The sequence below is a fragment of the Dendrobates tinctorius genome, unplaced genomic scaffold, assembly GCF_039654945.1.
Source record: "Dendrobates tinctorius isolate UK_male_01 unplaced genomic scaffold, ASM3965494v1 ptg000065l, whole genome shotgun sequence".
NCBI classification, from domain to species: domain Eukaryota; kingdom Metazoa; phylum Chordata; class Amphibia; order Anura; family Dendrobatidae; genus Dendrobates; species Dendrobates tinctorius.
The window spans coordinates 8,813,542-9,101,899 of record NW_027361733.1 but is presented as its reverse complement, the minus strand read 5'-3'; the positions used below and the strand labels follow the sequence as shown (position 1 = coordinate 9,101,899).

At 45.0% G+C, this 288,358-nt stretch overlaps 1 protein-coding gene across 1 annotated transcript; it reads left to right on the top strand.

The window, feature by feature from the left end:
* The first annotated feature begins 85,533 nt into the window (after positions 1-85,533).
* On the top strand, positions 85,534-252,492 carry KCNG1 (potassium voltage-gated channel modifier subfamily G member 1). Its single transcript, XM_073580611.1, has 3 exons — positions 85,534-85,630; positions 214,857-215,665; positions 245,713-252,492. Exons 2-3 carry the CDS (start codon positions 214,904-214,906, stop codon positions 246,469-246,471), a joined length of 1,521 nt encoding a protein of 506 aa, XP_073436712.1. The 5' UTR covers positions 85,534-85,630; positions 214,857-214,903; the 3' UTR covers positions 246,472-252,492.
* The last annotated feature ends 35,866 nt before the right edge of the window (positions 252,493-288,358 follow it).

Below are 288,358 nucleotides of genomic sequence, written 5' to 3'. Positions count from 1 at the left end.
CATCTGTGCATCATCAGAGCTGTTTGTGTAAAGTAGACTGGCCGATAAATCTGTGAAATAGCTAAGATATATCATTTATGTCTCAACGCACCAGTAGTGATAAAAAAGGGGGATGGCCAAATTATGAAATGAGAAGTTAGCCAGCCCACTTCAAATTCAGTGCTAAAGATCTGCCAACACAACAAATGTTTAGAACAGCTGTACCAAAAACTGAGGCTACAAGGCAAAGATGAGGATATCATTGATATAAACGTATGTTCTTTGGAATTTTAACATTTGCACATGTATGCATAAGTAGTTTCTTCTAAATAGACAATCCCATTGGGCCATATGTGAACAGACACTTTGTACAGTTGTAGCATACAGGATTTATAACCGGTCTATGATCAGACCTCTGCTCTGTACATGTCTTCAGTACAAGAAAACTGCAGTATTGATGACAAATCATGCAGGTTTGCTTCACAATGAATGCAAAGGAGCTTGTCTCCTTGACAGATTCACCCCCCAAGCATCTTATCTCCCATTCAAATAGCAGAAAAAATAGAAGGAGCGATTCTCAGGAGGACAAGAAAATAAAGATGGGATTAAACCTTCTCTTCCAGTGGAGTGAATCCTCAGGAAGAAAATCAATACCAGTGATTGCTATAATTTCCACTCATTAAAAGAGCAGCTTTTTTATTTCAAAGACAAACCTATGGGTAGGATTACTACATGAAAGGCCATTGCAGGGCATTGTTTGCATTAAATTAAACACAGATTAGCAAAATGATATCCTGCAATGACTTCTCAGCTACAAATCAATAACAATTCCTAAAGATCAAGGTGACCGGAGAATGTAAGAAAGTTCATACATAGTTCTGATCTGTTTGGAGAAAAAAAAGTTATTATACTGTGCCCATTCAAATGTTGTATGCAGTGGCTTTTCGTTCTGAAAAATAAGAGGGGTTCACAAGTAAAAGACACTCTCTTTATCACATCATTGTACCTTAACAGAGCATTTCATCAGTTGCCATACTTGAAAATGTCTGTGTGAAGCCAACTGTCTTTAAAGAAACTTGTCTGACAAAAAATGTCACCTCTGCTAAAGGGGTTGTCCTGCCAAAATCGTTAAGCCGTCAGTCACTCTGCGTGACTGCAGATTTGTGAATCCCCCCAGCGCATGCACTGCACGCTGCAAGGACTCGCCGTTTTCAGACCCAGGACCGGAGAAATGTATGAGTTAGGCTGGAGTCATACACAACATATAAAAAATCAATCCATTTTACATGGATGAGAATCGCAGAAATGTTCCCTGAACAGGGATCCGTATGTCATGTGTGCAATGCGAGGATGCGATTTTCTTGCATCTAAGCATTTGTATGACAGCCATATGGCATCCGTATGGCGAGATTTTCTCGCTGGCTTGCAAAATGGACATATAATGGATCCACGGCCTCTAATATTCGTGAACTGCAGTACTCTGCTCTATCCTCAACAGGGCAGATAAAGTACGCCTGCGCAGGAGCCGCAGCAGAAGCAAGAAGGAGGACGTCATCGCTAGAAGATGGGAGGAGCCGGACCGCCACACCCACCGCACCAGACCCGCGAGTGAGTATAATCTAACTCGTTTTTCTTATCTTTCAGGTTACATCGGGGGCTTATCTACAGCATTACAGAATGCTGTAGATAAGCCCCTGATGGCGGTGGCCGCATCTCATAGGCCAAAAATGAGGTGACAGATTCCCTTTAAAATGTTTTGTCCTTTTAATTGCAAGCAGATCAGTGGGGGTGCATGTCCTGACACCCCCACTGATAACTCAAAAAATAAACCATGGGACGTGCACAGTTCCTTCCTGAGGCGCACACAGAGTGGAGTATGGATAGAATAGAAAGCACAGACTGTACTCCACTCTGCATGCGCACCCAGGCAGGAGTGCTGCACTCCTATCTCCTGAGCTGCATATTTCTTAGGCTAGTTTCACACTAGCATTACCGGGCGCAGCGCGTGGCCGCCACTAAGCTCCGCCCTCGGCCGCGCCCCCTCCGGTCAGCTCCTCCTCTGATCACTTGACGCTGCATGCGATCAGCGTACCCTATATTTAGCGTTGGGTATGCTGGTCATGCGCTGGTACACTTTTGACAGCAAATGCTCCCTTTTGGGGCTGCGCCGACGTGCGCCAAATGCACTGTGTTGCATTTTTGTGCGCTTGGCGCAGTGCCAAGAGAGCGCAAGCGCCGGCAAAATCACAATTGCTGCTGAATGAAAAAATACCCCATATGTGCCTGTACAGTACTAATTTGCCATATGGAGTGACTCGGGAGGGAGGGAACACTATTTGTCTCCGGGAGCACAAATTTTCCTAGACTAGTTTGTGGATGCCATATAAAGAGTCTCCAAGTGCTAGAAAAGCAGAATCCTGCCTCAAGTATCCCCATTTTGGAAATTATAACCCTTAAGGAATTTATCTACAGATGTGGGGATGATTTTGACTCCCTGGGTGTTTTCCAGAAACAGGCAGCAGTGGATGTTGCTGAGTGAAAATTGCAAACTGCCATTGTAGCGACAAGTACACTGTAGTGACCAGTATGTTGTAGTGACCAGTACATTATGCCCAGCCCGTACTTCTGGAAACATGCACCTGTAAATTAAGAATATTCTCTACATTACAGAAATGCCAAACATGTGGGCGCTAAATGTTGTATAGGCACACTGAGGCTCAGAAGGGAGGGGAGCATTTGGATTTGTGAGCGGAGAATTTGCTCAATTTCTTTTGGGGACCGAGGAGCCATTTCGCTTTTTCTGAGCCTTTGTGCTACCAGTAATGTAGAAGCTCCTATATTTCCGTTAATGGATGATGAACACGAGTGAGGGCTTGCTTTTTTTGTGGATTGCATTGAAGCTTTTATTGGGAACATTTTACATAACGTTTGGGATCACATTTATCTGGCACTCTACACTGAGCACTTACTTTGGGGTTTCCATCTAAATCTCTGAGTGACGAGACAGATGAAACGCCCGAAGGATCCATTCACTATAATGAGGCATCAGAGTTACTCTGGACTCAGTCAGGCCTCCGTACAGTGGTGTTCTTTTCAGAACTGCACAAAACTGTGCAATCCTAAAAAGATGGACACGGGTCCTATGGCGTCCACAGTGACTCCATCTGCCTCATTATAGGGAATTTTCTGCCAGGGGTTCTGTCTGAATCACATATTTCAGAGATTTACATGTAAACCCCTATGTAAGCGCTCAGTGCAGAGAGCAGGATAAGGGTATGTGCACACGCTGCGGATTCTGCGCAGATCCGCATGCAATGTACAGTATAATGTTACTCCATGGGTTTTGGAAACCGCAGTGCACATGCTGCGTATTTTTCCGCGCGGATTTGCTGCGGATTTAAATTCACAGCATGTCAATTATTTCTGTGGATTTCGCAATGGTTTGACACCTGTTCCATTGTCCAGTATCAAACCGCAGGGGAACACCGCTGGCAAATCTGCAGGAAAACCGCAGGTCACTTTACCTGCGGTTTTACCTGCAAATCCGCGCGGAAAAATACGCAGGTGAATCCGCACTGTGTGTACTCACCCTAAATGTGCACCAAGCCTTACTGTGATCTTTGGGAGGCAGAATGAAAAAATCAACAGTAGGTGAAGAATTGGTTTTATTTATTTTTTACGCTATTCCTCGTGTGGTATAAGCAATTAGGTGACTTTATTCTTCTTTATTACAGCGATACCAGATTTATATCAGGTTTTTATGTTTGGCTGCTGTCACACACTAAATGATGTTTTTTATTGTGAAAACTAGTTTTTGAATCACCACATTTTGAGAACTATAATTTTTCCATATTTTGGCCCACCGAGTCATGTTAGAGCTTGTTTTTTGCAGGACAAGCTGATGTTTTTATTTTCATTTTCGGCCACATGACATTTTTTGATTGCTTTCTATTCTGATTTTTGGGAGACACAATGAGCAAAAACAAGCAATTTGGGAATTGCTCCTTTTGTTTTTATGCCATTCCACGTGTAGTAAAATTGGTAAGACAGCTTTATTCTTCGGACAGTACAATTACAGCGATACCTCATTTATATCTTTTTTTATGGTTTGGCGCTTTTACACAATAAAAACTATTTTATAGAATAAATTTATTATTTTTACATTGCTTTATTCTGAGAGCTATAACTTTTATTTTTCTGATAATAAAGCTGCATGGCAGCTTGTTTTTTGTGGGACAAGATGACATTTTCAGCTATACCATTTTTATATACATGCATGTTTTTGATCGCGTTTTATTGCACTTTTTGTTTGGCAGTATAATGATAAACCATTGTTTTTTGCCTCAATTTTTTATGGTGTGCACTGAAGAAGTTAACAAATGGGACAGTTTTATAGAGCAGGTTGTTACGGATGCGGTGATACCAAATATGTGTGCTTTTATTGTGTTTTTTTATTTACATAAATGTATTTATTGGAAAAATTTATTTTTTTCTTTATTTAGAGATTTTTGTAAAAAAATTTTACCACTTTGTAATTTTTTTAAAACTTTTTTACATTGTCCCAGTATGAAACATCACTATATAAAGTCAGATCGCTGATCTGACACTTTGTCCAGCAGTGTCAGGTCAGGATCTGACAGGCAGGGAATGAGGTATGCCGATGCATGCTCTCAGCAGGCGCTCGCAAGCCACCTTTCCTGCAGGACCGGGAAAGACCTCGCAGCAATTTTGGTGCCGGGGTCTCCATGGAGACCATCAGAACAACGCGATCGCATCACGTTGTTCTGGTGGGAGCGCGCAGGGAGCCCCCTCCCTGCGCGATGCTTCTCTGTGCCGCTGTCACTAGTGACAGCAGCATCAGAGTGGTTAAATGCCCATGATTGGTGCTAGCACCGATCGTGGGCATTGCTGCTGGGTTTCAGCTGTCACATACAGCTGACATCCGCACGCGATAGCCGCAGCACTCAACGTGAGGCCACCCAATCGTGCCACCATAAATATACTGCTCTTTGCGGGAACGCACCTCCCACAGAGCAGTATATGTACGGCGCATGTCGGGAATGGGTTAAAAGAACAAAAATATATATAGGAAAGTTTGGCAAAATGTTTAGTTACTTTTTAATGACGAACATCTATTTTATTTTTTTCTTCAACACCATTACAGGAGCCATCATTTTTTGCTAATTTTTTTTTCTTCGATGTAGGTGTATGAGGGTTTTGGTATTTACAGGATGAGCTGAAATTGTCAGTGACAATCTGGGGTACATATTACTTATTAACTAACTTGTTAACTTTTTATAGGGAGTAATGGAAAAACACAGCAATTTTTATGTTTTATTTTCAAGTTGTTTTTTTTTGCACTATTTAACATGCCACATAAATAAATTATGAACTTTATACTGGGTCAGTAAGATTATGTCAATGCCAATTTTAGATTGATACAAAAATTTGGTTTGAAATCGAATCATTTGTTTTTGTGCTGCCATTGTGATTTTGCCTTTTTAACGGCTTTCACTGTTCTATAGTATGTGTTGGTACAATTATGGAGATATCGAAGTTATGTAATTTTTTTATGTTTTACTACTTTTGAAAAAATATATATATATTATATGTATTGTCAAATACTGAGGCTCATAACTCTTTTTTTTGCTTTCAGAGCTGTGCCAGGGCTTGTTTTTTTTTGCATAATGAGCTATAGTTTTTATTTGTACCATTTGAAACATTGGAATATATATAACTCCATCACTTATTATTTTCAATGAGGCAGGTTGAATAGAACAGCAATTCTGGTACAGTTTCTCTAAATAGGTTTTGCTGTGTTCACCGCGCTGGATAAATAATGATATAGTTTCATAGAAAGCATTGTTATGGATGCAGTGATACAAAACCCTTTTTTTGGGGGGTATTTGTTATTTCAGATTAAACAATGCTTTATTGGAAAAATTGGATTTTTTTTCTTTACAATATTTACAGTAGTAGTTCCACAAGGGGTCTTAAACATGCTTTCCCTTTCTCTCATAAGTAATACACTGCACTACTCAAGTAGTGCAGTGTATTATCTCAGCCTGTAGGTGTTATACTGAAAGGCAGCCTGTTAGATGATGCCTCCAGCAATATCTAATAGGGTTGGCCTATGGCAGAAGAGGAGGCTATTGCTAGGCCTCTGGCTGCTATAGCAACCCATTAGCACTTTGTGGTCATGCTGCGGAGGGGATAGATTGTCTGACAGAGGAAGAACTCTTGCTCTGTCAAACTTCTACTGATAGCAGCATCTGATGAGTTAAAGTGCTGGTATCGGAGCTAGCTCTGGTTGCAGCTGATACAGCGCAAGGTCGGCTGTAAGTTAAAATTGACTCCCATTGCAGATGGCACAAATCGTTTGCCCGCTCTATCCCGATCACAAACATGATATAATAGCAAGTTATATACCATCAAGATGTACACACATCCACTAGGGCATATAAACAGGTATTGTTCTTATTAGGCTGAGTTCACACGTGGCGTTTTTTTCGCGTTTCCGCGGCGGTTTTAACCGCGCAATTTTGCCGCGAAAAATAAGCATCCCATGCATTCCTATGGGATTCCGCAATGCTGTGCTAATACTGCGGTTTTTACCGTGGTGGAATCGCTTCGCGGTAAAAAACGCAGCATGCTCATTATTTTGCGGAATCGCGGCGATCCCGCACCCATAGGAATGCATTGTTCCGCTTGCTTCCCGCATGTGGCTGTGCACACCATGCAGAAAGTAAGCAGAGCAATTGCGGATGGTACCCACGGTCCGGAGGAGAGGAGACTGTCCTCCAGGCTCTGGGTACCATATCCCTGTAAAAAATAGAATTTAAAAATAAAAAATATTGTATTCTCACCCTCCGACGTCCCGCGCAGTCTTCCCGCTTCTCTTCACGCTTTCGTTCCCAGTAATCCTTTGCGAAAATGCCCGTGATGGCGTCCGTTCTCGCGGGATCGCGAAGTCTCGCGGTCATTCGCGCGACGTCATCGCGAATGACCGCGAGACGTCGCGATCCCGCGAGAACTGACGTCATCGCGGGCATTTTCGCAAAGGATTACTGGGAACGCCTGCGCGGGACGTCGGAAGGTAAGAATAACACCGTTTTTTATTTTTTTTTACATTCTATCTTTTACTACTGATGCTGCATAGGCGGCCTCAGTAGTAAAAAGTTGGTCACACTCGTCAAGCACTATGTTTGACGAGTGTGACCAACCTGTCAATCAGTTCTCCAAGCGATGCTACAGATCGCATGAAAAACGCTAGCATTCTGCAAGCTAAATACGCTTGCAAAATGCTAGTTTTTCCGCGGGAATTTAAAATGCGATTTTTCCCACGGACTGGAATTCCGGAATTCTCGCGGTAATTTCCGCGAGAGTTCCGGTACGTGTGCACTTAGCCTAAGACAACCCCTTTATGGCTGGTTTCACATTTGCGTCTGTTTGCGCAGCGTTTCATCCGTAGCAATCGGTATGCGTCATGTTTTCCTATCTTTAACATGGTGTACTCATGTCTCAGCGTATGCATCCGTATTTTTTCGGTGTGCGATGGGGTCCGGCAAACGCATCATGTTGGATTTTTGGAAGCAGCAAAAATACGTCAAATATGCGCATTCATGCGCATGCGGATGAGTGCGTCAAATAAACACATTACTGTCTATGGGAACATATGCGTACGCAAGGACATGCGTACAAACATGCGTTCTATACTAATGCGTTTTTTAAGGAGTTGGTCCAGGAAGTGATTCAACCATATGATAATTGAGAGCTCTATAAAAGGAAGTGTGGACACAGCAAGGCCATAACTCTCTGGACTCTGGACGATACCACAACACTGCCTATGTAAGTATAGAACCTTAGAAAATGTCATCCTCCCTCACTGCTGTTTGTACTCTGTACTAAATTTTTTTCTCTTTATTTTTAGATGTGTAAACTGACCTGGTACAGTGGTTGACTCCTGGTGCAGCGGGTTTCTCCAGTTCGTCTCCTGGTGCTGCTTTCTGTCGTGGTGAGGAAAACACTGTCTATGTAAGTATAGAAACTTTGGAAATGTCTGTCTCTCTGAATGCTTTTTCTGTTCCTTGTAAACAGGTCGATTCTCTCTGGCGCAGTGGGTGTCTCCTGGTGCAGCGGTTATCTCCATTTTGTCTCCTGGTATTGCTTTCTGTCGTAATGAGGACAACACTGTCTATGTAAATATAGAAACAAACTTTGGAAATGTCAGTTTCTCTGAATGCTTTTTCTGTTCCTTATAGACTGGCCGATTCTCTCTGGCGTAGTGGATGTCTCCTGGTGCAGCAGTTTTCTCCATTTCATCTCCTGGTGCTGTGGTTGTCTCCTGTTGCTGCCATCTGTCCCTGGCCTGTGCTGACTGCTGTGGTGTTGGACTACTGTCTGTAATGCAAGTATTGTTGTCCATTTTTTTTGTTTTACATTGTTTTTGGATCTTTACAAGTTTAATTTTTCTTCTGTTCTTTTCTGTAGTGCTTCACTTGACTGCTGTCTGCTCTTCAAAATGCCCTCAAGTGAAGAACAGACTTCTTCCCACGGTGGACCAGACAAAGAATATGTAATCACATTTGCTATACTACTTGGTATGTAATGACTGGCAATACTAAACATGTTAAATCATTTAAATTCTTCACGGGTACCTGGCAGTGATGAAGAGAAGGAGCAGTCCAGTGGAAAGGATTCTTACCAGGGTCATCGGGCACTCAATGAAGGACAGCTTCAACAAGGACATAAGAGAGGAGCTTCGGGTTCGAAGTGGTTCTGCTGCAAGGTTCCGCAAATACAAGTACCACCAGGACCTTGCCTTTCTGAGGTCTGCGCTTGCTCAGTGAATGTAAGTATATAATTTTTTTTTCACTAATGTTTAATTTTTTTCCACACACAGAACCAGGAGCAGCACAACACAACCTTGATTTTTGCACTAATGTTTTTCTCTTTTCCACACAGAACCTGGTGCAGCACCACACAGAACCTGGTGCAGCACCACACAACCCAGATCATCCTCAGTTGAAGTGGCCTCTCATCTACCAGCCACTGAACAGACGCAGTCCCAGTCATCCACCAGCAATGGAGCAACCTTGCAGGCTTCACAGACTGGGGAAGAGGCAGCCGTTCCATCAGATTTTCCCCTCTCCCAGCCCTCTGCCTTGGCTTTTGCTGGGTCTTCTCGTCAGCAGCAGAGGGCCTGGGAGAGGTCAGGCATGCCCGAGTTTCTGCAATTAAGTCTTCCAGGATGGGGTTAGGTTGATTGCTGACAGAGTGAATAGTGGGTTCATGGAAGTAAACAAATGCCTTGATCGCCTGGAAGCCAACCTTAATAGACCGATGCAACATTTTTATTCTGCAATTGAGCAGAGCATGTCGGAAAACTTTACGCCTCAACACCAGCTGACAGCTGAGCGTCATGCAGGCCTGCCAGGTTGCTTACAGCTATGCATTACAGCAGCAGTAGCAGTCACAGCAGTAGTCACAATCCTGCAATCAACAGGCTGGAGGATACTACCAGCAGCCAATCTACTATCCAGCTCCCACAGCACCAGACTATCCTCAAAAACCACCGCCTTCAGTTCACCGAGGGATCACGCTGCCAAGTCTTTCAACCCTGCAGCTGGCAGCATCCACCATGCTCCAGAGTCCAGCACCCATGCAGCCAGCAGGATCAATGATGCTGCCCACTACAGCACCCCTGCCCAGTTCAGCACCCCTGCCCATTCCAGCACCCCTGCCCACTATAGCACCTCTGCAGCCAGCTGGATCCACAATGCGGCCCAGTCCAGCACCATGCCAGATGACTGCTACAGATCCCAGCCCACCCATTCGGCCAAGAAAAGCGAGGTCCAAAAAAAAAAATCTTGGCATCAGGACCAAAACCAGGAGCCAAAAAAATCTGCCCACCTTGAACCCACCACCTCCACCCTCACCTACCAATTTTTCACTTCCTTCCTTTGTGTCTCTCTCTGTTCCTTCCAGTTTGTCTATCGATTCCCATGATTCCACTTTGTCTCCAGAGCCATCCCTGATCCAATCCTTCAATTTGTTGCCCCTTCCCCTGTAGACCCTTCCCCTGTAACCCCTTCCTCATCAACTACCACCCAATCCTCACAGCTCCACACACCCAAGGTCCTACCCATTTCATCATCATGTAAACACTGAAGAAAAAACAAATCACCCCAACCTTAACCCTTTTTTTAAAAAAAAAATTGAAAATAAAAGTTGTAAAAGTGTGGAAAATAAAAGTTGTACTTTGTTAGCACTATATTTTGTGGAGGTTTTTTTATCTTTATGCGCCACTGATGACACAAACACACTTGATTTTTGAGGTAAGGTAGTTTATATTTAACTCAGCAAACTTTAGGGGTAAATTATTACATTACATGTACATGTTAACATCACAGGTACATTTAAACATAACGGGTATGTAATATTTGACATTACAGGTATGTTTTAAACATAACAGGTACAAAAACATAACAAGTACATTTAACTTAGCAGCTTAAATCAATTCGTCTTGCCATGCCACACGTCCATTATCTGAAACAAATAGCGGGAAACTTATCCTTCATTTTGGCAACTTCTACTGTGGTTCTCAGAGGGGGAAATTGGTAATCTTGCAATGTAACAGGTTCCTCAGGTTGTAAGCTTGATCGCTCTTTTACCATGATGTAGTTGTGCAGAACAACACATGCTTTCACACCCTCATCAATACAGTCAATATTTAGGTTAATGGATGTGCACAAAATGCGCCATTTCGATACCAGCAATCCAAATGCACACTTCACGGTTCTTCGTGCCCTTGTCTGCCTGTAGTTGAAAATTTTTTTTGTGGGATTTAAGTTTCTACTAGATTATGGTTTAATGAGGTTGGCACACATTTGGACCACCTCATCAACAACAACAAAAGGCATTGGCGGTCATTCAGTGTTGGGCAGAGGTCATGGCGGCAGAAAACTAAAATAATTCCCATACAAACATTGGCCCATGTCTGAGTTTTTGAACGTCTGCGAGTCATTGCCTCATCCAAATGAGCCAATGTCCACGGCAACAAATCTACAATCGGCATCCGCAATAGCCACTAGAACTATGGAAAAATATTTTTTATAATTGAAGTACTCTGTTCCACTTCCAGCTGGTTTCATAATCCTAATGTGTTTGCCGTCCACAGTCCCCACACAGTTAGGAAAATTGCAAATTTCCTGGAATTTGGAAGCATTTTCAATCCAGAGTTCACTTGTGGGTTGGGGGAGGAATTCTTACCACAGAATGCCAACTAAAGCACAACAAGTGTCTACAATAATCCCAGAAAGGGTGGATACCCCAATCCGGAATTGGAAATGTAACAATGACAATGTTTCTCCAGTAGCCAGGAATCTGCTGAAAGGAAAATGAAAAACAAAAATCAGTACACTGCTTAGGGTTAGGGATAGGGTAGGGTTAGGTATACTTGTGACAGGAGTTTCTTTTTCAACACTACATACCTCAGGGTGACCAAGAGACGATCCTCAGCAGGAATTGCTCGGCGGATCTGTGTGTCCTGCCTAGCAATGGATCCTTGGACACGTAGCAGCAAGTCATGGAAGCTCTGTTGTGACATCTTCATGTAGTCAAAAAACTTCTCCGGGTTTTGCTGCAGCTCACTGTACAAAGAGTGGTAGGCTTCACGGCTCTCTCGGAGTTCAAGGATGGAGCAGGGGGTTGGACCAGATGGCCCAGGAGGTCCCTTCCAACTCTACGATTCTATGATTCACGGCTCTCTCGGAGTTCAAGGAAGGAGCAGGGGGTTGGACCAGATGGCCCAGGAGGTCCCTTCCAACTCTACGATTCTATGATTCTATGATTTGGGTGTTGCCAAAAGTGACAACGACGTCTTCTCAGTCTTTCTCTTCTTCTGTGATCTTGACAAGCAAAAGCAAAGGCAGCAGCCAACTTCAGTTGTAAATCCTGATCTTCTAGGAAGCTGCCCAGATCAACATCCATGTTACTATGTTACAGCAGCCAAAGATGAGGATTTCCTCAGTGCAGTGGGTCTATACATATAGAAATCCAATGAGACACGCCTACTGGGTGCCTGATGTCAAGGAAAAGCTACTTGAGAAAATTTGAAATTTCTCACGCATGTGCATAAAAACGCAAACGCATGCAAAAACGCATACACACGCATAACGCAGCATTTTTTGCCGACATGCGTAAGATGATGCGGATAAAAACGCTGCATAAACATGCGATTGCATGCGTTTTTGAATGCGGATGATACACAGTGGAATCAAACGCAAATATGAAACTAGCCTAACACCAATGAAAATCACCTATTAGCTATAATACCATATTTTTGAACTTTAAGGTCCACTTTTTAGCAAGAAAAAAATCTTGCTAAAACGTTTGTGCATATTATAGTCTGGAGACAACATCCTCTGATTGAAGAGAAGGTTGACATAGCGTCATTCTCTCGATCACAGAGAGAACTGTTCTCTCTCCTCCTTACCCACACTGATCTCTCTGCTCATTCCGAGTAGCTGAAGAACCTTTCAGCTGAGTAGTTGAAGAGTGTTGTAATGTATACAGTCTGCATGTGTGTGTGTGTGTTTTGTTGATGTAGCTGAACTGAGTGTGTGTGTAAGCAACCTGTATCTGTTTTGATGTAACTGAGCGTGCTGTATATGAACTGTGTGTATATTGATGATGTAAGCAAGTTCAGTGTGTGGTGTAGCTGAGCTGTGTGCTTTGATCATGCAGATGAATGTGTTATTGCTGAGCTGGGTGTGTTTTGATGATGTATTCGAGACGAGTGTGGTGTTGATTTGTATGTGTGTTGAGAATGTAGCAGAGTGTGTTGCAGCTATGTTGTATGTGTGTTTTGATTATGTAGCTGAGAAAGTTGATGTAGGTGAGCTGTGTTTTAATGTAGCTGAGCTGTGGGTGGGTGCACATTGATGCAAAGAGCTGTGTCTGCACACATGTAGCAGAGATATGAGTGTGTGTGTCAGATCTCTGTATATCAGAGTTGTGTGTATATCTACAACAGAGCTAAGTGTGCATACATTGTGTATTGCAGGAGTGTTGAGTGTACAGTGGAGTGAAAAAAGTGTTTGCCCCCTTCCTGATTTTCTATTCTTTTGCATGTTTGTCACATTTAAATGTTTCAGATCACCAAACAAATTTAAACAAAGACATAATAGACAAAGATAACACAAGTAAACACAAAATGTAGTTTTTTAATTAAGGGCTTTATAATTACCACTGTATGTTTGCCCTGTAGATATCGTACATACTGTGCGTGCTATAAGGCTATATGAGTTTAATGCACATTCTGCAGAGAAAGACTAATATCTATAATGTCCTTATCATATTGTACTGCATTAAAATTAGTGCAAGTGACCTCTCCACTTATTAACACAGCAAAGGAAATATTTAGTAGGAACAACGTTTTCTCCCATTTTCTGCTATCAAAAACTGGGGTACATCTCATAGTAATGTGTGCTGTATAGTCTGAAAAACACAAATCATTACTCCTTATAAAATTTAAAGCCATGCACATTTCTGTCTGTAGCATATTCTGTGTCTTTACAAAAAGAACTCAATCTGAACTCAGATGCTGCTGTTTACTCCGATGCTCTCGAAAAAAAAACCTCATTGCCTTGAAGCAAAATTAAAATCAATCTGTTTTTTAACAATCCAGAACTTTCAAGAACATAAAGAAGCGCACAGCGTCCATAATGTAAATATCTGATTATTCCTGAATGGCGACTCACTCAATTTTATTTTTATCAAATAGATGGATTGAAAAAAAGAAAAAATGAAATCTTGGCAGTGTTCCCAGAATGCAGTTCATTGGTTCTTATAGACTTCCAATGTCCCATTAAACCGCAGCAACCAGCATAAAATCGACATGCAGTATAATCAGTGAGCGCCTCACCATCATCATCCTCATACATATTACATGATTATACTATTAGGGCCGGTATTTACATTGCATGTGTTCTCCACCAATGACGTCTATAAACATGCCTTCTTGTGTATGTATTTACTTAATGACCCTATAAATGTATCAATGTAATAATAAAAAATGCAAAAGAACCCTCCAAACTCCAACAGCACTATATATATATATATATATATATATATATAGTGGTGTAGTGACCACTGTGTCTGCTAGGGGGCGCTGTGTGGGTGTTCCAGGACAGGCGTATAAGCATTTCCAGTGTCCTGATAGGAGTAGGATGCTGAATGATCGTAATGTATCTCAAGGTGGGTGGCCTTGAGAAGAAGACTTGCTTATGTGCTGATCAGCAGAGCTGACCTTTTGTTCCAATATGTCAGGGGTGTGTTTAAAAATGCCTATAGTAAAGACTATGTTAGTGTGAATGAGTGAAGGACCTGTGATGAGGTCATAGCCATGTGATCCGGGGTGTGTGGCTACAGACCATATAAGGTGGCCAGGGTAGGTCACATGAGTGAATGCTGGGACATGGTTGGTCCGTTGTGGAAAGTCCCGCTGGGAGATGGGGCTTCCTGCCTGACAGCACGTGAATGCTGTGGTAATGGCTGCATGTGCCTGAGAGTTCCCAGGAGGGGGAATGAATGTCTGCACTGAGAAGCAGCCATGAGGTAAACCTGGACAGGGGATATAACTGTGAGGCTCGAGAGCCTGTGTGCTGGACATTGCACAACCTGTATGACTACAAGATAAACAGAGTGAAGCTCTGTCATGAACGCTATGCTGATTATATGAACTTTATGTTGCTGCTGTGGGTTTAGGATGCCTGAATAAACCGCATGGAATGTTATTGTTTTATGGTAAACCCGTGCCGGACGTGATTATTTGGCTGCCAAGCGAGTGTCCCCAATCTTGAATGAAAGCGCTACCTTACAATATATATACTGTGTATATATATATATATATATATATTATACATATATACACGGTATATATATTATAGATCTCTTCTTTGTTCTGGGCAGTACATGTAGCCAGAATAGCGGTTTAATTGTTTATTTGAAGTGCCATTAATTTGATTATTTAGACAGTGTGGTAATTGAGTGTACTTACTGTGTATGCTGTGGCATTTTTTGAAGGAAGGACGATAAGACGATAATAGTAAATGGGCCTTACACTTTGGACATGTGTTTAGCAGGGGGTTGAATCCTGCATTGAGCAGGGGGTGGACATGATGACCCTAGAGGTCCCTTCCAACCTTAACATTCTATTACCGCCCTGACTGGCGTATGGGGCCTAGTGGGCAGAGGGGGCCCGCATCGGGCCCCGTCTCATCTGCTCACCTCACCAGGCCCTAGCAGCAGGCTTCTGCCAGTGCAGAAACTGAACCTGGGTCTGAGAGACTGGCAGTGCGCACGTCGTCGGCATATGAGTGTGCGCGTGAATGGTGTGGAGGAGAGGGAGCTTCACCGCAGAAGCGCGACCGGGTAAGTAGAAAGTGTGTTTTTTTATTTTTATTGAAAGCGGCAAGCCTGGGGCAAGATGGGAGACACCGGGGCAGGATGGGAGAAACAGGGGGCAGGATCATGGGACAGGATGGAGTCAATGGAGACATGTGGCGGCAGGATCATGGGACAGATGGGGTAGGATCATGGAACAGATGGGGCAGGATCGGGAGATCATATGCTGGCAGAATGGATACTCATGAGGGCAGGATCGGAGAACATATGGCTGGAGCCAGGAATGAGACACACGGGGACCAGGATGGGGGGTATTATTACCATAGAGGCTAATTAAGGGATATTATTACTGCAGTGATATATTTAATTTATTTTTTGAGGATACTGTTTTAATGGGGGGTGGCCTGTTACTGTGCTGAGTGACACTATGTTGCCTTTTTTTCTTCATCTGGTGTAGTGTAGAAGTTGGGAAAAAATTAATGTGCTCAGCAAGCGGAACGCTAGAAAACTTTATTTCCTGCAGAGACGAGCCCTAGCTGGAAGACGTGATAGCGGTCTGTGCTGGATGAAAAATTAAAAGCGAAGCTGAAGGACTTCATCTAGAGACGTCACTGATGAGTCAGTGGGTTACCTGTACACTGACACTATATACAGAGTTCCTGTGTACAATGTCACCAGTGATCACTGTATTACCTGTACACTGACACTATATACTGAGCTCCTGTGTATAATGTCACTGGTGATCACTGTATTACCTGTACACAGACACTGCATACTAAGTAAAGATCTCCTGTGTATAATGGCACTTATGGTAATAGTATTGTTTGTTTTATTAATGATCAGTATTGTAGTACTCAGTCTCCATGTGGTGGTAATATGTGGTCTGATCATGGTGTGGTAGTATTTGTCCCTTCTATGTGCTATTATTCAGTCACTGTGGTGGTAATATGTGGTCTGGTCATGGTGTGACTGTATTTGGTCCTTGTATGTGGTATTATTGGTCACCATGTGGTGGTAAAATGTGGTTTGGACATGGTGCAGTGGTATTTGTCCCTTGTATCTGATATTATTCGGTCACTGTGGTGGTAATATGTGGTCTGGACATGGTGTGGTGGCATTTGTCTCTTTGGATGTGATATTATTGATCATTTTAACAATTGAAAAATATATACAATACAAGTTAGGTATATTTTTAACAAATGTTTAATAGGTTAGAGTAGGGTAGGGCCCAGCCAAAAGAGTCTACCTTGTCGTGGAGGCAGATTTAAAAAATCTTTTGGCAAAAACAAGAGCTGCTGGCTATATGTGTGATCTGGGGATGGGAAATGTTAATGTGTGATTGGTGTAACTGTGGACAGTTTGAGGGGTGGAGGCGGCGCCGGGGTGGAGCCTGGGCAGAGTCTCAGGGGGCCCCGAATATTTTGCCAGTATGGGGCCCCAAAATTCCTAGTGGGAGCCCTGTATGTACATTTTGGGCATATTCTGCTCCAAGTCTTCATAGTTGTCAGATGTTCTTAATGTGGCGCCCCCAGGAGTATGGCCGCCACAGTGGCTTTGCCTTCCTCCAGAGAGGGTAATGCCAGGCTTGGAAGCAGTGAAGGGTCTCTCTTGCAGTTAACCTATACATGCAACACAGTTCCACTCCAGGCCAGCAGGGGGGACTCTGAACCGGAATCGAGGGGAGGAGTGTTCTCTGAGGGCCAAGAAGAAGAAGTGGTTAGTTAGTGTGAGGAGGTCCACGTGTGCAGACGTGTGGAGAGAAGCTGGAGGTTGAGCTGAGGAAGGAGAGCTCCCTCACAGTGAGAGGGCATGAACTGGAGCCTGGTCTCCACGGTTGTACGGATACTAATGGTCCTGCAACAGACACCAGAGGATTAGGAGGCTGTAAATGCCCTACTCCCATCTAAGACTCGGAGGCACAACAACATGGAGTGAGCCAAGAGAGGAATAGCGGGTACAGCTGTCTGCCATACGAGGAGTGCTAATAGAAGAGAATTAGGAAGAACGTCAGTGTAATTCAGTAGTAGGAGTACTTCACTCAAATAAGCGCTAGGGAAGGAGACTGCACAGCCCATCTGCTGAGAGAGAATCCTGAGCCGCTTCCAGGCTAGCCTGCTCCAGTACCATCTGTAATCAGGACCCCGGACTGTATTTATCAAGTAAAGGTACAGAAATTGCACCCTGCTTTGTCTTTGTCTGCTTCCTACCCTTTCGGCACTGCTACATCCCCGTGCCAACCACATCTACACTGCCCTGGGACTACAGCTTCACCTGTGGGGAGCTTTTACATCTTTGCTGCACCATATCATCAGTCCCAGTGGATCTGCATGCAGCGTCGTCTTAACATCTCACTTGCCGAACACCACAGGTGGCGTCACAAACTATTCCATTAACTACCTTCCAACATTCAATCTCCCCTATTACTTGGGTGCCCAGGGCCACGGACCGGGTCACTGCTGCTGTGACACATCCATGACACCGGCCTGGTACCGAGTACCCCACAGCCGTGGGAGGGTGACCCAATTTTGCATCACAAACAGGATAACGGAGCCCGGTACCCCCGGGTCCTGTGTGCCATAGACTGTGTTTGTGTAAAAGACTGTGTGTGAAATTGGCACCAATTGCCGCCATTGCCGTGCTGCTTGGCGCGCGCGGAAAGAAGAAGGGGCATGCCTTCATGGGCGGAGCCTGCCACAGAGCGCGAAGAAGTGAAGTGCCACGCGGGAAGACAGGACAGCGCGCGAGAAGGGGAGAAGCTGAGGCCTACAGCCCGGAGCGTCGGGCCTGCGAAGCGGCCGACGGTGAGCTCACACAACCCCCGGCTCTGGCTAGCATTAACTAGGGGGGAAGAGAATGTCTGTGCCGAGCAACAATGCAGCGGCGGACGCCGTCGCCAACCCTGCAGCGCCGCAAGGAGTAGCGCCCGCCGCAGCAGTCCCCATAATGCCGCTGTCTATGCCCTACCTCCCGGGAGCAGCCTGGCTACCGCAGTACTCGGGTGAGTCACATACCCTGAGTGAATTTAAAGAGAGACTGTGCAGTTTGTTTAAAGTATACCCTCTGTCTGAAAGCCAGAAAGTGAACATCCTTATTGAACAGCTAACGGGTGCAGCACAGAGAGAGGTGAAAGCCTGGCAAGACATTGATAAAGAGACTGTTAAAAAGATTCTAGCCAAGCTGAGAAGCACCTTTGACACCCGCCCTGCAGCTGAAATCAAGATGCGTTTCTTTGGATGTAAGCAGAGAGCGCAGGTGATAGGAGTGGCGGAAGGCACTAAAAAAATAAATAATTAAAGTGCCTTCGCCACTCGGGGTCCACCGTGCGGTGGATGACAAAACCGCTGCTAAGAGAGGCAGAGCACTTAAGATGTAATATGCATAGGGTTCTAACTCACCCAGGTGCAAAAAGGCAAGCTCTGTTAAATGACACAGAGCTGCAGGGAAAAATAATACCAAAAGTATCGCTGAGCCTGATAACAGCACAGGATCTCAGCGGCACACGTGTGGTAGCCGGAAACCGGAGTAGTTAAATACAGCCACTACAACCGAGCGGACTTACCGTGTACACGTGTGCTCGGAGTCGCAACTGTGCACGCCTGGACAGGCTGCAACCACAAATATCGCAAGCGCGATGCAGGACGCTAAGCTGCAGGAAAGATGGAGCTTGTGCGCGCTGGCGCTAGCGCAGGTGCTGACAGAATACCACTCACACAGACGTAATAACCGAGGGAAGGGGTTTCTTAATGAGTCAGTCATCAGTCCAAGCATCCGTCTCCATACACACAGCAACAGTATAAAAATACTAGCGCATGGCATAATGGCCATGCGCACTTTTTATAGCGTACGGGACCTGCCGGAAATCTCCAGAGCCCTGAGCTAAGCCAATGAAATCAGGAGCAGGACCTGAGCACCTGACTCCTGGACTCCAATGGGAGCTCGTCCCATGGGCATGCTCAGAAGCTGGGAAAAAGGACAGCCTCTGGAGACAAATGTGTGAATCTGGATTCCTGCATAGGCATTATAGAACCCAGATTCCTAACAGCAGGACAGTATCAGGGATTATGCTCTTAACCTGCAGGAGGTGCTGCGAGCAGTTAAGCAAGTTGATCCTGACAGTGTGAAGGAGGAAGATAAACTGTTAAAGGAGCAGTTAATTGAAGGACTCCTATCCAGTACCCACAGAGGACAGTTGCGCATCTTAACCCTGCAAAACCCTGATCTGGACTTTGCTGATTTTAAGGACAGGGCTATTCGGGTACTGCAGGAAACAACTGACAGCAGTCCAGCGCCCCCTAGGCACCCAGCGATCACCTACCATCAGGAAGCAACATCTTTTCCTTCCATCCCTGTGGAGGCTGATGCACAGATTCTGGATAAAGATCCAACAGAAGAGCTGCGTCTTCAGATCCAGGAGTTGACCAAAGGGATGGCTGCACTTACCAAAACCGTGCAGTCCCTGCAGGTGTCCTCCAAAGAAAAGATCCAGCTTGCTTCCAGTCCAGAGGATGTCCCGTGGCTCCAGAGGAGGAGAACCCCACCACTTCAAGGAAGGAACAGCGATCGCTATGACCAGGACGGACGTCCCATCTGTCGTCGCTGCTACAAGGCAGGTCATCTTGCAAGATTTTGTCCTTTAAATGAGCAACCCCTGGGGCAGAGGGCCAACCCCCAGGAGTAGGACCACAAGGCCCAAGGAACTGGTGAGCCAAGTATGTGGGAGGGAAACCGATCCTTCCTGTGGTGATTGACAGCATCCCCATGAACGCTTTGCTGGACACTAGCTCCCAGGTGACCACTATGCCCTATATCCTCTACAAGCGTTATTGGGCTGATTCCGAACTCACCCGTGGCCCCACAGATGAACTAACAGTAGTTGCCAGTAATGGTCAGTCTTTGCCGCAGATAGGATGTAAAGAAATTACTGTTAAAGTGGGGAGGGTGGAGTTAAAGTCTCAAGGTCCGATAGTTGTGGATAATGATCGACGTGAATGTAATCCCATGATGACTCTTGGAACAAATGTAATTGAAAATTGTCTTTCCGAGGTTATTGTCTTGTTGCAACAGGTGGCTGAGACTGCTGGTTCCAGTGAACAACCAGTCCTGCAGAAGGAGATCAAGGCCCTGATGCAAAGACAACAGGTAGAACTCTCTGGCGGAGAAATTGCTAGTGTCAGAGTGAGTGATGCTTTCCCCATTGCAATACCCCCTGTCACGGTCACGTGTCTCTGGACGCAGCGGGTACCGCAAGGCGAACCCATATGACACACGTGACCCTGGATACAGCACCTCCAGTGGGGCGAATTTAAATAATAAAACGTGCAGCTGGATACGCCGCCTCCAACTGGCGAATTTAGGTATTACACGTTATACATACAAGTGGAGACCTCCTGACCCAGTGTCCCTGCACTCCTAACATTCCCTATGCCAGCTCCGCACCGGGCGCCGCACGCGTACCTCAAAACCCTTGCTCGCCCTGACCCTAAACCCTCACTAGGGAATTGGTCGGTGCAGAAACTAATCCCACCACTGCACTAGAGACGCAAAAGGAAAGAAGACAATACAGGGGACACCACTTATCTTTATGCTCTGTGCTTATGCTCCTGCAACAGAGCCCCACCACCTGTGTGCGTCTTCTCCTCCACCCGGATCCATCACCATCCCGGATCCTTCACCGTAGTGCAGCCTTGGAGCAGAGTCCACCACCAATTGCAGCAGTCCAGTAACAGAATCCCAAGGATGAGTCAGCCTCTGCCAAGAATCAAAGCATGCTTGAGTCCAGCTCTCGGCAACCAAGTGGAGCATGCCGAGTGCAACTCTCTCGATAGTCGCCACTCCACCAAGCCATGCACGCACTTCCCGCCGACACCATAAACTGCGACTCCTCCACGCCATGCCAGCAATTCCTGCAGACACCATTAGCTGCCACTCATCCCCTCTGGCTGACTGCGCAGGACTCATGTTCACCCAGGCTTCCTTGTCAAATGAACACAATCAATGAATGAATATCACCAGCAGTGATTGCACACCCTGAGACTCATTTATAGAGCCCCACACCTGATTCATAATTACGTACATATTAAACCCAAACTATCATGCGATACCACTAACCACCACCGGGGACAGACAAGTCACTTTGGCAACTTGCCAAAAGGAAAAAAAAGTTCACTCTGTGCTTTTAAAACTGTCAGATCCACTTCAGATCATGACACCCCCCAGATGTGAAATGTTGATTTGGTGTCGGGCAGCCATAGGCCTCAGAGGGAAGGATTACCAGGCATTGGTAGAGCCAGTATATTCTGATAGCAGGCCCACTGTCCTGACAGCCAGAGGGGTGGCTAATGTACGTAAAGGGAGAGTACCTGTGCGCCTTTTGAATTGTGGAGAGGAGGAGGCCACAATACCTCGGTACGCCACAGTTGCTAAGCTGCTCACTGTTAATAACAACTCTTTGCAGGCAGCAGAGCGCTTGGTCTCATCCGATCAGGTGGAGGACAGTGGCTTTGTGAAGCAGATGGAGGAGTGGTGCCAGCAACTGCAGGTGGGGACTGACTCTACACCTTCATACCAGAAAAATGGGGTTTACAGAGTGACACAAGAATATGAGCGGGTATTCAGTAAGCATCCACTAGATTTGGGGCAGGCAAAAGGGGTCCAACATCATATGCCCACTGGAGACCATCCACCCATTAAGGAGAGCTACCGGCCTATACCCCAACACAATACCAATGTGCCAAAGGTATGTTGAGAGAGATGAAGGAGGCAGGGGTCATCAGAGACAGTTGTAGCCCCTGGGCAGCTCCAATAGTTTTTGTAAAGAAAAAGGATGGTGTCATGATACCAGTGCTGGGTGACCGGCACTTCTGGGGTTAATGTTCTGATCTCAGTGCAGACTCTCACCTGCACACCTGGGACCTATTATGGTGGCCTCTTATTGGTTCTGTGGTGGCTTCTTATAGCGTCAGGAAGCTCCCATCCCCCGTCAGTTATACTTTCGCCCTTGGCATTGTGTGGTGACCCCTGAGTGTGTTAGTGCTGTGTTCTGGTTGCATGATTCTCTGTGTATGACTCGGCCTGTTCTCTGGATATTGCTTTGGATTCTGCTTGGTACCTTCTACGTCTGTTTGGTTTTGATCTCTGCTTGACCCTGACTACCCATTCTGTCTCATCCCTGGTACTTTACTGATATCTTGTGTATGACCTTTGGCTTTGTCTGACCTCCCGTCTGTTTATCCCTCTTGTACCTCGCTTGCCTGTATTGTGCATGACCTCCGCTTTGCCCGACTCTGAGTTTTCTACCTTCTCTGAAAGCAGGACGCTAAGCCCCGCCCCCTTGCAGTCACATGACCGTAGGTCCTGTGCCGGCTTGCTAAACTTCTACATTCAGGTCCTGTGCATCTTTATTTTCCGGCTGTTCTTGTCCCCAGGGGTCCCTACGGTGCGGGTGAGTCCCTGCTTAGCGGAGGCTGTACGCCGGTGCTGTCAGGACCCTGACAGATGGTACCATATGAATGTGTGTTGAATACAGGAAAATTAACAGCATTATACATAAAGATGCCTACCCATTACCGAGAATTGAAGAGTCATTAGCTGCACTTAAAACTGCTAACTAGAGTTGAGCGACTTTTGGTTTTTTAGGGTCACGTTTCGTTTCGTGAAACCTGACTTTTCCAAAAGTCGGGTCGAGCAAGATCGTCCGATTATAGGGAAAAGTCGGGGTCGTCCCGAAACACGAAACCCAATGTAAGTCAATGGGGAATAAAAGTCGGCAGTGAGAGGACAGGAAACACACCAACAGTGCCCATTTGAATGCCAAAAGCATCAATTCTTCTTACTTAAGCTTGTCAACCTTAATTAACTTCATAATATAAGTTACGCACTGAAAAATGGGTGTTATTTGGCTAAAGTTGTGGGGGGGGAGGGCTGGCTGCAGGTTTTCATGTGCCCTGGGCGAAAGAGCGCCCCTTTAACACATACCACAACTCATCATGCTCCGATACGGCAGATAAATAGCGGTATAGTACAATGAAAAATACCTCACTTTTTACATCTCATGATGAGGCCCATCTATTTCTCCATACAGAATCATTGGTCCCATATAATGTTTGAAACAGTATATGATGAGCTCCACATAATGCTACAGTATATGTTGGTCCCCATGGATGAAGCTCCACTGTCTTATGGGCCCAAATAATGCTCCAAACATAATGGGCCCCATTTCTAATGCTCTAGTGTATAATGGGCCCTGTAAATGCTGCTCCAGTGTCTGATGTCCACCTTTGGAATGTTCCAGTGTATGGTGGGCCCCATCTATCATTCTCCAGAGTATAGTGCTCCCCAAAAATTGCTGTCCCAACATTGAAAACAATCAAATAAGTCTCCTCGCTAGGGAATCCCTGTACTTGTCTGGACAGGTGCTGTAGCTTGCTTAACAGCTCGCCAGCCGTTCTCACGCCCAGTATGGATTGCATGTGATTGCACAAAGGTTAGAAAGGGCACCGTATCCCTGGATAACATGTATGGATAGCGTACACATTCAAAATATATGTCTATACAGCATGAGGCAGGCTCAGACGGTGTTAGGCCCAGTATGGATTGCACGTCATTGCACAAAGGTTAGAAAGGGTACCGTATCCCTGGATAACATGTATGGATAGCGTACACATTCAAAATATATGTCTATACAGCATGAGGGAGGCTCAGACGGTGTTAGGCCCAGTATGGATTGCACGTCATTGCACAAAGGTTAGAAAGGGTACCGTATCCCTGGATAACATGTATGGATAGCGTACACATTCAAAATATATGTCTATACAGCATGAGGCAGGCTCAGACGGTGTTAGGCCCAGTATGGATTGCACGTCATTGCACAAAGGTTAGAAAGGGTACCGTATCCCTGGATAACATGTATGGATAGCGTACACATTCAAAATATATGTCTATACAGCATGAGGCAGGCTCAGACGGTGTTAGGCCCAGTATGGATTGCACGTCATTGCACAAAGGTTAGAAAGGGTACCGTATCCCCGGATAACATGTATGGATAGTGTACACATTCAAAATATATGTGTCACGGCACCGCCAGACTCAGGGCCTGCTGTCCCGGCCTCGGCCAGTAGGAGGTGCTGGACTATCACATCACCGTCAGACTCAGGGCCTGCTGTTCCGGCCTCGACCACTAGGAGGCGCCGGACTGTCCTATCACCGTCTGACCCGTGGCCTGCAGTCTCGGCCTTGGTCTGTGGGAGGCGTTGTGCTTCAACCCCGAGTGGTGGCGGCGATAGTCATGAGGCTCCTGCACAGGCGTCCGCTGGACGCAGGCTTCGCTCCTCGGTCAGTCATGAAGGGGCTGGTGCATTACCATCCAGCCTGGTCCTGGGGGCGGTCCGGATGACATCATCAGGCCACGGGCCTGTAAGGGATGACCTGATCCCTCAAATACCTTGGGACTGCTCTTGCAGGCCGCCGGATATATTCTTGGTTCCCCTGCGTGTTACTGTGTGAATTACTGTTGACTGACTCTGACTTTTGCCTGGACTTCTGACCCTTCTTCTGCCTAACGATTCTGTACCTCTGCGACTCTCCTGGTTTATGACACTGACTTCGGCCTGGATTCTGACTCTGCTTCTGTCTAACGATTCGGTACCTCTGCGACTCTCCTGGTTTATGACTCTGGCTTCGACCTGGTATCTGTCTTTGCTTCTGTCTACCGTGCTTATACCATTTCTGCCTGACTGGTTTAGTCTCAGATATCATTACCTTTGTGTCCTGTGTTGGAACACCTTTCTGGCGACCGTCCTGCTCTGGTCTTTGCTCCTATTCAGACAGCACCTCCTGGGCTCTGCTATAAATCCAGATCCCTGTATAGGGGTAAAGGGTATCAGTGTTTCTCGGGGGTGTTGTCCGGCTGCAGGCCAGACCGCAGGCAGACGTCACATTATATCCGGCCCAAAAAATAAAACGGCTTTTTGTGTCTATACTTAACACAGATAAAAGCAGTTTTCCTCACCTTTTTTTTCCTTCCTGCTGACTGAGCTGATTCTTGGTCCAAACACCTGTTACATTGCACAGCCTGGGAAGTCACTCTCAGGCTCAAGCATGCTGCAGCCTGGAAGCTTCAAGGAAAATGCTGGCTGTTGGAAATCCACATTCCTGGACCATCACCCCCTGGACAGCGCTGGGGGTCAGGTATTGCCCGCAAATGCGGCCAAACTGTTGTTACCAGTTTCCCTTTCTTTTGCTAAGAAACGTCTGTGTGTGAAGGCTTATGTGGATTGTGGTGCTGCCGTCAACCTTATGGATTTTTTATTTGCTAAGAGCCTTGGTGTACCTCTGTCAAGGCTTAAAGCGCCTATTCAGACTACTGCGATTAATGGTACATCTATATTCCAAGGAGGCGTGGAATTCGTTACTGCCGAAATTTCTATGTCAGTGGGGACATTACATAACGAGCAAATGTCATTTTTTGTTATATACAATTTATCAGATCCAGTTGTGTTAGGCATGCCATGGTTGCACCAACATAATCCGGTTATTGACTGGCGCATAGGTGACGTTGTGCGCTGGAGTCCATGGTGTCAGAGTAACTGTATGTCTTTTTCAGTAAACCAGATTAAAATTAAAACACCTTCTATTCCATATGCGTTTAGGGATTATGAAGATGTTTTCTCTATAGTGGAGTCGGAGAAACTACCTCCTCACAGAGAATACGATTGTCCTATTGAATTGGTCCCTGGTGCCCGTCTCCCTAAGGGGAGAATATTCAACCTCTCTGGTCCTGAGCGTGTAGCCATGAAGGAATACATAGCAGACAGCCTTCGAAAAGGCTTCATTAGACCTTCCACCTCACCTGTAGGAGCTGGGTTTTTCTTTGTAGAGAAAAAAGATGGTGGACTCAGACCATGCATTGACTACCGTGAGCTGAACGCCATAACCGTAAAAAAACAATACCCGCTGCCACTCATTCCTGATCTGTTTAATCAGTTACTGGGAGCTCGCTGGTTTACTAAGCTTGACCTCCGGGGGGCATATAACCTGGTCCGCATAAGAGATGGGGACGAATGGAAAACGGCCTTTAATACACCCCTTGGCCATTTTGAGTACCTGGTAATGCCCTTCGGACTCAGTAACGCTCCTGCAGTATTCCAGCACTTCGTCAATGATATTTTCAGAGATATTTGTGGGGTGTATGTCGTCGTATATCTGGACGACATTTTGATTTATTCTGCTGACCCTGTGACTCATGCTCAACATGTCCGTTCAGTACTGCAAAGACTGCGCGAAAACTCTTTGTTCGCGAAATTTGAAAAATGTGGGTTTTTTTGCCGAAGAGGTGCAGTTCTTAGGATACATGGTCTCAGGCAAGGGGTTCCGCATGGATCCCGCCAAGATTCAACCCATTAAGGATTGGGTACAACCCAAATCGCTGAAAGCACTCCAGCGATTTTTGGGATTTGCGAATTATTATCGCAAATTCATCAGGGGATTCTCAGAGATTGCCAAGCCACTCACGGACCTTACCCGGAAAGGGGCGGACGTGACTAATTGGAATCCTGAGGCAACCAGGGCTTTTTCCACACTAAAAGAGTGCTTCGTGGCCAACCCGGTGTTGATTCAACCAAACTTGGACCACCCGTTTATTGTGGAAGTAGATGCCTCCGAAGTCGGAGTGGGAGCAGTGCTCTCACAAGGCTCTGCATCCCTCACTCAGCTTCGTCCATGTGCCTTTTTCTCCCGCAAATTCTCTGCCACGGAGAGAAACTATGACATCGGCAACCGAGAATTATTGGCAATTAAGTGGGCCTTCGAGGAATGGCGCCACTTCCTCGAAGGCGCCAAACACAAAGTTACTGTTATTACCGATCACAAAAACCTAACCTACCTAGAGTCGGCTAAAAGACTAAACCCTAGGCAGGCCAGGTGTGCCTTGTTTTTCTCCAGGTTCGATTTTTTAATCACCTTTCGCCCCGGAACCAAAAATGTGAGGGCAGATGCCCTCTCCCGCAGCTTTTGTCACACACACACCGAGGACTATGAACCAGCTCCCATATTGGCTAATGGCATTGTCGTGTCGGCAGTATCTCTGGACCTTCTGGAGGAGATCCGTAGGTCATCAGAACAAGTTCCTGACACTACGCCCCCAAAAAAATTATTCGTCCCAGCTACCTTTCGCTTACGAGTGTTAAAAGAATCTCACGACTCCGTCCTGGCAGGCCACCCTGGTCTCAATAATACCACTAGGCTGGTAACCAGGAACTTTTGGCGGCCAACGGTGGCCAAGGACTGTAAGGAGTACGTCTCAGCGTGTGAAGTCTGTGCCCGCGCCAAGTCCCCCCATAACCGTCCTGCCGGCTGGCTTCAGCCCTTGCCCACCCCTGAAAGTCCATGGACCCACATCTCCATGGACTTCATTACAGACCTGCCACCCTCCGAGGGGAAAACTTGTATTTGGGTGGTGGTGGACAGGTTCAGTAAACAGTCTCACTTTGTTCCCCTGTCCGGCTTACCCAACTCTGAAACCTTAAGTAAGTTGTTTGTTCTTTACGTTGTACGTTTGCACGGCGTTCCGGCAAATATCGTATCCGACAGGGGTACCCAGTTCGTCTCAAAGTTCTGGAGGGCGTTCTGTAGACGTATTGGTGTTGAGTTGTCTTTTTCCTCGGCATACCATCCCGAGACGAATGGTCAAACTGAGCGTGCCAACCAAACGCTGGAGCAATACCTCCGCTGCTATGTCTCAGCACATCAGTCAGATTGGGTGGAACATTTGCCATTGGCAGAGTTCGCTCTCAATAATAGATACCAAGACTCCATCAAAACCACCCCCTTCTTCTGTAACCTCGGACTACATCCGCGCTTTGGATCATTTTCGGCCAAGATGTCGGAAATCCCAGGGGTTGAGCAAAATATACATCGTCTAAAGACTATTTGGTCCGAAGTAAACTCTAATTTAAAAGGGGCTCAAATTAGACAGACTTCGGCAGCCAATAGACGACGATCCCAGGGGCCGCACCTGGGAGTTGGTGACAAGGTTTGGCTCTCTACAAGAAACATCAAACTTAAGGTACCGTCGGCCAAACTGGGTCCCAGGTTCATCGGCCCATATGAAATATTAGAGGTAATTAACCCAGTAGCGTTTCGGTTAAAGCTCCCGCAGTCTTTTAAAATTCCTAATGTTTTTCATAAGTCCCTCCTCAAGGTATACCACTCCCCAATTCATCCCATCCGGTCCCCTCCTCCTCCAGTTTTGGTCAAGGGCGCCTTGGAGTACGAGGTCCAGGGCATATTTGATTCCCGTCTAGTGAGAAACTTGGTACAATATTTGGTGCATTGGAAGGGCTACGGCCCAGAGGAGAGGTCCTGGGTCCCCGCTAGTGACATTCGTGCAAAGAGGTTGATTAGCAGGTTTCACCTCCTCCACCCTGACAAACCGGGTTTTGAGGGTCCGGAGGCCCCTCTTAGAGGGGGGGGTACTGTCACGGCACCGCCAGACTCAGGGCCTGCTGTCCCGGCCTCGGCCAGTAGGAGGCGCCGGACTATCACATCACCGTCAGACTCAGGGCCTGCTGTTCCGGCCTCGACCACTAGGAGGCGCCGGACTGTCCTATCACCATCTGACCCGTGGCCTGCAGTCTCGGCCTTGGTCTGTGGGAGGCGTTGTGCTTCAACCCCGAGTGGTGGCGGTGATAGTCATGAGGCTCCTGCGCAGGCGTCCGCTGGACGCAGGCTTAGCTCCTCGGTCAGTCATGAAGGGGCTGGTGCATTACCATCCAGCCTGGTCCTGGGGGCGGTCCGGATGACATCATCAGGCCACGGGCCTGTAAGGGATGACCTGATCCCTCAAATACCTTGGGACTGCTCTTGCAGGCCGCCGGATATATTCTTGGTTCCCCTGCGTGTTACTGTGTGAATTACTGTTGACTGACTCTGACTTTTGCCTGGACTTCTGACCCTTCTTCTGCCTAACGATTCTGTACCTCTGCGACTCTCCTGGTTTATGACACTGACTTCGGCCTGGATTCTGACTCTGCTTCTGTCTAACGATTCGGTACCTCTGCGACTCTCCTGGTTTGTGACTCTGGCTTCGACCTGGTATCTGTCTTTGCTTCTGTCTACCGTGCTTATACCATTTCTGCCTGACTGGTTTAGTCTCAGATATCATTACCTTTGTGTCCTGTGTTGGAACACCTTTCTGGCGACCGTCCTGCTCTGGTCTTTGCTCCTATTCAGACAGCACCTCCTGGGCTCTGCTATAAATCCAGATCCCTGTATAGGGGTAAAAGGGTATCAGTGTTTCTCGGGGTGTTGTCCGGCTGCAGGCCAGACCGCAGGCAGATGTCATGTATGGATAGCGTACACATTCAAAATATATGTCTATACAGCATGAGGCAGGCTCAGACGGTGTTAGGCCCAGTATGGATTGCACGTCATTGCACAAAGGTTAGAAAGGGTACCGTATCCCCGGATAACATGTATGGATAGCGTACACATTCAAAATATATGTCTATACACCATGAGGCAGGCTCAGATGGTGTTAGGCCCAGTATGGATTGCACGTGATTGCACAAAGGTTAGAAAGGGTACCGTATCCCTGGATAACATGTATGGATAGCGTACACATTCAAAATATATGTCTATACAGCATGAGGCAGGCTCAGACGGTGTTAGGCCCAGTATGGATTGCACGTGATTGCACAAAGGTTAGAAAGGGTACCGTATCCCTGGATAACATGTATGGATAGCGTACACATTCAAAATATATGTCTATACAGCATGAGGCAGGCTCAGACGGTGTTAGGCCCAGTATGGATTGCACGTCATTGCACAAAGGTTAGAAAGGGTACCGTATCCCCGGATAACATGTATGGATAGCGTACACATTCAAAATATATGTCTATACAGCATGAGGCAGGCTCAGATGGTGTTAGGCCCAGTATGGATTGCACGTCATTGCACAAAGGTTAGAAAGGGTACCGTATCCCTGGATAACATGTATGGATAGCATACACATTCAAAATATATGTCTCAGGAGGCAGGCTCAGACGGTGTCAGGCACAGTATGGATTTGACGGCCCAGATTACACAGCGGAGGAGCAGGGAGAGGTAAAGATTGCAAATGCTGGGGCCCTGCCCAAGCAAGGGGGGCCCACTCTTGGGCGTCGGTACGGGCACTGGGCCCCTCATAGTACAGCGGTGTGTCTGACGGTGGGTGTGCACCACCACCGTCAGAGACACTTGATTGCACTATGAGGGACCCTGTGCCAGTGCCCGCGCCCAAGAGTCGGCCTACCCACCTGTCCAGGGCAACGGCACTCGCACGGTGTCGTGCGCTAGGTGGTTACCCCGGCCATGGGGGGGGAGGCAGCACAGTTAGGGAGTTTTAGAAAGTGGCATATGTTGATGTTGGACATTCAGCTGATGCAAAAGGCTAAATAGGTGAAGTACCAGGAAGAGGTGGACCAAAGCAAGCCATTTTTCTGTCACCCTATGTGTCATCAGGGGAAGGTGGGACAAAATCCTTGGAAACCCATGCATGGTTCATTTTAATGAAGGTTAGATCATCCACATTTTGGGTTGACAGAGGGGTCCTTTTTTCTGTCAGGATTGATCCAGCTGCACTGAAGACTCTTTCCGATAGCACACTTGCAGCTGGGCAAGCGAGCTCCTGTAAGGCATATTGGGCCAATTCAGGCCAGGTGTCCAGTTTAGCGACCCAATAGTCAAAGGGGAATGACCTGTGTGGGAGAACATCGATATGGGAGGAAAAGTAGTTTGTAACCATAGTTGACAACTGCTGTCTCCTGTCACTTTCCATCGATGCAGTATTACCAGTTGTGTGAGCGGTATTTGAAAAATCAGTCCACAACATTGTCATGAAACCCCTGTCTCCAACGCCACTTCTGCTGTGTGCACCACGAACACCTCTGCCAAGCTGCCCCCGGCCCGTACAGCTCGTGTGAGAACCATCACCGCTGCTGTGTGCTGGGAATGCCTCAAGCAACCGATTTACCAGAGTTGCTTGTTTATTAGCCAATATTAGGTCAAGGTTCTCCTGTGGCATGATGTTTTGTAATTTGCCTTTATAGCTTGGATCCAGGATGCTGGCCAACCAGTAGTCGTCATCGTTCATCATTTTGGCAATGCGGGGGTCCCTTTTTAGGATCCGCAAGGCATAATCTGACATGTGGGCCAATGTTCCCGGTGTCAATGATGCACTGCGAGTGCTGGGTGGAGGAGCACTTTCTGGCAAATCCACATCCCTCCAGTCACGCACAAACCCTGTACCAGACCTTGCCACGCCAACATTTTCACTTGCCCCACAGATGCATCCTCCTCCCCTAAGTAATCATCCCCATCATCCTCCTCCTCCTCTTCTTCCTCCACCTCGTCCAGGAGAGGTCCCTGAGCAGACAATGGCTGAATGTCATCAAGGATTCCCTCCTCCTCTTCCTCCTCATCAACATTGGCTGCAGACGCCTGCTCCTTAAGGTGCGTCAAAGTTTGCATGAGCAGACGCATAAGTGGGATGCTCATGCTTAGGATGGCGTAGTCTGCGCTTACCAGCCGTGTGCATTCCTCAAAACACTGAAGGACTTTACAAAGGTCTTTCAGCTTCGACCACTGCACGCCTGTCAACTCCATGTCTGCTCTCAAAGTGCCTGGCCGTGTATCCTCCCACAAATGCATTATGGCCTGCCTCTGCTCGCACAGCCGCTCCACCATGTGCAGGGTGGAGTTCCACCTTGTTGCAATGTCGATAATGAGGCGGTGGTTGGGAAGGTGGAGCAATCGCTGCAGCTTCTGCATACGAACGGAGTGTACAGGCGACCGGCGGATGTGCGCGCACAGTCTTCGCACCTTCTGGAGCAGGGCTGTTAACTCCGGATAATTTTTGAGGAAGCACTGCACCACCAGGTTCAAGGTGTGAGCCAAGCAAGGTATGTGGCTGAGTTTTGAAAGGGCTATGGCTGCCACAAAATTACGGCCGTTATCACTAACTACCTTGCCTGCCTCAAGATGTACACTGCCCAGCCATGACTCAGTTTGTCGCTTCAAGTACTCGGCCAGCACCTCGGCGGTGTGTCTGTCGCCCAAACACATCATCTGCAACACAGCCTGCTGACGCTTTCCACTAGCTGCTCGATAGGGGGACACATCGTGTGCAACAGTGGCAGCTGCAGATGGAGTGCTCGTACGACTGCGCTCTGTGGACGAGCTTTCGCTTCTGGAGAGGAGGAGGAGGAGGAGGAGGAGGAGGAGGAGGGTCGAACGCCTACAGCCAACTGTTTCCTATACCGTGGGCTAGGCAGCACTGTCCCACCACCGCTGTCCCCTGTGGACCCTGCATCCACCACATTAACCCAGTGCGCAGTGATGGACACGTAGCGGCCCTGGCCATGCCGACTGGACCATGCATCAGTTGTGAGGTGCATCTTTCCGCTCACTGACTGCTTGAGTGCATGGACAATGCGGTCTTTCACATGATGGTGGAGGGCTGGGATGGCTTTGCGAGAGAAGAAGTGGCGACTGGGTAGGTCATAGCGTGGTACTGCATAGGCCATGAGTTCGCGGAAAGCTGTGCTTTCCACCAACCGAAAGGGCATCATCTCAAACGAGATTAGTTTGGCAATGTGGGCGTTCAAACCCAGTGTACGCGGATGAGAGACTGAGTACTTTCTTGACCTACTCATAGTGTCTGGGAGGGTGAGCTGGACTTGAGAGCTGCATATGGTGGAAGTAGCGGTGGACAGGGCGGACTGAGAGAGGGTTGATGATGGTGATGGAGTTGGTGTTCTTTCTGATGGCCTAGAATCAGTCTTTCGTTGATATAACAGTGGGATTCCCTGACTGCTGTGGCCTTGCAACGACACCTCAACATTTGCTGCTGTGCTAACCGGTGGGCTTACAGTGGGGGAAACAATGTAGCGTTGCTGACTACCTTCGTTGTGATCAGTTGCACATGTGGCACTTGAGGTTTGGTGTTGTGTCCACGCTTGCAAGTGCATGCTGGTTAAATGTCTAAGCATGCAACTGGTATTCAAATTTTTCAGATTTTTCCCTCGGCTAAAGGTCTTTGCGCACTTCTTACAGATAACCTTGGCCTGATCATGAGGATTTTGTTCAAAAAAGTGCCACACTGCACTCTTCCTACTTTGGCAGACATTTTGCGGCCTAGCACGCTGTGATCTTTTGACCCTCTGGACAAGCTGTCCAGCAACTCTTTTGATGTTTGGAACCTGTCTTTGGAGTGCTCCAGGCCTGCCAGATAACAGCTGTTGCGATGTCGATGTCTGCTGTGGATGCTCCTCATCTGAGCTATTGGAAGCAGCACCCTCTTCCCCCAATGGATGCCAATCTGGGTCAACAACTGGGTCATCCATCACCTCCTCTTCTATGTCATGTGCACCTTTCTCTGTGTCACCGTGTATGGTGGTATAGTGTGCGGGAAGGGGCACCTGAGTCTCATCAGGGTCAAAATCTGGCTCTGTACACTGCGAGGACAATGTAGTGCTCTGAGTGAATGTACCAGCAGAATCATCCATCAGCGGCTGTGCATCAGTGAACTCCATGTCAGATTCATCTTGGCCTGGGTAATTCACCATTTGACTTGATAATCCAGGCATGGTATGTGAAAACAGCTCCATGGAGTAATCAGTAGTATGGCCTGCGTCATCCTTCAATCTTGGTTGGGGTGAAGGACACAAGGAAAGGTGTGGTTCATGAACATGAGCCTCCAATGACGACTCAGTGCTTTTACTTTTTACAACTGAAGAAGAGGAGGCGATAGAGCTGGAGGCTGAGTCAGCAATGTAAGACAAAACTTTTTCCTGATGCTCTGCCTTTAAAAGCGGTTTGCCAACTCCTAGAAAACTAAGCGTTCGAGGCCTTATGTAGCCAGACGATGACGCAGGGTCAGCACCTCCTGCATTCGGTCCTATTTTGCTCTTGCCACTACCATCAGATCCACCACCAACACCATCATTACCAGCTGCCAACCCCCGCCCAATTCCACGGCCTCTTCCACCAGCCTTCCTCATTTTTGGTAGAAATGTAGACAAAATCCAACAAACTATATAGTAATGTAAAACAAGGTACAAGGTGTCTTTAGGACAGGGGAGATTTAGAATTTCTGCACACACTTGTGGACAGTGGACACTTTTGGATTGTGTGAGGCCCACTGATATCTGAGCGCTATGTGACACGCTCGATGGCACAGCTGCTTGTGACCAAAGTGACGAGAGGATAATGGAGATTTTGAATCTCTGCGTACACTTTTGGACACTGGACACTTGTAGATTGTGTGAGGCCCACTGATATCTGAGCGCTATGTGACACGCTCGATGGCACAGCTGCCTGTGACCAAAGTGACGAGAGGATAATGGAGATTTTGAATCTCTGCGTACACTTTTGGACACTGGACACTTGTAGATTGTGTGAGGCCCACTGATATCTGAGCGCTATGTGACACGCTCGATGGCACAGCTGCCTGTGACCAAAGTGACGAGAGGATAATGGAGATTTTGAATCTCTGCGTACACTTTTGGACACTGGACACTTGTAGATTGTGTGAGGCCCACTGATATCTGAGCGCTATGTGACACGCTCGATGGCACAGCTGCCTGTGACCAAAGTGACGAGAGGATAATGGAGATTTTGAATCTCTGCGTACTTTTGGACACTGGACACTTGTGGATTGTGTGAGGCCCACTGATATCTGAGCGCTATGTGACACGCTCGATGGCACAGCTGCCTGTGACCAAAGTGACGAGAGGATAATGGAGATTTTGAATCTCTGCGTACACTTTTGGACACTGGACACTTGTGGATTGTGTGCGGCCCACTGATATCTGAGCGCTGTGTGACACGCTCGATGGCACAGCTGCCTGTGACCAAAGTGACGAGAGGATAATGGAGATTTTGAATCTCTGCGTACACTTTTGGACACTGGACACTTGTAGATTGTGTGAGGCCCACTGATATCTGAGCGCTATGTGACACGCTCGATGGCACAGCTGCCTGTGACCAAAGTGACGAGAGGATAATGGAGATTTTGAATCTCTGCGTACACTTTTGGACACTGGACACTTGTGGATTGTGTGAGGCCCACTGATATCTGAGCGCTATGTGACACGCTCGATGGCACAGCTGCCTGTGACCAAAGTGACGAGAGGATAATGGAGATTTTGAATCTCTGCGTACACTTTTGGACACTGGACACTTGTGGATTGTGTGAGGCCCACTGATATCTGAGCGCTATGTGACACGCTCGATGGCACAGCTGCCTGTGACCAAAGTGACGAGAGGCTAATGGAGATTTTGAATCTCTGCGTACACTTTTGGACACTGGACACTTGTGGATTGTGTTAGGCCCACTGATATCTGAGCGCTATGTGACACGCTCGATGGCACAGCTGCCTGTGACCAAAGTGACGAGAGGATAATGGAGATTTTGAATCTCTGCGTACACTTTTGGACACTGGACACTTGTGGATTGTGTGAGGCCCACTGATATCTGAGCGCTATGTGACACGCTCGATGGCACAGCTGCCTGTGACCAAAGTGACGAGAGGATAATGGAGATTTTGAATCTCTGCGTACACTTTTGGACACTGGACACTTGTGGATTGTGTGAGGCCCACTGATATCTGAGCGCTATGTGACACGCTCAATGGCACAGCTGCCTGTGACCAAAGTGACGAGAGGATAATGGAGATTTTGAATCTCTGCGTACACTTTTGGACACTGGACACTTGTAGATTGTGTGAGGCCCACTGATATCTGAGCGCTATGTGACACGCTCGATGGCACAGCTGCCTGTGACCAAAGTGACGAGAGGATAATGGAGATTTTGAATCTCTGCGTACACTTTTGGACACTGGACACTTGTGGATTGTGTGAGGCCCACTGATATCTGAGCGCTATGTGACACGCTCGATGGCACAGCTGCCTGTGACCAAAGTGACGAGAGGATAATGGAGATTTTGAATCTCTGCGTACACTTTTGGACACTGGACACTTGTGGATTGTGTGAGGCCCACTGATATCTGAGCGCTATGTGACACGCTCGATGGCACAGCTGCCTGTGACCAAAGTGACGAGAGGATAATGGAGATTTTGAATCTCTGCGTACACTTTTGGACACTGGACACTTGTGGATTGTGTTAGGCCCACTGATATCTGAGCGCTATGTGACACGCTCGATGGCACAGCTGCCTGTGACCAAAGTGACGAGAGGATAATGGAGATTTTGAATCTCTGCGTACACTTTTGGACACTGGACACTTGTGGATTGTGTGAGGCCCACTGATATCTGAGCGCTATGTGACACGCTCGATGGCACAGCTGCCTGTGACCAAAGTGACGAGAGGATAATGGAGATTTTGAATCTCTGCGTACACTTTTGGACACTGGACACTTGTGGATTGTGTGAGGCCCACTGATATCTGAGCGCTATGTGACACGCTCGATGGCACAGCTGCCTGTGACCAAAGTGACGAGAGGATAATGGAGATTTTGAATCTCTGCGTACACTTTTGGACACTGGACACTTGTGGATTGTGTGAGGCCCACTGATATCTGAGCGCTATGTGACACGCTCGATGGCACAGCTGTGACAAAAGTGACTAGAGGATAAGGGAGATTGGATTGCTTTTAAAAAAGCAGTTTGCGGAGCAGTGGGTAAACAGCAATGCCAGCGTGTCAGGAAGCCTTAAAAGGCAGCCCAACAACCAACACCACTGATACACCACAATATAGCCTCCCCTTGCACTGCACACACAGTGACTTGTGTGTTGTGCAGGCCAAATCGCTAGCAGCAGAAGCAGTTTTTTTGTCTTCTTCCCTGCCTAACGCTCTCCCTACAGAATCAGCAGCAACCTCTCCCTATACTAAGATCGGCAGAAGTAAGATGGCGGTCGGCGTGCACGCCCTTTTATACCCCCTGTGACGCCCACCAAAGCAAGCCAATCACTTGCATGCCCTTCTGAAAGATGGTGGTGACCCGTGCCTAGGTCATCACGTTGCCCACAGTGTCCGTGGATCCTGATTGGCTGAAAAAGAGCGCAAAACAAACTTTTGAAACGCGACTTTGGCGCGTAAGTCGCCGACCTCGTGGCCGACCTCATCCTAGGGTCGGGTTTCGTTTCATGAAACCCGACTTTGCCAAAAGTCGGCGACTTTTGAATTTTTTCGACCCGTTTCGCTCAACTCTACTGCTAACTACTTTTCAACCTTGGATCTCACCAGCGGGTATTGGCAGGTTCCTGTGACATGGAGAAAACAGCATTTACCACTCCAATGGGTCTCTGTGAGTTCAATTATATGCCATTTGGGCTCTGCACTGCCCCAGGAACATTTCAACGGCTGATGGAGTGCTGCCTGGGACACATGAACTTTGAGACAGTCCTGTTGTACCTTGATAATGACAGTGTTTTCTCCAAGACTTATGAAGACCATCTGGAGCACCTGGCTGAGGTGTTTGAAGCCTTGTCCAATTTTGGCCTTAAGGTGAAGCCTTCAAAATGCCACCTCCTGAAGCCAAAGGTACAGTACCTCGGTCATGTAGTGAGTGAAGAGGGTGTGGCACCAGATCCTGACAAAGTCGCAGTCATCCAGGACTGACCAAAGCCCAGCAACCTCCATGAAGTACCGAAGGTTCATCAAGGGCTTCACTGAAATAGCCACTCCTATGCAAAACCTCCTGGTGGGGCAGTCCAAGAAAACCAAACAGAATTCCACATTTGAATGGACTGAGGAGTTGGAGAGGTCCTTCACCAGATTGAAGATGGCTCTCACAGGAGATGAAGTTCTGGTCTACTCAGATTATGACAAACCCTTTGTGTTGTACACTGATGCCAGCAACATGGGACTGGGAGCAGTACTGTCGCAGGTACAGAATGGCAAAGAGTAATCTCCTACGCCAGCAGGAAGCTTCGCCCCACTGAAAGGAACCCTGACAACTACAGTTCCTTCAAGCTGGAGTTCCTCGCCATAGTCTGGGCTGTGACTGAGAGATTCAAGCATTACCTAGCTTCAGCCAAGTTTACCATCTTCACGGACAACAACCCGTTGACTCACTTGGACACTGCAAAACGAGGTGCACTGGAACAGCGATGGATGGCTCGGCTGTCTAACTATGAGTTTACCATCAAGTACCGGGCAGGGCACAAGAATGCGAATGCTGATGCGCTATCCAGAATGCCTAATCTGCCAGATGCAGGAGAAGACCCTGAGGCTCTTGAAAAAATAGAGTTGCCTCCCTTCCATCGGCCACTTGCGGCCCAACATGCTCAAGGAGTGAGAAACAGACGGTCTTGCTTGAAAGAGGTCACCCTAAGTCCATTGCCCCATCATGACTGGGCAGAAACTCAGGATAATGACCCCTCGGTCCACCTAGTGAAGGAGCTACTGTCACAAGGTGACTCACGCCCAATGCTCCTGAAGAAACCCAGCAGTTGTGGAAGGAAAGAGGTCGGCTGTTCATTTATGAAGGAAAGCTGTGTCGGAGGAGTATCAATGCCCGCACTCATGAGCTGATTTGGCAGGTGATAGTCCCGAAGAGAGAGGCATCAATGGTCTTGGAAGCATACCACAATGGAGCTGAACACTTCGGATGGAAGAAGTTGGAAGCATTGCTCCGGGAGAGGTTCTACTGTGCTGGTATGAGGAAAGCCATTGAGAGGTGGTGCCGAGAGTGTGAACAATGTAACCTACGCAGAAAGGATCGAGACAGCCAGAGAGCTCCTCTGCAGCCCATAGTAACCAAACAGCCCCTCAAGTTGGTAGCCCTGGACCATGTGAAGCTGGTTCCAAGCCGGTCAGGCTACATCTATGCTCTTACCATTGTGGACCACTACTCAAGATTCCTGGTAGTTGTGCCTGTCAAAGATCAAACAGCCAGGACAGCAGCCAGAGCATTCCAACAGCACTTCTGTAGACCACATGGCTATCCTGAGCAAGTGCTTACAGATCAAGGTCCCGCCTTTGAGGCAGAAGTGTTCCAGGAATTCTGTAACTTGTATGGTTGTAAGAAGATCCAGACAACACCATACCATCCACAGACCAATGGCATGTGTGAGAAGATGAACCAGGTGGTGATTGACCTACTGAAGACATTGCCTTTGGAGGAGAGGCCAGAAAAGTTGCTAGATCTGGTAGACCTCTACAACCACATCCCTGTGAATTCCACAAATTGCACTCCAGCCTACCTAATGAGAGCAAGGCCTGGTAAACTGCCTATTGATTTGGACATGGGAGTCCTGACACCTGAAGTGACGTCACCAGATGCTGACTGGGACACAGAGAGGCAGCAACAGTACAGAAGAGTACAAGAATGTGTGGAAAAGAGTTTAGCTCAGGCAAGACAAAAGCAAGAAAGGCACTACAATCAGCATGCACCTGCAGTTCCCTTGTCACCAGGAGAGCAAGTTCTCAAGAGGAAAATAAGACTGCATAAATTGGATGATCAATGGGAAGCTGAACCTTATACCATCCTACCCTCAAATTTTGACAATACCAAGGTGTGCCTTATTAGTAAAGATGGAGGAGAAACCACAACAGCAATATCAAGAGATCATTTGAAATTATGCCCTGATCAGTTAAAAGAAAGAATGGAAGAACAAGATAACATCCAACCCATAGAAGAAAAGGTCAGCACCATACTTGGAGAATTCCCTGCAAATTGGACTAAAGTAAATGATGCAATAGTGGTGCCAGTGTTGACATTTCCCCAATTGGTAGCACAGGAAGAAGTGACTCAAGAAAATCTTGAAGATCAGGAAAATCAGGCAGCAGATGCCACACCAGCAGTGGAGCCAGAGAACCCTTGCTGTTATGATTGAGTCACCGTAGGAGGCAAAAACAGAAATGCTAGCTAAGTCCAGAAAACCAAAGAAGTTGGCAGCTATCGGATTGCAGACCCCTGAACCTATCAACACAACTAGCAGTAGCCGTGGGGGGTTCCTACGATGCCCTAGACCCCTCGATCACAGCCGGAGAATTAAATAGGCCTAAAGAAAGAAAGGGGAAATCTAAACTGCCCCAGAGCAGACCCCAAAGCAATAGGCAGCCCCCAACATATAATGACGGTGAAGCAAGATGAAAATACTAACACAGACAGAAAGATAGACTGAGCAAAGAGGGGCCCAAGCTAACTTGATAGAAAAGGACAGGAAGGCTGCTGTCTGCAATCCGTGAAAAACCCTATGAAAATAAGAGCCAACAAACTGACAGTGAAAAAGGCCCTGAAGACGCTAGGCTTCAAAAAGCTATGTCAGCACTCAGGAATATACTGAAGACAGAGCTACAGGCAAAAGGAGATTCAGCTCACCCCAGCAGGGGATGGCAGAATACTGAAAAGCAAGGAAAACAAAAAACAAAACAAAAAGGCTAACAGCCAAAACAGAAAACAGCTTTAGGGAGCAGGAATCAGACTGGTGTCCTAGAAGTCCACAGAGAAATCACAGAGAAATCACCCGCAGGGCAGAAGGGCGTCGGCAGCCTTATATCCAGTCTGTGACTCCACTCAGCCAGTCATCCTCATTAGACTCAGGTGCCTGATAATCAGGCTTACTACCTTCCTTCACCAGAATAGGGAGTTCACCAGACCCCAGTGACGAAGGGGAAAATGAACTCACAACGCCTTGCCCTGCCAGTGGTGAACCTGTTGTGCCCCTGGTGAGTCTAAGAGTCCACAGACAATCTAGTATCCCTGTGCCATGTAGAACCACCAGTAGTGTATACAGTACATTACACACTACACCAGCATTACGCAGGTCTACCCGTACTACACAAGGTATACCACCCATCAGATATCGTATATAGCTAAAGTTAATGTGAATGTTGAAATGTATATATGTAACTGTTTTCAAGTTTTGTGCCTACATGTAATCTTTAAGAGTTGCCTTTGGAATTTGCCAGTTTTCTTTTATGGACATTGTAACACAGGACTTGTGTGGTCACCAATCTGTATATAGTTCACCATTTGCCCAGGAATGGACCATGGACATTGATGCTTGGACTTGTCATCATAGGACTATTTTTGGAGCTCTTGGTTTTTCTAAATTTTTCCAAATCTTGTGCAATTATAATTGTTCACATTGTCTAACTGTTTATATGTTTTTCATGTTTTGTTCAGTCCAGGAGTGCTGACTTGCACTAGGGGGAATGTGGCGCCCCCAGGAGTATGGCCGCCACAGTGGCTTTGCCTTCCTCCATGGAGGGTAATGCCAGGCTTGGAAGCAGTGAAGGGTCTCTCTCGTAGTTAACCTATACATGCAACACAGTTCCACTCCACGCCAGCAGGGGGGACTCTGAACTGGAATTGAGGGGAGGAGTGCTCTCTGAGGGCCATTAGGAAGGAGTGGTTAGTTAGTGTGAGGAGGTCCACGTGTGCAGATGTGTGGAGAGAAACTGGAGGTTGAGCTGAGGAAGGAGAGCTCCCTCACAGTGAGAGTGCATGAACTGGAGCCTGGTCTCCATGGTTGTACAGATACTAATGGTCCTGCAACAGACACCAGAGGAGTAGGAGGCTGTAGATGCCCTACTTCCATCTAAGACTCGGAGGCACAACAGCACGGAGTGAGCCAAGAGAGGAATAGCGGCTACAGCTGTCTGCCATACGAGGAGTGCTAATAGAAGAGAATTAGGAGGAACTTCAGTGTAACTCAGTACTAGGAGTACTTCACTCAAATAAGCACTAGGGAAGGAGACTGCACAGCCCATCTGCTGAGAGAGAATCCTGAGCTGCTTCCAGGCTAGCCTGCTCCAGTACCATTTGTAATCAGGACCCTGGACTGCATTTATCAAGTAAAGGTACAGAAATTGCACCCTGCTGTGTCTTTGTCTGCTTCCTACCTTTTCGGCACTGCTACATCCCCGTACCAACCACATCTACACTGCCCTGGGACTACAGCTTCACCTGTGGGAAGCTTTTACATCTTTGCTGCACCATACTATCAGTCCCAGTGGATCTGCATGCAGCATCGGCTTAACATCTCACTTGCCGAACACCACAGGTGGCGTCACAAACTATTCCATTAACTACATTCCACCATTCAATCTCCCCTATTACTTGGGCGCCCAGGGCCACGGACCGGGTCACTGCTGCTGTGACCCATCCCGCTGACACCGGCCTGGTACCGAGTACCCCACAGCCCTGGGAGGGTGACCCATTAACAGGTGAGAAGGTGAGACGGCAGCAGTCGGCAGAGGCTCCACATCATTTGTAACATAAATCATTGATTTTACAAATTTGAGGAGAATCAGGGCCCTGCCTTTAGTTGTTCATTATTCAGTCCAGGGAACGATGTACAACTGTATTGAACCATTTACCATCTTTATCCAAGGTGTCAACGCCTCACTCACTCAGAACCAGCTTAATATGGAGAGGTTGGAGAATTATTATTCTCACTCATGCCATGGTTTGTTAAGGCCCCATCACACAAAGCGATATCGCTAGCAATATCACTATAACGTCACTGGTTTTGTGACGCAGCAGCGATATCGCTATGTGTGATACTTACCTCCGACCGGCTCCCCCGCTGGTTATCGCTGATCGCGCGAGAACGGCCTGGGCCGTTTCTCGTCGTCAGCTTCCTGCTGGGCTTCCTGCTGTGGAGACAAGCGACGCGTGGACGCGGGCGGGAGGATGTCAGGATCGCCTCGTCTGACAGGTAAGTAGCGACCCCCGACTGCTGCTATAAACAAAAGAAGAAAAAAGACTATGCATATATGTGGGATCACCACGCATGGAACAATTATTTGAAAATATAAATTTTATTGATTGCACAAAAGCAACAAAAAAACACCACACATTAAAAACAATTAAAACAATCTAGACAGCATGTAAACCGCTGCTTGCAGAATGTAAAGGCACTAATATAAGACAATCAAGCTATTAGTAAAGCTCCATGTGATACAGACAATACAGTGGGAGCAATAAAAGAAAGCAATACAGGATGACTGGACATATTATTGAAACCCTATAATGATAGATTGCACTAAATGCATAGCAAGCAACAGGGAATAACAATCAACAGTCCCTGATAAGAGCCCTGCAGTGTTTGGTAAATACCTGATGGAAAAAGGTGAAAATAATATGGGTAACAAATGAAGCTCCTCATAAGGTAAGATCACTGTTCAAAAGAGCCACTAAAGCTCCAAGTGAAGAGGCTAATCATGTGCAATAATTACACACCCCAAACTGGAGTGCAATACATCACCAAGGAGCAAAACAGTCAGAAAGTCCAGTCAGAGTCGCCACCACGTCTGTGTAGAGTGCCAGCAGCCACAGTGGGATACAGTTCCAGCTGTGGCTGCTGGCACTCTACACAGACGTGGTGGCGACTCTGACTGGACTTTCTGACTGTTTTGCTCCTTGGTGATGTATTGCACTCCAGTTTGGGGTGTGTAATTATTGCACATGATTAGCCTCTTCACTTGGAGCTTTAGTGGCTCTTTTGAACAGTGATCTTACCTTATGAGGAGCTTCATTTGTTACCCATATTATTTTCACCTTTTTCCATCAGGTATTTACCAAACACTGCAGGGCTCTTATCAGGGACTGTTGATTGTTATTCCCTGTTGCTTGCTATGCATTTAGTGCAATCTATCATTATAGGGTTTCAATAATATGTCCAGTCATCCTGTATTGCTTTCTTTTATTGCTCCCACTGTATTGTCTGTATCACATGGAGCTTTACTAATAGCTTGATTGTCTTATATTAGTGCCTTTACATTCTGCAAGCAGCGGTTTACATGCTGTCTAGATTGTTTTAATTGTTTTTAATGTGTGGTGTTTTTTTGTTGCTTTTGTGCAATCAATAAAATGTATATTTTCAAATAATTGTTCCATGTGTGGTGATCCCACATATATGCATAGTCTTTTTTCTTCTTTTGTTTATTGACTCAGTCTACTTGCATGTGGTGATCCCTGCATTAGTATACTCCTTTAGGTATAGTTGGATGGTGCCCACTCATTTGATTTTTACCCCGACCCCTGCTATGTTGCTGGTGAGATCTGCCTGTGTGGCAGCTCACTAGCGACCACTTAGCGATGCACCAGCGATCCATATCGTTGTCGGGATCGCTGGTGCATCGCTAAGTGTGACAGTACCTTTAGTGATGTTCTCTGCACTTACATGTCTTAGCTTGAAGGCTTAGTTCTTTATTTTAATGATCTTGCTTTGCTCTACTATCTCACTATCAGTTGACACAAGGGCACTTTGTACTGTATATCCAATTTGGTGCCGAAGCAAAATGCACTGGAGCTCCTGGTGGCAGAATGCAGAACTATTGAGATATTTTCATATTCTTCACTACATCTTGTTGAGTAAGGAACTAAAATGGATGTTTCATGTCAAAATTGTTTTAGCAGTATCCAATGTACAATAAATCAAAGCCAATTCAGTAACACTAATGTCATTTTTGGATTCTGCATCTCTAAAATACCCAAAACGCATTCAAATATCTCCTAATTTGTATAACATATCTGCAGATTACATATTGTGGGTAAATCTGCACATAACAAGCAACCAACAAACCTAAGGAGAAAAATTCTTACCTTGGACAATGTTCATGTACAGAAATATAGACAAAGCCAAAAAGAAAAAAACTTACTATTAAGAAGATCCAAAGTTATCACAGAACCCGAGTTGTCAGAACATCTTCTTTTCTTGTGCAGGCAGACATCTTACAGAAATATTTATTCCCCAATTATGAGGATCATAGATGAAACACTTTATTCACTGCCATTCCAGAAGTTTTGTCTTCTGGAGGTGACACCAGGACTCGGTGACAATACACATCATTTTAGCTTTTAATTACCACTTATGATTGTATTACACAAGTTCTTTACCCATGCTGAAACTTGGAAGTATCTTCCAATTTTACCATTCATATACAGATTTTATGATAATTTTGCTTATCTATCTATCTATCTATCTATCTATCTATCTATCTATATGAGATTGGGGCCCCAGAAGTTTGGCCCTATACATATAATGGAGAAATGTGAAGGTGAAAGTAAAAGTGCTGATGGGAAAAGAACAGTTGTGGCTGATAGGGACGGATTATGGCGACGGCGCCAAAGAGTCGCTGCTAAAGGGGCCGTACCACCACACACAACACACAAACATTTCACAAACACCATACAAACATCACACAGACAGCACACATACACCAACCCACAAGCACAACACACCACACAAATGCCACAACACACCACAAAAACAACAGACCACTCTAGGCACACACAACACAAACACCACCCACAAATACCACAACACCACCACCCCATAAATACCACATGCAACACACACGCACGCACGGACCATACACGCATGCAAATACACTCAGATAGATGCAACCTACGCAAACGGATGAACATTAGCATGGCGCACAAGAAAGCGGTCGAGGCCCTTGATCGCACCTTGAAAGATCTGCGGGGAACTGATCGTTTAATGGGGGGAATTGTTGTAATTTTTGCAGGTGACTTCTGCCAGACATTATCTATTCTTAAGGGAACAACACCAGCGAATGAGCTGAATGCCTGTCTAAAATCTTCTTATCTGTGGATACATGTTCAGAAGCAAACTCTTACTACTAATATGCGGGTTCATTTGATGGGAAATACAACTGCGGACAAATTTACACACCAGATACTATGCCTTGGAAATGACAGGTTCCCTACTGATTCCACTACTGGTCTCATTTCCTTTCCGGAAGATTTTTGTGAAATGACATCTTCGGTAATGGAAATTATTGACCAAGTTTTCCCTAATATTTATAACAATTTTAACAACCATCAGTGGCTTTGTGAGCATGCAATCCTAGTGCCATGATCCCAGTGCAGGTTTTGACCTGCACGTCAGGGGTTAATGTCTTGAGCTCAGTGCAGGCTTTGACTTGCACACCTGGGGTTAATTATTGTGGCCTATCTTTTTGGTTCAGGCAGAGCTTTTAATTGCCCTGAGATACTCCAATCCCTGTCAGTTATACTTTTGCCTTTGGCCGAGTGTTGTGACCCCTGTGTGCCTGTTCGTTGTCTTATAGCTTGCTTATATGGTTCTGATCCGGTTCTGTCCCCCGTTGTGAGTTTGCATGTTGATTCTGTACTGTATATCTGCTTCTCTGGTTTCTGACTTCTTGGCTACGTCTTGACTATCCCTTCTGTCTTGCCCTTTGGTAATTGTCGTGCTATCTCATGCTTTGACCCCGGCCTGATCTGGTTTATTTCCCTGTCTATGCCTATTAGTAACTTTGTTCCGTAGTTACCATTCTAGGAGTTTTCCTGCAGCTTCTAACTCTCGGGAGTTTAGGCCACGCCCCCAGCAGTCACATGCTTCAGGTCCTGTGGGTCTGAAGCAAGCATCTTCTCTGCTGCTGCCCGCTCCACAGGTATCTCTGAGCACAGGTTGTCTTACTCAGGACACGCGCACTGGCTCAGTGAGCAAGTGCAGTGCAGTGTTCGACATTATAACTGACCGTGAACTTTTTTTTACTCTCTTCACTTCTGCAGCATGGACCCAATGCATGCTTTATCTGAGCAGGTGAAATGCTTGACTCAGTCGCTGCAGAAGCTAAGTTTGGAACACCAAGCTCTGGCCCAGTCCCAACGGCAGGTTGCGGACTCGGTTCAGGGGGAGCTTTGCGCAGGCTTTCAGCAGGTGGGGAATAGAGATGTCATTTTAGTCCCACCCGAATCCCCGGTTAAGTTACCAGATACGTTTGCTGGTGACAAAAATGAATTTAGAGTGTTTAAAGAGGGCTGTAAGCTCTTTTTCTCCTTGAGACCCCGCTCCTCTGGGGATGAGAAACAGGGGGTGGGGGTTGTTATGTCCCTCCTTAGGGGGTCCTCACAAGCCAGGGCATTTTCTCTTTCCTCTTCTGCCCCAGAGAGAATGACGGTGGATGCGTTTTTTGAGGCCTTAGGGCTTATTTACGATGAGCCAGATACAGTGCGTTTGGCTGAGGACAAGGTGATGAGTGTCTGTCAGGGGAAGCACTCGGCCGAGTGGTTCTGTTCTGAATTTAGGTGTTGGGCAGCTGAGGTTTCTTGGAGTGATGCCGCCCTTTGGGGGCTGTTCCGTAGAGGCCTGTGTGAACGTCTGAAGGATGCCCTGGCACTTCATCCTCCACCTAACTCCCTGGAGGATGCCATGACCCAAGCGGTTCGCATGGATCGCAGACTGCGGGCAAGAAGTGTTATGCAACTTGAAACATCTTTATTCTCCAGTGGAGCTGAGACCCAGACTCCTCCAGTGGCTATGGAGCTGAGCGCTGTCACCTGTGATGAGAAGGAAAGAAGACGCCACAGGGAGAAGCAGTTGTGCTTCTATTGTGGGGAATCTGGACATTGGAAGAAGGACTGCCCCTCCTGTCCATCATCCTCCAAGGTGGCAGGAAACGACTAGGTCTGGGTTGTAGTCGAGGAGGCTACCCAGACCTTCAGGTACCTTTTTCCTCACTTGCAAAAATTGTGCTTCGGGTGGAACTGGAACTTGGTGATGGTCCTGTTCAGACTACCGCCTTTGTTGACTGTGGCTCTGCTGTTAACCTGATTGATGCCCGGATTATGACTCTTAATAAGGCTACTTTCACACATCAGTTTTTTGCCGTCAGGCAGGATCCGGCTATTTTTAGAAAAAACGGATCCGGCGTAAATTTTGGAGAACTGTAGAAACTGATCCGTTTCTCTGCCGGATCCATCTAGCAGGTTATATCTGTTTCCTGGGGGCTGGCCAATTGGATCTGAGCATGCGCAGACTGAAAAAAACGGATCCGGTGGCTTTTTCACCAGAGACAAAAAACGTTACAGTAGCCGTTTTTTCCAGACGCCGGAATGATACAAATAGCCGGATCCGGCAAAAAACGGACGAACCGCAATGCCATCCGGCACTAATACAAGTCAATGGGGAAAAACCGGATCCGGCATTGCATTTCGCCGGATCCAGTTTTACAAAAAAAAGCCAGATCTCGCCTGACGGCGCAAAACGGATGTGTGAAAGAGGCCTAAGATGGGGACAGTCAGGCTTCAGGATCCTGTTAAACTTGTGGCAATTAACTCATCCTCTCTTACCCAGGACGGTATCTGTTTCAGGTCTGACCTTTTTTCTCTGAAAGTGGGTTCCACTCATGTGGAAAAATTAACTTGTCTTGTTAGATAACTTGCCTGCAGGACTGGTACTGGGGATGCCTTGGCTGCAACACCATAATCCTACCATTGAATGGGTGACGGGGGAGATCTCTCAATGGGGATGTAAAGATAAATGTTGTAACCTGGGGCCTTTTGTTAACTCTGTTAAAACCGTATCTGTGTCGTCTGTCGGTCTGGAAGGTATTCCGGAGTACCTGAAGGATTTCGAAGACGTATTTTCCGAAAGTAAGGCTGAGGCGCTGCCACCACATAGACCCTACGATAGCGCCACTGATTAAGTACCCGGAGCCAAGTTACCTAAGGCTCGATTGTTCAATTTGTCCGGGCCTGAGCGCCAAGCCATGAAGGAGTACATAGCTGAGAGTCTCCGCAAAGGGCATATCAGGCCTTCTGTGTCACCCGTAGCAGCAGGATTCTTCTTTGTGAAGAAGAAAGATGGTGGTTTGCGGCCGTGCCTCGACTTTCGGGAACTTAACAAGATAACGGTTAGGAACACTTATCCACTTCCCCTCATCCCAGACCTATGTAACCAGTTATCTGGGGCCCAATGGTTCTCCAAATTAGATCTCCGGGGTGCCTACAACCTGATAAGCATTCGGGAAGGGGACGAGTGGAAAACTGCGTTCCTCACATCTGAGGGACTCTTTGAAAACCTGGTTATACCCTTTGGGTTAACTAATGCCCCTGCTATTTTCCAGAACTTTATCAATGTTGTGTTTTCTGACCGGATAGGCCGTTTTGTTGTCATTTATTTGGATGACATTTTGGTGTATTCCCCGGACAGTCAGTCTCACTTACAACATCTACAGACAGTTCTCCAGAGACTCAGGGAGAACCACCTGTCTGCTAAATTGGAAAAATGTTCGTTTTTCATACAGGAACTGTCTTTTTTGGGGCTGATTGTATCTTGTGAGGGGTTTCGTATGGACCCTAATAAGGTGCTGGCGATCGCAGACTGGGTTCAGCCTCCTGATCTCAAGGGGCTCCAGCGCTTCTTGGGATTTGCAAACTATTACCGGAGATTCATTAAAGGTTTCTCTCAAGTGGTTAAACCACTCACAGATCTTACCCAGAAGGGGGCTGATGTAAAAAATTTGTCAGAACTCGCAAAGGAGTCCTTCTCAGCTCTTAAGAAATGTTTCATGTCCGCCCCGGTGTTGGTCCAGCCAGACCCGTCCAAACCATTTATGGTGGAGGTGGATGCTTCTGAAGTTCTGAAGTAGGGGTGGGGGCAATGTTGTCCCAAGGTCCAGCCACCCTTACTAATCTCAAACCCTGTGCCTTCTTCTCCAAGAAGTTCTCATCCGCCGAGAGAAATTATGATGTAGGCAATAGAGAACTTCTTGCGGTAAAGCTGGCATTCGAAGAATGGAGGCACTTTTTGGAAGGGGCGGCTCACCCTATCACTGTTATCAAGGATCACAAAAATTGAGCATACCTTGAATCTGCTAAGAGGCTTAGTCCAAGACAAGCCCATTGGTCACTTTTTTTCACGCTTTCAATTCTCCATTACTTTTCGACCAGGGTCCAAAAATGTTAAAGCGGATGCCCTGTCCAGAAGTTTTGACCCGGTGTCTCCCCCCCGGTGTCTCCCCCCGAGCTGCCGTCCTCCATTCTTCCCCCAGGGGTGGTAGTGGCGGGGGTCTCATCAGAGTTGGAACAAGAAATTTTAAGGGTTCACTTCCTAGCTCCGACGACCAGGCCAGGGGATACTGTAAATTGTTTGTTCCGGATTTATTGCGGCCTAGACTTCTGCAGGAGTTTCATGAGTCTAGGCTGAGTGCTCATCCTGGTATCACGGCCACTAGAGAGGCAGTAGCCAGGATTTTTTGGTGGCCTTCACTGGGGTCCGATGTCAAGAAATTCATTGCTGCTTGTGGAGTTTGTGCCCGTTCCAAAAGCTCGCATAACCGGCCGGCTGGGGAACTCATACCTTTACCGGTTCCTGATAGGCCATGGACTCATCTCTCCATGGATTTTATTACCGGTCTTCCACCTTCCAGGGGCAATACCGTGATCTGGGTGGTGGTGGATAGGATTTCAAAACAGGCCCATTTCATTCCCTTGGCAGCACTACCCTCAGCAGAAACATTGTCAAGGTTGTTCGTGCAGCATGTGGTCTGATTGCATGGGGTACCCCTGAATGTGGTTTCTGACAGAGGTGTGCAGTTTGTGGCTAAATTTTGGAGGGCATTCTGTATGAAATTGGGCATCTCACTCTCCTTCTCGTCGGCATATCACCCGGAGAGTAATGGTCAGACGGAATGCACCAATCAATCCCTGGAACAAATTCTCAGGTGTATCTCCACCAGACAGGAGGATTGGTGTGATGCATTACCGTTGGCGGAATTCACTTTTAACAACCGGGTGAGTCAGTCCACCAACATGTCCCCATTCCTAATCAATTATGTGTTTAATCCTCATTTTGGGGTGTTTTCACGGGTGGATTCCGGTTGTCCAGGGGCAGAGGGGTCCGTCCAATGGTTAAAAAACCTCTGGGCTGAAGTCCAGCGTAATATCTCTCAGGCCCAGGGGAGGTACAAATATTTTGCTGACAAAAAGAGGACTCCGGGACACATGTTTCAGGTGGGGGAAAAGGTTTGGCTTTCCACACGTAACATCAACTTGAAGGTAGCGTCAGCTAAATTGGGACCAAAGTTCATTGGTCCGTACGAGATTGTGGAGATAGTCAACCCGGTGGCATATAGGTTGCGTCTCCCCGCCTCCTTAAAGATATCCAATGTGTTCCATAAATCTATTGAAATCTGTGGGGTCTGTCAAGGAGGACTCCGAGTCTGTTGTTCCTCCAGTGTTGGTGGAGGGTCACTTGGAGTATGAGGTTGGACGTACTGTGGACTCTCGGCGGGTGCGCCGCTCTTTGCAGTACCTGGTCCACTGGAAGAAATATGGACTGGAGGATGGCTCGTGGGTCCCTGCTCACTCTGTACATGCAGATCGCCTGGTTCAGGCTTTCCATGCCAAGTACCAGGGGAAGCCTGGTGGTCCAGAGGCCCCCCGTTGAGAAGGGGGTACTGTCATGATCCCAGTGCAGGTTTTGACCTGCACGTCAGGGGTTGATTATTGTGGCCTCTCTTTGGTTCAGGCAGAGCTTTTTATTGCCCTGAGATACTCCAATCCCTGTCAGTTATACTTTTGCCTTTGGCCGAGTGTTGTGACCCCTGTATGCCTGTTCGTTGTCTTATAGCTTGCTTATATGGTTCTGATCCGGTTCTGTCCCCCGTTGTGAGTTTGCCTGTTGATTCTGTACTGTATATCTGCTTCTCTGGTTTCTGACTTCTTGGTTACGTCTTGACTATCCGTTCTGTCTTGCCCTTTGGTAATTGTCATGCTATCTCGTGCTTTGACCCCGGCCTGATCTGGTCTATGCCTATTAGTAACTTTGTTCCGTAGTTACCATTCTAGGAGTTTTCCTGCAGCTCCTAACTCTCGGGAGTTTAGGCCACGCCCCCAGCAGTCACATGCTTCAGGTCCTGTGGGTCTGAAGCAGGCATCTTCTCTGCTGCTGCCCGCTCCACAGGTATCTCTGAGCATAGGTTGTCTTACTCAGGACACGCGCACTGGCTCAGTGAGAAAAAATGATGTCCCTCCATAAATCTAATAATTCAGGGAAGACTGCCTGGTCTGGTAACCACATACATGTCCATTGATTCAGTCATGGAGAGTGAACAAGCCGTCATGTAGCCATTGGAGTTCCTGAATTCTTTGGAGCCTCCTGGAAAGCCACTGCATAAGCTCACTTTAAAAATAGGAGCAACAATAATTTTGCTTCGGAACCTTGACCCACCAAAAATGTGTAATGTCACATTTTAAGAGTCTCATGCCCAATGTTTTTGAAGCCACTATTCAAATGGGAAACTCTAAGGGAGCAAATGTTTTCATTCCGCGTATTCCTTTGCTACCAAGCAGCATGCCTTTCAATTTTAAGCGTCTGTAGTTCCCAATCCAACTTGCATTTGCTATGACTATAAACAAAGCACAAGGTCAATCGCTTAAAGTAGCCGGCATTAATTTGGAGAGCCCATGTTTTTCACATGGACAGTTGTACGTTGCTTGCTCTAGAGTGAGTAACCCCAAAAATCTTTTCATATATGCACCTGAAGGTAAAACCAGAAACATTGTTTACCAAAAAGCACTACAATAGATAGTTGTTTAACTGTAAACCAATTTTTGTCTGTGAACTACTTATAGATTACTTATAGATTACACTGGAGGGAAGGCGGAAGGGTTGCACTATGTTGTTAATTGGGTGTAAGTGTTTTATATGTTGTGATAAAAAAATAGTTAAAAAAAATAGTTGTAATAGTTTATACTTCATAATATGTATTGAATATGTAAAATCAATAAAAATGTTGAAATAAAAAAAAACAGTTGTTGTCCACATCAATGTTACGACAAATTAGTAAAATGCCAAAATAATAAAAATTTAAAGTGGAAAAAAAATGTTACTGTAGCACTCTGAAAATATCAATTTCAGTGTGACACTGACAATTTTACTTTAGCTACCATAACCAAAAATGTAACATGTTTTCCGCTAGCGAAGCCGCGGGTATTCTACTAGTGGGGAATATTTTCCATCCTAGGGAACGAAGACTTCTACAAAGACAGTAGGGAATAATTACTGATGTGTTCAAAGAGTATTGAGTCTGGTTATTGTCTGCTAGTGACATTTCTCATAACCATGGTGTATGAGAATATTCTATAACTATTGGTCCCAGATAATCCTGTGTAAAAATAATAAACAAATGTGCTATTTTGGACATATTATATCGTGATTTGTTTGATTTCTTTAACTCATTTTATTTCCACGTTGGCTGAAACCCATACAGATCTAAAATTTCTCACAGATGTGGGTTTGTTACAATCGTATCCAATATAGACCCCACAGTCTGTTACATATTCCATGCACTGATACACTGTAGCAGACTATCAGCACTTGAGTGAGATTTGTGCTTCTGAAATTTACAGATTACTGCCGAGACTGTATGTAATTGTAGGAAATTCAACAATCAGAGTATGAGGATGTGTTCACACAGATCAGATACACAGGGATCAATATTATTATTATGGTACCAGAATCGTATGAGATTTTAAATCATCTCATACATATAAAGCTGAGAAATCTCACAGTGTAAATTCACTAGCACTGCAGTTATTCAGCATGCATCTGCATAGAACATCACAGCGATATCCACACAATTGAGTGTGTATATTGCTGCTGCAAATTTGCTACAGATATTTCACAGCAGATATATCACATATGGATATACCATTAAAGGGAATTTATTACAACATTTTTGATATGTGATCTGATAGCAGCATGATCTAGGGGTTTCAAGCGATGAGTCACTTACTAGGCTGCGTGTTGCTGTTTCAATAAAATCATTGTTTTATTAGCAGGAGATCATCACCACAGGACTAGACATCTCGTGCCTCCAGGCCCAGCTACACCCTCATCACTGAGCAAGCAGTTTTCTGAAAATGTATAATGTGGACGGCAGTGGTATAAATAGAAATCACAGGGCCAAATAACAAATGTTCTAATTGATTCCCTTCCAAAAAAAATTATATATATAATATAATAATTTAGAAAGAATGCTTAAGACTCCTGAATGACAAGCAAACATATGAAAAATTAAATAAGGATCCTTCTGATGTTTATAAACATGAGATGAAAATACTCATTAAGAAATTTTATGACTTAGGCATTTTAAACAAACGAGAATTTGAGTTCATTGACACACCACATCCGAGGATTGCATTCTTTTATTATTTGCCAAAAGTCCACAAGAATTCCAGTAACCCTTCGGGAAGACCAATCATTTCGGGTATCCATTGTTTAATCACTAATATGTCCAAATACGTAGACCACCATTTACAAAAAGTGGTATCCATGCTCCACTCACATTTAAAAGATAGCTCACATATTTTAAAGATTCTTAGGAATATCCAATGGCAGGATCACTACATTTTGGGAACACTGGATATTACCTCCCTTTATACTGTGATTCAACATGATAAGGGCTGTCAAGCAGCCAAATACTTTGTAACTAGGTAAGTTTGATTCAGTGCCATAAATGAATGTATATATTTTATTTTAACTCACAACTATTGTTATTTTGAGATGAACTACTACTCCCAGCGGTGGGGCACAGCCATGGGGACCAGGTTTGCGCTCAGATACGCAAATCTTTATGTGGGTAGATGGGAGTTCGAAACCGTCTATGCCAATGATGTGCTGGGTGCCAACCTGGTCCATTGGTGCCACTTCATTGATGATATTCTTTTTATTTGGTCTGGGGGCCCTGAAACATTGACACTATTTAATTGATATTATTAAAGACTATTATTTTTAAAATTTTAATGCTGTTACTAGTAAGGAGTCAATCAATTTTTTAGATCTTAACATTTTTATAGACAATGGAACTATTCAAATCAGAACATATCACAAATCGACCAACTCAAATAATTCTATCTCCATGAACAGCTGTCATTTACCCACTTGGCTCATTAATGTCCCTAAAAGCCAGTTCATACGAGCACACAGAAATTGCTTGCTAAATCAGGATTTACTAGATGAAACTAATTCATTAATGGGCAATTTTAAGGGGAAAGGTTATGAAGAAAGATTTTCCTAGTTAAAAGACAAAAAATACATGATCTTCCTAGAGATATCATAATCCAAGGCAAACCTAGTCATGATACACAACAGATCATTAATGATGACTTCCCAATTATAACCCAGTATAGTGCAAATACTCATATTTTGAGAAAAATTGTGAAAAAACACTGGGAGATTTTAAATGAAGACAAGATTTATATATAGAAAGGCAAAAATCTGGGAAATTTAATAGCACCATCAGTACCTTTGTCCAACTTAAGAAAAATATCCCCAGTTGGTCCCCTTGGAAATAAACCCGGCTATTACCCATGCCATAGATGGGAAACTGGGTCTGAGCTGAAAAAGTAAATTAATGTGTATGCAAAATGTAATTGCATATGAAGACATGACCTTTACACAGAAAAAACACAAAACAAATATCCTAAAATAAAAATGTAAAAAATAAATTGCAAAAATTGCACGAAGGTAGTAATAATAAGGGTATTTAGTTAACATAATTTTGATCAAAATAACGTACAAGCCATCCCGCCACGTCACGGCAACCCTTGTGGGACAGTCCTAACTCTTGTATTTAATACCTTTCCACTTGTCAAGTGACGTAAATGTGAACAATGATAATGTGTGCAAACTGTAAAACGCTGCGGAATATGTTAGCACTATATAAAAATAAAAGATTATTATTATAACAAGGACAGAGGGACTGAACCACCAGAAAATGGTGGTTCAGTCCCTCAGTCCTTGTTCACATTTACATCACTTGACAAGTAGAAAGGTTTTAAATACAAGAGTTAGGACTGTCCCACAAGGGTTGCTGTGACGTGGCGGGATGGCTTGTACATTATTTTGATCAAAATTATGTTAACTAAATACCCTTATTATTATTACTACTTCCATGCCATAGATACAACAAGAAAACACAGAATGACAGATTTGCAAAAATACTCTGCAATAAAAAATGGCAGTCATCAGCAAGTGCTGGATAACAAATACAGGGTATTTAGTCGATATGTTTTTTTGCGCAAAAAAATGTACACCAAGCTGCTCCACCACGTCAAGCTAACCCCTATCGAACCAGTCCCTATCTAATGTATTAAAAACCTGAACATGTGAACAGTGTCTAATATGAACAGGATTCAGAGAGGCCACTCCCTTGTATGGGCTTGTGGTCTGAGACAGCTCTTATGTGCACGTCACACAAGAGAGGGGTGGGGTCTCCCAAACCATGCTAAGCAAGGTTTTTTCCTGAATCCTGTTCATATTAGACACTGCTCACATGTTCAGGATTTTAATACATTAGATAGGGACTGCTTCGATAGGGGTTACCTTGATGTGGTGGAGCAGCTTGGTGTACATTTTTTTTTGCGCAAAAAAATCATCGACTAAATACCCTGTATTTGTTATCCAGCACTTGCTGATTACTGCCATTTTTTATTGCAGAGTATTTTTGCAAATCTGTCATTCTGTGTTTTCTTGTTGTATCTCAGTTAGTGGGTGGTGTGAGCATTGTCTGATCGACGTGTTCACATGTGTGCATGTCACATGTGTGTTTTTAATCTGTTTTTTATTCCATGCCATAGATGTAGTATTTGTAAATCCCTGCAACCAAAAAAGCAGCCAACTATATCTAATGGAAATTAAATACTTAATATTTGTGATTTCATTACCGGCACTACATCAGGGGTCATCTATTCATTAAGATGCCCCTGTGAGAAATTGTATGTAGGGCATACAAAATGGCCTTTGATGGTCCGGGTTAATGAACATCTCAGAAATATTAAAAATAAATTTTTAGGGCATCCTTTATCCAAACACTATTGCGAATGTCATGGGGGATCATTCATGGGGACGATAATTAAGGGTCTCCAAATTGTGCGGAGAAGTTGGAGAAAGGGGGACTATATTAAACAGATGTCCCGTATGGAGAGTCAATGGATTTTCAATTTAGATTGCCTTGTGCCAAAGGGGTTAAACTGTGAGGTTGAGTTGTTTGCATTTAATTAAGTGAAGTGCTGAAAGTTATTTAAGGTGACCAATTCCTCCATTGAATCATCCCTGATGAAAGAAGCCAGGCTTTTCCGAAACTAGTCGGAGAGGAATTGGTCCACCTTGCTCCCTGTAATCAGTCACGTGACTGGTGACGTCACGAAGGTCCTGCTGGCTCCCTGCAAGCCGCAGACACTCAACGTGTACAGAACATGCTAGCACATCGCTGGAACAGGGGAAACGTGGAGTGCCTGTCACCGGCCGGGACAGCGCTCCAGAAGATCCGTCGTATGTAATCCACATGTAATTTGTGAATCACTTTATACTCAGCATCAAGACTTACAGCGATCATCGCTTAGGCTGGTTTCACACTTGCGTTTTTTTTCGCGGTATTTTAGCGCTAAATAGCGCATGCGTTTTTTTTTCCTATACTTTGCATGGGATGCGCTTATGTGCGCATACACATGCGTTTGTACACGTTTTTCCGCGCATGCGTTTTTTTGCGGTATGCGCTCGGGCGCACAAAATGCAACCTGTTGCATTTTTTGGTGCGTCCGACTTGCCTCAAAAAAACGCATGCGCGCGCAATGCGTTTTTTTACAGCAAGACACCCATTATAGTCTATGGGTGCGCATATGTGCGCATTGGCATGCTTATGTATGCGTTTTTTTGCACATGCTTTTTTTTGTTAACCATGGAATTTAGGGGTTTGGGTTAGAGTTAGGGTTAGTTAAGGGGGTTTAGGGTTAGGGTCAGGGTCAGGGTTAGGGTTAGGTTTAGGGTCAGGGTTAGTTAGGGTTTAGGGTTTGGGTTAGGGTTAAGTATGGTTTGGTTAAGGGTTAGGGTCAGGGTTAGGGTTAGGGTTAGGGTCAGGGTTAGGGTTAGGTTTAGGGTCAGGGTTAGGGTCAGGGTTAGGGTTAGTTAGGGTTTAGGGTTTGGGTTAGGGTTAAGTATGGTTTGGTTAAGGGTTAGGGTCAGGGTTAGGGTCAGGGTTAGGGTTAGGGTTAGTTAGGGTTTAGGGTTTGGGTTAGGGTTAAGTATGGTTTGGTTAAGGGTTAGGGTCAGGGTTAGGGTTAGTTAGGGTTTAGGGTTTGGGTTAGGGTTAAGTATGGTTTGGTTAAGGGTTAGGGTCAGGGTTAGGGTTAGGGTTAGGGTCAGGGTTAGGGTTAGGGTTAGGTTTAGGGTCAGGGTTAGGGTTAGTTAGGGTTTAGGGTTTGGGTTAGGGTTAAGTATGGTTTGGTTAAGGGTTAGGGTCAGGGTCAGGGTTAGGGTTAGGGTCAGGGTTAGGGTTAGGGTTAGGGTTAGGGTTAGGGTCAGGGTTAGGGTCAGGGTTAGGGTTAGTAAAGTCATGGTTTGGGTTAGTGTGAGGGGCCACCTAATGTTTGGAAAAAACGCAAACGCGGTAAAAACGCACTAAAAACACATACAAACGCATAAAAACGCTGCGTTTTTTCATGCATGCTCATAAAAATGCTTGAAAAAAACGCAGCAGTTGTATGCTTTTGTATGCGTTTTTTCAATGCGTTTTTTTGCGGGAAAAACGCGCTGCAAAAAAAAGCAAGTGTGAAACCAGCCTTACTGGTGCATAGGAATTCAGACAAATCAACTCTAGACACCAGTTTAAGGTAATAATAATTTACTTTGGAGTTATTCATCTCAGCTTCATATGCTTTTTAAACTGAATACAGGACTGGGGGTTCACTTTAGCGAAAACTTCTTATTGATTAATATATATAATTTATACACAGCTCATGAAAAAAGTATTGAACATCTCACCAATTTTCTAAGATAAAATACTTTTAAATGTGCTATTGACATGGAATTATCACTAGATGTCAGTAACAACCCATATTGAACACATGAAGAAAGAGGTGCAAAAGCCCATGGAAAGTCATGACGCCAGCTGAAACCTATCAGTATTAGAAAAGCAAGCCTGCCACTTGGTGAAAAATATCAGCTGGTTCAACTGATGGCCTATAAAAGGGTGTCTCATCACCAAGGTGTCACAAAAGAAACATCTCATGATGGGAAACACCAGTGAGCTTTCTCAAGACCTTTGCAACCTTATTGTTGTGAAACATACTGATGGCATAAGTTATAGAAGAATTTCTGAAATGCTGAAGGTTCCGGTGAGCACTGTGGGGGCCCTAATCTGGAAGTGGAAAGGACATCATTTCACTATAAACTGGCCACTAATAGGTGATCCCCGCAAAATTTCAGACAGAGTGAAAAGAATTATCAAGTGTTCTCCAAGAGCCAACAACCAAGTGTATTTTGCACAACACCATTTAGACAAGCCTGTGAAATACTGTGAGAATATAGTCTGGTCAGGTGAGACCAAAATTGAACTCGTTGGATGCCATAATACCACCATGTTTGGAGGCCAAAAGGCACCGCATATCATACTAAAAACACCATACCAACAATGAAGTTTGACATGTTCAATACTTTTTCCCTGTGTCATTTCTTATTATTGTACATAACTTAGTTTATGGACATCTATGAGTTGATTTCTTTGCCTGTGTGGATTGTATGGGTTGTTAGTGACATACGGTGAGAATATTATGTCAATAGCACCTTTAGAAATATATTTACATAGAAACTTTGTGACGTGTTCAATACTTATTTCACTCACTGTGATTTCATCTGCTGTATGTGTAATAAATATATTTATATATATTGCAGAGTCATGACATCAATGCACAGTATATGTGGATCCTTTTAATTGGACCTACACCTATCTCAAGAACAAAGCCCTGGCATGTGAAGCTGTCAATGTAAAGGTGGTGGGATATCCATTCATTTTTATGGGAACTACACCCTCCTCTTCATGGACAGCAACATATGAGAAATTTGCAGGTACCATTGGTGAAATCCAAATCTACTAATCATTTAGGCAATTATATAGATAGTTTGTGAAGAAGGTACTTCCCCTTTAAGAGGTCAGATTCACTTCAGTTTCCTTAGCTAATTTTAATAAAACTTCTTTAACTATCTCAGCACCGGAAAAGTGAATACACAAATAATGACTCCGTCTTTGTAAACACAAGATACGTCATTCGCATTAACATGTGCCCTAAGTTACTAAGCAACTGGTGAATTTCACAAAGATGATCACGTTATTTCATGGGAATTAATTTCACCAAGATGAAAGGACTACTGTCACCTTCCAGGAGCTTCCATCTATGAGATGTATCCCTGCTGCGCTGCTACAGGATGTAGACTGATCTTTGCATCAGGACATGTTATTATTGTGCAATGTTATTGACTCTGATGGAGAAGGTAGGAGGGGGGGATTGGAAGCGTTTACATCAATTCCTAATATTTGAAAAGCTGCCAATAACCATATAGTGTTTAGGAAGGATGCAAAAAGCTGCCATCTGAAAACTGATGGCTGCAACATCAGGATATGACCTGCTGGATGAAAAATATGCTCCTGCCACCGGCCATAAGATTCAAGGAATGCTCATGTGGCGCCCCTGAGGCTCAGTCGCCACAGATGTACTACACCTCCTCCTGAGGTGTGGTGCCCCACCATCCAGGTAAGGTGGAGGCTCCTGACCACACTCCAACACCTGCACCCCACACCACAAAGTAGTGTTGCAAAGCACGTTCGGCGGCTCCCTGCTTGGAGTGTAGCAAAGCACCCATTGGTGGCTCCCTGCTTGGAACACGAAACGTGCTGGGTGGTGGTTGGAGCTTAGTTACATTAAAGAGAGCGGGAAGAGTTTAGGTAGAGAGTCAGAGTTGTTTTTGAGTTGGAGAGAGAAGAAGATCCCCAGAGAGAGGGATAGATGGATGGAAGTGCGGCAGCAGATCCCAGTGACCTGGGTCTGCTGGCACAGGAAAGGAAGAGAGAGAGAGAGAGCGACATAGACTGATTTTCCATAGAAAGATTAGTACGGAACGTGAGGAGTAAAAGAGAACAGAGGACTTGGGTTAAAGTAGAAGAGAACCCTTCCTAGAAGTTCTAAGCGCAAGGCCGGTGCCCGGTCCCCGAGGTTGTATGGATACTAATGGTCCTGCAGCAGACACCGGAGGAATAGAAGTAGTGACCGCTTTATTCCCACACAAGACTTGGGGGCACAACAGCAACTGGATAGTGAGCCGGCACTTAGTAGCAAGGAGTCCCCGAAGCAGGCTACAGCTGTCTGCCGTACAAGTAGAGTTCATAAGAACATCAGACAGGAGGAACTCCAGTGTAACTCAGTACTAGGAGTACTTTATTTAAAAGCGCTATAAGAGGAGTCGTTCAGAAAGGCACATGTTGGCGGAGTGTTGGAAGGGAGTATTCCATGTGGCCTGGAAGATGACTTAGTCCCTAACCCGGAGGACACGGCACGGAGGCAGGCACCTGTTTGTACAACAGACTGTGAGTAAAGCTTTGTAACTACATGCCCTGGTTTCCTCCACTTATTCCTGCGCCAACCTGCCTAGCACTGCTACATCCCTCGCGCCTGACACTACACCATCTAAGTGTCACCTCACCTGCACTGCCCTGGGACTACAGCCCTGCCTGTGGAGGGCTATAACATCACTGCTGCACCACACCATCTGTTCCAGAGGATCTGTCTGCAGCATCGGCTTACATCTCTATTGCCGAACACCACAGGTGGCGTCACGAATCACTTATCCTAAGCACACTGAACATTCTCCTTTTTACAATGGGCGCCCAGGGCCACGGGCTGGGTCCCAGCTGCCGTGACATCTCCCATTAAAGCTCATCGGGCCCAGTACCGAGTACCCCACAGCCTTGGGTGTGAGGGCGACCCATTTACTGGGTGCCCTACATGTCACAATCAAGGGAAATATGAATTGTGAGCTCTCTAGGTTTGTTCCAATATATGGGTGGAAAATTAGTCATTAAAATGACCTGTCACCAGGACATCTTGAAGGTCCCTTTGGCTAGGGTCACACAAACCAATCTTCTCTCATCCAAGAGAATCGGACCAGTTACGCTAATCACACTATGATAGGAAAAAAAAACTGGGAAGAAAAAAGCGCAGTAGGGTCTTGTCCAATAATAGGGTGTCAGGAAAAAGAGAGATAAACTCACCTTACTGAGTTGCTCAATGCCAACACATGAACGGCATGTAACAGCTGCTGCACAGATACCAGTCGACAGGATGACCACAGGTTAAAGGAAAACAGCGGGAGTTATCACTCATGCGCTGCTGAAATAGAATCCTCTCTAAGGCCGGTTTCACATTTGCGTTACAGGCCGCAGCGTTGACCTGCATGGCCGCCGCTAAGCCCCACCCCTTGCCGCACCTCCGGCAGTAGCTCCACCTCCGGGCGCATGACGCTGTATGCGTCATGCGTCCCCTATCTTTATCAGTGAGGACGCAGGCTGTGCGCAGAATGCGTTTGGCGGCGCCTGCGTCCTTTTGACGGTGCGCCGAGTGCAACTAAATTGCAACAGGTTGCGTTTGGCGCTGCGTTTGGCCGGAGGCGGAGCTACCGCCGGAGGCACGGTAGGGGGCGGGGCTTAGCTGCGGCCGTGCGCAGGCTGGCACTGCGGCCTGTAACACAAATGTGAAACCGGCCTAAGGCTGATGTCTGAATTCCTGGGTGAATGTCGGATTCTATCTCAGCAGCCAGGGCTGGACAGGCCATCTGGCAATTCTGGCAAATGCCAGAAGGGCCTGTCTGGTCTTGGGCTGCCTTGTCTGCTACGTTGTTAGCAGAATTCGTGTTCTCAAGACACCCATAATGTTAAGAGTTGTGAAGGAGCACAAAGTCGCTGACTCTGTCACTTGCTCCAGCACCTCACAGGTATTATTAAAAATATTGGATCCCATCTGGCTCAAGGGGACGGGGACAACATGGGCCTGTGTGATTTCAAATGCCAGGGCTGAATTTCAGCCCCAGTCCATACCTGTCAGCAGAGCATGAGTGATACCTTGGGCCGCCATCAGGGCATGACTGCCCTTATGCTGTATGGGGCCCTGTGAGCAGCAGTACAGAAGGGGGTCCACAGGTCAGGGGCCCCACTCCTGTGCTTCTAGTCATTGGGCCCGAAGTGCTGTGCACTGCGGCTGGACTTGTGGCGCGCTGCGCACATATCAGCAGAGCCGCAACAGTGGCCGCCATCAGATGAGAGCTGCAGAAGTGGAAGAGGTGAAGGACCTATGGTGACATCATCATTATCACAGGCCTTCACCATTGATCAGCTCCGCCCCCTGAGCACATGACGATGACGTCTACACAGGTCCTTCAGGTCACACAGGCGCAGCAGCTGCATCTTCGCTGTAGGAGCGCGGTCAGGTAAGAAGAAAGTTTTTTTTTTATTTTATTCAATCATTGAAAGCGGCGAATTTGTTTCCCCGGCAGGATGGAGACACATGGACCATGTGTCTCCATCCTGCCAGGGCAGATTGGAGGCACATGGGCAGATTGGAGCGTGACATGGGGGCAGGATGGAGACGGGCAGGATTGGAGCCACTGGGGCAGGATGAAAGACATGGGAGCATGATTGGAGACACAGGGGGCCTGATTGAGGACACAGGGGGAAGAATGGAGATAGAGGGCATGATTGGAAACACACAAGGCAGAATGAAGATACGGGGCAGAATGGAGATTTGGGGCATGATTGGAGACACAGGAGGCAGGATGAAAGACATGGGGGCAGGATTGGAGACACTGGGGGCAGGATTAGAAACAGATGGGGCAAGATTGGAGACAGATCATGCAGGATCATGGGGCAGGATGGATACGATGGAGACAGATGAGGCAGGATGGAGAGATCATATGGATACTCATGAGGGCAGGATGAGAGAACATATGACTGAAGCCAGGAATGAGACACACGGGGTTCAGGATGGGGGTATTATTACCATAGGGGCTAATTAAGGGATATTATTACTGCAGTGATGTATTTATTTTATTTTTTAAGTATACTGTTTTAAATGGGGGGGCAGTCCTGGTACTGTGCAGAGTGATACTATGTTGCCTTTTTTCTTCATGTGGTGTAATGTAGAAGTTGGGAAAAAAATAAGTAATGTGTTCTGCAAGTGGAGCTCTAGGTAACTGTATTATTTCCTACAGAGACGAGTCCTGGCTGGAAGAAGTGATAGCGGTCTGTGCTGGATGAAAGATGAACAGCAAAGATGAAGGACTTCACCTAGAGACATCACTGGTGAGTCAGTGTGTTACCTATACACTGTATACTATATACAGAGGCCCTGTGTATAATGTCACCAGTGATCACTGTATTACTTATACATTATATACAGAGCTCCTGTGTATAATGTCATAGATCACTGTATTATCTGTACATAGACACTGCATACTAAGTGCAGATCTCCTGTGTATAATGGCACTTACGGTGATAGTATTGTGTTTTTTTTATTACTGATCAGTATTGTAGTATTCATTCACTATGTGGTGGTAATATGTGGTCTGGGCATGGTGTTGCAGTATTTGTCCCTTGCATATGCTATTATTTGGTCACTTTGTGGTGGTAATATATGGTCTGGTCATGGTGCGGTGGTATTTGTTCCTTGTATGTGATATTATTCGGTCATTGTGGTGGTAATATGTGGTCTGGTCATGGTGTGGCGGTATTTGTCCATTGTATGTGGTATTATTCGGTCACGGTGGTGGTAATATGTGGTCTGGTCATGGTGTTGTGGTATTTGTTCATTGTATGTGATATTATTTGGTCACTGTGGTGGTAATATGTGGTCTGGACGTGGTGCGGTGGTATTTGTTCCTTGTATGTGATATTATTGGTCATTTTAAAAATTGAAAAATAAATAAAAATATACCTAAATTGTATTGCATATTTTAACAAATATTTAATAGGTTACAGTAGAGTAGGGCCTGGCCAAAAGTGTCTACCATGTTATGCTGGCGGCTTAAAAAAATCTTTTGGCCAAAACAAAAGCTGCGGGCTATATGTGTGATTTGGTGATGGGAACTGTTAATGTGTGATTGGTGAGAAGTGGAGTTTTCCCAAGAGAGAGCGGTGGGACTGTGGACAATTTGAGGGGTGGAGGCGGGGCTGGGGTGGAGCCTAGGCAGAGTCTCAAGGGGGCCCCAAAAATGTTGCCAGTATGGGGCCCTGAAATTCCTAGTGGCAGCCCTGGTGATACCTCTCATTGTTTTCCTTAATCACGCTATGATAAAACTATAATCACAGTGTGATCCTTTTTTCTCAAATGTGGGGAATAAAAACATGAATACAATTTTTCCATCTTCCCCATTCTGTCAGTCAGTGAAAATAGGACCGTACTCGCATGTCATTAGAGTGATCTGATTTTTTCCATGGACCCATAGACCTGAATAGATGAATGCGATCCAAATCAGATGCAACTCGTACACGCTACAATTTTTTCCTCGGACCAACTTGGTACATGCAAAAAAAAACCAGACATGTGCACTCGTCGAATTTTTACGTTCGTTTGCACGAGCCCTTCAAGTAAAGTCTATCCTAGCGAGATATAAAAGTATTTTTGGGACAAAAGGTAAAATTTACAGTGGGTATGGAAAGTATTCAAACCCCTTTACATTTTTCACTCATTTCATTGCAGCCATTTGGTAAATTCAAAACAGTTCATTTTTTCTCATTAATGTACACTCTGCACCCCATCTTGACTGATAAAAACAGAAATGTAGAAATTTTTCCAAATTTATTAGAAAAAAAAACCCTGAAAAATCACATGGTCATGAGTATTCAGACCCTTTGCTCAGTATTGAGTAGAAGCACCCTTTTGAGCTTGTACAGCAATGAGTCTTCTTGGGAACGATGCAACAAGTTTTTCACACCTGGATTTGGGTATCCTCTGCCATTCTTCCTTGCAGAACCTCTTCAGTTCCGTTAGGTTGGATGGTGAACATTTTCTGTACAAGGGTGAAGGTCACCAACTTGTTGGGTTAGGTATAGACAGTTTTTTTAGGTGGATTTTAAAGCGGATCTGCTCCAACCTCTTCTAGAAAAAATATCTCAAATACTCTGAAAACTCTTCATATTCAATTCAGTGAAAAATCCACTTTGGTGTTCACATGACAAGTATCCTCATCAGTGATCAAAGAACACAAAAAGGGCATGTGAATTCTTTGTGGAGGAATCCTTTTGCAAACCGCTTCATTCTTGATACTGTTACGTTAAAAGGCTGAATGCTCTTAGGCTAGGTTCACATTAGCATTTGAGTCCGCAGCGTATCATTGGCATCCGCAAACGCACGCAAAAATGCATGCAAACGCATGTTTACGCAGCGTTTGCATGACGCCAAAAAAGCACTGCGTTTGAATGCGTTTTTGTATGTGTTTGCGTTGTTTATGAGTATGCGTTCGATATGACATCAGACAAAAATGGGCGTGTCTCATGGGATTTCTATTTACATTCTGAAGAATGCATGGGTACTGAACGCATGCGTACGCATGCGTTCCCATAGACAGTAATGCTTTTTTTACGCACTCATCCGCATGCGCATGATTGCGCATATTTGACGGAATTTTGCCGCTTCCAAAAATGCAACATGTTGCGTTCGCCTGACCCCGCCGCACACTGAAAAATGACGCATGCGTACGCTGATGCATGCGAACTGATGCAAACGCATGCCCCTGCGTACACCATGTTAAAGATAGGTACACATGATGCATTCGGATTGCTGCGGATGAAAAGCTGCGCACACAGACGCAAATATGAAATCAGCCTTACAGAGTTCTCGGGAATGATTCGTTAAAGGGGTTGTACGGCATTAGAGAACAAGTTTGAAGTTACTCTTTGTGACTGTGAACTTGGGAATCCTCACATCACACAGTGCGTGCTGTGAAAATTCTCCGATTTGCATACTTCCAGCCAAATTATGACTAAACGTGACCGACCACATTCAACACGTCTAGTTGGCAGGTGACTGCATGTAGTCATATCGCATACTTGAGGTGACATGACCAGCGCTCCCACTGTAGTGTTTCATAGAAAAAACAAACCTTTAATAGCTGCCGGGAACCAGCATTAAAAAAAGAAAAAGTAAAAATAAAAACTACATACAAAGTCAGGACACATGGCATCAGACAGTAGAGTATTCTTCCTTAAATATACGGGGACAAGGAAGCATCAAGTGCTCTATATTGCACACAGAAAGCCAAAAGATTAGCCTAATTGAATGACAATAGGAAATTTCCTGCCACTTTTATGGCAAAAATCCAATTATCAGCTTTGAATTTTTGCTACAAATTCTTTGTAAAACACATGCCATAGGCAAATCCTGAATTTTTGGACATAGTCATACTTTTATTAGGTGAAAGACAGCTAAGTTAGTTTTGCTGAGTTTAGTTAAAGGGACTTTATCACCAATAAAATGTAAATGAAACTAGTTAAAGTTATATAGGGGACTTAGGCTGGTTTCACACTAGCGTTTTTTAGCGCTGCGCTTCGTGCACGTCCATGCGCATGTGTCCTGCGCCCCTATCTTTAACATGGAGGTGCATGGTCTAGCATATGCACGGGTTCGTATGCGTTTCCGTGCGCATGTTTTTTTTGTAGTGTGCGCCTAGGTGCGCCGGACGCAACCTGTTGCATTTTTGGTCTGTCTGACCTGTCTAAAAAAAAATGCATGCGCACGCTTGCGCACGGAATGCGCAAAAAAAATCACATTACAGTCTATGGGAACGCAGGCGTGCGCATGGACATGTGCACGCCTGCGTTTAAAATCGCATGCGTTTTAAGAGTTAACATGGCTAGAAACTGGTTAAAACGCATGCGCCTAAAAAAAGCAAACGCATACAAAACGCATGATGCGTTTTTTGTATGCGATTCTATTGCGCACGAAGCGCAGCACTAAAAACGCTAGAGTGAAACTAGCCTTAGCACCTATGGAAATCATATAAGCAGTCCAAATTTAATAGCTGTAAGCAGTTTTAAAACTCGTTTTATTCTTTACGCAAATGAAGAGGCTTCGGTGAACCTTTCGGTGTGGCGAAGAGTTCGATAACTGACAGTGCTTGCTTTGGGCAACCATGCAGCTACAGCTGTCAAGAGTCTATGATGAAAGAGGGGCCTGCCCCCATACTGTGTGCATGCCACTGACTGTCCATGCCACGGCTAGGCTTCAGGCAGTGCTCGCAACGATGAGCTATATACTTTTATAGGGGATCAGTCCCCTATATAACTGTTTAATTAGTTTAATTGGCATTTCAAGGGTGACAGACTACCTTTAAATGCTATGGACACCTTTCACTTGAAAAAAATAGTTCTTACCAATGTCAGTGGTGGTTATCTTTACTAAGTTTCTGTCTGAAATTTTCATTCCTGCTTTCATTTGTCATACAACCTGATATTCAGCTTGCAACATGCTCCATCTATTCTATTATTTCTAAACACTGTTTTTCGGTGATTCCTTTGCATCCCCGTTCATACTGCACACACACACACAAATAATACACCTTTTGAAAGGTAAACTTGCCCCCTTCAGCAAGAAAATAGCCAAACAAACTACACATCCATGATTTGATCACAAAGTACAGTTTAAACATTAATTTTCATAAACCTGCAGTAAGGAAAAATGACCTGCAGGTGGCACCACAGTACCCCAAAGCACACTACAACACATTTGTAAACATGCACTGCTTTATCGCTCATTACTTCGCACCACACACACAAATGATACACCATTTGAAAGGTAAACTTGCTCCCTTCAGAAAGAAAACAGCCAAACAAACCACACATTCACGATTTTATCACTAAATACAGTTTAAACATTCATTTTTATAAACCTGCAGAAAGACACAATGACCTGCAGGTGGCACCTCAACCGGAAAACAATTTTTGGCCTCTACTTATCAAAACAATTTATTGTATTACCAATCTACATATAAATACCTGTCTGTGTTCATCAGCTCATGAAATACATTTACATTTGACCAGCTTGCTTTTGCTGAAATTGCCTGCACCCCCCGACGACCAATGTGCGAAAATTTTGCACGGGCCAAGCTAGTGTTTCAGAATTTTAATTTTATCAGAATGTCCCTGTCACGGTCACGTGTGTCTGGATGCAGCGAGTACCGCAAGGCGAACCCATATGACACACGTGACCCTGGATACACCGCCTCCAGTGGGGCGAATTTAAATAATAACACATGCAGCTGGATACGCCGCCTCCAACTGGCGAATTTAGATATTACACATATATATAAAGTAGTCTGGAAACCCCACCTCCAGTAAGGCGAATTTAAGTAATAAAGGGGAACCTGGGTAACATTAACAATGGTGGGCCCTGCAATAGGGGATGGGGAAGTGGAGACCTCCTGTACTCCCCTGAGCCTGTGTCCCTGCACTCCTAACGTTCCCTATGCCGGTTCCGCACCGGGTGACGCACAGGAACCTAAAAACCCTAGCTCGCCCTGAACCTAAACCCTCACTAGGGAATTAGTCGGTGCGGAAACTAATCCCACCACTGCACTAAACACACATGAGGGAAAATGACAATACAGGGGAAACACCACTTAGCTTTGCTCTGTTGCATACGCTCCTAGCAACAAAGCCCACCACCTGTGTGCATCTTCTCCTCCACCCGGATCCATCACCATAACTGGATCCTTCATCATAGTGCAGCCTTGGAGCAGAGTCCACCACCAGTTGCAGCTGCCCAGTAAACAAAGTCCCAAAGATGAGTCCAGCTTCTGGCAAAAAGTCCAGCATGCTTGAGTCCAGGTTTCAGCCACCAAGTGCAGCATGCTGAGTGCAACTCTCACCATCGTCGCCATTCCACCAAGCCATGCAAGCACCTCCTGCTGACACCGTAAACTGCGACTCCACCACGCCATGCCAGCCCTTCCTGCAGACCACATAGCTGCCACTCGTCCCCTCTGGTTGGGCTGCGCAGGACTCATGTTCAGCTCCTTCTTTCACCCAGGCTTCCTTTTGAATGACTAACACACGATATCACCAACAGTCATCAAACCCAACTGAACTCTTTTAAAGAGCCTCACACCTGATTTATAATTACGTGCACTAAACCAAAGAAACTAAAGTGCACTACCATTCACCACCACCGGGGCAACTTAGAATGAACGACACCATGTGTAATAATTCTAATGGCCACTGGGGACAATCACATCACTTTGGCACCTAGCCAAAGGAATAAAAGTTCACTTATCCATTTAAACTGTCAGATCCACGCTGGATCATGACAGTCCCTTATAGTATTAAAGGCTGGATGTCAGTTCTGTGTGTACTCAAAGTGCTGCTCTTTTATTCTCTCATATAGTAGCACAGTGTTCATCCTGAACCTATTTCCTCCTTATATGTTTCCCTCCTTATTTACCAGTTATACTCATGTATAAGCCGATTTTTCCAGCACATTGTTTTCTGCTGAATATTCCCCCGTTGGCTTATACACAAGTCATTGTCCCAGAAGACGTCGGGGGAGGGGGAGCGGCAGAGCAGCAGGTCACAGGAGGCAGGAGCTGGCTGCTGCGGCTAATGCCTGTGCCCGCTGCTAAAGAGAAATTAATATTCACTGCACTGGCAGTGAATTCTCATTTCTCTTATAATGCGCACAGTGTCAGTAGAAGTCGCTGGCTTATCTCGAGTGCCCGCTCGTTAAGGTAATGAATATTCACCTATCTCCTCTCCCATAGGCGTGGAAAGAGGTGAATATTCATTACCTTAGTGAGCGAGGACACGTGATCAATCAGCCACAGATGCTGTTGGCACAGAAACAAGATGCTGAGAGGGTGCGCAGGGATGGGTTTTTTGCATGCTTTTCTCATACCTACAAGGATAGGGATGAGGAACCATACATATCAGGATAGGGATGAGGAACCAAGCATACCAGGATAGGGATGAAGAACCATGCATACCAGGATGGGGATGAGGAACCATGCATACAAGGATGGACATAAGGAGACATGCAGACAAGAATGGGAGTAAGGTGCGATGCAGACAAGAATGGGAATAAGGAGTGATGCAGACAAGGATGGGAATAAGGAGCCATGCAGACAAGAATGGGAATAAGGAGCCATGCAGACAAGGATGGGGATGAGGAACCATGCAGACAAGGATGGGGATTAGGTGACAAAGTTTTCCCAGTTTTTCATGGTAAAATTAGGTGCCTAGGCTTATACTTGGGTCAGCTTATACACGCGTGTATATGGTATTTATTTTCTCTGGGCTGCTAGAAGAGAGGGGGACAGCTGAGACAACTGTCAGAACCAGTAGCAGGAGCTTTGATGAATTTATAACTTTTTTGAAAATCACTCAGCTAGATATAAGGACTGAAACAACTGCAGCAGCAAATTGGTAGGGAATTTTTAAAGACTATTTAGAAAGTTGCTTATATTTGCATATAGGAAGCAAATGAACAATGCAAAAAAAATGTGCAAAGGTGTTCATAGACTTTTACATTCATAAGAACGCTCATTCACTATTATCACCTTTGTTCATCAACTTGTTCGTCAGTTGATTGAATCGTTTATGCCGACACAAAAATCGTTGTTGGCAGCACATCTCAAAGGATGCCAAAAACAAACGGGGTAATCAGGGGATGCACTACTGACAACACATATACTGTATGGGGACAAAGCAACCACATCAATGATTGCTTTGTCCCCACACAGTTTTGTCAACCCAAGTGAATAGCATCACAAACAAATGCTGATCGACTTGTACATGTCACGACTCAGCTGTTGAGTGACCAGGGATCAGGTGCTCTTTCCCTGTCCCTAACACTAGGGGCCGCCCTAACTCGCCCTATTACCTGGGATACTACTGAAGGATAAGTTGCCGAGGCCACCACCCTTGTCTTATTTCCTGTATCAGCTCTTCGTTTGTTCTCTTCCCCCACCCAGGGAATGGGAGGGTACCGTGCACTGCAGTACACAAACCGGACGAACAAGTCAAAACGAACAAGGGTAAATGAAAATACCAGGCATACAAATATTTACTCACATATAACAGAGGAATGCATTGGGGAGTAGAGGATGGGGATAAACCAAAATAAGAGAAGGGAACGGAATTATCACAAATTCCTCATATACATACCTCTCCTCCAAGCCATGCAGCATAAGCTAGATCTGACATGGGTTTCAATCATGAACCGATTATAAAGGTGATGGGAGTGGCTAACTGAACTCAGCTGAGAGCTCAGACTCCTAGAGCTCCCAACATGGCCTATTAACCCCTGTTCTTCCATAAGAAATAAACACCATTTAAAAAAAAGGTGAAGTGCTTCTTTTCAGCGAAGGAGTAGGAGCAATTCTACTAATGAATGTACATTAGGTATTTGTGATTAATGTGTCTTCCTAATAACCAAATGTGTCCTCACTTTAGCTCTATAGTCAGCGAAGGTAGAATCCATCTTTATCATTAACTTTTTTAACTTTTCATTTAGGCTAGGATTACACGATGAATCAAATGGTGCAACATCCAGACTGCAAACTCAATCCACTAAGGCCATGTGCACACGTAGTTTTAATTTCAGGTCAAAAGACCTGCGGTTTACATGCAGATTAGGCTGCGGTTTAGCCCTGCGGTTTATCACCTCTACAATGGAGGAGATGGTGAACCGCAGCGGAATCCGCAGAAAAGAAGTGCCATGTCATTTCTTTCTGCAGATTTGAAACCGCAGCAAAACCGCGCGCAAAATTCCGCAGCATGTGCACAGCGGTTTCCATTTTACATAGAGTAAAATGGTACTGTACAATGCAACAGATTCTGCTGTGGACCCGCAGGGCCAGAAATGCTGCGGATCTGCAGCAAAATCCACAGCGTGTGCACATAGTCTTAGATCACAACTCATAACAGAGAATGTAGTAGTCTTAAAATCCAGCAGGTTTTAACTTTTGGCGCTGTGCGGACATGTTGTCTTGCTGGTTGTAATGCAACCACATTCATCAGTTACAATATTGCAGCAAAACATTGTGATCTTGATGTCACGTAGCCAAAGCAGCTGCGCGTTCCTATTTTTTTTGTTCAGCTTGTTTGTAATAAAAAAAAAGTAAAATCAATATGTTAGGTGGATACATTTTTTAGCTTTTTTGTTTTAATTGGCCAATTAACACATTGAACTTAAAAATAGCTGTAGTAATAAGCAGTAGTCTTTTATACCTATATAAACATTGAGCGACTGATGCCCCATACAGACTGTGACAAAGCTGTATGTAGGTTGCAGTTAAGTTAAACATGGTGCTTTATGTTTTACACTATTATTTCACCCCCAAATTATTTATACGTGCATACAGCCCTTTCAAAGACAAGTCCAGCAATAACTTTACATGACCAGTCCATTCCTCAATTACTAAGAAATCAGAGTGTGAATTGATATGAAAATGTAGCTTGAAGTGCTATTTGTACTTCTAGAGCCTCTGTCACTCCAGCTCTATTTCCCACTCAATCTTCTGCTTGACAGGCAACTCTTTTGCCTTCTGTCACACACCATAGAGGCTGTTGGTGAAGTAGGAGGAGGCAGCGCTGGTTTGGGAATAGAGCTGAAGTGACAAGGCTTCAGATCATCTGCCTCATCTGCAAATCAATTAACACTTCTCAGTGACAGAAGAACGGACTGGCATTGTAAAAGTATTTTTAAACTTGGCTTTGAAAGAGTTACATAAATTGTTTGGTGGGTGAAATCCTGCTGTCAGATTGCCTTTAAGCAGTATCGTTCACCTTTCCTGACATGTCTATTTCAGTAAATATCTATATTCTACATTGTGTCGCTCCTGTTATTCTAAATGGAAATGTAGAAATATATATCTGACAGTATCAGAGTGCAAGGACACATCCTGTTGACAATGAAAATTGTAGCACCTGCCTATCAACTTAAAAAGTACATGTCATTTCACACAAAACTTGTAGAAAACCATGGTCATGTTGCCCTCACTCAACACAAGAAGTTAAAGAAGTTGTCCAGGATGTGAAAAAAACTGTGCCATGTCAGTTCATAGATTGTGCGTGTAATTAAGCTAAGCCCCTTTCATTTTATTAGAATGAAAGTACAATACCACCTGCAGGCAAATGTGGCGGTCTTTTTTTGGAAGAACGCGGACATGTTATTCAAATCCTGAACAACCCTTCTAAAACTGCTTCTTGTGCACATAATAGAATAGTATGTTTAGGAACTGTTATGACTCTCGTGCTTCTTGCCAGACACTGCTTTTGGCTACATGCACATGACTGTTTTCTCTCCAGCCAAGAAAAACAGATTATTATTCTGATCAGAGTTTGATTAAAGTTGCATCAGTTTTTCTCGGAGGGGGATAGAAAAAATAAAAGTTTCTGCACCTTCTCTGTTTTGTCAGTCCATGAAACTCAGACTGCACTCAAATGTCATCCGAGTGTGGTCCAATGTTTTTCACGGACCCATAGACTTGATCCGACACCTGGATCAAAATCAGATGTCTCAAATTTTTTCCTGACTACTCGGACCAAGGTAAAAAATTGAACATGTGCACAGCCCCATAAAATATAATTGGTACAAGTGCAATCCATGAAAACCATGGATAGCACTCATCCAATATAATCAGTTATGAGCACTAACCCTGTCTGTCAGTATCTGCTCCCCATCAGCATTTCGCCAGCAGTATTGCTGCTGAAACTTTCTTTCCCTCATTTTGCAGCATGCATAACCACTGTAATTGTCCACTGACGCCTGTCCCTGAACTGAAAGCCCACCTTTCTCTTATATCTGTATACAGTTTAGCAGACATACTGTAAGTGCAGAGTATAGGATCTGTCCTGTAATTTCTCTGCTGTGTCACTACTGCTAGAGATGGATTATACTTGACAACAGGCAGCGAACAGCAAGCTAGACAGAAGAGAAACACCTAGTGACCAGCACCTTGGAGTTTTTGCGGTTAAGGCAATATAGTTTTTTAAATAAAATTATTAAATAAATGATTTATTTATTACATTATCTAAACTTCGAAAACTCAACCCCTTTAAAAACACACCAACTACAGTGTTATTGCAGCAGAATAGTGATCTACATTAACCACATATGCTGTCTGTTGAATTCCGGTTGGTACAATGTTTCAGCAGTCACTATTTTATCCCCCCTTTAGTAAATATCTCTCAATGCCTCCCTGCATCGCAACAATGAATTGAAACACCATCCATAGTGCAAAAATCGCTCTGTATTTTTTGCTCCAGCAGAGGAAAATTTCATAAATCTTCAGACGGGATTATTGAGAATAATAAAATGTCAGGAATATGTAATAAAACTCATTGCAGGCGCTGCCTGAAATCTCAGAGCAATAAATTTAGTGGACATCTTTAAAAGTAAAAGTGTTTCATAGATTAGCATTCTGCCTGAGATCTGCACATTCATAATGCCAGGGGGGAGCGCAGCACTGGGCTTTCATACTATTTTCTACCTTAGCTCAGCTTCCATTTCAGGGGATAAAAGGATCACATCTACCTGGGATGAAAAACAGATAAGGTGCTCCAAGTGTGTTACCTTCAGTATACTACACATCGAGCAAAGGATTGTATATGCTCATCTGTCTTGGTTGTGACCTGGCACAACTCCGTACTTTTAAGAATGAAGGGCTGCTGCTCCGACCGCTGACCCACACGTCGGTGGGAGGAAACGTATTCAAACCAAACAATAAGTTATAAAGATTCAGAGAACATGCGCACTTACCTTCATTTTGTACCAGCCCCCGGGAATCACCACTAATTTTCCTGTTTGGTTCAAATATCTACCAGAATGAGGGCTAAGAATATGTAGAGTGATAAGTATTCTAGATCTTGGGGTGCACAGATGAAATGTTAACTTACAAGGTTGTGGGACCTTTCAAGGAAAGACCAAAGGCTGATTCCTCCAAGGAGCAAGGGGTGTGATAGTGTAAGGAGGTGGAAGTGTAGACCACGTTCCCCCTTGACGATATGTAAAATAATGGTGTTTGACATGTTCATAGCTTAATATTGTTGTATTGTTGTAATGGAGATGTGTTCTAGGTAACCTATAGGGAGAGAAGAAGCTAACAGTTTGCACTAGCCAAGGGGGAGGGGCTTAGCATGGGCACTATGGATGAGTCTGTAACAGTAGCAGACCTCAGGTCTGATTGAGAAGCAGAGATGACCAAGTGGATAGTAAGAGCCTACAGAAAAGAGAGTAGCAGTCCAGGGTCGATTCAGAGTAAAAGAGAGGAAAATAAGAAGAATCGGGGCCTGGGGCAGGAAGTCTAGCGGGACGGCATGGAGTTGTCTGTCAGTCGAGTAATGGAATGGAGGCTAGATAAGCAAAACAAAGAGAAAAGTCCAGTGTTGTGATACAGAACCGTTAATAGAGAGACAAGCTAAGTAGCAGCCATTTTGACTAGAAAATTCTCCTAAGGGGAGTAAGATGCGGAATGGAAGTGGTGGAAGTATAGGACTCTTGCTTGCTGCACTGTATTGCTGTTGTTCTGGGCAAGGAGACTTTCAGGTAGTGTGCTGGGCTGTGTGGGGACAGAAGAGTTAAGCGAAGTGGAAAGCTATAGTGACTCCAGGAAGAGAGTAAGAAGTATGTGATAATTTGTACCATATTATACAGTGGGTGAAATAAGTTGATCCCTTGCTGATTTAGTAAGTTTGCCCAATGACAAAGACATGAACATTCTATAATTTTAAGGGTAGATTAATTTTAACATTGAGAGATAGAATATCAAAAATAAAATCCAAAAAATCACATTGTATAAATTATATAAAAGTATTTGCATTTTGCAGTGAGAAATAAATATTTGATCCCTCTGGCAAACAAAACTTAATATTTGGTGGCAAAACCCTTGTTGGCAAGCATAGCAGTCAGACTTTTTTTTGTAGTTGATGATGAGATGAGGTTTGCGCACATATCAGGAGGAATTTTGGTCCATTCCTCTTTGCAGATCATCTCTTAAGATTTTGAGGCTGTCGCTTGGCAACTCGGAGCTTCAACTTCTTCCATAAGTTTTCTATGGGATTAAGGTCTGGAGACTGGCTAGGCCACTCCCTGACCTTAATGTGCTTCTTTTTGAGCCACTCCTTTCTTGCCTTGGCTATATGTTTTGGGTCACTGTCTTGTTGGAAGACCCAGCCACGACCCATTTTTAATGTCCTGGTGGAGGGAAGGAGGTTGTCACTCAGGATTTTACATTACATGGCTCTATACATTATCCCATTAGTTACATCTGTGCCCGTACCTCAATGAGATCCTCAAGCTGTGAGGGCTGTACCTCAGCCAGACTCCCGGCGGGGCCGTCGCTCTCAGTCCTGCTGTCCTGCTCCTTCCCCTGCTTCCTTGCGCGCGGCTAACACATCCCCTGGTATGAGATTAAGGCCATGCGCGTTTGCTCAAAAAGAGTAATTAACCAATGGCAGCGCGCTGATTGCTATTTCTGTCCCCTCCACCATAGAGAGGGCGCTGAGCAACAAGTATCTACTGTTGCTAGTCCCAGTTCTGTGTCTGCTGTCTGCGCGTCTGCATTATTCCATCTAGTACTTTGCTTACACTGTGTGTTTCCGCAGAATATTAATGACCTGTTATTCGGCTGTCCAAGACTACGTTTGTACAGACTACTTCAGTTCTGTCTCGTCCCGCCGCTTAGCCATCCGAACCTCTGGACTACGCCAGTTCCACTGGAGCCAGCTTCCACCTGCATACCCAAAATCTACCGATTACCGTCAGTGCTAGCTTCTATCCGTATACCCGGTACCCGCCTGTCAGTTCCACCATATCTGTATATTCTGCTTACCTGTCTGTCCCGCTGGGACAGCTGCCACGTGTCCGTGATTCCGGTTTCATGATGGATCCAGAAAAGGTGTCTGCCATTCTCAACTGGTCACAACCTCAGGGAATTAAGACCATTCAACGCTTTCATGGCTTTGCAAACTATTACCAACAGTTTATTTCTCATCCCTAACTAAGCCAATATCATCTCTCACCCACAAGGGATCCAATCCCAAAGTCTGGTCAACTGAGGCAGAGGAGGCCTTCTTAACCTTGTAGCGGAGGTTTGCAGAGGCTCCTATTTTGTATCATCCTGAGGCCAGCAAGCCATTCATTCTCGAAGTGGACGCCTCGTCCATGGGGGTTGGTGCTGTTCTCTCCCAGAAGTCTTCTTCGGGTTGATTAGTCACCTGCGGTTTCTTCTCCAAAGCATTCTCCACTTCAGAGTGCAACTATTCCATTGGGGACAAGGAGTTGTTGGCCATTAAGTTGGCATTGGAGGAGTGGTGGTATCTTTTTGAAGGAGCCATACATCCTTTTACTGTCTACACCGACCACAAGAATGTGGCATACATTCAGTCCGCACAAAGGCTTAACCCTCGACAAGCCAGATGGTCTCTGTTTTTCGCTCAGTTTGACTTCAAACTCCATTTTCTGGCAGGCATCAAGAACGCTAAGGCACATGCTCTCTCCAGGTCCTTCCATTTGGAGGATACTGAGGAAGATCCTTCTCACATCATTGACCCCTCTGAGGTAATTACCGTGGCTCCACTCAGGTTTACTACTCCACTATCAAGTAAGACCTTCGTTACAGAGAATGACAGGGTCAGGATTCTTCGCTGATGCCATTCCTCTAAATTGGCTGGCTGTGTTGCAATCAAAAAAACTCTTTCTCTCATCTCTCGCTTTTACTGGTGGCCGTCCCTCCGTCAAGATGTGGAGAATTTTACAGCTTTTTGCCCGTCCTGTGCCAAGAACAAGACTCCGAGGCAACTTCCCTCCAGGCTTCTGCACCCTTTTCCAGTACCTTCGGCCCCCTGGCAACATATCGTAATGGATTTTATTACTGACCTGCCATGTTCCTCGGATTGTACGGTTATTTTGGTGGTTGTGGACCCTTTTTCCAAAATGGCTCATTTTGTTTCTCTACCCAGTTTATCATCTGCTCCAGAGTTGGCAAATATCTTCGTTTGTCATATTTTCAAGTTTCATGGTTTCCCTCTACATATAGTATCTGATAGAGGTTTACAATTTACTTTGCGCTTCTGGAGAGTGCTCTGCTGACTTATGAGGGTAACTTTGGATTTCTCCTCAGCCTATCACCCTCAAACTAACGACCAGGTAGAACAAGTCAACTAGGTCCTGACGTCTTATTTTCGGCACTATACTAATGTCCATCAGGATGACTGGGTCAGCCTTCTTCCCTGTGTGACTTCTCTGCTCCGTCTGGTTCTTGGTGAGTACCCCAATACTCCTCGTTATCTTCGAGCCGCCCCTTTGGCACTAGCTATTGCAGTATACCTTCCTCCTAGGCCTGTCCCCGTATAGGGGTCGGTTCCACCTGTCCAACTCACCCGGGATTGGTCGGTACCGCAATCCAGTGGGTCCACTCCAGGATTCATAACAGATTGAGTCTGTGGACAGGGGTCTCTTACAAAGATGACTATGTAAGACAGCGGTCTGTAATGCTGGTAACGAGTTGATTAGGAGTGTCTAACTGGTCTGTAGGAGCCAGAACTCTTAATGTTTGGTAGGGGATCAAATACTTAGTTCTCACTGCAAAATGCAAATAAATTTATATAATTTATACAATGTGATTTTCTGGGTTTTAATTTTGATATTCTATCTCTCAATGTTAAAATTAAATTACCCTTAAAATTCTAGGCTATTCATGTCTTTGTCAGTGTGCAAACTTACAACATCAGCAAGGGATCAAATACTTATTTTCCCCACTGTAACTGAAATATCCACAAAGATGAATGCCTACTATCTGCTATATACAGTACCTCAACTTATTTTTCAGTAAAAATATGCTTATTTATGAGCTATGGTCTGCAACTCTGAACCCTGCAACAACCTGATCCTAGCCAGTGGAAAACAATGGCACCACGTGGTCTGCAAAGGCGTCTCGCCATCACACCTAAAGTTCACACTCCCAGCCAGGACCCCTATTTTTATGTAGTGTGCCGAGGCATTCCTCACCCACTGCTACAGCCCTGCAGCACTTAACAGTAGTGTGAACCAGCACTAGCCAACAGGTCCCCTCTTCACTGTATATCTACACCACTGTCCAAAGCTAAAAGAGGCTTACATGGGATGGTTGGTAGCATTGAATGATGTCTGTTGTCATTTTCATTTTAACACCTGGTATATTTAGCTCCTCTGAGGGTTTCATGTACATGGCAGGGCTTACACGTCCATTGTTGTTAGGCTCAGCAGGTAAGGTGGATCCTGTAAGCCTCAGGTCCGGGTGTGCAAATTGACCCCAGGCATTGATGCAGCAAGCAGGAAGGCACATGGGCAGTAAGGATTGGGCACACTCAGGAATCTCAGGAGCAGCAGGATGGGTGAAGTGGAAACCAGTGGGTGTCTATGGAAGCCCATAATGCACAGTAAGCACTATGCACACAAGGTGGAGCACACCAAACATAGAGGTCTAGTGTCTCATTCCCAAGACAAAGTTCTAAACGGACCTTAAATACGTCTAGGGAGATTATGTCATAAATCCACTCTGGGCAACATGTAAAACCTGATGTAGAGCACAGCAGGGAGCAGTGGACCCATGCGAAGGAAGCAGAGTCAAGGATAACCAGGACAGAAGTGTAACAATAGTACCTCATTATGTTTTCAATTTTATACAAACCAGAAAAAAATGTATTACACAGAGTACTCTGATATTAAAGCATTACTTCTCAGGGAAAAGCTTCACTTAATGGCTACACTCCTGCTGTACATTGTATGTACATTGCCATGTACCTAAATCCTAAATCTGCCCATACAAATTAGGTAAAAAATCATCCCAACCTACAAATTTCAGTGGTATCATGGTATCAGTAGACTACCTAATGTGTTTGGGGGTCTTCAGACTTTTCCACCAATGGTAGATGTCAGAGTAAGGCCGGGATCATACTACCGTGTGTGATGAGAGAAATTATGCAAATTGTCTCTTCAGAGGGGAAGAGGACTAGAACTCTAGTGCCACCTATTGGAAGTAGCAATCCTAAAAGTCAATGTCGACCCTTTAACGAGCCTTGTTACATAACTTAGGATAAAAGCCAAGCCAGAATCTCAATTTGCAGACACTGTTTTGGGGTACTGCCCCTCGTCAGTGCAAAGCGTGAGATCTGGTTTGGCTGTGAGAGAGAACTCGCATCGAGTCATAGTAACATAGTAACATAGTTTTGAAGGCTGAAGGAAGACCTTATGTCCATCTAGTTCAACCTATTTTTAGTGCAGCTGTTCTGCATTGTTGATCCTGGGGAAGGCAAAAAACCCACAGAGTAGAAGCCAATTTTCTCCATAGGGAAAAAAATTCCTTCCCCTAAGCTGGGTCAACCATCTACCTATAATATTCTGTTATTCGTAACCTTCTATACTGTTACTCACAAGAAAAGCATCCATTCCTTTCTTTCCCCACTTCCTCAGGAAGAGAATTCCAGAGCCTCACTGCTCTTACCGTGAAGAACCCTCTTCTATGCTGGTGCAGAAATTGTCTTTCCTCCAAACGAAGAGAATGCCCCCTTGTTCTTGTCACAGTCTTTGGTACAAACAGTTCATTGGAGAGATCTCTGTAATGCCCTCTGATATACTTGTACATATATATTAAGTCTCCCCTAAGTCTTCTCTTTTCTAGAGTAAATAGACCTAATTTTGATAACCTTTCTGGGTATTGTAGTGAACCAACTCCATTTATCATTTTAGTAGCCCGCCTTTGAACCCTTTCAAGTTCAGTAATGTCTTTCTTGAGCACCGGCGTCCAAAATTGCACCCAATACTCCAAGTGTGGTCTGACGAGTGATTTGTACAGAGGGAGTATTATGTTTTCATCTCGTGTCCCCAGACCTCTTCTAATGCATCCCATGACCCTATTTGCTTTGGTGGCAGCTGCCTGACACTGGGCACTCCAATTTAGCTTCTTATTGACTAAGATGCCTAAGTCTTTTTCCATGTCTGATTTCCCCAGCAGTTTCCCATTTAGTAAGTAATTACAGCATCTGTTTCTCCTTCCCATAGAAATACATGCAGCCGCAGCTCCAGTCCTGAGTGCCGGCGACAGTGTCGGGTGTTGATGCGAGAGACTCGTGCGAGTTCTCTCTCACAGCCAAACCAGATAAACATGTGTGTATTGTTGAGTGAAGTATTAACGGGTGTTACAGTAAAGGTGTTTATTATTAAAGTTACAGTGAAGGTGTTAGTATTAAAGTCAGCAAACATTACCGGTACATAACATTACAGGCACATAACATTACAGGTACATGTTACAGGTACATAACATTACAGGTCCATTTAACTTAGGGGCTTAAACCATTTCACCTTGACATGCCACACGTCCAATATCCAAAACAAAGTAGGCAGCAAATGTATCCCTCATTTGAGCAACTTCCACTGTAGTCCTCAGAGGGTGATCTTGGTAATCCTGCAATGTGGTATGAACAGGTTCGTCAAGTTCTAATTGTAGTCGCTCTTTCACCAGGATATAATTATGCAGAACACACGCTTTCACAACCTCATCAATTGTCTCAGTGTTTAGATTGATGGTTGTTCCCAAAATGCGCCATTCAGATACCAGCAATCCAAAGGCACACACCATATTTCTTCGTGTCCTTGTCGGTCGGAAATTGTAAATTCTTTTGGTGTGATTCAAGTCCCGACTTGAGTACGGGTTTATGAGGTTGGCACACATTTGAAACGCCTCATCCCCAACCACAACAAACGGCATTGGCGGCCCTTCAGTGTTCGGAAGAGGTCGTGGCTGTGGAAAATTGAAATCATTGCCATACAGACGTTGGCCCATGTCAGAGTTTTTGAAAGTCTGTGAGTCATTTCCTCGTCCAAATGAGCCAAAGTCCACAGCGACAAGTCAAAAGTCAGCATCTGCAATCACCATGAGAACAATAGAAAAATATTTTTTGTAATTGAAATACTTAGATCCACTTCCAGCAGGTTTCCTTCTCCGAATGTGTTTGCCATCCACAGCCCCCAAACAGTTTGGAAAATTACGAATATCCTGGAATTTTGCAGCATTTTCCAGCCAGAGTTCAGTTGTGGGTTGGGGAAGGAATTCTTCATGCATTGGAAATATCGAACACATGCGCATAAACAATGCAAACCCATGCAAAAACGCATACAAACGCATGCACACGCAGCATTTTTTGCCGTCATGCGTAAGATGATGCGGATAAAAAACACTGCGTAAACATGCGTTTTACATGCGTTTTTTCATGTGGATGATACGCTGTGGACTCAAACGCTAATGTGAACCTAGCCTAAGGGCTTTAAAATTTCATCCAGATTTGTGATCATTAAAGAATTAAAGGGAATCTGTCACGACATTTGACCTATCTATTAATATGAGCATAGAGGATATAGACTGCTGAACACAGTCATCCCTGTGTGTCTCATATCAGCTGTATTGTTCCTGAGAAATCATCTTTTATCACTTTATATAAATGACCACTTCCAGGCTCTGGGCGGATGGTGCCTGGAAGATAACTCTGCCTCCAGAGCTTATTTTAAATATAAGGGGGAGTTACCAGTGTAAAGTGACATTGTCGCTCTCTGCTCTCCTGATAACTGACACATCTGCAGGTTCCTCTCCGCTCCAGCTTCCATTTCACAGGCAGACAAGGCTGCAATATCGTTGCAATACAGCAGAGCTGAGAGAGAATCAAAAATGTGTTTGCAAGAAGACATTCCATTTCTCCTGTTCTGTGTTGGTTACTTGTCTCACACTGGGAGCACCTCCTTTATGTAAAATAATCTCTGGGGGCAGCGTTATCCTCCAGCCCCAATCGTCCCCATAGCTTGGAAGAGGTCATGTATATAAAGTGATAAAAGATTATTTCTCAACAACAACGCATCTGATATGAGACACACAGGGAGTACTGTTCGCAGCAGTTTATAGTCTGTATGCCCATATTAATAGTTTAGATAGGTCAAATGTGCTGACAGATTCCCTGTAACAGGTCATCTAAGTCAATGTGCTTTACTGAATAAGAAGCAGAAAATTAATAGCAGACACATTCAGTCTGACTTCAGTCTAAATTCAGCAACAGGTGTAAAATACAGATGATGTTATGTGCTGTTTGAAATGAAGACATGGGGTTGTTGTCTGGCAGTTGTGAATCAATACACTGACAGGTAACAATCACTTCAGTCATCAATCAGCAGTGTGACAGCCATCAATGTAAGTGCAGTGGTATTAACAGCCATCAGTCACTGCAATAGCAAAAACAGTCATCAGTCAGCACAATGTGAGTGACAGCCATCAGTTGCTGCAATGACAATTACAGCAGTCAATGCAGCACGAGTGACAACCATCAGTCAGCAAAATGTGAGTGACAGATATCAGTCAGCACAGTGTCAGTGACAGTGATCACTAACTGCAGTGCTAATAGCCATAATCACTGCAATGACAAGGACAGTCATCCATCAACGCAGTAGGAGCATGAGACATCAGTCAGCACAACGTGACAGCCATCAGTCAGCACAGTGTGAGTGACCTATCAGTCAGCTCAGTGCAGTGTGACAGCTATCAGTCAGTGCAGTGCGAGTGGCACACATCAGTCAGGCCAGTGCAGTGACAGCCTTCAATTAGCGTAGTGCAGTGTGAGTGACAGTCATCATTCAGCGCAAAGTGAGTGACAGTCAGTACAGTGCAGCATGAATGACAGCTATTAGTTGTGCAGTGCAATGTGACAGCCATCAGTCAGCCCAGTGTAGTGACAACCATCAGTTAGCACAGTGAGTGACAGTCATCAGTCAGCACAATTTGAGTGACAGCTATCAATCAGCACAGTGTAGTGTGAGTGACAGGCATCAGTCAGGACAGTGTGAGTGACAGCCATGAGTCAGCCAAGTGCAGTGTGAGAGCCATCAGTCAGGACAGTATGAGTGACAGCCATCAGTCAGGACAGTGTGAGTGACCACCATCAGTAAGGACAGTGTGAGTGACCACCATCAGTAAGGACAGTGTGAGTGACAACCAACAGTAAGGACAGTGTGAGTGACAGCCATCAGTCAGCCAAGTGCAGTGTGAGAGCCATCCTTCAGCACAGTGTGAGTGATAACCATCAGTCAGGACAGTGTGAGTGACAGCCATCAGTCAGCCAAGTGCAGTGTGAGAGCCATCCTTCAGCACAGTGTGAGTGATAACCATCAGTCAGGACAGTGTGAGTGACCACCATCAGTAAGGACAGTGTGAGTGACCACCATCAGTAAGGACAGTGTGAGTGACAACCAACAGTAAGGACAGTGTGAGTGACAGCCATCAGTCAGCCAAGTGCAGTGTGAGAGCCATCCTTCAGCACAGTGTGAGTGATAACCATTAGTCAGTGCAGTGTGAGTGCAGCTGTCAGTGAGCACACACAGTATATAGGGCATATGTGCACAGTCCCGGTTCTATCAGCCTCTCTCTTGCTGGGGGACTTTTCTCACCTCGCAGTTCTCTTCTGCTCAGGCCCCTCCTCGGAGCTCAATGATGGAGCCTCCCCCTCTCCTCAGCCTCACTGAGCACTGGCTCCGGCACTGCTAGCATCGCTTTCCCTGTAACCACCTGCACTGGGCGCACGGGCAATGTGTGCAGCCGCTGGCATCGGGAGCTGCCAGTCCTGAGAAGTAAGTTCGGCTGTGGACACGTGTTGCTCTGGTGGAGATCGCCTGCACTTGGGGCAAGGAGCAGCCCAGATTAGCGGTACCATGGGATGCCAGGCTCTAAATGCAGGTGGTTGGAGGGCATCAACTTATGCACAAATGAGGGGCAGGGACATGGGGGCTGGCAGGGTGGTCTGGGAACTTTAGTGCCAAGTTGGCACCTAGCAGCTGTGCGGTGCCAGGGACAGGTTGTGGCTGTGCAATCCACGGCGATCTGTCTCTGTAGCGCCGCCGGAAGGTGACTTTGTCCTCAAAGCAGGAACACTTGTAGTGTGATTCTAAAGGGCGAAATGGTGAGAATGGCGCCCCACCAAACAGATGGGAAACTTACAGACAGCTCATCCGATATGGCATCAAATCACTGGGCAAACCTCTAGCAGATGCCTCCTATGTCTTGCCAGAGAGATTCAAAGGTGTGAGACTGGGAGATTTGGCAGTGAAGCCCCGGGATCATACTGGGATTGTATAGAGAAGTCCCAGGAACAAACAGTGCAATACTGGGATCAAATAGTAAAGTGCTGGGATTGTGTATTGCTATACTGGGATTGTGTAGTGAATACTGGGATCAAATAGTAAAGTACTGGGAATGTGTATTGCTATACTGGGATTGTGTAGTGAATACTGGGATCAAATAGCAAAGTACTGGGAATGTGTATTGCTATACTGGGATTGTGTAGTGAATACTGGGATCAAATAGTAAAGTACTGGGAATGTGTATTGCTATACTGGGATTGTGTAGTGAATACTGGGATCAAATAGTAAAGTACTGGGAATGTGTATTGCTATACTGGGATTGTGTAGTGAATACTGGGATCAAATAGTAAAGTACTGGGAATGTGTATTGCTATACTGGGATTGTGTAGTGAATACTGGGATCAAATAGTAAAGTACTGGGAATGTATACTGCTGTACTGGGATTGTGTAGTGAATACTGGGATCAAATAGTAAAGTACTGGGAATGTATACTGCTATACTGGGATTGTGTAGTGAATACTGGGATCAAATAGTAAAGTACTGGGAATGTATACTGCTATACTGGGATTGTATAGTGAATACTGGGATCGCATGGTGCAATTTTGGGATCAAATAGTAAAGTACTGGGAATGTATACTGCTATACTGGGATTGTGTAGTGAATACTGGGATCGCATGGTGCAAATTTTGGATCAAATAGTAAAGTACTGGGAATGTGTACTGCTATACTGGGATTCTGTAGTGAATACTGGGCTCGCATAATGCAATACTGGGATCAAATAGTAAAGTGCTGGGATTGAATATTGCTATACTGGGATTGTGTAGTGAATACTGGGCTCGCATAATGCAATACTGGGATCAAATAGTAAAGTACTGGGAATGTATACTGCTATACTGGGATTGTATAGTGAATACTGGGATCGCATGGTGCAATTTTGGGATCAAATAGTAAAGTACTGGGAATGTGTACTGCTATACTGGGATTCTGTAGTGAATACTGGGATCGCATAATGCAATACTGGGATCAAATAGTAAAGTGCTGGGATTGAATATTGCTATACTGGGATTGTGTAGTGAATACTGGGCTCGCATAATGCAATACTGGGATCAAATAGTAAAGTACTGGGAATGTATACTGCTATACTGGGATTGTATAGTGAATACTGGGATCGCATGGTGCAATTTTGGGATCAAATAGTATAGTACTGGGAATGTGTACTGCTATACTGGGATTCTGTAGTGAATACTGGGATCGCATAATGCAATACTGGGATCAAATAGTAAAGTGCTGGGATTGAATTTTGCTATACTGGGACTGTGTAGTGAATACTGGGCTCGCATAATGCAATACTGGGATCAAATAGTAAAGTACTGGGAATGTATACTGCTATACTGGGATTGTATAGTGAATACTGGGATCACATGGTGCAATTTTGGGATCAAATAGTAAAGTACTGGGAATGTGTACTGCTATACTGGGATTCTGTAGTGAATACTGGGATCGCATAATGCAATACTGGGATCAAATAGTAAAGTATTGGGATTGTGTATTGCTATACTGGGATTGTGTAGTGAATACTGGGATTGTATATGCAATACTGGGATCAAATAGTAAAGTATTGGGATTGTGTATTGCAGTACTGGGATCATATAATGTAATACTTGAATCAAATAGTAAAGTACTGGGATTGTATAGTGAAGTACTAGATGCCTACAGTGCAATTCTGAGATTTTACTGGGATTGTAGATTTCAATACTGGGATTGTAAAGTAAAGTACTGGGAGTCATACTGGGATTGCATAGTGCAAAATGGGATCACACTGGAATTGTATACTGTAATACTGAGATTGTATCATGGAGTACTGGGATCATAAAGGGATTGTATAGAAGAGTACTGGAAAAACTGGGAGTGGGAATGTATAATGTAATCTTCGGACTGTACACTGAAGTACTGGGATTTAGTTGATAATGTATAATGAAGTACTTGGATTATCCTGGGATTGCATAGTATACTGTAGTACTGGGATTAATATATATCCTGTTGTTTATATAGCACCAACATGATCCACAGCATTGTAGAGATTGCCTTCACTGGTCCCTATTGATGCACACGATCTTTTCCCCTATATCCTAACCCCTTACACTAGAATCAGATTCATAGGACGCCTATACGCCTATACACCCACCAATATGTTTCGGAGTGTGACTGGAAATGAGTGAACCTGTAGGAAACCAATATAAACATTGGGAGAACATATAAACACTATGCAGATGTTGCCTTTGGTTGGATTCCAATCCAGGACACCGATTGTATAGAAGAATACTGGGATTCTTTTTGAATGGAATAATGCAGGAAGGTTTGTAGTGAGGCACTTGTGGGTTATTGGAATTATATACTTTAGTACTGTTAAGTAAAATGTAGCGACACTGGGATTATATAGTTACATCCTGGGAAGATAGTGAGACTTTAATAAAGTGGTATTATAATGTGCAGGAGGACTGTATGAATACTATGACTGTATATTGGAGGACTGTATGGATACTAGGATTGTATAGCAGAGAACTGTTTGGATACTAGGACTGTATAGCGGAGAATTGTATGGTTATTAGCATATATAGAGGATGAATGTATGAATATTGAGAGTGTATAATGGAGGGTTGTATGGATATGTCACGGTCGCGCCTTGGCAGGTTGGTGCGAGCGAGGGGGTTGTGGCCCACTGTGCCACAAACCAGACTACCCTGGAAGGGGTGTGACTAAGACAGCTACCTCGGTCTTCACTGGAGCCTCTGATGGTGAGGTCAGGCTTGTGTGGCTGGTAGCTGCCAGGTGCCACTCCAGGATAATGTCTGGCTGTGGCTGCTGATCCCACTGGGGAACAGGACACTAGGACAGGTGCAACTGCCAGACAGGCAGGTGAGCACGGCAGGCACGGCTGGTACCCTGTCAGGCAGTCACGGCTGAGACACAGGCGGGCAGCACTGCTGAGACACTGGCAGGCAGGTACCACTGAGACACTGGCAGGCGGGCACCGCTGAGACCCTGGCAGGCGGGCATGGCTGAGACACAGGGACATGGGCAGGAAGGAGTGGTGTATGGGACTAGCAGAGGCCTGTTCACACAGCAGGTGCAGGTACTGGTACTGGCAGGAAGGAATGTTGTATGAAGGAACAGATAGAGACCTGTTCACACAGGAGGTGAAGAACCGCAAGGCTGTGGTGAGGAGCTGCAGTTAACAGCAAAAGTCTCTGCAGCAGCAGAAGCAGAACCGCAAGGGTGCAGAGCCTCAAAAGTGCGGAGTACAGGCAGAGCCGCAAGAGTGCAGAGCAGGCAGCGCCACAAGAGTGCGGAGCACAGGCAGAGCCCCAAGAGTGCGGAGCACAGGCAGAGCCGCAAGAGTGCGGAGCACAGGCACAGTCACGAGAGTACGGAGCAGACAGAATCACAAGAGTACGAAGCACGGACCAAGCCGCGATAGAACGGAGCACAGGCAGAGTCACAAGAGTACGGAGCACAGGCAGAGTCACAAGAGTACGGAGCACAGGCAGAGGTAGGACTAAGTTTAGATAAGGTAATAGTACGAGACAACTTACAGGGACAAAGACACAGAGAGCCGGATATACTGCCTCCTGGTGGGCATAGAGGACACATGCAAGGCAAGGCAAGGAACGATAGCACAGGGATCAGGATATTCTGCCTCCTGGAGGGTGGACGGAGAGGTACAATTTCAAGGTAAAGAACTATAGCACAGGGATCAGGATATTCTGCCTCCTGGAGGGAGGATGGAGAGGTACAAGGCAAGGTAAAGAACTATAGCACAGGGATCAGGATATTCTGCCTCCTGGAGGGCGGACGGAGAGGTACAGAAACATGACTAGGAATCAAGACTCCAGAGAAGTCGAAACATAGGATAGGACCTGGCAACTCAGCAGCAAGACACTAACTGAATTGAGGTTTTACTCAGACAGCTACCACCGGATGGAGCTGCCCTAAGTACTAGAGGCGTCTTGGTAATTGGTCAGGGACACATTAGACAGGTGCACCCTGATTCCATAAGAACCAGAGAGTTCTGGCGCCGCCACCCTATGCACACAGCCAGGAAGCATGCGGAGAGCAGGCAGGAAGCACGAGGCACACAGCATGGACCCGGCAGCAGACAGAACACACAGCAAGGCCTGTAGCAGTGAGTAAGTTGGTGTGTGGGGGATGGGAGGCCATGCAGTGATGCCAGCAGGGTTGTTACAGGATACTATGACTGTATATAGGAGGAGAGTATAGATAAAAAGACTGTATATTGGAGGACTGTATGGATGTAGGAATTGAATGGTGGATGATTTGGAAGACTGTATAGAAACTAGGATTGTTTAATGGAGGACTGTATGGATACCGTTGGAGGCTTGTATGGATCATAGGACTGTATGGTGAGAGATTGTATGGAGGTCTGTAGGGATAATAGGCCTGTATATTGGAGGACTGTATGGATCCCAGGATTGTATTTTGGGAGGGCTGTATTGATATTAGGACTCTATATTGGAGGACTGTGTGGTTACTAGAGTTGTATATTAGAGGATTGCACTAGATAATAATGCTGTTTAGTGGACGAATGAATGGATGCTAGGGCTGAATAGATGATAGGACTGTATGGTGGAAGAATTGTGTGGAGGTTTGTATGGGCATTAGGACTGTATATTGGAGGACTGCATGGATGCCAGGATTATATATTGGGAGGACTGTATGGACATTAGGACTGTACATTGAAGGACTGTGTGAATACTAGAGTTGTATATTAGTGGACTATATTGATACTAAGATTGTATAGTGGAGGACTGTATACTAATGCTGTATAGTGGAGGACTGAATGGATGCTAGTACTGTATATTGGAGGACTGTGTGGAGAAATGTATGGCTCCTAGGATTGTATAGTGGAAGACTGTGTGGATACTAGGACTGTATAGTGGAGGACTATATTAACACTGTGATTGTATAGTGTGATAAAGGACACGTTTAGAAATATGGGTTCTCATTTAATGTAAAAGTCACAAAGTTTGTAGCATCTTGCCAAACATGTAGAGACAAGATTTAGTGAGAACAACACCTGCAGCAGAGAGGTTTAATCTAAAGCATCACTAACAGGAGGCTGAGTAGGACTAAAGCTTGCTTTCTATCAGAAATAAAAACTCAGTATTTTTTTCCCTAAACCCTCCTAATTATGTATGTAATGTTGTGCAACTTTATTAAAATACTTATTGATCTCAGTCTTCTCCGGTTTCCAGGACGCTAGTCCTCTTCTGACCCACCGAACCTGAAAACAGACTGGCTCACACAATATGTATATTTCCATATTCTGTCTCCCGTAATCCACCCAACCTGCTTACCAGCTCAGTGTGACTTCTCCATCCCTGACTCCGGCTTTGTATTATGAACCCATGCTACCTGCCTTGACCTCGGACCGTCTGACTACACTTCTGTCTCGCCCTCCTATACCTTGTACCTGCACCTCTGACCCTCAGTCAGCTTCTGCAGGCCCCGAGTGTCTAATGGCAGAGCAGCTTTTCCTCACCATCAGAGGCCCTAGTGAAGATCCAGTAGACACTCTGTGAAGCCCCTCAAGGGTTAACCTGGAACATGGCACAGTGGGTCCACATCATCCAATGTTATTCATCACATAAATAAATAGAATGATTTAGGGGAAAAAATACTGAGACTTCTTTAAATAGCTGTTAGTTGAACACTCATTTGGCCAACAGCTCTGCCTTCCAACCCCCCCATACACAGGCATGCTCGTCACAGCACTATAGAGGGGAGTAACACCTGTTAACACTTGGTATTAATATTGCTTTGCATGTACTTTTACAAAAATAAGATATTTGCTATGGGTTATCATTATATTATCACTACAACTTTTTTTTATTGCACCACGAATTAGTTACTAGCAGTGTGTGTATAGTGTGTGCTTATTACTGATATCTAACAGAAGGGGCAATAAAACAAATGCTGGAGTGGTCTTTTAAGCATTTTCGACTATTTTGCAAGTTGAGCTTGGTTGAAATATACTACAGTGTAGGCTGCTCAATCATCATATGTGCTCGGTGATGTCCTTCCATGATGTTAACTAAATTTAATCTAAGCTCAAATCTAAAAAAATAAAACATAAAAATAAACAAATTCATAATAATAGAATAGCCATAGTAGAGATAATGTTTGCAGAAGAGCCATCAGAGAGCTCCACTGACGGTATTAGAGCTATATTGAGCAGCGTTCACTGTAGTGTATTATAATTAAGCTCATATTTTATTTGCAAAAGTTCATGCAATACTCAATTTTTGTATTTTATTATACTAGCTTATATAGCACCAACATATTCCACAGCGCTTTACAGACATCATCAACAATGTCACCAATCTAATTTCCCTATCAGTATGTCTTTAGCATGGGAGGAAACCAGAAATTCACGCAAACATAGACAGAAGATATATACTCCTTACAAATGTTGTCCTTGGTAGAAATTAAATCCATAATAGTAAAATAGAGGCATACACAACCTTTAAAGGGAATCTGCCAGTAGGATCAGCCCTCCTATGCTGTATATATGGACAATAGGTCATAGAAAGTTGAATAAAATCATATTTTATTATCTACAATTTGATGTCTTATTCCAGATAAAGCCACGTTTTTCTTAATTTATAATTGGGCTGTTAAGATCTATGGGCTGGAAACTTATCTCCCTGAGAATCTGCCTCCAGAGGTTATTATAAATTAAAGAAGGCATTAACAGTGTGAGATATGTAAATCAGGTGAGAAGAGTGTCAGTTATTACATGTCTTTCACTGGTAATGCCCCTTTCATTCATTAATCTCCGGAGGCAGATTCCCAATTTTTTTTTGTCCGCGTTCGAGAAAGTCTCATCAAAATAGTCCATTTTTCTAATACTTGTAAATTCTTATGTGTGAACGAGGCATAACACTGAGTGTGCCCATTCAATTTACAAAGCTAAACATCTTGGAATAATTATTTGTTTTATTTTCTACTACCAAACAATGTCAGGTTTGATTATCACATTCATACGAACACCCAGCTATATGTACTTAAACTCCTGGGTCATTGTAGCCAGGCCCAGATTGGTAATATAACCAACTGGGTATTTTCCCGCTGGGCCGCTGTCATGTGGGCCGCTGTCATGTGGGCCGTGGGCGGCAGCGCCTGCTCATCTGGCCGCTTGCCAACTGATGCGGCCACTGGCCTGGCTGTTGCTCCTGCCGCCGGCCCTCTGCGGGCACTGTGGTTATAGTTTCCAACCCTTCCACACTGCAGGGAGATAAGCCGCCATGCCCCCCCAATGCACCCCATCCTCGCCGTAGCATGAGACCCCCCCCCGCAGCCACTCACAGTGTCGCTTGCCTGCTCTCTTCTCTGTTCACAGGACCTGTGATGAGGTCACAGGAGGGGAGGAGTCAGGGGGTCACATGATCAGGAGCCTTTGTCCAGATCCCTGATCATGTGACCCCTGACTCCGCCCCTCCTGTGACTTCATCACAGGTCCTGTGCGCTCAGCCTAGCCTCTTGGTGTCTGCAAGACTCTGCTGTGCTGTTGTCATGGTGCTGGATGAGGTAAGTATGTGTGGGGTCAGGAGGGGTTTACAGGGTAGATGTAGCAGAGCTGTGTGTGTATGAGGTGTACAGAGTGGAGCCGTGTGTGTACAAGGTGTATGGAGCGGAGCCGTGTGTGTACGAGGTGTACGGAGCGGAGCCGTGTGTACGAGGTGTATGGAGAGGAGCCGTGTGTATGAGGTGTACGGAGCAGAGCCGTTTGTACGAGGTGTACAGAGCGGAGCTGCGTGTGTACGAGGTGTACGGAGCGGAGCCGTGTGTGTACGAGGTGTACGGAGCGGAGCCGTGTGTACGAGGTGTATGGAGAGGAGCCGTGTGTATGAGGTGTACGGAGCAGAGCCGTTTGTACGAGGTGTACAGAGCGAAGCTGCGTGTGTACGAGGTGTACGGAGCGGAGCCGTGTGTGTACGAGGTGTAAGGAGAGGAGCCGTGTGTGTATGAGGTGTACGGAACAGAGCCGCGTGTACGAGGTGTATGGAGCAGAGCCGTTTGTACGAGGTGTACAGAGCGGAGCTGCGTGTGTACGAGGTGTACGGAGCGGAGCCTTGTGTGTACGAGGTGTAAGGAGAGGAGCCGTGTGTGTATGAGGTGTACGGAACAGAGCCGCGTGTACGAGGTGTACAGAGTGGAGCCGCGCGTGTACGAGGTGTACGGAGCGGAGCCGCGCGTGTACGAGGTGTACGGAGCGGAGCTGCACGTGTACGAGGTGTACGGAGCTTAGCCGTGCGTGTACGAGGTGTACGGAGCGGAGCCACGTGTACGAGGTGTACGGAGCGGAGCCACGTGTACGAGGTGTACGGAGCGGAGCCACGTGTACGAGGTGTACGGAGCGGAGCCACGTGTACGAGGTGTACGGAGCGGAGCCACGTGTACGAGGTGTACGGAGCGGAGCCGTGTGTATGAGGTGTACGGAGCAGAGCCGTTTGTACGAGGTGTACAGAGCGGAGCTGCGTGTGTACGAGGTGTACGGAGCGGAGCCGTGTGTACGAGGTGTATGGAGAGGAGCCGTGTGTATGAGGTGTACGGAACAGAGCCGCGTGTACGAGGTGTACGGAGCAGAGCCGTTTGTACGAGGTGTACAGAGCGGAGCTGCGTGTGTACGAGGTGTACGGAGTGGAGCCGTGTGTGTACGAGGTGTAAGGAGAGGAGCCGTGTGTGTATGAGGTGTACGGAACAGAGCCGCGTGTACGAGGTGTACAGAGTGGAGCCGCGCGTGTACGAGGTGTACGGAGCGGAGCCGCGCGTGTACGAGGTGTACGGAGCGGAGCTGCACGTGTACGAGGTGTACGGAGCTTAGCCGTGCGTGTACGAGGTGTACGGAGCGGAGCCACGTGTACGAGGTGTACGGAGCGGAGCCACGTGTACGAGGTGTACGGAGCGGAACCACGTGTACGAGGTGTACGGAGCGGAGCCGTGTGTACGAGGTGTACGGAGCTGAGCCACGCGTGTACGAGGTGTACGGAGCGGAGCCGTGTGAGTACGAGGTGTACGGAGCGGAGCCGCACGTGTACGAGGTGTACGGAGCGGAGCCGCGCGTGTACGAGGTGTACGGAGCGGAGCCGCCTGTATACGAGGTGTACGGAGAGGAGCCGTGCGTGTATGAGGTGTACGAGGTGTACGGAGCGGTGACGCACGTGTACGAGGTGTACGGAGCGGTGCCGTTTGTATACTTGGTGTACGGAGCCGCATGTGTATGGGGTATACAGAGCGGAGCCGTGTGTGTACGGAGTGGAGCCATATGTGTACGGAGTGGAGCCAAGTGTGTACGAAGCATACAAAGCGGGCTTTTCCCATGGACACAGGAGTACATGGCGGAGCCCCGAGGAGCATTTTAAAACACACACATGACGTTCCACCTGAAGTGATGTGTTGGAAGCTGACCGGAAATTAGATAATTTCTTGTGGAGATTGTGATGGAACCAGGAATGCTTCAGATCCATCACCGTGTCCTCCTCCAACAGCGCAGACAGCAGGATCGCCTTGGAACCGGGGATGCCGGCCATGTGAGCGGATCATGATATGTCCTGCATCGGGAGGCTCAGGTGGGCACTACAATAGGAGCCGGGCTGCTATAGTATCTTTATAGAATCTTTCTTTCTTTCTTTTTCTTTCTATCTCTGTTCTTTCCTTCTCATTCTCTGTTCTGTCTTTCCCTCATTTTCTTTCTCTCTCTAATCTTTCTTTTTTCTTTCTCTCTCTCTCTCTGTTCTTTCTTTCCCCTCTTTCTTTCTTTTTCTTTCCTCTCTTTCTCTCTGTTCTTTCTTTCTTTTCTTTACTTCTTTCTTTCTCTCTCTGTTGTTTCTTTCCCTCTCTGTTCTCTCTTCTTTCTCTCTCTGTTCTTTCTTTCTCTCTCGCTCTCCTTTCTTTCTCTCTCTTTTTTCTTTTTTCTCTCTCTCTGTTTTCTCTTTTCCTTAGTGCCAGTCAGTGTGCCCATAATGCCAGCCACTGTGCCCTCAGTACCAGTCAGTGTGATCAGCAGTGCTAAATGGGTGTGATTAGGCGTGGACATGGGTGTGACTAGTTGCGAAATGGATGTGGCCGGGGCATGGCCCAAATTTGCTGCGCGCGCCTCTGTCTTTCTCCCTCTTTCCCTTCTTCAAAAGTTGGGAGGTATGATAGGGGCAGCTATGACCAGGGGGTCTGGATGCCCAATGGATAGCAGTTCTGCCAGGAATTCTGTCACCGTGCGTACAAAAGGGGACAGAGCTTTGGGAGGAGTACTGTACCTAAAAGCAATAAATAGGACTGAGCTGAAATACTGGGCACAGCTCTGACTACATGTTATATAGTCGTGTTAATCTCCTCTCACTTCTTGTAACCTACAAGTGTACAAAGATATTATATAGTCACCATGTGACTAGTGGGCCTGTGTAACTTCAAATGCCAGGGCTGAATTTTAGTCCCAGTCCGGCCCTGATTGTAGCACTATTTGTTAGTAATTGTTTGTGATTGATTCCAGCGATGTGCAGCAGGTCTCGGATTTGAAGCATGAATAAGTATAATTTAATCACTGTGCGTCACTCTGGATCATCTACCCCTGTAAAGATACACATTTCCATCTCATTTGACTTTATAAAATATAATCTCATGCACAGGTTTGTTTTGCATTTACCTGAGCAGTCAGTGAAGAGTAGCCAGGTGTGCGCTGTCTGGACGGAGGAGTTCATAACAAAAATGAGCAAAGCAGCGAAGAGTGGTTCCTCACCAGCAATTAATTATTATGGTTTGGTTTATAGCACTATCATTTTCCTCAGTGCTGAGCAATGTTGAAAGTTGTATCCAACTGTTAACAGCGGGAGCAGGTGGCAGCTGATGGGAGTATGTATCAGCCACCACCTGCGCTAAAACTAAATAAATATTTAAAAAAAAAGTCATGTGAGGTTCCCCTGTATATTTGGTAACCAGCCAATCAAGACTAACAGCTGCGGGTTGCAAACCTTTAGCTGTCAGCTTTAGCAAGGCTTGTTATCAAGAATAGAAGGGGTCCCCACACCATATTTTTGAAATATTTAGATAAATAATTTTAAAAAAACAGTGTGGGATCTCCACACACACTTTTGCAACCAGCCAAGCTAAAGCAGACAACTGGGGGTTGGTATTCTCATTGCTGGTAAAGGTCCATGGATATTGGCCTCCCCCAGCCTAAATATAGCAACCCGCAGCCACCCTAGAAAAGGCCCATCTATTAGATGTGCCAATTCTGGCATTGTGCCTGGATCTTCACACTTGCCCTGGTTCAGAGGCAAGTGAGGTGATAATTGGAGGGGTTGATGTCACCTTTTTTTGTCCGATGACATCAAGCCCAGAAGTTAGTAATGGAGAGGCGTTTATAAGACACCCCCATTACTAACCCCACAGTGATATTGTATTAAAAAACAGTCACCCAGAATTATGTCTTGTAATTGAAAGAATGACAGACTTGTTTAATGAATCTAAATTAAACCATACTCACGTTATTGCCCATTCCACAGAAGCCATGGTCTCCTGTAACAGAATTAAAATAATAAACATTTCTCACCTGTCTGCTGAGAAGATAATTAATTTGTCCCATGATGGATCTAGCTCTGCTACATCTAGATGGCATGCTGCATTGTTGTATGATGCGAATATACAATCTGCCATCAAGCAGAGACACTGAGTAGCGTGTGCTAGCGCTGCTCAGTGTCTGTTGGCAGCGCGAGCGCAGTGGGAAAATTTGTAACGGCGCTCACACTGACGTGAGTTGAACTGAGTTTATTGGCAATTGGATGTGAACTCCCAGGACCCTTCTGTTCGCACCACACCCGTGAAAACTTTCTCACGTTCTCAGTGACGTCAGTGAGGTTACAGGAATTCATCGCGAGACACGGAGCTAAGCAAGCATGCGCATCACAGTGTCTCTGCTGGATGGCAGGCTGTATAGTTCTACCCATTTTTGCTGTGCTGATTTATACTGGTGTTAAGACAACAAAAGTCGCAACATTTTTGGTCAGCTGTATTGCACAAGAATGTTGCTACTTTTCAAAGCTTTTAAGCCAATTTTTTGGGAAAAAGGGAAGTTAAAAAAAAGTAGAAAAGTTCACGTGGAATGAATATTTTTTCAAGGCAATGTATCAGTGTTCAGCTTCTTGCTGGAGATTGGAGGAGTGCGTAATCCCCTGGAGCCCAGATATGAAATTTTATCCCTGTCACTGCTCTTTAACAGGAGTTCTAATAATCCTTTAACGGCATTGGACAATAAAGGGATTCACAAATTAAACTACGGTAATACCTTTACTGCCCTAGACTTCCAAGAATTCTTACATTAACTCATATACTGCCATACATTGCCAGAGATCCTAAAATGTATCTCTTCACTGGGCACTGAAAATCACCAGGCATACTGACATCGCAACTTCACTCCCCTAGATCACCAGGCATACTGACATTACGTTTTTAACTGCCCTAGACAACCTGGTATTGTCAGGATTCGTACCGGGGTCTAGTCTGGGTTCCACAGCAAGTTTCGCTGCCTTACTGGCTGTGCCACACAGCCAGTCGGAATATTCAGTTTCTGATCAACTAGTTCTTTTTCGTTCATCATTCTTCCCCGTTCTGGTGATTGGCTGCTTCACTGTTTCCTGTTCGTATGTCCCGCCTTCTTCCTATTTAGCACTCCTCAGGGCTTTCACTCCTTGCCGGTGATTCTTTTGTGGTACGGATTCCTGCAATACTACCAAGTCCTGGCATAAACCTATAATGAAAGCATGTAAAGTAATGAGAACCAGACCTAAGCTAGCAATGCAAAAAAGCATAGAATAAATGTCCACCATGCAGTGAAAGTGTTAATATCTGGATCCCTGATGTTTTAAAGCAGTGAAGGCGTAATCTCAGTATACTTGTTATTATAAGGCAATGAAAAACTATAGTTTAGGATCCATGGTATAATATGGATATAATTGGTTTAAGTCAGAATTTGTTATGGTTTTGGGCAGTGATGTCAGTGTGCCTGGTGTCTAAAGCAGTGAAGGGAGTAATGTCAGTATCCCTGGTGGTCTCGGACAGTGAAGTAGGTAATATCATTACGCCTGGTAGTCTGGGGCAGTGAAGGAGGTAATGTCAGTATTCTTGGTAGTCTAGGGAAGTGAAGGGAGTAATGTCAGTATACCTGTCAGGATTCGTACCGGGGTCTAGTCTGGGTTCCACAGCAAGTTTCGCTGCCTTACTGGCTGTGCCACACAGCCAGTCAGAATATTCAGTTTCTGATCAACTAGTTCTTTTTCGTTCATCATTCTTCCCCGTTCTGGTGATTGGCTGCTTCACTGTTTCCTGTTCGTATGTCCCGCCTTCTTCCTATTTAGCACTCCTCAGGGCTTTCACTCCTTGCCGGTGATTCTTTTGTGGTACGGATTCCTGCCTTCTCCACTGCGCTGCCCGGTACAAGCTCTGACAGCCTCCCGGTCTCTCTTTCGTCTGAGTACCTCTGGACTCTAGCTTTCCGCTTTGTCTTTGCTGAAAGTTTAGTACTGTTTGGTGTGTTAGTTTTGGGTTTCGTGGATTAACCCTTCAGGTTCGTTCTCTCTTTAGTATCACTCTTGTAGTCCTCCTTGCTGCTGCTTGTCTCCCTTAGGTTGTCCAGCATTAATTCCACCCTCGGTTTACCCTCACTGTAGCTCCCTGCACTTACGCCGAGGAAGGGACCGCCGCCCAGTTGTCGCCCACCGGCTAGGGTGGGACCGGCAAGTAGGTAGGGTCAGCGGGGGGGTGGAGCTCAGTGGCACCTTCTTTCCCCGCCGTGTGGTGGAATCATAACATAATCACCGGCCCCCCAAATGGACGCTATGACCTCATCAGATGCAGGGTCTTACTCAGCTGGTGCAAGATCTTGCTGCGCAGGTCCAGCGTCAGGAGCAAATTCAAGCAGCTGCAGGGACCACATAATTCTGAGCCTAGAGTTAACTTACCCGAGCCATTTTTCGGAGATAGAAGCCAATTTGTTTCTTTTAGAGAAAATTGTAAATTATATTTTCAATTACGACCTCTTTCTTCTGGTCCTCCAGCTCAAAGAGTCCGTATCATAATCTCTCGCTTACGGGAGGGGCCCCAAGAGTGGGCCTTCTCTCTGCCGCCAGATTCAAATCTCCGTGTTTCAGTAGACGACTTCTTTCAAGCCTTAGGGAATATTTATGATGAGCCTGACCAGGTAGCTCTGGCCGAGGCAAATCTCACCTCCCTGTTCCAGGGTGATCAGGAGGTAGAGATTTATTGCACCCAGTTTCGTAGATGGAGCTTAGCTACCCGTTGGAATGATCCCGCCCTACGGAATCAATTTCAGCGTGGCCTTTCTCCAGCCCTAAAGGATGAACTGGTACATTACACCCTGCCCCAGTCTCTAGAGGAGCTGATGGCCTTAATGGTCAGAATTGATCGCAGGTTAAGGGCGAGGAGATCGGAGCAGGCAGCAGCGCAGGTTTCCGTTTTCTCTAGGGTCACTCCGGCTGTTCCGAGTCTGCCAGCTGCCGAACCCATGGAAGTGGGAGCCATGCAAACTACCACAGAACCTAGTCCTTGCCGTCCACGCCACGCACTTGGAACCTGTTTTTACTGCGGGGATCCTCGGCACTGGATAAAGGATTGCCCGCGGCGCCCTTGCACTCCACAAGAATCTTCTCGGAATACACCACCTAGGCCTGTGGGTGGACAGGTAATTCCTTTAAGTTCTAAGAGACTCTTAGTGCCAATTTCTATCGCTTTCTCCTCCTCTAAGGGAGAAGGAGTGGCCATGATTGATTCAGGGGCTACTGCTAATTTTATGTGTTATGAGTTTGCTGTCTCTTTGGGTATTTCTTTAATTCCACTCGCTCACCCCACTAAATTAGTTGGTATTGATAACACCCCACTAGCTAATGGGGAGATTTGTCTCTGTACTCCATTACTATCATTTCAGGTTGGTGTACTGCATGTGGAACAACTGTCATTTTTGGTTATGCATGACCTCCCAACTAGTGTCATACTGGGCTCCCATGGCTCCAGCTCCATAATCCCAACATTAACTGGGTTTCTGGTGAATTAGAGAAGTGGGGTGCAGATTGTTCACAGAAATGCCTGTTAACACACGTTTGTGGTATCGTCTCCATACAAGCTTCTCTTCAGAGTCTTTTGGGCCAATTCGCAGATGTCTTTTCCATGAAGGAGTCTGAGCGGTTGCCACCTCATCGCTCTTATGACTGTACTATCAATTTGGTTCCCAATTGTAAATTCCCTAAGGGACGCTTATACAATTTATCTCCTCCTGAAAGAGAAGCTTTACGTGAGTATGTACAAGAGGCTCTAAGAAAGGGGCATATTCGTCCGTCCACCTCACCCCTGGCCGCAGGTTTCTTTTTTGTCAGTAAAAAGGATGGAGGACTCAGGCCGTGTGTAGATTACCGAGGTCTTAATGAGATAACTGTCCGTAACCAATATCCACTACCGTGATTCCGGACCTGTTTAACCAGGTTCAGGGGGCTCGATGGTTCTCGAAGTTGGACCTGAGAGGGGCGTATAATCTCATTCGTGTAAAGGCTGGCGACGAGTGGAAGACCGCCTTCAATACCCCCGAGGGCCACTTCGAGTGTCTGGTTATGCCCTTTGGGCTGTGCAATGCTCCGGCGATTTTTCAAAATTTCACCAATGATATTTTCCAACATGCTATTGGCCGCTATGTAATTGTCTATCTGGATGATATTTTGGTGTTCTCTCCTGACTGGGACTCACATTTGAATCATGTAAGGGATGTACTCCAGGTACTCCGCAATAACCAACTTTTCGCCAAGCAAGAAAAGTGTATTTTCGGGGTCCAAAGTCTATCTTTTTTGGGTCATATTTTGACACCCCAGGCCATCACAATGGAGCCGGAGAAGGTAAAAGCGGTTCTTAATTGGGCTCGTCCTGCATCTTTGAAAGCTCTTCAAAGATTTCTGGGGTTTGCCAACTTTTACCGCAAGTTTATAAAAAACTTCTCTATTGTGGTGAAACCTCTCACAGATCTTACTGTGAAAGGTTCCGACTTGGTAAACTGGAGTAAGGATGCAGTGGACGCCTTCACGTTTCTTAAGGAGAGCTTTGCCACTGCTCCTGTTCTTACCCAGCCCGATCAGGAGAGACCCTTTGTTGTTGAGGTTGACGCCACGGAAGCGGGGGTGGGGGCAGTACTTTCACAGGGGACTTCGTCTTTGACTCATTTGAAACCCTGTGCATTCTTCTCAAAGAAGTTTTCCCCAGCGGAAAAAAATATGATATTGGGAACAGGGAACTGTTCGCTATAAAGTTGGCCTTTGAGGAATGGCGGCATTTCCTGGAGGGGGCCAAACATCCTGTTATTGTCCTCACCGACCATAAGAATCTTGAATATCTCAAAACGGCCAAACGGCTAAATCCAAGACAGGCAAGGTGGGCGTTGTTCTTTTCACGTTTTAATTTTGTGATTTCTTTCAGACCCGGCTCCAAAAACGCCAGAGCAGACGCGCTATCTAGAAGCTTCTTGCCTGAACAACCGTCAAACATCCCACCTGTTCCCATTTTACCTGAGAAAGTGTTTTTGGCTGCTAATACCTCTGATTTGTTTGCTGAAGTTAAACAATTTCAATATTTGTCTCCGTCCGGCTCTCCTGATAATTAATTCCACCCTCGGTTTACCCTCACTGTAGCTCCCTGCACTTACGCCGAGGAAGGGACCGCCGCCCAGTTATCGCCCACCGGCTAGGGTGGGACCGGCAAGTAGGTAGGGTCAGCGGGGGGGTGGAGCTCAGTGGCACCTTCTTTCCCCGCCGTGTGGTGGAATCAATGCTGGACAACCTAAGGGAGACAAGCAGCAGCAAGGAGGACTACAAGAGTGATACTAAAGAGAGAACGAACCTGAAGGGTTAATCCACGAAACCCAAAACTAACACACCAAACAGTACTAAACTTTCAGCAAAGACAAAGCGGAAAGCTAGAGTCCAGAGGTACTCAGACGAAAGAGAGACCGGGAGGCTGTCAGAGCTTGTACCGGGCAGCGCAGTGGAGAAGGCAGGAATCCGTACCACAAAAGAATCACCGGCAAGGAGTGAAAGCCCTGAGGAGTGCTAAATAGGAAGAAGGCGGGACATACGAACAGGAAACAGTGAAGCAGCCAATCACCAGAACGGGGAAGAATGATGAACGAAAAAGAACTAGTTGATCAGAAACTGAATATTCCGACTGGCTGTGTGGCACAGCCAGTAAGGCAGCGAAACTTGCTGTGGAACCCAGACTAGACCCCGGTACGAATCCTGACAGGTATACTGACATTACTCCCTTCACTTCCCTAGACTACCAAGAATACTGACATTACCTCCTTCACTGCCCCAGACTACCAGGCGTAATGATATTACCTACTTCACTGTCCGAGACCACCAGGGATACTGACATTACTCCCTTCACTGCTTTAGACACCAGGCACACTGACATCACCGCCCTTCACTGCCCAAAACCATAACAAATTCTGACTTAAACCAATTATATCCATATTATACCATGGATCCTAAACTATAGTTTTTCATTGCCTTATAATAACAAGTATACTGAGATTACGCCTTCACTGCTTTAAAACATCAGGGATCCAGATATTAACACTTTCACTGCATGGTGGACATTTATTCTATGCTTTTTTGCATTGCTAGCTTAGGTCTGGTTCTCATTACTTTACATGCTTTCATTATAGGTTTATGCCAGGACTTGGTAGTATTGTTATGCGAGGCTTAGGTCGAAGGAGGCTGACAAAACCCGGGCCCCTGCGGAGTCCCTCAAACTAGGGAAAACCCTGTCTGACCCTCAACCCAGGGTTTTTGCTAATGGTGCAAATGCCTGAGCCTCCAGCCTCTCCTTATCTCCTGCTCAGCCCTAAGCTGAACCCTCCACCCTCCACCCAGTGAGTTGTCAAACCACCAAAACCCACACAGTAATGACAGACAGGGAGAACTCAAACCACACCGCGCCGCAACCACACAGGACAATACTATTATGTGAACAGGGCAAAACAAAGCACAAATATAGGAAGACGAAAAGGTAACAACGGATCATACGACACCAGCTATGAATTTCTCTCTCCAACACCTCCACTCCAGACCGGAACCACTTGGCACAAAACACAAGCTATAATCGGCGACGCCCACAGGCCAGCACGACTATTTAAAGACCGTGGGCGTGACCAAACATCCCACCTGATTTCCAGCTAGATTAACCCCAGATAACCTGAGTAAAATCAAGCCGGCGCCACTGAGGCTATAGTGGACGGAGATGGAACTACCGCTGCCTGCCGGACGCTGTGGTGTGAACAGCATCCGACATGACAGTACCCCGTCTTCTACGAGGGACCCCAGGGCCCTCAAGACTCATAGGACCCGGCTTGTCCGGATGACGGCGGTGAAAGGAACTGACCAGCCGCTCCGCATGTATGTCTGAGGCTGGAACCCAAGACCTCTCCTCCGGACCATACCCCCGCCAGTGCACCAAATACTGAAGAGTACGGCGCAGTACTCGAGAGTCCACCACTTTGGAGACTTCAAACTCTAAATTGCCATCCACCATGACTGGAGGTGGCATCGGCGTCGTGTCCACAGAGCCTACCACCTTTTTCAATAAAGACCTGTGAAACACGTTGTGTATCTTGTATACCGCAGGAAGCTCCAACCAAAAAGCAACCGGGTTTATGATGGCAGCAACCTTAAAAGGGCCAATAAACCTTGGACCCAATTTCAATGATGGAATTTTGAGTTTTATGTTTTTAGTAGCTAACCACACCCAATCACCCACACACAGGTCCGGACCTGGCACGCGTCTAGAGTCAGCCACACATTTGTATCTTGCACTCATGCTCAGCAATCGCTGTTTCACACTCCTCCAGACCGATGATAGTTGAACTCCTAACCGGTCCTCCTCTGGGACGCCCCCAGAGCCCCCCTGATGCAAGGTACAAAATTGAGGATGGTGCCCATAAACACAAAAGAACGGAGACTCTCCCGATGATTCTTGGCGGTGATTATTTAATGCGAACTCGGCCAAGGGAAGGAACGTCGACCACTCCTCTTGGTTGTCAGACACAAAACATCGCAAATACTGCTCCAGATTTTGGTTCATGCGCTCAGTTTGACCATTTGACTGCGGATGAAACGCCGACGAATGAGACAACTTGATCCCCAATCGTGAGCAAAAAGCTTTCCAAAACTTCGCCACAAACTGGGTACCCCTATCAGACACTATGTCCGACGGAACTCCGTGCAGTCTGACCACCTCCTGCACAAAGACCTGAGCCAACGTCTTCGCGTTGGGCAAGGAAGGCAACGACACAAAATGCGCCATCTTCGAAAATCGATCAACCACCACCAGGATGACCGTGTTCCCCGCCGAGGCAGGCAAGTCTGTGATAAAGTCCATGGAGATTTCTGTCCATGGCCTACTAGGTATCCCCAGAGGCTGTAGAGTGCCAGCAGGACGGGTTCTGGGCGACTTGGCCCTGGCGCACGTGATGCAAGCTGTCACGTAGGAAACCACATCCTGCCGGATTTTTGGCCACCAGAAGCGGCGCGATACCAGTTCCAAGGTGCCCCTAACCCCTGGATGACCGGCCAGGACCGAGTCGTGGTGTTCCCCCAACACTTTAAGACGAAGATGAAGGGGTACAAACGACTTATTAGCGGGAAGTCCTGGTGGTACCTCCTCCTGGGCCTCGGCAATCTCCGCCTCTACCTCAGTCGTGAGAGCCGAAACCACTACACCTTCCTGGAGGATGGGTACCGGCTCTTCCCGAGGTTCTCCCCCCGGAAAACACCTGGACAAGGCATCTGCCTTGGTGTTTTTCGCCCCAGGACGGTAAGTCACCAGAAAGTTAAAACGTGTAAAAAACAATGCCCAGCGAGCCTGCCTGGGAGACAGACGCTTGGCCGACTCCAGATAGAGCAGGTTTTTATGGTCGGTGATGACTGTGACCTGGTGGGCCGCCCCCTCCAAGAAGTGTCGCCATTCCTCAAAAGCCAATTTGATGGCCAACAACTCCCTGTTGCCGATGTCGTAATTCCGTTCGGCCAGCGACAGCTTCTTGGAGAAGTAGGCGCATGGACGCAAATTGCTCAAGGACGAGCCCTGTGACAGTACTGCCCCCACTCCCACCTCAGATGCATCGACCTCCACCGTAAAAGGTTTAGATATGTCCGGTTGCACCAGAATGGGGGCTGAAGCAAAACGGTTCTTCAGAAGCTCAAATGCACGCACCGCATCCTCAGACCAGATAGCGAGATTGGTACCTTTTTTCGTCATGTCCGTGAGCGGTTTGGCTATAGTAGAGAAATTCTTAATAAACTTCCTATAATAGTTGGCAAACCCAAGGAACCGCTGGAGCGCCTTTAGATTACCAGGCCGTTCCCATCGCAGCACCGCTTGCACCTTAGCGGCATCCATTTTAAACCCTGCGGCGGACACAATATATCCCAAAAAAGGCAACTCTTGAACAAAAAACACGCATTTTTCAAGCTTAGCATAGAGCTTATTCTCACGGAGCAGCTGTAACACCTGCCTGACATGCTCTAAATGAGTGTCCTGGTCGCTCGAATAAATAAGGATATCATCCAGGTACACAATCACAAATTTCCCCAGCAAATGAGCAAATACATCATTTATGAAATGTTGGAACACAGCAGGCGCGGTTGTCAACCCAAATGGCATAACTAGGCTTTCAAAATGACCCTCAGGGGTATTAAATGCCGTCTTCCACTCATCCCCCTGACGGACCCTTATGAGGTTAATGCCCCCCTGAGGTCAAGTTTGGAAAACCACTTCGCACCAGCCACCTGGTTGAACAAATCAGGGATCAGAGGCATCGGGTAGGGATCACGGACCGTAATCTGGTTTAACTCCCAGAAATCCAGACACGGGCGTAACCCCCCATCTTTCTTCTTTATAAAGAAAAACCCCGCTGCTACAGGTGAGGATGAAGGCCGGATGTGCCCTTTACTTAAACTCTCCGCAATGTAGTCCTTAAGAGCTTGTCTCTCCGGACCAGAAATACTAAACATCCTCGCCTTAGGCAATTTAGCCCCGGGTTTTAACCTAATTTGACAGTCATAGGCTCGATGTGGAGGTAGTTCTGAGCAACCCCTCTCAGAGAATACGTCCGCAAAATCCAGCAATGCCTCCGGAAGGCTTGACTTCACGGCGGACACACATGTGGCCAAGCAATTTTCCTGGCAGAAACTGCTCCACTGGACTATGTCCTGGGTTCTCCAGTCAATCACCGGGTTGTGCTTAGACAACCATGGGAAACCCAGGACTATTTGTGCTGGGAGATTATTGAGTACCTTACATGTAACCCACTCAGAATGTAGGACCCCAATGTGGAGTTTAACCTCAGCTACAAACTCAGTAATCTCCCCCTGTGGGAGGGGAGCGGCATTAATGGTAACCACGCGAACTCCTCATCCATGAGATTGGTGGCTGAACCGCTATCCACAAACACTGATATTGGTAGCTCTCTGCCCGCAATAATAACCCTGGCAGGGAGCATACATTGAGATACCATCATGGAGGATATGCATACGCTCAGTTGGGCCTCCTCCATACCCTCTGAGCTTACCAGTTTTCCGCCGGTGCGACTTTCTTTGGTAGCACAGGACAAGCATTTACATAATGATCTCTTTTACCACAGTAAAAACATGCTCCATGCTTCCTGAACCCAGGAACGCGACGCTGCACATGTGATACCCCAGCGATTTGCATAGGTTCCGTGGGCTCATCTGCAGCAACCACACTGGCACCCCTGCTTTCCCCCAGAGGCAGCGTCTCCTGCGCCCCTTGACGCAAACGGCGATCAATACGGATAACCAAACTCATGGCAGATTCTAACGAAGCAGGAGTCTCATACATCAGGAGGGCCTGTTTAACTCTTTCTGAGACCCCATGAATAAACTGACTCCGCAGCGCTGGGTCGTTCCACTGTGTGTCTACTGCCCAACGGCGAAATTCTGAACAATAGTCTTCCGCCATACGTTCCCCCTGACGGAGGGCGCGGATCTTAGATTCTGCTAAAGCCAATCTGTCGGGGTCATCATAAATGAGCCCGAGTGCTGAAAAAACATTCTCAACCGAATGAAATGTAGCAGAGTCGGCTGGTAAGGAAAACGCCCATGCTTGGGGGTCCCCACTCAGTAATGATAACACCAGACCCACCCGCTGAGCCTCATTACCTGAGGAGACCGGGCGCATGCGAAAGTATAACTTGCAGGCCTCCCGAAAGATGACAAATTTGCTGCGTTCCCCAGAAAATCGTTCAGGCAGCGGAATCTTAGGCTCTGCACCTGCACCAGCAGAAGCCGCCTGCACATTAGCTACAACCAGGCCCTGCTGCTGAACTGCCCCCTTCAACTTGGTGACCTGTACGGACAGCGCCGCCAACTGGCGGTTTATGGAAGTCATGGAATCCATGGAAAAATGTTGGGCCGATTATAATGTTATGCGAGGCTTAGGTCGAAGGAGGCTGACAAAACCCGGGCCCCTGCGGAGTCCCTCAAACTAGGGAAAACCCTGTCTGACCCTCAACCCAGGGTTTTTGCTAAAGGTGCAAATGCCTGAGCCTCCAGCCTCTCCTTATCTCCTGCTCAGCCCTAAGCTGAACCCTCCACCCTCCACCCAGTGAGTTGTCAAACCACCAAAACCCACACAGTAATGACAGACGGAGAACTCAAACCACACCGCGCCGCAACCACACAGGACAATACTATAATGTGAACAGGGCAAAACAAAGCACAAATATAGGAAGACGAAAAGGTAACAACGGATCATACGACACCAGCTATGAATTTCTCTCTCCAACACCTCCACTCCAGACCGGAACCACTTGGCACAAAACACAAGCTATAATCGGCGACGCCCACAGGCCAGCACGACTATTTAAAGACCGTGGGCGTGACCAAACATCCCACCTGATTTCCAGCTAGATTAACCCCAGATAACCTGAGTAAAATCAAGCCGGCGCCACTGAGGCTATAGTGGACGGAGATGGAACTACCGCTGCCTGCCGGACGCTGTGGTGTGAACAGCATCCGACATGACAAGTATAGCATAACGCATACATTAACGTATGGCTCCGGTGTCTGACACATAAAGTCAACATATTGGTAAAATGTGATATGAATGTATACTTATGGCCCAAATGCACATTAGTTTAGTTTATACTTTTTAAGGTTGAAAGTAATCATAAGCCCATCAAATTCAATCTATAGCCTTACATATGTTGATCCAGAGGAAGGTGAAAACCTCATGAGGCAGATGCTACTTGCTCCATATTATAGGAAAAATTTCTTCTGTAATATTAAATGATCCTCCTTTGTGGTGATTACCTTCCAAATTTTAGTATCATCTGAAAATATTGACATTTTATTCTCTACAAGGTCATCAATAAATTAAAAAGAAGAGGGCCCAATACTGAACCCACTGTTATCTGAACCTAAACAGAGTGTGTTCTATTAATAATGACCCCCTGTTTTCTTTAACTCAGCCAGTTGTGAACCCAATTACACACATTTTCTCGTAGTGCCATTGCTCTCATTTTATGTTCCAACCTTTTATGAGGTTATCAAATGCTGTAGAAAAGTCCAGATAGAAAACCTCCATGGACCTACCATAGTTCTGTCTGGGAATTACCTCCTTATATAAACTGATAAGATTAGTTTGACAGGATCAGTAGCTCATGAACTCATGTTGATGCTGGGTTATAAGGCTTTTTATTGAGATATGCAAGGATAGCATTAAAAAACCCTCAAATATTTAGCCCACAGTAGAGATTAAGCCAGAATTGCAGTCCTGGCAAAACAAGATTATTCCCTACTCCAGCTCATTGACTTATGGATGAGATGGATGGATGGGGAGAGAGATATGAATGTATTCATATTATAGAGCCAATACAAAAGTATGTATACATTGCACAGGGTACACAGTAGTGTGTGCATATATATATATATATATATATACTACCAGTTGTGTACATAACGATACAAGGCAGAGCTATGTTGGCCGAGAGAGCTGTGTCTGCAGCAGCATGCACAGGATCAGTGTGAGCTCTGCTGAATTTAGCAACTAACACCACACAGTAACCCACGCCCACCTGTCACTTTCCAGATCCGCATCTCAGAGAAACTGACATGACATTACAGGAATTATAGATCACGTGACCAGCTCAAATTACAAAAGGATTTGAGAAAACGGAGATTAGACCTACCAGTAATGTTATTTACAGGAGTCCATCCTGACAGCACCATGGGGTTGTCCTTTCATCCTTACAGGGACAGGAAATGCATGAGAGGTTAAAAGGTCCCCTCCCACACCACCCTCCAGTGATTTTTCCAAGTACTACACCAGTATGGATGCAATTAAAATTTATTTAGATTTAGTACAAGCATAATGATACCAATACAAATCATAGGGAGGGAACTACCAGTGCTGTCAGGATGGACTCTTGGAAATAACATTACCGGTAGGTCTAATCTCCGTTTTCCAGGACGTCCTATCCTGACAGCACCATGGGGAATACCAAAGTAGGAATTCGCTTAGGGTGGGACTACTGCTTGTAGCACTTTACGACCGAAGGTCGACTGGCTAGCTGTTAGAGTGTCCAATTTATAGTGTCTACAGAAAGTGTTCGGTGTAGACCAGGTGGCGGCCCTGCATATCTGTTCTACTGAGGCCCCCGCCCTCTCTGCCCATGAAGTCGCTATCACCCTGGTGGAATGGGCTCTAAGCCCTTCAGGTACGGGTAAGCCTTCGGCCTCGTATGCCGAGGAAATTACTGCTGTTATCCACCTTGCCAGGGTATGTGTAGCTGTGCTTTTACCTCTATTTTTACCGCCGTACTGGATGTATAGTTTTGTGCCCTGTCGCCAATCCCGGGTGACTTCTAGGTAGCGGGTGACCGTACGTCTAACATCCAGTGAATGAAACAGTTTTTCTTTATCATTCTTTGGGGCTGGACAAAATGAGGGTAGGATTATCTCCTGGTTTAGATTCTGCAGAGACACTACCTTAGGGAGAAACCTTGGGTCTAGTTTGAGCATTATGTGGTCCTCGAAGATCTGAATGTAGGGATTTTGGACTGAGAGGGCCTGTATCTCACCTAAACGTTTGACTGAGGTGATAGCTACCAAAAATGCGTTTTTTTGTGTGAGCTTTGAAATGTCTATCTCTGAAATTGGCTCATAAGGGGGCCTACACAGCACGCTGAGTACCAGATTTAGGCCCCACGGGGGGACAGTTTTCCTCAATCTGGGTCTTAATCTCTGGGTGGCTTTTGTAAATCGTGCTATCCATGGATGGGAGGATAGAGAAAAATTCAAAAAGGCACTTAAGGCCGCTATCTGGACTTTGAGTGTGCTCGGGGTCAGGCCCTTATTGAACCCTGCCTGTAGGAAGTCGAGGATCTGAGGGATATTTGGCCGAAACAAATCTAAGGGGGCACTACCACTTTCCGAGCAGAATCTCTTCCAGATTTTACAATATATTGCTCTTGTAATAGGTTTACGGCTGGCCTGCAATGTGGAGATCACTTGGTCCGAGAGGCCATTGGACCTTAGGATGTCCCTCTCAGGATCCATCCTGCCAGTTGTAGGCTTCCTGGGTTTGCGTGTAGCACTGGGCCTTGAGAAAGCAAGTCTGACGTTGTTGGTAGATGGAGTGGCCCCCTCTGAGCCATCTTCTTGAGGAGGGGATACCAACTCTGCCTGGGCCAAAAGGGTACAACTAGCATCACCCGATCTCTCTCCTCCTGGATCTTCCTGAGAACCCTCGGTATTATGGCGATCGGTGGAAACCCGTATAGGAGTCCCCCTCTCCAACTCTGGTTCAGGGCGTCGACTTCTTCTGGATGGTCCGCCGGATTGAGGGAGTAGAACCTCTTTAACTTGGCGTTTTTTCTTGTTGCGAAGAGGTCCAGTTGGGGTGTCCCCCAGCGATGGCACAAATCTCTGAAGATCTCCTCCTTTAGCTCACACTCGGTGGCCCGGACTTCCTGCCTGCTTAGATAGTCAGCTATATTGTTTTGGGAGCCCTCTAGGTGTACTGCTGACAGGGAGCGAGAGTTGTTCTCCACCCAGGTGAGGATGCGGGCTGCTAGATCCTGAAGTTTCCTGTGCCTTGGGCCCCCCTGGTGGCGTAGGAAGGCTACTGTGGTCACGTTGTCCAACATGATCTTTATATGTTGGTTCTGTTGGCTGGAGCTGTTTCTTTTCAGCGTTTCCCAAACTGCTCGTAGCTCTCAGTAATTTGAGGACTGTAAGCTGTTGTTCTTGGGCCATGTTCCCTGAAAGTATCTTCCCTCTAGGTGGGCTCCCCATCCTCCTCTGCTGGCATCCGTGGTGATGGTCACGCATGGAGACAGGATCCAAGGAACCCCCTGGCTGATGTTTCTGTGGCTGACCCACCATCTCAGGGATGATCTCAAAGCCGGGGACGGGCTGAACTTCTTGTCCAGCAAGGACTGCCATCTGTCCCATTTTGTCAGGATCTCCCTCTGCAGGATTCTTGTGTGAGCCTGGCTCCACATGACGCAGGGTATGCATGCAGTTAGGGTGCCCAAGATCTCCATTGCGGTTCTTATTGAAACCTGGTACTGGCCAAACTGACGAACCTTGTCCCTGATGGGTTTCTTCTCTTCCGGCAAGAATGAGACTCTTCTTTTGGAGTCTAGCATGACTCCCAGGAATCTCTTCTGGGTACTGGGCTGCAGGTCTGATTTTTCTCTGTTTAGGATCCAACCTAGGCTCTCGAGGCTGAAAATTATTGAGATGAGTTGTTCTCTTAACTCCGACGCTGAACGGGATATTACCAGGAAGTCATCTAAATAAGGCACAATAATTATGCCTCTCTGTCTTAAGTCTGCTACGACTTCGGCGACCAGTTTCCTAAAAACTCGAGGTGCTGATGCCAAGCCGAACGGAAGAGCCTGAAACTGAAAGTGGTAGCATTTGCCTCCTTTTTTTAGAGCGAAGCGTAGAAACCTCTGAGATTGAGGATGGATAGGAACGTGATAATACGCGCTCTTTAAATCTATAGTGCACATGGAAGCGTTCTGGTCTATTAGAGGGATGGCGGTCTTCAGGGACTCCATTCGGAATCTTTTGTACCGAACCCATTGATTTAGTGGTTTTAAGTTTATGATGGTTTGGCTTCCCCCCGACGTTTTTTTTATTGTGAAGAGTGTAGAAAAGTGGCCCTGGCCTCTCTCTACATCTGGGACTGGAACCACTACTTCTGTTTTTAACAGGTCCCTTATGTCTGCCCATATAGGATCTATTATGGTTCTGGAACGGGTTTCTGTAACCACGAATCGTGCTGGGGGGGTTTCTGTAAACTCGAGGGTATAGCCCTGGGAGATTGTATTGAGGACCCATGGGTTCTGGGAGATGCGTTGCCATGCCCCTGCAAAGTGTCTGACGTGCCCCCCCACAGGTATGGCGTCATTGCCTTCTGCTTCTAGAACTTTGTCCGGAGCAAGACGGGGGAGCCCTACTTCTTCCCCCCCCTCGAGTACTCCCAGCAAGAAGATTTCCCTTTCTCCCTATATTCCTGCCTCTGGTAAGGACAGGATCTCTGAAAGGGAAACTGCCTTTTTGGCTTTTCCTCTGGAAAACCTCTTTTGTCGTCAGAGGCACTCTCTAAAATCTTATCTAAAGCCGGCGCAAATACTTTCCCACCCGAGAAGGGTATGGAACATAATTTATTTTTAGACTGATAGTCCCCTGACCAGGTTTTCATCCATATGGCTCGGCGGGCCGCGTTGGATAGGGAATTATTTCTGGCCGCAAACCGTACAGATTCTGCAGAAGCATCTGCCAGAAAACCGGTCGCGATCTTTAACAGGGGAATGCTCTCAAGGATATCACCCCTAGGGGTCTTTTCCTTTAATTGTTGTTCTAAATGGTCGATCCATAGGTGCATGGATCTAGCGACTGAAGTGGCAGCTATGTTTGCTTTCATCACCGCCGCTGAGGCCTCCCAAGCTCTTTTTAAGAGCACGTTGGCCTTTTTGTCCATGGGCTCTTTGAGACTGGAAGAGTCTTCAAAGGGAATTGAAGTCTTTCTCGACACCTTGGCTACCGGTGAATCAATCTAAGGCACTTCGTCCCAAGTGTTGATGTCCTCCTGGTTAAATGGAAGTCGCAGCTTAAAGTCTCATGGCACAATCAGTCTTTTCTCGGCACCTTCCCATTCTTCCAGGATCATTGCCCGGATATGGTCATTAACTGGGAAGACCTGACGAATTCTGGCTCTTAATCCCCCGAACATCGTGTCCTGGATGGATTGCTCTTTCGGGGTTTCCTCGATCTGCATCGTACTTCTTACTGCACTGAGAAGCTCGTTCGTGTTTTCTGATGTGAAGAGGTACCTCTCCAGGGGTTCAGAGGTGATTTCGCCCTCTTCCTCTTCCTCCGAGTCCGTGTCCCATATCTCTTCCTCCGACGACTGGTCGGACTTCCATCTTGGTCTCTTGGACTGGGACCGGCCGGAAGACTGAGTGGGTAGTAACCCAGAGACGGAGGCCTGGACTTCGTCTCTGACTATTGTGTGCATCTCTGTGAGGAACGTGGCCTGCTCGCCTCTGACGATCCGCAGGGTGCAGTCCTCACATAGGGGTAGTTTGCTGGCACAGATGGGGCATTTGGGTTTGCTCGATGTCCTAGACGTTGCTGCCGTCGGGGTCGGCGTTGTTTTATCCTAACATAAAGAACAGGAGTCCATTTTTACTAAAGGCTCCTGTCTCTGGTATCACTGCCCCCGTGCCCCTTACTCACAGATGCAGGCTCTGGCTGGTCACTGGTCCTGGCGTCCATGCTGGCGGAGCTGACAGAAATCACAGGTCTGTAGCGTCACCTATCGATCTGCCGCTGGCCCCCGCTTTCCTCCGCTCTTATCCTACCCTGTCTTGCGCCGGAACACTCCTTCCCCGCTCCCTGCTGACGCGCCCTGCTGTGACCGGAAGTCGTCATCCCTGGGCGCCCGGAAGTGACGTGGCCACCGCCATGGGCATTCTCGCAGGAGCCGTGCTGGGGGGAAGCGGTATCGAATCCCGGAGCGACGCTCCACGGGACCGCCGGCGGAGAACCCCCCTTAGGGGGGTGCTGCACAGAACCATCCAACCGGAGGAGTTGGAAGTTAGGACCCCGAACCTCCTGGCCCCGGTAAGTTGCTGTATGCCGCGGCTGCGGCGCTCTCGTGCCTGTCCTTACAGGGACAGGAAAAACACTGGAGGGTGGTGTGGGAGGGGACCTTTTAACCTCTCGTGCATTTCCTGTCCCTGTAAGGATGAAAGGACAACCCCATGGTGCTGTCAGGATAGGGCGTCCTGGAAAATAGGAATTTACAAAAGAGATTATCTTAGGAAGTTGACAGGAAAGTGACTTAAAGTAGTGGCAAACCCCTTAAAAGCAAATCTGTTAGGTTGTTGCTACGTAATCTGAGAACAACATGACTTAGAACCTGAGACAATGAATTCAGGGATGGGAAGCAGGGTAACCCGATCGCAGGGGAGCCCAAAGGAAAGGGAGAAGCTTGAAAGGTTTTCTTCTTTATTAAGTTCCACTACGCGTTTCAACGGATAACCTCCGTCTTCATCAGGTGGCAAGTCTTTCCTTTGCGCTCCCCTGCGATCGGGTTACCCTGCTTCCCATGTTTATATCCTCTCTAGAGGCACCTGACAGGAGCAGCATCGGATTATTATTACCAGCACCCTGAGACCTGTCAGCCTGGCGCTCCATATATCTGTCTCACTCTATTTCATACTGAATTCAGGGATGTCTCATTTATTTGGCTGCCGTTTATTTACAATGAAAATTTTATCACTAGGTGATTATCATTGCCCTGACCAGGCCCGGATTGGTAACATGCCCAACCAAGCATTTTCCTGCTGGGCAGCTGTCATGTGGGCCACGGGCAGCAGCTCCCGCTCATCTGGTCGCTTGCCAGCTGATGCGGCTACTGGCCTGGCTGTTGTTCCTGCCGCCTGCCCTCTGCGCGCACTGCAGGGAGATAAGCTGCCACGCACCCCATCCTCGCCCTATCTTGAGATCTTGTCCCCGCAGCCACTCACAGCGTCGCTTGCCTGCTCTCTTCTCTGTACACAGGACCTGTAATGAGGTCACAGGAGGGGAGGAGTCAGGGGGGTCACATGATCAGGAGCCTTTGTCCAGACCCCTGACCATGTGATCCCCCTGACTCCGCCCCTCCTGTGACCTCATCACAGGTCCTGTGCGCACAGCCCTGCCTCTTGGTGTCTGCCAGACTCTGCTGTGCTGGCTATCATGGTGCTGGATGAGGTAAGTATGTGTGGGGTCAGGATGTGTTTACAGGGTAGATGTAGCAGAGCTGTGTGTTTATGAAGTGTATGGAGCGGAGCCGTGTGTGTGTACGAGGTGTACGGAGCGGAGCCGTGTGTGTACGAGTTGTACGGAGCGGAGCCGCGTGTGTACGAGGTGTAAGGAGCGGAGCTGGATGTGTACGAGGTGTACGGAGAGGAGCCGTGTGTGAGGTGTACAGAATGGAGCCCCGTGTACAAGGTGTACAGAGAGGAGCCGCGTGTGTACGAGGTGTACGGAGAGGAGCCGCGTGTGTATGAGGTGTACGGAGTGGAGCCGTGTGTGTACGGGGTGTACGGAGAGGAGCCACGTGTGTACGAGGTGTACGGACCGGAGCCGTGTGTGTACTTGGTGTACGGAGCGGAGCCGCGTGTGTATGGGGTATACAGAGCGGAGCCGTGTGTGTACGGAGTGGAGCCATATGTGTACGGGATGTACGGAGCGGAGCCAAATGTGTACAAAGCATACAAAGCGGGCTTTTCCCACGGACACAGGAGTACGGAGCCCCGAGGAGCATTTTAAAACTCACACATGACGTTCCACCGGAAGTGATATGCTGGAAGCTGACCGTAAATGAGATAATTTCATGAGGAGATTGTGACGGAACTAGGAATGCTTCAGTTCCATCACCATGTCCTCCTCCGACAGCGCAGTCAGCAGGATCACCTTGGAATCGGGGATGCCGGCCATGTGAGCGGATCACGATATGTCCTGCATCGGGAGGCTCAGGTGGGCACTACAATGGGAGCCGGGCTGCTATAGTATCTTTATAGAATCTCTCTTTATTTCTTTCTCTGTTCTGTCTTTCCCTCATTTTCTTTCTCTCTCTTCTTTCTTTCTTTCTTTCTTTCTTTCCCTAACCTTTCTTTTCTTTCTCTCTCTCTCTCTGTTCTTTCTTTCCCCTCTTTCTTTCTTTCTTTCTTTTTCTTTCCTCTTTCTTTCTCTCTGTTCTTTCTTTCTTTTACTTCTTTCTTTCTCTCTCTGTTCTTTCTCTGTCTCTCTCTGTTCTTTCTTTCCCCTCTTTCTTTCTCTCTCTGTTCTTTCTGTCTCTCTCTGTTTTTTCTTTCTTTCCCCTCTTTCTTTCTCTCTCTGTTCTTTCTTCTTTCTCTCTCTGTTCTTTCTTTCTCTCTCGCTCTCCTTTCATTCTCTCTCTGTTTTTTTTCTCTCTCTCTCTGTTTTCTCTCTTCCTTAGTGCCAGTCAGTGTGCCCATAATGCCAGCCACTGTACCCTCAGTACCAGTCAGTGTGATCAGCAGTGCTAAATGGGTGTGGTTGGGCGTGGACATGGTTGTGACTAGTTGCGAAATGGATGTGGCCGGGGCGTGGCCTAAAATTTGCTGCGCTTGCCACTGTCTTTCTCCCTCTTTCCCTTCCTCAAAAGTTGGGAGGTATGATAGGGGCGGCTGTGACCAGGGAGTCTGGTTGCCCAATGGATAGCAGTTCTGCCAGGAATTCTGTCACCGTGTGTACAAAAGGGAACAGAGCTTTGGGAGGAGTACTGTACCTAAAAGCAATAAATGGGACTGAGCTGAAATACTGGGCACAGCTCTGACTACATGTTATATAGTCGTGTTAATCTCCTCTCACTTCTTGTAACCTACAAGTGTACAAAGATATTATATAGTCACCATGTGACTAGTGGGCCTGTGTAACTTCAAATGCCAGGGCTGAATTTTAGTTCCAGTCCGGCCCTGGTTCTGACCACAGGGCACATGAGTCCAGATCTGACCATGTCCCTCCTCTGATAAGCAGCTCACTGTCAGCATATAGTGTACACAGAAAGCTGTGGTGTGGGCAGAGTTAGCTTTCTGAGCGCTGCTGCATTCTATATATAAGAATTCTGATTGTGTCACAACTGCTGCAGCCGGTAAACTATGTGATACACCGCTGGAAATGGGGTCTTTTTTCCTGCATCATGCTACTCTCAGTTGAGGTAGTACCTGGTGACAGATTCCCTTCCATGAAGACGAGAACTGCACACATTCCTGGAGCAAGGTCTGCAGTGTGTGGTATTGACTATTAGAGTCCTTGACTGCTGAGACCCAACTAGCAATACCCAAAATGTCCCATGTAAATAAAACAACACATAATTTTTTTTTAATTTACTTTTTTTTTAACAAGCTCTTACTTTTAATGGATGGAGGTCGGTCACGACCAAAAAAGACATGCCAGACTCCTAGCGTAAGTCAGACTTCGTACAGGAAAAAGCATCATGGTATAACAATTGACAACAGCTGTAACTTCAATAAAACCAACAATAACAACCAAAACATACTGTACAAATGAAAAAAAGGAAGGAGGGTGAGACAGCTCAGCTTCCAGGTCCCAAGGCTGTGAGGAGGGAGACAGGAAGAGGGAGGATCTGCAATTATAAAGATGAGAACAAGGGAGCAGAAAATGGACACATGGGTGAAAAAATCAGGAGGGGAGGAGAAAGAACATGGGACACTAAGACCTTAACCCCTTAAACAGGGCACAGCGGTCAGGGGGCACGCAATATAAGACTGATGTGCCTTTTGGGCTGCTGAGTCCCAACTAGCAATACTTTAACCAAAACGTCCCATGTAAATAAAACAATATACAATTATTTTTTTTTAACTAAACTTAATGGATGGAGGTGGGTCACAGCCAAAAAGTAGGTACTATAGCTCTCAAATAAAGCATGATTGGCCAGTTAAACAGGCATGAATCGTTATGCAACTCCTGGCGCAAGTTAGACTTCGTACAACCACTAAGGAGGAGCAAAGTGTCTATACTATGCTCCGACCCTCACCCCCATATGAGGCAAGGCCTGCTCAATTCCGGCCTGGAGTCCGGAGACAAAAGTTATCCATCTCTGTAAGATGAACACCATCGGGTAAAATAAGACTGGCACTGTCTCCCTCCAGCTGATGATGCCTGAAGACCATTCCAGCTTTAAAATGGGTAAAGCAGGATATGCGGGCATTAAGTGTGCACCGAGAGCACTTGACTGCTGCTGCATCCCTTTAGCCCTGCCATGCAACATGGGAAATGACCTCTGACCTGACCAGAATAAGATTTGGAAAGAAGCCGTGAAATTTATGAACGTCCGAACGCATTAGAGTGAGGAGTTCAAGTAAGCGAATAGAGCAGAGACCATTCCTGCCCGTATGGAGGACTAAAATTACAGGAAAAGAAGCAGCTTGAGCGATCTGAACAACTTCAGGAAGAACCTGAGGCCAGGTCAACCCCCTAACTCCTTTCCAGAAGAAATCGATCCCGTGAAAGCCAAGACCTCTTCCACCTGGCCAACACTCCGCTCTTTTAAGATGCCCAGAAGATGTATGAATGACCCAGTACCCACACTGTAGGTTTCACACCGCCTACAATGGAGCAATAAATTTGGTCTGATATGCCTAGAAAAGCAAGAGGAACACCATCTACCAGTTCACTGAATCTCGGAGTTAGACAAACCAGTACTGGCTGCTTTTTTAGCAGCTCCAATGCTAAAGGAATGGGTACCGAAATCCTTACCGAAAAAAGATTGGAATTTAAATGCTGTAAGATTAGAACCATCCTCATGAGAGGAAAAGGAGACACCAGAATGCAGAAAAGATAAATAATTATTAACAAGGGTCAAAAGACAAATAGGACCAAGGATGGCAAAAAGGGATACCCATGAACCATTACCAGATGGGTCCGTTTTAGATTTTCGAATACCGATACGAAGGCCCCCTTCACAGGGAGTAACATCATTATGTTGGAGGCCTCACGGAGTGTGCCTTGATGAAGAAATCAATTCGCTAATGCGTAAGGCACCAAAAATTGCAAGGCCAAATGCAGCAGAAAAAAGAGATTCGAAAGGAGATGAACAGATGGTGGGGGTAATAATGAATTAAATGGGTAAGCAAACTGAAAGAAATAAGCCTTGTGTTCTCCTAACAAATGTGCCCCCTTTTCCAACCTGCAATGTCCTGGCGGATGATAAAAACCTTGGTAACATCGGTCCAGCCAAAAAAATAGGTGGTTCTGAGCAACTGCCTCTCATACACTGATGCTATGAAAGTGAAGTAAATATTCAATAGTAACCTCTAAATGGATGTTGGCAAATAACGTTACTGATCTATCCACACTAAGTTATACCACTCCCTCCACGCCTTGCCATAAGAACGCCATGTAAACGCCACTGAATGTCTCACCGGATCCATCAATCGTCCTCCACCACTTGCCACATGAGGGATGTGACAGCTTCGGCCGTGAGGAAACATTCCCAGAAATTCTGCCAATCGAAACGAGAAAGAAAATTAGCAATCACATTATTTTTTCCTGGAACATGACGAGCTCGGAACCAGAAGTTGAAACTTAAACATTTTAATACCAAGAACCTAAGTAATTTGATAACCGGAGGGGATGAGGATGACAAGTGATTTATGTTGTCAGTCTAAAAAGAAATTAGTTTATCCCAAAAAGTCAAACCTCAAATGGAAATGGCAGTAACAATGGGAAAAATTCTAAAAATCTAAGGTGTTTAATCCAGCCCTCAATGTGCCACGATTCTAGTCAACATTCTGCACACCATTGATCTCCAAAAATAACACCGAAACCCGTGGACCCAGCAACATCGGAAAAAAAAGGTAAATCCTTAATAGTCAATTCCGGGGACTGAAAACAAGTATGGCCATTATAGGACAGAAGAAACTCCTTCAAAACCAGCAAATCAGCTCTTAAAGTGGGCTTTATCTGAATGGTGGGGAAGCTTGATACCTTTGGTTGAGAGGCACAGATGTTTGGAAAAAACTCTTCCTATAGGCATTTCCCAACAAGCAAATGTTAGGAGGCCCAACAAGGACTGCTTCTGCCGTAGCATTACTTTGCGGAAGGAACAGAAACCTTCAATCAGGGAGAATAATTTGGAAATTTTAGCTGGGGGAAGCCAAAAAACAATGGCATCAAAATTAATCTCAATCACTAAAAAGGATAGTGAAGTGGCAGAGCTGAAGTTTTTTTTCACTGGATAAAGGAACACCGAAATGTGACAAGAAGAAACGAAGTGTCCAACAAAAAGTGGCAGGACCTGGAATCCTTTGGACCCACAAAATGAAAATCGTCATGGCAATGTATAATTTCAGGGGAACCGGTTTCATACTTGATTGCCCACTCTAGAAAAGAACCAAATACCATATATACCCGAGTAAAAGCCGACCCGAGTTTAAGCCGACCCCCCTAATTTTGCCACAAAAAACTGGGAAAACTTATTGACTCGAGTATAAGCCTAGGGTGGAAAATGCAGCAGCTACTGGTGAATTTAAAAAATAAAAATACATACCAATAAAAGTAAAATTAATTAAGACATCAGTAGGTTAAATGTTTTTGAATATCCATATTGAATCAGGAGCCCCACATAATGTTCCATACAGTGCATGATAGCCCCATAAGATGCTCCACACAAAATACACCCCATATAATGTTGCACAAAGGATAATAATGGCCCCTTAAGATGCTCAATAGAATAATATGCCCCATATGCTACTCCATAAAGGTTATCGCCCCATAAGACGCTCCATAGATTATGCCCCCATAGGATGCTCCATAGATTATGCCCCCATAAGATGCTCCATAAATTATTCCCCCATATGCTGCCCCCATAAGATGCTCCATAGATTAGTCCCCCATATGCTGCCCCCATAAGATGCTCCATAGATTATTCCCCTATATGCTACTCCCATAAGATGTTCCATAGAGTATTCCCCCATATGCTGCCCTCATAAGACGCTCCATAGATTATTCCCCCATATGCTGCCCCCCATAAGATGCTTCATAGATTATGCCCCCATAAGATGCTCCATAGATTATGGCCCCATGTGCTGCCCCTATAAGATGTTCCATAGATTATGCCCCCATGTGCTGCTGCTGCATTTAAAAATAAAAAAATGACATACTCACCTCTCCGTCGCTGGGGCCAGGTGCCGGTGTCACTGCTGGCACCTGAGATATTCACCTGTCCTGCATCCATGGCTGCTTGCTGCTGTCTGGCACGTCATCTGTCAGTGACATTTAGACTGCAGGGGGCGCGGCGCGCACTAATTACGTCACCGCACCCTCTGCTGTCTGAACATCACTGACAGATGACGTGCCAGACAGCAGCAAGCAGCCATGGACACAGGACAGCTATACTTACCCGTCCTGGTGCTGTCTCTTCAGCCCCCAGCTTCTCCGCGATCTCCCTGCCTTCAGCGGTCACTTGGTACCGCTCATTAAAACTCATGAATATGCACATATTCATGAGTGTAATGAGCGGTACCATGTGACCGCTGAAGGAAGGAAGGGAGATCGCGGAGAAGCTGGGGGCTGAAGAGACAGCGCCAGGATGGGTAAGTATGACCTGACACCAACGCCCCCCCTCCCCCTCCGACGCCCTGGTGTATATGACTCGAATATAAGCCGAGAGGGGGACTTTCAGCCCAAAAAAATGGGCTGAAAATCTCGGCTTATATTCGAGTATATACGGTAACTCAAAATAATAACTAGAAATAGAACAACCCATAGAGAGACAGGTGTCACAATAGTAAAAAAAACATCTATGAAGGAGCCCAAAAGGTGATGACAATCCGGATGAACTGGCAAAAGGTGGTAGGCAGAATCAATATCTGATTTCCCATTAAACCAGCCTCCCTTATCAAACTGATAGCCAAGTCGAAGGAAATGTACGTAACGGACGCGTCACTTTCAGAAATGCCATCATTTACCAATGATCCCCTGGGGTGTGAGAGATGTTGAATTAACCGAAACTTACCAGCATCTTTTTTTGGGAACAGTTCCTAATAAGGAAACACGTAAATTGTAAAATAGGGAGATTGACAATGGACCTGCTATTCAACAAAAGGAAACCTCCTTTTGCACTTTTTCCGTAAGGCTAAGCGAAAAATCTCTAGCTGATTTCAGGTTGGGAGAAAATGACGGTTTTTGCGGTTGAAGAAGAAACCGTAAATAAAAACCAAAGCGTAATTAGGTGCCTCCTTCTTTATTGCGGTACAGGTCGAGTCATGGCCATCGCGGCTATGTTCACTGGGGTCCCTAACCTCTGATTAATTGGGGGGTTTTGTCGGCAATTTTTGGGAAGGACAAGGGCATGTGACTGCAGCATGTGGGTGAACGCTCATGCTTGTATTTGCATAGTCCGAAAAAACGACATCCCTCATTGAACAGACAACAGGAGCTGGGCCTGCGGACGGCCACTGACCTTGTGCCGGCGATATGACCACAAGCCGCTGCATGAAACGGGGTTGTTGGGCTGGCATGAGGCGAATCCAAGTATCCGTAGATTTTACTCCCCAACCCAAATAAGGCTGTAAGGCTAAATGCCTCATCATAATGCTAACAGGCGCTTCCACCATAAGCCTTATAAGAATTATAAATAAAAGGAGAGATACAGGGCGCATCCACTGTGTGAAATCCGTATAAAACAATTAAAATTGTGGAACAGTAGGGAAGGTGCTCACCTATTGGGGTTGTGAGGAAGTCACAACACCCATGAACGCTTGAGAAGTAGCAGCAAGTCTGCACAGGGTCCTAGGACAGAATTGCAGAAATGACGTGGAAGTGCAATAAGGACTGCGCTTGCTTCTGGTAGAGTAAAGGGTTCTTTATTCAGCCAACGCGTTTCCTGAGCCTGCTGGCTCACTTGAATCTGCCCTGATGAAGTGAGCCAGCAGGCTCAGGAAACGCGTTGGCTGAATAAAAAACCCTTTACTCTACCAGAAGCAAGCGCAGTCCTTATTGCACTTCCACGTCATTTCTGCAAGAATTATAAATAAACATTTCTGAACACGGCTCTGGGTGCTTTTGGCCCATAATGGAGCCCAGGGACCAAATGTAGACATAATTGTTAAACCAAATTTTGTTAACAGTTTCTTCATCTAAATGAGACCTTAAGTGAGAAACACCACAGAAAAAGGCGTCCTTGTGTATGCTAGTGTGGGGCAGTGGATCTTTTTGAAGATTTTGGTTTAATAAATAAGGGTTAACCAAAATCTTTTGACCCAGGGTAAGATTAGTACCCTGAGCCAAAAGTGCTTTAAGAACTGGAAGTACTCCTGCACCATCCCTCCAAACCCAAGTACTGGTACTCGCTGATATCTTGTGGAACCAACGGAACGGGATGAACCAGCACAGCCTGCGCAGGAACAAATACTTCTTCAGAATAAGCAGCGGTGATTTCACCTCAGGTCAGCCGGGGAGTCTGCGCAGCCTCACTGACGTCAGCGGTAGTCACTGAGGCTGCACAGACTTCCCGCCTGACCCGCAGTGAACTGACAGTGTGGGAAAATGTTCAGAAACTTTCCCACACTAATCAGTTCATCTCCAGTCAGGTGGGGAGGCTGCACAGGAAGCTTCTCAGTCATTCCTCCGTGGTTTACAGCCAGGCCGGTCACATTAGCATCAGTCTCGGTTGTAAACTATTTACCCCCTTGAGATGGATTGCGGCGTGGGACTTGACTGTACAGCGGACAGATATGGGATATTGTTGCTTTTTTATTTTGGATTTTTTACAGGAGAACGATGGCTTGGAATGGATTGGGAGTTAAATAAATATGGAAAAAATGTGTTTGAGTTTATTTCATTAAGTCTTTTTTCTTAATGTGTGTGTTTTTTTTAACCCCTTTCAGACTAGTGGATTGATAATGGATAGGTCTCTTATTAACACCTCTCCATTATTAACCAGGCTTAATGTCACCTTACAATAGCAAGGTGACATTAACCCCTTATTACCCCATATGCCACCCGCTACAAGGCAATGGGAAGAGAGCGGGTAAGTGCCGGAATTGGCGCATCTTACAGATGCGCCTTTTCTGGGGTGGCTGGAGGCAGATTTTCTTTAGCCGGGGGGCGGCAAAAACAATGGTCCCTGTCTAGGCTACTAGTTTCTGCCCTCAGTCACTGGCTTGCCCTCTCTGGCGGAGAAAATTGCACGTGAGTCCACGCCAGTTTTTTCCGTGAAATAATCCTTTAACACCTACAGCTCCAAAATTTACACACATATACCACTAACATGATTAGTGAGGGACATATATAAATCTAACAGATATGCAATGGTTTACTGTATGTAAACCATGTCTCATATCCTGTCAGGTTCTGTAATAATTTTACAGAAGCCGACAATTGAATTATTGGCTATTCTGCTATCTACCTCTGTATGAAATATAAATATATATATATATGTGTCTCACTGATTATATATATAAATTTTTTTATTTTTGCGGCAGTTATTCCATATCACTGTTGATTTATTACTTAATGTTTATATCATTGGTCTATGTATAAAATATGTTCAATATATGTATTTTTCCAGCAATATTTTTGAACTGAGTTTCAACCATTTACTCAGGTGTTTTTAACTGGTTTGTTTCACTGCTTTTAATTAAGGGTCATTTGAATATGTTTCACAAAGGAGGATATATTGCCAGTGTTGGAGCTCAGTTCAAATAGGACCGTGAAGAAGGCACATAGTGCTGAAACATGTAGTCCCTTGCTGGAATGTTACCAATTGTTTGGAGTTCCTCATCTATTTTTTATATGAATTGATGGATAAATAAAGAAGAAGATTTTATAATTCTCGTGAACTTTCATCTTTTTGCTGGATCCCAATTCTCTTATATTCCTATATATATATATATATATATATATATACTATATATGTTTCATGAATATTTGAGGCTATGGACCCATTATACTGTATGTCCATTTTGCAAGCCAGCAAGAAAATCTCGCCATACGGATGTCACACGGATACTTTGGTAGGAGGAAATCACATCCTCGCTTTGCACATGGATGACATACGGATCACTGTCCATGAAACATTTGTGCGATTCTCGGCCGTGAATAACAGACCAATTTTTATACGTCTAGTGTGACTCCGGCCTTATAGGTATACTTTTGAGTAAAATATAAATTGCTCTTTTATTCTATAATCTACTGACAACATGTCTTCGAATTTACAAGCAATAATTTTGTATTTATTTTCAGAAAATGAGAAATGGTCAAAATAACAAAAAAATGCAGCGCTTGCAGACCTCAGATGATGCTAAGAAAACAAGTTCATAATCATTTAGAAACAACAATACTAATGTTTTAACTCCGGAAGAGTTCAGAAATCAATATTTTGTGGAATAACCATGATTTTTAATCACAGCTTTCATGCGTCTTGTCATGCTTTCCACCAGTCTTTCACACTGCTTTCGGGTGACCTTATGCCACTCCTGGTACAAAAATTTAAGCAGTTCTTTGTTTGATGGCTTGTGACTATCCATCTTCCTCTTGATTACATTCCAGAGGTTTTCAATGGGGTTCAGGTCTGGAGAATGGGCTGGCTATGACAGGGATTTGATGTGGTGATCCTTCATCCACACATTGATTGACCTAGCTGTGTGGCATGGCGCATTGTCCTGCTGGAAAAAAACAGTCCTCAGAGTTGAGGAACATTGCTTGAGCAGAAGGAACCAACTGTTTTTCCAGGATAACCTTGTATGTGGCTTGATTCATACTTAATTTGCAAAGATTAACCTGTCCAAATCCAGCCTGGCTGAAGCAACCCCAGATCATCACCGATCCTCCACCAGATTTCACAGTGGGTGCAAGACACTGTGGCTTGTACGCCTCTCCAGGTCTCCGTCTAACCATTAGATGACCAGGTGTTGGACAAACCTGAAAATTAGACTCATCAGAGAAGATTACATTACTCCAGTCCTCTATGGTCCAATCCTTATGGTATTTGGCAAACTTCAGCCTGGCTCTCCTTTGCTTCTCACGGATGAAAAGCTTTTTTCTACCTTTACATGGCTTAAGCCCTGCCTCTAGGAGCCTGTTACGAACTGTTCTTGCCGTGCACTTCACCCCAGCTGCCATTTGCCATTCCTTTTGTAGATCACTTGATGTCATCCTGTGGTTGCTGAGAGACATTCGAATAAGATGACAGTATTCCCGGTCAGTGGAGAGTCATTTTTGCCCTCTGCTGGTCTGTAGCTTTGTTGTCCTCAATGTCTGCTGCTTGAACTTGTTGTAATGGACTACCATCTTAGAAATTTTAAGGATGGAGGCTACATGATGCTCACAGTATCCCTCTGCTAGTAAAGCCAGAATTGAGGCCTTCTTTTCCTCACTCAAGACTTTTGTAGGGATTCGTTCTGGTAGGTAATGGTAGGGCTGCAGTAATGAGGCAACACATAGGCTTAAAGTCCAATTTCAGTGGTTTAATGTCACATTGCAAACAGCAGATTAACAGAAAGTAAGGAAAGACATAAATATACTCCAGCTTGGAGAACCACTGGTCCGCAGCATCCGCCAGGTGCCATTCCCAGGGTTGTTGAGAGTCTTGCTGCTATAATCCTGCAGCACGGGGGTCCTGTATACAAGTTCAGGCTAAGTCCAGCCAAGTTCCTGTAACTTCCAGACACACTCACCCTGTGCCAAACACCAACCTCCATTGCATAGCCCATAACCCCTCCTATGTTCAACCCCTAAGGGGGTGGACACATGACACACAGTGAACTCTGGACAAGGCATCTGCATTCCCCTGTAGTCTGCCTGCCCGGTGTTCTACTGAAAATTTAAAATTTTTCAGAGACAGGAACCACCTGGCGACTCGGGCATTCACCTCAGCTTGACTCATCCACGTAAGAGGGGAATGATCTGTCACCAACCGAAATGTTTTCCCCAGCAAATAGTAGCGCAATGACTCCAGTGCCCACTTGATGGACAGGCACTCACTCTCCAAAATACTGTACCTGGTTTCAGCTGGGGTAAGCTTCCGGCTTAGGAAACTAACGGGATGCTCTTCCCCGTTAACCTCCTGAGACAGCACAACACCGAGCCTTATCTCAGAGGCATCCGTCTGCACAACGAACTCTCATTTGAAATTTGGAGTGATCAGGACTGGTGTACCACACAGTAGCCCTTTTAACTTTGTAAAGGCCTGCTCTAACTGATCATTCCTGTGGACCATCACAGATTTCCTCCCTTTTAAGCAGTCTGTTAAAGGCGCAGACAGGGTTGAAAGTTGGGAATGAACCGCCTGTAATATCCCACCAAACCTAAAAAGGCTTTTACCTGTTTTGTTGTGAGGGGACGGGGCCAGTTCAGAATTGCCTCCACTTTGTTTACTTGAGGCTTGAGATCTTCTCTCCCAATGACGTAACCCAAGTACCGAGCTTCCTCCAACCCTATGGAACACTTCTTTGGGTTGGCAGTTAGCCCTGCTTGTCGCAGAGAGTCTATCACTGCCTGTACTTTTGCCAAGTGACTTTCCCAGTCGGTGCTGTACACAATAATATCGTCTAGATAGGCTGAGGCATAGCGGCGATGGGGACGGAGAACAATATCCATTAATCGCTGGAACGTTGCTGGTGCGCCATGCAACCCAAAGGGTAACACCTTATACTGGAACAGCCCCTCGGGTGTTACAAAAGCCGTTTTTTCCTTTGCCACCTCTGTTAGGGGTACCTACCAATAACCTTTTGTGAGGTCCAGAGTTGTAAAATACCGTGCCTGCCCAAATCACTCTATCAGCTCGTCAAACCAAGGCATAGGGTAGGTGTCAAACTTTGAAATGTCATTAAGTTTTCTAAAATCATTACAGAATCTTAGAGACCTATCAGGCTTGGGTATTAGGACTATTGGGCTGGCCCACTCACTTTGGGACTCTTCTATGACCCCTAACTGTAGCATAGTTTTTACCTCTTCCGAGATGGCTTGTCGCCGGGCCTCAGGCACCCGATACGGCTTTAGTCGGACTTTGGCCTGTGGCTCCATGACAATGTCATGTTGGATTAGGGAGGTGCATCCGGGTAGCTCCGAAAAAACATCTGTAATTCGGCTAATGAACTCCCGGACCTCCTGAACCTGTCTAGGAGACAAAGTGTCTGCAATTTTGACTGCAGGTTGGGCTTCTCCTGCCTCGCCCTGAGGTGATGGAGCCTTCTCCATCTGAAACACAGGCAGCGGACTATCCCCACCAAGGTTTTCTCTATCTTTCATGGTTTAAGCAAATTAACATGGTAAACCTGTTCTGGCTTTCTCCGTCCTGGCTGGTGTACCTTGTAGTATACTGGCCCCACCTTTTCCATGATCTCTGCCACCTTGCAAGAAATTTGCTATCTACGGTAGGCACAAGTACCAACACCCGATCCCCAGGGCTAAAGGTTCTTACCCGAGCCCCCCGGTTATAGACCAGATTCTGTGACTGTTGTGCTGCCTCCATATGTTCCCGTACTAAGGGTAGAACTGTCTCCATTCTTTCTTGCATTTTTGCAACATGTTCTATCGCACTTTTGTGGGGGGTACGTTGGTTCTCCCAGGCCTCTTTGGCTATATCGAGTAAGCCCCGTGGATGTCTGCCATACAATAGTTCAAAGGGCGAGAACCCCATAGATGCCTGAGGCACCTCCCACACTGCAAACAACAAATATGGCAATAAGAGATCCCAGTCCTTCCCATCTTTGGAAACTGCCTTTTTTAACATGTTCTTCAGTGTCTTATTGAATATTTCTACAAGACCATCTGTTTGGGGATGATAGACCGATGTGCGCAACTGTTTAACATTTAGCAAACGGCAGAGTTCCTTCATAATTTTTGACATAAAGGGCGTTCCCTGGTCTGTTAAAATTTCTTGAGGAATTCCCACCAGCGAAAACATACCCATGAGTTCCTTTGCTATAAGCTTAGCTGATGTGTGGCGCAGAGGAATGGCCTTAGGATATCGGGTAGCATAATCTAGAACTATCAAGATGTGTTGGAGTCCCCTTGCCGACTTATTGAGAGGCCCGACCAGATCCATTGCCACTCTCTAGAAAGGTACCTCTATGATTGGTAAAGGCACCAAGGGACTCCAAAAGTGAGGCTGGGGACTGGTTACCTGGCACACTGGACAGGAATTACACTACCGTTTAACTTCTTCATGGACCCCTAGCCAGTAGAACCGCTGCAGAATTCTAGGGTTTTCTTTTGGCCCAAATGCCCCCCAAGTACATGCGCATGCGCCAAGTCCATTACCAGGCTACGATATGCCTGAGGTACCAGTAACTGTTCTACCATTTCCCCACGTATTTTTTCCACTCGGTACAACAAATCTTGGTTCAGCTCAAAGTGTGGAAACACTGTTGCTGCCCCAGGTTGTTGGGGTTCCCCATTAACAAACAGTACATTTTCTCTGGCCCGGGCCAAAGTAGGGTCTCGGAGTTGCGCCGTACCAAAATTGTCATCTGCTACATTCAAGTTTGACAACTCGGGTCCCGGCGGCAAATCTTCCACCTCTCCAGCCAATACTTCTATGGGAGAATTCTTCCCCTCCTCCACCGAAGGGAAGGTTACCCCTACCGCCAGCACGTCTTCCTCCGGGCCACCAGGTTCATGCCCTACTTCTGGAAAATGTAACCTGGTTGCCTCTGGTGCCAGCAGTTGCTCTGTGGGTGGGACAACAGATGGCCACAGCACAGAAAATAAAGGAAAGTCTCTTCCAATTGTCACTTCATAATGCAGACTAGTCACAACCCCCATCTCGTGGCACTGCCTTCCCGCTGGCGTGGTCATCACCACTAGTGCGGTGGGATAGTCCATGTATACACAACACCCCTATTTTCCGACCCGTATACTCACTGGTTTGTATCCAGCTGGCTCGTAGCAGGGTTACAAGACTCACTGAGTCCAATAGGGCCACAGCCGGGGTGCCTTCCACTTCAACCAGACATAAATGTTCCATATTGGGACCTTTCGGGGTGCCCATTGCACACATCGGTTCGGCATAGCGAGACTGGCGGTACCCAAAGTTTGTGTCCATGGGCTCAGCCAGGTGGGGGCAATCAGCTCTCATATGACCTGGTTCCTGGCACCGCCAGCAGATTATGGGGCTCCTTACTTCCTCAGGTAAGTCCTGAGCAGTCTTCCTGGGCTCCGCTCGCTGAACCAGGGGTGGAGACTTAGGGAACCTTCCTGTTACCTTCCAGGGAGTCCCTCCCTGTAGCTCTTTGGTAGCCCCATACCTTTCTATGAGGTCTATCATCTGCATGGCATTAGTAGGGGATGCCTGTCCGACCCATGTCTGGAGGGAGGGGGCAACGCCCTCCAAAACTTATCAGTCACTATGCGGTCCAGCATGGCCGTGGGGGACAACACCTCAGGCTGCAACCACTTTCGTAACAGGTGCATCAGGTCATAATACTGGGACCGAGCTGGCTTGGAGGGGGTAAACTCCCACTGGTGTACCCGCTGGGCCTGAAATAACATTTACCCCAAGATGTGCCAGTATCTCACCCTTGACGACCGTGTAGTCCGCCCTTTGCTCCGTGGGTAGGTCCTGATACGCTTTCAAAGGTCCTGGGGCCAGAAACGGAGCGATGATTTCTGCCCACTGGTCCCGGGATAGCTTCTTTCTCTCAGCGACTCCTTCGGACATATCCAGGTACACCTCCACATCGTCCGACTTCTCCATTTTTGGAAACGCTATACGAACCGCTTTCTGGACATCATGGATTCCCCGGTTAGTTTCTTTTGTCTGCACTGTCGTGATATACTGTATCAACAGCTGATTGGCTTCCTGCTGCTGCTGCATAGCCTGCTGCTGCATAGCCTGCTGTCGCATGGCCTCCTGCTGCCGCATGGCCTCCTGCTGCTGCTGCTGCCGCATGGCCTGCTGCTGCATAGCCTGCTGCTGCTGCATAGCCTGCTGCTGCTGCATAGCCTGCTGCTGCTGTCGCATGGCCTCTTTGAGCGTTTTTACCGTGGCCTCCATTTCTGGAAAGTTCCCCGCCTGGGTCTGTGCCACTCATTTCACCCAGGAGATAGGCTGGGGTACAAATCAAAAATAAGAAAAACAGCCTGGCCTCACTGCGTTTGCCCGCATTCAGTCCACCAATTGTAGGGATTCGCTCTGGTAGGTAATGGCAGGGCTGCAGTAACGAGGCAACACACAGGCTTAAAGTCCAATTTCAGTGGTTTAATGTCACGTTGCAAACAGCAGATTAACAGAAAGTAAGGAAAAACAAATATACTTCAGCTTGGAGAACCAGTGGTCCCAGACTCACCCCTTGCACGGGACTGGCTTAACTAAGCGGCTGCCATTCCCAGGGTTGTTGAGAGTCTTGCTGCTATAATCCTGCAGCACAGGGATCCTGTATACAAGTTCAGACTAAGTCCTGCCAAGTTCCTGTAACTTCCAGATACACTCACCCTGTGCCAAACACCAACCTCCATTACATAGCCCATAACCCCTCCTACAAGTGAGGTAAACATCACATGGGCTGATCATGTGACCATGACATCATCGCAGGTCCTGTCTTTAGGGAAAAATCAGACCAAACATTAACCTGCTGGGAGAAATGTATCTCCGATCAAGTAAAACACCCTTTACTGTACCACACTTTTCTTTTCAACTCCTTTGGCATGGTTAAAAGTTATTTTTCCATTCCTATTACTTTTGGGATATTACTAGCACTTGTTTTGCCATCCAGCTTGTCCTATTGTAAGGAGATTGTAAACACAACAGCGGGGTTTTTTGTACTTTCCTTCATTAAATAAGATTTGGTTCAGGTGATCACCTAATCAGAAGCACATTAAGTAGCATGAGGTGTACTCTGGTTGGAATTCAACTGACACTGGAATGGAATGGCTGTCAGACATGTAGAGAAGCTGATTTTTATAAAACTGTGCAGTGGTCTCTTAATTTTTGCCACAGCTGAATTTCTAGACATAGCCCCAGGTATCAGGGGCCAGGAATATTTATTTTTATCTTAATCCTGATTATTTGTTTAAAAAGCAATCCAGAGAACATTGTTGTTCTGCTCCATTTGCTCGTTGGCATTGCAAAATACAGCCAGTTCTTTTCCATACTGCAGCGCTAAAAATCCATCTATTTAAAACTGTGGTTTGTCCGTCACATGGATCACATATAAGTGCACTCAAAATTCTGCCTTTTCTGGCCTCCATTTAAATTTTGTTGCAGTGTGTTAGCGAAGTTATTGACACCAGTTTGCTGTTTAAAATGGTTACCTACAGGCCAGCTATTTAAAACTGTGGTTTTCCGTCACACGGATCACATATACCATATTTTTTTCGAACTATAAGATGCTCTGGATTATAAGACGCACCCCAAATTTTGAGGAGAAAAATAAGAAAAAAACTTTTTTTTTTTTAATAAAATGGTGGTGCTTCTTACAATCCATGCGTCTTATTGCTTACCGGGGGTGGTGGCTACTGTGAAGCGGAGTCCCATGGTCACTGCTGGAGGATGCAAGAGTGGAACGTTGCTGCAGGCCTCCAGGCCTTTTCTCCTGTAAACTCTATGTTGATGCTTTTGCCCAAAAAGCTCTACTTTTGTCTCATCTGACCATAGAACATTCTTCCAAAACGTTTTAGGCTTTTTCAGGTAAGTTTTGGCAAACTCCAGCCTGGCTTTTTTATGTCTCGGGGTAAGAAGTGGGGTCTTCCTGGGTCTCCTACCATACAGTTCCTTTTCATTCAGACGCCGACGGATAGTACGGGTTGACACTGTTGTACCCTCGGACTGCAGGGCAGCGTGAACTTGTTTGGATGTTAGTCGAGGTTCTTTATGCAACATCCGCACAATCTTGCATTGAAATCTCTTGTCAATTTTTCTTTTCCATCCACATCTAGGGAGGTTAGCCACAGTGCCATGGGGTTTAAACTTCTTGATGACACTGCGCACGGTAGACACAGGAACATTCAGGTCTTTGGAGGTGGACTTGTAGCCTTGAGATTGCTCATGCTTCCTCACAATTTGGTTTCTCAAGTCCTCAGACAGTTCTTTGGTCTTCTTTCTTTTCTCCATGCTCAATGTGGTACACACAAGGACACAGGTTGAGTCAACTTTAATCCATTTCAACTGGCTGCAAGTGTGATTTAGTTATTGCCAACACCTGTTAGGTGCCACAGATAAGTTACAGGTGCTGTTAATTACACAAATTAGAGAAGCATCACATGATTTTTCGAACAGTGCCAATACTTTTGTCCACCCTCTTTTTTATGTTTGGTGTGGAATTATATCCAATTTGGCTTTAGGACAATTCTTTTTGTGTTTTTTCTTTTAAGACAAATTAAATGAAGATAATAATAATAAAGAATTTGTGTTTACAATCATTTTCAGGAAGAAACTGAGTATTATCTGACAGAATTGCAGGGGTGTCAATACTTTTGGCCACAACTGTATTTCCCAGGAAAATCTATATTGGTTTAGTTTTTGTATGTTTTATCATGAGCCTGTAAAAGTGGCGTTAGACTCTGACAACATTGTTCACAGCAGTGACCTGGGAGTCAGAAATGCTTCCCGGGGTCTTCCCCATGCTGTTCCCATGTCATTTGAGCACTGTTCCCATAGATTTCTGCAATTTCTAGTCTGTCTGCAGACCGCCGAGGGGGGGGAGGCCTGGAAAAATGCTCACGTTTCCCATAGACTTAAATTGGGCTCGTTGCTCGGGTCGAGCACCCGAGTATTCCAATTTGCTCGACCCAAGCAACGAGCACCCGAGCATTTAAGTGCTCACCCATCACTAATCTTTACCCCTTAAACGGGACATAGCAGTGATGGAGCCAGGGCCGGCATTTGGGACAGGCAGACCAGGCATATGCCTGGGGGCCCCCATCTACAAAGGGGGCCCCCTGCATCTGCAGCCCATTTATCAAGTGCCCAGAGGGTGTAAAGCAGTGAATAATGCTGTGCATTGCTCTGAAGTCTTGGAGTGTATCTTGCAAAGCCCCTTGAGCCCACCTGTCTCTTTATCCCTGCAGTTAGGATAAAAGTTGAGAGTAAGGGGGAGGGGCCGATTACAACACAGTGACAGCCAGGAAGATGCCTGAAGCTCTGTGTGTCTCCTCCTGAGTCCTGATCATGGCTGCTCCTAGCACTGTCCTGAGAACGGATATGCCTAAGTGAAGCCACAGAACCTGGTAAGAGCAGCAATAACAGGTCAGAGTGCTGTGATTTCCTCACTGTGGTCCCAGAGCTCTGTGCTGATTGCTGTAGGATCAACATTAACAGCCATCAGCATAAGCTCTGACCACAGTCACTAATCACTGCTTGTAATGTGACAGGGCGACCTCCTGTCACTACTGTCTGGATGACACAAGACAGGGATATTGTCTGCTGAATCAGGGGATTTATGATATAGAAATAAATGAATTCCCATGTGAAATAATAAGGGTAAACCATACATATATATAGTACTAGTACAGGTGTGCATTTGAATCAACGTTTTTGGTGCATTTTTGTTTTGCTGCCAAAGCCTGCTCTCTTGGCAGTAAAAACACTGCTTTCAAAACACCCATTTTTTAGGGTATGTGCAGACGATCCGGAAATGGCAGCACTTTGGACGCTGCGGACATGTGCTCTGTCTAAGGGTATGTGCACACGGTGCGGATTCTGCTGCGTTTCCGCAGCGCTTCTGCACCTGCGGGTCCGCAGCAGATTCTGCTGCATTGTACAGTACCTTTATTTCCTATGGAAATAAAAAAAGCTGTGCACATGCTGCTGTTTTGCTGCGGTTTACAAACCGCAGCATGTCAATTGTTTGGTGTAGAAACACTGCAGTTTTACACCTCATCCATTATGAGGTATAAAACCGCAGATAAACCGCAGGACTTTTGTCCTACGGATTTACCTGCGGTTTTCTCTACAAAATCCACACACACAAAAAACTACATGTGCACATAGCCTAAAGTGCTGCCATCTTACGCAGGTGATTCCACATGTGTTCATCCCATCCACTATGCTGTAACATCTGGCCGCTGCAGGTTGGATGCTGAGGATGTGCGCAGCATCCAGAGTTTACTGATTGTGGACACATACCCTTAGAGCTTTTGCTGTTTTTTTTGTATAGTATTCATTTTGTCTACAGTACATCTAATATATAAAGCTCAATGTGGGTGTGTATGTGTGTATGTACTGTATGTACTGTATGTATGTCTGGGATTGGCATCCGCACCGTCGCAGCTACAGTCATAAAATTTGGCACAGTCACACGTCTGGACCCCGAGAGTATCATAGGCTATGTTGTGAGGCAAAATTTTAACCCTGCGAGTTCCAATTCACCAAACAATTTTGCCCCATCTACATAATGGGGAAAATGTGCATGTATTGGCATCTGCACCGTCGTAGCTACAGCCACAAAATTTTGCACAGTCACACGTCTGGACCACGAGAGCATCATAGGCTATGTTGTGAGGCAAAATTTTAACCCCGCGTGTTCCAATTCACCAAACAATTTTGTCCCTATCTACATAATGGGGAAAAAGTGTATGTATTGGCATCTGCACCGTCGTAGCTACAGCCACAAAATTTTGCACAGTCACACGTCTGGACCCCGAGAGCGTCATAGGCTATGTCGTGAGGCAAAATTTTAACCCCGCGCATTCAAATTCACCAAACAATTTTGTCCCTATCTACATAATGGGGAAAAAGTGTATGTATGTATTGGCATCTGCACTGTCGTAGCTACAGCCACAAAATTTTGCACAGTCACGTCTGGACCCCGAGAGCGTCATAGGCTATGTTGTGAGGTGAAATTTTAACCCCGCGCGTTCCAATTCACCAGTTTTGCCCCTATCTACATAATGGGGAAAAAGTGAAAGGAAAAGTGTTGGAGGCAAATTGACAGCTGCCAGATGTGAACAAGGGGGACTTAAAGAATGAGAGCGATGGCGCCAAACAGTATATACCATACATTTGCTAAGGTGGGGCCCTGACATGGGATAATCACCACACACGGTGATATGAACACACACACAAAATGCGCCACACACTACCACGTGCTTCAACACATATACCACCCTCAGCACACATTTCACCACACATACACCAACCTCGCCACATAAAAGTCGAAACACAAAAGTCGCCACTCAAAACTCGCCACGCTGTCCCAGAGCTGTTTAAAAGATGAAAAATGAGCTGTGATTGGTTGCTACCAGCAACAGTTTTCTTTGTAGACAGTTGTGGTAACTGAGGCCTATTATTCTTATCATTTCTATGGTGTTATCGTCCTTCTGTAAAGCTGGAAATAACACAATTTATTACTGTGCCAACACAGACCACCCTCTGACACAGACTGCAGGGGGAGCCCAGTATCACACAGGATAGGATTAGATACACGGCTCAGCAGTCAGTATCACACAGGAAAGGATTAGATACACAGCTCAGCAGTCAGTATCACATAGGAGAGGATTAGATACGCAGCTCAGCACACAGTATCACACAGGATAGGATTAGATACATGGCTCAGCAGGCAGTATCACACAGGATAGGATTAGATACACAGCTCAGCAGTCAGTATCACACAGGAGAGGATTAGACACATGGCTCAGCAGGCAGTATTACACAGGATAGGATTAGATACGCAGCTCAGCACACAGTATCACACAGAATAGTATTAGATACATGGCTCAGCAGACAGTATCACACAGAATAGGATTAGATACACGGCTCAGCAGTCAGTAATCACACAGGATAGGATTAGATGCACGGTTTTTATGTGCAATATAATCATTATAATTTGTTATAACTAACCACAGTTGGTTACTATGCCCGGGCAACGCCGGGCTCTTCAGCTAGTGTTTAATAAAGTTAGTTTTATTCACCATAAACACAGCGAAAAACAACGTTGTGACATTTGCAGCTTTTCTAAAACTTTTTCATTGCTTTCTACGGGTGAAAAAAATTGCTGAAAGAAGTGACACGCTGCAGATTTAAAAAACGCTGCAGTTGTGAAATTCAGTCAGGAGAAAATAAAAGGGTGTGCAGGAGATCTCTGAAAATCTCAGTCTTTGCTTGTGCTATAAAATGCTTTAAACTTATTATTTGCAGAAGAAAAAGCTGCAAAAATTCTGCATATGAACGTGGCAAAAGCTGCTTTTTAAAGTGCCAGCAAAACATGCGATTTCAGAAATCTCCTGCATGCGCTTGTTTTTTTTCTGACTGAATTTCAGAACTGTAGCACTTTTTAAATCTACAGCGTGTCACTTCTTTCAGTGTGTTTTCACCCATAGAAAGCAATGAAAGGATATAAATAAGAAAGCTTCAGATATTGCAATGGCATTTTTGGCTGCAATTTTTTAAGTGGTTTTGGTGAATTAAACTATTAAGTGTTGTTTACATGTTTAGTATTTGGTCAGGATTTCACATCAGTATTTGTAATGCAGAAACAGGAGAGGAACAATCAGAGGAAAAGTATAGTAGAAACACATCACCACTTCTGGATTTCTCACCCTCCTGGCTTACACATACTGATGTGAAATACTGACCGAATACTCAACGTGTGAATGTGGCCTTAAACATACAGTAGACAAAGCAAACATCCTCACTTTAAAAAAAAAGCTGAAAAAAGTGTAAAGAACACCAGAGAACAGGCTGAAAAACAGGTGTTTTGAACGCAACATTTTTACTGCCAATAGAACAGGTTTTGGCTACTGAAAAAAATGCATGTGAACATAGTCTTACTCTGAAACGCTATGGCTATCTGTGGTGTTACATAGGACTGCAGGTGACATCTACTATATTATCTGTTTTCAGAGCATTATCACTGCTCTCTCTGGTGTTACATAGGACTGCAGGTGACATCTACTATATTATCTGTTCTCAAAGAGTTATCACTGCTCTCTCTGGTGTTACATAGGACTGCAGGTGACATCTACTATATTATCTGTTGTCAGAGAGTTATCACTGCTCTCTCTGGTGTTACACAGGATGAGGTCACAGTCATGTGACTGGTCACGTGAGCCGGGGAGAGCTTCTGTTCTGGAGTGTGCTGTGCATAGAGGGAATTCTATGGCGATCGGTACACAGTCCCTTCTGAAATGACAGGTGGGCGTGGAGGCTGATCTGGTGTGTGGGAAAACTACAATCCCGCAGGTGGGAGTGTCAAAATCGGGACTGTCCCGCTGGATCAAGGAAAAAATTAAGAGGGGGTTGGGGGACAACTCTTTGTCTTTGGGGCTTGGGCCCCCCAATCTTTTCTGACCCTAGCAGCGCTCCTGTGTAATGCTAATAGTGGAAGACCCATCGGCCGATATAAGGCCCCTGAATATGGGGGCCACAGTGCCAGCACTGGCTCCAGGCCACTTTGCCAACTGTTCATGTAATGTAACCTAAATGTATGATTTTACAATGTTAGCCTTTGGGGCCCCACTTTAAACTTTTGCCTAGGGCCCCACTTTGTCTAAAACCGGCCCTGCATGGAGCACACAATAAAAGATTGACGTGACCTTCAAAATGGTGCTGCTAAAATAAGCAACTGACTCTTGAAGTCTCCACTTAGGCCTCTTTGACACTTCAGTTTTTTGTGTCAGTTAAAATCCGCCAAAAAGGCAGAAGAGCGGATCCGTTCCTAACTGATGTGAACGGATGCCACAGGATCGGTTTTGTGACGGATCCTCAGAATGAAGAATTTTGAGGCTGTGTGCACACGCTGCGGAAAAGGTGCGGATTCATCCGCGCGGATTTTGTACAATCCGCAGGTGAAACCGCAGGTCAAAATACCTGCGGTTTTACCTGCGGATTGCTCTGCGGTTTTGCCCTGCGGTTTTTCATCTCCTCAATGGAGGAGATGGCAAACCGCAGGAGAATCCGCAGAAAGAATTGACATGTCAATTCTTTCTGCGGATTGAAAACCGCGGAAAATTCCGCACCGTCTGCACTGCGGTTTTTGATTCCCATAGGGAATCATTGTACTGTACACCGCAGCAGAAACTGCTGCGGGTCTGCAGCGGCCAAAACCGCTGCTGAACCGCAGCAAAATCCGCAGCGTGTGCACACAGCCTGAAGGAACCGCTGGCCGGGAAGGAGAGAGAGAATTTTTTTTGACCGCCAGAAAGGATGTCAGGGTTAATTTTCTCCCTGACTTCCTTTCTCCGGGCATGCGCAATTGAAAATGCGGATCCAACAACAACAAAAAGTTGCATGGTCCATCCAAGCATACCGGCGGACAAAAAAAAATTGGAGGATCCTCACAAAAACGGATCCAACGGATGGCCATCCGTCAAGATCCGCCGGTAATGCAACTCAATGGGGAAAAAGACGGATCCGCAAAAAAAAATGGCGGATCCGTTTTTTTCAAAACCTGGCGGATTTTGACTGATGGTCAAAAACGGAAGTGTGAAAGTGGCCTAGTCTGTTCACTGCATGTAACAGGTTAGAACTAAAAATGAGCTACTGCATATATCTGAGATCATGATTGTGCAGCACAGATTTGTCACAAAAACAGAAGGATTTCCTAGTGCCCCAAAGTGATTGAGAATCCTGAAGTCTCATCCACACATTACTTGTTTTTCCTTGCAGATGTGAAGCAGTTTCCTACCTGCAGCATGTCAATTCTTTCAGCCCTTTTTCAACTTTTTTCACCTATTATGGCAAAATCAGAGCTTTAAAATAGTCATGTGATGGAAACTCGAAAATGTTTTTTTAGCAACTTTTCAGAGAATATGACGCCGTCTATACGCAGATCTTAAGTATACAAGTTTGATAAGAATAATTCCTACATTTACTGTCCCAAGCCTCAGACTCTGGATCCGGATCCACAGTCCTGCATTTCATATTTGTCTTTGTCATTCTTGTTTATTGAAATGCCGTTTACTTAAACAGTGAAAAAAGTTCTTGCTGAAATGGCGGCGTAAATCTTCATGGCTCCTGTGGGCGATGTTTAAACTCTCCTGTTATATCTGCGCTCTTCATCTCAATGCTTTCTCCAAGTTTATAATATTTCACTACTCTACTTGAGATCAAGTAAACAGGGCTCAGGGTATGAGATGGCGCCCGAAGTTAAATTCTTATAGCTGTCAGTGTCACTAATACACTATTATAGCTGGTTATGGGAATCATCACAATTTTAATGACATGATTCAATGAAACAAAAATAAAACTATGTTTTTTCTCTGTTCTCTCCCAGGACGAGCTGTCAAAACACAACAATTAATGTGACACTGACCAGAATATAACACTGTGTGATCCATTGGGTGGATCTGATATTGTGCAGGAGACGCTGCTGAGCGTTACAACGTGGAAATGGTTCAAGTGTACTGTAACCTAGTATTTACAGAGTAAAGTAACTCAAAGCAAAAACACAAATATATCAGACATCAGAACCCTCACTTATCAGATTATAATGCTGCAATGATTTATTATCCCTTCTTATGAAGTTCTCAGAGCCTTGCCCCTTTAAGTCACTGACCACTCCTGCCGGGGATTTTGCGGCTTCCGTTGACGTCACATCGACAGAACAGCAGCTTCTCTTCTGCTCTGTTAATGAGTGTGACTGCTGACATCATGCTGATTGAGAGCAGCTTCCTGCTGCAAAACTGCGAGAAGCGAGCTGTCAATCAACATGACGTCAGCAGTCATGTGCCATCAACAGAGCAGCACGAAAGAAGAAGAGCTGCTCTGTTGACTGGAAATGCCGGCAGGATCGGTCAGTGACCACTCCGAGCTGGAGAATAGGCAAGTAGTTGCTAATTAGATAACTACCTTTCTGTTAGTTTTTGGCTCGTATATAAAAAAAATTGTCTTGAACAACCCCTTTAATAATAATCAGGAATAAGCAGATCACTTTGTGAAACCACGGTCCAGGTCAGTGATCTTGGGCCGTGAACAGGAGCTGCGCTAATATTCTTACCCTCCGGTATTCCAGGTTCATCTTATGATTTGCAAGGCTAGCGAGAAACTCGAGACAGGTGACGTCACGCCATGCCAGCAAATTAAACTCTGAGCCAGGGAACCTGGAAGTTCAGAGAAATCGTACATTTCTTGTTGATGGCCCGAGAGCACTGATTTGGACCATGGACTTGGGTTGCATGAAGCAATCCACTTATCTCTGTTTATAATAGATCCTTAAAAGGGAAGTTTTGCTAATTTATTATGGACAGTGCTACCTATCAGTGTGCAAGCATCTATTCTCTGCGCAGTCTGTAACACATCCGTCAATAGGGTGCACAACTTGGTGATAATCCTGGCTTAGACTAAAAGCCAAAATTGTAGTACCACACTAAAACCTCAGCAACTTTACCTGTCTCCATCAATATAAAATTGTATTTTTTAATGTACTTTTACTGCAGCCATACACTGATGTTTGTCCTCTGTACAATTTTTAATCCTGCTTCCCTTCATACTCTGAAGTGAATGACAAAACTGCTGGCCTGAAGCCACCACTAGAGGGAGCTCATTGTTTAAGAATGTGAACAGCTACCATTGAAGTCACTGTTAAGGTACTGTCACACTTAGCGATGTACCAGCGATGCAGACCAGCGATATGACGCGGTCAGGATCGCTGGTACATCGCTAAGTGGTCGCTAGTGAGCTGCCACACAGGCAGATCTCACTAGCGACATCGCTGGGGACGGGGGTTGCTACTTACCTGTCACACCAGGCGATCCTGCGTCCTCCCGCCCGGCTCCACGCGTCGCTCGTTCTCATAGCAGGAAGCGCCGCAGGAAGCTGACGACGAGAAGCGGTCCTGAACATTCTCGCGCGATCAGCGATAAGCAGCGGGGTGAGCCGGTCGTAGGTAAGTATCACACACAGCAATATCGCTAGCAATATCGCTATAACGTCACTCGTTATATCGATATTGCTAGCGATATCTCTTAGTGTGACATGCCCTTTAGCTGGAAAGTCCTTTATTCACCAACCTCACCCTAAAGACAGTTGCAGGAAAATACTTTGGGTCTACATAGGAAAGCAGCATTACAAAGCTTGGCCCCTTTTTCATAATGAGCCTCACTGAGGTGGTCTCCATCTATGGTGAGTTTACCCCTATCCAAAATAGTAGATTCATTACAGGCCTGCTTTACAGTGTGGAAGCAGAACCAAAGCAGACAAAAAGACCAAGAGGGTTGAATAGTATTAGAAAACAATTGGTGATTGGTGGGAATGTGTGAAAGGGTTATTCCCAGACTTGCATTTTTCACAAAACTCAGTAAATGCATAATTATTGTTAAATTCAGACTAAGCCCAACATAGTTTCCTTCTCGTACCTTTCTGTTTTTTTTCATCTCTATCTGTCCCGCTGTGTATCCATCTTCACATAGCTGAATGGGTGGTCCTTTTCTTATCTGCTAAAACCACATTTCCCAGCAGCACTTGCTTCTGCTCAGTACTGCAGACCCCTCCCTCTCTCCTGTGTGCTCTTGAACAACCACAGCTGGTTATCATTGGGCTAATTTAAGTGTAGAATTAAACTTATGATTTTGTGCACTCTCTATTCCTGTACAGTACCCTACCTGACCAATTATATATTCTGCCATCTATATGAGCATAGCTGCCTGTGTGGTTTTAATTAATTGGTTGATAGTTCTAGCAAAGCTCAACTCTCCTGCACTCCTCCACAATGGCAGTGTAGAGCTGTAATTGTTGCCTGCTGCTGATAGATCAGTTTATTGTGAAACTGCAAATGTCAGTTTATTGATGCATATGGTAGAAGATAACCCTATGCCTATCTATGCCTATCAAAAGAGCAGCATTTGATGTTTGACATCATTGATTTCACAGACAACAAACCAAGGTCAACTAATCCCAGGTCCTGTATACAGCCCTATCTTGCAGTATATCTTCAAGGCCCTCAATAGAGAGCCCCATCCTGTAGTAAATCTCTTTCAGTTCCCTGTATACATCCCTATTCTTCCACCCTTTTCCGTGACATTATCCCTCACAGTAGAAGTTCCATTGCAGACACATCCCAAAGGAGAGCTATGCTGGCAAAATGCCATCTGCGAGAGAGTCCGCAGTGAGCATGATCGACCATGAGCGCTTGGACCACTACAGAATGGTTCTAATGGAAATTGGTAAATAAATACTGCCTGGAGGGTCACCTACGTATAAGGAGGTGACATATGCAAAACTGGGCAGATTTAAAAATGGGTGTTTTGGCACACATGCATAAATATACTGTATGTGTACATTGTTAAGACCACATTGTGAATTTGGGAATAACCCTTTTAAGTTGTACAGGAGCTGGAGTTTACCAAGAATGGTCTTTGGAAGATGTAATCGCTGGTTAGAGATTTCTGCAAACACCTGATTTCATTGCGGAATGATTTAGCTTATGCAGGGGAAATGTGGTGTTGCATATGATGTCAAAATACCATAATAGATCATTTCGACAGGGGTAGTCCTGAAGAGACATGACATATAGGCGGGGGTCTTAAGACCTTTTTTCTGATAAAGTCTGTCCAATTATGCTAATTACACTCTGATCAGAGTGTGATCTGATTTTCTCGGATGAGGGGAAGAAAAAAAAACTTCTCCATCTTCTCCATTCAGTCTGTCCATGAAAATTTGGACCGTACTCACATATCATCCAAGTGCAGTCCAATTTTTTCAAAGGATCCATAGACACGAACGGCCGAGTGCGATCCAATAAACAAAGGCAATACATGCATGCTGCAACTTTTTTTCCTCGGACCAAGATGGACATGTACACAGCCCCAAAGAAACACGTGAGGACGAGTTCTATTCGTTAAAACATTGGATAGCACTCGTCCGATTTTTACAGTCATGTGCACAAGCCCTTATTTTCCCTGAGCCATTAGTCAGCATCATGTTCTATTTCATACTTATGTGGCGCCCCTGAGGCTCAGTCGCCACAGAGGTACTCCACCTCCTCCTGAGGTGTGGTGCCCCACCATCCAGGTAAGTTGAAGGCTCCTGACCACGTTCCAACACCTGCATCCCACACAACACAGTAGTTTAGCAAAGCCACATTGCGGCTCCCTGCTTGGAGTGTAGCAGAGCACCTTTGGTGGCTCCCTGCTTGGAACACAAAACGTGCTGGGAGGCGGGTGGAGTTAGAATACATAAAATAGTGGGAAGGTTTAGAATTTCAGTCAGTCAGTTCGAAGTCAGTGAGGGAGGAGAGAAGATCCCTGGGAGAGGGATGGAGGAAGGAGGTGCTGCAGCAGATCTCAGTGACCTGGGTCTGCTGGCACAGGAAAGGAAAGAAGGAGAAAGACATTGAACAGAAACCTGATCTTCCATACGAAGGAAAGACTAGTACAGAACGTAGGAGTAAAAGGGAACAGAGGACGTGGGTTAGAGGAAGAACCCTGACTAGAAGTTCTAAGCACAAGGCCGGGGCCCGGTCCCCGAGGTTGTATGGACACTAATGGTTCTACAGCAGACACCGGTGGAGTAGTGGGCTGTAAATGCACTACTCCCATCTAAGACTTGGGGGCACAACAGCAACATTGATAGTGAGCCAGGACTCAGGAGTAAGGAGTCCCCGAAGCAGGCTACAGCTGTCTGCCGTACAAGCAGAGTTCTTGGGAACATCTGTCAGGAGGCACTCCAGTGTAACTCAGTACTGGGAGTACTTCACACTTAAAGGCGCTATAAGAGGAGACGTTCAGAAAGGCACATGTTGGCGGAGTGTTGGAAGGGAGCATTCCTTCTGGCCTGGAGGTTGATTGAGTCCCTGACCCGGAGGACACAGCACGGAGGCAGGCACCTGTGTGTCCTACAGACTGAGAAAAGCTTTGGAACTGCAAGCCCGGGTGTCCTCCATTCATTCTTGCGCCAACGCACCCAGTACTGCTACATCTGGGTACCAGCTTCTACACCACTTGCGCCTCTCCTCTCCCCCAACATCTACACTGCCCTGGGACTACAGCTCCATCTGTGGGGAGCTTCACCATCTTGGCTGCAACACACCAGTCCCAGAGGATCTGCATGCAGCATCGGCTTAATATCTCACTTGCTGAACACCACAGGTGGCGTCACAAACTATTCATTCATTTAACCCCATTCCACCATTTCAATTCCCCTTTTTACATTAGGCGCCCAGGGCCACGGACCGGGTCACCGCTGCTGTGACACATCCCGCCGACACCGGCCTGGCACCGAGTACCCCACAGCCCTGGGAGGGCGACCCACTAATATACACTACTCAAAAAAAAAATAAAGGGAACACTTAGAATATAACTCCAAGTACTGTATATCAAACTTCTGTGAAACCAAACTGTCCACTTAGGAAGCAACACTGATTGACAATCAATATCACATGCTGTTCTGCAAATGGAATAGACAACAGATGGAAATTATTGGCAATTATCAAGACACACTCAATAAAGGAGTGGTTCTGCAGGTAGGGACCACAGACCACATCTCAGTTCCAATGCTTTCTGGCTGATGTTTTGGTCACTTTTGAATGTTGGTTGGGCTTTCACACTCGTGGTAGCATGAGACGGACTCTACAACCCACACAAGTGGCTCAGGTAGTGCAGCTCATCCAGGATGGCACATCAATGCGAGCTGTAGTAAGGTTTGCTGTGTCAGCGTAGTGTCCAGAGGCTGGAGGCACTACCAGGAGACAGGCCAGTACAACAAGAGACGTGGAGGGGGCCGTAGGAGGGCAACAACCCAGCAGCAGGACTGCTACCTCAGCCTTTGTGCAAGGAGGAACAGGAGGAGCACTGCCAGAGCCCTGCAAAATGACCTCCAGCAGGCCACAAATGTGCATGTGTCTGCACAAACGGTTAGAAACCGACTCCATGAGGATGGTCTGAGTGCTCAACGTCCACAGATGGGGGTTGTGCTCACAGCCCAACACCGTGCGGGACGCTTGGCAATTGCCACAGAACACCAGGATTGGCAAATTCTCCACTGGCGCCCTGTGCTCTTCACACATGAAAGCAGGTTCACACTGAGCATATGTGACAGACGTGACAGAGTCTGGAGACACCGTGGAGAGCGATCTGCTGCCTGCAACATCCTTCAGCATGCCCGTTTTGGCAGTTGGTCAGTAATGGTGTGGGGTAGCATTTCTTTGGAGGGCCACACAGCCCTCCATGTGCTCGCCAGAGGTAGCCTGACTGCCATTAGGTACTGAGATAAGATCCTCAGACCCCTTGTGAGACCATATGCTGGTGCGGTTGGCCTTCCTAATGCAGGACAATGCCAGACCTCATGTGGCTGGAGTGTGTCAGCAGTTCCTGCAAGATGAAGGCATTGAAGCTATGGACTGCCCATTCCCCAGACCTGAATCCAATTGAACACATCTGGGACATCATGTCTCGCTCCATCCACCAACATCAAGTTTCACCACAGACTGTCCAGGAGTTGGCGGATGCTTTAGTCCAGGTCAGGAAGGAGATCCCACATGACAACATCTGCCGACTCATCAGGAGCATGCCCAGGTGTCGTAGGAAGGTAAAACAGGCATGTGGAGGCCACACACTACTGAGCATCATTTCCTTGTCTTGAGGTATTTCCACTGAAGTTGGATCAGCCAGTAATTTGATTTTCCATTTTGATTTTGAGTATCCTTCCAAATTCAGACCTCCATGGGATATTAATTTTGATGTACATTGATCATTTTTATGTTTTCTTGTTCTCAACACATGCCACTATGTAATGAATAAAGATTTGCAGCTGTGATATTTCATTCAGTAATATCTATGATGTGGTATCTTAGTGTGTTCCCTTTATTTTTTTGAGCAGTGTATTTTGAGAGAGACTTATTATGCGACTTGCACCAGGTTTTCTACAGAAAAATATTAAACTTTGTTCCTTTTTTTGCCGCTTTCATTACTTTTCAGAAAAGCTGCTGGGACATTTGCTAGAGACCTGACCACTTGGTATAATTTACACAAGATCCTGTGAAACATTTTACACGATGGCAACTTGAGGGGCAGCAGGGTCTGATGCCTGTTAGTATGCTGCGGTCATATTCATGCAGCTCACCCTCTTCTGGCGGTTGAGAGATGATGTATTTTCCCATTTCTGCGCTCATTTGAAGTGTATAATTAACTTTTGTCAAATTTAAATCATTTCCTCATTACTGACTGCAGTTCATTGCATGTATAATTGGAATCACTTGAAGCCGTGTTACGTGCGGGAAATGTCTTGTTGTCAGTCGAATTTTACTTAGTGGGTTATTATACTTGACACATTGACAACTCTGGGTGACCCCGACATCTGTGGGTGCATTGTGTAAAGCTTCATGTTTTTGGATAGTTTCCTGCAACTTGTGGCTCTTCACCTGTTGCAAAAATGCAACTCCACTCCCTATTTTTTCAGGGCATGCTGAGCATTGTAGTTTGGCAGCTACATAGGGATAGCGCAGGCAAAACTCTGACAGCACAAATGATTCAGACATTAATGGGTAAAACCAAAGTATTTATGTTCCTTGTGATGAGGACAGTTGCCATGGAGATAGGAAAAACAGTGACAAGAAAATGAGAACATGCTAAACCAGATTAGGAAAGCCATGTGCAGTGGGAGCACCTGTTGTCATTGTGCACACCTTGCCTTTTATCTTTTCAATCTCTACATCTTACAGTATTACAATGTAGCAAGTGAGAAATAGTAAAGCTTCAGAAATAATAATGTAACTAGTTCATAGCAGGGAACAGTGACATCACTTAGAGAACAAGATGACATCACTTTCTTTTAGATGATCAACCATGTAGACCATCATAAGTCACTGCCCTTTAAAGGTAATCTATTACCAGGCTTTTGCTACCTAATCTAAGAGCAACATAATGTAGGGACAGAAACCCTGATTCCAGCGATATGTCACTTACATGGCTGCTTGCAGTAGGTTTGCTTAAAGGGAATCAGGGAATCTGTCACCCCCTGGGAAGTATATAAACTATTAATATGGGTATACAAGTGATAGAAATGTTATACTAGTCCTACCTGTATGCCACATATTTGTGGTCTTGCTGTTGAGAACAATTATTTTATTGTTATATACTAATAATTTCTTCCAGGCTCCGGGGTGTGCGGTGCCCGTAAGAAATCTCTGCCTCCTGTCTTCATTAACATACCACCCCCCTCCCATAGAATCATAGAATCATAGAATCGTAGAGTTGGAAGGGACCTCCTGGGCCATCTGGTCCAACCCCCTGCTCAAAGCAGGATTCGCTAAATCATCCCAGTCAGATGTCTGTCCAGCCTCTGTTTGAAGACTTCCATTGAAGGAGAACTCACCACTTCTCGTGGCAGCCTGTTCCACTCATTGATCACTCTAACTGTCAAAAAGTTTTTTCTAATATCTAATCTGTGTCTCCTCCCATTCAGTTTCATCCCATTGCTTCTAGTCTTTCCTTGTGCAAATGAGAATAAAGTTGATCCTTCTACAATGTGACAGCCCTTTAGATATTTGTAGACAGCTATTAAGTCTCCTCTCAGTCTTCTCTTTTGCAAACTAAACATTCCCAAATCCTGCAACCTTTCCTCATAAGACAGGGTTTGCAGACCGGTCACCATTCTGGTCGCTCTTTTCTGAACTTGCTCCAGTTTGTTGATGTCTTTTTTAAAATGTGGTGCCCAAAACTGGACACAATATTCCAGATGAGGTCTGACCAAAGAGGAGTAGAGGGAAATAATGACTTCACGTGATCTAGACTGTATGCTTCTGTTAATACATCCTAGAATTGCATTTGCCTTTTTTGCTGCTGCATCACACTGTTGACTCATATTCAGTCTGTGATCTATTAGTATACCCAAGTCTTTTTCACATGTGCTGTCACTTAGCCCTATTCCTCCCATTCTATATATGCTTTTTCCATTTTTATTGCCCAGATGTAGTACTTTGCATTTCTCCCTGTTAAAAACCATTCTGTTTGTTGCTGCCCACTTCTCCAGTTTATTTAAATCTTTTTGAATCCTCTCTCTCTTCTCTAGTATTAGCTATCCCTCCTAGCTTTGTGTCATCAGCAAATTTAATCAGTTTACCCTCAATGCCTTCATCTAAATTGTTGATAAAGATGTTGAACAATACAGGGCCCAGGACAGAGCCCTGTGGTACCCCACTTGAGACATTCTTCCAACTGGATGTGCAGCCATTTACGACCACTCTTTGGGTCCGATCACTAAGCCAGTTATGAATCCACCTAACAGTTGCCTTGTCCATTCCATACTTAATCATTTTTTCAATAAGGATTGTATGAGAGACTTTGTCAAATGCTTTGCTGAAGTCAAGATATACTATATCTACAGCATTTCCTTGATCCACCCAATCAGTGATACCGTCATAGAAGGAAATTAAGTTAGTCTGACATGACTTATTAGTTACAAACCCATGCTGACTCTGTTTAATCACTTCATTCTTATCCAGGTATTGACATACATGTTGTTTAATAATTTGTTCAAAGATCTTTCCTGGTATAGAAGTCAGACTCACCGGCCTATAGTTACCTGGGTCCACCTTCTTCCCCTTTTGAAGATAGGAACAACATTTGCTCTTCTCCAGTCTTCTGGCACTTCTCCTGTTCTCCAAGAATTTTCAAAGATTATAGAGAGGGGTTCAAAAATTTCTTCTGCTATCTCCTTCAGTACTCTGGGGTGTAATTCATCTGGACCTGGAGACTTGAATTCATTTAGGCTAGCTAAGTGTTTCCTCACTATCTTTCTGTTTATAGATATCCTGGATTCTTCTATTCCCTTAATAGGACAGTGAATAACAGTTGATGTTACATTTCCTTTCTGAGAGAAAACAGATCCAAAATAGGAATTTAAAAGTTCAGCCTTCTCAACATCCTGTCTTACCATTGCATCATTTTCATCCTGTAAAAATCCTATAGCATCTTTGACTTTTCTTTTACTTTTGACATATCCCCAAAATCCTTTATTATTGCTTTTGACATCTCTTGCAAGCCTCAATTCATTTTCAGCTTTAGATAATCTGATTTGTGCCCTGCAGGTTCTGCAGACAGCATTATATTCTTCTTTAGATATGCCTCCCTCTTTCCATTTTATAAACATTTTTTTCTTCCTTTTTAGCATGTGCTTAAGTTCTGTGTTCATCCATCCTGGTTTCCTTAACTGCTTCCTATTCTTCCCTCTTTTCGGAATTGTTAACAACTGTGCTTTGAGAATTTCATTTTTCAAGATTTCCCATCCTTCTTGGACATTTTTGTCTTTAAGGATATCCAGCCATTGGATCCCTCCAATTCTCTTTCTGAATCCCTTAAAATCTGCCTTTCTGAAATCTAACCTTGACGTCTGAGTCTTCACAGGTCTTCCGCCTCTAGTCCAAAATTCTAAAATAGCATGGTCGCTACCTCCTAGGGTCCCAGCCACTTTTACCTCCTCAACCATTTCCTCCCTGTTTATAAGGATTAGATCCAAGGTAGCAGTTCCCCTTGTTTTCTCCCTTACCTTTTGGAAGATAAAGTTGTCAGCAAGAGAGGATAAGAATTTCCTTGACCTGTTAGTTTTGCCTGAGAGAGATTCCCAACAAATGTCTGGATAGTTGAAATCTCCCATGACAACTATGTCATATTTTTTGGAGAACTTGGCCATTTGATGCATAAAGAGTTCATCCATAGCTTCAGCTTGCACAGGCGGCCTGTAGTAAATGCCTACAATGGTGTCCTTTCCATTGTTCTGTCCTTGTATTCTTACCCAAACAGTTTCCACAGAACTCCCAGTCTCTGAAGCTTCAATCTCTGTGCAGATATACGCGTTTCTAACATACAATGCGACACCTCCTCCTCGTTTATCAAGTCTGTTTCTTGCAAATAAGTTGTATCCTTCTAGTCTTGTATTCCAATCATGTGTATTGTCCCCCCAAGTTTCAGTGATTCCAATGACATCATATTTCTTTTCCTGTGTTAGTAGTTCCAATTCTCCTTGTTTGTTGCCCATGCTTTGTGCATTAGTATAGAAACATTTTAGTTTGTGATTGGTTTCTCTTTCTCCAATATTTTTATTAATTAGATTCTTTCGTCTTTGTTCTTCCTTTCCACTTCTAATAGCAGAGTTCTCAATAGCATTTGTCAGGTGTATGGCTTTTTCTGGTCTTTTGCTTCCCTTCCCATGTTGTTCTAGTTTAAAGCTCTCCTTACAAGTGTAGCAAGGCGACTTCCAAATACATGCTTACCAGTCTTCGTAAGGTGCACCCCATCTCTAGCAAGTAGTCCATCGTATAAGTAGTTCACTCCGTGATCCAGAAATCCAAATCGTTGCTGACGGCACCATCGACGTAGCCAGTTGTTCACCTGCAGAATCTTATTCCACCTCCTTGTTCCATGGCCATCCACTGGGAGGATGGAAGAGAAGACCACCTGCGCTCCCAGTTCTTTCACTTTCTTACCTAAGTCTTCAAAGTCTCTGCAGATGGTTTCCAGGTCGTTTCTTGCAGTGTCATTTGTCCCCACATGTAGTAGCAGGAATGGGTAGTCATCTGTAGGTCTGAAGAGTCCTGATATCCTGTCAGACACATCTTTAATTTTTGCACCTGGAAGACAACACATTTCTCTTGAAGTTATATCCGGTCTGCAGATAGCGGCCTCAGTTCCTCTCAACAGGGAATCCCCCATGACCACCACTCTCCGTTTCTTCTTCACAACATTTTTCTTTCTCCATCCAGGAGGACTCTGAAGGCGTACAAGGTTGCTGCTTGTTGGCAAAGTCTTATCCTGATGTATTTCTTCATTGTTTTCCTGCGTGAGAGCCTGGTACTGGTTTCTGAGCAGTATGGGTGCTGACTGCCTCCTGATCCTCCTGCTTCTCTGGGTCACATGTCTCCATTCCTCTGTTTCTTCAGGTGCACTTCGAATTTCTTCTCTTTCTGTAACATGAAGAGATAATTCTGCTCTGTCCAAGAACTCTTCACCTTCCTTAATGATCTTCAACGTAGCTAACCTCTCTTCGAGATTTTGCAACTTTTCCTCCAACAGGGACACAAGCTTGCATTTGTGGCATGTGAAGTTTGGCTTTTCCACTGGTAAGTCTGTGAACATGTAGCAAGAAATGCAGCTCACCAAATGGCTCCTGGCCTCTTCCATCTTGAGATTTCTTAAAAACGATGAAAGATGAGCCCAAATTCCGATTTCCTCTTTTCAGCTGCAACAGCCAAAACCCAGTGATCGTTGAGCTCGCGGAGACTCTTCACTTATCCCAGAAGGCACTGGGAATATGCAAATGATCTCCTCAAGACTCTTCCCCTGGTTTTCCGATTTCCTCTTTTCAGCTGCAACAGCCAAAACCCAGTGATCGTTGAGCTCGCGGAGACTCTTCACTTATCCCAGAAGGCACTGGGAATATGCAAATGATCTCCTCAAGACTCTTCCCCTGGTTTTCCGATTTCCTCTTTTCAGCTGCAACGGCCAAAACCCAGTGATCGTTGAGCTCGCGGAGACTCTTCACTTATCCCAGAAGGCACTGGGAATATGCAAATGATCTCCTCAAGACTCTTCCCCTGGTTTTCCGATTTCCTCTTTTCAGCTGCAACGGCCAAAACCCAGTGATCGTTGAGCTCGCGGAGACTCTTCACTTATCCCAGAAGGCACTGGGAATATGCAAATGATCTCCTCAAGACTCTTCCCCTGGTTTTCCGATTTCCTCTTTTCAGCTGCAACGGCCAAAACCCAGTGATCGTTGAGCTCGCGGAGACTCTTCACTTATCCCAGAAGGCACTGGGAATATGCAAATGATCTCCTCAAGACTCTTCCCCTGGTTTTCCGATTTCCTCTTTTCAGCTGCAACGGCCAAAACCCAGTGATCGTTGAGCTCGCGGAGACTCTTCACTTATCCCAGAAGGCACTGGGAATATGCAAATGATCTCCTCAAGACTCTTCCCCTGGTTTTCCGATTTCCTCTTTTCAGCTGCAACGGCCAAAACCCAGTGATCGTTGAGCTCGCGGAGACTCTTCACTTATCCCAGAAGGCACTGGGAATATGCAAATGATCTCCTCAAGACTCTTCCCCTGGTTTTCCGATTTCCTCTTTTCAGCTGCAACGGCCAAAACCCAGTGATCGTTGAGCTCGCGGAGACTCTTCACTTATCCCAGAAGGCACTGGGAATATGCAAATGATCTCCTCAAGACTCTTCCCCATGCATGTCATCACTTTGTGATGTGCAGTAGTGGAGCTGCAATCCCTCATCTGTGACTTGCCGGGGCCTGTGCAGAAGAAGCCTGAATACACTGCCCATAGAAGGGAGATACAGATTGTGGAGAGAGTGCAGGACGCAGGTGCGTGATTCCGGCACCACAACTGCACGTCACAGGGAAGTGTGACGTACATGGGAGGAGGGTCGTATGTTAATGAAGACAGGAGGCAGAGATTTTTTATGTGTACCCCACACCCCAGAGCATGAAAGAAATTAGTAGCATACAGAAATAAAATAAGATTTCTCAACAACAAGACTGAAAATATGAGGCATACAGGTAGGACTAGTGTAACATTTCTATCACTTGTATGCCCATATTAAAAGGTCATATACGTCCCAGGGGGTCACATATTCTGTTTAAAAGCAATTTTATCTTCTGGAGATCTAGCAGTTTTCCGAATGCTGAGCTGTGTATAACCCCGCCCAGACCACTGATTGGCTGCTTTCTGTGCACACAGTGCGTAGGCAAAATGCATCCAATCAGTGGTGGGGGCGGTGTTAGACTACCTGGCAGCAGGTTTATTAGTCCTCTTCTGATAATTTCCTGCTGATAAAACAGTGATTTTATAAAAATTAAACCAAGTAGGCCAATAAGTGAACACATTTCCTACATTATGCTTCTCTCAGATATCAAAATCCTGGTGACAGAATCCTTTTAGGTATTAGATACCTATTATTTTCTTTAGGTACGGGTTCTGAATAGCTGTGATGAGCAGATCTAGTTCTGGTGGATTGAGATTGTCGTAACCGCACCTGCATGAGAGGCTCAGGCTGGAGTCTAGCACCATACTTTAGGCCAGTTTCACAGGTCCAGATAATTCCGGTACCGGAAAAACCGATACCGAAGCTATCCGTGTCCGTGTGGATACGTAGGCCATCCGTGTGTGATCCATGTATTATCCGATGTCCGTGTGTACCATCCGTGTGTGATCCGTGTGCTGTCCGTGTGTCCGTGTCCGTGTATTGAAAAAATTGGTTTCATTGTTAACCCTATGACTTCTAAAAACACACACGGATGGCACACGGACGCCATCCGTGTGCGGTACATGTTCACACGGACCCATTGACTTGTATGGGTCCGTGTGATCCGTGCTGTTGCACAAAAACGGACATGTCAGCGTATTTTGCACACGGTCCGTGAAAACACGCTGACATCTGCATAGACACATTCATTAGAATGGGTCTACGTGTGTCAGTGTCTCCGGTACGTGAGAAAACTGTCACTACACTGACGTGTGAAGCTGGCCTTACACTGCAAGCTTTCTTGTTCAGATGAGCAGGTTAAATTTTCAGAAAATGTGCACTGTCACCAGCAAACCAAGAAATTAAATTATTTTAAAACACCAAAAAACTATCCCATTTATACCAATGTAAGGAATGGGGGAGGGAGATGAATGAGTCTCTTCTAAAATCTCCATGGGAACTGAAAAGAAACAAATCTGAACTTATGGTCTAAAAAGGAAAGTACAGAAACTGATAATCATTTTAATTAAAATTACCTTTATTGAACAGAAGTGGTAAACGGTAGCACTATAGCAAAAATTGTGCCCGTACTTGGAATATAGAATTCATAAAATATTCAAAGATGGAAAAAGCAGCGGACCAAAAAAGGGGGAATTAAACATATAATGGTTATATAAATAAAGCCTCAAATGGCACAAGAAGAGGAGAGATATAGAATAATGTTATAGAAAAAAATATAAAATAAATTACATAAGAAACATATATACAGTATATATCTCAAATATTTAAATTAACTAATGTCTAGTGTCAAAAGATACACATATATATAATCCTTATATATGCATAACCCCTAATATGTGCTCAGAAGAGGATGTATATTTAAGAAAAATATAAAAAGATACAAAAAATAGGGCAAATTCATATGCACCAAAGATAGGTACAGTTGTGGCCAAAAGTATTGACACCCCTGCAATTTTGTCAGATAATACACAGTTTCTTCCTGAAAATTATTGCAATCATAAATTCTTTGGTATTATTATCTTCATTTAATTTGTCTTACATGAAAAAAAACACAAAAGAGAATGAAGCAAAAAGCAAAACATTGATCATTTTACACAAAACTCCAAAAATGGGCCAGACAAAAGTATTGGCACCCTCAGCCTAATACTTGGTTGCACAACCTTTAGCCAAAATAACTGCGACCAACCGCTTCCGGTAACCATCAATGAGTTTCTTACAATGCTCTGCTGGAATTTTAGACCATTCTTCTTTGGCAAACTGCTCCAGGTCCCTGATATTTGAAGGGTGCCTTCTCCAAACTGCCATTTTTGGATGTATCCACAGGTGTTCTATGGGATTCAGGTCTGGACTCATTGCTGGCCACCTTTAGAAGTTTTCAGTGCTTTCTCTCAAACCATTTTCTAGTGCTTTATCTTGCGTTGAAATCTCTTGTCAATTTTTCTTTTCCGTCCACATCTAGGGAGGTTAGCCACAGTGCCATGGGCTTTAAACTTCTTGATGACACTGCGCACGGTAGACACAGGAACATTCAGGTCTTTGGAGATGGACTTGTAGCCTTGAGATTGCTCATGTTTCCTCACAATTTGGTTTCTCAAGTCCTCAGACAGTTCTTTGGTCTTATTTCTTTTCTCCATGCTCAATGTGGTACACACAAGGACACAGGACAGAGGTTGAGTCAACTTTAATCCATGTCAACTGGCTGCAAGTGTGATTTAGTTATTGCCAACACCTGTTAGGTGCCACAGGTAAGTTACAGGTGCTATTAATTACACAAATTAGAGAAGCATCACATGATTTTTCGAACAGTGCCAATACTTTTGTCCACCCTCTTTTTTATGTTTGGTGTGGAATTTGGCTTTAGGACAATTCTTTTTGTGTTTTTTCATTTAAGACAAATTAAATGAAGATAATAATAACAAAGAATTTCTGTTTGCAATAATTTTCAGGAAGAAACTGAGTATTATCTGACAGAATTGCAGGGGTGTCAATACTTTTGGCCACAACTGTAATCTAAAAAGGTGTGCCAAAAAGTAAATGAATACTATGTGTAGGTGTGTAAAAAAGGGGGTATAAAAATTGTGTGATGGTGCACACAATAATATGTGGATTTAGATATTAAAGTGGATATTAAGGTGTAATGAAAAAGCAGCACAAGGAAAGTAAAGAAGGACATGTACCTTTAGGTGCAATGAAGCATAGCCCAGGAGCAATAGAGAGGGGATATATCTTTAAGGTTTGCTGGTCCAAGTACAGAGCACACCCCGACGAGCGTTTCGGAACTGAGTCCTTCGTCAGGTGGTCTATATATTATGTATTTTATTACAAATACTAATTGATGTGTTATAATTATTAACTTCTGGTATTTTTAATATCTCCATAGTAGATATCTGAGTAGTTTAAGGAAAAAAAAAGACAACATAACTCGGAAGCTGAGGCTGATTTTTTTGAATCATCAAATGGTTGATCATGAAACCGCTTTATGTGAATGGGTCTCGCTGGCAGTACCTTTATTTTTATTCATAGTATTTGTAGAGGATTACACTGCAGATGGGTTACGCAGAGTACGCAGGGGTGGACATATCATTGGTGCAACCTGTGCAGCAGCATGGGGGTCCAAGAGGTAAGGGGGCCCATTCTCAACCCAAAGCAGGTGGAATTGTGAACTATGATGAGGCTGCAAAGGGCTCATATAGTGTTCTTGCACAGGGGCCCTCTTCTGTCTATGTCTGCGAGAGGGGTTATGGGTTTTAGAAATCAGATCAGTGCCAAATATTCAGCACTAGAATGCCAACGGAAGAGAAGATATACAAACCATTCAATCACATTCCCCAGGCATGCAGTAATAGAAGCTAATAAATAGACAATGTAAAATATGTAACCAGTCCTGAAGGGCCGAGCTCTATAACATTCCATTGATTACGGTATAGCAATCTCCCTAGTAAATCTTTCCTCCTACTCTATTGATTCTTAGCTGCAGGATGTGTTCTTCGACATCAGGGGTCTCCAGCCTGTAGATCCAGAGCCACATGTGGGTCATGGGCCCATGATGTGTGGCTCACGGCTGTCTGCCAGCTTGGTGCATTAGCATCAAGTATAGCAAACAGCTATAATTTGGTACTAATAACTTCCATAACACCTCAGCAGTGCCACAGGCTAATCGCTTTCATGCCACACCACATTGATGCAGTAATTGATGCAAAAGGAGCCCGACCAAGTATTGAGTGCATTTACTGAACACACATTTCAGTAGGCCAACATTTCGGATTTTAAAATAATTTTTCAAGCTGGTGTTATAAAGTATTCTAATTTACTGAGATAATGACTGTTGGGTTTTCATTGGCTGTGTGACGACTCCTGGAGTGGACCCTCTGGGTCATTGCACCAACCCACCCAGGGCGAGCTGACCTAGTGAGGACCACCCCCTATACAGGGAGTGTCAGGGGCAAGCCCAAGGGGGTAAGGTACCACGACTGCTGGAACCAGGTGGCTGGCTCAGAGGAGACACGAATGAGTGTGTGTGCAGGATGCAACTGGAAGTGTGCAGAAAACACGAGTGTGCAAAGTGTGGACACAGGCACGCAGGGAATAGGACAGTACAGGGCGAGTGTACGGAAGTACGGAGAGTTCAGGACAATACAAGGTGTGTACACGGGTGTGCACTAGATACTGGATAGTGCAAGGCGAGTACACGGGAGCACGTATGGCGCGCACTGACAAGCACACCAGGGTGCGGGCAAAGCAGGGAGCGTGCAAGGGAGCACGCCAGAGCACAAGCACAGAGCGCGTGCTGGGAAATACACCAGAGTACAGGATTAGGCAGAGCGCGGGCTGGGAAGCATGCCTGAGTGCAAGGCAGAAGGTGTGCAAAGAAGCACGACAAGACACAAGGCAGGAACTGAACGTGTGCTATGGAGCACGACAGAGCACAGAGCAGAGCGTGTGCTAAGATGCACAACAGAACACAGTGCAGGAGCAGAGCATGTGCTGGGAAGCACAGCAGAGCGTAGGAACGGAGCATGTGCTAGGAGGCACGACAAGGCAGAGTACAGGAACGGGGCACAAGGCAGAGGACCCAAATATTGCACACAGCCAAGCAAGGACCAAACAGTCCAAGCCAGGAAGCACAACAATAATCAGGCACCTCCCAAAGGAAGAAGTAGCCTGATATAGGACATGAGCACTGGGACTTCTGGGTCAGGTCCTCCAGGACCATAGAGATGACGTGGATGCAGACAGAACCGAGAAGAGCGCACATGCGCACATTGTGCAGCCATGGGACTAGGTGCGAGAGTTGCGTGTGCGCACCCGACGGAACCCCCGGAGCAGCTGCGGCACCGGGAGTGGAGACGTTGGGCGCGGGGTCCCGGCCCCAGGTGAGAGCGGCGTGACAGGCTGTAAGCCATAATTATCAACATTAACAGAAATAAACACTTGAAATACATCACTCTGTAATGACTCTATCTAATATATGAGATTCACTTTTTGTAGTGAAGAACTGAAATAAATTAACTTTTTGATGATATTCTAATTTTGTGACAAGAACCTGTATATGCTAGGATTTATGCACGTGTCTGTCAGCAGCGTGGAGAAAAACTGTCGTCTGTTTTCAGGGCAATCAACTGTATTTTAAAATCATCTTCCTATTGCCAAAAAATGTTGCAGGATCCAGGAGAATCATACAACTATTAGCAAACTCTGCAGCACTGTTAGGCTGTGTTCACACATTTTTTTTTTCAACAGCCAAAAACCTGCTCTCTTGACAGTAAAAATGCGGAGTTCAAAACGCTTGTTTTTCACGCTTTTTATACTGGTTACTTGTGTAATTTATCTACAGTACATCTTTAATAAAGTTAGTTTTTTTTATAAATTCTTTATTTAAGAATGTTATTACAGAGATATTATCAAAATACAAGTCAGTATATTCAACATTCAATTTTCTTCATGAGAAAGTTCAGGAGGGGAGTTAGGGAAAGGGAAAGGAGGGGGGTAAACATGAAGGCGGGTAAAGTTAGGGAGGGAGGGGAGGAGTATGGATGATAGTCCCGTTGGACGACAGCCTCTATTCTTTTACATATGAAAATAAAGAGCAAGGTGTTACATTCATATACAGCATAAATAACCTATTTTAACAAAATTCCATACATTAATACTTAATGGTATTTTGGTATATGAACCATTGTTGCCATCTATTTTGTAAATTTTCTTGTTTACAATAAATCAGACGAATTTTCTCAAGAGAGTAGATGCTATTGGCTTCGTTAACCCATTCTGATAAGGAAGGGGGATCGTTATCCTTCCAATATCTAGCGATGAGAATTTTAGCTGTATTGAGCAAATGGGAGCTTACAATATACTCATTTAGACATTTGTGTTGAGGACGAATATTTAGGAGGATTTGCTTGGGTGTCAAAGGGGGTAATGTGTGAAAAACATTCTTTATATGTCCATATATCATTTTCCAGTAAGGGATAATTTTAGAGCATTCAAACCAAATATGGGAGGGCGTGCCTGGTAGTAAGTTGCATCTCCAACAACTAGGTGAGTAAGATTTATCAATCCTACAGAGGGTATCTGGAGTTTTATACCAGCGAGAGATAATCTTATAATTTAACTCTTTGTATCTCGTTGAAGGAGAAATGGAATGAATCTCCTTCCAAAGTCTAGAAATTTCCTCTAGTGTCAATGATATATTTAATTCTTTCTCCCATTTGCTTATGAAGTTAGGAGGTTCCCCTGAGTCACATAGTATTTTGTAAATTTTTTATATAGTTTTTTTATTTGTTTTTAAGTCAAAAAAAATATCTTGCGTAGGTTTCTCAATAAGGTTATTGGAGATATTGGGTATCTGTATTCTGACTGATTCTTTTATGATTTCAAATTCTGCTTCTGGCATTTTAACACCACTAAATATGGCCTTAAATTCATTCATGGAAATAATATTATTCTTTTCAATAAAGTGACCAACATGTATATAAGAAAGAGTCCCTAAGGTTTTGAGTTTGTTTTTGATGGATCTGTATCTATTTGGAATCAGGTGTAAGGGTACCGTTACACCTAGCAATGGACCAGCGATCCCGACCAGCTATATGACACGGTCAGGATCGCTGGTGCTTCGCTAGGTGGTCGCTAGTGAGCTGCCACACAGGCAGATCTCACCAGCGACATAGCAGGGGTCGGGGGTCATTACTTACCTGTCAGACGAGGCGATCCTGACGTCCTCCCGCCCGCGTCCACGCGTCACTCGTCTCCACAGCAGGAAGCTGACGACGAGAAACGGTCCAAACAGGCAGATCTCACCAGCGACATCGCTGGGGACGGGGATCGCTACTTACCTGTCAGACGCGGCGATCCTGAAGTCCTCCCGCCCGGCTCCACGCGTCGCTCGTCGGCGCCACAGGAAGCGCTGCAGGAAGTGACCGACGAGGAACGGTCCAGGAGCTTCTCGCTCGATCAGCGATAACCAGCGTGGGAGCCGGTCGGAGGTAAGTATCACATGCAGCGATATCGCTAGCAATATTGCTGCAACGTCACAAAATCGGTGACTTTACAGCGATATTGCTAGCGATATCGCAGTGTGTAACGGGGGCTTTACAATGGGGTATGTGAACAGATACCTGGGACCAAGTCATGTTTTTTGTTAGTTCTGTTCCAGAGAGATATTGATAGTTTAGTTAATGGGTTTACAATTTCATAATATTTAAATTTGTTGTATGGTGTTGACCAGAGATAATAATTTAGATTTTTTATTAGAAGGTTAAGTTCAATGTCGACCCATAATTTCCTAGGGGGAAAGATTCTTGTTTCCCTTATTCTAGCCATATGTGAAGCGAGTCTATATTTTTCAAGTCTGGCAGGCCCAGCCCTCCTTTACGTTTCCTTTTAATTAGTGTTGAATGTTTGATCCTATTACTTTTGTTTTGCCCAATAAATTTGGGAATTAGGGTTTTAATTTTTTGAAAAAAGGAATGTGGAAGATCAATAGGTAACACTTGGAGGAAATAGAGTATTTTAGGTAGTGTAATCATCTTTACGATATTAATTCTACCAAACCAAGAAATGGGTAATTCCTTCCATGAGGAGACATCACGCTCCAGGTTGCGAATTAGAGGTAAAAAATTAAGGTTGTACAAGGAAGAAATAGAATTGTTTATCTTGGTCCCTAAATATGTGATATGGGAACAATTATTCCTGAATGGGGATTTTTTAGATAAAAGATTCCAGTTTTCCTGGTCAACATTAAGATTAAGCATTTCTGACTTAGAAAAATTTATCTTAAAATTTGATACTAGGCCAAATTCACGTATTTCTTCAATTAATGGCTTGATAGATCACCAGGGTTTTTTAAGGTAAAAAAGAACATTGTCTGCAAATGCAGCTATTTTATGTTCCCTTTCACCACATTTTACACCTTGGATTTTGGGATTTTGTCTAATTTTTTGTAGAAATGTTTCCATGACTAGTACAAATAAGAGGAGAAAGAGGGCATCCCTGTCTTGTCCCATTCCCTATTCCAAAACGGGGAGATAAATCATTATTAATTTTCAATCGAACTGTTGGGTGGGAATATAGAGCCAAAATCTTCCCAAAGAAGGGCTCAGGGAAGCCAAATTTCATTAAAGTTTTTTCCATGAATTCCCAATCAATTCGGTCGAAAGCTTTTTCAGCATCGGTTGATAAAAGAGCAGTTTGAATATTTTTACATTTTGTGAGGTGGATTATATTCAGGGTTTTTATAACATTATCTTTGGCGTCTCTACCCTTCACAAAGCCCACTTGGTCGAAGTCGATCAAATCCGACAAGAAGTTTTGTACCCTTCCGGCCAAGATCCTTGCATACAATTTTATATCATTATTAATCAACGATATTGGCCTATAGCTGCCACAAAGGGTTGGATCTTTACCCTCTTTTGGGATAAGAGCAGTATGAGCAGAGAGAGCTTCTGTTTTGAATGGGTTTACTCTGGTTATACTATTAAAGTATTTCAATAGATATGGGGAGAGTTCTTCTTTAAAAATTTTATAGTATTCCGACGAATATCCGTCTGGGCCTGGACTTTTTACTTTGGGGCTTGTTTTAATGACAGATTCTAGTTCTTCCATTGTGATTGGGTTTTCTAAAGTTTGTGTTTGCTCAGGCGTTAGCTTGGGTAGGTCTATTGTTTGTAAATAATTATTGATAAGTTCAGATTTCTTTTTTGGGGTTGTGGAGTCCTCTGTTTTTAAATTGTAGAGATTTTAGTAAAATAAGCTAAAAATGTTTGCAATATCTTCCGTTTTGTGGTGTATTTGGTCTCGTGAGTAGAGTTGAGCGATACCAGCCGATACTTGAAAATATCGGATCGGAATGGATCGGCCGATCTTAAAAAAAAGTATGAACCAATGCAAGTCAATGGGGCCAAAATATCGGAATTAAAAAAAACCCTTTCTTTCCTTGTAGGTTAATTCTACATGAAGAAAAACAACTAAGAATAATGTAGAATGTATTGTGGGAGGTGGAGGAGACATTAAAGCCATAGAGGTTTAGCCCAATCAAATGGAATAGCAGGAATTAAACTTTTTTTTAAAGACGTTAGGAGTTACAAAGATATTGACTATGTTAGCCTCATTTATATTTTGCCAGACATGTATGTCTTCTTCTTCTTTCTTCTTTCTTCTTCTTTCTTATTCTTCTTCCTTTTTTTACCTTCTTCTTCTTCTTCTTATTCCTTTTTTTACCTTCTTCTTCTTATTATTATTCCTTTTTTTACATTCTTCTTCTTCCTTTTTTTACATTCTTCTACTTCCTTTTTTTACATTCTTCTTATTCCTTTTTTTACATTCTTCTTCTTCCTTTTTTTACATTCTTCTACTTCCTTTTTTTACATTCTTCTTCCTTTTCTTACATTCTTCATATTCTTCTTATTCAACAATTATTATTCTACATATTCAACTTCTTCATCTTCTTCCTATTCTTCTTCATCATATTCTTATTTGTGTCAGGCATTCCTGTAGTTGTTATCTAGAAAAGTTAGAAGTTTACACCTTCCGTTCTGCCTGTCACAAAAGATTTACAACAGGATTTGTCCGCGTTCAGTTTGGCCTGCAGCAGCAGGCCTTTTCCAGGGGCACCACGAGGAGGAACGGACTCACCCCCATACACTGCTTAGTCTTCTTCTGCTTATAAATAAGATAATATCATTTGCTCAGAGTATTAGTCTTATGCTTAATGTTCTTCTGCTTTGTTTTTTTATGCTTCTTTGTCTTCTCTCTCTTGTTGTTCTGCATCTTGGTGGTTGTCTTCCTGTTCTTTGTCCTCTTGAACCAGCTGACGGTACTGGCACCCGGAGGGGCAGCAGAAGGAACAAGAGCCAATGGCACTACCGAGGACCAGCTGACGGTGCTGGAACCCGGTTACTAAGCAGGAGGTACCTGTGCTACAAAGCACTACCAAGGACCAGCAGACGTTGCCAGAACTCGGATACCGAGATGGAGGCACCTAGGCCAAAGGCTCTGCCGAGAACCAGCTGACGGTGCTGGAACCCGGATGGGTAGCATAAGCTGCAAGAGCAAATGGAAATAGCGAGGACCAGCTGACAGTGCTGGCACCCGGAGGGGCAGCAGAAGGAATAAGAGCCAATGGCACAACCGAGGACCAGCTGACGGTGCTGGAACACGGTTACTAAGCAGGAGGTACCTGTGCTACAAAGCACTACCAAGGACCAGCAGACGTTGCCGGAACTCGGATACCGAGATGGAGGCACCTAGGCCAAAGGCTCTGCCGAGAACCAGCTGACGGTGCTGGAACCCGGATGGGTAGCATAAGCTGCAAGAGCAAATGGAAATAGCGAGGACCAGCTGACAGTGCTGGCACCCGGAGGGGCAGCAGAAGGAATCAGAGCCAATGGCACAACCGAGGACCAGCTGATGGTGCTGGAACCCGGTTACTAAGCAGGAGGTACCTGTGCTACAAAGCACTACCAAGGACCAGCAGACGTTGCCGGAACTCGGATACCGAGATGGAGGCACCTAGGCCAAAGGCTCTGCCGAGAACCAGCTGACGGTTCTGGAACCCGGAGGGGTAGCATAAGCTGCAAGAGCAAATGGAAATAGCGAGGACCAGCTGACAGTGCTGGCACCCAGAGGGGCAGCAGAAGGAATAAGAGCCAATGGCACAACCGAGGACCAGCTGACGGTGCTGGAACCCGGTTACTAAGCAGGAGGTACCTGTGCTACAAAGCACTACCAAGGACCAGCAGACGTTGCCGGAACTCGGATACCGAGATGGAGGCACCTAGGCCAAAGGCTCTGCCGAGAACCAGCTGACGGTGCTGGAACCCGGAGGGGCAGCTGAAGTTACCCCTGAAAAGCAAAGTTGGCATGCCGCAAGCTGGCCGCAGTTACCGAATCACACAGTCCTACAGCGGGTGCTTGTCCTACTGGCACTACGGAACAAGCCTTTCTTACCAGAACCCGCAGTCCACATAGGAAGCACATAAACTGCTGGCACCCTAGCCTCGGCTAACCCAACCGCAACACGACATGGCAACTTGGGGTTGCAAACTGACATTGACACTTCCCGGAAACAGCAGGCAGGGCTGGAACCAAGCTGGGCAGGAGGGAGTACCCGTGCCAAAGTCAGTTATGAGCAGCAACTGGCGATGTTGGAGCCCAGGGACAAGCACTTAGCAGGCTGAGGCCTGATGTGCTGTCAATTGGGAGGCAGCAGGACAGATTGCCATCAAAACAGCAGGGGAACAGCTGACGTTACTGAACCCCACAAACACAGGAGCTAGTGTTTTACTCTGTGAAGACGGCACTTCTGAGCAACAACTGGCTGTGTTGAAGCCCAGGGACAAGCACGGAGCAGGCTGAGGCTGCATTGAAGAAATTTTAAGATCGGTTGTAGACTTCTACTAATTTTAACCAAGCTCCACTTAGGCCTGTGGCTTCACTGATTTTCGTATTTCCCCTGTCCTCCAACCCCGCCAGTTACAGCTCCGAAGTGGCGTCTGCACAATCCACACTTGTTCCTGTGTTACAGGTGTTCAGTCCGGTCAGTTAATCCCCTGATGTGTGTCCGGCAATGTCGCCTGCTCTGTCCACATTCCCATAACTAGTTATGGGAATGTGGACAGAGCAGGCGACATTGCCGGACACACATCAGGGGATTAACTGACCGGACTGAACACCTGTAACACAGGAACAAGTGTGGATTGTGCAGACGCCAGTTAATCCCCTGATGTGTGTCCGGCAATGTCGCCTGCTCTGTCCACATTCCCATAATGGGAATGTGGACAGAGCAGGCGACATTGCCGGACACACATCAGGGGATTAACTGACCGGACTGAACACCTGTAACCCAGGAACAAGTGTGGATTGTGCAGACGCCACTTCGGAGCTGTAACTGGCGGGGTTGGAGGACAGGGGAAATATGAGAGACAGTGGAGCCACAGGCCTAATTGGAGCACGGTTAAAAATCAGTAGTAGTAGGACTGTGTAGGCAGCAGGAGACTTTGCCATCCACACAGCAGGGGATCAGCTAGCGTTACTGAACCCCACTGAGACACGGGAGCAAGTGTCTCTTTCCGTGTGGACGGCACTTCCGAGCTACAACTGGCTGTGTTGAAGCCCAGGAAATAGGAGGGTGTAGGCAGAGGCCTACTGTCTTTGGAATGCGGAGACAGCAGGAGAGACTGCCATCCACACAGCAGGGGAACAGCTGGCGTTACTGAACCCCACTGAGACACGGGAGCAATACAGATTTTTGGATCATACAGATGAACTGCACTCATATGTCCGGATTCTTTTCATGGACTTTAGCTCAGCGTTCAATACCATTGATCCGAATTTACTTCATAAGAAAATGGTAGCTCTTGGAGTCCCTCTTAACTTATGCTTGTGGATTTATAACTTCCTGACAGCCAGGATACAGAGTGTAAAAGTTGGACCATTCACTTTGGACACCTTGGTCACAAACATCGGGGCACCTCAGGGGTGTGTTTTGTCCCCGTTACTGTTTTCTCTCTATACGAATGATTGCATCTCTTCAGCAGACTCAGTAAAAATCTTGAAATTTGCCGATGATATGACACTGATTGGTCTCATCAGGGGAAATGCTGAAGACTTGTATCGGAGTGAGGTGGAAAGAATATGTGACTGGTGTAAAGCCAATAATCTTGTACTCAACACTAAAAAAACTGCTGAGATGGTTGTGGATTTTAGGAAAGATCAACATGAGATACTTCCAATCTACATCCATGACGAAGTGGTTCTTAGGGTCACAGAGACCAAATTCCTTGGTGTTATCATCTCTCATGATCTTAAATGGGGGAAAAACGTGGATGCTGTTATAAGAAAAGCACAACAGAGGATGTTCTTCCTGCGTCAGCTGAAAAGATATGGTTTGTCTAAGAATCTGCTGATCTTATTCTTTAATGCTGTCATCAGATCTGTGATTTGTTCCTCTCTGATAGTCTGGTATGGGGGAGCCACTGCGCATGACAAACTCCGCTTACAAAGGACTTTCAGAACAGCAGAGAGAATTATAGGTTCCCCCCTGCCTAAAATCCAGGATCTTTATGATAAGAGTATTCGATCCCACGCATTGAAAATTTCATCCGATCCCTCTCACCCGGGACACTCCTCATTCCAACTACTCCCTTCAGGACGTCGCTTCAGAGTCCCCAAATGCAGCACCAACCGCCATATGAACAGCTTCTATCCACTCTCTGTTCAACAATTAAATCGTCATGTGTAGACTATTTACTGTATCTGTCTTGTTAGATGTTACTTGTTGTATCTGTTGTTATATATTATGTTGCCTCTTTGCCACAAAGAATTCCTTGTATATATGTAATATGTACTTGGCGATAATAAATTTGATTTGATTGAAAAAAAAAGTGTCTCTTTCCGTGTGGACGGCACTTCCGAGCTACAACTGGCTGTGTTGAAGCCCAGGAAATAGGAGGGTGTAGGCAGAGGCCTACTGTCTTTGGAATGCGGAGACAGCAGGAGAGACTGCCATCCACACAGCAGGGGAACAGCTGGCGTTACTGAACCCCACTGAGACACGGGAGCAAGTGTCTCTTTCCGTGTGGACGGCACTTCCGAGCTACAACTGGCTGTGTTGAAGCCCAGGAAATAGGAGGGTGTAGGCAGAGGCCTACTGTCTTTGGAATGCGGAGACAGCAGGAGAGACTGCCATCCACACAGCAGGGGAACAGCTGGCGTTACTGAACCCCACTGAGACACGGGAGCAAGTGTCTCTTTCCGTGTGGACGGCACTTCCGAGCTACAACTGGCTGTGTTGAAGCCCAGGAAATAGGAGGGTGTAGGCAGAGGCCTACTGTCTTTGGAATGCGGAGACAGCAGGAGAGACTGCCATCCACACAGCAGGGGAACAGCTGGCGTTACTGAACCCCACTGAGACACGGGAGCAAGTGTCTCTTTCCGTGTGGACGGCACTTCCGAGCTACAACTGGCTGTGTTGAAGCCCAGGCAAAATCTGGGTGTAGGCTGAGGCCTACTGTCTTTGGAATGCGGAGACAGCAGGAGAGACTGCCATCCACACAGCAGGGGAACAGCTGATGTTACTGAACCCCACTGAGACACGGCAGCAAGTGTCTCTTTCCGTGTGGACGGCACTTCCGAGCTACAACTGGCTGTGTTGAAGCCCAGGAAATAGGAGGGTGTAGGCAGAGGCCTACTGTCTTTGGAATGCGGAGACAGCAGGAGAGACTGCCATCCACACAGCAGGGGAACAGCTGACGTTACTGAACCCCACTGAGACACGGCAGCAAGTGTCTCTTTCCGTGTGGACGGCACTTCCGAGCTACAACTGGCTGTGTTGAAGCCCAGGAAATAGGAGGGTGTAGGCAGAGGCCTACTGTCTTTGGAATGCGGAGACAGCAGGAGAGACTGCCATCTCCACAGCAGGGGAACAGCTGGCAGTGCTGAACCCCACTAACACTTGAACGAATGTGTTTGGCTCTGTGGAGACGACACTTCTGAACACCAACTGACGCTGTTGGAGCCCAGGATTAGGCGAGGAGCAGGCTGGGGCCTGTTGCTTTTGGCAGGTGAAGGCAGCAGGAGACTTGCCATCTCCACAGCAGGGGAACAGCTGGCAGTGCTGAACCCCACAAACACTTGAACGAATGTGTTTGGCTCTGTGGAGACGACACTTCTGAACACCAACTGACGCTGTTGGAGCCCAGGATTAGGCGAGGAGCAGGCTGGGGCCTGTTGCTTTTGGCAGGTGAAGGCAGCAGGAGACTTGCCATCTCCACAGCAGGGGAACAGCTGGCAGTGCTGAACCCCACTAACACTTGAACGAATGTGTTTGGCTCTGTGGAGACGACACTTCTGAACACCAACTGACGCTATTGGAGCCCAGGATCAGGCGTGGAGCAGGCTGGGGCCTACTGGATTTTGGCAGGTGTAGGCAGCAGGAGACTTGCCATCTCCACAGCAGGGGAACAGCTGGCAGTGCTGAACCCCACTAACACTTGAACGAATGTGTTTGGCTCTGTGGAGACGACACTTCTGAACACCAACTGACGCTGTTGGAGCCCAGGATCAGGCGTGGAGCAGGCTGGGGCCTACTGGATTTTGGCAGGTGTAGGCAGCAGGAGACTTGCCATCTCCACAGCAGGGGAACAGCTGGCAGTGCTGAACCCCACTAACACTTGAACGAATGTGTTTGGCTCTGTGGAGACGACACTTCTGAACACCAACTGACGCTGTTGGAGCCCAGGATTACGCATGCCGCATGCAGAGGCCAATGGGCAGCGGTTTTTATGGAGGTTGTTGACTACTACTGATTCTAACCGTGCTCCACTTAGGCCTCTGGCTCCACTGTCTCTACTATTTACCCTGGCCTCCAACCCCGCCAGCTACATCTCTGAAGTGGCGTCAGCACAATCTACACTTGTTCCTGTGTTACTGGTGCTCAGTCCCGTCAGTTGATCCCCTGATGTTTGTCCGGCAAGTTCGCCAGCTCTGTCCTCATTCCCACTACTGGTTATGGGAATGTGGACAGAGCAGGAGACCTTGCCGGACACACATCAGGGGATAAACTGATGGGACTGAGCCACAGGAACACAGGAACAAGTGTAGATTGTGCTGACGCCACTTCAGAGATGTAGATGGCGGGGTTGGAGGCCAGGGGAAATAGTAGAGACAGTGGAGCCAGAGACCTAAGTTGGGCACGGTTAAAAATCAGTAGTGGTTTGAATGTTGATGGAGCTGGTGACTTTTCCGTCCACACAGCAGGGGATCAGCTGGCGTTACTGAACCCCACTAACACAGGAGCTAGTGTGTTTCTCTGTGCAGACGACACATCTGAGCGACAACTGGCTGTGTTGAAGCACAGGGATTATAGTTCAGGTGGTAGAAAAATGAACACACCAGCAGACCTGGATACAGTTGCCAACCACTAATTTAGTCTGTAAGAGGAATGGCAAAGTCTTTGGAGATCCAGGCCTTGTTGATTTTCAGAAAAGTCAGCCGGTCAACATTATCGGAAGATAGTCGCGTGCGACGGTCTGTTAGTACACCACCTGCGGCACTAAAGACGCGTTCCGATAATACACTGGCAGCAGGGCAAGCCAGCACCTCCAATGCATACTGGCTAAGCTCTGGCCATGTATCCAGCTTAGAGACCCAAAACTTGAAGGGGGAATAGCCATCTGGGAGTACAGTGACAGGGCAAGACATGTAGTCTGACACCATCTGACAGAAGCGTTGCCTCCTGCTGACTCGAGGCGTCGCTGATGGTGTAGACAATTGTGGTGGACACACAAAACTTTGCCACATTTGGGCCAGAGTGGTCTTGCCTTGTGCTGCGGCGCTGCCTCTGCTCCCTCTTTGTGCAGAGTTTCCTCCACTGCCTCGACGCACAGAGCTGCTTTGTAAAGCACTAGCAACAATGCTGTCGGGTGGAATGGAAAACATTATGGACTGCACCAGTGACTCTTCGTACTCCCGCAGTTTACGCTCCCGGTTCAACGTTGGTATGAGCCTTTGTACGCTGTCCCGGTAGCGAGGATCTAGGAGGGTGTACACCCAATAATCAGCCGAGACGAGAATGTGGGCGATGCGGCGGTCGTTTCTCAGGCACTGCAGCATGAAATCAACCATGTGCTGCAGACTCCCAACTGCCAAAGAACCGCTGTCCCCTGTTTGAGGCGTGACCTCGCCCTGCTCTGCATCACCCCACCCTCGCTGTACATACTGAGTAGAGGTTTGTGTACCTCCCTCCTCTGGAGAGATGTCTTCCTCCTCCATCGACTCCTCCTCATCCTCCTCACAAAGTGTTCCCTGCCTAGGCCTTTGTGAGGAAACACGTAGCGCAGACTGTCCAGAAGCAGATGGCATTTGGGACTCCTCATCCTCCACCTCTTCCGAAACCTCATCCCTTAGTGCTTGCAGTGTTTGTTGAAGCAGGCAGATAAGGGGGGCAGTCATGCTGACTAGTACATCATCTGCACTCGCCATCCGCGTGGATTCATCGAAGGCACGCAAAACGAGGCAGATGTCCTTCATAGAGGCCCACTCAATGGTGCTGAAGTGTGAACGGCGCACAGTGCGACTTGTTTGCGCCTGATGCAGCTGGTACTCCATGACTGCTGCCTGCTGCTCACACAACCGCTCCAACATATGTAACGTTGAATTCCACCGGGTGGGTAGGTCACATATGATGCGATGTTCCGGAAGGCCAAATCGTCGCTGCAGAGCAGCGAGGCGCGATCTTGCCGTGCTGGAACGCCGCAAGTGAGCGCACTCTATGCAGACCTTGTGCAACAGTGCATCAAGATCCGGATAGTCCCTCAGAAAGCTCTGCACGACCAAGTTAAGCACATGTGCCAGACATGGGATGTGTGTGAGGTTGCCTAGGCCAAGAGCTGCCACCAGATTTCGGCCATTGTCACACACTACCAAGCCCGGCTGGAGATTCGCTGGCCCAAACCACACATCGCTCTCCTGCTTGATAGCATTCCAGAGCTCCTGCGCTGTGTGGCTTCGATTCCCCAAAGAAATTAATTTGAGTATAGCCTGTTGACGTTTGGCCACGGCTGTGCTCATATCGGTCATAACAGGCTCCTGCTCTGCTGTTTCTGAGGAACTTGAGTAGGAGGAGGAGTCTATGTGTACAGACTGGAGTCCTGCAATCCGTGGCGTTGGAAGAACACGTACAGCGCCACTCTCCAGATCTGTACCCGGCTCCACAACATTGACCCAGTGGGCAGTGAGGGAAAGGTATCGTCCCTGTCCATGGTTACTGGTCCACGCATCGGTGGTCAGGTGGACCTTACTACTAACGGCGTTTAGTAGCGCATGTTTTATTTTGCCCTCAACATGTTTCTGCAGGGCAGGGACGGCTCGCCTGCTGAAATAAAAGCGGCTGGGTACGTTGTATTGGGGGACTGCCAATGCCATTAAGTCCCGGAAGGTGTCAGTGTCCACCAGCCTGAATGACAGCATTTCAACTGCCAGAAGTTTGGCAATGCCAGCATTCAGAGACTGTGCTCGGGGATGGTTTGCCGCGTAAGGGCGCCTTTTATCCCATGCCTGTGCTACCGATGGCTGTGATGGATGGGAACGTGCTGCTATGGGTGGAATCTGACAGGGTCTCCGGACAACAGTGGCAGAGGTTCTTCCTTGGCCATCCTGTGAGGAAGCCGAACCAGCAGTGTGTGAGCTGGAGGAAGAGGCCCCAACACGAACTGAAGAGGTGGTAGGTGGTGCTGTACGTTGGCCTACGTCTTCAGGGTGTCTCTGCAACTCCAACTCGTGCTTGGTGCGCACATGTTTCCACATATTTGTGGTATTGAGGTTGCTGACATTTCTCCCTCTTTTGACTTTCTGATGACACAGCTTGCATTTGACAAAGCAAATGTCATCTGCAACTGTGTCAAAAAAGGACCACGCACTGCAAGTCTTGGGAGCGCCCGTTTTGCCTTTGGAATGAGGAATGCTCCTAACGGGTGCCGAAGTGGAGGGTACAGGCAACCAAGTCTTCCCCCTCCCTCTGCCTCCTGTTTTGGCCGGTAGGGGAATCTCTTCCTCCGAGCTGCTCCCACCACCTTCCTGTTCCTCACGCCATGATGGGTCAAGGACCTCATCATCTTCCCTCCCCTCTTCAAACAGCTGCTTCTCCGGGGTTGTCTCGCCAGCACCGTACGCACCAGAAAGTGGCAACTGAGTCTCGTCATCATCTGATGCGTACTGAGGTGTGCTGACCATAGTCACTGGCCCACTCGCCTCATCAGATTCAGAGGGACAAAGAAGTTGCGCATCACTGCATACTCCCTCTTCTTCACATTCAGGAATGCTGCTTGGCTGGCCCCCTCTTTCCAAGCCAACAGATTCCGAGAACAGAAGTGGAGACTGTGATGGCTCCTGTCCATGTCTCTCTGACTGCCTGGGCACTTTGGCAGGTGGTGAAGAGACAGATGGTTGCTCTTCGGTGCTCTGGTCCTGAGAGGCTGTGGAAGTAATTGAAGTCGATGCGTTAGCTGCCATCCATCCGACAACGGCTTCAATTTGTTCCTCCCGCAGCAGTGGGGTACGTTGAGGTCCTACAAAGCTGCGCATAAAGGACTGTTGCCTGCTAAAACTGGGGGATGCTGATCCACTGGTGCCCGCAGCAGGCCCAGAATCCCCACGTCCTCTACCTGCAGAATCCCCACGTCCGCTCCCTGCTGAAACTCCACGCCCACGCGCCTTACTCCCTGCCTTCTTCATCTTGCCAGACTGCTTAAGATAGGCAGAAAAGTACAAAGGGGGGCCTTAGTGTGCTTATTCCTGAACAGCTGTTTACAGGTACAAGAAACACTAATTTTATGAAGTGTGTGTGTGTGGACTACACTTTAATAGGAGCTGATGTGGCCTACACAAGTTCCAAATGTAGTGTTTGGTGAACTTTTTTTGTGGTTTCTTTGTTGGAAACAAACTCAAAGTATGTGAACAAAGAATTGAAACTGATAGTATCACCAACTTTTTGGAGCTATTACAATGCAGGCAGGTAACCTACAATGCAAAAGATGAGGCTCCAAAAAAATTGGGTAATACTAATCTGGCTCCTCTGTCTACTCCTGTATAGTGTTTGCAACCAACCAATGTTGATGGATACGGATGGATGCACACTAATAAGAGAAGAAAAAATGAGCTGCACTCAAATAAAAATATGTGTGAGGCACTGACGCACGCTGAGCGTCCTACAACCAGACGTAGCTGCAGGACACACTACTCAGCGTGAGCTGCACTCACACACAGTCAGAGACCTCTCAGACAGCCGTGAACAGTGCAGCAAAGTGGACACTAGCACTGAAAAGCTGCAGAAAGGCTCCGCTGTCTACTACTAGTGTTTGCAACCAACGTATATGGATACGGATGGAAGCACACTAGATTGAAATTATGTAAAAAATGCAGCTCAAAAATTAAAAGATGTATGAGGCAGCAGTGATCACACTGGGTGGCCTACAGCCTGACGTGGCTGCAGGACCCACTCCACAGCGTGAGCTGCACTCACACAGCCCTTGCAGACAGCTGTGAACACTGCTGCTAGGGCAAAGAAGGCTACAGTGGTGGTTTATGTAGCCTGGGTAAAGCACTAGATGTTTGGTGGAATCGCTATTTCTAACTGTCCCTCACAGTCTTCTACAGCAGCCTGTCCCTAACTGAATTCACAGCAGAGTGACCAGAAATGGCGGCTGCGGTGGCTTTTATAGTGCATCATGACATCATTTCGGCAGCCAATCACAGCCATGCCAATAGTTAACATGCCTACATGCCTAGCAGGATGTGCCCACACTTCGGAGGATTACCATTGGCTTAATCAAAGCAAGCAGGCTCATAGTATGATGGGAACTTCCGATTCCGGTATCCGATATGACAAAAGTATCAGAAGTCAGTATCGGAATTCCGATACCGCTAATATCGGCCGATACCCGATACTTGCGGTATCGGAATGCTCAACACTACTCGTGAGTCTTTGATCTTTTGTATATATGCTGAATGGATTTTCTTTTTAACCAAGTTCGCCAAGTTTTTACCGCATTTATTCACCTGAGTATATATTTTAAATCTAGAATATTGCAGGTATTTTTCAGATTCTTGTCTCAACAGTTCTCTAAGTTCTGCTCTGAGTCTAAAAAGGTCTTTTTCTAGTGCGGCTTCTTGGGATATTTTATGTTTCTCCTCTAGGATCTTAATTTGAGAAAGTAGTGATGCTGTAAATTTCTCTTTTTCTTTTTTTTTTCCTAGAGCCCAATTCCATAAAAAAGCCCCTGAGCACCGCTTTGTGTGCCTCCCAAACATTACAATCAGAAATGTCATCGCTGCTGTTCTCCATAAAAAATTGTTTGATGTTCTTCCTTATGGTTTTCTGAGATTCGATATCATATATTAAATAATTATTTAGTTTCCAGTTAAAGGCGCATTTTTTTGTTTTGCTAAGGACGATGTTGGTGAACAATGGGGTATGGTCAGAGTATACTATTATCATAAAAGGTCTTTTTAACCAGACCCAGTAGATGATGTGGGATGAACAGAAAATCGATTCTTGAGTATTTATTATGTACTGATGAGAAGAATGAGTAATCCTTCTTTGAAGGATGCATAATTCTCCAGGTATCTATTAAAAGGAGATCCATCAGCGATCTTTTAATGTATCTAATTGTTTTGTATGGTATGGATGATTGCCCATTGGAGGTGTCTAGAGGTGGATGTAGGGGGATGTTGAAGTCACCTCCTAGAATTGGTGTGCCTTTGGTGAAATGATTCAGGAGTCTAAATATTTTTTTAAAGAAGAGAAGATGGTTCGCATTTGGAGCGTATATATTAAAGTGTATATCTTAATGTAAATCATACATTTCAAAAAAACATATCTCCCGTCTCCGTCAAGCAAAACATCTTTAAAAACAAAAGGGAGATTTTTACTAATGACAATTGAGACCCCTTTGCTTTTTTTGTTAGGAGAGGTAGAGTTGTACCACCTAGTGAATGTTTTATTTTTGGTTATGGGGGTATATGTCTTCCTGAAATGAGTTTCTTGGAAAAAGACTACATCAACTTTGTTCTTTTCTAAATTCCTCAAAATTTGTGATCTTTTCTGTGGGATATTTATGCCTTTAACATTGAAGGTTGCTATATTTACGTTGGCCATAGTTGTAGTTTGTGGTCAATGTTTTTGTTTAGGAGGCTTCCAACAGGACCTAGGGGGAAAAACTTACAACTGGGGGTAACAATTATTAACCTGTTTAAAGGAAACATGTTAACCAGAAAGTTGGGGCGGATCCCCGACCCAACTTGAATCACAGTTTGCTACTGGTTGGGATACTACCAGTTGGTAACCAACTAGATAAATTAGCAAATAGAGTTCACCAGATCTGTGGGGGCGTGGACCTGTCGATCAAAAGTCTAATGAAATAGAAAATAGGTTTAAAAAGAGAGAAAAGAAGGAAGAAGAGGATAAGGTAGGAGACATGAAAAGCATGTAGTAAAAGAAAAGAAAGAAAGAGAGATTGTGAGTGCCAATCCTGACTGAGTCTTACTTGATAAAGAGGTAAAACCAGAGCATGTCTAATTATTAGATCATTCTATTAATTAGATTATGTTGTCAGATATAATAAACTATATAAAAAGGAAGTCAAACATATCAACATATTATTTAGAACTGAAGAAGAGTGTGTGATGCTAAGCGCCAGATCATTCGTTCTAGGATTGGAGTGTTTAAGCCCTCACCTTCCTTATTGTCTCCAGTAGGCGTTTTGTTAATGTCCATATTTAGCTTTCTAATTTTCTTGGGCCTGTTTGGTGTAGTATTGGACCATTTTCATGTTTTGGTAATGGAGGAAATTTGAGGAAATCTTCCGCTGTCTTCCAGTCTGGTATTTGAAGTTGAGGAAGGTCCAACTTATTCAGGACGTAAGGTAAATCCTCAGGTGTTTTTACAATCAACGTTTTATTATCAAGAGAAATAGCGAGTCCAAATGGAAACATCCATCTATAGGCTATATTTCTGTCTCTGAGGGTCCTAGTCAAAGGTTGAAGTTGTCTCCTGAGATCTAGAGTGAACTTTGAAAGGTCCTGGAAAATTTGGATCTCATTGTCTTTGTATTCAATTTGAATTGCTTGTCTTGGTTTGTGGTAGATTTCTTCTTTAGTTTTGAAGCTTTGTATACAGCAGAGTACGTCCCTAGGGGTTTATATTTTTTGGTCTGTAGACTCTATGTTCCCTTTCAATGCATATAATATTAGAATCGTCCTTGCCCAGCAAATCGTTAAATATGTTGGTGAGGGTTATAGAAATGTCTTTATCTGAAACTTTTTCCAGGAGCCCTCTGATTCTTAGGTTGTTCCTTCTTGACCTGTTCTCTAGGTCATCTATATGAATTTTTAGTAGAAAGCTCTCTTTTTGGTTATCAATTAAATCTTCCGTCACACGTTCGGAGTGTGTAGATATCTGATCACATGTATCTTCCAGAGTCTACAGTCTTGTGTGCACTTGCTTGACATCCCGTTTAAGGTCTGCTATTTCTTCTTTAATGGTTTGGGTAAAGTCTTTAAAGAGATTTCTTATGCAATCCGTAGTAGTCAGGATTTTAAAGTAATCTTTAAGATTTGTTTCTTCGTATGTGGAATCTTCCTCTTCGTCGCTATCAGACCATTGCGTGAGAGAAGAACTCTGCTTGTGCAGTAGATGATTTACTAGAGTGGTTATCCAGAGAAAGTTGTTTACTAGGTTTTTCCTTCTCTTGCCCCTTTTTGTTTTTTTTTTGTGGTTTTGGCTACCTCCTCAGGCTGCATCTTTCTGGGTTTACCCATTTTTAAATCCTGTCTGAATATAACTCAATCAGGAAAAGTGGCAAAATCAAGTCATTTAGAAATTGATCATGGTTCCATGAACAACTGATCCTAGAGAAGTAGTTTGCAATGAAAATTAATTTCTCATGTTGTGCTTAAAGAAAACAGCAGGTGGCAGTTTGTAGTTTTACTGTACTTGTGCGAAGAAGCAGTAGCAAGTGTTAAGGGATGCTTTTACACTGTGCACTGTTGTGTCTTTGCTGCGGATCTCAATCCGCGGAGTCCAAGTAGTCCCACCGTCCTTTTCCTCCCAGCTAATATTCGTATGGGCAGGCTCTGTATAGATATTTTGTTAGGCACAGTATTGATAAACTCTGTATTTATGGTGTGAGGCGTTATCTACTTATTCCTCTGTTATCAGACAGCATTAGGCATAGATATATGGCGATCTGATGTTAGTTCAGCTTTGTGAGATCACCGCTTCTTAAATGGTTTCTATAAAATAGCCTTAGGTCTCTTCTTTTTTTTTTTTGTCGTAGGAGACAGGTAGGAGACAGGCACCCAACTCAAGGGCTACAGGCCGCATGATAGGAGGCGGCATGCCCAGGTGCCGACCGCGCCAGTAATCTGGACCCGGCGGGCACAGGAGCACCACACACCCATGAGAGGCAGAGGACAGCGCGCAGGCCCCAAACGGCGAGTGCCCCGCAGCAATATGTCACAGCAGCAGCCACCACCCGCCCCTCCGCTCCTGCAGATCAGCGATTGTCGCTCCCGATGGAAGAAAACGGGGCGCATCCACCACCGCTGCTGCCGCAGCCACCGTCAGTTTTTCTGGCATACCTGTTGTAGCGGTGAGCCTAACTCTTATCACTGCTTCAGACAGCAGATTCCCTGGCTCAATTATCACTGTGGAGTCCTTAGGCCACAGCGCCAGCTATGTCCCCCTCCTCGGTGGAAGCCAATCCCGCCACGGTAGGGCAAACTTAAGATAAGAGCATGTCGCGCCCTCCGCAGAGATCCAGGCTCCCGGTGATATGCTGGACCCACTCCTTCCTCTTTAACATAGGCAGCGGGCACTCGAATCCTGGGATCGCAGATAGCGGGCCGCCAGGAAGGTCAGAGGGGGCCGCGAGTCAAAGCGCCAGCCGCGCTATCCTTTTAGACGGGGTCCTCAGCCTCAAAGTCTCCAGGGGTCTTGACCCACCCATCTCTCACCGTCTCCCCAGCAGGGGGACAGCTGGGGATAGTCAGTAGTCTTCTTGAATTAAAGGGCCTGTCACACTAAGCGATATCGCTAGCAATATCGCTGTAACATCACTGGTTTTTGTGACGTTATAGCGATATTGCTAGCGATATCGCTATGTGTGATACTTACCTCCGACCGGCTCCCCCGCTGGTTATCGCTGATCACGCGAGAACGTCCTGGACCGTTTCTCGTCGTCAGCTTCCTGCTGTGGAGACGAGCGACGCGTGGACGCGGGCGAGAGGACGTCAGGATCGCCTCGTCTGACAGGTAAGTAACGACCCCCGACCCCTGCTACGTAACTGGTGAGATCTGCCTGTGTGGCAGCTCACTAGCGACCACTTAGCGATGCACCAGCAATCCTGACCGCATCATATCACTGGTCGGGATCGCTGGTGCATTGCTAAGTGTGACAGCACCTTAAGAAGTGCCGAGGTAAGGCCCTGGAAGTAGTGGGTAGGCCCCCCACTAGGCCTCAGTAGGCCTCAGACCGTTAACAACCCGCCAGTGATTGAAATATGGGTTGATTTTCAAAATTAATGTCTCTAAATGAGCCTTGAATAAGGCAGAAGCAGGTACCTTGATGTTTTTAGTAGAATGAGTCAAAATCGTAGAAATTTGAGTTAGATTCTGAAGGTTGCCTCAGGAGTTCTCTGAAAGCATGTCTTGCCTGCTCTGAGACCGAAGCCACGCCCCAATAAAGTTAGTTTTATTCACCAAAAATGCTGCAAAAATGCATAGTTGCACTTTCTCATTACTTCCTTTGTAAATGCTGCAAAAAAAAAGCTGAAAGAATTGACATGCTGTAGATTTCAAAAAAGTTGCAAAAAAAAAAATGTTTAAGAGATTTCTGAAATCTCATAGCTTTTGCTGGTCCTGTGAAAATATATATATATGTGTCAATATAGCCTTAGGGTTTGTTCACACTGTCTGTTTTTCTGGCAGTCAAAAAAGAAATGTCCATTTTTTCAAGCAAACTATGCTTCTTTTCTCTGGAGTTTTGTAAATCTGAAGCGTCTTTTGGTTGTTTACTGAGCGCTTTTTTTAAAAAAATGTTCTAATGGCTTGGGGTATTTTTAGCCTTCCCAGTGGAAAATGCCAAAGGAATGGTCATCTTATTTCTGGTGTCAATGAAAGTCTGAATCATTTAAAAGACGTTCAAATGCCTGAACATATGAACAGTGAGTCATTTTGACGTACAAATTAACAGGACCATTCTTGCAAATAATCTCTTCAGAGAGGAAGAGGACTAGAACTCTAGTGCCACCTATAATTAATAGCAATCCTAAAAGTCAATATCGACTCTCTAATGAGCTTTGTCACATAACTTAGTATAAACACCAAAACCAAAATCTCAATTTGCAGACACTGTGTTTCGGGGTACTGACTCTCGTCAGTGCAAAGTGCAAGATCTGGTTTGGCTGGGTGAGAAGCATCTGACCGGGATCCATGGGGTAATCACCTTATCTTTTCAGCATAGGTACTCTGCAATATTCATAGAGAAGCCCTATGAGTCCATGTTACAGACATGTAGGCATTTGATAGGGTGGTATATCTCCTGGAATTAAAGGGAACCTGATAGCTGATACATGCTGCTCGATCCAACATACTTTAGAAGCTAGTCGGAAAGGTGGGTCCTTCCAAAACTGCTTCTCCCCGCCCGCTCCCCTGGATTGACAGGTCTCTCAATATACACACACGCAGGGAGAGACCTGTCAATCACTGGCAGCAAGCTGGGAGAAGCGCTGGGGATCTACTGTCTGGCAGCTTCTAAAGTATGTTTTTCTATTAAATGTCTCCATATTTAAAAGGGAAACATACCTGGCTGAAGTCATATACAGCCAGTACCTGATATATGCTCTCCATCAGGCAGCATGTATCAGCTGTCAGGATCCCTTTTTTGCTCTCACTGAAGCAGATTAAGACCTATACAACCACAAAAAATACTATTTTAGAAATAATATTTTTTCAGCTTTTTTTTGTTCAACTTAAATGCTATGGGTTTTTTTTTTGCAAAAAAAAAACGTTAGCTAAAAGTCAGTAGTTTACCTTAAAATGTCTAACAAACAATTTTTTTACCTGTTTGTATTCCCTTTTGTTCATTTTTTGGGTTCTTTAACCCCTTCATGACCTTAGATGTATCCATATGTCCAAGTTGAGAAGGACTTCCCGACCTTGGACGTATGGATACATCATGGTGACTTTCCACGCACAGGAGCTGTGCGCTCGCGATTGCCACACACGGTGTTCAACTATCATGATAGGTGACACCCAGCTCTCTCAGCCAGGAGTGGTGCCTGCACCGCTCCAGGCAGTTTAACCCCCTTAATGCTGTGATCAATATCGATAACAGCATTTAGAAGAGAGGGAGGGGACTCACTCTCCCATCCGATCGGTGATCCAGCGACGTCATCGCAAGGGGCCGATCGATACTATGTTGACCCGATGTCATTATGATGGTAATCAGGTCACCAGGGCTATCAAGCTTTTTAGACCATGCGCAGTGCATGGCCTCACAAGCTTGTGTCAATGCAGCACTGACAGTTTATAAAGCATTGCAATGCTTTATAACAGCGATCAGACTGCAAAGAGTGAAAGTCCCGTAGAGGGACAAAGTAATAAAGTAAAACATCCCAGTAAGGCTCGGTTCACATTTAGCCTATGCTCTGCGCTAAGCGCTTACAAGGGGTTTCAGTGTAAATCTCTGAAATACAAGATTTCAGATGGATCCCTCGGCAGAAGATTCCCTCTAATGAGGCAGAAGGAGGAACTGTGGACTGTCTGGCCTATGATCCGGCGGTGTCCGTCTTTTTAGGCATGCATAAAAGTCACTTGCAAGAGCTTTCCACTGTTTAGGCATATCAGGGCCTCTCCAGACGCAGCATGGCATCTGCTTATGGTTCCAGCAAATTCTTCCAAGCCCTGCCGTGCACTCAAACAGTAGTTTTTCTCTACATATTGGGTCTTGGCGTACTCAGGAGAATTTGTAAAACAAGTTGTATGGTAGACTTTCTCCTGATATTCTTGTGAAAATGATAAATTTAGGGCTAAAAGAACATTTTTGTGGGAAAAATTTGATTTTCTATTTTCACAGCTCAACCGTTATAAACTTCTGTGAAGCACCTTGGGGTTCAAGGTGCTCACCACACATCTAGATACATTCCTTTAGCTGTCTAGTTTCCAAAATGGAGTCACTTGTGGGGGGTTTCCACTGTTTATGTACATCAGGGGCTCTCCAAATGTGGCATGGCGTCCGCTAATGACTCCAGCAAATTTTGCGTTTAAAAAATCAAACAGTGCGCCTTTCCTTTAGAGCGCTGCCATGCATTCATACAGTAGTTTTCCCTCCACATATGGGTATTGACGTACTCAAGAGAAGTTGCACAACAAATTTTGAAGTCCATTTTCTCCTGTTAACCTTAAAAATAAAAAAATTGGGGCTAGTCAAATTTTTGTTAATTGTTCCTTCCACATTGCATTAATTCGTGACACACCTATGGGTTAATAATCTTTTTGAATGTGATTTTGAGGACTTTGAGGGTGCAGTTTTTAGAATTGTAACACTTTTGGGTATTTTCTGTCATATAGGCCCCTCAAAGTCACTGTGATGTGATTCCTTAAAAAAATGGTTTTGTAACTTTTGTTGGAAAAATGACATTGCTGATCAACGTTTAACCCTTCTCAGTTCCTAACAAAAAAAATATGTTTCAGAAATTATACAGATGTAAAGTACCATGTAGTAAATGTTATTTATTAACTAATTTGAGTGATATAACACTCTGATTTAAGGAATTAAAGAATTAAAATTTGTAAAAGTTTTGCCAAATTTCAGATATTTTCCCAAATAAGCACAAGTCATATTGAACAAATTTTAGAACTATCATGAAGTACAATATGTCACAAGAAAACATTCTCAGAATCAGTGGAGTCTGTTGAAGCGTTCCAGAGTTACTACCCTATAAAGTGACACTGGTTAGAAGATGTGAAAACAGGCATATAGGGTGAAGGGGTAATTATAGCATGTTATAGTTATAGTAGTTTTGTGTGTGTTTTCTATTAGGCTTCTCCATAGAACATTAAGAATACAAAAAAGCTTGTTAAAAATTTCTGAATAAAGAGAAATTTCAAAAAATGCTTGTAAAAAAACACATGACTTTTATAGCATAGAAAAATTGTGCGTGAAGGAAGCCTCATGAGCAAATCTATGATTTTTGACATTTACTTTGTTCAGCACTGTCCCATTAACCCTTAAACAGTCTACCGGTGGGTATTGTGAAAATATTTTCTACCTCTAGGGTTATTGTCTTGTGTTCTGCTATGAATAGTCTTATTGGATATACAGGCTGCTTTGGAAGCGCCATCATTTCCCCGTCGCTTACTTTCCTATTCTCAGATAATTGTGTTTTATATAGGGCAGGAGCAAGGCAATCAGGCTGCCCTGTATAAAACACAATTTACCGCTGGTGTGGACAGGACTAGACATCCCACACAAGATCACATTTTATGCATCTTTGGCTCCTGGTTCATTATGCTGCATACGTCGTTTCTCCGCACAGTTGAAATGATTTCTTCTTTTCTGTTGGAGCCGTGTGCCAAGGACATAGAAGGTTAAACAGCTCTTAATCTTTAGAATTAAGCCTCTGTCGAACTGCGGTGTCAAACCGAAGCATTTAAGAGGAGTTTTCTAATATAAAAGTAATAGAACACAGCGGCCAATGATTCCTAGTAGTAAAAAGGAATTTATTAATAATTTTGAAATGATTGCCTGCCCTATTTCTTGCAAGTTGTCTTTTGTTTTACTGAGATCTAACTGCTAAGTATTTTTATGCAACTTCTGTATGAGTTTCAGACCAAGTTGACTCCCCTATTCAAGTCTATGGCTGCACAGAAAAAATTGGACCTTATATGGAGCCACAGTATGACTAAAATCAACTTGTTTTTCTCTTACATACACAAAATACAGACTTCTGAATGAGGCCCACTGGTAGAATTTTTATTTCTTTACACAGATTCAAGACTAAGGTCACGAGCACACGGTCAGTATTTGGTCAGTATTTTACATCAGTATTTGTAAGCCAAAATCAGGAGAGGAATAATCAGAGGAAAAGTATAAGAGAAAAAAAGACACAACTTTTGTATTTATCACCCACTCCTGGTTTTGGATTACAAATACATTAAAAACCTCACCAAATACTCAATGTGTGGACGTGACCTAATGGTAAAATTCAAGCACAGACCAAAAATCCGATAAAAATTAACAATGAAAATTGACCATGTACATGAAAAAAAAAAGTGTGAATTAGGCTTTAGTCAATCGCTGATCAAAATGGACAGTTATAACCAAAAAGGAAAATTTGCTGAAAATGTAACAAAAAAATTATACTTTAAACCAATTAAACCGTTGTCATCATAGGTAATCCATATTTAAAATTTCAGGCCATAGGAACAAATCTTATCTTTCAAAAACAGTAATTTATTAAAAAATACTAAAAATTTCAAAAATTGTCGAACACGTACCCAAATAACATTGCTCATTGTAAAAGATGTCTGCCAATAAAAACAGAATGAGCTGAAGTCTTGTAGCTATTCTGTAAGGTACAGTGATCACTACAGTTGATGAAAATGTATTCTCACATCCCGTTCCATCAATGATAGTCAGGAGACACAAACAGTGGTCTGTGGCCGTTGGAATGAGAGTACCGCCTCTTAAGTAACAGCATCTGCTGTCTTTTGATTAGCCAGCCTGGCGTAATGACATTGTTGTAGCATGACGCACATGTGACGTCACACCAGGCCAGCTAATCAAAAGAAGAGACTCCATCACCTAAGAGACAGTACTTCCTTTTCCATTCCAGCGGCCACAGACCAATGTTCTGGCCGATGGAATGAGAATTGATTTGCACCAACTTTACAGCCTATAATGGTACTTAAGTTACAGTGAAAAAGGTAAAACAATATATTTCAATGAGTGGTCAAATACTAAAATTCTACCTATTGCGAAGGTTGGTACCCTAGTAGGTAAGAGACAATGATACCCTCACTCAATGTCGGCTCACCATCAAATGTTCCTGGGGTAAGGGAAGTAAAAGTCACACAGTTTGACATCATAACACAATAGCAACAGAGGTAAAGTGTACCCTCATATTATAGGAAAAAATGTCCAAGTCTACAGATAAGCTTCTACCTAAAAAAGAATCTTACAACTCACAACGATTCCTGTAGCTCTTTGCTTCTTGGTAATCACTCTTCTGGTGTGGGTTTTTATTCTATAGTTTGAAAAAGGTCATTTCTGGCATTTTTCCATGTTTGATATCTTATTATGAAGATATAATAAAGGAAGTTTTTGATTGGGTAGATCTGATGTCTTTGAAAACTATTTTTACCTCCTAAAAATTTTTTAACAGATATATAATATACTTATTTTACCAACGCATTTCCACCCTTTGTGTACTCCTGCGAGGGGTTCTTCAAAGGAGATGTAGGGCCAGAATTCTGTTAGTGGTTACCAGCGGCAGGTCATGATGTATGCTCCATTTTCCAGTTGCAGGCCAAGATATACAGTCATATGTAAAAGTTTGGGCACCCCTATTAATGTTAACCTTTTTTCTTTATAACAATTTTGGTTTTTGCAACAGGTATTTCAGTTTCATATATCTAATAACTGATGGACTCAGTTATATTTCTGGATTCAAATGAGGTTTATTGTACTAACAGAAAATGTGCAATCTGCATTTAAACAAAATTTGACCGGTGCAAAAGTATGGGCACCCTTATCATTTTCTTGATTTGAACACTCCTAACTACTTTTTACTGACTTCTGAAGCACTAAATTGGTTTTGTAACCTCATTGAGCTTTGAACTTCATAGCCAGGTGTATCAAATCATGAGAAAAGGTATTTAAAGTGGCCACTTGCAAGTAGTTCTCCTATTTGATTCTCCTATGAAGAGTGGCATCATGGGCTCCTCAAAACAACTCTCAAATGATCTGAAAACAAAGATTATTCAACATAGCTTTTCAGGGGAAGGATACAAAAAGTTGTCTCAGAGATTTAACCAGTCAGTTTCCACTGTGAGGAACATAGAAAGGAAATGGAAGAACACAGGTACAGTTCTTGTTAAGCCCAGAAGTGGCAGGCCAAGAAAAATATCAGAAAGGCAGAGAAGAAGAATGGTGAGAACAGTCAAGGACAATCCACAGACCACCTCCAAAGACCTGCAGCATCATCTTGCTGCAGATGGTGTCACTGTGCATCGGTCAACAATACAGCGCATGCATAACGCCTTTTTGTATGACCAAACAACTCAATCTTTGTTTCATCAGTTCACAGGACCTTCTTCCAAAATGTAACTGGCTTGTCCAAATGTGCTTTTGCATACCTCAGGCGACTGTTTGTGGCGTGCTTGCACAAACGGCTTCTTTCGCATCACTCTCCCATACAGCTTCTCCTTGTGCAAAGTGCGCTGTATTGTTGACCGATGCACAGTGACACCATCTGCAGCAAGATGATGCTGCAGGTCTTTGGAGGTGGTCTGTGGATTGTCCTTGACTGTTCTCACCATTCTTCTTCTCTGCCTTTCTGATATTTTTCTTGGCCTGCCACTTCTGGGCTTAACAAGAACTGTACCTGTGTTCTTCCATTTCCTTACTATGTTCCTCACAGTGGAAACTGACTGGTTAAATCTCTGAGACAACTTTTTGTATCCTTCCCCTGAAAAGCTATGTTGAATAATCTTTGTTTTCAGATCATTTGAGAGTTGTTTTGAGGAGCCCATGATGCCACTCTTCATAGGAGAATCAAATAGGAGAACTACTTGCAAGTGGCCACTTTAAATACCTTTTCTCATGATTTGATACACCTGGCTATGAAGTTCAAAGCTCAATGAGGTTACAAAACCAATTTAGTGCTTCAGGAAGTCAGTAAAAAGTAGTTAGGAGTGTTCAAATCAAGAAAATGATAAGGGTGCCCATACTTTTGCACCGGTCAAATTTTGTTTAAATGCAGATTGCACATTTTCTGTTAGTACAATAAACCTCATTTGAATCCAGAAATATAACTGAGTCCATCAGTTATTAGATATATGAAACTGAAATACCTGTTGCAAAAACCAAAATTGTTATAAAGAAAAAAGGTTAACATTAATAGGGGTGCCCAAACTTTTACATATGACTGTACACCTGTGAATGCAGCGGCTTACATTCCATGTGAATTGCGCTTGTCATAAGGAGCAGAAGATGTGAAGAATTACTCAGATTTCTCCCCTGCCAAGCCGTCTCCTAGACATGTGACTAGATTCTAAATGCAATGTAATGCATCCTAGCCCCCATGCCACAAGGGGCAGTGATATTTCTATGTGCTGAAGCTTAATGTCAAGTTACCCTTGTATCATTGCAATCGGCGCCCCAATCACATTACCAGGCAGCTTGGTCAAACATCTGGAGTCCCAAGGTGACCTATTCAGTAGGTACTTTATCTGTTAGGGAGTACAACTATGAGCTCCCCGAAATAAAAGCCACATGCGGGGGGTAAAATTCAGGCATGTGATAACAATATCTCCTAATATATCCAAGAACACTCAATTTCTATTCAGGTTAATAGCGTTATAAGTGGCTCCTGAGGGAGACATCAAACATCGACCCATGGACAACCAGTGATAAATTGTACAAAAGTAGGTCTACAGTAATGTATTAGATATACAGATAAAGAGATTATGAACACAAAGTGTGGTGAGATGTCTGCATAAAAGACACACCCAAAACCACTTCACAGTGAAAGTGTTGCTAATGATAGCAAACATAGGAGAGGGAGAGTCATGCCATTCTCAGACCAAATACCCAAATTGCAAGCTTTCACTGTAGTAGTCCCACAAATAAGATTCAGGACTAAATTTGTAAATATTGTAAAGCAGCAGCATCCACGCTGTGCAGAGATGAGGCAGTGACCCAGCAAGTTCAAACAAAAAAATGTGTTTAATGTCCACCAAAAACACTCACAGTGCACAACACACTGTATCCTCCGGATCGCAGCCGGGAAGCAACAAAACAGTCCGTGGCCAGTTGCCGTGAGTGACCGCGCTGCCCGGGTATGCGAGGGGTGCCAGACCTTGGCTCAGAATGGCCCTGTGTTGCCTTACACAGGGAGCTCTGCAGACCACTGCTCTGTGTCTGTGCAAGTCAGAACTGACACATCCAAACCCTTTCTGCAGGGTTTTTTTTCCTTTCTCCAATCTGTGGCCATAGGCCACTTATAAGACCTGGGCTGGAGGAAACGGACCTGACCCCACTACCTTCCTACAGTCTGTTTAAAAAATAAAAGCCCATACTGGGTTTTCCTGAATAAACTGCTTGGTCCGAATAACTTGACAAGGCTCAAACTCACTTTTATTCTGCCCTGTGAGTCACAGGCACACTGCTGTGATGACAGGGCACTCCAGCGGATCTAATACGCTTCTGAGCGCATTCTGGGGGACACATAGCGACCCTCACATATGACTCCGGTTGCTGCCACACAATATGTTGTAACTATTTAATAAAGGGATAATGTCTAAAAAAGGCCACATAACACAACTGTAATTCAGCAGTTCATTCAAGCCGTTAGGGTATACTGACAAAAGTCTAGTAATTCATTGTTTCCCTCTGTAGGATCTTCTTATTCCAGTCATCCCTCCTGCCAGAGGGGCCACAGTTTCAATCACTACAAAAGAAATTGATTTGGGATCACCCTTATGTATTTCATGAACATGCCTAAAATTGGGAGTATTCTTGAAGGGTTTCATGTTGACACGTGAACCCGTCCTGTGTGACGTGACCAGCAGGCCGGTAACTAAAACAAGACGCGGCACGTGATACTGTCCTGTGTGACACGGCTCGCAGGCCGGTAACTAAAACAACAAGGCAAGGGAAGGGAAACAGTTACAATGGTGGGCCCTGCGATAGGGAAAGGGGACGTGGAGATCTCCTGCACTCCCCTGAGTCAGTGTCCCTAACGCTCCTAACGTTCCCTATGCCGGTTCCGCACCGGCCGTCGATCAGGAACCTGTCACCCTAGCACACCCTACACCTATCCCTTGCTAGGGAGCTGGGTGGCGCAGGCACTGAGCCCACCGCTGTACTAATACACACTAAGGAAAAACACAAACGGGGAAACACAACTTAGCTTTACTCTGTTGCACTTGCTCCTGGCAACAGAGTCTACCACCAGCATGTAGCTCTCCTCCTGAATCGCTGCCACCAAGCTCTGTCATAGCTACAAGGAAATCCACTATGACTCCTTCCACACCAGGGCTAAGACAGTGCTGCAAGGAATGCTCTCAAGCTCCTTCCTCCACCATGGATGGTTGAAATGAACAATATCACCAACACTGATTGCAAAACCTGTGACTCTTTTATAGCAGAGCCAGCAATCACACCTGTATTATAATCATGTGCACTTAACTAAAGAAACAAGAGTGCAATGATGCTCACCACCACCGGGGGCAAACTTAGAACAAACGACACCACAGTGCAATAATCCTAATGGCCACCGGGGGCAAAAACCAACCTTAAGCACAGCTTAGGGAAAAAAAAGGCTACCTGTGCTTTTTATCAGTCCTGATCCAGCATGGATCATGACAGTACCCTCCCCTTAATGAGGGGCCTCTGGACCCTCAAAACCACTCCCCATCAGGGAACCACCTACAGCGGGGATGCCCAGATCCTGAGTTCACCCCAGCAACTACCTGCATGTCAGGTTGATGAGAAACAAGCCTGCTGGTATTGGCAATGTATGTTCTGGAGGCAACACACATCTCCAAAGCGCTGACCTGGGGAATGGGTTGTGTATGTGTATGTTTGGTATGAGCTGGTAACACTCCACAACACACTTCCACTGGCTGTTTTTTGGTGGCCACCCATACACGCTCGTTCACACACAGGTCTGGACCTGAACGTTTATTGCCACTCGTTCGTTTGTCACCACTTGGAGAACTCTTTCTGGGATTGACAACAGAGGCGTCCCCCTGTGTCACCACACTCACACCCCCGAACCTCACCAAGGGGTACACCACCCTCCAACCCCTTCCACCACAAGGTCTGCGCCTCCCAGGGTTGGCCAATGGCGAGGGTTGAGACTTGCCCCTACTCTCCTGCAGCACATCTGCTGTCCTCACCGGAGAGGAAGGGGTCCGTTGCAGAGAGATGGCAGAGACAGTAGTTCCTAGGCAGCAGCCCACGCACGAGTGCCCCAAGCTGACCACTTCCCTCACCCGCCAATCTATTACCGGGTTGTGTCTCTTCAGCCAAGGGAGGCCTAAAACAATAGGTACTGGCATTCCCTCCAAGACGTAGCATGACAAGGACTCCTCATGGCGTCCTATAAGCAGATGAATATTCTCTACGACCTTGGTCAAGCTCCCCTGGCTCAGTGAAACAGAGTTTATGGCCTGGAAGCTTATAGGCTGGGCTAGTGTCCTACACCTCAGGCCATGAGTCTGGACAAAGCGAGAATCCACCAGACTGACTCCTGCTCTGCTGTCCTCAAACACCGGTATCACCTCCGATACCCCGCCAGTCAAGACCTCTGCTGACAAGGTACTTTGGGAGGGCAAAATGGAGGAAATGTATACTCCCTGGTCACCTCCCTCCAAGCGACCAGGGGAATACGGCTTCTCAGATGGCACAGATAATTTGGCGTGCAATGGGCAAGCCTTCAGGACATGACCAGTCTGCCCACAGTACAAGCATGCCGACACCACTCCCTGAACCGTAGGCAGCTCCGAAAACAAACTAGCTCCTCCTACTTGCATAGGTTCGAAAGGAGACTTGGCATGAACTGGGCAGGCTCTCATAAAATGGCCAGGCTTCCCACAGGAAAAGCATACCCCCCCACCACGACGAGCCGCAGACACCCCCTTTTTTGTATCAACAACACCGGGCTGTCTGGGTTCCTCCGTCCGCACTGGTGGGTCCTCCTCCCTAGCGAGGACATCAGGGGGCACTTTTTGTATATGTCTTTCCCTAAGGCATCTATCCACCCGGATGGCAAGGGACATGGCGGCCTCCAGCAACCTGGGGGCCGCGTACTGCACCAGAGTATCCTGAAACTTTGGAGACAAACCCTGCACAAATTGACTCCTAAGTGCAGGGTCATTTCACTGAGAATTAGTGGCCCATCTCCTAAACTGTGAGCAGTACTCCTCAGCGACCCGGGCTCCCTGTTTACACCTACGAATTCGGGATTCCGCCAGGGCGACGCCATCAGGATCCCCATACACAAGCGCCAAAGCCGCAAAGAACTCATCCACGGATTCTAAAGATGGAGAATCATCCGGTAGGGAGAAGGCCCAGAATTGGGGATCCCCTTTAAGAAGGGACATAATGATTCCCACCCGTTGCTCTTCATTCCCTGATGAACAAGGGCGCAGCCTGAAATACAATTTACAGGCTTGTTGAAACACCAAGAATTGATCTCTCCCTCCAGAAAATCTGTCAGGGAGGGATATCTTGGGTTCTGGCTGAGCCTGTTCCTGAACCAAGCCCCCAGAGCCCACCAACAGCTGCAGCTGCCGCACCAACCATCCGCGCAGCCCCCTAATCTCATTAGTAAGGGTCTGCAGCAATTGGGCAAAGGGCTGAACTGGGTCCATGGCTCAGCAGAAAAAAATGTATGGTTGGTGATAATGTCACGTGGACCCGTCCTGTGTGACGCGACCAGCAGGCCGGTAACTAAAACAACAAGACGCGGCATGTGATACTGTCCTGTGTGACACGGCTTGCAGGCCAGTAACTAAAACAACAAGGGAAGGGAAACAGTTACAACGGTGGGCCCTGCGATAGGGAAAGGGGACGTGGAGACCTCCTGCACTCCCCTGAGTCAGTGTCCCTAACGTTCCCTATGCCGGTTCCGCACCGGGCGTCGATCAGGAACCTGTCGCCCTAGCAGACCCCTACACCTATCCCTTGCTAGGGAGCTGGGTGGCGCAGGCACTGGCTCCACCGCTGTACTAATACACACTAAGGAAAAGCACAAATGGGGAAACACAACTTAGCTTTACTCTGTTGCACTTGCTCCTGGCAACAGAGTCCACCACCAGCATGCAGCTCTCCTCCTGAATCGCTGCCACCAAGCTCTGTCAGAGCTACAAGGAAATCCACTATGACTCCTTCCACACCAGGGCTAAGACAGGGATGGTTGAAATGAACACTATCACCAACACTGATTGCAACACCTGTGACTCTTTTATAGCAGAGCCAGCAATCACACCTGTATTATAATCATGTGCACTTAACTAAAGAAACAAGAGTGCAATGACGCTCACCACCACCGGGGGCAAACTTAGAACAAACGACACCACAGTGCAATAATCCTAATGGCCACCGGGGGCAAAAACCAACCTTAAGCACAGCTTAGGGAAAAAAAGGTTACGTGTGCTTTTTATCAGTCCTGATCCAGCATGGATCATGACACATGTCTCCTAAATGCTCACTAATGCAGTCTCGCAGGTTATTTTTTTTTTTCGTTTTTCCAAAATAATTCAAGGGGCAGGTACAGAGATAAATTGCTCCTTGTGTTCTACAATTGGAAAAGTCTTGAATCTGAAAAGACCTGGTCACTTGTAGAATTGGAAAGGAGGCTTCATAAAAACGGCACTAGTTACACTGGCCACATCAGAATGTTCCCAACATTTTTCTGTCTAAACAAGTGTCCTGTTGTCTGTATCTAACACAATGACTGTATATGAGTTGGTCATTTAAAGAAGGTCCCCTCCTAAAGGTGACATAATGAGTCTCAGTTTAACACTCTAATGTCAGGGTCTGCCCTTAGGATGCACCAGTATTTTCGAAATATCAGAGGGGAGGAATCTTAGTAATACATCACATCCACCGCTCCTTATGATAAGTGCAGTTGGTGTGGAACACTCGCTGCTGCATTCACTGATGTTATGCAGCTGTATTTCTTAGGCTGTGTGCCCACGATGCGATTTTTAAGCGTTTTTGCCGCGATTTTCGGAGCGAAAACGCTGTGAAAACGTTTAAAAATCGTGTACAGAACACACCCCATGCATTCCTATGGCATTCCGCACATGCTGTGCTAATGCTGCGCTTTTTTCCGTAGCGGAATCGCATCGCGGAAAAATCGCAGCATGCTCATTCTTTTGTGCGGAATCGCAAAGAATTGCCGCGATTCCGCACCCATAGGAATGCATGAGAATCGCTTACTTCCTGCATGTGGCTATGCCCACCATGCGCGAAAGTTAAGCGTCTCATGTGCGGTTGGTACCCACGGTGTGGAGGAGAGGAGACTGTCCTCCAGGCCCTGGGTACCATACCCATGTAAAAAAAGAATAAAAAATAAAAAATCGGGGTATATTTACCTTCCGACGTCCCGCACTGCATTCCCGGCCTAAGCGTTCCCAGTAATGCCTTGCGGCAAGGTCCTGTGATGACGTAGTCTCGCGTGACTCTAGCGGTCTCGCGAGATCGCTATAGTATCGCGAGACCAACATCATCACAGGTCTCGCAAGGCATTACTGGGAATGCTGTGGCCCGGGATGGCAGTGCGGGACGTCGGAAAGTAAATATACCCCAATTTTTTATTTTTTTATCATTTTATCTTTTACTATTGATGCCGCATAGGCGGCCTCAATAGTAAAAAGCTGCTCACAATCGCGGTGAAATCGCGTGAAAAAAACGCGCGATTTCTGGGAAGGAGTCCGGTTTTTAGTCTGCGTTTTAACACGCAACGTGGGCACATAGCCTTAGCTTGCAACAGGAAAATTGAGCAATAGATCATGGCCTTTCGCTGGTAACCACCAACAGGCTTCTTTCAGTTCTCTTGATGAATACCTGGCAGGAGCATAGGGGGGGAATTGCTTTGTTCAGTCAAGTAAATTATCTATCAGATAAGACTTTTTTAAGGACCAGTTTATCTGTAGACTAGGGCATTTGGCAGATGGTAAGTCGACAATGAGCAAGAATGTCAATAGTGCTTACCTACCACAGATAGAATTCAGTTCTCTAACTAGAGTGAGTGTAGTATTTGGCCACTAAATGAATTATATTGCTTTGTCTTTTTTAAATGCATGTCTCAATAATTTTGCTATTAAGGATTTTTCAATAAATTACTGTTTTAAAAAATTATGGTTTGGTTCTATCGTATACCTGGTTTTACTAGTCTTTGCTCTCTATCCTTTGGATTTTGTTGTACATTGGATGGCTATGAAAGAACTTTGTCCTAAAGAAATGTGACTGTCATGATTCAACCAGTCACTGTGTCCTGGACACAGTGAGTGACAGCTCAGCCACCCTACCAAATCAGGGTTGTGATGAGATGTAATTATTCTGACAGCTTATTCGTCCAATCTGGGGTAGGGGCATGTTGAGCCGTCAATATTGTGAGTCACAGCTCAGCCAACCAATCAGAGGCAGAGGTGTGCTGATCGGTCAGTATTGTGGGTGATACTCAAGCCACCAATCAGGGCAGCGTGTGCTGGGTTTCTTCCAGATGTCGTGCGTTCTGGGTAATTACATGGCCATTTAGTTGGCTGTCAGTGACTGATTATGGTCAGTCATAGCTTTAGCTCAGTGGTGTGTACATTGCTTTCCAGTGCTCTGCTTATATCTTTTCCTGCCTAACCTTGGGCCTCGTTTGCCTAGCCCATTAGTGTTGATCTACTACCTTCTTGGAATTCTGACTTCGGACTGTGACCTGACTACGCCTTTGTCTTACCCCTCTGTTTTTGATGATTGTGATTTAGATTGTGAGCCCCATCGGGGACAGTGATGATGTGTGCAAACTGTAAAGCGCTGCGGAATATGTTAGCGCTATATAAAAATAAAGATTATTAAAGATTATTATGATGAGCTCTCTTGGTATCTGACCACGGACCTCTTGACTACCCTATCTCACACCTTGTCTGTGACTCAGCTTCACATTTGTGACTCTCCGTCACAGTGACATTGGTAAACACATCGTTCACTTCCTGCTCAGTACACAGCATCAGTTTGGCAAAAGGCTAAGCTATTATAGCCAGAAACTTGGATATATTTATAAATATTATGCATTATGTTGATGTTTAAATAAAAATAATATTTTCGTTGCAATCAGAGTTATTCTTTATTAAATCGATTTCAGTAGTTACATCATCTGATAGATTTTATAAATATAGATCAAAAGCTTCATTTTTAATAAACCTCATTAAATGCCCTGCATGCATTGACACATCTGCGCCACTGCAGCCTCGAAGGGCTTGTTCACACATTGCGTTTTTGCTGCAAATTCTTCTAGGGTAATAAAACTCAGCATTTACAGTACTATCAGAGTGAATGAGGGTCCTGAAGCCTGCACACGTTGCTTATGTTTTCCTTGCCAGGTTGAACCTTCAGTCTGCACCGTGGCAATTCTTTCAGAGTATTTTATTCGTTCTAACGCATAAAACATCTCAACAATGCATTGTATTCTATGCGGTACCGCATCTTTCCTGACATCACTTTGGTTTTTTGTGCAGTAAAATCAACTGAAAACGTGTGCACATATGCCAAGACTTTCATAATTTGTAGAAACTGGCAGAATAAGGTTAGCAAAGGTGGCAATGTTATATGTCACAGTGGTCAGTATGAAAAATGTATTTAAAGCTAGGTGTGGCATTTTGCAGCATTGCAATTGGGGCTGAAGACTTAGCAGTGGCACCCTTATTAGCACTTTAAATATCAGTATGTGGCTCGTTGGAACAGATTTTTCATTTTGGTTAAGAAACTTCAAGTTACAAATCTGCAGGTAATGAAATGCAAAGTATTCCCCCCCAATATCCAGCTGTCACACAGTATTGTCAGGTCCAGAGCAGGTTATACAGAGAATTAGTTTTCGTTTCTCATAGTAAAATTCATGTGAAATTCATGGTGATTCATATTCTGGATTGAGTTCAACTTTCTGATAATTGGATGGTCTGACTGTAAACATTGCGAGATTGTGGGAAATCTTTTCGTCCCTGGCTTTCTCTATACAAACTAGGTCCAAACTCATTGTCAGCAATGCTCTGTGCCAACCTGGTGCATGGTGCTTGAGAAACGACAGTTTGCTCAGAATGTCTGGGATACAGATTCTTGAATTGGAAACTGCAGAAAAAAAAATCCAAAACATTCTGTCATCAGTATGTATCCAAACGGTCTTTATTTCCTGTTGTTCTGACTTAGAATTATCATATTTTTTTAAAAATAAATTAATGAATCCCTAAAATGCAGCCACGAATTCAGCATGACTTAATGATTGGTGACAACTCAGCGTTACATTGATTTAGAGGTGCAACCAATGGTATGACCATTTCTCCAAAGCGTCTTAGGAGCCGTTTTTCAACACAAGGCCAGGCAGCACATTTCTTGTGCTACTTGTGAACAACCTGCTCGTCCTTATCATTCTTCCATAGCCTACAGCGTCTCTTAATTTGTCTCCCATCCAGCACATCTGGAAAGTCATTATTTGGCAATTGCAAAAGGAGCTGCCAGCAGTGGATCTTCATGATGATTTGTGTGTCAAAATGGATTCAGTGCAGTAGAACATTGATTAGATAATCAATTATAACCCAATTAGTAGCAACCAAGGCAGTAAGGGATTTCTGTATATGGTGCAGAATAGTAAATAGAATATTTAAATATTTGTTTCCATTAATTCATCATTTGCATATCATTAAAATGTCTATTGATCCTGTGATTTCCATAACGCCACGACTTTTCCATCTTGGCTTTGCAATTTCAATACTGTGGAGTGTAGTTTGTAAAGAAGATACAGTGCAGATGCAGTGTTTGTAATTTGAACAATGCCAGTTGTTATGCTTGCAGCCAATTTAAGGGTTAAGCCCCCGTCACACACAGCGAGATAGCAAGTTTTGTGACGCAACAGCGATCTCACCAGCGATATCACTGTGTGTGACGGGGATCACTGACCCGTCCCTGCCGGGTATCGCTTATTGTGCTCGAATGCCCTGGACCTTTTTTGATCGTTGGTCTCCCGCTGGCCAGCATGCATCGCTGCGTGTGCCAGGCGGGAGACCAGCGATCAGCGAGCTGGACTCTGGTTTCCAATGTAAACCGCGGGTAACTAAGGGCGCACGTCACTTAAAAGTAGTTACCCACTGTGTACCTTAGATACCAGCGCGCTGGTGCAGGGAGCTGGTAGCCAAGGTAAACAGCGGGTTTCTAAGCGCCGCGTGGCGCTTAGAAACCCGCTGTTTACCTTGGTTATCAGCTCCCTGCACCAGCGCGCTAAGATACACTGCGGGTAACTAAGTGACGTGCGCGCTTGTTACCCGCGTCGTCTCTGTCCTGATCGCTGCTGAGATCTGCCTGTTTGGCAGCTCACCAGCGATCATGTGGTGACACACCAGCGATCCTGACAAGGTAATATCGTTGTCGGGATCGCTGGTGCGTCCCTATGTGTGACGGGGTCCTTAGTTGCAGGTCTGTCTCAAGAAGTAAGCATAGTTTGTAAAAGTTCCTGAGATGATTGCCAGCTGATAGTACTGGAAGGCAACTCAAAAGCACAAGATAACTGAACACAATGTCAGCCAACAAAGACTTTGGGAAAGGGAGCAAAGCCCAGCCCTGGAGATGAGACAGGTGCATAACAATAGTGAGTGCAGCTCTAGAGTATAATATATGATGTAATTAGGATCAGCTCAGGATAAGTAATGTAATGTTTGTGTACTCTCACTCCAACAGCAGAATAGTGAGCACAGCTATGAAGTATAATGCAATTAGGATCAGTAAAGGATATATAATATATGTGACTTCTTTTTTATGTAGACAACTGACAAGCTGCAACACCACAGACATTCAGATCTTCTCGCTCAGTTGATCCACTGATACATCCCTAATTCTTGCTTCTCCAACACATATTACATCGCTCGGCTACCTACACTTACTGAGTAAAAGAAGTCAGTGATTGTAAGAAAACGATGAAAGCTGAAAATTAACCAAAAGTGAAAACTCTTTAATCTGCATCCTCTTCACATCCAGAAGCCAATTTGCACACTGTACGGTCCAGTGTCTCTATGACCGATACTTCCCTGCTGCTTTGTGACAGGAGGATTTGAATGCTAAACTCGGAGTCCAGGTTAGAATAATAGGATTTTTGGCTGAATACGCCATGTACTATCATTAAAACTTTGATTCTGAAAAAGCATTTCCAACTGGGGCACAATCAATATTCTAGACATAAATTAAAGCATATGTTCGCCACCAAAGAAGCTCAGTACGTCAGAATGATTATAGCTGCTTGACGGTTACAACAGTATAAAGTGTTTTTTTTCCACCATTTACAGTATTTTCATTAAAGATGAAATTATGAAGAATAAAAGTGGATTTTTTATGAACAGTGCTTTAGATGTTTCTGCTTCAGAAACGTATTCATTTCATAGACCATAAAATTCTGACAAGTGGGTGCTCAACTTCCAAAACAGTCACATATTCTGCATATGGGTGGTGTCAGGTGCCATTGTGGAAGAGGTGCATGCACATGTGCAGTCACACTTTATTAAACAAATTGGGCAATATGGAAAGACGCCATGTTCATTTATTGTACAAAGGCAGGCAAAATACCAACATGAAAGCAACAATAATGTCAAGAGGAAAGGTTTCCAGCTCCTTACATTTCAGATATATGACATTCGTAAAGGTTTGGAATATTGATATTCTTCATGTGACCATATAAAATTTACATAAACCAATGAAATGTAGAAAGAGATACAGAAGGGAAAAAAAGAAGCAGAGGTAGTTAATAGAGTATAAAGTAGGGAAGAGGACTAGGGTATGTGTTTTGGCACAATATAAATTACTCTCAGGGTCTGAGGGGGCACAATAAAGTAAAAAAGATTAACCAAAGAGAGTACCTTGAGATAGCCATGTTGAAAAATCTGGAGACTTTCTAAGTTACAGCCAGTAGAACCATGTGGCAAGCCATTCAGAGTCTGATGTGGTATAAAATGCCCAGATATACTCAACATGCTGAAATGATTCCATACCCCTTACCCACATTATCCTATTTGGTGGAGATGATGAATTCCAACGCCTAGGGATAATCTGAAGAGTGGGTATAACAAAGCATCTTAATTGGCCTTTTGTAATATTTGATACCAGCCCTGGAAACATGATTAAGAGCGTTAATTCTGGTGACATCTGCACATGTGAGTTGCGGAAAGAATTAAAGGAAGAATATGTAATTTCACAGAGGTTGTGCAGCATTGTACAGGGAGCTGAGGATACTCCCAACAAACATCTGATTCAAAAGGATATAGGCTATGGAGTTTCACAGGTGTTCTATACTATGGGTAAATATCTTGTAATTTAGTTGTTTGGCACATAGCGTAATATGTTGTGGCTCCAGTTCTCTCTACCACAATCTCATAACATTGGGGTATTTGTCCTTCATTTTAGACACTATAAGGGTGTAGATAAAAAAAATGACATGCATCATTGCCTCTGAGATGCAAAGCCTCTCAAAAGAAAAAGTCATGGATTGGAAATTGAACCCAGGTCTCAGGGAATTATTGTAGCTGTAAAGCTGAAGGTATCTCATCCAAGAACCTAATTTTCTCTCCAAAGTGCATCAAGAGATTTTGAGCTTAGTGAATCAAATATATCACATACGCGAGGGATTGGAGCCTTGGGTAGGAAAAATAGAACATAATACCACCAAGACTAGGGTTAAAAAACGTGGGAGAGATAATAAATGAATAAATAAAAAATAATAATGATAAAAAATATATAAAAATTGGTAGAAACCAAAAAAAGGGGGATAAAAAAGGAAAATAGGCAAAAAATGAAAAAAGAGAAAAATAATATATCTATATCTATCTATCTATCTATATATATATATGTATATATATATATAGAATATATTAAAAAAATGGTAGAAACCAAAAAAAGGGGGATAAAAGAAGGAAAATAGGTTAAAAAAAATAATGAGTATTAAAAATGAAAAAATAATAATATATATATATGTAGAATAATATATATAAACCAAATAATGCAGAGGCAAGAAGGAGTAAAGTAAAAGCACCTTTATTGGTACAAAAATTGGCAAATCAGTGCAATTGCACAAGGGTGTCCACACACTAAAATAGATGCATTATATATATATACACACAAAAAAAAATTACCAAAAAATTGGCAGTAATATATACAAAAATATCATAAATATTGTATATAAAAGGTATATATATGTAATAGCCCAATCCTATAACTACTGCTAGCCAGCCACAGAAAGTGAGGGGGACATAATAGGACTCATATATTAACACTGCACAGTGAATGCACTAATGGGTAGTGTACACAAGATCAATGAAATAGTAGGTAATATGCTGTGAGAGTCATGAATCAGAAGCACTCCCCATAGAAGATTAAATGGCTTGGCGAAAATAGATTCAAAAGGTAAATATCTGACTGAAGGGTAGGCAGACCACCAGTGTGCGGAGCACTCCCCAACGCACGTTTCGGATCAGCGTTCTTCGTCACATCCCTGACGAAGGATGCTGGTGGGACATCTGCAAGAAGTTTGTATGTTCTCCCCGTGTTTGCGTGGGTTTCCTCCCACATTCCAAAGACATACTGATAGGGAATTTAGATTGTGAGCCCCATTGGGGACAGTGATTATAATGTATGAGAAAAATAAATAAACTAGGTTCAGTGGCAGACAAAAACAGAGAAGAACAGTACTGTATATGGACCCTTTGCAGTACAACAGTATTATCTACAGTAAAAGAGTAACTGCCTGCTGAATTAGAGGTAGTGGACCCATATACTTTTTTGCACAGGTTGCAACAAAGATAATGGCACCCCCTGACTAGGTTAATACATGGGATGCAAGGCCTCTTCTATGATAAGAGGTTGGAAATGCTGGACCTGATTAGCTTAGAAAAAAGATACCTCAGAGACCTCATTTATATTTTCAAGTACATATGTGGGCAATACAAAAGGACTGGCACATATTTTATTCCTTCCAAAGACTTTACAAATGACCAGGTGGCATTCATTACATGCGGAGGAAAGGTGATTCTCCCAGCTAAATAGGAAAGGGTTGTTTACAGTGAGACTGTGACGTACCCGACTTTTAGGGCCCCGTCACACATAGCGACTCACCAGCAATCCCGACAATGATATCAACTTGTCAGGATCGCTGGTGAGTCGTTACATGATCGCTGGTGAGCTATCAAACAGGCAGCTTCACCAGCGATCAGCACCAGCAACGCCGAGCGCGCGACATCACTGTGTACTTTAGTTACCAGAGCGCTGATGCAGGGAGCTGGTAACTAAGGTACACATCGGGTTTCTAAGGGGTGTGCGTCACTTAGAAACCCGATGTGTACCTTGGTTACCAGCTCCCTGCATCAACGCACTGGTAACTAAGGTACACAGAGGGTTTCAAAGCACCGCCCGGTGCTTAGAAACCCTGCGTTTACCTTAGTTACCAGTGTAGTGTCGGTGGTGGGGTGCCGAGCTGGGGGGGGGTGGTCCTACTTTTGTACCGCGCAGAGATGATTACAGAGACACGATGAGGCAGATTCTGGGTGCAACAGGTCCAAGTTTATTTCATTACTTGCCGTCCGCCTGACGGCCTCCGCAGCACACCGCACGTTTCTTCACTTATCGGCCCTCCGTTTCCAGAGCCGTTTACACACCGTACTTTTACAATAGGGACGTACATATGCGTACTGTCCCTCCTTCACTTGTTCGACGCTCCTGACAGGTCCGCCACTGTGGCCGCCCTAGGCCCAATAACCAACAGCGCTTTCACTGGTCAGTCGTCGTGTCAAATACGGTATATGGCACTCACTGCCTCGTCTCTTGTGCGGTATCTTTCTGTCAGGACCACCCCCTGACGTTTCCTCTCCTCAGTCCCCTTGGTCGGATTCTCCTCAGGGCACACAGACTGGCGAAGTCCTCCTGTCACCTGGGCTCCCCCTGGGGACTGGAACCTTCTGGAACCCTCCCTCAGTATTTATAACTTCCCCGGTTCCTTGAAACTGTCACTAACTGTCACCACGCCCCCCATGACCAACGGTTTCTAAAGCCCTAAGCTGCTGTAAAGTCCTTTGCTCACACTCCACCCTGCCATCTAATGGTCATCCCAAGGTACTGCACGTCCACTACACTTTTCTAGTTGTTTCCCCACTGTAATCACTGTCTCCTACCTACACTGTGCAAACCTTTCTTTCTTCACTCTGACTAGTCCGTCCGTCCGTCAGGTCACCTTCCCTACACTCCCCCTTCCTTTGTCCATTGTCGTCCTCGACAATCGTCATCCCTGCCTTCGTCATTCTGAATCTACACCTACATTCTGTTGTCGGACCAGAAGTTGAGCCAAACCCACTATCTGCGGGGGCCGAACCATACTGGGAGCACTATGCTCTGAGCAGCCTACTGCTACTCACCAGCGCGCACGCCACATGACAACGTCTTTCAAATTGGGCAAGGTACACCCGTATTCTCTCTACGGCGTGTATCTTTCCCCTACTCTCCCCTACTGTTACCTTTCACTATCCGGTACGCCATGATCGAGGCCACTCACCTACCAGATCATTGCCGGCGCCCGCCTTTCCTTCTTCAGGGGTGTCCGTGGTGTTGGGGACCTGACCTAGGACGGCTGTCTTTCTCACATCTTCCCATTCATTTTCCTTTCTTTCAATAACATGTCATGGTCGGCGTCCCGGTCTCCCAGACCTCAACTCTTAGATCCCTACCGGATCTCACACTTTCCTTTGGTCCCGCAGACCTTCCCTTAACCCGGACCTGTTGCATTTTACTTTGCATATTATACATCATACAACTTTATAATAGCACAAGTACCCCATTTTTTATAATTTTTTTTTTTCATTTTCTCTTGCTTTTAAAACCAAAATATAACATAACATTGCATTTCCTCTTTCTTCCTCCCCCCCTTCCTTGGACCTGGACACTCCTCCACTTTTCCGTATCCCCGTTCTGTCAGGTAAACATATTTTCGTATATAAAGAACATAGAAAGAAGAAAGAAAGAGAGAGAGAAAATAGTTGCATCAGTTAAACAACAACAAAACTTTTTTTCTAAATGCAACTGTCCTTATAATCTGCACAACGGTGCTTCGAACTCCTGACAGTCTATACCACTCTCAATGGACAGAGGTGAGGGCTCCACGGGGATACTGAGGGTGTCCATTCAAGTCCTCTTCTTTTCCATGACGGCCTCTCCTTGAGTGTGGAGAAGGTTCCACACTTCCTGCTCCCGGGCCTTTTTCTTCCTGATCACCTCCGCTTCCCACACGGAGGGAACAGCACGGGCCCTGGAGTCCGGTGGGCGGGACTCCGCTGAAAAAGACCGCAAGACAGAAACGGCCGAAGATTTCTGCGGCCCAGCAGCCACTGGGGTCAGGTGGCAAATGGGGAGAACCGGGTCCTCGGGGGCTGGAATCACAGGGCCCACTAAATCGGTTGCAGCCGACTCCAGCAGCGGCATAACCGCGGCCTCAGGACAGGCCGCATCCACTACTTCCAACGGAGTCGGAGTAACGGCCGATTTCAACAATGCAGCTGCTATTAGCAGGGAAAGCGCAGCAGCATCTTCTTTGGGTGAGCTCTGCACTGGTGACTCCGGGCGGGGTAGTTCGAGGACATGAGCGGGGACCTCGCTCAGCTCTACATACACCACGGGGCCCGTGGTAACTAGGCCTTCCGGTGCGCAGGGGGCCGCGTGCTGCAGCAGAATGGTGGGGGCCGCTTGCGGAGGCACTGGTAGGGCCGGGGGTACTCTCACCTTCCCTGGCGCTGCGGCCTCCGTTCCATCATCACGCAGTTTCCCCCGCAGCCTCCGTTCCTTGCTCCACTGTCCTGCGGGCCTTCCCTCCGGACTCGGGGGCTCCGCTGAGAAGTCCTCTGCTGGTATTGGTGGCAGCCGTTCTCGCTGACTCCCCTCAGGCTCCGCTCCCCGGCTCAGCATCCCGCTGCCTGCCCGTAAATCTGAAGATGACTTCTGGTGCAGCTCCATCTCTCGCCGCCATTGCCACTCTAGGCGGCCGATGCCCCGACACCCGCAGCATCTCATACCGTCCGTTGGGCAGCACTCGAATGGCGTCAGACAGCCGCAGCCAAGTTTTTCTTCTGTGCCACTCCTCCTGCTGGGTGGGGCGTTGGCAGACCTTTCCATCCATCTGCCAGGGTCCAATATATGGAAACGTCGGTCTCCGGGCATATACTGCTTCCTTTTGGGGTACGTTGGAGGGGGTCCCAGTCCATTCTGAACAACTGCAAACACCCGGACCTCTCCTCTGCGCTGAAGTAATACCGCCATCTTGGGCAGAATCAGCTACTGCCTTGGATCCTCTGCAAGCAACACAGATCCGACACAGCGTCCCAATTTGTAATCCACAGGTCAGTAATTTTTAGTCCACAGGTGTTTATAATCCGAAATAGAGCAGTCTAAGTTTTCCTCAGTCCTTCAGTTGCAGGCCTGCCGCAGAAGATAGCGTATTAGCGGCGGCGATCCTGCCGACTACGCCAAATGTAGTGTCGGTGGTGGGGTGCCGAGCTGGGGGGGGGGTGGTCCTACTTTTGTACCGCGCAGAGATGATTACAGAGACACGATGAGGCAGATTCTGGGTGCAACAGGTCCAAGTTTATTTCATTACTTGCCGTCCGCCTGACGGCCTCCGCAGCACACCGCACGTTTCTTCACTTATCGGCCCTCCGTTTCCAGAGCCGTTTACACACCGTACTTTTACAATAGGGACGTACATATGCGTACTGTCCCTCCTTCACTTGTTCGACGCTCCTGACAGGTCCGCCACTGTGGCCGCCCTAGGCCCAATAACCAACAGCGCTTTCACTGGTCAGTCGTCGTGTCAAATACGGTATATGGCACTCACTGCCTCGTCTCTTGTGCGGTATCTTTCTGTCAGGACCACCCCCTGACGTTTCCTCTCCTCAGTCCCCTTGGTCGGATTCTCCTCAGGGCACACAGACTGGCGAAGTCCTCCTGTCACCTGGGCTCCCCCTGGGGACTGGAACCTTCTGGAACCCTCCCTCAGAATTTATAACTTCCCCGGTTCCTTGAAACTGTCACTAACTGTCACCACGCCCCCCATGACCAACGGTTTCTAAAGCCCTAAGCTGCTGTAAAGTCCTTTGCTCACACTCCACCCTGCCATCTAATGGTCATCCCAAGGTACTGCACGTCCACTACACTTTTCTAGTTGTTTCCCCACTGTAATCACTGTCTCCTACCTACACTGTGCAAACCTTTCTTTCTTCACTCTGACTAGTCCGTCCGTCCGTCAGGTCACCTTCCCTACACCAGCGCGCTGATCGCTTGTCTCCCGCCTGTCACACGCAGCGATGCGTGCTGGCCAGCAGGATACCAGTGATCAAAAAAATGTCCTGGCTATTCCAGGACGATCAGCGATACCCAGCAGGGTGGTCGGTCGCTGGTCAGTGACACACACAGCGATCTCGCAATGTGTGACGGGGCATAAGAGGTAGTAATGACTGATACCATAACAACAATTAAAAAACATTCCAACTTTCTAAAGGTACTGTCACACTAAGCGATATCGCTAGCAATATCTCTATAACTTGTGACGTTATAGCGATATTGCTAGCGATATCGCTGTGTGTGATACCTACAACCCGCTCCCCCGCTGGTTATCGCTGATCGCGCGAGAACGTTCAGGACTGTTTCTCGTCGTCAGCTTCCTGCGGCGCTTCCTGCTGTGACGACGAGCGACGCGTGGAGCCGGGCAGGAGGACGCAGGATCGCCTGGTGTGACAGGTAAGTAGCAACCCCCGTCCCCAGCGATGTCGCTGGTGAGATCTGCCTGTGTGGCAGCTCACTAGCGACCACTTAGCGATGTACCAGCGATCCTGACCGCGTCATATCGCTGGTCGGGATCGCTGGTACATCGCTAAGTGTGACAGCACCTTAAGACTGTTTTCCCTGAATTATACATTTACAGGCCGTCCTCTTGTGAATGTACATTTAAGCTTTTTATCTTAGCACAGATAACAGAATCTGATTGAAAACCCCTGATCACTTGCAAATCCATTTGGGCCTAGCTTTCTACTCACCCTGAATTTTCATAAAAATGTAAAGTAAGCTTCCACTTATGTAATTCTCGTTTTAAGGAACTAAGAAATCCATGAAGGACTTACAAATTGTAAAGTTTTTTATTTCATGTAATATTTGGAAGAAGGATCGAAAATGCAATCTAGATTGTAACATGGGTTTTTGTTATTATAATACAAAGCAAATATTTGGTTAGAATATTGCATTGTTTAATAGTCAAAACTTAAAATCAAAGTATAAATAAGAAAACTTTTTCCTGGCGCTCGTGCCCATTCAAGGTCACCTCTGTTTATGTCACTAATAGCTATAGACATTTCACTTTATCAGAACAGCCATGTCGACAGTACGCCAGTGTTAATCACTGTATAATGGACAACATTTTGTGCTGTTGGTGGAGACGTCCCACTCATAATTCTTTCAGCTTTGTGGCTAATGCCCAAAAACTGTTGGCTACAGTGATAATGTAATAAACAGATTTGTCTCCCCAGTAAAATACTGCTGAATACTTGGTGCTCACTCAGTATCTTCTCTCATCCATATCATCTGAGTTTCATTACCTGCTTTTTCATCTAAGGATCCTTCATAAATAATCATGCTTTATGAGTGTCTGTCAATGCCTGCACTTCTGAGCAGTCATCTTCATCACTGTAATGCTGTCACACTGCGGTTAATGTGGTTAAAGTGCTGTTGGTACTGACAACAGAGCCTTACCTTGGCTTTCTGCAGTGAAATGGATAGGGGGCTTACCTTTTAATTGTCATATGTAAAACAGTATATTTCAAGGGAAGTGCTTGCATAAACTACAGTGGCTTGCAAAAGTATTCACTCCACCCCCTTGCATTTCTCGTGTTTTTCTACCTCACAATCTTGAATTTCACTGTTGTTTTAGGGTTTTCATCAGTTCATGTAAAGAAAATGCCTGAAACTGTGAACAAATAAGACAAAATAAATAAAAACTTCAGTGTGCATAACAACTCACCCCCTAAAGTCTGTACTTACTAGAGCCTCCTTTTGCAGCAATTACAGCTGCAAGTCGCTTTGGATAAGTCTGTATCAGCTTTTCACATCTGGCCACTGGAACTTTAGCCCATTCCTCAACATCTACCTTCCCCACAACTGGGACCAATTTCCTTATTGAAAAACATTCCCACAGCATGATGCTGCCACCACCATGTTTCATTGTCTGGTTTGTGTACTTGGGATGATGAGCTGTATTGGCTTGGTGTCAGACATAGAGTTTACTTTGGTGGCCAAAAAGTTAAATTTTGCTCTCATCTGACGACAGCACCGTTCTCCATACATTTGGGGCGTCTCTCACACATCTTTTGGCAAACTGAAAACGAGCCTTACAATTTTTGTAAAGCTTTTTTCTGGACACTCTTCCATAAAGGCTACCTCTATGGATTGAATGGCTTAATGTGGTCGTATGGACAGGCAGTCCAGTTGTCAAGGGTTTACCTCGACAGAGAGGGGCCAGACGTCTGCAGCATCTGATTTAATGTACTCCTGCCCTGATTAGAAGCACTTCTCCTTCATATTAAACGGTGCAGGTTTCTGTTAGCAGTCCAGGGGTTAAACTGTTCGGTTTAGGGTCTCTGAAGCTTTCCTGCTTGGATTATCTCAGCTGTACAGTGTTGGCCACTCCCCTCTCCCATATATACTTGCTTCTGGCAATCGGGATTGCCAGTGTTAGTAGACTTGCACTGCCTGGTGTGGAAATGCCGGTTGTTGGTACAGTAATTGTTAGGCGTTGGGTTCCTGTTGCTGCACAGCGGGAATCCCGAGCCCTGCTCCCGGCGGTCTCCCATTCCTCCCCAGCCGCAGAGGAGGTTGCTCAGCAAACTTGTCGGTCCCAGCACTCTGCCCAGACCACCTCCATGGGTTTGCTTGCTGCTGCCACCTCTGGCACAGCTATTGCAATGCAGGCTGCTCAGCAGCGACATTCTCCAGGGACTAAGTCCTCATGTCGGGCCACTGAGCATGCCCGTGGAGTGATCTCCCATTGGAGATCGAAGGTCACGTGCTCAGGTCCTGCTCCTGTTCGGATTGGCCCATCCGAGAAGCTAGGAAGGTCCCGGACGCTCGCGGCTATAAAAGGTTCGCATGGCCGCTCGGCCATGCGCTAGAATACTCTGTATTTTCAGACCATGAGGAGTGAGTGATGTATGCACTTATGAATGTCTCTGATGACTGACTCATTATGAAACCCCTACCCTTGGTACGCATGTTTTGTGCAGCCAAGCCTGCTAGTGCCCAGGCTTAGGTGCAGGTAGGGCAGAGCCGGAGTCAAGCATTAGTCCCCATCAGTGACTCGGCACACCACAGTGCACGTGCTCCACACTCCGTAGCCAGCGTCTATAGCGGCGTTCGCGTCAGCACTCAGAGGGCCTAGAGGAACTCTAACCCTGTGTCCTTGGGGTAGAGTTCTGTGGCCACTTTCTGTGCGCTTTTTGGCCGGGCTCTGTGAGCTAAACAGGCTCCGGTATTTGCGTTCAGCGTCTGTGCGGCTCTGTGAGTCAACAGAGTTCGCTCCTGTTCACACTGGGTGACGTAACCCACGTGTGACTGTTTTCACACCGCTCTATTCCGCCATTACCTAGCAGCAGTGTACCACCTCTGCACGGTGGACCCCAGGCTGCGAACGCACCTACTATTATTTATAATTTGGTGCGTTCCGCCAGCCCTAACAGTAATTTGGAATGTTGTTTTGTGACTGTTGCTAGATGTTTCAGCTGTGTGCAAATTCTCTTCCTCACCTATTTGGTTTTCCCTCCTTTTCTCCACAGTGTTCCTCTATGTTGTCTGTGAGTGCATATTTGTGTGATTCGGATTTTCATTTCTCCCTGTATGTCTTCTCTTGTTAGTCTGGTTTGTGTATATACTTACACTATTACTCCCCACTTCCCTGGTTGGTGGAGGGGGACAGATATAGGGCTGATTCAGGAGTTCAGCAAGGTACGTGGTGCCGGCAACTTCACCATCAGAAGTCCGAGGAGCAGGGAAGGATAGCTATGGCGTCCCTAGCGTTAGGGATGGGGGAGGAGACCCTGGCCTGTGTATTGCGACAACAAAGTTGTGACACCAGTCTCTGTTTGGGAACTCTGCAGCTCTTTAAGGGTTACCTATGGTCTCTGTGCTGCCTATCTGATTAATGCCCTCCTTGCTTAGACTTGACAGTTTTGGTGGGCAGCCCTCTCTTGACAGGTTTGTTGTGGTACCATGTTCTTCCCATTTGGTGATAATGTATGTGATGGTGCTCCGGGGGATCATCAGAGATTGGGTTATTTTTTTTATAACCTAATCCTGACTTGTACTTCTAAACTTTATCTCTGACTTGTTTGGAGATCTCTTTGATCTTTATGGGGTTGTTTGGTTAGTGGTGTATATTGCTTAATGGTGTTGCAGCCTCTGTGATATTTCAGTAAAGGTATGAATTTACTGAGAGACCATGTGACACTTAAGGCCCTGTCGCACACAGCGAGATCGCCAGTGAGATCGCTGATTTTGTGACGCCACAGCGATCTCGCCAGCGACATCGCTGTGTGACATGTATCAGTGACCGGCCCCCCTGCCGGGTATCTCTGATCGCGCTCGAACGTCCTGGGCCGTTTTTTGATCATTGGTCTCCCACTGGCCAGCACGCATCGTTGCGTGTGACAGTGAGAAACCAACGATCAGCGTCACTGGGAGCTGCTTTCCAAAGTAAACAGCGGGTATCTAAGAGCCACGCGGCTCTTAGTTAACCGCTGTTTAATTGGAAATCAGCATGCACGCTGGTTTCCAGGATAAATAGCGGGTATCTAAGAGCCGCGCGGCGTGCACGCTGGTTTCCAAGGTAAACAGCAGGTAACTAAGAACCGCTCGGCTCTTAGATACCCACTGTTTACCTTGGATACCAGCTTGCTCGCTGGTCCTGATCGGGTCTTAATGTATCTGTGGCTCTCCGGGACCTGATACCTGCATTAATTCAAAAGCCACCATGTAATGCTTAGGCTGTGTACCCATGTAAGCATTTTTTAAGCGTTTTTCACGGCAAAAACGCTTCAAAAATGCATACAAGATGCATCCCATTCTTTTTAATGAATTCCGCAATTTTTGTGCACATAATGCGTTTTTTTTCCACGAAAAAAACGCATTGCGGAAAAAAACGCAGCATGTTCATTAATTTTGCGTAAAAAATGCATTTCCAACTATGAGCATGTGGATGCTCCTGTAAAAAACGCAAAAAAAAAACGCACATTTTTCCTGGAAAGGAGTCTGTTTTTTTCTGCATACGTGGGTACATAGCCTTAATTTTCGTCCTGGTTGTCTTGGTTGTTCAGTGAGGAAATAAAGAATTGCATTATTACTATAAGATTCCCCTAAAAATGATTGCTGATTGCTGGAGGTCTGTGTGGCTAGCTTACTGTGAACAAAATGGTATTGTCCATGGAAGATAACAGCTTTAAAGGGAACCAGAAACATTGTACAGTCAGTCCTATCTGCAGTGTTATGAAACAGAAGGAGGTAAGTCAACTAATATATAGTTTAGCTGGAAAAACTTCTGTCGAACTTGTATTTTAGTAATTTAAATCCCTGCTTTTTCTATGGTTAGCAGTCCAGTGGGCGGTAAAATCAGTGGTTGCCTGCTTTTCTTGTTTAAGAATTTCTTGTTAAATACTAGGTCGCCCCCCCACACACACTTTACTCTATCACTAAGCTAATATTTAGTTGTATACCCATAGTTTTTTTAGAACGGCTTCACATCTACAGTTTGTTGCATAGAGTCAACCAACTTCTGGCACCTGTCAACTGTTATTCCAGCCCGGGATACTTGGACTACATCACACAATTTTATGGCATTTGTTGGCTTTAACTAAGAAACTGAATTTTTTATGTCACCTTACAAGTGTTCTATTGGATTAAGGTCCAGGGATTGGGCTGGCCACTCCAAAACCTCAATTTTGTTGGACTGGAACCAAGATTTTGCTTGTTTATTGTTGTGTTTAGGGTCGTTGTCTTGTTGTAACACCCATTTCAAGGGCATATCTAGCGTAAGGCAACATGACCTCTTCAAGTATTTTAGTATATGCATACTGGTCCATGATCCCTGGTATTCGATAAATACGTCCGACACAATAGTAAGAGAAACATGCCCATATCTTAATGCTTGCACCACCATTCTTCATAGAATCGTAGAGTTGGAAGGGACCTCCTGGGCCATCTGGTCCAACCTCCTGCTCAAAGCAGGATTCGCTAAATCATCCCAGACAGATGTCTGTCCAGCCTCTGTTTGAAGACTTCTATTGAAGGAGAACTTACCACCTCTCGTGGCAGCCTGTTCCACTCATTGATCACTCGAACTGTCAAAAAGTTTTTTCTAATATCTAATCTGTGTCTCCTCCCATTCAGTTGCATCCCATTGCTTCTAGTCTTTCCTTGTGCAAATGAGAAAAAAGATGATCCTTCTACAATGTGACAGCCCTTGAGATATTTGTAGACAGCTATTAAGTCTCCTCTCAGTCTTCTCTTCTGCAAGCTAAACATTCCCAAATCCTGCAACCTTTCCTCAAAAGACAGGGTTTGCAGACCGGTCACCATTCTGGTCGCTCTTTTCTGTACTTGCTCCAGTTTGTTGATGTCTTTTTTAAAATGTGGTGCCCAAAACTGGACACAGTATTCCAGATGAGGTCTGACCAAAGAGGAGTATAGGGTAATAATGACTTCACGTGATCTATACTGTATGCTTCTGTTAATACATCCTAGAATTGCATTTGCCTTTTTTGCTGCTGCATCACACTGTTGACTCATATTCAGTCTGTGATATATTAGTATACCCAAGTGTTTTTCACATGTGCTGTTGCTTAGCCCTATTCCTCCCTATTCCTCCCATTCTGTATATGCTTTTTTCATTTTTATTGCCCAGATGTAGTACTTTGCATTTCTCCCTGTTAAAAACCATTCTGTTATTTGCTGCCCACTGCACCAGTTTATTTATATCTTTTTGAATCCTCTCTCTCTCTTCTCTAGTATTAGCTATCCCTCCAAGCTTAGTGTCATCAGCAAATTTAATCAGTTTACCCTCAATTCCTTCATCTAAATCATTGATAAAGATGTTGAACAATACAGGGCCCAGGACAGAGCCCTGTGGTACCCCACTTGAGACATTCTTCCAACTGGATGTGCAGCCATTTAGACCACTCTTTGGGTCCGATCACTAAGCCAGTTATGAATCCACCTGACAGTTGTCTTGTCCATTCCATACTTAGCCATTTTTTCAATAAGGATTGTGTGAGATACTTTGTCAAATGCTTTGCTGAAGTCAAGATATACTATATCTACAGCATTTCCCTGATCCACCCAATCAGTGATTCTGTCATAAAAGGAAATTAAGTTAGTCTGACATGACTTATTAGTTACAAACCCATGCTGACTCTGTTTAATCACTTCATTCTTGTCCAGGTACTTACATACATGTTGTTTAATAATTTGTTCAAAGATCTTTCCTGGTATAGAAGTCAGACTCACCGGCCTATAGTTGCCTGGGTCCACCTTCTTCCCCTTTTTGAAGATAGGAACAACATTTGCTCTTCTCCAGTCTTCTGGGACTTCTCCTGTTCTCCAAGAATTTTCAAAGATTATGGAGAGGGGTTCAAAAATTTCTTCTGCTATCTCCTTCAGTACTCTGGGGTGTAATTCATCTGGACCTGGATTCATTTAGGTTAGCTAAGTGTTTCCTCACTATCTTTCTGTTTATAGATATCCTGGATTCTTCTATTCCCTTAATAGGACAGTGAAGAACAGTTGATGTTACATTTCCTTTCTGAGAGAAAACAGATGCAAAATAGGAATTTAAAAGTTCGTCCTTCTCAACATCCTGTCTTACCATTTCATCATTTTCATCCTGTAAAAATCCTATAGCATCTTTGACTTTTCTTTTACTTTTGACATATCCCCAAAATCTTTTATTATTGCTTTTGACGTCTCTTGCAAGCTTCATTTCATTGTCAGCTTTAGATAATCTGAATTGTGCCCTGCAACTTCACAGTCTTCAGAGTATACTGTGGCTTGAATACAGAGTTTGGGGGTCGTCTGATGAACTGTCTGCGGTCCTTGGAACCAAAAAGAACAATTTTACTTTCATCAGTCCACAAAATGTTTCTCCATTTCTCTTTAGGCCAGTTGATGTGTTCTTTGGCAAGTTGTATTCACTTCAGGACATGTCTATTTTTTAACAGAGGGACTTTGCAGGGACTTCTGGCTAAGAGATTAGCTTCAAAGAGACGTCTTCTAACTGTCCTCACAGGTAACTTGAGACTGTCTGTGATCATCCTGGAGCTGAGCATTGGCTGAGCCTTTGACATTCTGGCTATTCTTCTATTCATTAGAATGGTAGTCTTCCGTTTTCTTCCATGTCTCTCTGATTTGACTTTCCATTTTAAAGCATTGGAGATCATTTTAGCTGACCAGCCTATCATTGTCTGCACTTCTTTATAAGTTTTACCTTCTCAAATCAACTTTTTAATGAAAGTACGCTGTTCTTCAGAACAATGTCTCGAACGACCCATATTTCTCAGGCTTTCAAGGAGAAATGCATGTGCAATGTGTCCTGGCTTCACCCTTAAATAAGGACCCCCGATTCACATCTATTTCTTCACAGAATGACTGCCCTCATTAATTAAGTTCCACACTGCTATTATTATGAACACACCCCCTTTCAATTAATTATTCTAATACACAGAGTCAGAAACATGCAGATCATAAATGCTGAGTCTGTTGGTTTTCTTAGAACCTACTGCACCAACTGGTAAATTGTTTGACATGTGGTGATATAATTTATACCAAAAACAGTGATTAATCTGGTTAGTCATATTGGACTGCTATTAATTTGAACTCTATTGTAAGCTGAGTAACTCATTTAACTACCACTGTTTCACTGATTCTGGAATAGGTTTTCTTTTTCTTCTGATTTATGCCCCTTAGTAATAAAGGTGCAAATTTTCCCATTAACCAGCTGTGTGTATACCATTGAAGTTCCCTGTGGGAGTTTGCTTTTTCTCCCGACACTGGCCTTTCAAAATAATGCCGCACCCACAGAAGTCCTATAGTATTCAGTTCAGGTGGTTGAAGGGAAAATTTGCATCTTTATTACCAGGAGACATAACTTTGTAACATAGGGGAACAGAAGAAAGACCTATTCCAGGTAGTTAGAGGAGGTACTCTTAAATGAAAAAAAATCCAGTTGAAGCTCCCCTTTAAAGTCGTAAAGAAAATTCAGCCTATTTTATGTTTTCTATCATAATATATAATACACAATTTAATGTATAAATCATGTAATATAGATTTATTTTGCTTTTTGTCTCACTTGCAGCTTTCTTGTGGCAAAGTATCCACAAGGATGTCACTGTTGCGGCCAATATGACTCTTCTTGGAGGAGAGAATTCAGACTATGACTACAGTGCTCTAAGCTGCGCTTCTGACACATCTTTCAACCAAAACTTCTTTACTGAAACAGAGTCCTTAAAAGGGATATTTTACAAGAGGGCCAGGATCATACAACCGGGAGAGGACCTCTTTCATAGTGTCCACCCAGAAGATCGCAAGCACCATGCTATAATAAATGTTGGAGGCATCAGGTATGAACTTCCATGGACAACACTGGAAGAGTTCCCACTGACGCGTCTGGGGCAGCTTAAGTTGTGCAGCAACTTTGACGAGATTTTAAGCATTTGCGATGATTATGACGTGACCTGCAATGAGTTTTTCTTTGACCGGAATCCTAGTGCTTTTAGAACTATTCTGACATTCCTGCGTGTTGGAAAATTGCGACTCTTGCGTGAAATGTGTGCTCTGTCATTCCAAGAGGAGCTTCTGTATTGGGGCATCGAGGAGGACAGTCTAGAGTGGTGCTGTAAACGAAGGTATATCCAGAAGATGGAAGAGTTTGCGGAGCTAAATCTACAGGAGGATGAGCTCCTTGAGACGGAAAATGTGTCATCAGAATGTGAGGATGAGAGCAAGCTGAATATGTGCATGCGTCATTTGCACAATATGGTGGAAAAACCACAGTCTGGGCTACCTGGAAAAATCTTTGCTTGTCTGTCTGTTTTATTTGTGACTATCACAGCAGTGAATCTCTCTATCAGCACCATGCCAGATTTAAGGGAGGAAGAGGAAAAAGTAAGGCCACTGAGTATTTGTTAATTTACCAACTAAATAATGAATGTTGTAGAACTTCACAGAATATAATGTTTTGAATATTAAACTGTCCTTAAAGGGGTTGTCTGCTTTGGAACATTTGTTTTTGTTCAAACAATATCTCGATAAGCTGATCACAAGTTGTCTTCCTGCTAGGACCATGACTGATCAGCTAAAATCAATTGGTGAATCAATCAACAAGTATTCAATTCTGCTGTAGCACCTCCACAGGACAAATGAAGCATCACACACATATCAGTGAAATTATTGTGTTTTTTTCTGTGTAATAAATGAACATGCCTGGTTCTCCAGATTTAATCTTTCCTTGTGGAGGTTCTCAGCCCTGGCTAACTGATGGGGCTAATTATTTTAATAAGGTATTTAAAAATGAGTTTTCTAAAGTAGACAATCCCTTTAACCTCTAGCCCCATCTAAGAACTAGACATCCCCTATGTGTATAATGGAATGATTAAACAAAAATTAATTTTACATGAAAAGCGAGGGAGTTGTGATAGCTTATACATCTCAGTTCGAGATATTCATAACTCCTGTACCCTTCTCCTCCTCCAGCTACAAACACAGTCGATTTTACGGCAGTCTGGGGTCCAATAGCCAGATACAGGCTGCCAGAAAATGCAGTTTGCAGTTGTAGAGGGAGGCTGCAGTTTATTGTTAACAGATCTGCAGTGTCGCAGAGTAATCATTGTTTTTTTTTCTCTTCTCTTCCTGCAGTACAATATATTTACAGACAGTATCTAAAGGGGTTTTATTGGACCTCAACGAAAATCCTCGAAGGTCTGCTAATTATAAGTGCAATCTCCTGTTATATTTCCAGCTAAATCCACTTAGGAAGCTTAGAAAATATGAGCCTGTCATAATTTCTCTGGTTTTTACATAAGGATGTTATTGTTTTTTTATTAAAGGGGTTGTCCAGGCCTGAGATTAAAGTCTGCAGTCACTGTATGTTACTGCAGACTTCGGAATCCTCGTTGTGCACTGTCATGATTCTCATGTGCCGGCGTCGAGAGCAGTCTGATATGTGACTGCAAGTATGCGATTTGCAAACTACTGGCCACATTCCGACTAAACGTGTGCAGCTTTGCTCAATACAAGTATATCGAACTAGGCCGCACATGTCTAGTCAGTGCGTGACAGCATGTATGCAAATTACATACTTGCGGTTACGTGCCTGCCTGCTTCCAGCACTGTCACCGAACAATCCTCACAGCGTGCAGTGTGCGCGCTATGGAGATTGGAAATGTGGCAGTCACATAGAGTGACCTCAAGCCTGAACAACCCCTGCAATACTGATGCATTAAAACATAAGAGAGACTGCACAAAAATGTCCCCCAAAGTATTTGTGCCTACACCATATACAAGGAGGATCAATATAATCTGAAACACATGCTTATTATATATAATAGTACTTTATACAGCCTAATGCCCAAAGTCAAGGCTGTAGAGGATTTACCACTGGGACACTCCTTAATAGATATAATTCCTACAGGAGACATAGAGTCCAAGTCCATAAGTATATAAAATATATCAAAGTTTATTACATCTCAAGGTAAAACATAAAAGGGCAACAATTAAATATAATTATAAAAAGTCTTCAGAAATGCAAGAACACAGGTGTTTGTGGCACATAGTCCAAGAAAAGTGACGTGGAAACGGGTGGTGTAGGACCTAAATATGTATAATTTATATAGGAATAATCATGTATCCCTACCCCCATGCAATGACATGAATGAGGATTTAAACAGAAATTGGAAAAAATCCCATGTCTAAACTAGTGGATCTAATAAAGTGCATGTACATCTGAGCTAAGAACATAAAGCATGTCTAGCATTAACAAAACTCCATGTCACAACACAATTCAAAGAAAATGAGTAAGTGCCAAAATGACATATTAATCGCGAAAGAAGTTAGTACCAAGACACCTTACCCATCATAAACCTGTGTGGATGGGCGCTCACAGCAGCCCCAACACGTGTTTCGTGTGGGCTTCCCGGGGAGGGGGCTGTCAGCACGTTGGGACTGCTGTTAGCGTGTGTCCACAAGGGTTTATGATGGGTAAGGTGTCAACTTCTTTCCCTATTAACATATCACCTTGGCACCTACTCATGTGCTTTGAATTGTGTTGTAACATGGAGTTTGGTTAATACTAGACATGCTTTATGTTCCCACGTCAGATGCACATGCACTTTATTAGGGCCATTAGTTTACATATGGGATTTTTTCCATTTTTTGTTTAAATCCTCATTCATGTCATTACATGGGGGGTAGGGATACATGATTATTTACTATATAATCGTCTAATTCTGTCTGTCTGTAACGGAAATCCCGCATCGCTGATTGGTCGCACCAGGCCGACCGCGACCAATCAGCGACAGGCGCAGTCCGGCCGCAAATTTGCGCGGCATTCGAACGACGCACGCCACCGCTATCATCGTGAGATCTGCGGCGCTAGCCGCTGATCTCCCAACGGTTGCCGCAGGTCATCTCCTGCCGCACGGAGTTCAGTGGCGACACAGCCGGGAGATGTGCGGATAGTACCCAGGGTCTGGAGGAGAGGAGACTCTCGTCCAGGCCCTGGGTACCATAAACCTGTAAAAAATAGAATTAAAATAAAAAATGATATACTCACCTTCCGACGGCCCCCGGACTCTTTCTCTCCTCTCACCACGCGCCCGGCATCTTCCGGTTCCAGTAATGTTTTGCGCGAAAGACCGCTGATGCTAAGCATTACTGGGACCGGAAGATGCCGGGAGCGTGGAGTAGTGGCGTGCGTCGTTCGAATTCAGAGACATGCGCAGTCCGGCCGCGAATTGGCATGGAATTCGAACGACGCATGCCACCGCTAGCCATCTGATCTCCCGACGGTTGCCGCGGGTCATCTCATGCCGCACGGATTTGCCGCAATCAGCGATATTGGCGTGGAATTTAAAGGAGATCTGTCACCCCATTTTTGGCCTTTCAGCTGCAGCCACTGCCATCAGGGGTTTATCTACAGCATTCTGTAATGCTGTAGATAAGCCCCCGATGAAACCTGAAAGATAACCTGAAAGATAAGAAAAAAGAGTTAGATTATGCTCACCCCGGCGTCCCATCCGGCGCCTCCCATCTTCGTACGATGACATCCTCCTTCTTGCTTCTCCCTTGGCTCCTGCGTACACGTACTTTATGGGCCCTGTTGAGGGCAGAGCAGAGTACTGCAGTGCGCAGGCGCCGGACATCTCTGACCTTTCCCGGAGCCGAGGGAGAAGCAAGGAGGAGGATATCATTGTATGAAGATGGGAGGCGCCGGACCGGACCGCGACACCCACCGCCCCGCCTCCCCGGTGAGTATAATCTAACGCATTTTTCTTATTTTTTAGGTTTCATCAGGGGCTTATCTACAGCATAACAGAATGCTGTAGATAAGCCCCTGATGGCGGTGGCCCCAGCTTATGGGGCAAAAATGGGGTGACAGATTCCCTTTAAATAAACTACATACATATTCTAGGATACCCGATGTCTTAGACTCGGGCCACCATCTACAGTAGTTCTTATATAATCTTCTATACATGTTTAGTACCTACACCAGCCGTGCCTGGCACTTTTTGTGGACCACGTGCCACAAGCACCTGTGTTCTCAGATTTCTGAAGACTGTTTTTATAATTATATCTTACTAGCTGAAGATCCCGGCGCTGCCTGGGCATAGTAACTAACTGTGGTTAGTTATAGCAAATTATAATTATCCTCCATCCCATAGTCCCGTGCCCATATACCCATCATACATATCCTCCATCCCATAGTCGAGTGCTCATAAACCCATCACACATCCTCCATCCCATAGTCCCATGCCCATATACCCATCACACATCCTCCATCCCATAGTCCCATGCCCATATACCCATCATACATATTCGCCATCCCATAGTCGAGTGCCCATATACCCATCACACATCCTTCATCTCATAGTCCCATGCCCATATACCCATCATACATATCCTCCATCCCATAGTCCCGTGCCCATATACCCATCATACATATACGCCATCCCATAGTCCCGTGCCCATATACCCTTCATACATATCCTCCATCCCATAGTCCACTGCCCATATACCTATCACACATCCTCCATCCCATAGTCCCGTGCCCATATACCCATCATACATATCCTCCATCCCATAGTCCAGTGCCCATATACCCATCACTCATCCTCCATCCCATAGTTAACCATTATGACATCATAATGAGCGGCGGGGCTTGCAAGCTATGATGACATCAGCGTCGCCATGGCAACCATTATGACATCATAATGAGGGGCGGGGCTTGATACACACACACTTTTTCCCCACTATGTAGATAGGGGCAAAATTGTTTGGTGAATTGGAACGCGCAGGGTTAAAATTTCACCTCACAACATAGCCTAGGACACTCTCGGAGACCAGACGTGTGACTGTGCCAAATTTTGTGGCTGTAGCTGCGACGGTGCGGATGCCAATCCCGGACATACACACATACATACATACACACACTTGAGCTTTATGTATTAGATTGTTACCCATTTGTGTTGTACCTTGATGTAATAAACTTTGATATATTTTATATACTTAAGGACTTGGACTCTATGTCTCTTGTAGGAATTACCATGTGCAAAATTCCAACCACGTTGAAGGTGAAATTGGGTCTCCTTACATCTTAGTCCCCTGTGCAGCTGCACAAGTTGCACCAATGGTATGTCCACTCTGATACAATTTATAAAAGCTATATGTTCTGCAGATTCATCTGCATTTGCACTTGTGCCGCAGCTGATTCCTGGGCTATCAGGAACTTATTAACTTACGGACTCAAGGGGGGTCCCTGCAGCACCCCCCCACACATATTTCCCATTTGCATGTAGCTATCATTTTATTGTTAGCACTAATTCTTGAGAATTTATAATAATCTTATTTTATTAATACCCATTGGCAGCTTTCATGACCCAAAATAAATGGCTCTTATATGTCCATGATGCTGTTGGTTCAAGTCACAAGTCCTGCGGTTGCACTTAATATGGCTTCTACACGGCCAGATGAATTAGCTTTTATGGATACTGAGAAGGGCAATTATTATTGCATTTGCTAAAAAATTTCTGAGAAAATTGTGATATTTCATTATTGTAAATGTCTAAGCTAAATTGATCAAGTTTTTATGCAATTTATTACACCATTTTCAGTACCTGTGCCAAAACTTAAAAGTTACGAAAAAAGGTAGCGTGGTTAACCTTTTTGGCATGAAGTACAACATATATAAATTATTTCATTTCTACATAAAATTTGCAAAAAATTTAAATATTCTGAAACAATGGGCAGCATAAATAAAAGCCTGGCTGTGCGATTGCAGACAGGTAATGCCAGAGAAAACAGTTTGAATAGCAGGGCTGCCAGTATCCCGAAATTTCTGGACAGTTGGTAAAAATAGGACACATTTACCGTATATACTTGAGTATAAGCCGAGATTTTCAGCACATTTTTTTGTGCTGAAAAGGCCCCCTTCGGCTAATACTCAAGTGAAGTGTCCAGAACATGGAGGGGGAGCAACGGGTCACAGGAGGCAGGAGCCGGCTGCTGCGACTAACTCCTGTGCCCACTGCTAAAGAGAAATGAATGTTCACTGCACTAGCAATGAATATTCATTTCTCTGTAAGAGTGTGCACAGTATCAACCGCAGGAGCCTTCTCCTGCAGCTGCCGGGTGGTCATGTGTGCCGCTACTTAATAGAAATTAATATTCACCTCTCTCCACTCCCATGGATGTGGAGATGTGAATATTCATTTCTCTTAAGTAGCTGCACACGTGACCGCCCAGCAGCTGACACTTTGCACGCTACTTAATACTCACTGCCCTCTACACACATAGTTCCGGAGTGGGGAGCGGTGAGTATTCTGGCAGCCGTGCTCTGCTTGTGAGCAGCGCATTACGTCCCTGCCATATGCTGTTTACAAACATAAAGCAGCTGCTGGCACCGAAACAAGATGCTGCGAGGGAGAGCAGGAAGGTAAGTGTAATGTTTGGGTTTTTTTTTTTTCTTTTTGATGGGAGCCAATTATACCAGGATAAGGATGGGGTCATGCATACACGGATAGGGATGGAGCCATGCTTACAAGGACAGGGATGGAGCCATACATTCAAGGATAGGGATGGAGCCATGCATACATGGATAGGGATGGGGCCATGCATACAAGGATACGGATGAGGACTAATTATACCAGGATAGGGATGGGGTCAATCATACCAGGATAGGGATGGGGGCATGCATACTAGGATGGGCATGGGGCCATGCATATAAGGATAGGGATGGAGCCATGCATACCAGGATAGGGATGGAGCCATGCATACAAGGATAGGGATGAAGCCATGCATTCAAGGATAGGGATGGAGCCATGCATTCAAGGATAAGGATGGAGCCATGCATTTAAGGATAAGGATAGGGCCATGCATTCAAGGATAAGGATGGGGCCATGCATACAAGGATAGGTATGGGGCCATGCATACACGGATAGGGATGGAGCCATGCTTACAAGGATAGGGATTTAGCCATACATTCAAGGATAGGGATGGAGCCATGCATACATGGATAGGGATGGGGCCATGCATACAAGGATACAGATGAGGACTAATTATACCAGGATAGGGATGGGGTCAATCATACCAGGATAGGGATGGGCATGGGGCCATGCATATAAGGATAGGGATGGAGCCATGCATACCAGGATAGGGATGGAGCCATGCATACAAGGATAGGGATGAAGCCATGCATTCAAGGATAGGGATGGAGCCATGCAGTCAAGGATAAGGATGGAGCCATGCATTTAAGGATAAGGATAGGGTCATGCATTCAAGGATAAGGATGGGGCCATGCATACAAGGATAGGTATGGGGCCATGCATACAAGGATAGGGATGGAGCCATGCACACAAGGATAGGGATGGAGCCATGCATTCAAGGATAGGGATGGAGCCAAGCATTCAAGGATAAGGATGGAGCCATGCATTCAAGGATAGGGGGCCAATTATACCAGGATAGGCATGAGGAGCCTTGCATACAAGGATACAGATGAGGAGCCTTGCATACAAGGATAGGGATGGGGCCATGCATACAAGAATAGGGATGGGGCCATCCATACAAGGCTAGGTATGGGGCCATGCATACAAGGATAGGGATGGATCCTGCATACAAGGATCGGGATGGAGCCATGCATTCAAGGATAGGGATGGAGCCATGCATTCAAGGATAAGGATGGAGCCATGCATTCAAGGATAAGGATGGGGCCATGCATTCAAGGATAGGGATGGGGCCATGCATACAAGGATAGGGATGGGGCCATGTATACAAGGATAGGGATGAGGCCATGCATTCAAGGATAGGGATGGGGCCATGCATATAAGGATAGGGATGGGACCATGCACACAAGGATAGGGATGGGGCCATGCATACAAGGATAGGGATGGGAGTGGCCAATTATACCAGGATAAAGATGGGGTCAATCATACCAAGATAGGGATGGGGCCATGCATACAAGGATAGGGATGAGGCCATGCATACAAGGATAGGGATGAAGCCATGCATACCAGGATAGGGATGAGGGCCAATTATACCAGGATAGGCATGAGGAGCCTTGTATATAAGGATAAGGATGAGCCTTGCATACAAAGATACGTATGAGGAACCATGCATACAAGGATAGTGATGAGGAGCAATGCAGACAAGAAAAGGGATGAGGAGCCATTCATACCAGGATAGGGATGGGGCCATGCATACAAGGATAGGGATGAGGAGCCATGCATACCAGGATAGGGATGAGGAGCCATGCATACTAGGATAGGGATGGAGCCATACATACAAGGATAGGGATGGAGCCATGCATTCAAGGTTAAGGATGGAGCTATGCATACAAGGATAGGGATGGGGCCAGTAGTGGGATTCAAATTTTTAACAACAGGTTCTGTGTTTGTGTGTAGGAAAGCCACACCCTTTTAAGCCACACCCATTATTATTAAGCCACACCCATTATTACGCCACACCCATTTACATGCACCTTTTCATCAAACATATACAAGTAGGGGCACAGTCAAGGAGCTGATCCCTATAGGCAGCACAGGTCTCCAATAGGCAGCACAGGTCCCCAAAAGGCAGCACAGGTCCCCAATAGACAGCATTGTTCCCCAATAGGCAGCACAGGTCCCCAATAGACAGCATTGTTCCCCAATATGCAGCACAGGTCCCCAATAGGCAGCATTGTTCCCCAATAGGCAGCACAGGCCCCCAATAGGCAGCATTGTTCCCCAATAGGCAGGCACAGGTCCCCAATAGGCAGCATAGGTCTCCAATAGACAGCATTGTTCCCCAATAGGCAGTGCAGGTCCCCAATAGACAGCATTGTTCCCCAATAAGCAGCATTGTTCCCCCATAGGCAGCACAGGTCCCCAATAGACAGCATTGTTCCCCAATAGACAGCACAGGTCCCCAATAGGCAGCATTGTTCCCCAATAGGCAGTGCAGGTCCCCAATAGACAGCATTGTTCCCCAATAGACAGCATTGTTCCCCAATAGACAGCATTGTTCCCCAATAGGCAGTGCAGATCCCCAATAGGCAGCATAGGTCCCCAATAGACAGCATTGTTCCCCAATAGGCAGCACAGGTCCCCAATAGGCAGCATTGTTCCCTATAGGCAGCACAGGTCCCTAATAGGCAGGCACAGGTCCCCAATAGGCAGAACAGGTCCCCAATAGGCAGGCACAGGTCCCCAATAGGCAGGCACAGGTCCCTAATAGGCAGGCACAGGTCCCTAATAGGCAGTACAGGTCCTCAATAGGCAGGCACAGGTCCCCAATAGGCAGAACAGGTCCCCAATAGGCAGGCACAGGTCCCCAATAGGCAGGCACAGGTCCCTAATAGGCAGTCCAGGTCCTCAATAGGCAGCACAGGTCCCCAATAGGCAGGCACAGGTCTCTAATAGGCAGAACAGGTCCCAAATAGGCAGGCACAGGTCCCTAATAGGCAGGCACAGGTCCCTAATAGGCAGGCACAGGTCCCTAGTAGGCAGCACAGCACAGGCCCCCAATAAGCAGCACTGCACATATACAGTAACTGACCTGGTGTTGGCCTGTGTACCATACACAGGCTGAAGTTGTGAGGTGAGGCAGGCGGGCGGCGGGCCACCACACACAGACTAGTGTCCTGTCCAGGCTCAGCTCACTGGGCAGCCGCAGGAATCAGTGCGCGGACAGCGGGGGCCGCCGGGGTGTGCTGACTGCTGTGCTTTGTCCAGTACTAGTCAGCAGACAGAGCTGCAGCATGCGTCGTCACGTATCAATGCGCGCGGTATCCGGCAGGAAGCAGAGCAAGAGTCCTCCTCTGCTCCTTGCCTCCAGGCAGCGCCAGGACATCAGAGGACCGGATCGCGGCTCTAGATCTCCCCGGTTCGGGGAACCGGCTGCTTTTTTAACAACCGGTTCCACCGAACCGGGGAGAACCCGCTGAATCCCACCCCTGGATGTGGCCATCCATACAAAGATAGGGATGGGGCCATGGATTCAAGGATAGGGATGGGGCCATGCATACAAGGATAGGGATGGGAGCCAATTATACCAGGATAGGGATGGGGTCAATCATACCAGGATAGGGATGGGGCCATGCATACAAGGATAGGGATGAGGCCATGCATACAAGGATAGGGATGGAGCCATGCATACCAAGATAGGGATGGGGGCCAATTATACCAGGATAGGCATGAGGAGCCTTGCATACAAAGATACGGATGAGGAACCATGCACACAAGGATAGTGATGAGGAGCACTGCAGACAAGAAAAGGGATGAGGAGCCATGCATACCAGGATATTTATGAGGGGACAATGTATACCAGGATACGGATGAGGAGTCATGCATACCAGGATAGGGATGAGGAGCCATGCATACTAGGATAGGGATGAGGAGCCATGCATACCAGGATAGGGTGAGGAGCCCGTGCATACCAGTATCAGTATGAGCAGACAATGCATACCAGGCTTATACTCGAGTCAATAAGTTTTCCTGTTTTTTTTTTAGGTAAAATTACATGCCTCGGCTTATACTCGGGTCGTCTTATACTCGAGTATAAACGGTATTCTCCGGTTGTAAAAAAAATTTGTTGCATCCATGAATTTTTTTTTTTTTTTAAGATTTAGAAATTCATACAGATTATTATGATTATAAAGGCGTATTCAAGTGTCTGCGCAAATCAGTCCAAGATCAGACAGCAATGCATGGACTGGCCTTGGGTTTCCAGACCAGAGTGTGACAGCTTCATATTTTTCTATATATGTCTGTGCATTGCAGTCCAATCTCAGACTGATTTGCATGGATGTCTGAATCCACCCTAATTATCATCGTTTTACAGTTCATAGTAAATGCAAGTAATGTCTTAATATGAAAATTATGGGCTGTAGATATGTATCACTTAAAATCATAATGGTTTGTTATGGTTTTCAAATAGATCAGTAAAAAAAAACACTTGTCTGTCCGTGATTTCTTGAGAAGACGTCCACAAAAAATAAAGTTGGTAACCCTGTTGGGGACATGTCCTGTGCGGCTGTTGGCTGGCTTCTTCCTGCCCTGCTCCAGTTAATTGACAAGTATCTGAGAGACCTGACAATAAACTTGAGCATGGCAGAGGGAAGTGGGCCAGTGGCTGCATCGGATTAGTCAGGTCTCTCCCAATAGTCACGGACTGGCTTTTCTCATTGTTCACACTGTAGGCTGTAACTGGAAAATGCTGCATAATAGAAGTTTGAAGTACAAAGTCATATTTCCTAATTAAACAACACTACTGATTTTTATTACTGTGGTAAGCAAAAACTCAGGTTGAAAAAAAAAAACATACAGCACCCTTACATGACTAAAGCTTGTTCTTTTGTAATTTTTGCTGCTGTCTGCTTGAATTGAAGTACAGTGTGTCTCAGGCAGAAGAATAAGTGAATATCAGGGCTCTACTATTACATCTTTCTTTCTATATTGAGATATGTATAACATGGGTCACAGGGTTTCTGGTAATGCATGCTGGTGTTTTTCACTTATAGAAATGGATTAAATGGCAGCAAATGTTAGGTACGCTATTTGAGACATTACGATCTCTTTACATTGATTTCAATAGAGATAAAAAGTTAGACTATTCAGGACACACACTCTCTCCCTAGAAACAAATATCACAAAATGCTGTTTTGAAAAACTAACAAGGTAAACATTGACAAAAAAAGATGGAAATGAATGGGAGAATTGAATATTGATTTTCTTTTTCAGAAAGAAACCATTTGGAGCTTGATCTGGCTCTGGTCCTAATTAGGACAGTGGATTATTCCTCTGGTTTTCTCTTATATAGACTTCTCAGCTTCCGTAGGAGTAGTACCCAGGTGTATACATAGCTCTCCCCCTAATGGAGGCAGGAGGCCACAAAGGGTTTTTCCTTTTGTGAAGAATAGATTTGATGCTTCACACTTCATCTCTATATATAAAAATCAATGTGTGTGTGTTTATCACCAACCAATAACGAAGCATCTTTCATTTCACCAGAGCTGTTCAAAAGAAGCTAAGCTGTGATTGGTTGCTATGACCAACAGTTTTCCTTGCAACCAATCACTAAGCATCTCTCATTTCACCAGAGCTGGTTAAAAGTAGCTGAGCTGTTATTGGTTGCTATGCGCAAGTTTTCCAACTTGACAACACCTCAGCAGACACTGACATGGTGGGAGAAATCTAGCATCCCCAGGAACATAAGCTCCAGCCATCGTCTGTCCCCCAGAAAGGAGCAGTGAGTACATGACAGAAATGGATCCCCGCTCCCATGTGGTATCATTAAGTGACATACATGAATGTAGGAAAGTGCACATATTAAATGTCATGTGGATTTAATATTTTCTCACAGACACTTTTATGCATTATTGATGTGTTACTGTGCTCTGATGCTGTGAGTTTTTTTAAAGTGCTACTTTCCCCATAATTCACCTGAATATACCCATATAACACGTAATGCTTTTCCCATAACAACCCATTAAATATGATACTATACTGCATACAGATGCTGTACATCCATGAGCAACTCAGCCGGACAAATTACAAGTTGACGGTGCATGAAAATGTGTGTGAAGGTTTCTCTACTGTACTAATATATAAGGTTTGTGCCTGTCCATTGGTTAAAAGCATGACTGTGATGTTTATGGTGGCAGATAAGTGAGAATATCAGCCTGATCAGTAGAAAACCTGGGATCTTAGTGAACCATGTTTCTGTGCAATTTCACTATTCTACTTTTACTGGCTTTGACGGGATGATGTGGGATATTAGGGGTAGTAGTCCGGTAGCTCTGGCTGACGGGATGATGTGGGATATTATGGGTAGTAGTCCGGTGGCTCTGGCTGATGGGATGATGTGGGATATAGTGAATGTGGCTATGCGGAGTGGGCGGGGCTATACACTCAGCTTCATATATATAGATATAATCATTATAATTTGTTATAACTAACTATAGTTAGTTACTATTCCTGGGCACCGCCGGGCTCTTCAGCTAGTACTAAATAATAATGTATCAAAGCAGTATCAGGTATGTTAAATGGGCTGTCGAGGCTTGAGACCAAAGACTAATTCCCTTCTCACATGTACCTTTCAATATCAGCCTATGTGCATTTTTCTACACCCCTTTTTTTCTCATAACTTTTCATTTGTAAAAGCTGTATGATGGTGGGTTTGTAGCTTTAAAAGACGTTCTGATTTTTTTTTATTTTTAAGGGCTTTTTAGAGATGGAGTGGCTAAATAACATTGATTCTGAAACAAGGATTTTATTCCGATTCAGTATTCACTGTATGGGATAAATATTTTTAAATTATGTTTTTTTAATTTTTAGCTTTCACTAATTACATTTGGGAAAAGAGAGGAGATTTATACTCTTATAGATCTTTTTTACATATTTTTTAAAAATACTTTCTATCTTTGTTACTTACCGTATGTTAGGCGTCAGGTTCCTGCCTCTGCACAGGAGGGAACTCGAGGCTTGCCTTCTACAGTCTCCCATTCTTCTCCAGCCAGAGAGGAGGCTGCTCAGCAGAGACGTCTGGTTGCTCCTTCTGGCTCTACTATTGTATTATGTGTGAGTCAGCAGCAAGCAGACGCTCCTGGGACTAAGTTCTGCTTTTCCCCTACTGAGCATGCCCGTGGGACAACCTCTCATTGGAGGTCGGAGGTCACGTGCTCAGGTCCTGTTGCTGCTCCGATTGGAGCGCCAGGAAGGTCCCGGAAGGCTGCAGCTATAAAAGGTTTGCATGGCCACTCGGCCATGCGCTAATATAGAGATTTATTCTTTTGCTGTAGTGTGCATGATGATGGATGTCTGAATCTGATGAATGACTCATTATATACTCCCTCCCTTTGATAAGCATGTGAGCTAGGGTTCCAGAGTAGAGTCAGCACTGAGTACTGGCACTGCCTAGCGCCGCAGTGCACTCAGCATTCCATAGTCTATTAGCGCCTGAGGGTGTCAGTCACCATGTGGCTCCAATACCGCTGGTACTGCAGCGTCTATCAGAGCGGCGCCGTGCGCAGTTAGGTGCGCTTTCCAGCGCTATGCTTATGCTGATTAGTGGCTTCCACCAGGGTAGACGTTGTATCTGCTCAAGGCGGTAAGCTATGCTTTGTCGCGCCCTGTGACGCATAACAGGGCACGCTTTATACGCCGGCTAGGGTGAAGTCTGTGAAGTAACAGAGTTTGTTCTTGCACGCACCGGGTCAGTGGTTCCCCACTGGTGTCCGGCTACCTTCTGTTATATTCTGTTCGTCATTGTCTAGCAGCAGTTAACGTCTCTGCACAGTGGACCCCGGACTGCGAACGCACCTAGCCGCTACGTACTTTTAATTAGGTGTGTTCTGTCAGTCTGTAACACTGTGCTGTATAGAGCAGGTAAGCGCTTAATGCGATCCATATAGTAAGTGTAAACTTCTGCATCACCTGTACGTTTTCCAACTCTTTTTTTTTTTTTTTTAAGAAGGGTCCCCAAAAAACATGCTGATATCTAGGAGGCCAAATATTCAGCTGTAATCTGCAGTGAAGCTTGGCAGGAAGTGCTCAATTTCCCTGTAGCACCTCCAGAGGGTCAGTTAAGCATAACAATGTATAGACATGCTGGGTTCTCCAATATTTCTGCTCTGTACAATAGACGTGGGTCTTCTAAGGCTGGTTTCACATTTGCGTTAAAACAACGCTGCGCCCTGCGTCGTTAAGCCCCGCCCCGAGCTGGCTCCCTGCCCTCCCCATCCGTGATCACCACCTACTTTCGCATTTGCACGCATGCGATCGGCGCACCCTATCTTTAGCATAGGGTGCGCAGATCATGCGCTGCCAGTGTGAAAGTAGCGTGTTGCGCACTTTTGACGGTGCGCCGTGCGCGCCGAAATGCAACCCTGCGCTGATAGGGTTAAAAAATGATGAGTTATGCTTCTTGTGAATTCCACTGACACAATGTGACACTTTCTGGTCTCTACATTTAGAAGCGGATACTTTATATTCACTTTACCCTGTGATATGCTTCAAAATGAAAAATAATAATAAATAAAAACACATTTTAACATACGGTAGTTTAATAAAACGAGACAGAGCAGTCAAAACTTAGAAATAACATTGTTACCTGCGCTAATGAAAGGGGCAGAGCTCTGACAACCTCTTAGGCATTTTCTGTGCTGTTATTGTGGTAGATAGACTGCAGGACAGATGGTCTCATAAATACATGATCACAATTTCAACCAACAAGCTAAGTGCTGGGGGTAATAATGCATTTATATTTAGAAGGTTTGTAGTTAAAGAAATACCTTTTCTATATAAAAATTTGGCATACATTTTCTACCAACAAAGCTCATCTACTGTATATAGCTGTCTATGGTGGGTGTGGATTTAAACTTTGAAATATGGGGAACAGGGCTCAACAGCTCCATCTTGAATTAACCGCATGTGTGCATGCTCGACCTCCTCTACGGTCTCTGCCTTTATTGTCATTGGACTAAAAGAAATAGCAGAGCGCTGTAGTTAGCTTTTGCCGACAGTCCTTTAACCCCTTCCTGACATCAGACGTACTATCCTGTCCATGGGACCCGGGCCCCATGGACAGGATAGTACGTCTACCGCGATGAGCAGCGCCCACGTGGTGAGCGCCGCTGATCGCGGCCGGGTGTCAGCTGATTATCACAGCTGACACCCGGCACAATGTGTCAGGGGTGGTCACGGACCGCCCCCGACACATTAACCCCTTGCACACCGCAATCAAACATGATCGCGGTGTACTGGGGATTAAAGGGAAGCATCGGCAGGGAGGGGGCTCCCTCCATGCTTCCCTGAGCCTCCCACGGCAGCGCAATGTGCAGCGCTGCTGCCGGGGGCTCCTTTCCTGCAGGCCCCTGAATCCAAGATGGCGACGGGGGCCTTCGGGGGCCTGCAGGAAGCTGGCTTCCTCAGTGCCTGCAAAGCGCAGGCATGAGGAAGCCTTGTGCACTGCCTGTGACAGATCGCTGATCTGTCACAGTGATCTGTGATGTGACAGATCAGCGATCTGTCACAGAACAGTGATGTCCCACCTGGGACTATTTAATAAAGTAAAAAAAAAATTTAAAAAAAGTGTTAAAATAATTTAAAAAAAATCGCCAAATAAATTACAAAAAAAAATAAATATTCCCCCAAATAAATCCATTTTTTGAAAATAAAAAAAAACAATAAAAGTACACATATTAGGTATCGCCGCGTCCGAAACGACCCGACCTATAAAACTGTCCCATTAGTTAACCCCTTTAGTGAACCCCTTAAAAAATAAAAATAAAAAACGAAGCAAAAAATAATGATTTATTATCATACCGCCAAACAAAAAGTGTAATAACGCGCGATCAAAAAGATGCATATAAATATCCATGGTACCGCTGAAAACGTCATCTTGTCCCGCAAAAAATGAGCTGCCACACAGCATCATCAGCGAAAAAATAAAAAAGTTATAGCTCACAGAATAAAGCGATGCAAAAATAATTATTTTTTATATAAAATAGTTTTCATTGCATAAAACCGACAAAACATAAAAAAAGACCTAAATGAGGTATCGCTGTAACCGTACTGACCTGAAGAATAAAACCGCTTTATCAATTTTACCGCACGCGGAACGGTGTAAACGCACCCCCCCAAAAGAAATTCATGAAATGCTGGTTTTTGTTCATTCTGCGTCCCAAAAATCGGAATAAAAAGCGATCAAAAAATGTCACGTGCCCGAAAATGGTATCAATAAAAACGTCAACTCGTCCCGCAAAAAATAAGACCTCACATGACTCAGTGGGTCAAAATACGGAAAAATTATAGCTCTCAATATGTGGTGATGCAAAAAATATTTTTGCAATAAAAAGCGCCTTTTAGCGTGCGACAGCCGCCAAACATAAAAAACGCCATAAATAGTAAATCAAACCCCTCCCGATATCACCCCCTTAGCTGGGGAAAAATAATAAAATAAAAAAAATGTATTTATTTCCATTTTTCCATTACGGTTAGGGTTAGGGTAGGGTTAGGGTTAGGGCTAGGGCTAGGGTTAGGGCTGAGATTAGGGTTAGGGGTGTATTGGGGTTCGGGTTGGAGTTAGAATTGGGGGTTTCCACTGTTTGGGCACATCAGGGTCTCTCCAAATGCAACATGGCGTCTGATTTCAATTCCAGCCAATTCTGAGTTGAAAAAGTCAAATGGTGCTCCTTCCCTTCCAAGCTTTGACATGCGCCCAAACAGTGTTTTACCCCTACATGTAGGGTATCAGCCTACTCAGGACAAATTGCAAAACAATTTTGGGGTCCAATTTCTCCTGTTACCCTTAGGAAAATAAAAAATTGGGGGCAAAAATATCATTTTTGTGGAAAAAAATGATTTTTTTATTTTCACGTCCGAGCGTTATAAACTTCTGTGAAGCACTTGGGGGTTCAAAGTGCTCACCACACATCTAGATAAGTTCCGTGGGGGGTCTAGTGTCCAAAATGTGGTCACTTGTGGGGAGTTTCAATAGTTTAGGTACATCAGGGGCTCTCCAAACGCACATGACACCCGCAGACCATTCCATCAAAGTCTGCATTCCAAAACGTCACTGCTTCCCTTCCGAGCCCCGACGTGTGTCCATACAGTAGTTTTCTCCCACATATGGGGTGTCAGCGTACTCAGGACAAATTGGACAACAACTTTTGGGGTCCAATTTCTCCTGTTACTCTTGGGAAAATGAAAAAATTGGGGACTAATTGATCATGTTTGTGGAAAAAATACGATTTTTTTATTTTCATGCCCGGGCATTATAAACGTCTGTGAAGCCCTTGGGGGTTCAAAGTGCTCACCACACATCTAGATAAGTTCCTTAGGGGGTCTCGTTTCCAAAATGGGGTCATTTGTGGGGGGTTTCCACTGTTTAGGTACATTAGGGGCTCTCCAAAGGCAACATGACACCCGCAGAACATTCCATCAAAGTCTGCATTCCAAAACGTCACTACTTCCCTTCCGAGCCTTGACGTGTGTCCATACAGTAGTTTTCTCCCACATATGGGGCGTCAGCGTACTCAGGACAAATTGGACAACAACTTTTGTGGTTCAATTTCTCCAGTTACCCTTGGGAAAATAAAAAAATTGGGGACTAATTGATCATGTTTGTGGAAAAAATACGATTTTTTTATTTTCATGCCCGGGCATTATAAACTTCTGTGAAGCCCTTGGGGGTTCAAAGTGCTCACCACACATCTAGATAAGTTCCTTGGGGGGTCTAGTTTACAAAATGGTGTCATTTGTGGGGGGTTTCCACTGTTTAGGTACATCAGGGATTTTCCAATCGCGACATGGTGTCCGATCTCAATTCCAGCCAAAAACGTCAAATGGCGCTGCTTCCCTTCCGAGCTCTGCCATGCGCCCAAATAGTGGTTTACCCCCACATGTGGGGTATCAGCGTACTCAGGACAAATTGCACAATAACTTTTAGGGTCCTGTTACCCTTGGAAAAATAAGAATTGAGGGTGAAAAGATCATTTTTGTGGAAAAAATATGATTTTTTAATTGTACGGCTTTATGTTATAAACTTCTATGAAGCCCTTGGGGGTTCAAAGTTCTCACCACACATCTAGATAAGTTCCTTAGGGGGTCTAGTTTCCAAAATGGTGTCATTTGTGGGGGGTTTCCACTGTTTTGGTACATCAGGGGTTTTCCAATCGCGACATGATGTCCGATCTCAATTCCAGCCAAAAACGTCAAATGGCGCTGCTTCCCTTCCGAGCTCTGCCATGCGCCCAAATAGTGGTTTACCCCCACATGTGGGGTATCAGCGTACTCAGGACAAATTGCACAATAACTTTTAGGGTCCTGTTACCCTTGGGAAAATAAAAATTGGGGTGAAAAGATCATTTTTGTGGAAAAAATATGATTTTTTAATTGTACCGCTGTACGTTATAAACTTCTGTAAAGCCCTTGTGGGTTCAAAGTTCTCACCACATATCTAGATAAGTTCCTTGGGGGGTCTAGTTTCCAAAATGGGGTCACTTGTAGGGGGTTTCCACTGTTTAGGTACATCAGGGACTCTCCAAACGTGACATGGCGTCCGATCTGAATTCCAGACAATTTTGCATTGAAAAAGTCAAACGGCGCTCCTTCCATTCTGAGCTCTGCCATGCGCCGAAACAGTCGTTCCTCCCCACATATCAGGTATCAGCGTACTCAGGACAAATTGCACAATAACTTTTGCAGTCCAATTTCTCCTGTTACCCTTGGTAAAATAAAAAAAATTGAACCTGAAGTATTTTTTTTGTGAAAAAAAGTTAGATGTTCATTTTTTTTTTAAATATTCAAAAAAATTCCTGTGACGCACCTAAAGGGTTAATAAACTTCTTGAATGTGGTTTTGAGCTCCTTAAGGGGTGCAGTTTTTAGAATGGTGTCACTTTTGGGTATTTTCTATCATATAGACCCCTCAAAGTGGCTTCAAATGTGATGTGGTCCGTAAAAATAAAATGGTGTTGTAAAAATGAGAAATCGCTGGTCAACTTTTAACCCTTATAACTTCCTAACAAAAAAAAAATGTTGGTTCCAAATTGTGCTGATGTAAAGTAAACATGTGGGAAATGTTAGTTATCAAGTTTTTTGGGTGCCATATCTCTGTTATTTAAGGGCATAAAAATTCAAAGTTGGAAAATTGTGAAATTTTCAAAATTTTCGCCAAATTTCCGTTTTTCTCACAAATAAACGCAAGTTATTTGAATGAAATTTTACCACTAACATGAAGTACAATATGTCACGAGAAAATAATGTCAGAATCACCGGGATCCATGGAAGCGTTCCAGAGTTATGACCTAATAAAGGGACAGTGGTCAGAATTGTAAAAATTGACCCGGTCATGAACGTGCAAACCACCCTTGGGGGTGAAGGGGTTAAACAATGAATGGAGCAGAGGTTGAACATACACACCTCTGATCCATTGAAAGTGGTGCTGCAGAACCATGTTCTTTGATTGCTAGTGGTCCCAGTAGTCAGACAGCTATTCTTAAGGTTAACCCTAATTCTGACTTAAAGGCTGGAGTGACACTAGCGAGAAAAATGGACGAGTGCAATGCAATAAAAAAATCGCAATGCAGTCGACCCAATGTTAATCTATGGGGCAGCTCCCATCATCCGATTTTTTTTCTCGCCCGTTTTAATCGGGCTGAGAAAATCGCAGCATGCTGCGATTGTCAGCGATTATCAGCCACGACTCGCCAATGCAAGTCTATGGGTGTGAGAAAAAAATCGGATTACACACGGACCAGACGTGTGACTTGCGAGAAATACGCATCGGCGTGCTCTGACAAAAGCCGGCGTGTCAATTCATTTTGCGATACAGTAAAATCACACTGACATGTTTAATAACGAATAGAAAGAATAGATATAGACACATAGAATACATATATATATATATACACACATGTCATTGAGATACACACATATATATATATATATATATATATTTCTATTTCATAGAGTTCTACATGATGAATCCAAAGGGAGTTTGTAGCTATATTCCGCGCTGCAGCTTTAGACAAATTCAGCGGCAGCGCGGAATATAGCTACAAACTCCCTTTGGATTCATCATTTCTTTGGTCACTGAAGACCTGTGGATCTGCAGCAGCCGCTACCTACACGCTCTTATCTCATCCTAACCAGGTGAGCATATTTCATGATATACTGTCTTTTGTAACGTGGATAAGACCCTATTGCGCTTTTTTGTCTCCCCCTTTTTTTGCAATAGAGTTCTACATGACAGAATAGCCGCTAAATCAATTGTCGGCTTCGCTAAAAAATTCCAAAACCCAACATGACATGACACATGGTTTACATACAGTAAACCATTTCATTTCATTTAGTTTTTTATTTGTCTTTGATTAATAATTAGATTAGGGTATGTGTGTAAAATTTGGGACATGTAGGTGTTAAATTAAGGGGTTAATTAGTTGAAAAAAATTGCGTGGGCTCCCACGGTAATTTCTCTGTCAGAGAGGGAAAGAAAGTGAGTGAGGGCAGATATTAATAGCCTAGAGAGGGACCATTGTTTTTGGCCCCCTCTAGCTAAAAAAATCTGCCCCCAGCCACCCCAGAAAAAGCGTATCTATAAGATGCACCTTTTCTGGCACTTAGCCTCTCTATTCCCATTGCCTTTAGCAGTGGCTAATGGGTTAATAATAATGGGTTAATGTCACCTTGCTATTGAAAGGTGACATTAAGCCGGGTTAATAATGGAGAGGAGTCAATAAGACACCTATTCATTATTAACCCTAGAATAGTAAAGGGTTAAAAAAAAACCACACACATTAATTAAAAATTATTTTAATGAAATAATCACACCAAGTTTTTGACCACATTTATTAATCTGCTAATCCACAAAAAGCCATGCTTCTGGAAAAAAATAAAATAAAATAAAAAAACAATATACATACCTCTCCGCTGTTCAGTCAGGTCCACAGCTGTAATCCATCACAAGGGGTTAACTAGTTTACAACGGGGACTGGTGTTAATGCAACCGGCCCTCCTGTAAACCACTGCAGAATTAATGCCTTCATCTTTGTGCGGCCTCCCCGGCTGACCGGAGATGAACTAATAAGCGTGGGAAAGTTTCTGAACTTTTTCCCACACTCATCAGTTCACCTCAGGTCAGCAGGGGACTCCGCGCAGCCTCACTGACTACTTTACATCAGCACAATTTTTGAAACTTAAATATTTTTGTTAAGAAGTTATAAAGGTTAAAACTTGACCAGCGATTTCTCATTTTTCCAACAAAATTTACAAAACCATTTATTTTAGGGACCACCTCAAATTTGAAGTAACTTTGGGGGCTTTTATGACAAAAAAATACCCAAAGGTGACACCATTCTAAAAACTGCATCCCTCAAGGTGCTCAAAACCACATTCAAAAAGTTTATTAATCGTTTAGGTGCTTCACATGAATTGAAACAATGTGGAAGGAAAAAATGAACATTTAACTTTTTTCACAAAAATTTTACTTCGGACACAATTTTTTTTATTTTGACAAGGGTATCAGGAGAAAATGAACAATATTTGTTGTGCAAATTCTCCTGAGTACACCGATACCCCATGTGTGGATGAAGACCACTCTTTAGGCGCATGGCATGGCTCGGAAGGGAAGGAGCACCATTTGAGGTTTTGAATGTAAAACTGGCTGGAATCGAGAGCGGACGCCATGTCACGTTTGTATAGCCCCTGATGTATCTAAACAGTGGAAACCTCTCATAAGTGACCTTATTTTGGAAACCCCAAGGAACTTATCTAGATGGTTGGTGAGCACTTCGAACCCCCAAGTGGTTCACAGAAGTTAATAACGTAGAGCCATGAAAATAAAAAATAATTTTTTCCACAAAAATGATATTTTCACCCCCAATTTTTTATTTTCCAAAGTGTAATAGGAGAAACTGCACCCCAAAAGTTTGTCCTGAGTATGCCATATGTGAGGGTAAACTATTGTTTGGGCGCATGGCAGAGCTCGGAAGGGAAGTAACACCGTTTTACTTTTTCAACACAAAATTGGCTGGAATTGAGATTGGACGCCATGTTGCATTTGGAGAGTCCCTGATGTACCTAAACAGAGGAAACCCCCCAAAAATGACCACATTTTAGAAACTAGACCCTCAAGGAACTTATCTAGATGTTTGGTGAGCACTTTGAACCCCCAAGTGCTTCACTGAGGTTAATAACATAGAGCCATGAAAATAAAAAATATTTTCTCCACAAAAATGATCTTTTCGCACCCAATTTTTTATTTTTCAAATGGTAACAGGAGAAATTGGACCCCAAAACTTGTTCGCTGATACCCCATGTGTGGAGGAAGACCACTATTTGGGCGCATGGCAGGACCCGGAAGGGAAGGAGAAAGGTTTGACTTTTTGAACACAAAATTGGCTGGAATTGGGAGCAGAGGCCATGTCACTTTTGGAGGGCCCCTGATGTGCCTAAACAGTGGAAACCCCCCATAAGTGATACCATTTTGGAAACTAGACCCCTCAAAGAACTTACCTAGATGTAAGTAAGCATCTTGAACCACCAGGTACAAGGCAGAAGTTTATAACAGGGCTAAGAAACGTAAAAAAAAACCAACACATTTTTCCCACAAAATTTTTCTTTTAGCCCCAAATTTTTTATTTTCTTAAGGGTAACTGGAGAAAATGAACCCCAGAATTTGTTGTGCAATTTCTCCTGAGTGTGTCAATACCCCATGTGTGGGTGAAAACTACTTTTGAGGCACAGTGCAAAGCTCAAAAGGGAAGGAGCACCATATTGTAGTGCAGATTTTACTATTATGGTTTGAGGGTGCCATGACCCACTGGGAGAGCCCCTGAGGTGCCAGGACAGTAGAACGCCCCATAAGTGACCCCATTTTACAAACTACACCTCTCATTGAATTAATCTAGGGGTGTAATGAGCATATTGATACCAAGGGTGTGTCAAAGAATTTTATACCATTGGGCAGTGAAGAAAAAAATAATTACATTTTTACCACAAAAAGTTTGTTTTAGCCCCAGATTTAACATTTTCACACAAGAAGTGGGTAAAATTGGCACTAGAATGTGTCCCACAATTTCTACTGAATATAGAAATACATCATATATGGCTGTACAGCACTGCTTAGCCATACACAGAGTCTTGGCAGGGATGGAGTGCTGTTTGCCTCCTGGAGAGCAGATTTTCCTAGAATAGTTTGCGGACTCCATATACAGAACCCCCTAAGTGCTAGAGAAAATTCCCTTCCCCCCCCAAGTAACCCCATTTTGTAAATTATACCCCTGCCAAATGTGAATGCTAAAGGTGGTTTATGCACACTGGGGCTCAGAAGCGAGGGGGGCATTTGGAAGCACAGAATTTGCTGAATTTCTTTTGGCTTTTCCAGAGCCTTTTTTGCTACAAGTAACATGGAAGCCTCCTATATTTCTGTTAACAGATGACAGAAGTGAGTGGGGACTTTTTTTGTGGATTGAGTTGAAGCTTTTATTGGCAACATTTTTCATAATGTTTGTGATCACATTTATCCGGCGCTCTATGCTGAGCACATACTTTGGGGTTTCCATTTAAATCTCCGAGCTACGTGACAGATAAAACCCCTGAGGGATCCATTCACTATAATGAGGCAGCAGAGTTACTCTGGATTCCATCTGGCCTCTGATCAGCATCGTCTTTCCTTTCAGAGGTGCTGCAAAAAACTATGGTGGACTTCGCTTTTATGCACGCCGAAATAGACAGACACCACCAGATCACAGGTCCTTTGGTGTTCACAGTGCCTCCATCTACCTCATTATAGGGAATCTTTCACCGTTGGTTTTGCCTGAATTACGTATTTCAGAGATTTACATAGAAACCCCTATGCAAGCGCTCAGAGTAGAGCGCAGGATAAATGTGCACCAAGCCTTTCAGCGATCTTTGGGAGGCAGAAGGAACAAATCCACAGCAGGTGAAGAATTGGTTTTATTTATTTTTTACGCCATTCCTCATGCGGTATAAGTGATTAGGCGACTTTATTCTTCGTGTTGGCGCGATTACAGTGATAACAGATTTATGTCCTTTTTTATGTTTAGCTTCTGTCACACACTAAAAGATGCTTTTTTTTCAAAAATAAGAGAAAAATGTGCATTGCCACATTTTGAGAGCTATAATTTTTCCATATTTCAGCCCACAGCAATTCAGGAATTGTTTTGTTTTTTTTCTACATTCTGCATGTGGTAAAATTGATAAGACAGTTTTATATTTTTTTATGTTTTGGCGCTTTTACACAATGAAAACTTTTACAGAAAAAATTATGTTTGCATTGCTTTATTCTGAGCTATGACTTTTTTATTTTTCCGCTGATGGAGCTGTATGATGGCTTCTTTTTTGCGGGACAAGATGGCGCTTTCAGTGATACTATTTTTATTACCATTCGTCTTTTTGATGGCACTTTATTCCACTTTTGTTTTTGTTTTTTACAGCGTTCACTGAAGGGGTTAACTAGTGTGACACTTTTTAGATCGGATTGTTCCGGACGCGGCGATACCAAACGTGTACTTTTTTTTTTTTTTTTTACATAAAATTGTGTATTTATTAGTGGATTTTTAAATTATTATTATTATTATTTTGTACATTTTTTAACGTGTTTAAAAAAAAAAGTTTTCCTTTTTACCTAGTCCCTTTATGGAACTCACTTTCTTTTTTTTTTTTACTTTGATTGCAGGTATAATACATTGCAATGCTTTAGCATTGCAGTGCATTATACTTATACTCAAAGCTTCTGACACCATGCTGTGAGCATGGTCTCAGAGGCTTTCCGTAGCTGTAAGACCTGGGGGTCATCATGATGACCCCGGGACACCTAGGCGATGATCGGGCCCCACGATGATGTAGCGGGGATGCCGATCTGAAGACAGATGGAGCTCCTGTCCCTCTGCCTCCCTCCTGAACACTGCAATTATGCTCGATCGCAGCAATTAGGGGGTTAGCAGCAAGGGGCGGCGCGGACACTGATCCGGCCTGTTAGTGCAGATGCTCAGCCACTGGCAGAGCTAAGCTGCTGCACTGATCGGGAGGGGGTGCTGCCCAATCACAGCGATCTGGGTGCGGGGCCGGATGGCATGGGTCCCAGCACCTCTTCCCGTGCCTCTTAGATGTCTGTTTACACGCAGTGACAGTTTAAATGCATGAGAGGCAGAGTCCGTCATGGTACGGGAACAGACATCCTGCCATGACGGCCTATGTCCGTCAATGGATGTTAAGGGGTTAAGCACATTGTTTTTTTAAGCCAACTGCAGTGGGGACACAGAGATTGCTCCAAAACGCTTTAAGACTATGTTCCCTTGATAAGTATTTGGTGAGTTTTTCTTGTTGCAGATTTTCTGCAGCATTTCTGCACTTACAGTGCCTTGCGAAAGTACTCAGCCCCCTGGAACTTTTCAACCTTTTCCCACATATGCTTCAAACATAAAGATACCAAATGTAAATTTTTGGTGAAGAATCAACAACAAGTGGGACACAATTGTGAAGCTGAATGAAATTTATTAGTTATTTTAAATTTTGGTGGAAATTCAAAAACTGAAAAGTGGTGCGTGCATTATTAATCGGCCGCTTTAACTTAATACTTTGTTGCGCCACCTTTTGCTGCGATTACAGCTGCAAGTCGCTTGGGGTATGTCTCTATCAGTTTTGTACATCGAGAGACTGAAAGTCTTGCCCATTCTTCCTTGGCAGCTCGAGCTCAGTGAGGTTTGATGGAGATCGTTTGTGAACAGCAGTTTTCAGCTCTTTCCACAGATTCTCGATTGGATTCAGGTCTGGACTTTGACTTGGCCATTCTAACACCTGGATACGTTTATTTGTGAACCATTCCATTGTAGATTTTGCTTTTTGTTTGGGATCATTGTCTTGTTGGAAGACAAATCTCCATCCCAGTCTCAGGTCTTTTGCAGACTCCAACAGGTTTTCTTCAAGAATGGTCCCTCCATCCATCTTCCCATCAATTTTAACCATCTTCCCTGTCCCTGCTGAAGAAAAGCAGGCCCAAACCATGATGCTGCCACCACCGTGCTTGACAGTGGGGATGGTGTGTTCAGGGTGATGAGCTGTGTTGCCTTTACGCCAAACATATTGTTTGGCATTGTTGCCAAAAAGTTTAAGTTTGGTTTCATCTGACCAGAGCATCTTCTTCCACATGTTAGGTGTGTCTCCCAGGTGGCTTGTTGCAAACTTTAAGCGACACTTTTTATGGATATCTTTGAGAAATGGCTTTCTTCTTGCCACTCTTCCATAAAGGCCAGATTTGTGCAGTGTACGACTGATTGTTGTCCTATGGACAGATTGTCCCACCTCAGCTGTAGATCTCTGCAGTTCCTCCAGAGTGATCATGGGCCTCTTGGCTGCATCTCTGATAAGTCTTCTCCTTGTCTGAGATGAAAGTTTAGAGGGACTGCCGGGTCTTGGTAGCTTTGCAGTGGTATGATACTCCTTCCATTTCAATATGATGGCTTGCACAGTGCTCCTTGGGATGTTTAAAGTTTTGGAAACCATTTTGTATCCAAATCCGGCTTTAAACTTCTCCACAACAGTATCACGGACCTGCCTGTTGTGTTTCTTTTCATGATGCTCTCTGTGCTTCAAACAGAACCCTGAGACTATCACAGAGCAGGTGCATTTATACGGAGACTTGATTACACACAGGTGGATTATATTTATCATCATTGGTCATTTAGGACAACATTGGATGATTCAGAGATCCACAATGAACTTCTGGAGTGAGTTTGTGAGTGAGTTTGCGGCACTGAAAGTAAAGGGGCCGAATAATATTGCATGCCTCACTTTTCAGTTTTTGACTTTCCACAAAAATTTAAAATAACCAGTAAATTTTGTTCAACTTCACAATTGTGTTCCACTTATTGTTGATTCTTCACCAAAAATTTACATTTGGTATCTTTATGTTCGAAGCATGATATGTGGGAAAAGGTTGAAAAGTTCCAGGGGGCCGAAAACTTTCGCAAGGCACTGTGTTAGATAAATAAGGTTACTTGAGTTTTACATGAGCATTTTGGCGCTGTGGTTTTCATCTCTTTTTGGTATGCCCTGTTTTACATAAAGCTGCTTTGTTTTTGATATTTTGTAGCATTTGGCTTTGACAAAATTTTGTTGATACAGTCATGTGCGGATTACATGTGTTTTTAGTGCACATGCATAAGCATTTTTTACCAGTGGATTTTCTGAAACAAGTCTATGGGGGAAATCCACACACAAACCTCATCGTACCAGCAAGAGAAATTGGCATGTTGTGCCGGTCAGTTTATGCAGCATAAAGAAACACATTGGGCATGAGATTTCTAGATGTCGCATCCACTTTACTGGAACTGTAAGATGCCATGGGTTTTTTGCACAGCGAAAATACACTGCATCAAAAACTCATGAAAACCTAAAGCTAAAAGCTGAGCTTTGATTTGGTGATACAGAAGCTTAGATCATCTTTCAAAAGATGAGAGCGAGGGGCTGCAAACCCGAGGTGTCAGACAAGCTCTTTGATGAAATAACTTTAATAACTACACTCAGAATAGGTGATAACTTACTAAAAGGTGGGGTCCAACAACTGGGAAATGCGCTGAATGGGAAAATGGGGATTTTTTTTATCCCTGATAAAGTACTCTTAAAACCCTTACAAAATGACGTGGTAGATCAGATGCTCAGCTGCACCTATATTCATTTTCTATAAGGCCTATTTAAAAAAAAATGTCTAAAGGGCCACCATGGCTGTTAACAGGGTGCCTTTGTTCCTTTTGAACATTGAAGATAAGTAACTGTGTGTGTTGGTCATTACCTTTGTCATTAAAGGGGCCTTAGAGTATAAGTCTGCAGTCACTTTATGTGACTGTAGACTTGGGAATCCTCATAGCGTGTGCACTGCGTGCTGTCAGGGTTCTCTGGTGCTGCTGCGGACAGATAGGGTGTGTCCACACGTTGCGGATTCTGCTGCGGATCCGCAGCAGATTTGGCCCTGCGATTGCTGCGATGTACAGAAACTTTATTTTCAATGGAAAACAAAAACCCCAGTGCACATGCTATGGATTTTTCCGCGGTTTCAAATCCGCAGCATATCACTTCTTTGTGCGGAATCCACAGCGGTTTCACACCTGCTCCACTGTACAGGTGTCAAACCGCAGGCTAATCCGCAGGTCTTTTGACCTGCGGATTTACCTGTGGATTTTGCAAAATCCGCGCGGAAAATTCCGCAGCAGAATCCGCAACGTGTGCATATACCCTTATGCGCGCGCACTGTGAGGATTCATAAGTCTGCAGTCACATAAAGTATAGTGACTGCAGACTTGTAGCCTAAGGCCGGATAACCCCTTTAAATATTTTCACATCTCATCTGGGCCATGTAAATGAATATCTTTGTATTGAGAAAAAGAAAAAAAAAAGGTATAATGTAGAATGTTGATCCAGTTTATTGACTAATGGGATCAGAAGGTAAAATTTGCTCTGTCAGAGGATATTCGTTCATGTACAGTATGTTGTACTCATACCCCCCCACCTTCCCTTCATTCAGTATACTCTACAATCTCTTGGCTGAACTTGATGGATGTCTTTTATCAGCAATGCTTATAGGTTTTCATGAGGCAATTGTAAACCAAGTGTCCCTTTATAAGGTAAACAAGTCTATACAGCTGTATTTTAATATACAATCATTTTGCCCTACAGAAAAAGTTGAAAAAGCCAGGAATATTCATAAGTATATATAATTACACTAAACGTTCTTCATAACAACCCGCTTTAGATATGGCCAGTGATTTTCCCTGGTACTCTCTGCCTTTAGTATGAAGAATGCAATCAGTGAGTAGCCTTCAAAGGTAACAACATGAACGCATTGAACAAGTCATAAAAAAGTGACATGAACATTAATCAAATTTAGTCACGTTGCCATTCACTGACCTCTGTAGCCTCAGGTCTAATCTTAATGTACAGAAATGAATTACACTGATCACACAGTGAGTAGGAGAAAATAATCTCATACATGTCCCTGTCATTTGTCTCCAATCAGTGTATGATCACTGGGGTAAAAGATGTATAAAATTTCAAAATTTAAATTTTTTTCATCACTGGGAAGGATGTCCTACACTGACATACAATTTAGTCCCAGACATGACAGCAGCATGTCAGCACATTCATTGTATCCATCTCATCTATGAGTCACATTTGAAACATCTGGACAAGACATATATAATAAAAACATGTGCAAGAAATGATTGAATGATGTATCCCCAATAGGTCTGGGAAAATAAGGTGTTCACTGTAGGTGATGGCAACCAATTTTTGGTCCAGAAAGATAACATATTGAAACATCATCCTCTATGGAGGATCCGTGGAAATGCTTGTCGTTTGTCATGATGAAGACGTGTGTCACTTCAAAACGCGTTGACAAATAAACCGCATTTCCACAGATCTTGTCTCCTGCTTATCACTGGGTCATCAGCAGCTTAGATTTTAATTCACTTTTCTCCAGCTTCACCAAGGGTTGACATTGACTTTCAGGATTGCAAGTTAGGCTGGTTTCACATTTGCGTTTGGAGGCGCAGTGGACACTCGCCGTGAAGCTCCGCCCACTGCTGCGCCTCCTCCGGTCAGCTCCGCCTATGGGCACAAGCCGCTGCATGCGGCCTGCGTACCCTATCTTTAGCATTGGGTACGCAGGCATGCTTTTGCCGCCGCATGCGTCCTTTTGACGGTGCGGCGACCTGCGCCAAACGCAACTTGTGAAAACGTAAATGTGAAACTAGCCTTACAATTAGTGGTGCTAGAGATCAAGTCCTCTTCCTTTATGAAAAGACAGTTTGCATAGTAATTTTGTAAACACTACAATCCCCTAGGTAATACCTGGAATGCGAATGGTCTCTCTTATTTATTTATATTGGGTAATTACTGCATGGATTCTTTTCCTGTTTTTTTGACTGTTTCCTCTTTTCTACAGGGTGAATGTTCCAGCATGTGCTATAACATCTTCATAGTGGAGTCGGTCTGTGTGGGCTGGTTCTCCCTCGAGTTTGTCTTGAGATTCATTCAAGCTCCCAGCAAGTTTGCATTTTTGAGGAGGCCTCTGAACCTAATAGACATTGTGGCCATACTACCTTACTATATCACGCTGGTTGTGGACAACACGTCTGTGGACCAGAAGAAGCCAGGATCAGGGAACACATATCTGGATAAAGTAGGCCTTGTACTGCGCATACTCCGTGCCTTGAGGATTCTGTATGTAATGCGCCTTGCTAGGCATTCACTAGGCCTGCAGACATTGGGCCTTACTGCCAGACGGTGCACTCGTGAATTTGGTCTGTTGCTGCTTTTCCTCTGTGTAGCCATCGCACTTTTTGCCCCCTTGTTGTACTTGATTGAGAATGAAATGGCCGACTCTCAGGAGTTCACTAGTATTCCTGCTTGTTATTGGTGGGCAGTAATCACCATGACCACAGTTGGCTATGGTGATATGGTGCCCAGGAGCATACCGGGCCAGGTGGTAGCTCTCAGTAGCATCCTGAGTGGGATTTTGCTGATGGCCTTTCCGGTGACTTCTATCTTCCACACCTTCTCTCGATCATATTTGGAGCTGAAACAGGAACAGGAGAGAATGATTTGCCGAAGGGCACAGCTGCTGAGTAAGACTCAGCTTGGCAACATGTCACATGGAAGTGACATTGTATCCGAGAGCATGTCATCTGAAACAAAGGACTAATCCATTACGTTACAAGCCAAAATTGCTACAGAAGCTACAGTTGGAGAATGGCTTCTTAAAGATGATTGCGACTACTAAATAGCTTTCTTCAGAAATCGCAAAACCGATGGGGCACTTTTGCTTCCAATAACAATACTGGCATCACCAGGCACAACCAGCTTATATGGTCAATAAAAAAGAAATGTGTGTCTCTGAGGCAATTCCTACTAACTTGAAATCAAGATCCCTAATTTTTTTTAGATATAATTTAGCAAAATTCAATATAATCCAAACACACTGAAGGTCAAATGTCATTGTGTATATTTAACATAATGTTACAGTTTATACATGGATTAAATTTGCATAAAAAGTAGTCACTTTGTAAATCCATTCCATTAAATCTCATGTATTGATCCTAAATTACAGTTGGATATACAGTGGGTACGGAAAGTATTCAGACCCCTTTACATTTTTCACTCTGTTTCATTGCAGCCATTTGGTAAATTCAAAAAGTTCATTTTTTTCTCATTAATGTACAGTCTTCACCCCATCTTGATTGAAAAAAAAACAGAAATGTAGACAGTTTCAAATTTATTTAAAAAGAAAATCTGAAATATCACATGGTCACAAGCAGGGACGTAACTATCACGGTCGCAGCAGTCGGCGCTGCGACCGGGCCCGGGGGGGAGTCAGGCAGGTCAGACCATGATGTCTACCAACAGTCCCGATTCTCGCGGGACAGTCCCGTTTTTGACCCCCCCCCGTGTCCCGCCCCGGGACACTATTCTTCCTGCACTGCACTGAGCCGCCACGCCCCCCCATGCACCCCATCCTCACCCTCCCAGACAGACCCACAGCAGCCTGCAATGACGTCCTAGGCTGTGTTCTTTTCTGTGCGCACAGGACCTGCGTTGAGGTCACAGGACGGGAGGAGTCAGGGGTCACATGATCAGGAGCCTCAGTGTATGCAGGACTCTGCTGTGCTGGTTGTTATGGTCCTGGATGAGGGTAAGTTTATGTGTGGAGTCAGGAGGGGTTTACAGGGTGGCTGTAGCAGAGCCGTGTGTGTACGATATGTACGGAGCAGAGCCGTGTGTGTACAGGGTGTACGGAGCGGAGCCCTGTGTGTACGAGGTGTACGGAGCAGAGCCGTGTGTGTACGGGGTGTACGGAGCGGAGCCCTGTGTGTACGAGGTGTACGGAGCAGAGCTACGTGTGTACGAGGTGTGAAGAGCGGAGCTGTGTGTGTACGGAGCGGAGCCCTGTGTGTATGAGGTGTACGGAGCAGAGCCATGTGTGTACAAGGTGTGCGGAGCGGAGCCATGTGTATGAGGTGTACGGAGCGGAGCCGTGTGCGTACGAGGTGTACAGAGCGGAGCCGTGTGTGTACGAGGTATACAGAGCGGAGCCGTGTGTGTAAGAGGTGTACGAAGCGGAGCCGTGTGTGTGCGACGTGTGCGGAGCAGAGCAGTGTGTTCATGAGGTGTGCGGAGCCGTGTGTGTACGGAGCAGAGCCGTGTGTACGAGGTGTACGGAGCGGAGCCGTGTGTGTAAGAGGTGTACGGAGCGGAGCCGTGTGTGTACGAGGTGTACGGAGTGGAGCCGTATGTGTTCGAGGTGTATAGAGCGGAGCTGTGTGTGTACGAGGTGTACGGAGCGGAGCCGTGTGTACAAGGTGTACGGAGCAGAGCCGTGTGTGTACGAGGTGAGTGGAGCAGAGCCATGTGTGTACGAGGTGTGCGGAGCGGAGATGTGCGTGTATTTTGGCATGGTGGGGTAGGGCCCCATTTGAAAGTTCGCACCGGGGCCCATAACTTTGTAGTTACGCCACTGGTCATAAGTATTCAGACCCTTTGCTCAGTATTGATTAGAAGCACCCTTTTGAGCTAGTACAGCCATGAGTCTTCTTGGGAATGATGCAACAAGTTTTTCACACCTGGATTTGGGGAACCTCTGCCATTCTTCCTTGCAGATCCTCTCCAGTTCAATCAGGTTGGATGGTGAACGTTGGTGTACAGACATCTTCAGGTCTCTCCAGAGATGCTCAATTGGGTTTAGGTCAGGGCTCTGGCTGGGCAAGTCAAGAATAGTCACAAAAAGTTCTATCTTCGTCTCATCAGACTAGATAATTTTATTTCTCAGTCTAGGAGTCCTTCATGTGTTTTTTAGCAAACTCTAGCAGGCTTTCATATGTCTTGCACTGAGATGAGGCTTCCGTTGGTCCAATCTGCCATAAAGGCCCGACTTGTGGAGGGCTGCAGTGATAGTTGACTTTGTGGAACTTTCTCCCATCTCCCTACTGCATCTGTGGAGCTCCGCCACAGTGATCTTGGGGTTCTTCTTTACCTCTCACCAAGGCTCTTCTCCCACTATTGCTCAGTTTGGCTGGACAGCCAGGTCTAGGAAGACTTGTGGTGGTCCCAAACTTCTTCCATTTAAGGATTATGGAGGCCACTGTGCTCTTAGGAACCTTGAGTACTGCAGATATTATTTGGTAACCTTGGCTAGATCTGTGCCTTGCCACAATTCTGTCTCTGAGCTCCTTGGCCAGTTCCTTTGACCTCATGATTCTTATTTGGTCTGACATGCACTGTGAGCTGTGAGGTGTTATATTGACAGGTGTGTGCCTTTACAAATCAAGTCCTATCAGTCTAATTAAACACAGCTGGACGTCAATGAAGCAGTAGAACCATCTCAAAGAGGATCACAAGGAAATGGACAGCATCTGAGCAAAGGGTCTGAATACTTATGAGCATGTGATATCTGTTTTTCTTTTTTAATAAATATGCAAAAATTTCTACATTTCTGTTTTTTTCAGTCAAGATGGGGTGCAGAGTGTACATGAATGAGAAAAAAATGAACTTTTTTGAATTTACCAAATGGCTGCAATGAACAAAGAGTGAAAAATGTAAAGGGGTCTGAATACTTTCCGTACACATTGTACAACTCCGTAGCTTCAGAGATGAAATCTCCCATATTCAAGAGTATAATTTCATTATGTAAGGCTGTGTTCACATGCTGCATTTTTGCTGCTTTTTTTCTGCAGGCAGGCAAAACTCGCTCTCTTGTAAAGAAGCTGCTTAAAAAAGCAGGTTTTGCTGCGTTTTTATTGCCTCTTGTGAATGCTTATAATGTTTAGTGCCCCCCAAAAACATGATGCAACTTCCTTTGGTTTTTGCACCACAAACAGTGAAATCTTATACCTGTGTCTTTGCACTTACTCATTGATTCTGAAAAAGCTGCAAAACCGCTGAAAAAGCTGAAAGAAGTGACGTGATGCAGTTTTAAAAAAAAAAACAGCAGTTTTACAATTCAGTCAGGAAAAAAAACAATGTGTACATGAGATTTCTGAAATCTCATAGCTTTTGATGGTACTGTAAAACACAGTGTTCAATTTGTATTAAAAAACACAGCAAAAACGCAATGTGGGAACATAGCCTAACTCAGGATCGTTACAGAATAACTAATATATGTTGACTTTGACTCCACCAGCAAAATTGTTGGTGCAGCTCTGGAGTGCAGCACATTTTTCTGCAGTAAAAACCAAAGTGTTGACAGGGAAAAATGCATAAATACAGATGTTTTTGCATGCGATTTTTGGGGGGTTTATTTGAAAAATGCTGTAAAAGTGCTGAAACAATAAGACACAACAATGCACAGAAAAAATGTTGCAAAACCACAATGAGTGAACAAGCCCTAACATGGGTTCTCACGTAGGATCAGTACAAGAGTAGAAATGCATTTACAACAGCAATTTCATAGTTTATTTATAAAAACATTTACCTTATTTTTTAGACCATAAGACACACCAGACCATAAGACACACCCCAAATTTTCAGAAGGAAAAAAATTAATGCGTCAAATGGGGGTCCGTCTTACAGTCCGAATTCAGCTTATCGGGGTGGGGGATGATCGGGAGCGCTGGTGGAGCGGGGTCACAGGAGGCGTTCGGTGGTCTGGCGATGATCTGACTCTCATGCCAGGCTGGTGCGGCAGTCTTGATGGTGTGGGGGCTCCACCGACATTTTAGGAAAGCCAACAGCCCCTGCACATCCATTGCTGCAATGCGGTGGCTTCCGGGAAGGTGGCAGCCGGAGGCAGCGCATGCGCAGAATTACATCTCTGCATTGATATCTTGTCTCCCGAGATCTCGTTGCCAAGATCTCAATCTGCACATGCGCCGCCTCCGGCGGCCATTTTCCCAGTCATTACAGCAGTGGAAGTGCGGAGGCTCCAGGCTTTCACAAAATGTCGGAGAAGCCCCCGCAACACTGTGCACCGCCGAACCTGCCGCACCAGCCTTTGATGGGAGTCATATCACCCTGCAGCATCGGACCAATGAACACTACCTCTTCCCAGCCTAGAATCGCCTGACTCCTGCTGCCACCACACTCCTGGTAAGTACATCCGGATCATAAGACGTACCCCTATTCCCCCAAAACAATTTGGGGGAAAAAGTGTGTCTTATAGTCCGAAAAATGCGGTACTTATAAACTATAAAAAAAAGAAAAGGTGAGCAATTAATTGAGATCATCACCACCCAGGTGAGAACAGCTCCCATATGTCTTCAACTCTACGAGCAGCTTAATGGCTCAGTGGTTAGCACTGTTGCTTTGCAGCACTGTGGTCCTGGGCTCAAATCCCACCAAGGACAACATCTGAGGAGTCTGTATGTTCTCCCAGTGCTTGTGTGGGTTTCCACTTGGTTCTCTGGTTTCCTCCCACACTCCAAAGACATATTGATAGGGAATTTATAGTGTGAGCCCCATGTGGGACAGTGATGATGTCTGTAAAGCACTGTTATTAATTAATGTTGCAATATAAGCGAGTAAAATAAACTCTACAACTGTAAAGTGTCACTTCATCTGACTTGAGCCATGCACCACAAAGTTCCTTAGATCTCTAATGATAAAGGAAACAACAATTTACCACAAGGAGTTAGGAAACTTATTAGCCTATAGTTAATATAGCTGCACATTATCAGCAAGTGCTATCTGGCATGGACAGTATAACACATCCATGGTGTGGGCTTTACTCATGCTATTAGGATGATCTTATTCACATCATGAATAGAATATAAGCTGGGCTTCAGCTTTGATAGGATTTCATGTAAATTATAGCTGGGATGACCACAATGTCACCTGCAGCCGTAAAGGTAACCTGTCAGGAGATTCATGCTGTACAATCAACAGGTAACATTAATCAGACAAGCATACTCCCTTGCTTGACTTTTCAAGACACATTTTCTCTGAAATGCTGGTGCATTTCAAGAGTAAAACATTGAAGACTGCAATAACACATCCAGCATCTTATTCATGCTGCCAGTGGTTTCAGGCAGCATGAATCTCCTGACAGATTACCTTTAGGCACTTTTAAAGGGAATCAGTAACTGGAAGGGGCTTCTTAGGAATGGTGATATCTCCTTTTATTATTTCTTTTTTATATATTGCAGTGATGGTAGTATATGCCATTTTCAGTGGTTAACTAAGAATACACTGCACCCTCTACACTGGAGCTAAGGATTCATGTGGACGGAAATGTCATACTTTGCTAGTAGCATGTTAACATAGAAGGATAGGACCCCCTGATGATACTAATGTGTCACATCATAATGTATCTGACATTAAAATGGCAATCTAGATTAACCCCATCTCCTTAGAGAAAAAAGCCATATAGAAAACAATTTACATCTTTTACTTGTCTTGTATTAATCTTGAATTGCATCATGTCTTATTCTTCAGTAAGTGGAGAGAATATGTACAAAAAAGATGAAGTAAATCAATTGTAAAGTTACAAAACTTGAAATGATGCGGTGCACTTTCAGCATGTGATATCCAAGTTTGCTAAAAAGCCACAAACGCTCAGAAACCATAAACAACAGTCAATAGCTTTAATATAGAATATTTTTTGTGTCAAAGCATAACAACTTCTGTGTATGAAATCATATTTTTGTCATAAATGATATTATTTATAAGATGTTATTTGTACATATCTGTACACAGAGAGGTGATCACCTGTAATTAATAAAGTGGTGATATAATGTGTCCGTCCTCCATGTGTGTTTTTTACCCAGTTTTCTGCAGAGTTCACTTCTTTCCCGGGTGAGAGGAGCACTTTGTTGTGCGCAGACTTCCATATGGAGGATTAGGGGGAGAATGAGTCATTAGTAAACACAGATGTTCTGTTACTGGTTATCATGTGGAGAGGAGTTTATATGACAGTTGTAACAATAAGTAGGAAGGTTTGTTTGTCAGATTGAGAAAAGCTTTGTACTATAAAGACAAGCAGATTCGCCATCCTTGCTGTGATCACTGAATTAATCTCCTGCAACACAGCTCACTGCTTGCACCGATCAGACAGATGGAGTGGCGCATAGTGGGATGTATTTCGCGGATTGTTTCTAAGGGGGATTTACAATAGAAAACATGTTCATACAGTGAAGTGAGCAGGGAAGTTGTGTTAGCGCTTGGTGCTCTTGGTCTGGCGGCCTGGATCCAGACTGACTGCTCTAATCTAAGCTCTCCAGAGGAGAGCAACTCTATGCCAAAAACTCCATAAATATTCATACTAGAGAAAATAATTGTTACATGCGTGGTTGTGGAACCACTGTGCCACAGTCTGGGGAGAGCCTGGAAGGCCATAACTAAGGAACCACCTGGTTCTTCACTAGAGTCCTGATGGTGTGGTTAGACTTGAACCCAGGTAGATGCCAATTACCACTCCAGGACCCCGGAGCAGTAGCAGCTGACTGCCAAAAGGGTGTAGGAAAGCAGGGATTGACTTAGAAATTCAGAACAACCAGGAACTGGATAGCTGCAGGACAGATACTGCATGGCTGGTAAATAAAACGGAACCGGAACACAGAAACGGACAGTGCAGACGTCAAGAACACAGGACGGACAAGTGCAGGATTACAAGAGCAGGTTCAGACTAGATGGGGGAAGGAAGCGGTATAGGTGCAGACAAAGTGGATCGGAATCAGGACTTAGTATAGGCAGGACAGACTCAAGATCAGGAGGACTGACGGAAAAAGGATCAGAGAACTCGGATACAGGGACCTTACAACTAAACACACTTGTAACAAACTAGAGGCTGAAGTTACTAAGGCACCTCCCTATAGGGGAGTGTGCCTTAAATATATGATGTCTCTCAGTCATTAGCTGGAGACATTTTCAAAAGTGTGCGTGCTGCCACTTTATGAGATGTGCACACGTGCCGTAAGAACACTCCCACGAGAACTACGTGTCGAGCACAGGCCCTGGGAGGAAGCAGACGCTGCTGAGAACAGAGCAGTGTTCACAGGTGAGGGGGCGTGCTGGTGAACCTCCCGAGAGGGGACAGGGAGATCGTGCAGGGGTTAAGATGCTGTTCTAAGGCTGGAGTCACCCTACACATATAAAATAAAATCGGTCCGATTCTCACTGCCAAGAGTCACACGGGTGTAATGCAAGTGTCATACGAGTACAATCCGATTTTTCACACCTAGCATCCGATTTACATCCGAATGCAGTGTGATTGCTATCCGATTGCAATGCGATTTTAACATCCTGTCAGCTCATGCTGTGATTTTACAGTACGTGCCTGCTGAATTGACGGCTTTCCTTATAATAAATATATATATACTGTATATTACACATACATACATTCAGCTCTGGTAAAAATTAAGAGACCACTGCACAGTTTTATAAAAATCAGCTTCTCTACATGTCTAACAGCCATTCCATTCCAGTGTCAGTGAGCGTCATGTTGCCTCCATCCTTAAAATTTCTAAGATGGCAGTCCATTACAAGAAGGTCAAGCAGCAGAAAACGACTCTCCACTGACCGGGATGACCGTCATCTTATTTGAATTTCACTCAGAAACCGCAGGATGACATCAAGTGCAAGAACAGTTCATAGCAGGCTCCTGGAGGCAGGGCTCAAGTCATATAAAGGTAGAAAAAAGGATTTCATCAATGAGAAGCAAAGGAGAGCAAGGCTGAAGTTTGCCAAAGACCATAAGGATTGGACCATAGAGGACTGAAGTAAGGTAATCTTCTCTGATGAATTTTCAGCTTTTCCCAACACCTGGTCGTCTAATGGTTAGACAGAGACCCGGAGAGGCAGACAAGTCACAGTGTCTTGCACCCACTGTGAAATTTGATGGAGGATCGGTGATGATATGGCTGGAACTGAGGAGGTTAATCTTTGCGAAGGGCGTATGAATCAACCCACATACAAGGTTATCCTGGAGAATGAGTTGATTCCTTCTGCTCAGGCAATGTTCCCCAACTCTGATGACTGGTTTTTCCAGCAGGACAATGTGCCATGCCACACAGCTAGGTCAATCAATGTGTGGATGAAGGACCACCACATCAAATCCCTGTCATGGCCAGCCCAATCTCCAGACCTAAACCCAAATGAAAATCTGTGGAATGTAATCAAGAGGAAGATGGATAGTCACAAGCCATCAAACAAAGAACTGCTTAAATTTTTGTACCAGGAGTGGCATAAGGTCACCCAAAAGCGGTGTGAAAGACTGGTGGAAAGCATGCCAAGACTCATGAAAGCTGTGATTAAAAATCATAGTTATTCCACAATATATTGATTTCTGAACTCTTCCTGAGTTAAAACATTATATATTGTAGGGATTGTACTCGCTCAGGTGCAACGGGAGTCAATCAGGAGGCACGTTCCTTTTAAAGTTCATAGGGTTTATTGCGGCATAACCCATCAAGCAGCACAAAACAAAAGAAATAGCCTTTAGCTCAGGCAAAAGAAAGCACAAATGTCCATTACTTCAGGCTCAGTCCTGGAGCCCCAGCACACACAGGAGGCTTATGCCTCCCCACATACAGCTCTCTGTTTCAGGAGTAGTCTACATTATAAAGGTGAAAAGATTTACTCAAGGGTGGATAAAAAAGTGCCACAAGATAAGAGCAGAATGTGCAGCATGAATGATGATACAATGATGGTACAATGATAAAGTAATAAAAATAATAATAATAACAAATGGCAAAATTTTTTGTGGAAAAAATGCCTTTATTAAAATATATTGGCACAACAATTAAGTGCATTAAAATTATATATATATAGAATCATAAAAAAGAAAAAATGATAATAAAATATAAAACCACATATGCGGTGTACTTATGTATATTGGAAAACCCGTTCCATAACAAGAAAGGCTGAATTAATAATACAGGTTAAAAAAGTGCATAATTATAGTGACACAAAAAAAAATAAATATACATTAATAAATGTGTCAAAAGTGCAGCTGTGCAAATAAGTAAAAAACGCCCTAAGGCGTGTGCTATTAAACCAAAAAAATATACCTGTAAGCCAATGACCGCAATGTGGATAATGTAATGGGGCGCGTCATTACATTATCCACATTGCGGTCATTGGCTTACAGGTATATTTTTTTGGTTTAATAGCACACGCCTTAGGGCGTTTTTTACTTATTTGCACAGCTGCACTTTTGACACATTTATTAATGTATATTTTTTTTTTTTTTGTGTCACTATAATTATGCACTTTTTTACCTGTATTATTAATTCAGCCTTTCTTGTTATGGAACGGGTTTTCCAATATACATAAGTACACCGCATATGTGGTTTTATATTTTATTATCATTTTTTCTTTTTTATGATTATATATATATATATAATTTTAATGCACTTAATTGTTGTGCCAATAAATTTTAATAAAGGCATTTTTTCCACAAAAAATTTTGCCATTTGTTATTATTATTATTTTTATTACTTTATCATTGTACCATCATTGTATCATCATTCATGCTGCACATTCTGCTCTTATCTTGTGGCACTTTTTTATCCACCCTTGAGTAAATCTTTTCATATACACCGGATGGTCTGCCATCCTTTTCTTGGGAGATTGGTTCAATCACACTTTTTTATATATTTATATCTTTATTTATATTAATGTGATTATTACACTTTATATTAGTATTTTGTGTTTGTATTTTTTCTCCTTGTCTATTTACATTATAAAGGTATAGCCACACCCACGAACCCAGCAGCTGACTAGTCATGTGATTGTGACCTCACCACAGGTCATTGCAAAACATCAGAAGTATAATGCTATCCATTAGGGCTTATGTGTACTAAAGAAACACTCTGGGCATACATTACAGAGACCAGCCATCTCTGAGACACATACCTCCCATCGACTATACAACCCTTAGCCACGCCACATACCTCCCCCTCTGCCTAAAGCTGTGGGGCTTGGCACTTTCCCCTACTAGACAAGGGATTCGTGAGAGGGCATCGGCATTACCATGTAGCTTTCCGGCCCCATGTTCTACATGGAAGCTGAAGTCTTGCAGGGCTAAGAACCAGCGGGTGATTACCCTTTGTTTCCCTCATCCATCTGAGTGGGGCATGGTCGGATATTAATCTAAACTTACGTCCCACAAGATAGCACCGTAACGTATCCACTGCCCACTTTATGGCCAAACACTCCTTCTCTACGACTGATTAATTCTTTTCGCATGAAGATAGCTTCCTACTCAGGTAGAGGACAGGATGCTCCTTCCTATGTATCTCCTGGGAGAGGACTGCACCTACCACGACATGTGAGGCGTCATTCTGAAGGATGAACTCTTTTTTAAAGTCTGGGGCCACCAGAACGGGTTGCTTATATAGAGCCCCTTTCATTTCTTGGAAGGCTGACTCTGCCTCTTCGCACCATCTGACCATTACGGATTTTGTCCCCTTAAGCAGATCAGTTAGAGGCGCAGCCATCATGGTGAAGTTTGGGATGAACCTCCAGTAATATCCCACGATCCCCAGGAAGGCTCGAACCTGCTTTTTGGACAGAGGTCTCGGCCATGTTTGAATTGCCTCCACTTTATTGATTTGGGGTTTGATCTCGCCACGCCCCACTACATATCCCAGGTACTTGGCTTCTTCTTTACCCAAGGCACACTTCTTTGGGTTTATCGTAAACCCCGCATCCCTTAGAGCATCAAACACGGCTTGGACCTTTTCCAGGCGAGTCTCCCAGTCCGGGGTAAAGAAGACGATACCATCCAGGTACGCAGCAGCGTATAGCTTATGAGGCACAAGAATTCTATCCTTAGCCCTCTGGAAGGTCGCCGGAGCTCCCTGCAGTCCCAACTGCATCCAGACATACTGGAAGCACCCGTCTGGTGTAGAAAATGCAGTCTTCTCCTTGGCCTTCCGTGCCATGTGGATCTGCCATTATCCCTTTGTCAAATCCAAGGTGGTTATGTACCTGACAGGTCTAAGTCTCTCGATGAGCTCATCAACGCGTGGCATGGCATATGCGTCGAACTTGGAGACCTCATTCAGCTTCCGGTAGTCATTGCAGAACTTCCATTCACCATTCGGTTTGGGACCAAGACAATCGGGCTCGACCAGCCGCTCTTGGATTCCTCAATGACCCCGAGCTTCAACATACGCTGCACCTCCTTGGAGATTACTTCGCGACGGGCCTCGGGAATTCGATAAGGCTTCACATTCACCCGCCAATGTGGCTCGGTCAGAACTTCATGCTCCACGACCTTCGTGCACCCCGGCAGCTCTGAAAACAGGTCCCTGTTTTTCTGGAGTAACTCCCGGCACTGCTGTTTCTAGGCCTTCGATAGCATCTCCGCTATGGTAACCGCTCCAACCTCACCTTCTAGGTTGCCCAGCAAGCACAGAGTTACTGTTGGCTCAATATCTTGCCACGGGCTTGATGAGGTTGACATGGTAAACCTGGTATGGTTTCCGTCTTCTGAGTTGGTGAATTTTATAAATTACCTCACCAAGCTTCTCCACCACCTCATACGGCCCTTGCCACTTGGCCAAGAACTTACTCTCCACCGTCGGAATTAGCACGAGAACTCGGTCTCCCAGATTGAACTGCCTCACTCTTGCTGACCGGTTGTAGACCCTGGCCTGAGCCTCTTGTGCCTGGCGGAGATGTTCTTTAACAATGGGCATCACCTTTGCAACCCTCTGCTGCATCAGTGCCACATGCTCAATGACACTTCTGTGGGGCGTGACTTCGGCTTCACAGGTTTCCTTGGCTATATCTAGGAGACCTCGAGGATGTCGGCCGTACAGAAGCTCGAAGGGCGAGAACCCTGAGGAGGCCTGGGGAACTTCACGGATAGAAAACAGCACGGTAAGAGACAATCACAGTCTATACCGTCTTTCTCTATGGCTTTTCTTAGCATGCTCTTCAGTGTCTTGTTAAACCTCTCAACAAGGCCATCTGACTGCGGATGGTACACTGAAGTCCTCAACTGGGAGATTTGCAGAACTTTGCCCAACTCCCTCATTGCCTTGCTCATAAAAGGTGTCCCCTCGTCGGTCAGGATCTCCTTCAGCAAACCCGTCGGGGAAAACTCATGGACCAACTCACGGGCTATAATTTTCATGGAGGAATTTCTCAGGGGAATTGCCTCAGGATAGCGTGTGGCATAGTCCAGGATGACTAATATATACTGATGGCCCTGGGCTGATTTAACTAAGGTACCGACCAAGCCCATGGCAATTCTCTCAAATGGTACCTCAATAATGGGCAATGGCACAAGGGGGTTCCGGAAATGAGATGTGGGGACAGTTAACTGACATGCAGGGCAGGACCTGCAATAGTTTACTATTTCCAGGTGACATCCAGGCCAATAGAACCTCTGCACAACCCGTTCCTGTGTTTTTTCCACCCCCAGGTGTCCCCCCAAGATGTGTGAATTGGCCATGTCCAACACTTTCCATCTATAGGGGCCTGGTATTATTAACTGCTCTACCAACTCCTCCCTTATTTTCGTGACCCGGTATAACAACTCCCCACTCATCATAAAATAGGGAAACCTTGTGTCTGCTCCCGGCTCTTGTGCAACCCCATTAATGATGGTGACATTGTTGAAGGCTTCCCTCAGCGTTGGGTCCCTATGTTGGGCAGTCCCAAAATTCTCACCGGCCACCCCCAACTCCGGAATGTCAGATACAGGGGACACTTCCTCCTCATCCCCCACAAGGACACAAAAAGGGAACCTGTGTGCCTCTGGTGGTGGCAATACCTTATTAAGGTTCATTAGTTCCCTGCTTTGGCTAGCGACCTCAGAACCCTTACCCCACAGCTCCCAAAGCAGACAGAAATCCCGGCCTATAATTATTGGATGCAACAAGTCCTGAACGACGCCAACTTCATGGGACTCAGTGCCTTGCGCCGTTTCAATTTTCACCCTGGCCATAGGGTAGTCTTTTGCATCGCCATGTATGCACCGAATACCGACCTTTTTACCTGGGAGTAGGTTGAGAGGAAAAGTAGCCTGTACAAGGGTCACCAAGCTCCCGGAGTCTAGCAGCGCCATTACTGCTCGACCGTTCACCTTCACGGGACACCCTTGTGGCCCCTCGTTAGGTGGAGAGTTCACACTGCAGGCTGGATATGCATAGTATGAACTACGACGTCCCATGCTGCAGTCCATCTGCTCGTGGTCTGGGGACAACGGGCAGCTATATGTCCAGGCCTGTGGCACTTCCAGCAAATAATATCACCCATGGGGACCTTGGGCACCGCCTCCCCTCCCCTTTTGACCTTGGATGCTCCACCCCTTTTTGGGACTCCACCCCCTGCTGGAACCCCCAATACGCAATGGGCTGCTTCCCCAAGGAGCCTTCCATCCCCTGGTATCTCTCGACCAGTCCAACCAGTTCATCGGCATTCTGGGGATCACCCTGGGCAACCTAAGTCAGCAGGGGTCTCGGCAGGGAATGCACAAACCGATCCATCACCACTCACTCTACCATCTGTGCAGGAGTAGAAGACTCTGGCTGCAGCCATTTCTCGACCAGGTGCAACAGGTCGAACATTTGTGAGCAAGGCGGTTTGTCCCGGTGATAGGCCTAGCGGTGAACTCGCTGTGCCCTGACAGTCATTGTCACCCCCAAACGTGTGAGAATCTCGGCTTTTAGTTTGGGATACTCCTTGGTGTCTTGCAAAGTTAAGTCATAGTACGCCTTCTGGGGCTCCCCCCGTCAGGTATGGGGCCAGTACCTCTGCCCACTGCTCTCGCTGAAGTTTTTCCCTCTCAGCCACTCTCTTAAACACTGTCAGGAAGGCCTCACGTCATCCTCAGGGGTCTTTTTCTGCAATGCGCGTCTTACCGCCTCCCTGACGTGGGTGTCATCAGCCAGACCTGGGGTTGGGGCGCTCGTCCTGCCCTGGATGGCGGTTGCCAGAAGCTGCATCTGCTGCCGTTGCTCCTGCTGGCTCTGCTGGAACTGCTGCCGTTGCTCCTGCTGGCTCTGCTGGATCTGCTATAACAACAGCCTGTTGGTCTCCTGTTGCTGTGACTGTGCCTGGACCAGGTGTTTCAAAAGGTCCTCCATTTTCCCAGGCAATGCTTACTGGCTTGCTGCAAACTTGACTCAGGACATACAGTAACAGTCTCATGGTTCTGCTGGGAACACTGCCTGCATGTCTAGCACCAATTGTAGGGATTGTACTCGCTCAGGTGCAACGAGAGTCAATCAGGAGGCACGTTCCTTTTAAAGTTCATAGGGTTTATTGCGGCATAAGCCATCAAGCAGCACAAAACAAAAGAAATAGCCGTTAGCTCAGGCAAAAGAAAGCACAAATGTCCATTACTTCAGCCTCAGTCCTGGAGCCCCAGCACACACAGGAGGCTTATCCCTCCCCACAGACAGCTCTCTGTTTCAGGAGTAGTCTACATTATAAAGGTATAGCCACACTCATGAACCCAGCAGCTAACTAGCCATGTGATTGTGACCTCACCACAGGTCCTTGCAAAACATCAGAAGTATTTTGCTATCCATTAGGGCTTATGTGTACTAAAGAAACACTCTTGGCATACATTACAGAGACCAGCCATCTCTGAGACACATACCTCCCATCAACTATACGACCCTTAGCCACGCCACAATATATATTATACATATATATATATATATATACTGCTCAAAGGGAACACTTAAATAACAGAATATAACTCCAAGTAAATCAAACTTCTGTGAAATCAAACTGTCCACTTAGGAAGAAACACTGATTGAAAATCAATTTCACATGCTGATGTGCAAATGGAATAGACAACAGATGGAAATTATTGGCAATTATCAAGACACCTTCAATAAAGGAGTGGTTCTGCAGGTGGGGGCCTTCAGCATGTCCAGGTTGGCAGTGGGTCAGTAATGATGTGGGGTGGCATTTCTTTGAAGGGCCGCACGGTTTTGGGCTGTGAGCACAACCCCCATCTGTGGAAGTCGGGCATGCAGACCATCCTCATGGAGTCGGTTTCTAACCGTTTATGCAGACACATGCATGATTTACTTGGAGTTATACAAGTAGTGTGGCAGCAACAGGAGTTAGTGAGGCAGGTTCGGCGGTGCTCTGTGGTGCAGAGGAACTCTTCCGGCAATTTGTGAGAGCCCGGAGTCCCCCATACATCCATTGCTGCGATGCGGTGGGCTTCGGGAAAATGGCCGCCGCAATTGATGTGCGGGGGTGCCTCCGGGATATCACAAAATGCCGGCGGAGCCCCCCACACCACAGAGCACCGCCAAACCTGCCGCACCAGCCTGGGATGGGATTTCCTGGAGGCCACTGCATTACAGCAATGGATGTGAGGGGGCTCTGGGCTTTCAGAAAATGTCAGCGGAGCCCCCATACCCCTAGCACTGCCGAGCCTGCCACACCAGTCTGGGATGGGGGTCATATTCTTGGACCACCGAACACCCCCTGTGACCACACTCTACCAGCGCTGCCGTTTTCCCCTGGTAAACTGAATTCGGACTGTAAGACGGACCCCCATTTGACACATAAATTTTTTTTCTCTATTTTCCTTCTGAAAATTTGGGGTATGTCTTATGGTCCTGTGCGTCTTATAGTCCGAAAAATATGGTATATACACACACAATTCATATCATAGGCACCATGCACTTAAACAATATATTGATTTATTTATTTCTTGGACCCAAAGCAGTCATGTATGCATCCATATGTTCAGAATATGTTCAGACAATGTAGAAAGTGCTAAAGTAGTAATGTGACAATAGATATAAGCACTAACCTGAAGGTATCTCCTCCTGCAACGGCACCTTCATCAAGGGGCATGGCGTCAGATGTAGCACTGGACCAATCAAAAAGTCTTACCTAAATGAGGAGGCGGGTTATACAATGATGAACCGCGATCTCAAATCGGTGCATGCACCACCTCCTTTTATTAAAAACTGCTTTTCCTATTCACATTTCCACAATTTGGGGTTTGTGTTATGGTACGGTGCATCTTATAGTCTGCAAAATACAGTAAGAAACCAAATTTAATAGGTGTAGAAATTCAACAACATCAAAACTCCCCAAATACTTATTGTGGGAATGCAGCCTTACTGTATATTCATCTTCTACAAGGAGAATGCTGATACAGCGTCCTTCCTAATTACTGAGAGCTATGTAATGGCACAGTTTTCTCTCCTCCGACCTGACAATGATCAGTCTGATCAGTGCAGGGCAGGAGAGGAAGCTACGAGCTTCAGCCAGTCAGGACCTGCAGCATATGTGCTGGCTAAAGAACCTCTCAGGTCATATACTAAAAAAAAAAGTTAAGCACTACTTCCAAAGGCAGGATAAACACATTGGGGCAGGGGTGGTATTCATAAGTGTGGTGCACAATATCAGCGAGTTCAAATGTGATATATTACTAAGTAGATTGGCACTCACCACGTACTATAACAAAACAGCTGTTTATTTTCCTTGCATGGTGCATGGTTGAGAGGCTTACAAAAAGAACAATATTCAGCAGGTCAGTAGCCTACACTCATTTCACGCACAGAGCTTTTTCTCAAAGTCATAAGCCTAGAAGGAACTTCAAATAGAAGACATGGTGTGTATGCTGTAGCAGAGATTTGTGTGTGTTGATGTAACAGATCTGTGTGGAAGTGTAGCAAAGCTTTGTATGTAACACAGCTGTGAGTGAGCATGCAACAATGTTGTGTATATGTATTTGTGCACTGCAGAAAGTGTACATAATATGCCCGCTGTGTATAATAAACATGCTGAAAAGCCACACTAACAAGAGAACTACTACATCCCTATTCTACACTAGTGCATTAAAGTGAATTTGTCAGCAGGTTTTTGCTATAAATCTGAGGGCAGCATGATGTTGAGGCAAAGGCTGTGCGTTGTTGCGTCAATAAAATCAGAGTTTTATCAGCAGGAGATTATCACTACTGGACTAGACTTCCTTGTTTGTGTAACCCCGCCACCACGAATGATTAACAGCTTTATATCAATATACATAGTATACAGAAAGCTGACAATCAGTGGTGTGGGCAGGATTATAAAGGGCACATCATTTGAGTTCTGCTAGATTTACAGCAGTGAAAACTGTGATTGTATCAGAATGACAGCAGGCAGCTCAGCAAGTGATACATCACTGGAATCAGGGTCTCTGTCCCTATATCATGCTGAACTCAGATTACGTAGCAATGACATGCTGATATATTCCCTTTAAAATTTCTGGTACTGACCCCCCACTTCTTTATCCTGCCAGGAAAGTTTTAATTGGTAAGAAATATGTTTTTCCTGTCTAAACCGGTGTTGTGACTTATAAAGTGCATCTTACAGTGCGAAGAATGCCATATATTTATCTTCCCTGTTACTCAGCTATTATTCTGTTATATAGAAGACAGCTGCCACCTTGCGGAGACTACAGGTAATTCACAGAAAAAAAATTTAAAACAGGCATCGTGCTTGAACTGTAACAGTTGCCATCAGTAGCAGACCTCTTTACACTGCTGATCTATTAAATTACTTTTCAATTGGAAGATCTCTTATGTCATCGGAAATTTAGATGTGGAGCTCTTAACTAGGATCCCTGAAAGGAAGCAAATGACTTTGCAGCAGGTGCTACCCCATATTACAGCCCTCTAAGTAAAGTGATGACTGAAGATGAGAGCAGGCAAGTGTTATAGCCACCAGAATGAACAGGGAAGGTATCAATGACTGTGAGGCGTTAAAGTTTTGAGTGCAGATTTTTCCAAAGTTGAACAGGAGAGACAAGATTGTCTAGGAAGAAAGAGGGGGGTTATGAAGGGGTATATAAAATAGAAGGGTGGGGAAAAAATCCCCCCTTCTTTCTATCTCAGCCTGAGGAGCATCACCCATCATCCTTCCCCTTTTTATTGGTTTTGTTTTGGGTTGTTTTGAATGTGTTTTAAACGTGTCACAGATGGGAGGAAAAATGTTGGCCCTGCGGATTACATGATCACTGTGTAACAACCCTGCTGGCATCACTACATGGCCTCCCATCCCCCACACACCAACTTACTTTCTGCTTCAAGCCATGCTGTGAATTCTGTCTGTTGCCAGCTCTGTGCCTCTGCTCTCCATGTTTCCAGACTGTGTGTATAGGGGGGCGGCGCTGGAACTCTCTGGCTCTTATGCAGTCAGGGTGCACCTGGGTAATCTGTCCCTGACCAATCACCTGGAGCCCTTGACTATTTAGTTTCACCACTCCCACTGAAACATTGCCTGTGCAATGTCTATACTCAGTTAGTATCTTGCTGCTGAGCAAGCCAGGCCCTGTTCTGTGTGTCTCCTTCTCTGGAGGATTGCTCTAGTCTTGCTTTGTACCTTGTCCGCCTGCCAGGAGGCAGGATATCCTGGTCCTTGTGTCTTTGTCCCGGTGTCTCTGTCTGAACTCAGTCTTACCTCTGTCTGTCAGTCTCCTTGTTTGTGGTTCCTTCTCTGCCGTGTCTTTCCTTGTGTCCCCCCTGTCTGTGCATCTGCACCCTCGCAGCTTTGTCTGTGCATCTGCACCCTCGCAGCTTTGTCTGTGCATCTGCACCCTCGCAGCTTTATCTGTGCATCTGCACCCTCGCAGCTTTATCTGTGCATCTGCACCCTCGCAGCTCTGCCTGCTCCGCACTCCTGCGGCTCTGCCTACCTGCTCCTCTTGTGTGAACAGGTCCAAACCTGTTCTCTCATACACCACTCCCTCCTGCCTACACCTGCTGTGTGAACAGGTCCAAACCTGCTCTCTCATACACCACTCCCTCCTGCCTACACCTGCTGTGTGAACAGGTCCAGACCTGTTCCTTCATATTCCACGCCTGCCTGCATCCATACCTGCACCTCCTGTGTGAACAGGTCCAAACCTGTCCTGTGTCTCCAAGCCGTGCCCGCTTGCCCAGTGTCGCCAAGCCCGCTTGCCCAGTGTCTCCAAGGCGTGCCCGCTTGTCCAGTGTCTTCAAGCCGTGTCTCCAAGCCATGCCTGCATGCCAGTGTACCAAGCCGTGCCTGCTTGCCCAGTGTCTCAGCCTGCCTGTTAGTCACACCTGTCCGAGTGACTTGTCCCCGAGTGGGATCAGCAGCCACAGCCAGACACCACCCTGGAGTGGCACCCGACAGCTATCTGCCGCACAAGCCTGACCTCACCATCAGAGGCTCCAGTGAAGACCGAGGTAGCTGTCGCAGTCACGCCCCTTCCAGGGTAGTCTGGTCTGTGGCACAGTGGGGCCACAACCCCCGGCTCGCGCCATTCTGCCAAGGCGCGAGCGTGACACACTGCCTTGCGCAGTGACTTGGCATGATGGAATGCTTTTGACACCATTGATGATTTTATAAGGGTCATTTAAAAAATAAGCCTGTGGCCACTTGTTTCATCCAACACAATGGTATTTCGTATTTATTTGTTTGCTTTATGTTGTAAACAAATCATCCTTAAGGTTTAATGGTAAGTGGAAGCAGTCAGTACAAGAAAGTGACAGACAGAGCTGCAATGCGAAAGGTGAAATACGCAACAAAAGACACACGTTATGTATTCTGTAATGTAGCTACAGGGGATCTTAAAATGAATCTGTCAGTAGGATTAATCATCCTAAACTATATATGCATGTAAGTTATAGGAAATAGAATAAAATTATACAATGATATCTGCAAATTTATGTTTTATTCCATGTTTTTCTTATATGTAAATGAGCTGTTCCAGGCTATGGGGTGGATCCTGATCTGCATAAAAATCTGCCTCCAGAGCTTATTTTATAAGGAAGGATTAGTTACCAGTGTGAGCAAGTAACTAACACAGATCAGGAAAACTGAACTTTGTCTTTTTGCAATCACATTTTTTGCAGCTTTTGAGCTCTTCTGAATTGTAACAATATTGCAACCCTGTCTGCCTGTGAGATGGAAGCTAAGAGAAAAAATCGGACGAGTGTAATCCGATAAAAAATTGGATTGCACTCGGACCAATGTTTCATCTGCATGGAAAAAAATCGCAGCATGTTGCGAATGGACGCATCAGCTGTGACTCGCCTATGCAAGTCTATGTGTGTTGACATCCGTATAAAATGGAATTCAAACGCAGATTATCCTAAAGAGCCAGGAAGTTGAATCAGCCAAGGGATGGAAGATGGACTATAGGATTGTCCTGCAAGCTATAAAAAATCTTGAATACACGCCTCCACGGAGATCTGCACCATGTCTCAACATCTGAACGTGGAGAGGCTGACTGTGCTGGTACAAGAAAGGCCAGAACTATGGGATACTAGGGACACATGTGGACACACATCTGCAGGAAGATGTTCCTGAGTTATGAGAACAGCACAAGTGAGTCGCAGCAAATAGTGTTGAGCAAACCCGTGGATGTTCAGGTTTGCCGGGTTTGGGGAGACTTTTTCAAAAATTCAGTTCAGGACCCGAAATTGACCTCGAACCCCACTCAAAGCAATGGGGACCTGAACTTCAGTTCAGTGGGATTAAGAGCAGAATATCTGCCCTTCAAACAAATGTGGATAGGAAAATGTCATAACCTCTTAACGACCAGGGGTATTTTTGGTTTTGCATTTTCATTTTTTGCTCCCCTTCTTCCCAGAGCCATAACTTTTTTATTTTTTGGTAAAAATGGCAATGTGAGGGCTTGTTTTTTGTGAGACGAGTTGTTCTTTTGAATAACACCATTGGTTTTACCATGTTGTGTAAAAAAAAACGAGGAAAAAAATTCCAAGTGTGGTGAAATTGCAAGAAAAGTGGAATCCCACACTTGTTTTTTGCTTGGCTTTTTTACTAGGTTCACTAAAAGCTAAAACTGACCTGCCATTATGATTCTCCAGGTCATTATGAGTTCATAGACACCAAACATGTCTAGGTTATTTTTTATCTACCGTATTTTTCGCTTTATAAGACGCTCCGGATTATAAGACGCACCACAAATTTTCAGAATAAGAAAAAAATATTTTTTAATAAAATGGTGGTGCCTCTTATAATCCTTGCATCTTATTGCTTACCCGGGTTGGTGGCTGCGGTGTAGCGGGGACCCAGGGTCGCTGCTTGAGGAGGCAGGAGTGGGGTGATATTGTAGGCCGCATTCAGGGATGAGGTGGGCTCTGAAGTGCACCGCTGCTGTTGGGGTCTTGTGCTGCTGCGGGGTCTTGTGCTGCTGCCGGTTTCTCCAGGTGCCCGGCGGTTGCTGGCAGGTACTGCGGGTGTCTCCGGTGCCCAGTGGTGCAGCGTGTGTGTCCGGCGCTGCCCCAGGGCTTTGCCGACATTTTGCAACACACCAGAGCCCCAGCATTTCCACGGTTCCCTGTGTGCGGTGGTTCCGGTAAAAGGTGGCCGCCGGCGCATGAGTAGATGTGATCTCGGGACCAAGATCTCGAGAGATGAGATTTCAGTGCTGGGTTTCTTTTTATACACACCCACTAATTAACCGATCATGTACTGAGCACAGGTGAGGATGTAAATTAGAATTGGGTGCATTATGACCAGGCGACAATACTTTTGTCTTGACAAAATCTGACCATTCTCTGTCCATTAAATGATCAATATTTCTGCTTTGATGACAATTTATTTTCTTAACCTAAACCACATTTTGGAGGGTTTCAGCTTTCAAAAGAATAATTTATACAACCAATGGATGAATTTAATGTCAGATTATAAGCTTTTATTTATATAACATGGAGGAGTGACATAACTTGTGTCAGGGAGTGTAGTACCACGAGGAGTAGGTAGAAGTGGAGGAAGATGTGGACATTGCAATATAGCTGGAAGAGGCGGAGGAGTAGGTAGCCAACATAGTTGTTTGGGTTTTTCAATCTATGAATGACTAACGGAATACAGACAAATTTGTCAACACTGTTTTGGAGTCTTATTTACAAGCGAAATTTAACAGAAAGCACTTAATACTATATGGATGACTAAATTTTAAAAAAAAATTTTGAGTCTTATGTACTATAGAAATGTAGTAGAGAACACCTAATACTCTATAGATTAAATCCAGGCAAAATTTTTAAACTCTTTTTAGTCTTATGTACCATCGAAATGTAGCAGAGAGCACCTAATACTCTACGGATGCCTAATTAAATACAGACACAAATTTTTCAACACATTTTTGGAGTCTTATATAGCAACGCAATTTCACAGAAAGCACCTAATACTGTATGGATGACTAATTGAAATGATACAAATTTTTCAATGCTTTTTTGGATTCTTATATACCACAGAAAAGTAACAGTAGGCACCTAAAACTGTATGGATGACTAATTGAATACAGACCAATTTTAGAAACTTTTTGGAGTCTTATATAGCACCGATGTTTAACAGAAAGTACCTAATACTGTATGGATGAGTAATTGAATACAGACAAATTTTTAAACGCTTTTTTTGAGTCTTATGTACCACCAAAATATAACAGAAGGCACCTAATACTGTATGGATGACTAACTGAGTCCAGACAAACTTTTCTACACTTTTTTTTTTGAGTCTTATATATCTGCTGAATATAACAGAAAGCACCTGTGAAGGATGGCACCAGAGAGATCAAGCAGAATCCCACCGCTGCCACCACAGGTGAAGAACCCACACATCGCCACCCCGCCTGACATCACTATTACATATGAGGAATCACGTGGTACGCTCTCCCCACTTGCACCTTCACACTCCATACCCCCAGGAGATACGTAAGGTCAGATTGGCACAGTTTTACACAGACACTCCCTGTCCATATGCGCACAGGGAGGCATGGGGAGTGAGAGGATGTAGTCCACATAGTTGCTGATGTGGCACAACACTCGATCAAAACCCTGACAGGCTGAGAGGCCCCTTTCACTAGCACCAGTGAAAAGGTGCCTGGTCAGCGCAGTAGGACTGCCACCAGTTCCTCACTAAATATAATCCCTGTCCATTAACGGGATTACATCAGGTCAGAAACCAGCCCTGATGGAATGGAAAGTTAATCTGAGAATACAGACGTGTGAATTTGTGGATCGAGATAAAAGAGCAGCCCAAGATTAAATTATATATTTCATAGTCTTAAAGGCACACTAGACAAAACACTATATACATAATGGTTATACATATACAATGGTCAGATATGTAAATACAAATTGTGTTAGTACAAAAGTATGCAGTCAGTTACCAGTCTTGTGGGTGAGGGGCTGCCACATGGGTAGATGGTGGTCTCCTCTGTTCCTTGACTACTCCTCACACAATATGTTGTTACAATCTCCCCAGAGAAAAAGCAACAGGCCATGCTTTACACAAGCGTTTAACCCCTTGGGGTCACTCCCCTTATGTCCCCTGGGCTGGACCTAAATCCCCTCCTCTTGCAACTAGCAGCTAAAAACTCCAAAACCTAAAGGGGGTTTTACACTAAGCGATATCGCTAGCAATATCGCTAAAACGTCACTGGTTTTGTGACGTTATAGCGATATTACTAGCGATATCGCTATGTGTGATACTTACCAGCGACCGGCTCTCCCGCTGTCCATCGCTGATCGCGCGAGAATGTCCGGCTCCATTTCTCGTCGGGCGCTTCCTGCTGAGACTTCCTGCTGTGACGTCCAGCGACGCGTGGAGGCGGGCGGGAGGACGTCTGGATCGCTGTGTGTGAATGGTAAGTATCGTGCGCTGCGTCGCTGCTGCATCGCTGTGAGGTCTTTCTGTATGAAAGCTCACTAGCGATCATTTAGCGATGCACCAGCGATCCTGACAGGGTGGGATCGCTGGTCGGATCGCTGGTGCATCGCTAAATGTAAAAGGGCCTTAAGATGGGTCATAATTGGTCACAGCCATTCTTGTGGCAAATGGCAAAGTGGTACTGCTGGAGTGCAATACTCCAGTATATCAACTCCCATTCATTCCAAATATAGTGTGTAACCAGCTGAGGCGGTTGTGGTCCTTTCCGATGGTGAATTGGAGTCTGTACAAGTATAGCTGCAGATGCTGCAGGGCCCACACAATTGCCAGACATATCGTTGATTAGGCCACCTCCCTCAGCAGGAGCTCCAGGCTCAGGTACAAAACGGGGTGTTCTTGGCCAATAGAGTCATGCTGGCTGGGCACAGCACTGAGGCCAAAGTAACTGGAATTGGTGTGCACTACAAACGGCCGTGTAAAGTCAGCTGCTTGTAGTATCGGGAAGCTGGAAAAGGCGGTCTTCAGTGCCCGGAAGGCCCTCTCACCGGTTTGTCCAATCGACTGCAGAATGCAGCTTCTTCTTTCTGAGGTCCATCAGGGGCTTCAATAGGCTACTATAGTGGAGGACAAAGTTCCTCTAGTACCACCCAGTGCTGAGGAAGGACATCACCTGTTTCTTGGTCCTGGGGGTGGGCTAGGATGCGATGACATCCATACTTACGACCTCCCAGATAGGGGACCTCACTCATGCCCAGTTGGCACTTTTCTTAATGACCCATCGAGAAAACAAGCAAGAAAGAAGAAAAGCGACGAAAAAACAACAAAAAGGATCAGAACATAAGGGATGTAAATACAATTTTATTAATCAAGTATAAAATTAGCAGGGTAAGAAAAACAACCAGATAGAATAGCATACGTTAATCCTAGTTACAATCACAATATATTTATGGTAAAAACCATTTACAATTGTTTTATGACATCCAAGCCTATGCAATTTTACATGACACTGTATGGATAAAAATGATCTTGAAATAAAAAAAGATGTGTGTCTGCAGGTGTGCTATAGACTCAAAGTGAAAATATGCATAGATGTCAATGTAGATATAGCAGTCAAGTAGTATAATTGACATTTAGATATATATAAGTGTCCTATAGAATCAAATAAAGTGCAAAAAGTGCATAGGAACTTGTTAGCCCAATAAAAAATAAGGGGTATGGTAATAAATATACAGTTTACTCATATAGAGTTATAAGGAACATATCACAGCCTTTATAAAAACTGGTGCCATAAAGGTCAAAGGAAATCTCCCTGTGAAGGTAAGTAGAGACTTGTCACATGGATGTGTCCACCCCGAGGCATGTTTCGGTGTCTGCCTTTGTTGGAGTTGGGTTCATCCACAAGCGGCAGAGTTAAGAAAGGTGAATTATACCATTATTCCCCTGAAGAAGCCACATGTCGGTGGCAATATGGGTGGGTTTTGTTTTTCCTCCATAATTTCTGTTCACCAGCATGGCCCCACCTGCAGTTTCTTTATCTTTAATACTAGCAGGTTTGATTTCTGATAGCTTCTCATAGATGCACAATTTGTTTGCATTATCTGTTATTCATCTTTCATTGTCCTTGTAGTGGTCTGGTTTAGCAATGTTAATTTGCATGCTGCATGCACTTATGCACTTTATACTTTTATGTTCCAACAATGTTAGTATGTTGTTAGCATATTGATTACACTCTACTATATTGTCATGTGTTTCAGGTTTAAAATTGTGATTGTTTAGGTGTTACATTACAAGCATGGTGCTGTGTATGTAGGCTAATACCATGATAGGCTGTTTGGATATGTAAGCCAGCAATTATTTTTCAACTGGGTATATTTACTTATTAATTACCTGAGTCTTGTCACATCCATATGCCAAATCTGTTTTGACTAACATTGAGGGCCACTCATTATTCAATAACAATTGGAAGATTGTTATTGCCATATTGTGGACATGACTTGTCACTTAATCATGTTTTTTTTTAATTGCTTTTAATCTGTTTGCTGCTTTTTTTGCATGTATTGTTATAAATAAATGTTTCTCTTTATATATTCGGTGATCCCTATTTGTCAGCATGCATCTTTCTCTCAGTTTCCCATTTACAGGACCTGACTAAGGGTGGTTTCACATTAGCGTTTCAGGGCGCAGCGACCGCCTGCGCATGGCCGCCGCTAAGCCCCACCCCTGTCACGCCTCCTCCGGTAGCTCCGCCTACCGGCGCATGACGCTGCATGCGTCCTGCATCCCCTATCTTTATCACTGGGGACGCAGGCCGTGCGCAGTATGCATTTGGCGGCGCATGCGTCCTTTTGACGGTGCGCCGACCAGCGCCAAACGCAACCTGTTGCAATTTGGTTGCGCTCGGCGCACCGTCAAAAGGACGCATGCGCCGCCAAACGCATACTGCGCACGGCCTGCATCCCAAGTGATAAAGATAGGGGATGCAGGACGCATGCAACGTCATGCGCCGGTAGGCGGAGCTACCGGAGGAGGCGCGTCAAAGGGCGGGGCTTAACGGCGGCCGTGCGCAGGCCATCGCTGCGCCCTTAAACGCTAATGTGAAACCACCCTCAGTTACAGATGACCACTAACGTAGTCCTGACATTGCACAGCAGTGCCTGTCAGCACACAGCACAGTAGCTGTGCTGCCACCCAGGAGAAGTATTCCCATAGACAACAGTACAGAACTGATCACCAGTGTGTTTTCTTTTTCACTGCACCTCAACACCATTCACACACAGCACAGCAACACAAACCTCCAATGTAATAAATGTAAAAAAGAAATAAAAAAAAAGCAAAAACAGACATAGAGTGATATATATATATATATATATATGTACTAGATATGAACCCGTTCAACGCCCGGGTGGCAGGCATTTTTAATTGGAATATGGTCTCCCATCCTGGTATGTGCTGCACCCCTCATTCCTATCCTGGTATGTATGGTAACCTCACCACACAATCCTGGTATGCATGGTACCCCCTTATCCATATACTGGTATTCATGGTTCCCTCACGCCCCAATCCTGGTATGGATGGCACATCCTCATCCCTATCGTGGTATGCATGGTACCCCCTCATCCCTATTGTGGTATGCATGGTCCCCTCACCCCCCTATCCTGGTATGCATGGTCCTCTCACCCCCCAATCCTGGTATGCATGGTCCTATCACCCCCTATCCTGGTATGCATGGTCCTATCACCCCCCCAATCCTGGCATGCATGGTCCTCTCACCCCCCTATCCTGGTATGCATGGTCCCTTCACCCCCCAATCCTGGTATGCATGGTCCTCTTACTCCCCTATCCTAATATGCATGGTCCCCTCACCCCCCCTTTAGTGGTATGCATGGTCCCCTCACCCCCAATCCTGATATGAATGGTCCCCCTCACCCCTATTAAACTGCACACAATTAAAAAAAAAATTATACTCACCTTTCTTCCCTGTGTCCAGCGCTGTCCTGTTCTGGGCGTGTTGTGGTGCCGGACTCGGCGCCTGCGCAGTACTCGCTTTCCGCCGCCATGTTCTTGAAGACACACTGCAGTGTGTCTTCAAGAAAATGGCGGCGGTAAGCGCGGACTGCGCAGGCGCCACATCACGCCCACTGCAGACATCACCAGAAGACACAAGACCCCGCGGGCAACAGCAACACCGGGTTCGGTAAGGTGTTGGGGAAATCGCGGTATGCGTTCAGTGTTTACGCATTACCGCAATCTCTGGGGGGATGCGTCACTCTATGGGGGATGCGTCACTCTGGGTCCAGACAGTCTATAAAGGCTTCAGACAGAGTGACGCTCTCCCGGTTATATTGAATGTATATATATACTTTATATGTGTATGACACCTGGTGTCACTCATCAGGATCATGCACAGGCCATACTGTGGTGTGAGCTGGCACCAGGAGTGATGACGTTATTGTGATCTCTAGCCACAGGACCATTGAATTATGTTTTAGAGCTCGCTCACACTAGCCTATAATCTCTCAAGCGAGAGAATCCAGTTGATTATTCTAATGACACTCAACACCAACACTGATAAGTTTAAGCAGAGTGTTAGTTCACTGTGATCCGATTCTCTCGCATGAGAGAATTGTATTACAGGTGGACAGAAGATGGAGAACTTAATTTCTCTGTGTGCGTATATCGGACTGCATTTTTATAACATCAGAGTGCACTCCGATGTCTTGCATGCACACGTAGACTAGTATAGGTGCATATGGTCCAATTTGCTGAGCCTCTTGCAGCACATTGTGATTGCCTTCTTATGCAGATCTGAACTGCCCCATAGTATAACATTAGGTTGAGTGCTATCTGATAAAACATCACAAAGCACTCGGCCGTGTTATACGCTAATGTGAGTGAGCCCAGAAGACGCATCAGTCAGTTGACTTGTATGACTTTTTTTGTTCTTGACTTGTTTTTCTGATAGCATTCTGCTCATGGCACCTCAGTGCTCAGCTTGTTACAGAACGCAATAGTCCTGTGGCTAGAAATCACAGTGACATCATCATTCATGGTGCCTGCACACACCACAGGAAGGCCTGTGCAGGATCCTGATGAGTGACAGCAGGTATCAGTGATTTAACTATTTTTAGTGAATCTAAGCTGTCATGTAATATTACATTTAGCCCAGACAACACTGTTCAAGGGGTGTTCTCAAGTTTAAAAGATACCATTTATCCAAGGGATAATTTTTGGATCTCTGGAGTCCGACTGCCATGGCCTCCACTAGGCCCAAGAATCAGGACTCTGAAGAGCCCCAGCTGAGTGTAACGGAGGTACCCGGTTCAGTCGTTCTTGATCCCAGACCACCCGCTTGAGGCCATAGTCTGAGGAAGGCAGTGCTGCCTACTCCTTGAGTGCTTTCGTCAGTTTCCAATGCTGCCTGAAACCCCTGACTGGACGTGGCCAGAATTGATGATTCTGTCATGTCTTCTGTCAATTCCTTGGGATCTGTCTCCTGGCTTCCATCTTACCCGACAGCCACTTGGTCAGAAGGCAGGAAGCTGTTGAACCCCTGAGGGGCCCCTGGTGCCACGGCCGCTGCAACCGTGGGCAGCGCCCACTTGTCCTCTGCTTCTAATCAAGTCGCAGGTCTAGATTGACTAACCTGGCCCTCCAGTTTGTCGAGGAACCCTCCAATGAGGCCTTACTGGGAGCACTACCTCTCCTGGGACAGCCACACTTTAAGGCATTATTACAGCTTGCCTGATTGATCTCCCCCCCACCGAGGGGAAAGGGAGACATTACATTACCCACCTCCACATCCCTATCAGTAGGCATGTTAATCGCATTGACATCAACAGGGGTGGACATTATGTTGTTGTCTGGGGGATGCCTTGGGGGATGAGTGGCCACATACTGGGACATTAGCCACCCTAAGTTTGTCCCAGGCAAAACACTCATGGGAACATTACCCCCATCTCCTGCACTCCCTTTCCGGTGCCCTAATCCAAATATACCTTGGTGACGGGCAGCGCCGGTTCAACTACTCCAATCCCGGAGACAGTGAAAATTTTTATGACTACCAAATCCTGTGGGGACACCAGCTCAGGCTGCACAAGTCATCTCAGCGCTGGTGTATGTCACGAAGTGACTGACCAATGCGACACGACCCAAAGATTGGTCGGTCACCAAACAGCAAAACAAAAAACACACCAGGGGACACAATTAAAAAGGTGGGCCCTGCAATAGGGAATGGGGAAATCGACACCTCCTGCACTCTCCTAAGGATGTGCCCTGATCTCCCTGACACTCCTATATAGGTTTTTTCAACCTGTCGCTGAGCAGGATACCCAAGCCCTCGCTTGCCCTGCACTTATCCCTAAGTAGGGAATTGGAAGTGAGGACACTGGTCCCATCGCTGCACTAATACAATACAAGGTAAGGATAGACAGACAGCAAAAGGAACAGGATAACAAAAATGCAACACTTAGCTTTCTGCTGTAAAGCACGGCACAGCAGGATAACGGACACCAGATTCATCGGAGTCAGCTGATGAACAACTGCTTCCAGCAAGCTACTTCTCCCAGCGTGGTCGCTGCATAATGACCTCTAACACCGATGGTTAGCTGAAGCATCAGGTGACCTTTTGAAGGAAGGTGGGAGTGGTCACCAGCTGCATCAGCAAACTCAGCAGCAATGTAATTGCACCAGCAGCCACCGGGGGAAAAAACTGACATTAACCGCCGATGAAAAAGAAAAACACAAAAACTCGCGCTAGGATGTGCATCTAAAAGTAAAGTTCCACAGAAACAGTCTATAAATAACAAAAAAGAGTGTTATTCTGTGAGCCACAAGTACAAGGTAGAGTGCCTTGTATATCTAGTACCTTGTATGTAGATCTTGACGTAGTGAACGCTGAAGTCCCAGAAGCAGTGTTGAGCAGACACGCAATCCAGAAGTTCTTCTATTGAAATTTCCAAAAAGACATCAGTCCTGTACTCTTAAAGCAAGAAGTGAGCAGGGTTCCCATAGAAGACGATGGTACGGCTGATCACTAGCGTCTGTCTATGGGTCTACAGCGGTCGCCTGTGTGGATCACAACACCACGTTATGGAAGCCTGCAAGGTGCAGAGACGCTGCAGGACCTTGTGTGACGTCACAGTCACGTGATGAGTCACGTGACAGACTAAGGAGCGCGGTGAAGCGCTCAGGGGGCTTGAATGATAATGCTTATTCTATGTCGAAGTAATTCTTCACGTGGTATGTTACTCACCGAATCCCTGATATTTTGCAGGGATTGGATGTCATAACCCTTTTGAGAATTTTTTTTGTTACAATAGCGGCTTCGTCATTATAATCTGCCATCCTGGAACAATTCCTGTGGGCTCGTATAAATTGGCTTTTTGGAATATTAATGAGCCAACTAGGAAGATGGCAGCTATCTAGGGATATATAGTTGTTTGAATCCGTAGGTTTGTGGAATAATTTGGTCTGAATACAGTTGCCATCTACAAAAATTTTTAAATCTAAGAAATTTACTTCTTTAAAACTGGTGGTTGCCGTAAAGTTTAAAAAATAACAATTTTTATTCAATTCATCAATAAAATCCAACAAAAGACTAGGTCCACCAGACCATATAAAAACAATATCGTCAATGAAGCGTTTCCATAGTACCAGGTTCGTCCTTAGGTTGCCATCAGGGAAAATGGTTTCCTGTTCCCACATGCCAACATATGTTTGCATAACTAGGCGCGAACCTGGTACCCATCGCAGTTCCCCACTGCTGGGAGTAGTAGTCCGCTGCAAATCTGAAATAATTATGGGTAAGTATGAAATGGATACATTCCACAATAAAAGAAATTTGATCATCAGGTAAAAAATCAGCTTGTGTCATAAAAAATTTTGCAGAATCGCAGCATTTTTCATGCTGAATTATGGTGTACAGGGAAGTGATATCTAAGGTGCCTAAAATAAAATGTTCTTCCCATTTTATAGTCTGTAATATTTGTAGGACATGAGTGCTGTCTTTTAAGTAGGCCGGAAGTGTGGGTACTAATTTCTGCAAATAACAGTCCACATATTTAGACATATTAGCTGTTAAACCCCCTAATGCTGAAATAATTGGTCTACCCGGGGGGTTAATTAAGCTTTTATGGACTTTAAGGAGGTAATAAAAATACGGAACTCTAGGATGAGTGGTGTTGATAAAATCAAACTCGTCTTTTTTCAAAAAGCCTTTGTCCAGTCCACTTTTTATTAAACATTGCATCTCTTAGAATCATAGAATCATAGAATCGTAGAGTTGGAAGGGACCTCCTGGGCCATCTGGTCCAACCCCCTGCTCAAAGCAGGATTCGCTAAATCATCCCAGTTAGATGTCTGTCCAGCCTCTGTTTGAAGACTTCCATTGAAGGAGAACTCACCACTTCTCGTGGCAGCCTGTTCCACTCATTGATCACTCTAACTGTCAAAAAGTTTTTTCTAATATCTAATCTGTGTCTCCTCCCATTCAGCTTCATCCCATTGCTTCTAGTCTTTCCTTGTGCAAATGAGAATAAAGTTGATCCTTCTACAATGTGACAGCCCTTTAGATATTTGTAGACAGCTATTAAGTCTCCTCTCAGTCTTCTCTTTTGCAAACTAAACATTCCCAAATCCTGCAACCTTTCCTCATAAGACAGGGTTTGCAGACCGGTCACCATTCTGGTCGCTCTTTTCTGAACTTGCTCCAGTTTGTTGATGTCTTTTTTAAAATGTGGTGCCCAAAATTGGACACAATATTCCAGATGAGGTCTGACCAAAGAGGAGTAGAGGGAAATAATTACTTCACGTGATCTAGACTGTATGCTTCTGTTAATACATCCTAGAATTGCATTTGCCTTTTTTGCTGCTGCATCACACTGTTGACTCATATTCAGTCTGTGATCTATTAGTATACCCAAGTCTTTTTCACATGTGCTGTCACTTAGCCCTATTCCTCCCATTCTATATATGCTTTTTTCATTTTTATTGCCCAGATGTAGTACTTTGCATTTCTCCCTGTTAAAAACCATTCTGTTAGTTGCTGCCCACTTCTCCAGTTTATTTAAATCTTTTTGAATCCTCTCTCTCTCTTCTCTAGTATTAGCTATCCCTCCTAGCTTTGTGTCATCAGCAAATTTAATCAGTTTACCCTCAATTCCTTCATCTAAATCGTTGATAAAGATGTTGAACAATACAGGGCCCAGGACAGAGCCCTGTGGTACCCCACTTGAGACATTCTTCCAACTGGATGTGCAGCCATTTACGACCACTCTTTGGGTCCGATCACTAAGCCAGTTATGAATCCACCTAACAGTTGCCTTGTCCATTCCATACTTAGTCATTTTTTCAATAAGGATTGTATGAGAGACTTTGTCAAATGCTTTGCTGAAGTCAAGATATACTATATCTACAGCATTTCCTTGATCCACCCAATCAGTAATACCATCATAGAAGGAAATTAAATTAGTCTGACATGACTTATTAGTTACAAACCCATGCTGACTCTGTTTAATCACTTCATTCTTATCCAGGTATTGACATACATGTTGTTTAATAATTTGTTCAAAGATCTTTCCTGGTATAGAAGTCAGACTCACCGGCCTATAGTTGCCTGGGTCCGCCTTCTTCCCCTTTTTGAAGATAGGAACAACATTTGCTCTTCTCCAGTCTTCTGGCACTTCTCCTGTTCTCCAAGAATTTTCAAAGATTATGGAGAGGGGTTCAAAAATTTCTTCTGCTATCTCCTTCAGTACTCTGGGGTGTAATTCATCTGGACCTGGAGACTTGAATACATTTAGGTTAGCTAAGTGTTTCCTCACTATCTTTCTGTTTATAGATATCCTGGATTCTTCTATTCCCTTAATAGGACAGTGAATAACAGTTGAAGTTACATTTCCTTTCTGAGAGAAAACAGATGCAAAATAGGAATTTAAAAGTTCAGCCTTCTCAACATCCTGTCTTACCATTTCATCATTTTCATCCTGTAAAAATCCTATAGCATCTTTGACTTTTCTTTTACTTTTGACATATCCCCAAAATCCTTTATTATTGCTTTTGACATCTCTTGCAAGCCTCAATTCATTTTCAGCTTTAGATAATCTGATTTGTGCCTTGCAGGTTCTGCAGACAGCATTATATTCTTCTTTAGATATGCCTCCTTCTTTCCATTTTATAAACATTTTTTGCTTCCTTTTTAGCATGTGCTTAAGTTCTGTGTTCATCCATCCTGGTTTCCTTAAATGCTTCCTATTCTTCCCTCTTTTCGGAATTGTTAACAACTGTGCTTTGAGAATTTCATTTTTCAAGATTTCCCATCCTTCCTGGACATTTTTGTCTTTAAGGATATCCAGCCATTGGATCCCTGCAATTCTCTTTCTGAATCCCTTAAAATCTGCCTTTCTGAAATCTAACCTTGACGTCTGAGTCTTCACAGGTCTTCCGCCTCTAGTTATCCAAAATTCTAAAATAGCATGGTCGCTACCTCCTAGGGTCCCAGCCACTTTTACCTCCTCAACCATTTCCTCCCTGTTTATAAGGATTAGATCCAAGGTAGCAGTTCCCCTTGTTTTCTCCTTTACCTTTTGGAAGATAAAGTTGTCAGCAAGAGAGGATAAGAATTTCCTTGACCTGTTAGTTTTGCCTGAGAGAGATTCCCAACAAATGTCTGGATAGTTGAAATCTCCCATGACAACTATGTCATATTTTTTGGAGAACTTGGCCATTTGATGCATAAAGAGTTCATCCATATCTTCAGCTTGCACAGGCGGCCTGTAGTAAATGCCTACAATGGTGTCCTTTCCATTGTTCTGTCCTTGTATTCTTACCCAAACAGTTTCCACAGAACTCCCAGTCTCTGAAGCTTCAATCTCTGTGCAGATATACGCATTTCTAACATACAATGCGACACCCCCTCCTCGTTTATCAAGTCTGTTTCTTGCAAATAAGTTGTATCCTTCTAGTCTTGTATTCCAATCATGTGTATTGTCCCACCAAGTTTCAGTGATTCCAATGACATCATATTTCTTTTCCTGTGTTAGTAGTTCCAATTCTCCTTGTTTGTTGCCCATGCTTTGTGCATTAGTATAGAAACATTTTAGTTTGTGATTGGTTTCTCTTTCTCCAATATTTTTTTTAATTAGATTCTTTCGTCTTTGTTCTTCCTTTCCACTTCTAATAGCAGAGTTCTCAGTAGCATGTGTCAGGTGTATGGCTTTTTCTGGTCTTTTGCTTCCCTTCCCATGTTGTTCTAGTTTAAAGCTCTCCTTACAAGTGTAGCAAGGCGACTTCCAAATACCTGCTTTCCAGTCTTCGTAAGGTGCACCCCATCTCTAGCAAGTAGTCCATCGTATAAGTAGTTCACTCCGTGATCCAGAAATCCAAATCGTTGCTGACGGCACCATCGACGTAGCCAGTTGTTCACCTGCAGAATCTTATTCCACCTCCTTGTTCCATGGCCATCCACTGGGAGGATGGAAGAGAAGACCACCTGCGCTCCCAGTTCTTTCACTTTCTTGCCTAAGTCTTCAAAGTCTCTGCAGATGGTTTCCAGGTCGTTTCTTGCGGTGTCATTTGTCCCCACATGTAGTAGCAGGAATGGGTAGTCATCTGTAGGTCTGAAGAGTCCTGATATCCTGTCAGACACATCTTTAATTTTTGCACCTGGAAGACAGCACATTTCTCTTGAAGTTATATCCGGTCTGCAGATAGCGGCCTCTGTTCCTCTCAACAGGGAATCCCCCATGACCACCACTCTCCGTTTCTTCTTCACAACATTTTTCTTTCTCCATCCAGGAGGACTCTGAAGGCGTACAAGGTTGCTGTTTGTTGGCAAAGTCTTATCCTGATGAATTTCTTCATCGTTTTCCTGCGTGAGAGCCTGGTACTGGTTTCTATCAGACGGATATCTATCAGACGGATCATGATCCAAAAGTCTATATGTGCAAGTGTCAGACAATATACGTAGAGACTCTTTTGCATAGTCCACAGAGTTCAAAATGACTATGCTACCTCCTTTATCCGCTGGTCTTATAGTGATCTCATGATTCTCCTGGAGTAGTCTGATAGCTTTACGTTCACTATTTGATACATTTTGTTTAAATTTAGCCCACCTCCTATCAGAAATGCACAACATTGTTCTGGAATGCCTCAAAGGCCTCTGAATACTCTTGAATTGGATTAAAGTTAGATTTCTTTTTTAAGGAGGTATGTGATTATGGGTCCACAGCTTCCAAAATGCCTTCTGGATTAGTGATAGTGACTCTCTTTTTCATATAATATTTTTTAATGGCTAATCTCCTCATAAAGGATTTGATCCCTATAAATGCCTGAAAACGATCAAACTTAGCACTGGGCGCATACTTAAGACCTTTATTCAGTAAACTCCTCTCATTCTCATCTAGTATATGGCTACTGAGATTAAAGATCCTCTGTTCTGGCTGAGTTAGTTGATTTTCCGCTGTTGACCGTTTGTTCTTTTTTTTGGTAAATTTCCCGCCCCTACATCCCCTTTGTTGTTTCTTTTTTGTCCTACCTGAAAAAACGGAAGATGACTTTGTTTAGTTTTTGGTTTAAATTTTCTAACAGAGGTAGATGTATTTTTTGGCCTTAAAGGTGGATTTGCCTGATTGATGTTGGAAGTAGAAGGAAGATTTTCCATAACATTCAATGGTGTAAATCTATTCTGGGTAGAAATAGGGGGGCTGGTGTAGATATAGCGATTGCTGTATCAGGAGTTTGAACGTTGTCCTGATTGAACAACATGCTACATGTGTTATTATTCTGTGGATTATCTAAACCGGAAACGGGATGGATAGAAAATCTCTCACTGGATGTCAATGAAGAGTTCTCACCCTCTCGTATTTCATCCAAGGTGACTAGGGGACTATATGGTCTAGGAGAATAATAGTTTCCACCACCTAAAGAACTTGTATTTAAAAAGGTTGGATGATGCGATCGTGTGGAGTTAAACAGACTAATAGGTTTAACAGATAGTGTATACCTCCCAAATTTTTTCTTTTTCCTTTCAATGATTTCTTTTTCTTTTATACGTATTCTAATTCCTTATGTTTGCAGAGAGATGAATAATTTCAGGGTGCAATTCATACGGTTTTATAACTTCAAATAATTTTGATATCTCATCCCTTATTTTGATTAAACCATTTTTCCTTTTATCTATGATGAAAGATACTGCTTTTTTAGAAAACTCATTGAACATAGAGTCCCACTCGGCTAATGTGTTGCCATCCCTGATGTCACCTGACAGGGTTTTATACACTGTGAGACCTTTAGGTATGGTGTTAAATGACAAATATCTCTCCAATGTCGCAATCTCTCACAGGTCTCTCATCTCTTTAATGAGAAGTTGTTCTAGTGTTTTCAGGGAATCAATAATTGCTTGCACCTCCTCTTTATTGGAAGATATAACGACCTCCTGATGCGGCATAACAAAAAATTTTTGAATATTGTGGAGTCTCTCTTTTCTGTCAGACCACAATTCAGTTATGATCTGCGACTAATTAAAAAGACCAGGCTGTTACTTAAAATACTAAAAATAACACTGCTGCCAATTGGTAAGTGGTAAGGATTAATAAAATAAATAACAAAACAATCGGCGCTACGTTAAATGAATGGCGCACATAAGCAGCAAGTTTTAAGGACAGAATCACTCAACCTGCCCGGTAAAATCAAAGAAAAAAGAAAAACACAAAAACTCGCGCTAGGATGTGCATCCAAAAGTAAAGTTCCACAGAAACAGTCTATAAATAACAAAAAGGAGTGTTATTCTGTGAGCCACAAGTACAAGGTCGAGTGCCTTGTATATAGAGTACCTTGTATATAGATCTTGACGTAGTGAACACTGAAGTCCCAGAAGCAGTGTTGAGCAGACACGCAATCCAGAAATTCTTCTAACCGCCGATGGCCTGAAAGGAAAAAGTTTTAATGTGAGAATCCAGATCTGCCACAGATCCAAAAATGGATCGTGACAGTGTACCATAGTTCCATGGCCATGGACTGGCCTATGGAGACTGCATGAAGGTTGTCAAGTGACCTTCCACCACCCCCACTCATACACAAAACAGTAGAAGGTTTCTGGGATGGGCCCTTCTGGCACTGAGGAAACACGGCTTTGAAGTGTTCCAGCTGTTTGAAGAGATTACATAGTCGGTGTTCCCCCACCGACATGAAGAGGGAAGCATGGGCAGATGTCCCCTTGGAACTTGGGGCAGGGACAGCAGGCACCGCGTTTGTCTTACTCCCTTCTCCAGTCAGCAGGTTTCTTGGTCTCTGGAGTCCTGTTGTTGGAGTACTTGTTGGCAAGTGTCTCTGTTGCAGAGGCCCCCTTTGGCTTCTGGTCATGGAGACACTGCTGGAGGTCCTCCGGGCAGTTCCACAAAAACTGCTCAGCTGAGATGAGCTCCTTTAACTGCTGGACAGTGGTGAGTTCCAGTCCTGTGGTCTATAGGTCTACTGCTCTCACCCCAGAGCCTCCACTGGTGCATCTCAGGGGGTCAAGTTATACTGCCGACCAGAGTCTGCTTGATATCCTCACAGCTCAGGGTAGTCTCGCTGGGCAGGTACCCAAAGATTTCCAGGGCTTTACCCCTGAGGCAAGGGGTTAAGGTCAGACCCACTGGTCCTCACGCAGATGGTTTTAATGACAAGTTTTTTCAAATATCAAAAAGAAAGTGTCCAAGCTCCCTCCTTCGTCCAGTAGGGGGATGACTAATTGAACACAAATTTTTCAACGCTTTTTGGGAGTGCTATATAACACAGAAATATATCACAGACTATGTAATAGTATATGGATAAGTAACTGAACACAGAAAAATGTTTTAACACTTTTTGAAAGTGTTATATAACACCGAACTGTCGCGCAAAGCACATAATACTTGATGGATAATAGTATAGTCCATTGTTTTACCCACAAAATAAAAATGTCAACTGCTGCAACTATATATTTAGCAATGGACTGCAAATCCCTAATCCTTGCCTAGAGACTGCATTCAGCCACTCTCCCTGCTCCGGCAACTCTCGCCCTCCTAAAGTTAAATGCATATTGTATCTGACACCAGCAACAGAGCACAAAATTAGCTTTACAAGGACTGCTAGTATGATGGTTCAGGACCAGTACCAACAGTAGAGGACTATGATTCGTAAAACTGTGCACACACACGCCTGGACAAGCACACTCTCCCTCCAATAACAACTATCGCAGAGCTATGCAATGGCGTCAGTGTGCAGAATCTGGCGACATGTCCTTTTTTGACCACTGATGATGTCACATGGCCAGCCAACCTCAGTAATGCCACTACGAAGATGGCTACAGCATTTCAGTGACTCGCAGGCAATCCTCGCATGCTTATTGGTGCCAAACATGCAGGGCAGTGATTTGAGTTTGAAATCGAGCATTGACTAAAGTATGCCAAGTGCCGACCACCGAGCCTATACGCTCATCCCTAATTGCTATGAAAGCTGAGGGCCGACTAAAGAACCCCATGTCTGTCATGTAATCTCTCCTGTGACATCCACCATGCGGTATTGCTATATATAATACAAGCGATCAAACAGTCACACGTTTACGTCCCTCAAGGGATTTAACAAAGTATATAAAAGGAAAAAAAGAACACTGTGCTAAAGTTGTGGATATGATATAGACTGCCACAGAAATCAAATGGAAAAGTGGAAGGTGACAGCAAACAAATGATGTCATAAAATGGCTGGCTGGACTAGTAATAAAAAGTGCTCAACATGTGTAAACATTGGTGGTGCACAGTGGCATCCAAAGTCCATATACTATGGAGCCAGCCAGAGCTTGCAAAATAGTACCAGAACACTACTGCACCACCAATGTTTACACATGTTGAGCACTCTTTATTACTATTCCAGCCAGCCATTTTCTGACATCATTTGTTTGCTGTCACCTACCACATTTTCATTTGATTTCTGATGCAGTCTATATCATACCCACAGCTTTAGGCCGGGATCACACATGCGAGGAATACGGCAGAGTCTCGCATGTTAATAGCCGGCACTGCTGCCAGCACTCGGGTCAGAGCCTGTGGCCGCATAGCAAGCCATGTAGCCGCAGGCTCCCGCTCCCGAGTGCCAGCGGCAGTGCCGGCTATTAACATGCGAGACTCTGCCGTATTCCTCGCATGTGTGATCCCAGCCTTAGCGCGGTGTTCTTTTTTTTTCCTTTTATATACTTTTTAACAGTGACAGAACAGGCACAGAGGCTGTCTAGACACCAGCAGCTCAAGCTTGCACATTGTTTCATGGGGGAGCCAGTGTGTTGTTATCTTATTTAGATTGAACAAAGTAAAAAAGTAGAAAAAAAAATTAAAATCACTCCTCTTTTCCCTAGTTAATAAAGAAATGTAAAAAATAATAATAAAAAAATTCTTTTGTGTCATCATTCATGTCCAGATGAGTCCAATCTACCAAAATCTAAAATTAATCAAGCCAATCAGTAAATGCTATAAACAGGAAAAAAGAAGTCAAAACGCCACAATTGTGGTTTTCAGTTGTTGCAATAACAGGCAATCAGAGCCCCCCCCACCCCCACCCCCCAAAAAAATGCCGGAATTGCAGACGTTTTGATTACCATTTAACAGCATTTTTTTTATTTTCCCTTACTCTATATGGTAAAATGAATGGTATTTTCATGAAATCACATCCATTTTGACTACCTGTGAAATGCAGTGAATTTTCTGCAAATAAGAACACAGAAAACATCGTGGAAAATTGCAGCATTCATGCTACTTGGGAACTTGGCTTAATATTTTATCATGTTTTATTGCAATATTTTAATTTTTAATTCTCCACATATTATTGCAGTTATGCATATAAATATATGTTTAATCAATATGCCATCCTATGCTGCCCTCTGGTGCTAACTTTTAGTATTACAGTGCATTGCTCAGTTCTGGTAACATTGCATCCTGTGGAGTTGTCTAATGTTCATTTTCACCAGCACACCAGTTACATTTCTCCCCATGCTGCCACCCAGTGTTGGTCTTTAGTATTCTGTTCAGTATTATTCCCAATTCTGTCAGCACTAGAGTACAGTTAATTGTTCCATTGCTGCCACCCAGTGTTTACTATCAGTACTACAGCACATATTCACAGTGAGAGGAATATTCCAGTTTGTGCAGCCTCCTGGTGTTTAATTTCAGTATTACACTATATCCGAGAAGTATCGTTTCTCCTTTGCATGCCAATCTGATGAGGCTTATAAGCCTTTGCAATGCACCTCTGGGAAATTAAATATGCAAATGCCTCTTCAGAGAGGAAGAGGACTAGAACTCTAGTGCCACCTACTGGAAGTAGCAATCCTAAAAGTCAATGTTGACCCTTTAACAGGCCTTGTCACATGACTTAGGATAAAAGCCAAGCCAGAATCTCAATTTGCAGACACTGTGTTTCGGGGTACTGCCCCTCATCAGTGCAAAGTGTGAGATCTGGTTTACAGTAATAATCACAGTTGCATTTAATACACCATCCTGTGCAGCTTCCCACTGTTCAATGTCTTTCTCACAGTATTAAAAAAACAATGTGTCACTTTATGAACTACAGTAATTTCATTTCTACTAACAAGGCAATCTGCGCTGCCATCCAGTGGTCAGTTCTAGTAATGCAGTACAGAGAATGTACACAGCCGTCCAAATTATTATACTTTTGCTATTTTTCTCTGATTTTCCTAAATGGTCTAAGCAAATGAGTCAGTATAATGCTCACATCATCAACCATCAGAGGATAAATCACGTTTTACTAAACAAACCTTCCAATGAGCCCAGTATTTTTTTTTCCAAAATAAAAGAAATTCTCAAAATGTACTGTAGTTTCCAATCATTTTATAGGTTGTAAAGAACTGAAAATTGTCATTTGTTGAATTTGCAGCATTAAGAGATCACATTTACTGAAATCAAAAGCTTTTTCAATCAAAAACATCTTAACAGGTCAAGTTACATGTAACATAGGACCCTTCTTTGATATCACCTTCACAATTCTTGCATTCATTGCATTTGTGAGATTTTGGATAGTTTATGCTTGGATTCCTTTGCAGGATGTCAGAATAGCCTCCCAGAGTTGCTGTTTCGATGTGAACTGCCTCCCACCCTCATAGATCTTTTGCTTTAGGATACTCCAAAGGTTCTCAATAGGATTGAGGTCAGCGGAGGATGGTGACCACACCATGAGTATCCTTCCGTTTATGTCCATAGCAGCCAATGACTCTGAGGTATTATTTGCAGCATAAGATGGTGCACTGTCAGCACGAAGATGATTTTGCTACAGCTTTCATGGTTATTTTTCTACCATGGAAGAAAGTGGTACAAACCCTGACAAAAATTATGGAATCACTGGCCTTGGAGGATGTTCATTCAGTTAATTTTATAGAAAAAAAGCAGATCACAGACATGGCACAAAACTAAAGTCAATTCAAATGGCAACTTTCTGGTTTTAAGAAACACTAGAAATCAAGAACAAAAAATGTGGTAGTCAGTAATGGTAATTTTTTTAAA

What these genes read in the sequence shown, in the direction of transcription:
- KCNG1 (XM_073580611.1), top strand. Translation starts at nt 214,904, where the DNA reads ATGACTCTTCTTGGAGGAGAGAATTCAGACTATGACTACAGTGCTCTA. An exon ending in TAAGGGAGGAAGAGGAAAAA is followed by an intron (nt 215,666 to 245,712) that starts GTAAGGCCACTG and finishes TCTTTTCTACAG; the next exon opens with GGTGAATGTTCCAGCATGTG.